Source organism: Thunnus maccoyii, chromosome 18, assembly GCF_910596095.1.
Source record: "Thunnus maccoyii chromosome 18, fThuMac1.1, whole genome shotgun sequence".
Classification (NCBI taxonomy): domain Eukaryota; kingdom Metazoa; phylum Chordata; class Actinopteri; order Scombriformes; family Scombridae; genus Thunnus; species Thunnus maccoyii.
The window spans coordinates 17,579,348-17,849,327 of record NC_056550.1 but is presented as its reverse complement, the minus strand read 5'-3'; the positions used below and the strand labels follow the sequence as shown (position 1 = coordinate 17,849,327).

The 269,980-nt window shown below is 40.2% G+C and overlaps 21 protein-coding genes and 1 long non-coding RNA gene across 41 annotated transcripts; 9 read left to right on the top strand and 13 right to left on the bottom strand.

The window, feature by feature from the left end:
• Nucleotides 1-5,495: 5,495 nt before the first annotated feature.
• Nucleotides 5,496-8,906, bottom strand: LOC121884348 (tumor necrosis factor ligand superfamily member 14-like). 2 transcript variants are annotated; one of them, XM_042393119.1, is made up of 5 exons: nt 8,723-8,906; nt 8,378-8,588; nt 6,829-6,862; nt 6,661-6,732; nt 5,496-6,431 (listed from the first exon to the last, which is right to left on the bottom strand). In XM_042393119.1, exons 2-5 carry the CDS (start codon nt 8,570-8,572, stop codon nt 6,043-6,045), a joined length of 690 nt encoding a protein of 229 aa, XP_042249053.1. In that variant the 5' UTR covers nt 8,573-8,588; nt 8,723-8,906; the 3' UTR covers nt 5,496-6,042. The 2 variants fall into 2 exon arrangements, with proteins under 2 accessions (XP_042249053.1, XP_042249054.1); XM_042393120.1 differs by lacking the exon at nt 8,723-8,906 and having other exon boundaries at nt 8,378-8,666.
• Nucleotides 8,907-12,649: 3,743 nt separating this feature from the next.
• LOC121884349 lies at nt 12,650-15,051 on the top strand. Its single transcript, XR_006092332.1, has 3 exons — nt 12,650-12,918; nt 13,261-13,511; nt 14,668-15,051. It is a non-coding gene; the product is annotated as an uncharacterized LOC121884349 (long non-coding RNA).
• A 436-nt stretch (nt 15,052-15,487) lies between these two features.
• On the bottom strand, nt 15,488-20,219 carry LOC121883931 (tumor necrosis factor ligand superfamily member 14-like). The gene is made up of 3 exons (XM_042392378.1): nt 20,025-20,219; nt 16,276-16,309; nt 15,488-15,903 (listed from the first exon to the last, which is right to left on the bottom strand). Exons 1-3 carry the CDS (start codon nt 20,217-20,219, stop codon nt 15,488-15,490), a joined length of 645 nt encoding a protein of 214 aa, XP_042248312.1.
• Nucleotides 20,220-21,979: 1,760 nt separating this feature from the next.
• Nucleotides 21,980-24,680, bottom strand: LOC121884346 (tumor necrosis factor ligand superfamily member 14-like). The gene is made up of 4 exons (XM_042393116.1): nt 24,414-24,680; nt 23,575-23,608; nt 23,404-23,478; nt 21,980-23,174 (listed from the first exon to the last, which is right to left on the bottom strand). Exons 1-4 carry the CDS (start codon nt 24,606-24,608, stop codon nt 22,786-22,788), a joined length of 693 nt encoding a protein of 230 aa, XP_042249050.1. The 5' UTR covers nt 24,609-24,680; the 3' UTR covers nt 21,980-22,785.
• A 6,693-nt stretch (nt 24,681-31,373) lies between these two features.
• On the bottom strand, nt 31,374-34,288 carry LOC121884345 (tumor necrosis factor ligand superfamily member 14-like). The gene is made up of 5 exons (XM_042393115.1): nt 34,252-34,288; nt 33,855-34,071; nt 33,016-33,049; nt 32,836-32,907; nt 31,374-32,610 (listed from the first exon to the last, which is right to left on the bottom strand). The coding sequence occupies exons 2-5, from the start codon at nt 34,047-34,049 to the stop codon at nt 32,216-32,218; spliced, it is 696 nt and encodes a 231-aa protein (XP_042249049.1). The 5' UTR covers nt 34,050-34,071; nt 34,252-34,288; the 3' UTR covers nt 31,374-32,215.
• Nucleotides 34,289-36,774: 2,486 nt separating this feature from the next.
• On the top strand, nt 36,775-46,293 carry tmed1a (transmembrane p24 trafficking protein 1a). Of its 3 annotated transcripts, none has more exons than XM_042391710.1 (6): nt 36,775-36,845; nt 37,317-37,575; nt 41,476-41,533; nt 43,594-43,691; nt 44,046-44,226; nt 44,383-46,293. In XM_042391710.1, the coding sequence occupies exons 3-6, from the start codon at nt 41,516-41,518 to the stop codon at nt 44,599-44,601; spliced, it is 516 nt and encodes a 171-aa protein (XP_042247644.1). In that variant the 5' UTR covers nt 36,775-36,845; nt 37,317-37,575; nt 41,476-41,515; the 3' UTR covers nt 44,602-46,293. The 3 variants fall into 3 exon arrangements, with proteins under 3 accessions (XP_042247644.1, XP_042247643.1, XP_042247642.1); XM_042391709.1 differs by having other exon boundaries at nt 41,378-41,533; XM_042391708.1 differs by lacking the exons at nt 36,775-36,845; nt 37,317-37,575 and having other exon boundaries at nt 40,970-41,533.
• Nucleotides 46,294-46,675: 382 nt separating this feature from the next.
• Nucleotides 46,676-75,301, bottom strand: dnm2a (dynamin 2a). Of its 4 annotated transcripts, none has more exons than XM_042391703.1 (21): nt 74,843-75,301; nt 68,660-68,733; nt 68,283-68,432; nt 66,817-67,020; nt 66,383-66,481; nt 66,136-66,296; nt 65,879-66,021; nt 63,738-63,873; nt 63,509-63,576; nt 62,767-62,905; nt 60,479-60,565; nt 58,544-58,614; nt 57,204-57,255; nt 56,163-56,174; nt 53,593-53,703; nt 51,660-51,769; nt 51,392-51,503; nt 51,053-51,217; nt 50,116-50,339; nt 49,517-49,780; nt 46,676-49,241 (listed from the first exon to the last, which is right to left on the bottom strand). In XM_042391703.1, the coding sequence occupies exons 1-21, from the start codon at nt 75,001-75,003 to the stop codon at nt 49,169-49,171; spliced, it is 2,616 nt and encodes an 871-aa protein (XP_042247637.1). In that variant the 5' UTR covers nt 75,004-75,301; the 3' UTR covers nt 46,676-49,168. The 4 variants fall into 4 exon arrangements, with proteins under 4 accessions (XP_042247637.1, XP_042247639.1, XP_042247638.1 ...); XM_042391705.1 differs by lacking the exon at nt 62,767-62,905 and adding an exon at nt 61,917-62,055; XM_042391704.1 differs by lacking the exon at nt 56,163-56,174.
• A 165-nt stretch (nt 75,302-75,466) lies between these two features.
• On the top strand, nt 75,467-80,719 carry qtrt1 (queuine tRNA-ribosyltransferase 1). Its single transcript, XM_042391707.1, has 9 exons — nt 75,467-75,777; nt 75,900-75,968; nt 76,596-76,734; nt 76,850-77,044; nt 77,446-77,584; nt 77,680-77,755; nt 77,847-77,956; nt 78,839-78,923; nt 80,362-80,719. Exons 1-9 carry the CDS (start codon nt 75,511-75,513, stop codon nt 80,512-80,514), a joined length of 1,233 nt encoding a protein of 410 aa, XP_042247641.1. The 5' UTR covers nt 75,467-75,510; the 3' UTR covers nt 80,515-80,719.
• Nucleotides 80,720-81,389: 670 nt separating this feature from the next.
• Nucleotides 81,390-121,893, top strand: LOC121885014 (potassium channel subfamily T member 2). Of its 5 annotated transcripts, none has more exons than XM_042394181.1 (30): nt 81,390-81,427; nt 95,236-95,315; nt 96,115-96,217; nt 96,521-96,583; nt 97,454-97,502; nt 98,413-98,472; nt 99,203-99,277; nt 99,548-99,631; nt 100,092-100,186; nt 100,880-101,060; nt 103,540-103,704; nt 106,450-106,586; nt 107,154-107,217; nt 108,306-108,414; nt 113,193-113,301; nt 113,496-113,552; nt 114,377-114,529; nt 114,617-114,870; nt 115,323-115,644; nt 115,724-115,829; nt 115,916-116,088; nt 116,610-116,681; nt 116,837-116,971; nt 117,084-117,195; nt 118,076-118,177; nt 118,280-118,363; nt 118,453-118,581; nt 119,510-119,855; nt 120,057-120,141; nt 120,254-121,893. In XM_042394181.1, exons 3-30 carry the CDS (start codon nt 96,129-96,131, stop codon nt 120,369-120,371), a joined length of 3,528 nt encoding a protein of 1,175 aa, XP_042250115.1. In that variant the 5' UTR covers nt 81,390-81,427; nt 95,236-95,315; nt 96,115-96,128; the 3' UTR covers nt 120,372-121,893. The 5 variants fall into 5 exon arrangements, with proteins under 5 accessions (XP_042250115.1, XP_042250114.1, XP_042250113.1 ...); XM_042394180.1 differs by lacking the exon at nt 81,390-81,427 and adding an exon at nt 82,502-82,931 and having other exon boundaries at nt 118,079-118,177; XM_042394179.1 differs by lacking the exon at nt 81,390-81,427 and adding an exon at nt 82,502-82,931.
• Nucleotides 121,894-122,451: 558 nt separating this feature from the next.
• LOC121884626 (C-factor-like) lies at nt 122,452-125,663 on the top strand. Its single transcript, XM_042393524.1, has 6 exons — nt 122,452-123,203; nt 123,442-123,496; nt 123,647-123,834; nt 124,000-124,161; nt 124,246-124,356; nt 125,535-125,663. Exons 1-6 carry the CDS (start codon nt 123,060-123,062, stop codon nt 125,646-125,648), a joined length of 774 nt encoding a protein of 257 aa, XP_042249458.1. The 5' UTR covers nt 122,452-123,059; the 3' UTR covers nt 125,649-125,663.
• Nucleotides 125,664-125,777: 114 nt separating this feature from the next.
• Nucleotides 125,778-129,126, bottom strand: trim35-12 (tripartite motif containing 35-12). The gene is made up of 6 exons (XM_042393640.1): nt 128,366-129,126; nt 127,825-127,920; nt 126,978-127,208; nt 126,873-126,895; nt 126,658-126,776; nt 125,778-126,407 (listed from the first exon to the last, which is right to left on the bottom strand). The coding sequence occupies exons 1-6, from the start codon at nt 128,897-128,899 to the stop codon at nt 125,848-125,850; spliced, it is 1,563 nt and encodes a 520-aa protein (XP_042249574.1). The 5' UTR covers nt 128,900-129,126; the 3' UTR covers nt 125,778-125,847.
• Nucleotides 129,127-129,796: 670 nt separating this feature from the next.
• On the bottom strand, nt 129,797-134,320 carry gipc1 (GIPC PDZ domain containing family, member 1). The gene is made up of 7 exons (XM_042392475.1): nt 134,044-134,320; nt 133,050-133,614; nt 132,777-132,962; nt 132,421-132,601; nt 131,829-131,941; nt 131,653-131,734; nt 129,797-131,539 (listed from the first exon to the last, which is right to left on the bottom strand). The coding sequence occupies exons 2-7, from the start codon at nt 133,347-133,349 to the stop codon at nt 131,388-131,390; spliced, it is 1,014 nt and encodes a 337-aa protein (XP_042248409.1). The 5' UTR covers nt 133,350-133,614; nt 134,044-134,320; the 3' UTR covers nt 129,797-131,387.
• A 3,782-nt stretch (nt 134,321-138,102) lies between these two features.
• Nucleotides 138,103-144,742, bottom strand: dnajb1a (DnaJ heat shock protein family (Hsp40) member B1a). The gene is made up of 3 exons (XM_042393663.1): nt 144,131-144,742; nt 142,318-142,904; nt 138,103-141,867 (listed from the first exon to the last, which is right to left on the bottom strand). Exons 1-3 carry the CDS (start codon nt 144,339-144,341, stop codon nt 141,637-141,639), a joined length of 1,029 nt encoding a protein of 342 aa, XP_042249597.1. The 5' UTR covers nt 144,342-144,742; the 3' UTR covers nt 138,103-141,636.
• A 3,975-nt stretch (nt 144,743-148,717) lies between these two features.
• Nucleotides 148,718-154,527, top strand: tecra (trans-2,3-enoyl-CoA reductase a). Its single transcript, XM_042392740.1, has 11 exons — nt 148,718-149,003; nt 149,735-149,786; nt 149,888-149,932; nt 150,063-150,166; nt 151,574-151,689; nt 151,926-152,031; nt 152,176-152,248; nt 152,338-152,381; nt 152,480-152,537; nt 152,640-152,728; nt 153,152-154,527. Exons 1-11 carry the CDS (start codon nt 148,833-148,835, stop codon nt 153,323-153,325), a joined length of 1,032 nt encoding a protein of 343 aa, XP_042248674.1. The 5' UTR covers nt 148,718-148,832; the 3' UTR covers nt 153,326-154,527.
• Nucleotides 154,528-154,631: 104 nt separating this feature from the next.
• Nucleotides 154,632-165,361, bottom strand: samd1a (sterile alpha motif domain containing 1a). 2 transcript variants are annotated; one of them, XM_042392738.1, is made up of 7 exons: nt 164,674-165,361; nt 161,718-162,078; nt 161,135-161,277; nt 160,946-161,006; nt 156,628-156,709; nt 156,265-156,379; nt 154,632-155,986 (listed from the first exon to the last, which is right to left on the bottom strand). In XM_042392738.1, exons 1-7 carry the CDS (start codon nt 165,034-165,036, stop codon nt 155,840-155,842), a joined length of 1,272 nt encoding a protein of 423 aa, XP_042248672.1. In that variant the 5' UTR covers nt 165,037-165,361; the 3' UTR covers nt 154,632-155,839. The 2 variants fall into 2 exon arrangements, with proteins under 2 accessions (XP_042248672.1, XP_042248673.1); XM_042392739.1 differs by having other exon boundaries at nt 161,135-161,274; nt 164,674-165,360.
• A 1,207-nt stretch (nt 165,362-166,568) lies between these two features.
• Nucleotides 166,569-184,390, bottom strand: prkacaa (protein kinase, cAMP-dependent, catalytic, alpha, genome duplicate a). 2 transcript variants are annotated; one of them, XM_042391978.1, is made up of 10 exons: nt 183,627-184,390; nt 174,614-174,675; nt 174,005-174,133; nt 173,412-173,510; nt 173,231-173,313; nt 173,018-173,144; nt 172,818-172,913; nt 172,471-172,593; nt 170,978-171,142; nt 166,569-169,594 (listed from the first exon to the last, which is right to left on the bottom strand). In XM_042391978.1, exons 1-10 carry the CDS (start codon nt 183,670-183,672, stop codon nt 169,469-169,471), a joined length of 1,056 nt encoding a protein of 351 aa, XP_042247912.1. In that variant the 5' UTR covers nt 183,673-184,390; the 3' UTR covers nt 166,569-169,468. The 2 variants fall into 2 exon arrangements, with proteins under 2 accessions (XP_042247912.1, XP_042247913.1); XM_042391979.1 differs by lacking the exon at nt 183,627-184,390 and adding an exon at nt 177,334-177,560.
• Nucleotides 184,391-184,908: 518 nt separating this feature from the next.
• asf1ba (anti-silencing function 1Ba histone chaperone) lies at nt 184,909-190,250 on the bottom strand. Its single transcript, XM_042391980.1, has 4 exons — nt 189,841-190,250; nt 188,811-188,926; nt 187,022-187,198; nt 184,909-185,817 (listed from the first exon to the last, which is right to left on the bottom strand). The coding sequence occupies exons 1-4, from the start codon at nt 189,947-189,949 to the stop codon at nt 185,626-185,628; spliced, it is 594 nt and encodes a 197-aa protein (XP_042247914.1). The 5' UTR covers nt 189,950-190,250; the 3' UTR covers nt 184,909-185,625.
• Nucleotides 190,251-192,063: 1,813 nt separating this feature from the next.
• On the top strand, nt 192,064-195,949 carry crb3a (crumbs homolog 3a). 6 transcript variants are annotated; one of them, XM_042392146.1, is made up of 5 exons: nt 192,064-192,523; nt 192,788-192,872; nt 193,190-193,395; nt 194,780-194,829; nt 194,938-195,949. In XM_042392146.1, exons 3-5 carry the CDS (start codon nt 193,308-193,310, stop codon nt 195,145-195,147), a joined length of 348 nt encoding a protein of 115 aa, XP_042248080.1. In that variant the 5' UTR covers nt 192,064-192,523; nt 192,788-192,872; nt 193,190-193,307; the 3' UTR covers nt 195,148-195,949. The 6 variants fall into 6 exon arrangements, with proteins under 6 accessions (XP_042248080.1, XP_042248079.1, XP_042248076.1 ...); XM_042392145.1 differs by having other exon boundaries at nt 192,765-192,872; XM_042392142.1 differs by having other exon boundaries at nt 192,064-192,541.
• Nucleotides 195,950-197,187: 1,238 nt separating this feature from the next.
• Nucleotides 197,188-200,002, bottom strand: tubb4bl (tubulin, beta 4B class IVb-like). The gene is made up of 4 exons (XM_042392140.1): nt 199,920-200,002; nt 198,964-199,072; nt 198,674-198,784; nt 197,188-198,563 (listed from the first exon to the last, which is right to left on the bottom strand). The coding sequence occupies exons 1-4, from the start codon at nt 199,974-199,976 to the stop codon at nt 197,506-197,508; spliced, it is 1,335 nt and encodes a 444-aa protein (XP_042248074.1). The 5' UTR covers nt 199,977-200,002; the 3' UTR covers nt 197,188-197,505.
• Nucleotides 200,003-200,173: 171 nt separating this feature from the next.
• On the top strand, nt 200,174-205,297 carry LOC121883705 (zinc-binding protein A33). Of its 3 annotated transcripts, none has more exons than XM_042392139.1 (7): nt 200,174-200,250; nt 202,104-202,274; nt 202,905-203,000; nt 203,099-203,329; nt 203,416-203,438; nt 203,521-203,639; nt 203,753-205,297. In XM_042392139.1, the coding sequence occupies exons 1-7, from the start codon at nt 200,188-200,190 to the stop codon at nt 204,289-204,291; spliced, it is 1,242 nt and encodes a 413-aa protein (XP_042248073.1). In that variant the 5' UTR covers nt 200,174-200,187; the 3' UTR covers nt 204,292-205,297. The 3 variants fall into 3 exon arrangements, with proteins under 3 accessions (XP_042248073.1, XP_042248071.1, XP_042248070.1); XM_042392137.1 differs by lacking the exon at nt 200,174-200,250 and adding an exon at nt 200,258-200,603 and having other exon boundaries at nt 201,943-202,274; XM_042392136.1 differs by lacking the exon at nt 200,174-200,250 and having other exon boundaries at nt 200,258-202,274.
• A 110-nt stretch (nt 205,298-205,407) lies between these two features.
• LOC121883930 (psychosine receptor-like) lies at nt 205,408-206,361 on the bottom strand. The gene has a single exon (XM_042392377.1). It carries the CDS (start codon nt 206,359-206,361, stop codon nt 205,408-205,410), a length of 954 nt encoding a protein of 317 aa, XP_042248311.1.
• Nucleotides 206,362-220,420: 14,059 nt separating this feature from the next.
• Nucleotides 220,421-254,796, top strand: gcgra (glucagon receptor a). The gene is made up of 14 exons (XM_042391645.1): nt 220,421-220,699; nt 243,826-243,973; nt 244,513-244,609; nt 245,504-245,611; nt 245,755-245,849; nt 245,964-246,058; nt 246,245-246,434; nt 246,969-247,128; nt 247,317-247,377; nt 248,049-248,118; nt 249,606-249,694; nt 249,824-249,968; nt 251,618-251,659; nt 251,762-254,796. The coding sequence occupies exons 2-14, from the start codon at nt 243,920-243,922 to the stop codon at nt 252,125-252,127; spliced, it is 1,572 nt and encodes a 523-aa protein (XP_042247579.1). The 5' UTR covers nt 220,421-220,699; nt 243,826-243,919; the 3' UTR covers nt 252,128-254,796.
• The last annotated feature ends 15,184 nt before the right edge of the window (nt 254,797-269,980 follow it).

The following is a 269,980-nucleotide window of genomic DNA, read 5'->3' as shown; positions in this document are numbered from 1 at the left end:
TGTCATGACTCCAAATAGTGAAAGCATTCGCATAATATTCTGATAGAAATGTTTGCTTTAGATCAAGCCATTTGGAGCATAATCATGAAATGTATAGGAAATATAAGTCTAGCATTATTTTTGACTACCAAGCAAATATGTTTAAATGTTTAGAGTCAAGAAGGCTTTTTATAGACAATGCTTTGCATTCAGATTTTTGATTTAGCAATATATCAGTGTATTTTATGTTTCCGTCTCCAGCTCCAGTTTCAGAATAAAAGCAATGCAGCACTGGGGGGCTCAATGCCATTGCAGGCAGACAGTCCAACTCCGGTAAGATAACCCCAGTTTCAGAGTTTGTGCTTCTCCTGTTGACCTCGGTGTGTTGTGCTGTGTTATGTATTCTCACAATCTGCATACATCTGTTCTTGGTGATCAGGATGTCATGCTATTGATGTTAGATTTTTATATTTTTACTCTGCAAAAAACTGCAATCCCAATATTCCAGACAATCCTGTAGACCAGGCAAATCTATCTCAAATTACTTCTTCTCAGTTACTATGTCAGTCTAACCGCCCTCGTCACTTCTTGGAGGAAGCACAGTGACGTCATTGCCACATTCGGGGAAATGCCACTAAACTAAGCTGTTGTGTCTTCATTTGCCTTCTGAAGATGTGAACATTTTATTCTGTTCTCACTTTTAAGATGAAAGTACTAGTCTCATTAGCACAATTTTAAAAAATCTAACTTTTACATAGTTGGTCTGTGTGTCTGTGTTGAAGCCATGTTTGCAACATATTTAATGTTAATATTTTCATTAATAGATCTCTTCTTTTTCAACAGTCTAACAACAGGCCTCACTGGGGCAGCATGATCACCTATGTAGGAAGTTCAGGTAAAGTTGTTTAAGTATTTTCATTCAGAATGAATGCACAAATTTGTAAGCAATGAGTCGGGCTACAAAAACAAGCTGATGAAAATACAGATAATCTTGTGATCAGATCTCTCTAATTCCAGTACAATATAATTTAATAAACATGTAACAGATTATCAGAATTGAATTCTAAAAAAATAAACACAGCTAATAGCAGCTTTTCTGTCACCCACAGTCAAAAACACGACAGTTTCATGGAAGGTAAAAACAACGGGTTCAGGCTTGATCTCTGAAGAAGGATGTAATCTGACCATAAAGAGGGATGGATATTTCTTCCTGACTCTTCAGGTGACACTGTCTTCATGTGAAGAAAAAAAACAAATGGTGAAGCTGAAGTTGAAAGAAAAAATTATTCTGCAGGGTACGATTAACACAAACACATGCAGCACAGGCCTCCTCGGCAAGGTACAGGGACTCTCTGCTGGAGGCGAACTGATGGTCACCATCGACCCGCCATCCACATTGATTGCTGTCAATGAATATCTCACCCACCTGGATGTCATCTACATGGGCACGCCTTAGATGCAATTCTGATACAATAAATATATATTCTAAATCCTTGGCATGTTCCAGTGCCCCTGTCCAGCTCTGTGATCCATCTTTTGGTGGCCCTGCATAGATGCAAAGATGGTTGAGTGTACTTTGCCGGATCAGCAAATCACTTGAACATGTCCCTGCAGTTAGAGAGGTGTCAGACAGGGTGTCACAGGACGAAGATGATCTTTTACCCACAGAGTGGGTAAAAAACCCTCATCCCTTTAAATTCTGGTCTGGACTATACAGACCCCTGATACCCTTAAACAGAAATTACATTGATTTGATGTCCAATGATTTTGTCCAGTAAAGTCAATATACTGTATAGCAGCTCCAGGATTGGTCTAAAGTTGACGTCATCACTACAAATCTGCTTTCTACAGTTATGCTTGCGGGGAAACTTTTTCAAATTCACGCTTTAAAACACAGCTGTATGGTATTATAGAAATAATGTGAAGTATACTGTAAAATCAGGTGGATTTCCCCCTGTATATTTTATGGATTAGGAAAAAAATGTTGGATTGTTCTCATTGCTTCTCAAATAGCTGAGATCAAGGAGCTAATTTTTAGTAAGTGAAGAAGGTACTCAGCATAAACTGATCTTACTTGATTGTTTAAATTTTATTTCCTTGTTGGAGTTTAGTATATTTTAAATGTGTGATAGGTAATTGCAAAAATGAATTACTCTGAGCTGCCACATCGATTGGCGAGCAAACTACCTTTTCAGCCAAAATATTTTCACTGTTGCTTTTTGCTGGTTTATTATGTTTGAACTGTATGAATCATATTTATGTTGTAATTATTTATTGTTTAAATGCAGATATATACAGTATGCAGGTACACAGTATACTGTATATAACTAAAATTCCACAGTCAGATCAGCTAATAACCAATGAATGTATGTCACTGTGTGACAATGTGTGTCATTGGATGACATATATTGTCAATGAATGTATGTACAGTTTTTTTTATTGACTATTGCAATAATCTGTGGCTAATATTGTAAGCTACATACTGGACAATGTAATCTGTAAGTGTTTAAGAAAAAGGAGAAAAATAAAGTTATGATTTCATTGTTTCTGGAACTCTCATATCTTTTCACAATGATTTTTAAGAAACTGAATCCATTTAATTGTTAATCAAGTAAAAACAAGAACCACAATCACATACATTTGTTTTCATAATCAAATTTAAAATGAAAAGTGAAATGACTTGACAGAGGTGATCGCCTTCACTACTTACTTACTTACAATATCATACTGATGACACGTGAAAGCACGAGTCCTGGTGGTTTATGTGGAAAGTTTCGTGTGAAGAAATATTTGGTTTTGTTGCTGATTTGCAGTTGTTTTTAATTAACAGAGGAACCGTTTGCGCTCCTGATGATATCAGTACATTAGTGTGATCACACATTCAACAAAGGCATTGCACTTCTGTTCTGTAACCGTGAAACATTTTGTCATAAAAAAGTAACAATGATATTAAAAACTACATCTTCTTCACACTGTTTCTTGTCTCTGATGTGTGTAAAAGCCCTGATATAGACAATAACAGAGCAGATGAATAGCGTGATGAAATCGTGCTTTTGTTTGTGAGTCATTCACGAGACCCCAGATATAAAGTGAAAGTGAGAGGTCATAAGTTAACAGTGGGTCTTCGCTGCTAATGAGTCACTAATAGAAAGATAGTGGGACCCTCCCTGCTGTATGCTGTCGAAGAATATGCCCTCCAGATTCTGATAAAGCCAAATCATTTGACTTACCCAGTCATCCAACATCATATTAACTGACCTACATCACAGCAACAGAGATACAGTACACAAAAAGTAACTGGAACAAACATTAGTCATCACAGTCAAGTCACAGTGTTTCCAAGTTACTGAGGTTTCATCTGAAAACTCTTCATTTCCAAACCTCGGCCGCAGCGTCCCATATCTCTTACCACTCTCTGTATTAGCTGTTACCACCACAGCTTTCGATTACACTGGGTTGAAGTCCAAGATGCATGAATTCATACATACCCAGTTACCACCCACTCACACAATTAGAGGTATCAGCATGGGTTGGTTTGTTCCTACATTTGCTTTCCACTGCCTAATGTCAAGGCAGACGTACAAGAGTTGTTTAATTAATATAAAAATACATAAAAATATGCGGCAGCTTCTGTTGAAACCTTCATCATCTCTTTCCATCATTTCCATCCAAATGTCAGTTTGTCAGTCAATCGAAAGTGAAAAATGTTCATTCAAGCCTTGCTGTTATATTTCAGTGACTGTCACTACCTGCCAGTAAATAACGTCAAAACATTATAATAAAAGGATTATCAAGAATTCGAGATCTGTGAAATTATTCTTATTGAGAAGAGCAACATTCATGAATCCAGCCACAAGACTTCATACCTTGAGTAAAAATAACATTGCTACCAAACTTGAGGACACAAAAGTTATGAATTTATCTAGTTAAAGACACTGTATTTTCAGTGAATTCAACAGTAAAGTGCCTAAGAAGTTAAATGTCAGCACCACACTGTTCTCTACCTGCTCTGGAGGCTGACACAAGGGGACAGTATTTAGCTGTGGACTGTGTGCTGTGTACCATGACCACATCTTTCAGTTTTGCTTTGACAAAAAAAATAAATAAATAGAAATGTTGCTCTAGGCCTAACATAATGTTTTTTTTGTAAAAAAAAAAAAAAAAGAAAGAAAGAAAGGCTTCTATGTGACAAGCAGAGAGTGGTTTCTTTCAGAAGTTGTGTGTAATTAAAAAAAACTGTTGACGGTAGCGCCACAGACTGATATCTGACAATACAGCCCTGCTTTATCATTGGAAAATACTACTTTCATATATGGAAGTGTGAACAATTTGTTTCAGATCATAGGCAATCACTGAGTTTGCTCATCCCACACAATTTCTTTGTAAAAGTCATGTCTAGACCTAGGTCTAATGATGAGAGGATAAAATAAACAGTGTGAAACCCAACCACACAGCTGATACAGCTCCCCTTCCTTCGCTGCAGTCTTCTCACACCTTAGAGGTCAGCCAGCGCTGGAAGATAATGACTCACACATGCAATGAGAAGCTGTCATGAAAATACAAGGGGACTTTATAAAACGCCTGAGCCATATGATTTCACAGATAATGCATTACTTTTTGCATTTAGACCCTATATATCCAAACCCTAGACTGTAACCACATTCTCAGTTCAGAGTGTTTTCACCAATTGGAAAAAAAAACTCATAATACATTCCTGGAGGAAAATGAATTTCAAGGTTGGCTTTTAACCAACACACCCACCTGCACACACACACACACACACACACACACACACCAATCCAGTCCTGTTAAAGTGCAGTTTTCACCAGCCACTGCTCTCCGGGTCTGGGGTTGGAAAGTGAGTCAGGCAATCTGTTGCTGACACTCCCCCTCCTCCCCCCCCCCACCCCAGCTTAACCCACTACCACTTCCTCCTCAGTTTACAAATATACAACTCTGTGGGTGTTTTCAAGAGCTGCTTCTTCGAATAGACTCAGATGAAGGGAAAGCGTAACAATTATTGCATCAGAGAAACAAAAAAGAAAAAAAAAACGTGATACGGTTTTTTTTACTTATATAGGTCATGTTAGCATGCTTGTCACCATGGTGATGGATTGATAATGATCATCTACACGTACAGTATGGCATCACAGCAAATATGTATGCCAATGTGAATGTGCGGAATAAACATATTACACATGCTGTCCTTCCAAACCCTCAAGAGAAGCTCATTTGTGGTAAAAGTTAAACTGATGTACTGTACTTTGAGGCCAGTATTACAGCATCAACATAGGTGGTTGACATATCAACGATTTATTGCTATGTGTCATTGCGGTATTTAAAAATTACCTTCTCTACTGTGTGTGTCGTGTGGTTGCAGTGAGGGGGTGAAACATTCGCTGCTATTGCTACTGAGACCACTCTGCAAAGTCTCCAGTGTGGTCTTGCTTGATGCAGCAGGAAGTGCATAGAGAATTTCATTTCACTTGAGAAAACCAACAAACAACAACCACATCTAAATCATTAGCTGTTTATTTCATTCTTTTGCGTGCATTATTGCACATAGACAGCAGAATTAAAAGCAATTGTATTATTCACACATAAATAAATAGTGTACAGTACATGTTACAGAAAGAATGAGAAGAAATATATAAGGATACAGCTTGTATGTTTTTTAAAAATTTTAACATGAACATGATGCATATGAAGATCTAACTAAGCAGTGTATATAAAAGTTATCTTCAAAATATCCATCTATGTTGTGTCATTTCGTAATATACAAAATATTAAGTGTAAGGTGAGTATATAAGGTAGCATATAAAAAGTCTGTGATGTAAAAAATGGATTTTGTTACACTGTCAAACATAATATACAAATTGAAAAGTCAGCAGTCCTGACCCTCTTAACACTTCCAGGTTTTCACTCCAAATTGGTTGTGAATCTGCCTTTTCATTACAAAGAGAACCATTAGTCCTCAAAAAAGTATGCTATATGATTTCTTATCTGATTTTATTTACACTTACTCCGGTTTTTAGAATTCCTGGTGAAATATTAATATGATATTCATATCATATATGCACCAAAGACATTCTCAGAGGGGTCCTGTCGCACAATTTTTGAGGTGTTGCTCACTTTCACAAAAATGGCATCACCTTTGGAGAGGTGAAACACTCCACCCAGGTAACTGTTGGATTGTTCGGGATGTTTGAAATGATTGGAATATTTTCTGGACTTCAAGAGGTTAATACTTTTCCCAGTAAACTTTTCAGTACGCAAATCAACACGATGATGAAATTTATCTTTGTCTGTGAAGGAAACTTTGGAGTAGACATAGTAATACCCCTCCTTCTGAATGACAAGACTTCTGTCTTTGTAGTCTATTTTATAGAGGAGAGGGTCTGCATCTGTGCTCCATGCCATAATGTCTTTTGCATGAACTACATCTTGCCCATCTGAAAGAAAGAAAGAGAGAAGAAAACACTGACAATATGAAGTATAATATTTTTGTTAATTTTGAGGCTTCAAAAATGACAAATATACAACATGATTACCTTCCCTGCACTTTGAGAATGTGCCTTCATTTTAAAAGCAAAAGCTACAACAGTGTATTTTAATCTATTTTCTGCTTTGGTAATACATTTAACACCATGGTATTGGATGGGTTATCAGTGCTTCTCTCACCTGTCAGATGTGCAACCGGTTTGGAAGGAGAAATAACAGGACTGTGCAATTTAGCGGCAGTAGCATTTTGTTCTGTGTGAGGACCAGACATAGACATGTCTTTAATGTGCATAAAGTAATTGAAAGTAGTTATCAATTAAAATTGAGTGCAAAAGTGCTGACATATACCTGCAATGATCTTAGAGACTGATGCTGAGGTGACCTGCAATGAAAATAAAAACAGTTTACCTCGCAGTTGTGCTTGTTTATTTTTTGTTTGTGAGCATGCACATGCAGATGTGAATGCAATCACCATTGGTGCATATGCACGTTGAGAAAATAAGATGAAAAAAGCACATTACACATTACAAGATCTGAATTGTGTGTAAGGACCACACTGTGTGCAGAGCAAAGTAGGACAGGTCTGTGCTTTTGGTAATCTGTAAAAGGTAGATCACAATCATGCTACAGGAAATAGACCACTTCCTTTCCTCCACTGTCCCCTGTTTATACAGTGTTTTTTTTCGCTGAACCCCCCCTCCTCCCAACCCCGTGACTGCTGCCTACATGTAGAACACCACACAAGGACAGGAAACTGAGTTAGATATGTAGTGAAAGCATCTGACCATCCATCATCATGGAACACCAAGTTTTGCCCCTGCCCCCCTGGACGTCAGTGGAGTTCTGTGTAAATGGGCCGGACTTTAATGTACTTCTCTGTCAATACTAATTTCTTTCTACTTCTACTTTCTATTTTCCTTCGCTGTCATCATTCATATGATGTAGTAAATGTCAGTTTTATTTTTGTCACGAGGGTACTTTTATTCACCGATGCCTCTGCTTCACTAAACCTGCACAGGATCTCACACATTAGTGTGAGTATAAAGAGGAGTGAGTGTGGGCCTGTTTTTGTCTCCTGACATGCAAATGAAATTGTTTTTTAAACGTCACACCATAACTCCATCATAACACTATGGGAAAATCACAAATTGACTCCTCACTTTCCACTTTGGTAATACAGCTATGACAGCAAGTTTTCCATGAGTAGTGTGTGACACTGTGAAATGTAACCCTAACCCTAAGAATGTAGTTTCACTTGCATATCTACCTCGTATTGTATATTTCACTCATAAAACTCACAATCGTGAAATTTTACAGGTCTTAAGTAACTTTCTAGTCACCTTTACATGAAATGTGTTGCTTTTATAATATTTCATGAAGCTTTTTTATGTACTGAGGTCACTCATTTTTGTATTTTACGATTTTGGTCTTGAGATTTTACCTTAGTTTGATTAGTACATATTTCACTCACTAGTACATATTTCACTCACCTCACAAGTAATTACATTTCAACATAAATATTACATTATGAATATAAGACTCGGGTGTTTAAAGGAAATCAAAGATCTTACTGAGAAAACTAGAGAAATTCCCTTTATAAATACTTAAGAGTAGTGTTTAAAGGAATTTTAAAGGTGTTATCAACAAAAACAGCAGTTTTGGGTTAAGCATGACAGAACACAAGTAAGACAAAACTGCTAAAAAGAAGAGGAGGAAAACTGAAAGTGAGAATAGCAGTTAAAGCTAACGAGGAAAGTGAGAGTAAAAAGGGTTTCAAAGGAAACTTTAATGAAACAAAAAAGAAGCGCTTTGCCACTCAGTTGATAAGAAGTCATAGGATGAAATTGTGAAAGGTATCGTAGGCTGGTGCAGACTCAGAGATGAGGTTGATACTCACAGATTCAGTTTGGTAGAGACGGTAGATGAGACAGGCCTCTATGGTCATGCCGCACAATGCCACGCTCATCAGGATGAAGAGCAGGGTTTGTCCCACACCGGCCCGCCGTCGCCCCTGGCTTAGTCTGGGTGGCACTGGAGGGAAGGTGGCATGGCTGTCCACCACGTACACAGAGGGATGCCCACCCTCGGCCATATCAACAGTCCTCTTTCTGTAATTGAAAATGAATTAGTGTGGAAATATCCTCTAGAAGTTGTCAAAGAGCGTCGCTTCAATGGGGCCACAGAGATGAACAGAAGAGACAGTGTGACAGACGGTGTGAAAAAGCGAAATGGGTGGGCTTACTTGTGGTTGGTTCAAGTGGAGATGGCGCATACAAAGCTCAGAGTCAGATATAGAAATCCTGAGATGCATCAGTAAAGCCCCTTTGGAGGCTGTCAGAGATGCACTTGCCTGCATACGATAACTGCAAACATTAAAATGATGCTGTAGTTGATACAAATTTTTCTGGTGCAGCTACAGAACCTGACCATCAGTTACAAAGCCTCAAGGTAAAAGACAACAATTACCAAGTGGGTGAGCACAATGCATTTAACCTCCCCTTCACGCCCTCCCACGTCATTGTAAAAGCAATGTTGAAATATCCATTCACACTTCCTCTCTCTCATGTTCTTGCTTAGCGGCTTGTCTCATGGTCTGACACCAACAAGTGCACCACCACCATGGTACGGTGAGAGTAAGTGGTTTGTTTAGAATAATGTATGCTCCTTCAGTTTGTTAAATGAATTGAGGGTGTAAATACTATACATATTACTCTGGATCAGATCACAATCACATTTTTAGAAAAATATTCAAGAGAGTATATTCACCTCTGAAATCAATAGTGTGTTTGTGTGATAGATGGAAGTGAACATGGAAAAAAATAAGTTATTTCAAAATACTTTATGTTCAAATACTAACATGAATGATGAATGAGTTGTGACAGCATGATTGTAGGGTAGGACCGGATCAGGGGTAAAAGGGCCTAAGGCTGAATATACTGAACTGAAAACCTGAGAAGCATGATGTGATGGTAGAAAATTAGACCTCCAAGCAGCAGGGCGGCGTACTAAGGAGGGCTGTTGCTCTGTTGTTGACTTCTGACTTTCCAGTAGATTTTTCCTGCAAAGATAAACTAAGTATTACATAATTTAGATAGTTAAACCCTGTCACCGATACTGTCCTAGCAATTCTCACAAACATTATCAGTTACTGAGGGTTTTGTTATCAGGAAATGAGTAAATCATGGGATCAAGATAATAATTTAATTTGCTGGGCTGTATTCATAACAAAAAGATACAGATACAGATATGAGATTACAAGTGATAGGAGTTTCTGGTAATATAATAACGGTGCAAAACACGTGCTTAATGCAGACTTTATGCATGTTCCATGATGATTTAATGCATAATGTATTCCTGTAATTCATTATTAAGAGATGATAATGTCACTATGAGTTTATATCTAATTAGTTAACAATTGATGGATCATTAATCAATGATTGTTACTTCTCAGTTGCTTCATACATGAATCTAGTTGAATCTAGGGGCATTTGAACAGCTTCTCTGAAAGCAGAACAGCACTTTTTCTCATAGAAATATGAAATATCTAACTGGAAGCCAGATGCAAACATCTCCATGTTGCTGCCTACAGAAACAGTTCTAGTAATGCTGACAAGTCATCTGATTCCCGACACAATGTTAATATGACACAATTGTATTTCTTTCTCACTTCAGTACATTGTAAACTGCTGACAAGTCTAAACATGTCTGTTCATTCTCATATGATTAGTCAATATGTCCCTGCTAGATGTTTCCGGTTTAAAAACTCACCTCAACTCATAAAACTCACCTTCCAACCACTAGCCTGCAAATGTGACATTAAGCCCACAAGGATCTATTTGGTCAAGCTGCAACCTGAAGATGCCTAATTTGGTGGTATATTATTAAGGTATGACTTAAGTGAATTCAAGTGATCCAAGTACAGACAAGTGATAAATTAAAGATAAAACCAGTACAGGTCTGAATGCTTGACTCCTACAGTGAGGGATCCAGTGGTTCTGTTATGCTGTGGGGGGCATTTTGACCTCTTAGAGGGAAGGGTCACTGCAAATCAATACAAAGTTGTTCTAAGTGATCATCTTTATCCTATGATGAAACATTTCTATCCTGATGGGAGTGGTCTCTCCCAGGATGACAATGCCCCTATCCATAGGTCATTGAATGGTTTGATGAGTGTGCAAATGATGTGAATCATATGCTATGGCCTTCGCAGTCACCAGACCTCAACCCAATTGAACATATATAGGAGATTTTGGACAGCGCTCTCCACCACCATCATCAAAACACCGAATGAGGGAATATCTTTTGGAAGAATGGTGTTCATCCCTCCAGTAGAGTTCAGAGACTTGTAGAATCAATGCTAAGGCACATTGAAGCTGGTCTGGTGGCACATGGCTGCCCAACACCTTACTAAGACACTTTATTTGGTTTTTCCTTTGATTTGTCACCTGTCGGTATGATCCAAGTCACTAATCACATAAACTCATAGTGACTTTATCATTTCATAAAAGTGAACTACAAGAATTCATGACACATCCTGCATTAATTTATTCATTAAATCATCATAAATCATGTAGTAGCTATTAGTTAAGCATTGTACCCTTATTCTTAAGTGTTACCGTGGGTTCTTTTTTTTAAATAAAAATGTTAACATATTTGTTTCAAGGCCCCTTTTCTGTGCTTTTACCCACAGCTCCCCCTATAGGATCTAACTGGACTTACAGGCCTATACTCCAGTTGTACACACATTACACAATTGGTGTATATTGCACCTTGTCACCACACCTCACTTTTGCATGAGACTGCAGTTCAGACTGCTCAGCGCTATTGGTCGACACAGAGAGTGGATCCACACATTCAGCTTTAATCAAGGAACCAATTATCAGGCTATTCTCCAGCCATCGGAGTATGAGAGTAAGCCATTGCAGATATACAGTGAAATTGCTTTATTGTGCATGTATGACATAGAAGAACGTGTGGAATAAATGAAGTATGCACTGCAACCAGAGGATAATGAATTTTTCTGCACAGCCCTTTTTGCTGGCATGGTTTACTCTGACTGTAGGCTTGACTTTGGCTTTGGGGCCACACCAGGACATGGAATTTACATTTCTGTTACCTGCTGGCAGCACAGAGTGTTTTTATCAAACCACCGTGAATAACGACAGAATGTAAGTTGCATACCAGGTAAATACAGTTTTCTCTCCTGTCTGTCTGGTACAGTGACAGTGTAATGTTGTGTTTAGTTTTGTACAGCTTTATGAAAGTCTGTGAATAATGTCTAACTGAAGAACAAGTGACAAGGCTTTGGACTTGCATGCAGAGAAATAAGAAATCCACTACTGCTGTTGTTGCAGAACACACCTGTCCTGTGTAACAGGTAGAAAAACAAAAATGATCCAAACTGCAAAAATGCATTTTAAAGGTCTATCACAAACATACATTTACAAGATGATGACTGTACATCCAAAATATATGTTGGCCACCGAAATTCATTTTAAATCAGTACAATAATCAAAATATAAGTAAATATTTTTGCCAGTTCTGTACTTTAAAGTAAAATACCACTAAATATAGCTAGCCTGAAATTCCAAGCACACCTGTTCTCAAGTCTCTCATAATGTGTTATTGAACTCAGTCATTTTATGGTTGTGACCTTGTGTCACACCCTGCCTGGACTTTGTGTGTTTTTTGGTCTTTTTATGTTCTTGTGTTCTTTGGGGTTTGCACTTCTGTTTAGTCCTTCTGGTCATATGGGTTTTCTTGTTATATTTGGGTGGTGGGTTTGGACTGCCTTTTGTTGTTTAGCCTGGTGTGTTGTATACTTTAGTTTAGGTTCATGATGGTTCTTGGACAGGTTGGTGTGGGTTGTATTTAGAGTATTGTATTTTCTGGGTTTTGGTTTTGTTACTGTGTGTCCCTTGTGTGTTCATGTACTCCTCCTCACCTGCCCTGCTTCACCCTCATTGGCCCTGCTCTGCTCTGTGTCTTCCCCACACCTGCCCTGTATCAGTCTCATCAGCCCTGCCCTGCTTCCTGTGTTTCCTCAGCCAATCACTCCCAGCCTGCCCTTGTGTCTCGTCACCTGTTCCCCATTCCCTGATTAGTTTAGTCTGTATTTAAGGTCTGGTTTTGAATTGAGTCTTTGTTGGATCATTCGTTTTGTTTTGTCTGCTAGTTCTGTTCGCCTGTTCATGACCATCCACGATTAAAGGAGATTTTTTCATCATATCTGCATTCCGGCCTCTGTGTTTGGGCCACTCCTGCTTCCCCAACCTGACACCTTGTTTCACCTTCTAACATCACATCACAGTTATCAGGACTATGTTAATGTAATATCAGTCCTGGCTGCTCTGCTGTGACACGTCACTGTGTGTTGAGTCAGAGAGGAGATTTTCCTGGAACAGTTGACTCATGATGCTTCGAGGCTGCTGCACGGAGGTCTCATTCATCAATTGGCTGCCTTGTTCCAAAGCTTTACTCAACAAACAATAACAAATACAGCTCCACTGCTCTGTAGGCCAAAGGCTGCTTCCTGATGTGGAACTATATGCATAACTGTACTTTCTGACACAACATTTTGAGAATATTGCAGCCCACAAAAAAAGCAGCAGATCATGTATACATTTAAACAGTCTGAATCATTTGTGTTTGTCTGACAAAGACAGGGTTGTCTGGAACAAAGGTTATGAATTTGTAACCCTAATTCTATAAAACAGGCAGAGCTCCTCTCCAATCACACGCACGCAATCACTCACTGAATATTTTTTTGAAATATTCCAGCATTTCTCTGTCCTGAGCCAGCAGAGGCTGCGGCTTTCTCACCGCTGCCCACCCAATTGAGTCGGGACAGCCTGTTTCCATGTGGCCCTGCACTCTCAAGAAGGATACCAGGTGAAGCAGAAGTGATGCCCAGCGGCGGTAGCGATGAGAACGGGGCATGATGGGCAGGAACGAACAAGTACCAGTAATTTCATCCCTGGAGCAGAGAGATCAGTGAGCTGCTTCGCCGTCGCTGAGGGAATAAAGAAATGGTGAGTGCCAGTGAGACACTGCTTATATAGCCGGATTGGCTAGCTACATACGTGTAGATTTCAGTGAGCGACTGCCCGCATGTGATTGGAGAGTGAGAGTATTACCCATAGAGTCCAGTAAAGGGCTTAGCCTGTGTGAGATAGAACATGGGTACACAAAAATAGCGACCTGTGGGCCAAATCTGGCCCTCCAACAAAAATATTTGGCCCCTTAACAGAAGCTGAAGTTTTCCCTTTTATAGATTTCAGCAGATCATTTACTTGACTCTTCATAAATCTACAGTAGATAACAATGTTAACACAAAGCTCATGCAAATCCCAATAAATACCCTATAGTGACCTCATAACATCTTATAAATTTACAAGATGCATAACACAGGACATAATTTGAACAAAAAAATATCTGATCAGAAGAGATTTGTGTCAATAAAAAGCACTTATTCCTCTTGCTTTAACCATAAATGAAGCAGGCCACTGTTTACTGTGGGTGGATAACCACATTCATTTCCCTGTGCTATAACAGAAGAAGAGTTATTTTTGTCAAATGAGTATCAAAATAAGCTGCTGTAACTCTATTAGCCCTCATTTACTAATGGAAATGATGACATCTGCCCTCATATACAACCCTAAAACAGTTTTAAACAAACATAACTTTTTAGGCTGTGTTTTCACTGCCTGTACACCAGCCCCCCCCAATAGACCATGCTGAAAAAAACTGGCTCATGGTTGGATCTAATGACTGACCTTGGTCCAGAGGATTGAAATTCTTCTTGCATTGAACCTCTCACACAGAGGCTTGATATGATAAAATAAATAAATAAACCTTGAGAAAGTTACTGCATCCTTAACAGGGCTGCTGAACTGTGTCTGAACCCATCTTTTGACAGAGAGAATTTCAGATACAGATACACAGACTGTCCCATTACTATCACTGTGGGGTAATATGTGAGGTAGGTTGTAGCTCAATGTACTATCAGGATTTAAATTTGAATGTCAAATAGCCATTGCCCAGATAGTCTAATGAGTTCTTGAACTGTGAGCTGCATGCTGGAATAAAAATGTGAAGATAACTTTGGAAATGTGAGTGAGTGCTGAATAAGTGTTACTTAGAGTCTGTACATGCATACTGAACTCTATCCCCGTGTTTCTTTTACAGGTGATAGCTGGTTCAGGTCTAGATGTTGGTTTTGCCCTTTCACCCAGTGGATACCGGCTGGCCTCTGACGTTAGGAGAATGGTTTACACTGAAACTTTATTGTTATTTGTCATTGTATTTAAAAAATACCTTCTCTACTGTATGTGTGATGTTGTTGCATCAGGTGGATGAAACTTTCGCTGCTACTGATACTGATACTGACACCACTCTGCAAAGGCTCCAGTGTCGTCTCACCTGACGCAACAGGAAATGCATAGAGGAGTTCATTTCACTTGAGAAAACCAACAAACAACAACCACATCTAAATCATGAGCTGTTTATTTCATTCTTTTGCGTGCATTATTGCACATAGAGAGTGTAATGAAAGCGGTTGTATTATTCAGATATAAATAAATGTATAAGGATACAGCTTGTGTGTGTTTTTAACATGAACATGATGCATATGATTAAACTCAGCACAAATATAAAGATCTAACTAAGCAGTATATCAAAGTTATCTTCAAAATATCCATCCATGATGTGTCATTTCGTAAAATACAGAAGATTAAGTGTAAAGTGAGTATATAAGGTAGCATATAAAAAGTCTCTGATGTAAAAAATTACTTTTGTTATACTGTCAAACACAATTTAGAAATTGAAGAGTCAGCAGTCCTGACTTTCTTAACACTTCCAGGTTTTCACTCTAATCTGGTTGTGAATATGCATTTTCATTACAAAGAGAACCATTAGTCTTCAAAAAAGGATGCCATATGATTTCTTATCCAATTTTATTATTCTTACTCCAATTTTTAGGATTCCTGGTGAAACATTAATATGATATTCATATCATATATGCACCAAAGACATTATCAGACGGTTTCTGTTGCACAATTTTTGAGGTGTTGCTCACTTTCACAAAAATGGCATCACCTTTGGAGAGGTGAAACACTCCACCCAAGTAACTGTTGGATTGTTTGTAAGAGGAATGCTTGGAAAGATTGGAATATTTCCTGGACTTCAAGAGGTTAATACTTTTCCCAGTAAACTTTTCAGTACGCAAATCAACAAGATGATGAAATACATCGTTGTCTGAGAAGGAAACTTTGGAGTAGACATAGTAATACCCCTCCTTCTGAATGACAAGACTTCTGTCTTTGTAGTCCATTTCATAGAGGAGAGGGTCTGCATCTGTGCTCCATGCCATAATGTCTTTTGCATGAACTACATCTTGTCCATCTGGAAAGAAAGAAAGAGAGAAAACAACACTGACAACATGAAGTATAATATTTTTTTTATTTTTGAGGCTTCAAAAATGACAAATATACCACATGATTACCCTCCCTGCACTTTGAGAATGTGCCTTCATTTTTACAAGCAAAAAATATGACAATTTTGACTTATTTTCTGCTTTGGTAATACATTTAACAGTATGGTATTGGATGGGATATCAGTGCTGCCCTCACCTGTCAGATGTGCAACCGGTTTAGAAGGAGAAATAACAGGACTGTGTAATTTTTTGTTCTGTGTGTGGACCAGACATAAACATGTCTCTAATGTGCATAAAGTAATTGAAAGTATTTATCAATTAAAATTGAATATAAATTAAAGTGCAAAAGTGCTGACACATACCTGTGATGATCTTAGAGGATGACGCTAAGGTGACCTGCAATGGAAATAAAAACAGTTCACCTCACAGTTGTGCTTGTTTATTTTTTGTTTGTGAGCACGCAGATGCAGATGCAGATGCAGATGCAGATGCAGATGCAATCACCATTGGTGGATATGCAAGTTGAGAAAATAAGATGAAAAAAGCTTAAATTAAAAAGACAAAACAAAAAAAAAAAAACTATGATCTGCATGTGAGCAGATTTTATGTTTGTAAGGACCACTGTGTGCAGAGCAAGTAGGACAGGTCTGTGCTTTTGGTAATCTGTAAAAGGTAGGTACACCCCGTGACTGCTGCCATCACGCAGAACACCACACAAGGACAGGAAACTGAGTCAGATATGCAGTGAAAGCATCTGACCATCCATCATCATGGAACATCAAGTCTTGCCCCTGCCCCCCTGGGGATGTCAGTGGAGTTCTGTGTAAATAGGCTGGACTTTAATGTACTTCTCGGTCTCTACTCCACTTTCTTCCCCATAATAGTGAATTTCTTTCCCTGTCAGCAGTTTTTGGAGAAAAACAATCACTCATATGATGTAGTAAATGTCAGTTTTGTTTCTGTCACGAGTACTTTTATTCACTGATGCCTCTGTCTCACTAAACCTGAACAAGATCTCACACATTCGTGTGAGTGTAAAGAGGAGTGAGTGTGGGCCTGCTTTTGTCTCCCAATATTAAAAATAGTTTTTTAGAAGTCACACCATAATGCCATCATATGGAGCCCCTAAGGGGACATGGGCAAAAAAATATATACAGTGTTGTTTGAAAGTTTGTGAACCCTTTAGAATTTTCTGTATTTCTGCATAAATATGACCTAAAACATGATCAGATATTTACACAAGTCCTAAAACTAAACAAAGTGAATCCAATTAAACAAATGAGACCAAAAAAATCATTGTTTTCATCTTTTTCAACAATGGTGTTGGATGTCTTCAATTTGTATATGATCTGTCTGACAGCCGACTGGTGGAGTCCAAACTCTTCAGAAATGGTCTTGTAACCCTTTCCAGCTTGGTGAGCATCAACAACTCTTCTTTGTCCTCAGAAATCTCCTTTGTTTGAGCCATGACACACTTCCACAAACCTGTGTTGTGAAGCTCAGAGTTTGACAGTGAAGACCCAGATCTATCCTCTTTAAATAAGGCAGGGCCTCACAGACTCACACTTGATTGTCATCCCATTAATTGCAACACCCAACTCTAATTTCCCCTTCTAATGAATTGGTAATCTTAGGTGTTCACATACTTTTGCCAGGCACAAACAGGTAACATTGGATCATTTTCCTCAATAAATAAATGAACAAGTGTAAAGTTTTGGTCTCATTTGTTTAACTGATGTCTCTTTATCTAGTTTTAGGACTTGAGTGGAAATCTAATCATGTTTTAGGTCATATTTATGCAGAAATAGAGCAAATTCTAAAGTGTTCACAAACTTTCAAGCAGCACTGTATTTATATTCAGTGGTGGACTCAGGCTGTCTCAGGGGCAGGGGCAAAAATATATTAAGGGCCCCTGATACATTCAATGGACCCCTACTTCACAATGTTTTTATAGTGCACCATATAGGGCACATTTTTTCATTGAAATGCCTTTCTCCCCAGACCATGAAGTGCAGTTCACCTGCTGCACATTAAGGTTTAATACCTTTTCAGGTGAGAAAGTAACCATGTAGATTCCCGATATGTGATCAGATTATCCAATGATAAATGTACAAATGTATTAATTTGTATTTAATTAATTAAAATGTGTGAATGAATTATATCTTGTGCGCACAAACTAATTAAAATCTGGGAATTTAATATAAATGCATACGAAATGCTATTTCGTATGCATTTATATTAAAGTCCAAAAAAGCATTTTTCGTGCACACGATGTAAGAGAAAAAATAAATGAAGTAAATGAAGTAAGAGAAAACTGCTAAAGAGAAAAAAAGGAAAACTGAAAGTGAGAATATGTCAGTCGAATTTTGTGTAAGTAGGTTGGACTTTAATGTACTTCTCTTTCTCTACTCCACTTTCTTCCCCATAATAGTGAATTTCTTTCCCTGTAAGCAGTTTTTGGAGAAAAACAATCATTCATATGATGTGGTAAACGTCAGTTTTGTTTCTGTCACGAAAGTACTTTTATTCACTGACGCCTCTGTCTCACTAAACCTGAGCAAGATCTCACACATTCGTGTGAGTGTAAAGAGTGAGTGTGGGCCTGCTTTTGTCTCCCAATATTAAAAATAATTTTTTAGAAGTCACACCATAATGCCATCATATGGAGCCCCTAAGGGGACAGGGGCAAAAAAATATATACAGTGTTGTTTGAAAGTTTGTGAACCCTTTAGAATTTTCTGTATTTCTGCATAAATATGACCTAAAACATGATCAGATATTTACACAAGTCCTAAAACTAAACAAAGTGAATCCAGTTAAACAAATGAGACAAAAAAAATCATTGTTTTCATCTTTTTCATTTATTTATTGAGGAAAATTATCTTATCTTACACATTTGTGGGTGGCAAAAATATATGAACCCTTGCTTTCAGTAACTGGTGTGACCCCCTTTTGCAGCAATAACTTAAACCAAACGTTTCCGGTAACTGTTTATCAGCCCTGCACATCAGCTTGGAGGAATTTTAGCCCATGTGTCCTTACAGAACAGTCTCAACTCAGGGATGTTGTGGGGTTCTTTGCATGAACTACATGCCTCAGGTTTCCACAGCATTTCTTTAGGATTAAGGTCAAGACTTTGACTCAGCCATTCCAAAACATTATCTTTCTTCTGCTTTAACCACTCTTTGGTAGAACGACTTGTCGTTTAGTGTCGTTGTCTTACTGCAGACAGATACCTTGACATTTTCCTGTAGAATGTGCTGGTACAACTCAGAACTCATAGCTCCTTCAATGACTGCAAGCTGTCCTGGTTCAGAGGCAGCAAAGCAGCCCAAACCATGATACTACCACCACCATGTTTCACAGACAGGATAAGGTTCTTATACTGGAATGCAGTGTTTGCTCATCGCCAAACAGAACGCTTCTCATTCAAGCCAAAAAGTTCGATTTTGGTCTCATCCATCCAGAGAACGAAAGTAACCATGTAGATTCCCAATATGTGATCAGATTATCCAAATAACGCCTGTTTGTAAATCTGCTTCGACGTTCTCAGAGATGTGAGGAGCTGCTGGCCTGAGACCAGCCAGTCATCTCAGGTGCTAGGAGCCGGGTGGGGAGGGGATGATCTTATGAACTGATCTGTGCAGCTCTTTGGTGATTTACCACTGGCTTTAATGTCTCCATAACATTTTGATATATAATATAATTCCTTTTGGAAGACAAATGTACAAATGTATTAATTTGTATTTAATTAATTAAAATGTGTGAATGAATTATATCTTGTGCGCACAAACTAATTAAATTCTGGGAATTTAATATAAATGCGCACGAAATAGCATTTTGTATGCATTTATATTAAATTCCAAAAAAGCATTTTTCGTGCACACGATGTAAGAGAAAAAATAAATGAAGTAAGAGAAAACTGCTAAAGAAAAAAAAAAGGAAAACTGAAAGTGAGAATAGCAGTTACAGCTAACGAGGAAAGTGAGAGTAAAAGACTTAATGAAACAAAAAAGAAGCACTTTCCCACTCAGTTGATAAGAAGTCATAGGATGAAATTGTGAAAGGTATCGTAGGCTGGTGCAGACTCAGAGATGAGGTTGATACTCACAGATTCAGTTTGGTAGAGATGGTAGATGAGACAGGCCTCTATGGTCATGCCGCACAATGCCACGCTCATCAGGATGAACAGTAGGGTCTGTCCCACACTGGCATGCTGTCGCCCCTGGCTTAGCCTGGGTGGCACTGGAGGGTGGGTGGCATGGTTGTCCATGACATACAAAGAGGTATACCCACCCTTGGCCATATCAACAGTGCTCTTTCCGTAACTAAAAATGAATCAGTGTCGAAATATCCTCCAGAAGTTGTCAAAGAGTGTTGCTTCAATGTGGTTGCAGAGACAAATAGAAGAGACAGTGTTCAGGCTCAGACAAAGCTCAGAGTCAAATATAGAAATCTTTAGATGTATCAGCAAAGCCCCTTTGGAGGCTGTCAGAGATGCACCTGCCTGCACACGATAACTGCAAACATTAAAATGACTAGTGCAGTGCCCGTTCCAAATGGGCCTGTTTGGAAGGGGACGGTTTCTCAAAACCTAGAGAGAGTTGTGCCCGTCCCCTAAATGCCTCTCATGCAGACTATCAGTAGACACTGCAATTTAACAATGCTCCCTAAACGCTTCACATGCAGAATATCTGGAGACTACAATTCTGCATTGAGCTGAAGTTCATCGGATGAACTGCAGTGCCTGTTCAAAATGTGCCTGAGACATCCTGCACTACACCTTTAACATACATACAAAGTTCCTGTGCGTGAGGAACAGGAATAGAGCTTAACTGGCTGAACTAGCATTTCTCAACATGGGCGGTATCGCCACCCTGGGGGCGTTCAGAGAATGTCAGTGGGCGCTGGAAGCAATATTTTTGAAAGTTGGGCATTGAGGTGTTCTTGGGCGGCGTTTGTGTGTGTCTGTTTTTAATGCCAGTTTAGTCCTACATTTGAATGCACATTTTCACAATTTCAGCATTAGACTTCCTGGTTTTCCTATGTTTTTCACAGTGCTCTCAGCTCTTTTTCCCTCCATTTTACTTGCGTAACTACATACAAATTTTTGTATTGATAAATACTCTTATTTCTTTCTTCTGGCATTTTGTTCATTCCACCAATGCAGTCAACAAAGCAACATGTTGATCGATGAAGTTGATCGGATGCACTGTACTGCCCGTTCAAAACATCCCTGAGACATCCTGCACTATGTCTTGAACATACATACAAAGTTCCCATGCATGAGGAACCGGAATGGAGCTAAACTCTCTAAGCTTTTTCAATTCATTCTCTATGGTAGTTCTTATCACTACGGGTATAATCCCACCTCCGACACAATGTGGGTTGCAGTGGCAGAATGGCGTTGTCCGTATTTCCGCTGTTGAATCCATGTGCAGAAGAAGAACCAGAAGCAACGTTGTTTATGAGGTATTTTTATATATATCTCTGAACGTGACTGTGACATCCAGCACTAAGTCTTGAACGTACAAGCCAAGTTTCCTTCATAGCACACAGTTCAATAGAAGAGCTTAAATTTCTAAAGTTTTTTCAAGTCATTATCACTACAGATGTAATCCCATCTCCAACCACAATATGGATTGCAATGGCAGATGGCGCTGTCCATATTTCCAATTGTTAACTTCACAGGAAGAAGAAGAAGCAAATCAACGCTGTAGAGAAAAAGGGGAAATAACTAAAACTGATGGCCCTAACATTAACCTATCATATTGTTGACTTATCAAGGACACTTTTGTGTTTTTGTGTTGATAAATGTTGATGATGAATGATATCATTAAAAGAAAGCTTTGACACGTTGACAGTGAGGAAAATACTTACAGGCGGCAAGTCCTCTGGTTGCAAAGCTTCAAATTCTGGATTTCAAACTCAGTTCATTTCTCCACTCTAAACTCTATGTTTTTTTTGTTTTTTTTATTGAAATAACATAATCAAACAGTTACATAAAATAACACAAATAACATAACAGCTCAAATAACAACACAATGCAAAGACAATGATTCAAACAACATGCAACGACATGGTTTCAGCGACAGCAGGGTCCATAGCAACCACCATAGCAACGGTCGGAAACATTGCATTCCTACGGTTTTCTGGCAAGACCTGAAATAATTGCATAATAACTAACAAACCTAAAATCATATACATTCCCTGAACAAAGATTATGAAAATAAAATGCACATTTCTCACTAGAAATGTCATTAAAAGGAATTTCAGTGCTGAAACTATCCTAAAATATTGCATTTCCCCTGAGTATAAAAGGAATTTCAGCCATTTGGTTTGTTTTTGCAGACAGGAACTGGCCACTTGCACTGTGGATGCAGGCCAGTAGAAAAGAATAGGCCAAAGAAACGTAAGCATCTGAAACTAATATGTTTTGCACTGTGGACTAACATAGCTACTATACATTTTGATGTGAGACTGGTTTGCAACATGATGCATGCAATTAAACTCAGCACAAATATGAAGATCCAACTAAGCAGTATAAGTCATCTTCAAAATATCCATCCATGATATGTCAGTTTGTAACACACAAAAGATTAAGTGTAAAGTTAGTATATAAGGTATCATGTAAAAAGTCCCTGATGTAAAAAATGAATTTTGTTATACTGTCAAACACAATTTAGAAACTGAAGAGTCAGCAGTCCTGACCTTCTTAACACTTCCAGGTTTTCACTCCAATCTGGTTGTGTTTACCTTTTCATTAAAAGAGAACCATTAGTCCTCAAAAAAGATGTTATATGATTTCTTATCCAATTTTATTTATTCTTACTCCAATTTTTAGAATTCCTGGTAAAATATTAATATGATATTCATATCATATATGCACCAAAGACATTCTCAGAGAGGTCCTGTCGCACGATTTTTGAGGTGTTGCTCACTTTCACAAAAATGGCATCATCTCTGGAGAGGTGAAACACTCCACCCAGGTAACTGTTGGATTGTTCGGGGTGTTTGAAATGATTGGAATATTTCCTGGACTTCAAGAGGTTAATACTTTTCCCAGTAAACTTTACAGTACGCAAATCAACACGATGATGAAATATACCGGTGTCTGAGAAGGAAACTTTGGAGTAGACATAGTAATACCCCTCCTTCTGAATGACAAGACTTCTGTCTTTGTAGTCTATTTTATAGAGGGGAGGGTCTGCATCTGTGCTCCATGCCATAATGTCTTTTGCATGAACTACATCTTGTCCATCTGAAAGAAAGAAAGAGAGAGGAAAACACCGACAATATGAAGTCTGATTTTTTTTTTTAAATTTTGAGGCTTCAAAAATGACAAATAAACCACATGATTACCACCACCACTTTGAGAATGTGCCTTCATTTTACAAGCAAAAGCTATGACAATGTATTTTAATTTATTTTCTGCTTTGGTAATACATTTAACACCATGGTATTGGATTGGACATCAGTGCTGCTCTCACCTGTCAGATGTGCAAGTGGTTTGAAAGGAGAAATAACAGGACTGTGCAATTTAGCGGCAGTAGCAGCATCTTGTTCTGTGTGAGGACCAGACAAAGACATGTCTCTAATGTGCATAAAGTAATTGAAAGTAGTTATCAATTAAAATTGAGTGCAAAAGTGCTGACATATACCTGCAATGATCTTAGAGACTGATGCTGAGGTGACCTGCAATGAAAATAAAAGCAGTTCACCTTACAGTTGTGCTTGTTTATTTTTTGTTTGTGAGCATGCACATGCAGATGTGAATGCAATCACCATTGGTGGATATGCAAGTTGAGAAAACAAGACATAAAAAGTAAAAAAACAAAAAAACCCAACTATGATCTGTATGTGAGCAGATTTTAACAAACATTATAAGATCTGAATTGTGTGTAAGGACCACACTGTGTGCAGAGCAAAGTAGGACAGGTGGGTGTTTTTGGTAATCTATAAAAGGTAGATCACAATCATGCTACAGGAAATACACCACTTCTTTTTCTCCACCGTCCCATGTTTGTATAGTATTTTTGTTTGCTGAATCACTAATCACCTTTACATGAAATGTGCTGCTTTTATATTATTTCATGAAACTTTTTTAATGTACTGAGGTAACTCATTTTTGTATTTTACTATTTTTGTCTTGAGATTTTACCTTAGTTTGATTAGTACATATTTGACTCACTCCAAATAATTACATTTTAACATAAATATTACATTATGAATATAAGATGTTACTGGGACAACTAGAGGAATTCCTGTTATAAATATTTAAGACTAGCGTTTAAAGGAATTTTAAAGGTGTTATCAATAAACAGCAGTTTTGGGTTAATAGTGACAGAACACAAGAAAGAGAAAACTACTAAAAAGAAAAAGAGGAAAACTGAAAGTGAGAATAGCAGTTAAAGGTGATGAGGAAAGTGAGAGTAAAAAGGGGTTGCAAAAGAAAATTTAATTCAACAAAAAAGAAGCACTGATACTGATTGATACTCACACATTCAGTTTGGTAGAGACGGTGGATGAGACAGGCCTCTACGATCATGCCGCATAATGCCACGCTCACCAGGATGAACAGCGCTTTCTGCCCCACCCTGGCACACTGTTGCCCCTGGCTTAGCCTGGGTGGTACTGGAGGACAGGTGGCATGGCTGTCCATCAAGTTTACAGAAGGATACCCATCCTCAGCCATATCAACAGCGCTCTTTCTGTAACTGAAAATGAATCAGTATGGAAATATGCTCCAGAAGTTGTCAAAGAGTGTCACTTCAATGGGGTTGCAGAGACAAACAGAAGAGACAGTGTGACAGACGATGTGAAAAAGTAGCAAAATGGGTGGGCTCACTTGTGGTTGGTTCAAGTGGAGATGGCTCAGACAAAGCTCAGAGTCAGATATAGAAATCATGAGATGCATCAGTAAAGCTCCTTTGGAGGCTGTCAGAGATGCACTTGCCTGCACACGATAACTGCAAACATTAAAATGATGCTGTACTTGATACAAATTTTTCTGGTGCAGCTGCAGAACCTGACCATCAGTTACGAAGCCTCAAAGTAAAAGACGACAATTACCAAGTGGGTGAGCACAATGCATTTAACCTCCCCTTCATGCCCTCCCACGTCATTGTAATAGCAATGTTGAAATATCCATTCACACTTCCTCTCTCTCATGTTCTTGCTTAGCGGCTTGTCTCATGGTCTGACACCAACAAGTACTCCACCACCGTGGTACGGTGAGAGTTAGTGATTTGTTTAGAATAATGTATGCTCCTTCAGTTTGTTAAATGAATTGAGGGTGTAAATACTATACATATTACTCTGGATCAGATCACAATCACATTTTTAGAAAAATATTCAAGAGAGTATATTCACCTCTGAAATCAATAGTGTGTTTGTGTGATAGATGGAAGTGAACATGGAAAAAAATAAGTTATTTCAAAATACTTTATGTTCAAATACTAACATGGATGATGAATGAGTTGTGACAGCATGATTGTAGGGTAGGACCGGATCAGGGGTAAAAGGGCCTAAGGCTGAATACACTGAACTGAAAACCTGAGAAGCATGATGTGATGGTAGAAAATTAGACCTCCAAGCAGCAGGGCGGCGTATTAAGGAGGGCTGTTGCTCTGTTGTTGACTTCTGACCTTCCAGTAAATTTTTCCTGCAAAGATAAACTAAGTATTACATAATTTAGATAGTTAAACCCTGTCACCGATACTGTCCCATTAATTCTCACAAACATGATCAGTTACTGAGGGTTTTGTTATCAGGAAATGAGTAAATCATGGGATCAAGATAATAATTTAATTTGCTGGGCTGTATTCATAACAAAAATATACAGATACAGATATGAGATTACAAGTGATAGGAGTTTCTGGTAATATAATAACGGTGCAAAACACGTGCTTAATGCAGACTTTATGCATGTTCCATGATGATTTAATTGTAATTGTAATGTATTTAAAAAATACCTTCTCTACTGTATGTGTGGTGTTGTTGCATCAAGTGGGTGAAACATTCGCTGCAACTGATACTGAGACCACTCTGCAAAGGCTCCAGTGTGGTCTCGCTTGATGCAACAGGAAGTGCATAGAGGAGTTCATTTCATTTGAGAAAACCAACAAACAACAACCACATCTAAATCATGAGCTGTTTATTTCATTCTTTTGCGTGCATTATTGCACATAGACAGCAGAATTAAAAGCAATTGTGTTATTCAGATATAAAAAATGTATAAGGATACAGCTTGTGTGTTTTTTGAACATTTTAACATGAACATGATGCATATGATTAAACTCAGCACAAATATAAAGATCTAACTAAGCAGTATATCAAAGTTATCTTCAAAATATCCATCCATGATGTGTCAGTTCGTAACATACAAAAGATTAAGTGCAAAGCAAGTATATAAGGTAGCATATAAAAAGTCTCTGATGAGAAAATGAATTTTGTTATACTGTCAAACACAATTTAGAAATTGAAGAGTCAGCAGTCCTGACCCTCTTAACACTTCCAGGTTTTTACTCCAATCTGGTTGTGAATCTGCCTTTTCATTACAAAGAGAACCATTAGTTCTCAAAAAGGATGCCATATGATTTCTTATCCAATTTTTTTTACTCTTACTCCAACTTTTAGGATTACTGGTGAAATATTAATATGATATTCATATCATATATACACCAAAGACATTCTCAGACGGTTTCTGTCGCACGATTTTTGAGGTGTTGCTCACTTTCACAAAAATGGCATCACTTTGGGAGAGGTGAAACACTCCACCCAGGTAACTGTTGGATTGTTTGGAAGAGGAATGTTTGGAAAGATTGGAATATTTCCTGGAATGCAGGAGGGTAACACTTTTCCCAGTAAACTTTTCAGTACACAAATCAACAAGATGATGAAATACATCGTTGTCTGAGAAGGAAACTTTGGAGTAGACATCGTAATACCCCTCCTTCTGAATGACAAAACTTCTGTCTTTGTAGTCCATTTCATAGAGGAGAGGGTCTGCATCTGAGCTCCATGCCATAATGTCTTTTGCATGAACTACATCTTATCCATCTGGAAAGACAGAAAGAGAGAAAACAACACTGACAACATATTTTTTTTAATTTTGAGGCTTCAAAAATGACAAATATACCACATGATTACCTTCCCTGCACTTTGAGAATGTGCCTTCATTTTTACAAGCAAAAGATATGACAATTTTGACTTATTTTCTGCTTTGGTAATACATTTAACAGTATGGTATTGGATGGGTTATCAGTGCTGCCCTCACCTGTCAGATGTGCAACCGGTTTAGAAGGAGAAATAACAGGACTGTGCAATTTTTTTTCTGTGTGAGGACCAGACATAAACATGTCTCTAATGTGCATAAAGTAATTGAAAGTATTTGTCAATTAAAATTGAATATAAATTAAAGTGCAAAAGTGCTGACACATACCTGTGATGATCTTAGAGGATGATGCTAAGGTGACCTGCAATGGAAATAAAAACAGTTCACCTCACAGTTGTGCTTGTTTATTTTTTGTTTGTGAGCACGCAGATGCAGATGCAGATGCAATCACCATTGGTGGATATGCAAGTTGAGAAAATAAGATGACAAAAGCTTAAATTAAAAAAACAAAACAAAAAAAACTATGATCTGCATGTGAGCAGATTTTAACAAAATTCTCCACATTATAAGATCTGAATCGTGTGTAAGGACCACTGTGTGCAGAGCAAGTAGGACAGGTCTGTGCTTTTGGTAATCTGTAAAAGGTAGGTACACCCCGTGACTGCTGCCATCACGCGGAACACCACACAAGGACAGGAAACTGAGTCAGATATGCAGTGAAAGCATCTGACATCCATCATCATGGAACATCAAGTCTTGTCCGTGCCCCCCTGGGGATGTCAGTGGAGTTCTGTGTAAATAGGCCAGACTTTAATGTACTTCTCTTTCTCTACTCCACTTTCTTCCCCATAATAGTGAATTTCTTTCCCTGTAAGCAGTTTTTGGAGAAAAACAATCATTCATATGATGTAGTAAATGTCAGTTTTGTTTCTGTCACGAAAGTACTTTTATTCACTGATGCCTCTGTTTCACTAAACCTGAGCAAGATCTCACACATTCGTGTGAGTGTAAAGAGGAGTGAGTGTGGGCCTGCTTTTGTCTCCCAATATTAAAAATAGTTTTTTAGAAGTCACACCATAATGCCATCATATGGAGCCCCTAAGGGGACATGGGCAAAAAAATATATACAGTGTTGTTTGAAAGTTTGTGAACCCTTTAGAATTTTCTGTATTTCTGCATAAATATGACCTAAAACATGATCAGATATTTACACAAGTCCTAAAACTAAACAAAGTGAATCCAATTAAACAAATGAGACCAAAAAAATCATTGTTTTCATCTTTTTCAACAATGGTGTTGGATGTCTTCAATTTGTATATGATCTGTCTGACAGCCGACTGGTGGAGTCCAAACTCTTCAGAAATGGTCTTGTAACCCTTTCCAGCTTGGTGAGCATCAACAACTCTTCTTTGTCCTCAGAAATCTCCTTTGTTTGAGCCATGACACACTTCCACAAACCTGTGTTGTGAAGCTCAGAGTTTGACAGTGAAGACCCAGATTTATCTTCTTTAAATAAGGCAGGGCCTCACAGACTCACACTTGATTGTCATCCCATTAATTGCAACACCCAACTCTAATTTCCCCCTCTAATGAATTGGTAATCTTAGGGGTTCACATACTTTTGCCAGGCACAAACAGGTAACATTGTCAGATATTAACAGACAGTATAAATCTTTATCAGTTGGGTCATAAAGTCTGATGTGTGTCTTTTATTCCAACAAGGAAATAAAAGGTGTTGAGATGGCATCAATGCAGTCTGTTGTATCTCCGTGATATGTGCAAAATGGGACAAATAAATTGTTTGTGGATAAGTTAAATTCTATCCATAGCTGTCCCTACAACTGGCTAGTGGCTACTAGGGGTGTACCTGAATACAAATACATTATTCCGCAAAGCACAAATAGTTATACGAGTATTTGTTTCATACAAATATTTTAAAAATTATTTGTTGGGGGTATTCCCCAGAGATAAAGTTGAGCTACTGACACAAGCAAAGTGCTCTTAAAGACTCTCCATAACCTGTTGTTCCCCTTCTCCTTTCCACAAAGTTAAGTTGTAAAAAATAGGCAATAAATGAAAAGTGCAAAGCAGCAATTGCCTTTGAAGTTCCTCCCTACACGTTACACAGTGTGTTGTCTCCGTGTTATGGGTGTTCAAATAGATAGGTCTGGCTGCAATGAGGCGATGAGTAAAGTTTTAGCTCAGTAATCATAATAGTTTTCTAAAATTAAAAGTGTAATAAAAACAAAAACAGGATTTTTAAGCCTCTTTCCACTTTTATTCGAATACAAACACAGATACAAATAATTTTTCTGCCTCAACAAATACAGATACAAATACAAATACTGGGATCTCTAGCGGCTACAGCTTGGGAGGATGGGAGGATGAGAAAATCGCAGTTCAAATCCATTCACTATAAGCCTGTTTTACCAATGTGTTGTGATTATTATATTTTATGGCACACAGTGCGTTTTTTTTTTTTTTTTCTTTAAATATTGTAATGATAATAGTCCAAAATTGTGCGAAAATGCATAGTTTTTAGTCAAATGACATCAAATTTTCTTGGGGGAGGACCCATAAACTCCCCAACCAAAACCCCTGTGGACCTTTGACTTGGCTATTTTATTTTACCGCTGCATGTCTGATTGTTTAATCAACTGGATAGCATCATAAAACAACAACAATCATATCATATCAGCAAAAGGGCACAGAACAAGCAAAAATGCCAATATTCTATTGAACACCTTAGCTATGGATACATATCCTCCTGCTTTTTTCCAGTAGCCTCAGACTTTTTCCTTGGTTGGCTGCTCTTGTTTTCCGTTGGAACAATTGATAAGAATGCTTCTTGTTTGGTACAGGCACCAAATTACCGCCTTCTGAATGGCTTCTATTCGTGATCAATAACGAGACCTTTTTAATGATATAATACAGAATAATAATCAACATTAATATTCAGGGGAGACAACTAGCCTACATTTTAATGTGGGTTGCCATGGTAGAGTGGTGCCATCCGTATTTCCATTTGTTGACTCCACTGGCAGAAGAAGAAGCAAATCAACATTATTTATTAGGTATTTTTGAATAATTTTCGAAACCGCTCATCCAAACAACTTCACACATCAACATTGCACTTCCTTGTTTCCCCAGCAATCCACCTGCCTGGTATGAAATAGATCGGATGAATGGTTCTCGAGATATATAAGGACAAACTTATATACAGACAGACAGCGATTCCTTGCTTTATATAGAGAGATTAGTGCAGTGCCCATTCAAAACGTGCCTGTTCGGAACGGGCCGATTTCTCAATACCTAGAAAGAGTTGTGCCCGTCCCCTGAATGCCTCTCATGTAGGCTATCAGTAGACACTACAATTTACCCATGTTCCATAAATGCCTCACACACAGGCTAACAGTAGACGCTATAATTAACCCATGTTCCGTATATGCCTCATATGCAGGCTATCGGTAGATGGTACAATTTACTGATGCTCCCTAAATGCCTCACACGCAGAATATCTGGAAACTACAATTTTGACCTGAGCGAAAATTGATCGGATGAACTGTACTGCCCGTTCAAAACATCCCTGAGACATCCTGCACTATGTCTTGAACATACATACAAAGTTCCCATGCATGAGGAACAGGAATGGAGCTAAACTCTCTAAGCTTTTTCAATTCATTCTCTATGGTAGTTCTTATCACTACGGGTGTAATCCCACCTCCGACACAATGTCGGTTGAATCCATCTGCAGAAGAAGAACCAGAAGCAACGTTGTATATGAGGTATTTTTATATATATCTCTGAACGTGACTGTGACATCCAGCACTAAGTCTTGAACGTACAAGCCAAGTTTCCTTCATAGCACACAGTTCAATAGAAGAGCTTAAATTTCTGAAGTTTTTTCAAGTCATTATCACTACAGATGTAATCCCATCTCCGACCACAATATGGATTGCAATGGCAGATGGCGCTGTCCATATTTCCAATCGTTAACTTCACAGGAAGAAGAAGAAGCAAATCAACGCTGTAGAGAAAAAGGGGAAATAACTAAAACTGATGGCCCTAACATTAACCTATCATATCGTTGACTTATCAAGGACACTTTTGTGTTTTTGTGTTGATAAATGTTGATGATGAATGATATCATTAAAAGAAAACTTTGACACATTGACAGTGAGGAAAATACTTACAGGCGGCAAGTCCTCTGGTCGCAAAGCTTCAAATTCTGGATTTCAAACTCAGTTCATTTCTCCACTCTAAACTCTATGTTTTTTTGTTTTTTTATTGAAATAACATAATCAAACAGTTACATAAAATAACACAAATAACATAACAGCTCAAATAACAAGACAACGCAAAGACAATGATTCACACAACATGCAACGACATGGTTTCAGCGACAGCAGGGTCCATAGCAACCACCATAGCAACGGTCGGAAACATTGCATTCCTACGGTTTTCTGGCAAGACCTGAAACAACCTTCATAATAACTAACAAACTAAAAATCATATACATTCCCTGAACAAAGATTATGAAAATAAAATGCACATTTCTCACTAGAAATGTCATTAAAAGGAATTTCAATGCTGAAGCTATCCTAAAATAATGCATTTCCCCTGAGTATAAAAGGAATTTCAGCCATTTTGTTTGTTTTTGCAGACAGAAACTAGCCACTTGCACTGTGGATGCAGGCCAGTAGAAAAGAATAGGCTAAAGAAACATAAGCATCTGAAACTAATATGTTTTGCACTGTGGACCAACATAGCTACTATACATTTTGATGTGAGACTGGTTTGCAACATGATGCATGCAATTAAACTCAGCACAAATATGAAGATCCAACTAAGCAGTATAAGTCATCTTCAAAATATCCATCTATGATGTGTCAGTTCGTAACACACAAAAGATTAAGTGTAAAGTTAGTATATAAGGTATCATGTAAAAAGTCCCTGATGTAAAAAATGAATTTTGTTATACTGTCAAACACAATTTAGAAACTGAAGAGTCAGCAGTCCTGACCTTCTTAACACTTCCAGGTTTTCACTCCAATCTGGTTGTGTTTACCTTTTCATTACAAAGAGAACCATTAGTCCTCAAAAAAAGATGTTATATGATTTCTTATCCAATTTTATTTATTCTTACTCCAATTTTTAGGATTTCTGGTGAAATATTAGTATGATATTCATATCGTATATGCACCAAAGACATTATCAGACGGTTTCTGTCGCACGATTTTTGAGGTGTTGCTCACTTTCACAAAAATGGCATCACCTTTGGAGAGGTGAAACACTCCACCCAAGTAACTGTTGGATTGTTTGTAAGAGGAATGTTTGGAAAGATTGGAATATTTCCTGGACTTCAAGAGGTTAATACTTTTCCCAGTATACTTTTCAGTACGCAATTCAACAAGATGATGAAATACATCGTTGTCTGAGAAGGAAACTTTGGAGTAGACATAGTAATACCCCTCCTTCTGAATGACAAGACTTCTGTCTTTGTAGTCTATTTCATAGAGGAGAGGGTCTGCATCTGTGCTCCATGCCATAATGTCTTTTGCATGAACTACGTCTTGTCCATCTGAAAGAAAGAAAGAGAGAAGACAACACTGACAATATGAAGTCTGATATTTTTTTTTTAAATTTTGAGGCTTCAAAAATGACAAATAAACCACATGATTACCACCAGCACTTTGAGAATGTGCCTTCATTTTACAAGCAAATGACAATGTATTTTGATTTATTTTCTGCTTTGGTAATACATTTAACACCATGGTATTGGTTGGGACATCAGCGCTGCCCTCACCTGTCAGATGTGCAACTGGTTTGGAAGGAGAAATAACAGGACTGGGCCGTTTGGTGGCAGCAACATCTTGTTCTGTATGAAGACCAGACATAGACATGTCTCTAATGTGCATAAAGTAATTGAAAATATTTATCAATTAAAATTTTATTTAAATTTAAGTGCAAAACTGCTGACACATACCTGTGATGATCTTAGAGATTGATGCTGAGGTGACCTGCAATGAAAATAAAAGCAGTTCACCTCACAGTTGTGCTTGTTTATTTTTTGTTTGTGAGCATGCACATGCAGATGTGAATGCAATCACCATTGGTGCATATGCACGTTAAGAAAATAAGATGAAAAAAGTAAAAAAACAAAAAAACCCAACTATGATCTGTATGTGAGCAGATTTTAACAAACATTATAAGATCTGAATTGTGTGTAAGGACCACACTGTGTGCAGAGCAAAGTAGGACAGGTGGATGTTTTTGGTAATCTATAAAAGGTAGATCACAATCATGCTACAGGAAATACACCACTTCTTTTTCTCCACCATCCCCTGTTTGTATAGTATTTTTGTTTGCTGAATCACTAATCACCTTTACATGAAATGTGCTGCTTTTATATTATTTCATGAAACTTTTTTAATGTACTGAGGTCACTCATTTTTGTATTTTATTATTTTTGTCTTGAGATGTTACCTTAGTTTGATTAGTACATATTTGACTCACTCCAAGTAATTACATTTTAACATAAATATTACATTATGAATATAAGATGTTACTGAGACAACTAGAGGAATTCCTGTTATAAATATTTAAGACTAGCGTTTAAAGGAATTTTAAAGGTGTTATCAATGAACAGCAGTTTTCGGTTAATAGTGACAGAATACAAGTAAGAGAAAACTACTAAAAAGAAAAAGAGGAAAACTGAAAGTGAGAATAGCAGTTAAAGGTGATGAGGAAAGTGAGAGTAAAAAGGGGTTGTAAAGGAAAATTTAATTAAACAAAAAAGAAGCACTGATACTGATTGATACTCACAGATTCAATTTGGTAGAGATGGTAGATGAGACAGGCCTCTACGATCATGCTGCATAATACCACGCTCACCAGGATGAACAGCACTTTCTGTCCCACCCTGGCACACCGTTGCCCCTGGCTTAGCCTGGGTGGTACTGGAGGACAGGTGGCATGGCTGTCCATCGAGTTTACAAAAGGATACCCATCCTCAGCCATATCAACAGCGCTCTTTCTGTAACTGAAAATGAATCAGTGTGGAAATATGCTCCAGAAGTTGTCAACGAGTGTCACTTCACTGGGGACAAAGCTCAGAGTCAGATATAGAAATCCTGAGATGCATCAGTAAAGCCCCTTTGGAGGCTGTCAGAGATGCACTTGCCTGCACACGATAACTGCAAATATTAAAATGATGCTGTACCTGATGCAAATTTTTCTGGTGCAGCTACAGAACCTGACCATCAGTTACGAAGCCTCAAAGTAAAAGACGACAATTACCAAGTGGGTGAGCACAATGCATTTAACCTCCCCTTCACGCCCTCCCACGTCATTGTAATAGCAATGTTGAAATATCCATTCACACTTCCTCTCTCTCATGTTCTTGCTTAGCGGCTTGTCTCATGGTCTGACACCAACAAGTGCACCACCACCGTGGTACGGTGAGAGTTAGTGATTTGTTTAGAATAATGTATGCTCCTTCAGTTTGTTAAATGAATTGAGGGTGTAAATACTATACATATTACTCTGGATCAGATCACGATCATATTTTTAGAAAAATATTCAAGAGAGTATATTCACCTCTGAAATCAATAGTGTGTTTGTGTGATAGATGGAAGTGAACATGGAAAAAAATAAGTTATTTCAAAATACTTTATGTTCAAATACTAACATGGATGATGAGTTGTGACAGCATGATTGTAGGGTAGGACCAGATCAGGGGTAAAAGGGCCTAAGGCTGAATACACTGAATTGAAAACCTGAGAAGCATGATGTGATGGTAGAAAATTAGACCTCCAAGCAGCAGGGTGGCGTACTAAGGAGGGCTTTTGCTCTGTTGTTGACTTCTGACCTTCCAGTAGATTTTTCCTGCAAAGATAAACCAAGTATTACATAATTTAGATAGTTAAACCCTGTCACCGATACTGTCCCAGCAATTCTCACTAACATGATCAGTTACTGAGGGTTTTGTTATCAGGAAATGAGTAAATCATGGGATCAAGATAATAATTTAATTTGCTGAGCTGTATTCATAACAAAAATATACAAACATGAGATTATAAGTGATAGGAGTTTCTGGTAATATAATAATGGTGCAAAACACATGTTTAATGCAGACTTTATGCATATTCCATGATGATTTAATTGTAATTGTAATGTATTTTAAAAAGGACAAGGACAGGAAACTGAGTCAGATATGCAGTGAAAGCATCTGACCATCCATCATCATGGAACATCAAGTCTTGCCCCTGCCCCCCTGGGGATGTCAGTGGAGTTCTGTGTAAATAGGCTGGACTTTAATGTACTTCTCTGTCTCCACTCCACTTTCTTCCCCATAATAGTGAATTTCTTTCCCTGTCAGCAGTTTTTGGAGAAAAACAATCATTCATATGATGTAGTAAATGTCACTTTTGTTTCTGTCACAAGAGTACTTTTATTCACCGATGCCTCTGCTTGACTAAACTTGAGCAAGATCTCATACATTAGTGTGAGTGTAAAGACGAGTGAGTGTGGGCCTGCTTTTGTTTTTTAAAAGTCACACCATAACTCCATCATATGGAGAACCCTAAGGGGACATGGGCAAATATATATACATATGTATGGAGCATCTGTATTGAGTGGACATCCTCCACCCAGTGGGTGATTCTTACAGTATCTGCTGTCCACAGCTGCTTTATACTGTATGAAAAGCTTCTCATTCAGTTCATTAAATCCCTGCAGCATCTCAAAGCAGCAACACTGATATGTTGATAAATCTGCAGCATCTGAGATGCTGCACCAGAGCACAGTGCCGTTATGCACATTCGTTCACCGTGTTTACCTTCATTGAAACGGCTGAAAACAACACCTGGGGCCAGATATATAAATGATGTATATGAACATAAACCATGCATACGCCATTCCCCGCACATAAACTGGTGTTTATAAAAGCAGAATGTGTGGTGAGAATGTGCGCACCTCACCCATTCTTCAGACCAGGTGTACACATGTTTTTCTAAAGCAGTCTGAGGGTGATGTGATGAGGTGGAGATTAAATATAAGCTAAGAGACGAAATCTTTCAGTAAAACATTGTTTGTTTATGTTGATAACCAGCTGCACTCATTGTGTGATTGTTTTTTGTTTACACAGATTTGTAAAATGCCAATCAAAGGTGCATTTATTATGGTAACATTGATTAATTACTTTGTGTGATCAATTTTATCATTTGATTAACACAGAAGTCAACATTTTATTTTTCCACTGGCGCCGGAAGTAGAGGGTCAAGGGGCATACAGGCCATGGTTGTATTACGGACAGTAAAGTTGCTGTTTGCAGTGTTTAAGGCTTTTCTCCACACAGCACACAGATTGGTCCATGAAAACAGCAGAGAGCACAAAAGCCTCAAATTGCGTGGCTTTAATTAGCAGAGGTGTGCACACACAGAGCTCTCCACAATCACAAACCAACTTCCATGTATTTTGCTTATTTTACTTCTCTAGTATTTCACATCTATGTCATAATCTACTTAAATGTCCGCCAGAATAGGCTACAGCTGTTAATATGACTAAGGCAGGTCTGAATTTTACATTGATGTCGTTCAGGTGTCACTGAATGTATCCAGGATTTCGTGGAAACATCAGCACTGATGTACTGTTTGTTGATGTTCAGATTCTTTCCTTTGACTTTATTAAAGACCTGCAGCATCACACGGCAGCTGAAACGATAAGTGCGTCTTTAAATTGAGAGAGTGATGTGCGCGTTTACGCACGTGGCACAGCAGCGGTAACTTCATCAAAAGGATCGGTCGGGATCTGACGGTAATTAATGTTCTATGTTCTGCACATCTACACAATTGATCATCATTGACTGTATATAAAGAGGTCAACTGTTACACATAGATTCCAGGTTTCTGCGGTGGAATTGTTTGTAATAAAACAGCCCTTATGGGTCGCCCTTGCTGAAAACAGTCCTTTGTAGAACAATAAGGGGCTGCGTTAGTGTGTGGATATTGTTTAGTGTCGGTGAGAGAATGAAATATGATCCAGCAGTCCGGTTGGAATAACATATTATTGCATTTAAAGGCTGATCAGTAAAATACTGATCAGCCTTTAAATGCTGCAACCCTGTTTATTAGTGCACACATGTGGAGCGCGTCTGTGCCCGCAGAAAATACGAAAAGGCCTTAACGCACACGCACACAGAAACTTTTTTGGCCCCAGCACTTCTCTAATGAAACCGGTGCCCCTGTATTTTGCTCATCATTGCTTCTTTTCCAACTTTCTTTTCAGCAAAAGTAGCATCTCATGAGACAATCCACAACAGCAGCTAGGCCTCTTGGATCACCGTGTCTCAGAGGAAGGTATATCTGTGTGTCGTCTGCATAACAATGAAAAGAAACCTTGTGTCATTGAATGATTTGGCCAAGTGGAAGCATGTAGATGGAAAATAAAATTGGACCTAAAATAGAACCTTGCAGTACGCCACTGGTAATGTGGGTTGTGGAAGAAGTGAAGTTACCAATGGTGACCGAGAAGGTTCTTCTAAAAGGTAAGAATAAAACCAATCAAGTGCAGTGTCCTTGATGCCCACCGAGGTCTTAAGACGGTCAACTAAAATAGTGTTGTCTACTGTGTCAAAAGCTGCACTTAGATCTAAAAGAATTAAAATTGAGCTCTCCCCCTGTCAGCTGCTAAAAGGAGGTCATTAGTTAGCTTGAGGAGGGCAGTTTCTGTGCTATGTAAAGCTCTAAAACCTGACCGAAATTTCTCAAAGATGTCGTTTTGACACATAAAAGCTAAAAGTTGGGTTGAGACCACTTTTCCTAAAACTTTGCTTAAAAAGGGAAGTTTAGAAATTGGTCTAAAAATATTAAAAACAGAGGGATCGAGGTTAGGTTTCTTTAAAAGAGGTTGCACCACAGCATGTTTAAAAGTAGAAGGAAAAAGTCCATTTTCAAGGGAACTGTTGATAATCAATAAAATACTGGCGCCAACTATGTCAACAATTTTGTGGAAATAGCATCAAGGCTGCATGTAGTGGGCTTCATGTGGGCTATGATCTCAGATAAAAATGACAGTGATATAAGTTTAAAATTACTAAAAAAACAATGAATGTCCCTGCTGGTATGTAAAACATGGGCTGGGGGGGATTTGTTGCCTTATCTCCATGATCATAAGCGTGGGAACGAATTATATCTTGTCTTTGTTACCAAATCTTGGTAACACTTTATAATACAGCCCACGTTTTACTGCTGATATCTACTATACTACGATATCTAGACTATCAGACTATCTACAGATAGTCTGCATGAGAGGCATTTAGGGGATGGGCACAACTTTCTCTAGGTATTGAGAAATCGACCCGTTCGAAACAGGCATGTTTTGATTGGGACTGCACAAGTCATTTTAATGTTTGCAGTTACCTAACCCCTAACCCTGTGCAGGCAGGTGCATCTCTGACAGCCTCCAAGGCTTGATAATACATCTAAAGATTTGGTAACACTTTATAATACAGCCTGAGTTTTACAGTGTAACTTCCCATCACTTACCATGTAATTTCCCAGAACTTATGGTGTAACTTCCTTGTATGAATCCGTACATATAAAATACTTTCCGGTTCTTACTGGTACTTAAATGTAGGTACAGCGGAAGAAAACAAAACAACAAGAAATCCAGCAATCCACTCGCCAGGTATGAAGTAGGTCAGATGAACGGTTCTCGAGATATGCGAAGGACAAACTTACATACATACATAAAAACAGACAGAGATTCCTTGCTTTATATAGAGACTAGTACATGGGGCTGTATTCATAACAAAAAGATACAGATACAGATATGAGATTACAAGTGATAGGAGTTTCTGGTAATATAATAACAGTGCAAAACACGTGCTTAATGCAGACTTTATGCATGTTCCATGATGATTTAATGCATAATGTATTCCTTTAATTCATTATTAAGAGATGATAATGTCACTATGAGTTTATAACTGATTAGTTAACAATTGATGGATCATTAAACAATGATTGTTACTTCACAGTTGCTTCAAACATGAATCCAGTTGAATCTAAGGGCATTTGAACAACTTCTCTGAAAGCAGAACAGCACTTTTTCTCATAGAAATATGAAATATCTAACTGAAAGCGAGATACAAACACCTCTATGTTGCTGCCTACAGAAACAGTGGAGAAGTTTGGTAATGCTGACAAGTCATCCGATTCCCAACACAATATTAATATGACACAATTGTATTTCTTGCTCACTTCAGTACATTATAAACTGCTGACATGCCTAAACATGTCTTTTCATTCTCATATGATTTGTCAATTTGTCCCTGCTGATGTTTCTGATTCCTTGCTTGATATAGAGACTAGTACATTGCCCATTCAAATCGTGCCTGTTCAGAAAGGGCCGCTTTCTTAATACCTAAAGAGAACAATGCCCATCCCCTAAATGTTTCTCATGCAGACTATTGGTCTACGCTACAATTTACCAATGCTCCCTAAATGCCTCAAATGCAGGCTATCAGTAGATGCTACAATTACCGATTTTCTATGGTAAACTTTCTCAATTCATTCTCTATGGTAGTTCTTGTCACTAAAAACTTACATGCATACATAAATACAGACAGAGATTCCTTGCTTTATATAGAGACTAGTACATTGCCCGTTCAAATCTTGCCTGTTCGGAACGGGCCGATTTCTCAATACAGAGAACAGTGCCCATCCCCTAAACGCCGCTCATGCAGACTATTGGTAGACACTACAATTTACCATTGCTCCCTAAATGCCTGAGATGCAGCCTATTTGTAGACAAAACCATTTACCAGGGGTAAAGGGGCCCAAGGCTGAATACACTGAACTGAAATCCTGAGAAGCATGATGTAATGGTAGAAAGTTAGACCTCCATGCAGTAGGGTGACATACTAATGAGGGCTATAGCTCTGTTGTTGACCTCTGACTTTATAGTAAATTTTTCTTGCAAAGATAAATTAAGTATTACATAATTGTTAAACCCTGTCACCGATACTATCCCTGCAAGTCTCACAAACATGATCAGTTACTGAGAGTTTGTTATCAGGAAATGAGTAAATCATGGGATCAAGATAAAAATTTAATTTGCTGGGCTGTATTCATAACAAAAAGATACAGATACAGATATGAGATTATAAGTGATGGGAGTTTCTGGTAATATAATAACGGTTCAAAACAAGTGCTTAATGCAGACTTTATGCATGTTCCATGATGGTTTAATGCATAATGTATCATTAATTCCTGTAATTCATTATTAAGAGATGATAATGTCACTATGAGTTTATATCTGATTAGTTAACAATTGATGGATCATTAATCAATGATTTTTACTTCACAGTTGTTTCAAACATGAATCTAGTTGAATCTAAGGGCATTTGAACAGCTTCTCTGAAAGCAGAACAACACTTTTTCTCATAGAAATATGAAATATCTAACTGGTGGCCAGATGCAAACACCTCCATGTTGCTGCCTACAGAAAACAGAAACAGTTCTAGTAATGCTGACAAGTCATCTCATTCCTGACACAATATTAATATGACACAATTCAATTATTTGCTCACTTCAGTACATTACAAACTGCTGACATGTCTAAATATATTAGTTCATTCTCATATGATTTGTCAATGCCAAGGCACATTGATGCTTATTAAGGCCCTTAATGTTGGTTTTTCCTTTGATTTGTCACTTGCCTGTATGATCCAAGTCACTAATCACATAAACTCATACTGACTTGATTATTTCTTAAAGGTGAACTATAAGAATTTATGATACATCCTGCCTTACTCATATCAAGGCCCCTTTTCTGTGCTTTTACCCACAGCTCCCCCTATAGGATATAATGGGACATGAAAAGTACAGCATTTGATAATTGACAGTATAAAAAAAAAGAAAAAAGAAAGAAAAAACAAACTAAAGAAAATGATTCAATCAGCACAAGTACAAAGCTAAAAAAAAGTATAAAAAGCCATAAAAATACAAAAACAGTATTTACCTTCGCAGTAATCTTACAGGCCTACATGCCAGGTGTACACACACTACATAACAGGATTATATTGCACCTTGTCACCACACCTCAGTTTTGCATGAGACTGCAGTTCAGACTGCGCAGCGCTATTGGTCGACACAGAGAGTGGATCCACTCATTCAGTTTTGATCAGGGAACCAATTATCAGGCTATTCTCCAACCGTCGGAGTATGAGAGTAAGCCATTGCAGATATACAGTAAAATTGCTTTATTTTGCATGTATGACACAGAAGAACGTGTGGAATAAATGAAGTATGCACTGCAACCAGAGGATAATGATTTTTTCTGCACAGCCCTTTTTGCTGGCATGGTTTACTCTGACTGTAGGCTTGACTTTGGCTTTGGGGCCAAACCAGGACATGGAATTTACATTTCTGTTACCTGCTGGCAGCACAGAGTGTTTTTACCAAACCACCGTGAGGAACGATAGCATGGAAGTTGAATACCAGGTAAATACAGTTTTCTCTCCTGTCTGTCTGGTACAGTGACAGTGTAATGTTGTGTTTAGTTTTGGACAGCTTTATGAAAGTTTGTGAATAATGTCTAACTGAAATACCAGTGAGTAGGCTTTGGACTTTGTCTTGCATGCAGAGAGATAAGAAATCCACTACTGCTGTTGTTGCAGAACACACCTGTCCTGTGTAACAGGTAGAAAAACAAAAATGATCCAAACTGCAAAAATACATTTTAAAAGTATTTAACATGCATCCTGGTTTATCACAAACATGCATTTACAAGATGATGACACTGTAAATGCATCCAAAATATATGTTGGCCACCAAAATTAGTTTAAAATTAATGTAATATGCAAAATACAAGTACATCTGTTTGCCAGTTTTGTACTTTTGTGAAATACCTCTAAATATAGCCAGCCTGAAATTTCAAGCACACCTGTACTCAAGTCTCTCATAATGTATTGTTGAGCTCAGTCATTTTATAGTTGTGACCTTTGCCTTGTTTCACCTTCTACCATCACACCACAGTCATCAGGACTGTGTTAATGTGACGTCACAGTCAGGGCACAGAATTGGCACCAGCCACCAGTGAAATGCTGGTAATGCTGGTGAGTGGCTGGTAAAATTTTGAATATTCAGTAGCCATTTGGCCAGTGGACAAAAAAAGTTAATTTTGCACCCTGGTCAGTCCTGGCTGCTCTGCTGTGACACGTCACTGTGTGCTGAGTCAGAGAGGAGATTTTCCTGGAACAGTTGACTCATGATGCTCCAAGGCCGCTGCATAGAGGTCTCATTTATCAATCAGCTGCCTTGTCCCAAACCTTTACTAAAGAGACAGTGACAAATACAGCTCCACTGGCCTGTAGGCCGAAGGCTCCTTCCTGATGTGGAACTGTATGCCTGGCTGCACTTTCTGACACAACATTTTGAGAATATTACAGCCCACAAAAAAGGCAGAAGATCATGTATACATTTACACAGTATGAATCACTGTCTGAGAATGACAGGGTTGTGTAGAACATGGGTACAGAAAAATAGCAAACTGTGGGCCAAATCTGGCCCTCCAGCAAAAATATTTGGCCCCTTAACAGAAGCTGAAGTTTTCCCTTTTATAGATTTTAGCAGATCATTTACTTAACTCTTCATAAATTTACAGTAGATAATGCACAACACAACACAACACTCATGCAAATCCCAATAAATAGCCTATAGTGACCTCATAACATCTTATAAATTTACAAGATGCATAACACAGGGCATAAGTTGAACAAAAAAATTATCTGATCAGAAGAGATTTGTGTCAATAAAAAGCACTTATTCCTTTTGCTTTAATCATAAATGAAGCAGGCCACTGTTTACTGTGGGCGGATAACCACTTTCATTTCCCTGTGCTGTAACAGAAAGTTTGTTCATGTTTATGAGTCATTTTTGCCAAATGAGTATTAAAATAAGCTGCTGTCACTCTATTAGCCCTCATATATTAATGGAAATGATGACATCTGATGATGACATATATAACCTTAAAACAGTTTTAAAGAAACAAAACATAACTTTTTAGGCTGTGTTTTCACTGTGCCTGTACACCAGCCCCCCCAATAGACCATGCTGAAAAAAACTGGCTCATGGTTGGATCTAATGACTGACCTTGGTCCAGAGAGTTTGAATTCTTCTTGTATTGAACCTCTCACACAGAGGCTTGATATGATAAAATAAATAAATAAACCTTGAGAAAGTTAATGCAGGGCTGCTGAACTGTGTCTGAACCCATCTTTTGACAGAGAGAATTTTGGACACAGACACACAGACTGTCCCATTATTATCACTGTGGGGTTAATATTTGAGGTAGGTTGTAGTTCAATGTACTATCAAGATTTAAATTTGAATGTAAAAACAGCCTTTGCCCAGATAGTCTAATGAGTTCTTGAACTGTGAGCTGCACGTCAGGAATAAAAATGTGAAGATAACTTTGGAAATGTGAGTGAGTGCTGAATGAGTGTTACGTAGAGTCTGTACATCCTCCATTACTGAACTCTATCCCCGTGTTTCTTTTACAGGTGATAGCTGGTTCAGGTCTAGATGTTGGTTTTGCCCTTATTTCACCCAGCGGATACCGACTGGCCTCTGACTTCAGGAGATCTGACGGCATCCATATGTAGGTCACCTAATTGCTTTCCAACAACCATCTCCTTTTGATGTAATGCTCAATCCCTGCAGTACTCTTTATTTAGATCAAAACCAATTAACTAAGACTTCTAAACAAGCATTAAGGCAGCAGTCATGATTTCATCCCCCCAAATTATAATACATGAATACCTGGAAAGAAAGAGACCTCATTTCAGATCAGCACTTCCTCTCCTTTTCCAAAAACCAACCTTATATTCTATTTGCATTTTCCATTTTCAGCAGGATATTCATAAAAACAAATGTTTACACTCCACTATTTTTCAGCTGTGATTGTGTCAAGGGTAGTCGCCACCTCTCCTCAAAATTTGATACCTTCCTGCAGGGTGGATCCCACTGAGGATGGAGACTACCGGTTGTGTTTCGACAACAGCTTCAGTAAACTGTCAGTGAAGATGGTGTTCTTTGAGGTGAACATTAATAGTCGGAGCAGCTCAGGAGGAGATGAGTGGGCAGACGCAACCATGACAGAGGACATGGTGGAGTACAAACTGGAGGACATCAGGGTGAGAGGGAAAAATAAAGAGCTATTACATCTGCTGCAGCTATGATTCCCCTCTAGACAACACCTGAATCATCTCATGTCATTCTTTCTGATCTCTCAACATCCTAGCAGTCTCCTTCACCTCCTCCTGTGTACTGTTCTTGTCTTTCTCTCCCAGGCGAGGATAGACTCTGTGTACAAGCTCCTGGAGAAGAGTCGTCAGGTGCAGACAACACTGAGGGCCTTTGAGGCGAGGGATCGTTACCTTCTGGAGGATAACCTGTGGCGGGTGTCCTTCTGGTCCTGCCTCAACCTGCTTGTCATGCTCACCGTCGCCGTCACTCAGATTTACACCCTGCAAAACCTCTTTCAGGACACAAAGCGGATCTGCACATAGTCATCACAGAACTGCTACATCACCTCCCAGCAGAGATAGCAGAACCTGCGTGCCATGAGACCTGAAAGTTTGACACTAAACACTAAACTGATACATGTGTGAAAGTGTCAGTTTTACAATAGCGCCTTGATAGTTCACACATTTGGAAACCGGTTTATTATGCAGTGTGAAGTTCACTGCAGCCAAAAAGTGCTTGCTTTGATGTTTTGCGAATATGTGAGTAATAGAAATTCCTGTCATGTCAACACCTGAAAGTCATTTTTAGGGTACAGTACCGTAATATGCACACACCCATGTATGTACTTTATACACATATACAAACACAAGTAAAATACTTGTTGCACTGATATCTGCTAATAATTTCATCAGGGAATGTAGAAAACCACAGCTGTTCACACTGGAATGTTGTTTTATTTAATCTCAGACACTAAATTTCACATTTACATTTATTGCTCTACACTATGTTTTATCAAACCAATTGCCAAAACAACCCAAAATTAAAATCACACTTTAAATCTTATCTGAGAATAAAAAATAAAAAAAATTAAAACAAAAAAAAAAAGACAAAGCAATCTCCCTGATTGATTTCTCCATCTGGAGGTTACAAAGACAGCAACAGTGCAGTCACATAGATGGCAAGTTGGTTTCGGTTGATTCATTCACCTCCTTGTGGATACGTTGCAGTCCTTTCTTTCATGCAATTGCACTTTGTGATAAAAACCTACATAACGGAGTAGCTATGGATGATTCCAAATGCCTATAGAATAACAAATCAAACAAAATGAAGTGAAATACAAAAGCATCAAAAGGAAATATATACAGCATGTATTGAATTTCACTTGATTTGGGTTTTTTTTAGGCAGTTTCAATCTTCCGTAGTAGGTAAAAGCTATTGTGCATTTAAGTCACTACCGCTATCTTCTCACCCTATACTGAACTTCCTGGGACTACGCAGTTTCCTAAGCCTTCATTAAAATTTTCTGTGGTTAAACATCCTCAGTGGCAGCATTACACCATCTGAAGGGCATTTTCTGTGTGTCATCACGGAACTGAGACATGTTGCAATAATAAAAAAAACCATCCTTATGTTAAACAGTCTTGGCACAGTATCTGGTAGTGTCCCTAAAAGTTACATCATGTTACAGTTTTTGTTCAAATAAATAATTGAGTCTTCTGGAAGATTGTGTTCAAATCCAGACTATTACAACTTGATTCCAACCATGTTTGGAAATATTTTAAAAAATTAGTGTTTAGAACTATTTTTGGTAACATACGCTGTTGAAAAAATAACTTCCTCTGGTTTCAAGTTTTAAGCCTTAGTAACTCATAACAATTTTTAGGTCTTACTGGCAGTATCAGACTACAATTGGAAGCATGTAACATTAATAGTTTTGTTTTTTTTAAGTGAACTCAAAATTAGCTATCCAGTTCTTCTGTGGTCCCGTTGTTATCATGGATTGAAGTCATTTCATGTCCACTGCAGGCTGGTCAAAGTCACCACTGGTTTCGACGGGGAGCCGGGCGCCTGTTCAGGAACAATCAGCCAACATTAATCTCTCAACCTTGTGACATGCAAAACTATCCAGTCATAGGAATGGCAAGGGCATTCGTGATGAGGCAATCTGTTTAGTGAGAGGGCTACAAATCATCCTCCTACTCTTATCGGAGAATATGATTAGATACACAATCCTGATTCAAAGAACTGTTTTAAAAGATGTTTGGAATAATCTGGCCAGGGGCTTTTTGCACATTTGGTGTAAACTATATAAATGCTGATTTAATCAATACATGCACTGAACGCAACATAAGATTACTATGATTACTATGACAAGGTATTGATTTTTTTTTCTTAGAACACCTTGGTGAAAATGCATGTGTTGAGCATAAAGAGCAGTGACTGTTGTTTGCCTCTCTGAAACAGGCAGACAGCCAATAGAGGGTTGCCATAGGAACATTTGCAGGCTTCTGTCAGTCTGTGTTGGTTTGTAGAGAGTGAAGGCACTAAGGAGAGAGAGACCAGGAGGGGTGCTACGTTCTGAGAGAGGAGAGAGTAGATCACACAGGACACAAGGAGACACCAACCACCAGAGCCAGTCCCTTTATTGTACACAACACCTCTTTATTTACTTTCCTTTCTAAATCAGTTCATCTTGTTTATTCAAATCAATTAATTGCTACAGAGGCACTTGACAAGGGTTTGCAAAACAAAAGAAAAGAGATTTTTGCAGGTTGATTTCCAACCCCTTCCATTAGATACAGACAGGGGAGGGAAAGAGGAAGGGAGACAGGGTACATCCATTAGGAAGGCATAATTGCCACAACCTAATGTATTACAGGGCATTTACAGTGTAGGCTTCTCAAGGGCTGGTTTGAGTGACAGGTGCATGAAGATGACAAGGGAATTTAATCAACTTTGGCCAATCAGATGTTTTATCACACGAGCAATCGATTTTTGTGTATCAGTGGTTTGTGGAAGATCAAGTGTAATGGGTCTTAAATCTAAAGATTCAGGGCTGTTTTATAAGCATACTTCAATCCTTCTGGCACTGTCACTGAAAGCCAGACCTTTAGAGAAATGCAGGGGGAAAAGATCACATTCTGTCTCAAGAGTCTGTGGGCAGTTTTGAATTATTAACACTTCCTTTGTCAGGTTGAATCATTAAGATTCTCTATTTTATGGTAAGTAAAGTCTAGACAGCTTCTCTTGACAGGATGTGTCTTCATACACCACAACTTCCACCAACCGCTCACCACCATTGATCAAACCAAAAATAGACATTAAACATCCAAGTAGCCCAATGTCACTTCCCCTTCCCGTAAACGCTTAAAAATATTCCAGAAAGATTGGTTTTAAATGGTCAAATACCCTCACAAAGCAATCAAAAGATATCCATTAGCAAATAATCACAGCTGTGTAGAAGTGCCCTCCCAACATATATCACGTTTAGACACCTAATCCCTGTAGCAGAACCCCAAAATAACAGTCCAGGACGAGCTGGGGGGAGGGGGGGGGGCTGAGTAGCGTATAGATGAACAGAGCTGATACAATTGCAACCAAAACATCAAAAGAAATGACAAATGCCCAGGTTATAAATAATGCTTCAGGAGAGGACCAATCTTTTTTTTTTCCCTACATCCGAGGCTAATATATGAAATGACAATGTTAGTGCTTCTTTAAATATGATGACTGCAGTTGCATTTTAACATGTTGGGCTTTGATTATTATCAACAGAATGTTTTTGTCATCAACCCTCCTATAAAATAAGATACAAGTGCTACCTCCTCAGTATGGGCCAGCTATATACATGATATTTGAAATGCATGGAAGCAAGATAGCAAATAGCAATAATAAATGTCCTCGGAAACTACGTCCAGAAAGAGATGTGCCGACTCCTCCATGCTAAATACCATCTTTATACTCTAAAACACAGGTCTACCCTCATCTACACACCCCACCGCTTTACCCTCATTGAGAGGGAACTGTTCTGTATGCTCTGTTCTAGCGAATCCAGGAATGAACAAAGTCTAACTGAAGGCCTCATCGGGGTTCAACTGAGACTAAAGGGATTAATGTTCAAGGCTTTAACAACTCAGAATTAGCGGAGAGAGAACATCACACACTTGTGTCTGTCTCTCTCCATCTCCCGGGTTTTCGTGCATAGTGTTCTTGTAACGGACTACAACATCCCAGTTATGAGTGGCTTGTTGTAAGGCTAAATGGTTAGAAGTGCTCGGATTATATTGGTCAATCTGTCTGACATCTTTTTCATTATGGAAGGATAATTCACAGAGAGGGGCTGAGGATACCCTCTCAGTCTCCCTGCGACCCTGCCCTGTGTCTTCTCATGCTTTGTTTTTGCTGTGATTAGGATTTCACTTTTAAAGCTACATTTATGACGGTCATTAAAAAGGACAAAGTCACTCAAATAAAATAACACAAGGAAAAAAAATGTAATCGACACCACCAAAATAATAACAGTGATAATAAGCTATTGTTTTTTTTCAGTATGAAATCAGTTAGGAAATGAAAACCCAGAAACACATTAACAACAGGTTAAGTGTGTATGTTACACAGAGATCTAGACTTGGGCGTCTGGGCCAATCTAAAAAGGTGAAGGGAGGGGAGAGGAAAGCCAGCCTTTAACAGTTAATAAGTTATTTAATGAGCTTCTGCTGGGCACCTTGTCAGAACACATATACCAGTTATTACAATAAAAAAAAAAAAAGCTCTTGAACTGAATTTGAGACATGGTCTCCTATTGGTAGAAGCTAAATGCATCCCGCAGATCAGCAGGGTTTTATTTTGTATTACACAATATCCACAGCAGTCAAATGTAATGTTCAAGTGGTTAAGGGCTTTCTTTCATTCATGTGCACTGATAAAGACGGTATTAGCAGCTTATTAACATTGCTTGAAGAGACATTACTACGGCTGGACGATGCACATTAATGCACCGCTATCAGTCAGCCTCTCCCCTCTTGCCCCCGCCCACGGCCTATAGTGTGCAGATACACACATGCGAACCCACACACAAACACACACACTTAGGTGGGCTTGGCCACAGGTCTAGTCTAGCAGGGAAGGCTCAGCAGGGCGGATAATGGTGGGCCGGTGAGAAGGAGCGCCAGGGGGTCTTCGGCTGCAATGAGGAGAGAAGATAAAAGAACAAGGAGTGAGACGTGCCCACAAGGAGACAGGGGAGAAACCAAAGTAACCCGACAGAGAGAGAAAAGGGGAGAGAAAACTACAAGTGAGAAGAGAATGAATGCAAAGAAAATCTCAAATATAGAGGGGTAACTGGTGAAAGTGATAAATACCTGTGTAATGATGAGATGTTGGGGACAAAAATGTTAAAAATACTACAACAAAAATGACATAATGTACACAAAAAACATTAGAAAGAAGAAGACATACTTGGGGACACCGGGTGGGACGCGGGCTGGCCGGGAGGGGATCTGTGGAGGTGCACTGAAGGGATCCTGGTGGCTGTTGAAGGCATTGATGGGTGGACCTGGGCGAGAGGGGATTGGAGGTGCACCGAAGGCTGGAGACGGGTTGAGCGGAGCTCCGAAGGCAGAGGAAGGGTTCATGGGTGGTCCTGGTGTTGGGCCCCGAACAGCAGGTGGACGGCTGGGGGGCGGGGCTGCTGCAGGAGCCGGCCTGCGCTGAGGGGTTGGGCTGAGACGAGACAAGAGAATGAAACTGACATTGATAATAATCACGTAAAAAGATCTTATTGAGCTTCTTGAAGCGGTGGAGGTCAGGCAGTTTTATCTGATCCCCTTCCAGGAAAAAAACAAGAGTTGTTTCATGCTGTTATTTTTTATTAAGTTACACTGACTGTGTTTAATTTCAGCTTTTCTTGAAATGCAGGCAGAATACTTAAGGCGAAAGATTTATCTTTTTCCTCTTTGTTTCTAATCTCATATATTTAATGTCATTGGTGTGTCATCAGATACTGAACGGTCCAGCTGTTACACTCAAAGCTCAATTAAATGCTAGTTATCTCTCACCTGGCTTCTTGCATCCAGCTGTCATTTACGGGCGGGGGTACTGGGGTAGTGATGGTGTTGGCGCTGATGTCGCCGATAATGTGCAGTGCCTCCTTGAGTGCGTGATACATGCGCAACATTTCGTCTCTGCGCTGGGCCTGGTCAGCTGACTCCTCCATTAGACTGTTCTGGTCCCCAGAGGAGTAGAGGTAGGCCAGCAGCTCTGAATGGATGAAGTCCTTTGCCTGGACGGAAGAAAAGATGATTGAAACACAGATAGTGGCGACTTGTATCTTAAGAGATTTTTTTAGACATGGAGTAGCTATAAACAAAAAGGTCCAGTTATGGATTGAAGACATTTGACCTGCAGGAGCAGCTCAGGGAACACTTGTATGCATCGTAAATTCTATTAAAGAGTGTCTTCAGGTTTAAGACCATGATTTAATGTGAAATACATGACGCACGCTGCTAATAATTCATTCATTGGCAGTTTATTTGATCCTTGGTCATCAGTGGTTCATTAGATGCCTTGATTACTTTCATACATAGAAAAGTAATGTAGGAGGTAGTAAGGTGCTACATCTGCTGGATAATGGCAGCATAATTGTCCGTATATATATAGCACACATTACATACATAGAGGTTTGCATGATGCTACATAATTGTAATGTGCTTTATTTGGTATGTAGGTGTGGCACCATGCAAAATCACAATATGCACTCTTTAGGCCATGAACACTGTAAAACTGGGTGTTCACATTTATAGTGTTTAGGTAGAGATCCAGCTACTGCTAGTGTTTGCATGGCATACAGTGTGACAGGACAGGATTTAACTAACCTACCAAATGTGCTGGGGTGTACACTGCACTATACGAAGTGGTAGTCACAGCTCAATGGCCTTCATCTGGCCCTCTGTCTGTTAATAGCTGGTGTCTGCTGCTGAGGGCTGTTGTACTCACACTGTTGATCATGAGATGCATGATGGTCTTGGGCACGAGGTCTCTGATGGATTTGTTAATGATGCCGATATACGAATCCACCAGATTGCGGATTGTTTCCACCTGTCGCTCCAACTGAGGGTCCATAGAGAATGTGTCTGCAGGGGCAGCTTCTTCATTCTCCGTCTGTGGAAGAAAACACACACACAGACTAAATGCAAAGACGAGGTTAAAATACATCTTCATCTTCTCTCTTCAGACACAGGAAAACACAGAAATACAGAGGTGCATGTGCCAATGAGCAATGTAATATTACCTAATTTATGGCTTTTATAGAAACATAAAGCCTCAACCACATACCTGATCCTTCTCGGGATAAACTCCTGCCCTGAGGAAGGATGCTTTCCAGCTGTCCACATCCTCTTGAGAATCACATGCCAGTTCTATTTGGCGAAGGTCCTTGTACACGTTCCTGTACAGATAAACAATAGACAAACACAAGTGCTTGTATGTGTGTACGCCTAACTAGCAAACAAGGACATGCATGCACACATAAAGACACAGATACGGTGTATGTGCGTTCACAAAGATCGACAAACAAATCCCCAGTTAATAACATAACCCTGACCTCTGTTCGGTGTTGAAGATTGCAAAGATGTGCTTTGTGGACATAAAGCCTTTCTCCACATCTCTTAACTTCAGGTTATCCAGGGGCAGCATATACTTCTTTTCTTTTTCCTAGCATGAGACAGAGAATTGTGTAGAAGGCACACCAAAAAACATGCAAAAATAATCTGAACAAATAAATCTTCGAATCTTAAAAACAGACAACCCTGAAACATGCAACAGAAAGAAGACATATCTGTGCAAAAATGAGGATTTCTGTATATTTTGGTAATGGAGATGAAGACATGATAGTATGCACTTCCTCTGTGGGAACGACCACCAGGCTGGTGAGTAAAGAAACACATGATTAGGGAGAGGAGGAGGAGGAGGAGGAGGAGGAGAAGAAGAAGAGGAAGAAAAGGAGGAGCATGAGGGAGTTCTGGGGGGATGGGGTGCCAGCTTTCACTGTTGAGCAGAGACATCTGGAAGCATTTATGTCTGCACTAACACAGAGAGTGGCGCAGACCCAACAGTTACATCACTCAGTTCCACACAATCCCCAGCCCCCACCACAAACACACACACACACACACACACACACACACACATACACACACACACACACAGGGCCAAATACTTTACTGCACGTGCAAAGACAAACAAACATACATGAGCCTGAACAAACTGAACAAACACATATCATGGGATTTGGGAGTGCGCATAAACACACAAAAAAAGATACGACCAACTGTCGAAAACGCTAAAAGACATAGGAGGATTCATGTGGACAAGCGTCTACACACATGCACACTTGTACACACACAATCACACCCCCCTCCGGCCCCCGTAACCCAGTACGATTTCCTGCAAATTCCAAAGTCAGATCCCGGCTGGAACATTTCAGCCCGCCTGCCACGTCAGTTTGCCTCCACCATCCTCCCGCTCTCGTTCTCTTTGCTTTTTCGCAAAAGGCGACCAACATTAAAATGCACCATTTTCAGTTGGTGTTAAGGGCGCACTGAGGCCGCTTGGCTGGAGTTCATCTTTAGCGTTGGTGGTACGTAGTGGTATCTTTTAGGGGTCTTTTTATTGTGCTGGAAGAAAGGATACCACTGAGGCCTTGGGGACGCGGATTAAGCGGTGAGTAAGGCAATTACAATGCTATCTATGCACTTATGGAGATATGTTCAATGTAGTTCAATTAGTCCTTTGAGTTTAGTTTAAAATTAAATGATCAATGAAACTAGTTTTATCCACCACTGACATATATAGAAAATGAAGTAACTTGTGCTTAATGTTGCTTTCAAAGCCCTTGAATACAACCTTTGAAAAGATCTATAATATAAATAAACTGTAACTGAGCTGAGTTTGTGCTGCGTATGCACATACTGTTATTTAGCCAAAAGGAAACACAGTCTAACCATGTTAATATCAATTTGTTGAAAGCAAAATTATAGAGGCTGCAGCTTCAATTAATAATCTTTCTATGTTTAATGAGATAAAATAAAGATAAAAGTATTGTGGCGTGTCAGCAGTATTGGTTCAGACATATTAGCCATTTGCATGTACGTGGCTTTTTTTTTTCATATTTGCAATTGTTTCACTGAGGTAATGTTTGCTCTCTGTACCCTCTGTCCTACCGTCCTAGGGTAGTGACCTGCAGCCGCAATGACCTCGGGGTCCTTCCTCCCATCAGAGTCCTCCTCACCCCCCCGCCTGCCCAGTGTTCAGACTACCTGTTCATCCGGCTACAGCTGAACAGTAGTCTGCACATTGGTTAGGCTGGGCTGGGACACACACACCTCCAGCCTGCATTGGGTGAAGACGCATGATCACCGCTTGGGATGTCTTTATCTTAACGCACTCCTGTGGTGCGGTGTCATCTCATCTTAACTAGCCGTATACACTGTGTGTCCGGTAAAAATGCAGCAGCAATGGAGCAGAATTCCTCTCACCTCCTCATCTTTGTACCAGGACAGGGACTCAGCAGTCAGGACAAACCAGTACTCCTTGGAGCCTCCCTTCATGATGCTGATGTTGATGGTTAGCCAGCCTTTCCTGATCACCTGCACAGCGAGTAGAAGATGTGGGAGAGAGAGAGAAGGGGTACCAGGAGGATGGGGGGAAAAACAGTTTTATCAATCCAACTTAAACACTGGTGACATAAGGGCCCCGTTAAGAGTTGCGCCATTAAATACTGGGATGTGACTGACACTAATAAAATCTTACCTGCTTACCTGCTAGGTCACTGTGATTTTGGTTGTCTTCTATCTTAATATTAAACATGTTTGCATCTGTGAGTCTAATATGATTTATGTATGCACTACGACACAGAGGCAGGGATTAAATGTGAGACTATTGTGTTAACAGCATGGAGTGATCATGGGACGGTAATACATGCACAGTAATACATACCAACTGTAATATGGCCATATGTATACAAAAGCATCAAACGGTTTAGTAGAAAATACCGAAGAGGGATGTAGTCCTTGTTCATCTTCGCTTAACAGAAAAGAAATCCTTAAACCAACAAACAGGACCAGATGGTGTCCAGACCATGCTAGCCTCAATAATGAGTCAAAGACCAAGGGTCGGCGGTGGTATGTTAGTGTCAGCAGGTCAGTAAAAGCTCACCTATATACTGGCTGTTAAAAAAGAGCAGGGTTAGTGGGGTTAACTGGACTCCGATATACAAGGAGTGGGGCTAAATACTTTGTTAAGCGTAAGACGAGGAGAGGTGAGTGCAAATGAAGGGAGTAGGGGGAGAAAAGAATAGCAGCGGAAAGATTTTATGCAGAGGCTGCCACACTGATAGAGTTAGTTAGTAGCACTCACAGACAAACAAATCTAAAAAGTTAAGTTTAAATATGGAGGAAAAACATCAGACTGAGAGACAGAGTTGACCTATATAACTCATGCATACAACTTTGTCTCCCCTTTTTTTCCCCACATAGACTCCCATGAATTTCAAATACAGTTGGGTAAACTATCTGTTCAAAGTGTACTCTTGTGCTAAGTAAAGGGAAGTGGAAATGTCCAGTTCAAAGCCTGCTTTAGACCTCTCTCTTCTGCACTTTCTCTCCACCCAGCAGAGGACTGGAGTGAGTTATGGGGAAAAAAAGGTTCATTAGTTTAACAGCGCCAACATAAACATGGGAGAGGAGGCAAGAACACAGGAGCTAAACTGGTAGTTTGCCTTGGCGAGGAAATAACTTAAACTTCTCAGAAACAAGGAAAAGTTGAAATCCCCTGTATTAAAAGTCAGTTGGAAATAACCGAGTTAGAGAGGGGAAACAATAAGATGCGAGGGTGTCAAAGATTAGATGCTTTTGTTTCTACACTTCTAGCCCGTTGTAAACAGTCATAAAATGTTTAATTCATTTCCGTAAATGTGAGTAATGCAAAAGATTCATTTAAAATGTTAGATCACATCTGAGATTAATTTATAGCAAAGAATTTCATTAGAACGAAACATGCCAATTTAAATTTGTTGTGAAAGTCAGTGAGTTATGAAGATAAAGGAGATGTCAACAAGAAATTTTGATTAAATCATTTAAATATATCCCAAAATCATGACCAGTCACCTTGTTAAACAATTATGATCAGCTCTGAACACAGAAATATGGTAAAAAATTACGTTTTAGAGACAAGTGGTGTTTTTTTTGTTTGTTTGTTTGTTTGTTTTTTCACATCAAAATGAAACCGGATATGAACATACTTTCAATAGGAAGGTATGTTAACATGCGATCCATTAAAAAAAAAAAAAAATCACTGCAAAGAGAATTTCAACAAATCAAAATTGTGTTTTTAGTGTTGTTGATTTGATTGCCCCCACACCCTCCCTGCTTTGTCCCTGATGACGTTTAGGATGATTCTCACAAGGCAAACTTTTGAGTCACCATGCATGTGGCAGCAGCAGAGGTATAAACCAAAATACAGGAGAACTGACGCCGTCCGCGGTCAGTGGTGGAATATTTCCCTGTTCTCTCTCTGTGGTCTTTCATAGAGAGCACACAGCATCAAAAGAATCTTTTGAGGAAGCAAAAAAAAATATTCATATCTTGTTTAAAACGTTTGGTTGAGAAAAGGTAAAAATGTTAGTAGCAATCCAGATCTATACAATTAAAAGACAATTACTGTCTTATTAAAATGAAACGCAGAATTACAAGAACAAAACTGCCGGGTGTTACTGTAAAGACAGTTCCAAATTACTGGCAACTGTATGTTGAAGCTACAATTGTAATTGATATCAGTCTGATCAGTCTGGAGACTCTACCTTCTCCTCCTGGATCTCTCCCAGTCCACCAAGCTGCAGAGGGGTAGAACAACTCATTATGGTGACAGAAATCCACTTCTGTATTTGCACGAGTCAACTGTTTTTCCTGTTATCACGCGGCAGTCTCTCTTTTCCCACCCTAACCATTTTGCTAGTAGGCTGACCTGTATGTGATGGCCTCAGTTCTTCTGCATGGCCTACCCCTGCTGCCCCCTCGCAGGGTGTGGTTTATATCTGTGGGGTACTTACCAGAATCTCACCCTGCAGTAACAGGAAGGGGAGGGGAAATTAAAGCAAAGGAGGGCAGTATAAAATCATAGCCAAAGGAAATGAGAAAGCAAGCAAGCAAAGATGAGAAGAAGGAAGAGGAGGAATGAAGGCAAAAGGGTGACAGGTGAAGAGGTGGAAGTAGAATGAAGTAGTAAGGGAGAGTAAGAACGAAAGTTCAAGAAAAGGTTGGAAAACAGAAAGTGATGTGGTAAGAATGAGAAGTTTGAATGGAACAAAAACAGGAGGAAAAAGGAAGTAAGAATCCATGAGACAACCAGAGAGACATGAAGAGAGGTGGGAGAGAGAGAGAGAGAGAGAGAGAGAGAGAGAGCAAGAGAGTTACATGCAATTAGAATTACTTCAAGGTATTCCACAATTTGGTTATGTCATATTCGTTGCTCAGTTGATAGGTGCAAGGTCCATGCACATTTTGAATTTCAATACAAAAGATGCTTGTGAGTTAATGGGAAGGCAATAAAACAACCAAAACAATTCAGTGATTAATTGTTGCTGTGCTGTAGAATAACATGCCTGGGTCACATGCAAACGGCAATTAATAATATTGTTTCAGAAAAGCAGGGAAGCAGGGGTCTTTTTTTTTTACGTTCACTAAGGCAACTCTCCCCTCAATGAATCTGCAGTCTTCAGAGCTTTGCAGTATTTCAAAATCACATTTCAGGATCTTACTACACATGTCGAAACTCAACAAACTTGGCAAAATATCAGCCTGAATAAAACAGGAAAGGAGAGGTACCAGCTTTACAACACTGTGCACGAAGACCAGCCAGTTCAATATGAGGATTAGATAAGACTGGGTACAGTCAGTAGTTAAAATGACGTACAAGAGCAGTATCATTAACAGTTAGGTAAATCGAAATAGATTAATGGCTGTGGCCTAAATCATTGCTGGAGTCAGGTATCTTCACATGGATGATTAATAGGTTGGTAATGGGAGGCATCAGCCAGGGCAGATTAAATCTGGCATTGGTGAAAAAGCCAGAGCTGAGTGATCAAACGTACCTGGTTGGGTATGGCCCTCTTCTTGTTTGCGGCTGTGTTTCTCTGCTGGGCGCTGTCATTACACAAAGATGGATAGAGAAGACAATGAACACCACAAACCACATACAACCTGTTTTAAATGTACACACTAAATGTTCATGTGTCACTTCTGCTTCAATAATATTTCTAATATTCTGTCATATCTTCTAGTGTTTAGTCTGCTTTTATGTAAATAATTTAGTTTTAGATAAATGCAAATCCAAAGTTTTTGATGTCATCATTATTATAATACTACTACACACATACATGAAGGTGAAAGTGGGTTTGTCGGGGAATTTGGACAACATGGAGGGTCAAACTATCGCTCACACACATACACACATCCCCTACATCCTTTCTGTCAGCCCACCTGTTGTTGCTGTACCCTGGAGGGCTACCATCATCCAGCCTTCTGTAGTCAAGACTGAAAGTGACGTCATGAGAACCGTTAAACAGCCCTAGCTGACCTCCAACTCATAACGGCAATCCACTCGCCATGCATATGCAAGGCATAAACCCTCAATACAAACGCACACACAGGGACTTGCTTGGTTACTCAGTCAATGGCATGACGCAAACAAAGAAGGGGAGCTCCACTCCTGTACATGCTACTGTAAATGCCACAGTACGAACTACGTCAAGTCAACCAGGAAATCTAAACCGCTTAGAGATATCCCGCAAAAACCAGTGAGCGCTTTGCAATGTGCAAATGAGTTTCCAGTGCGAAACAGCAGTTTCAAGTCAGTGCAGTAAAATATATTTAGCACTACTCTGTTCATTGGTACAGTAAGTACTTTTTATAGGAACAGTCAAACAGCCTGCAGCAGACAGGAAGTTTATCTGTCAAGCAATCTTGCATGCATGCTTGATTGACTTTTTTGTGCATGCGGGGGAGGGACGGGGACGCGGGTAACTAATACGACCTTGATCGCTGTGGCATCCACCTCCCCCATAGGGAGACACATGCTCTGATGTGGCTGGATCACTAATTGGCATGCTAAAATCACACTGATGCATCACAGCTTACAACATGTGGCTTATTACGGTATAAGCGACACTTTGATTCAGTAGCAGTGGAGTGATGATGAATCTGTGAAGGTTCTGAAACGGCAACTGGTTTCCACATGTATTGATGGCTGAAAGTTACAAGATTAAGGGGCTTTTCCTTTTCAAATTTGTATTTGTTTCACGAGTGCACCTCAGACGACAGGCAAGATGGAGTTAATCAGGACCACAATGCCCGTGCTGAGACTGAGGTCACTGGCAACAAGCTGTAAGTTGGTCTACAAAGGGAGGGGGGGAATGAAAGGAGGGATACATACTTAGCAAAGCCTATGAAGTCCTCGTGGTTGGTGTTGATGTAGGACAGCTCAATGTCAATCAGCAGCAGAACCTTAATTAGAAGCAGAAAATTGTGATTAGGAAGGAGAGGTCTCAATTAAACACCACTTTCAGAGGACACACAGTAGAAAGTGACAAGTTTCACTTCTAATTTTTCGCTCTTATGATCTGAACAAAAACAATCCCAGGAGATTACATCTGACACTAGATTTCACATGGGCTATACCTATATATGGTTTGACAGACTGATATCATCTGTGCTGCAAATTGCAAATGTGGTGGAATAGAGAATACGATTTTACTCAAAAGTTTCAGTTCGTAAAACCTAAAATGTGACCTGTCTCACGTCTCGCCAGAAGGAGCTGCTACCGAACGTTGAATTCTTGATGGTGTGAGTTTAAATAGGGTTAAGGGACAGGTTCACAATTTTCCATGTATGTCCTAAAACAATAGTCAGGTGCCCAAATGAAGATTGAAATGGGTTTTTCTTGCCATAATCATTCCTCCTGTTCATACTGACCATTAGAAGATCCTTTCATGATGTACCCTTTAAACGTTACAGTTAAAGAGTACGGTCTAGACATGTGAAAAGTGTCCTGAGATGACTTTTGTTGTGATTTGGTGCTATATGAATAAAGTTCCTCTTTTTGTTACTGTACTTCCACCACAGCACAACAGTGAAACACTGTCCAAGGAAACACAAATAGTTAATTTTATGCTAAAATGACTGTGTGGACACACTGTAGATATTGACCCTCCATTACATAAATTGAAAGCACATTTGAAGGGGATCTTTTAATAGCCAGTATGAACAGGAGGAATGATTACAGCGATGAAAACCTCCTTCGGTGTTCATATGGGCACCTGACTGTTGTTTTAAGACAGACCTGAAAAATTGTCCTTTAATGCTGTTTCCAACACTTTTCCAACCTAACAAGAATAAAACTCTGAACAATTAACACTTTGGGAGACTTCAATGTTTTATTTACATTTTAGGAAAGAAATACATAGGACTGAGGTCACAGATATCTTATTAATTCCTCTTTGTGGTACAATAACTACTTTTCTCCAATGACGCAGATTGTGTTTTACTATGATATAAATAGGACACTGACTAAACTAAGGAGTCGGAAAAAAAATGTTTGTTGCAACTGTGATGGTGAAACATTTATTTTTCTCTAGAACAGCGAGATAATAATCTGATACTGTGTCACTGGTAAACATATTTGATCAGTCAAGTTCACCAGTGAATCTTTAAGGGCCTTATTTAATTTTCTCACGTTTGCAAGCTTTTATTAAGTTTTGAGGTCTGTAGGGATAATGCATACGGTTAAGTATTAAAAAGAAAAATACTTAGCGGTAAGTGAAATCACTGATTCTGAGCCTAGGTAGTAAATTCCAACGTTATTTAATTGAACTAATAATCTATTTTATAGGTTATAATGTGCAACTGATGCTTGATTTAAGATCATGTGTGCCCGCCTACAGCTAGGCTAATGGGGCAACAAACATGCATGCCGTAGCAGGTAAAATTTCAATATTTTGGTTCTGCTCTGCTGACAAGCTATCATCCTGACACCAACCTGCCTACTAGAACAGTAGTGAAGAATTGCAGGAGGCCCAGGCACAGGTTGCATGTTATTACAACTAACGGTGGGTCTTCAGGTGTCAGACACCAACCTCACCTTATGTCTCATCTTGTTAAATTCCCTTATCCCATTTACACGATAACACAGGAGGTGTCACTGCTGTACTTTGTCCCATTAGTGTCTGAACATAATATTGGCAAAACGGCAGGATTACATATTGTAGCCATTACTGTATTTTTCAGCCCAAATAAAAGATAAAAATCAAAAGCTGATAGGAGCTCTGCCAGCGTGCCTTTGATCTCTGTAATGAACATCCTAGCAACTCACCTGGTCCTTGCTCTTTCCTTCTCTTTCTCTGATGTGGGTGGTGACAATCCTCTCAGTCTCCTCTCTCAGTCTGGGGTAGGAATTGAGCTGAAAGGTGACACACAACACACAACTGCGGCACTGAACGGAGACACACGTGCACAACATGTGAGCTTGTGAGCCTAGTAAGACTTACCAATGTGTATCATAGAGAAACAGGAGTGAGAAGTGAAAATAAGTTGAGAACAAAGAAAAGGGAAAGAGAGAGTCAAGTGACATTTCATTGCCACACGTATCCAAACAACCACAAACCAATTCACACACGCAAACACACTTGAGATATACAGTGTCTGTCTGCTCTACGAGGTCGTTACCTATCAGCCAGGGATGACTTTATGAATAAAAAAAAAAAAATCCATGTGGTTGTGCTGTACGTGTCAAAATTTCAGAGAAGTTCTTGCAAACCATAAGGTCTTGGTAACAGGTGCGTAGATCAAAAACTCTTCACAGGAAAACAAAACTGCCTAATGAGGGTCTGAGGGACGAAATATAGTGTCATTAAAGTGAGTTTAAAAGAATGAACAGTGTGTGGGATTCTTTGGTTTTCTTTTGAAATTCTGTAAGTAAGTAAACCATTCTATTTTTTTAGAATTTGAGGCCATGAAGACGAGTGAATTCAAAGCATTCAAAATAGTCATCTCTAGCTGATGGTAGAGTTTTGTGTTTAAGATTAGTGAAGAGTGGGTGAGACGGGAAAAGTGACAGAATGGAGAGGGGCAGAGTTTTAAACCTGAGAGACAAGAGGGGAGAAACGGGGCTGGGTGTCTGTTTAGGTTCATCATTTCATGGAGTGCAGTGCCTCCCTCTGTCCACAAGATGGCAGTGGAGCACCGTTGCTATGGAAACACTCCATTGAAGCTACAGCTGAGCCCACAGAGCCCTGGGGCCAATAGTATCATGTCCCCCCCCCCCCCCTCCTCACATCATTCCCCTTCCATCCGGTTGAGCAGATAGCAGAATGTCTGCCATGTGGGTCAGCGAGGAAGTGTAGCCGTGCTCTGCTTTGCCCAGACTGACAGACCAGGCTGGGTCTTGGGCAGGGAGGGAGGAGGTGGGAGGAAAAAAAAACAAAAAAAACACAAATGCTTCAATGAACTGATGCTGGGGTCAAACAGTATGTGGGAGCAGGCTGGTGGAAATTTTAAGATGTGCTTAAAATTTCGGACGTGATTTGCAAATCAATGCTTGATCTGAATGGAGACTTCCAGAAATGGGAAGGGAATAGAGTTGGTAAATATACACATTTGAAAGGGTGGGCATGGATGGCATACAGGAAAAGGGTGTGGCTGATTTCACAAGGGGTGATCGTATTACTGGGATGACATGGATAGACATTTACAGAGAAAAGGAATTCCTTCTCTTTTCATGCCATCCTCCCAGCAGGTGTGTCCACGGTTACCTTAACGGCACACTTCATGACGAGTGCGGTCAGCTCGGACACCACAAGGTCCACACATTTGAGGCTGGGCTCTTTGAGTTTGAGGATCTGCTTTTTGACTATCGCCTCGAAAGCCAGGTCAGGGGTGAAGAGCCCCGTTCTGAAAGGTCATGGGGTCAGATTGCATTTTGTTGTGGTGGTAGAGAAAGAGAAAGAGACAGAGGGATAGGCAGAAATTGAGGAAAGAGGAAAAAAAAAGAGGACAGACAGGGAAGAGAAAGAAGAAATAAAAAGAGAAAAAAGTCTTTGTTCAGTTAGTCATTTCTAGTTGTTGACAGATAATCAAGCAGTGGAGAAGGACAAGCCAAAGGTTTTCACATCCTCTTCTCTGACTCGCCAGTTCCTCTAAAACTAAGAAACTAGGTCAATATGGTAGAGATGGACATGTCAACTCCAACTCAAGGCCAAATTAAATCTCAACACCACTCTATTCTTTACTGGCTGTAAGTACTGAGCTGTGAGACCTGCAGCTTGTCCAGGAGAGACCAGAGATGCTCAGACAAGTTGAGTCCCTGAGACATCTCATATCCACGACGACACGTCACCCGTCACAACACTCCACAACACGACAGCGCTGCCTGCACACAGGGCTCACTGGGTTGGGCTGAGCCGAGGGCATACTGAACAGAACTTTTCTTTCTTTTTTCTTTTTTTTTTTAAATACAAGAACTAAACTTATCAGTAGAGACTTCCAGATGTTCTATGAAGCCATCAGCTGACTGTTCTGTGTCAGTGTACCCTCCGCCACACCCCACGGTTGCCCAAGCCCTATGTCTCGGCTGGGTCGGGAGATGCTGGACACGGGCAGTACCTTGTTGGTGCACTGCCTGACTGTGTTGATGAGCTCCTGAATGACCAGATCGATACATTTGAGACAGGGCGTTTTCAGCTTAACGATCTGCTTTTTCACGATGGCCTCAAACGCCAGGTCTGGAGTGAACAGCCCCGTTCTGAGGATGCACAGAGAGACAAGAGGCACAGCGGCAGACAGATGGGACAGTTAACAGACATGTGGGTCAAAAAAAAAACAAACAAGTACACGGGAATGGACAGATGGTCAGATAAGACGAAAAGACAAACAGGTGACTGCGAGGAGATGGAGCGCCGAAGACGGCCGTGTGTACATGTGATTAAGCAGACAACCGCAAATGAGATATGACAGACTTCAGAGCGTCTGTGAGGAACACATGACAACGTAAACGCGGTAGACTAATGTACATGTAACACGAAATCAATAATTGTATGCTTCAGCAGACAAACAGAAAAGGAGTGGGTGGTGTTGCAGTGAAGAGATAAGACAATTGGGCGGAAATATATTTCACATACAACAGAAAACACTTTCAGAATGCATCACTTTGAAGTGGAATTTAAGTCTGCGATGGCTACGCCTGATTAGAAAAACCTGAATGATAGCAGCGAGGAGAGGAGAGAAAAGCAAAAGCACGTAGGTTCAGCAGTACTTTGTGTAAAAAAAACAGAACACAGGTGTCAACTGAGCTCTGTGGGTGACTACTTTGCAAGTCAGGTAGGTTTTTAGTCTCCGCTCCACTTGCCTGACACCATGAACGTTCTTGATTGCATGACTGATTTCCCGCCTTAGCTCCTTCTCGTCAAACACGATCTGAGGGACAAAGGGGAGAAGATGCAAATAATACAAATCTAATGAATTTGTGAATATTTGTAAATACTCCCTCAGCCAAAAAACCCTCCGAGTACACCGATGCGAACGTAAACGCTACCCTGAATCTCACTACTCTTCATGTTAAATAATGCGGCTCTAACCTTGACCAGTTCGAAGGGGAAGCGCTCGTGAAAGATGCGGTTGATCTTGGCTCCACCCGATAGCTCGTTGGTGTCCACCTGGTCCCCGGAGCCCTCGATACACTTCTCGAAGTCCACACCGAACTGCTGCACCATCCTGTGGGGGTACGGGGAGGGACAAAAAGACGAGTGACTGGGGTGAAACTACAGCTGGAGCCTTCTTGGAGATCCTCTGCAAAATTCTATGCTTAAAACTAGATGTGTAAATCACAAGTTTCATCATGATTTGCTGCCACGATTCAATTCAGGGGCCTGAAGACAATAACATACGCCCATTCAACACAATCAGTTACGCAAAATATGATTTTACAATTTTATTACTGAGCTCTTCCAGACATTTAAATGAAAAACAATCTATTCTTTTTAATAAAAAGAATAAAAATAGACCTCCTGTTGTTCACTATAAAGTGCCACATATCTCATGCTTAAGTGAAAATGTTTTTTATCAGACACTTAAAGAGCCCTTGATGATCTTCCAATTATTAATATTTATAATTATTATTATTATTCTAATCGGTTACCAGATGAGTGAGGAGGTGTATTCTCTACCTGTGTTTCATTCTGTAGATGACACAGTGGCACAAAATAAATAAATAAAACACACACACGCGTGCACACGCCAGCAAATTGAAAGCAATTCAACAATAAAAGAAGTAATGGATGTATTATTCATGAATACTGAGCACAGCTCTGCAGCCTCACATATGAGACATTGGAAAGTTGCAGCTGTGACATTCATCACCCTTTTAGAGTTGTAGTTTTTATGGAAAAAAAAAGCTGGTGAGCAGGCATCTGACACGTTAACGCTAGCACGGGAGGGGTCGATGCTGTGTTTCTTTTTTAGGTGCCTGACCAGGTTCGTCGTGTTTCCTGAGTATTTTATCTCATAATGGCATTGTTTGCATTTGGTATGTGCTTCGTCTGTTGACCCATCTTTTCTCCGAAATCTGAAATATTTCCACAGTCCCGAGAGGGGAGTAAATATCTTTACTGTCTTTTTCTTGGCTGCTTGCCATTATCTGGCTGGCGCTAATCAGTGTTTGAATGTTTAGAATGGAAATGGTGACACAGACGTGCCATGGGAACTTGAAAATAAAGGTGTATCTTAAAGATGATGATATGGATCGATGTTTTCACTTTGCATCGATGATACTGGATTGTTGATCATTGAATCACCCTCCTGAAAACACCCCTACTTAAAACCAAAGGTAATATAATGTTTATTTGAGGCAAATGTGTTACAGTAACTCCTCTTATCTTGGCAGCCCTCCCCTTTATTCTAAAATGGTGATACGTGAGAGATTCAAGGTCAGTTCACCTCAGTACAACAATGTGTTTTAGCTTTATCAGTATCAGCAAATACTCAGCAAACTGTGCAAAGCTATTAATGTTAATATCACAAACTCTAGTCACAAAATGAACACTATTATGTGAAAGAAACTGATGGATAACATGAACAGCGAACCATTTACCAACATTATTTTACACAATTACAGTGGAAACCGCTTATAGTGACCATGATTACAGTGATCAATCACTTATATGGATCAAAAAGCTCGGGACAGAATGACTTCTATACAAATGCTGTTTAAATAATTCGCTTATAGAAATCAAGTAGTGTTAATTTTGGGTCTTTTCATACATGACAACATATGGGGAAAAAAACTGAAACTACGGTAATTCTATTTTGTTTTTACTTTACTCCCATGATACATGTGTGACATGTACTTAGTGGCTGCAGCAACATTATTGCCTCACAGTAACCCATCTGCTTCATTCATTACTTTATATTCCTATAATCAATATACAAATGTCAATTAGATGGTAGCCTAATCTGCATGGGAAATAAAGAAAAAGAAAAAAAAATTGGTTACAATAATCACCCGCTTATAGTGATCAATTTGACCTGGACAGACGTGATCACTATAAGCAGTTTCCACTGTAATACTGCCAATCCTAACATGCAAATATGATGTACTAGCTCTGTGCAGAGGGCATCCAATATGGCTGCCACATGTTACTTCCCCTCCAAAAAAGGTATCTAATGTAAATACCACGTGTATGCTGCGTTTTTAGGAGGAACTACATTCAAATGCACTCACTGCAACAAGGCCTTGGTCTTCCGTGTTGGGTCATCTGGACGGAAGTTCTTGTACTCCTCAACCTCCTTTTCCAGGGAGAGGAGCTGACTCTGCAGCTTACTGCGCAGACCGGGCAGGGTGTCTCTGATGTGGTTGGTCAATTGCTAGAAACAGACAGAGGTAGCGCTGTTATTTTAGAAAATCAATGACATGGTAGGATGGAAATTATATTTTACGACGGAAAAAACAAAGCAAAAAGCAGACAGTTCGTAACAGACCTGGTTGAGTGTCTTTTGTAGATGTGGCGTGCCCATTCGCTCTGCTATATGTCTGTAAGCAGGGTGGGAAAGGAAGAACTTCCTCTCTGCACCCAGAGCTGCACGAATATCCTTCTTCCCATCGATGTCTTTCTGACTGCGGTTCACCACACCAATGTATCCTGCACACACAGACACCAATAGTCACATGTTAAGTGTGTGTGTGTGTGTGTGTGTGAGAGAGAGAGAGAGAGAGAAAGATCCTTACCTCTACGCAGAGGTAGAAGTTTATTTTCAAGAATGTCCTTTGCATCCGTCCCTTCATCCATCAGGTCCAGTTTTGTTAAAACACCAATGGTACGTAGACCTGCACAAAATGATAAAATGAAACTGCATCAATTCAAACTGATTTATTAGCTCTCACCACCTCGTTTCCTTATACATATTTAACAGAATAATATAGAGGGAAAATGACTAATACGCAGAATAATTAGGTGAGTGTATTTGACCTTTTCCTAGCAGAGGTCAGTATGTAAACAGCGGATTTGGCAGAGACAGAAACACTGGTGAATATCAGATTAAAAGAGAGGTTAGGGTTATCATAACATGCACTGTTTAATGTTTAATGTAATTTTTCTGTTTCATGAGATAGCACAAGGAAAGCTCTTTAACTTGCTGACTACTACGAAGCTACATGCTCACCCTGTGGGTCCACCTCCTTGGCGATCTTCAGAGCGTCTGAGTTGGCCAAATCAGTGTTGGCGGGCGTGACGGCCAGTATCAGACAGCTCTCCTTGGTGATGAACTGCATCAGCATGTCCCTGATCTGGTGCTCGATGTCTTGGGGCTGGTCTCCGACGGCAACCTTCGTCATTCCCGGTAAGTCGATCAGCGTCAGGTTCAGCACTGCCCGGTCACGTAAACAAAAAGTCATAAAAATGAAAAATGCAAATCTTCAATTTCCTATCAGCTGAGTTGAAGTGAACGATCAGGCCTTCCCCCCCCCCCCCGAGTACAAAACAAACCCGCACATATCTTAATAACGTATATCAAGTAATGCGTTTCCATAGCCATTATATTTTCTCTCTAACAAAGCTAATTTATTTTCATTTAGCCTTTCTAATTTGACACATCAATAACTTGATACAGCACTTGAATGAAAACCAAAGTCATGATGGATGAGAGACAAATAAATGTTATAAATGATTAACCATGAGCATTAACAATGAAAGGGCAATCGCTATATTGAAGAACAGCCCACTCATAGTGTTGTTAATATGTTATTTTACATGACAAGCAAAACACAATACAGTCCTGTGTGTTTTTTTTATGCATGTGTCAGCTTCATTTTCATAAAAACATCAACACTATCTGCATCGTTTAAACATATTAACGGGCGCCAGCGGTAGGAGGGGAAGCTTTCATTTTATGCACAAGACTCTTGAGTTGGCAGACTTTGAACTCGTATTTTTACTTCATAAAAACAAACACCCTATGATGTTTTATCACTTACAAGGGTTGAATTTACTTGAAAGAAATAAACATGAAAATGTCAAATTTGACTAATGTGACGGTAAATTCCCACTGACGGCTCCCAGGAGATGAATAGCTGTTTGTGACAGCCGTTCAGTGATGGAGTAAAAAAAAAATACATTAGAACATTAAAACTCTTAGCTATTCAGTGTTTTATCAAAAAACCACATAGAACCAAAACACAACTATCCATTTTTTCCTGATATAATAGAAAGCTCTCTGGAAAACAAATTTGAAAAAGCAACATCTTCAAGAGGTGGGCATATGAATGTAAAATATATATAACATCCAATTCTATCAAATTGTAAATACTATTATATGATATATATGGTAATAAACTACATTTTCTCAAAATTCAATTGAAAAATGGTTAATTGTATATAGTTAAAATAACCATATCAAGGGAATTAAATACCATTAAATAAGAGATTATTTAGATTATTAATTTGATACAATCCTGTTATTATTACCCAATACAACCAGAGATATTAAAAGGGATATACCACAGATTAAACAGTATGAGAAAACTCATTTTTAGCAACATGAAAATTCACTTGATATAAGCCAAAGAGCACAAAGAGTTTTCAGTGTGTGTGTGTGTGTGTGTGTTTCACAATACAACTTGTGTCCATTACCGTGCGGGGAGTAGACCCTCAGGTTAATTGGGATGGGAGAGATGCCTTTGTTGGAGCCTGTTATCCTGTCAGTCTCCGCCTCAATTTCCGCCCGCACTTCATCGAAATCCACAAACTTCTTTCCTTTGCAGTGCAGGAATTCAGCATATTCTACACACAGGGGCGGAGTGACAACATACAGGAAGTGGGGTGTTGAGGGGGGAGAGAAAAGGGCAGAGAGAGGAAGGAAAAAGAGAATATTCAATTAAAGAGATGAAGGTAGCAGACAGTGAGCCCTGCTTGAGGCACTGTGGCAGAGAGGCCATATGCAGGGCAGCGCGATGAAAGGAGACAGGGTGAGGGGGGGGTGTAGCTGTGCACAGGACGGGCACACTCACCTGCTTTATTGTTGACCAGCTGCAAAATGAGAGGTCTGCGGGTAACAATGCCTGATCCTCGTGGAAGAAAGTCCCTGAGTGACAGAGACAGACAGAGGAAGAGGTATTAAAATAAACACCAGAATTGCAGGGATGAAAAGGGGGGAAATCAAAATGGGGGGGGCGGGGGGACGCGTTGGGTTGAATAGGGATGGGCGGTTCAGGGCAGAGAAAGACAAAGAAACAGAAAGAAAGAAGGAAAAGAAGGAAAGAAAGAGAGAAAGAAAGAAAGAAAGAAAGAAAAAAAGAAAAAGACGGGGAGAATGATCAATTATTCATTACACTCAATGTCCATTTCCTCGCAGCGTGGCCTCTGGTAAATTGATGGTTACAGGGGAATTTCACGCCACCTACTTCTCTCAAAACAAATCAAATGTGACATTTGTGACATGTCATTTTCTCTCATCATTAAAGCTTTAGAGATCAATTCATGCACACCCACTCTTGCTGTTCTGGGAAAAAATCCACCCAAGAATTATACATATATATATATTCAACACTTCAACTCACTTTTAATTTGTGAATCTGAACAAGTCTGTTCTCATGCTGAACTGAACTGAGACACACTGTTATGATAATGTAATCTAAGGACAAATCCTAGAGCTGCTCCACAGACAGTGAATAATGGAATAACTCCTCAGACAATATGAAGGAACCCGTGGTGATTTGATACGAGCAGGTTTTTGATTCACAGTCGGATGACCTACATTCAAATGACACTCAATTTGAAGTAAATCTCTAACAAAACCTATGGGACACAGACTCAATCAATGAACTATGAAACTCACTTCATGTCATCGTCAGAGTCCTGATGCTCTGATTTCCAATTTGGAGAGAAAGTTTGTCGCTGATCAAAAGCTTTGAAAAAGTATCTTTCAGGGTGGACTTAACCTTTATGGTTGCAACGATTTTGTAATTTGGCTTTTTTCGACTGATGAACTTCTTTGTTGAATCAAAACTGGTCGATGGGTCTGTTTAATGGACGGGTTGAGGCGCACGGTTCCAGCTGGCCACTGTTAGCTTTTATGTGAGCCCAGGTTGTGTCAATACAGGAGAGATTACCCATGATAACACTTTAACCGCATGAGCCTCAGGCCTGAAACTTGACATTGCTATGTGCAAATTCTCAACTACAAATTTGCATAATGCTACTTCATGGCACAATGCAATGCTCTGCACGAAGCATGAGGTGACAGTACACAAACTCGAGTAAATGCAGCCTATAGGAAACAATGACGGCTTTCTCACAGTTGACTTGTTTGTTCCTCTTAAAGTGACAGGGCACCTGAGGAATTTTAAACACATGGCTAAAGTTGCTTAGTCAGCCCTCTGTTGAGGCTCCTCCACCCTATCTTCTCCCAATGTTGAAGGCCCCTCTGCTGCTCTGCAAACATACTACATCTGGTGGTAATCACCAACCCCTGTCCTGGAACAATCCTAGCAGAGCTGAGCATGTCACCAGCCCACATTTTCCTTATCCTCACTACTGCCAGATGTACAAGCCTGCGGGGACTATGATGGTGCTCAGACTGGAAGCAATGTGTCAGCCACAGGACAGGAGAAAAGAGGGGGCTGCCTGCTATTCCTAGGCTGGTAGTCCTATGGTGAAACAGTGGGGAACATTCTGGGTGTTCCTTACATCAGCAAAAATCCACAGGTCTGTGGTTCAGCACTGGTGCTGTGTCACACACATAATGTGGAGAATGCAGGCATTTGTCCAAGCGGTGGACAGTATAGAAAGCCCTGGATGAGGAACAGGGGGGAGTTAGAGATAAAGAACAAAGCTATAGGCAGTGGGGGGGGGGGGAGGATAGACATAACAGATTGGTGAGATGCTGCTGAGAAGTCACAGCAAGAATCACCTCTTCAAGCAACTGCTCATGTATTGATGCTTCTCTCCAGTTACAGGCCACTCTCACTGGAGTTGCACCAGTCAAAACACCGCCTCATTGGCTCAAAAGTGGCCACCGGTGAAAGATTCACAGCGATACAATAAAGTGCTGGATGGGTAAAATGACGACATACGCTGTTTGAAAACGCTCTTCTGAGAAGACATAACTCAAGTGCAGGATTGAACCAGTCACATTTCACAAACAGAATTGGATAAACAGCATTGGCATATTGAAAAGAAGCAAGAGGCCAGGGCTCCATTATTGATGTGCTGTAAATGATAGACGAGGCTGAGCAGATTGTGTATCATTTCATGCATTATGGATGGCTAAGCAAAGAGCATCAGTCTGTGAGCCTCCCTCCCTCTATCACAAGAGAAAGCAAAAAGAGAGTAGGGCAGGGAGATAATGAGGGAGCCAACTCCCCTCCCCCTGCCTGCCCAACAGCCTCTTTTAAACAAGCAGAGCAACTCTGAGGAGCCCTCATCCACAGCTGATTCTCCTTTTCCTCCGATCTAGAGGTGTGGTTTTCGAACATGGAAACCAGTGTGTCAAACTCTGAGGTCATAGGATTGTTCTCACAGGAGGGTGAAGAACACAAAAATGTGTCTGTGGTTTGGCGGGACTTATCCCTTTGGTCTCTGGTGTGGCAATGTACATATAATTATGGCTATCCGCATTCCCGCGCCACAGTCTGCCACTGTTGGTACCAAGAGGCATCACTAAACAGCAAAGCCTCCTCAAGCACTACCAAAATCCGACTGCTTACTGGAAAATCCCTTCACTCTCTGCCACTCTGCTGTCTGTACTTCCCCCACTAAGCGATGTCCACTGTGATACACACACACGAGCATCCAGACTGGTGGATAATTATGTTCAAATTCCTTTATGTTGTATATCAACGGCGCCATCCGGGAGTAAATCTGCTGCTACAAATACAAATGGCAGTAATGCATTTAACACAAACACTCAAACATGTTTTAATGATACTAACATGGTCATATTTTGGTGACACACTGTGACACAGAATTGGAGCAAGGCTGCTGTATTTTATTCTCTAGGAAAAAAAAAAACATTTTTAAAATTTCATCTGGTACTTATGTCTGTTCCAACACTTCTAAAAACTACTGGTTTCTCAGAGGACTCATTGCAGCAGATATGACAACACCCTCCACCCAAAACAGCTTGCAATGCTAGATATGATGTCCTTACTCCCCAGTGGACAATGACATCATAGTACAGCATAACCAAATATGGAGAGACATGCCTGATTGTTATCTCTAAACTGAATTAAATACAGTCCTACAACCCGTGTATTAAACTGTAGGCAAGCCAGGAAAATAACAGACAAGTGAAGTTAAATGTTATCCAGCATAAATTAGCAGCTTTTGAAATGTCTATTATGTAAGGCTAAATGCTTGTTACCATTATGTACAGCAGGTTTTAGTGTATGAAGTGTATGTTAAATGTGTCAGTGAAAACTTCATGTCCCTCATTTGGTTGCCTTGCTGAAAACGTAAACAAGGAAACAACACACACACACACACACAAGCCCCTACCAACAGACAGAAACATTCACAAATACATGAGGCTGCTGAGCCAGAGTGATTTGATTAGCCTCTGTCCAGCAAAGCATCCAATTTGTTCTGGTCTCCTGTGACAAATTTGGAGGGAACAGAGGCCCAAATAACATCAACAAGATGGGTCACACAGCGCAGTGAGCGAACTCAGTCCCACCTGACCTGGCTTTCCGAAAATTAAGGCTGCACCAATTGAGAGACGTTAACTACCCGGCGAATATGGTCTAGCCCTAGTTTCCCTGACTCCATTGCCGCCTCCAGTAAAGCAGAAACTCAATGTGCCGCATGCTGATGAGCAATGGCAGACATGCAGATTATGACAGCAGAACATTTTGCCAGTTGAAGAGAGTAAAGCGGTGAGTTAAGTCGCTTGGCACCCATATCAGATCCTGACATCAGCGTGGAATTCAGGCGGGAGACAGAAAAGAGAAAGCATGTACACTCTGTGTCTGAATCATACAGTCTGGTCTGAAATGTGTCTCTTCTGAACACTAAGTGACTCTCTCTCTCTATTGTTGCTGGTGCCGCAGAAAGGGGAAAGAGGGATTATTTTCTTGCCTGGGGACACAGCGGTGAAGCCGGTCTTTCACGCGCAACATGCACCTCACCAAAGAAAAAGACCTCAGCCACTGGGGAAACTGTAGACAGCGACAGCAGCTCAGAGCTCGCAGTTAAAAGCCTGCCGTCACTACAGGGAATTTGCAAATCCATTATCTTCAAACACCAAACACTTATAGTTTTGTCTAACACATGACTGAAAAACATTTAGGTATTGGCTACTCCTGAGCTCAAACAAACCCTTGGATCTACAATGAGTCACTGCGACATGAGCACGCCTGTTGCTATAGTGATGTGCGGCACCTCCCAAGAGCTTCCAGGTTGAAGTTAGACTTGACTTTGACTTCTACTGTTCCACCTTGTCGGTCATCAAGTTCACCTGCGTGGCAGCAACAGGAATTTAATCACGCGGATAAAAAGATCCGTAAAACTTAAGTGCACCACTCACATACTTAGCATGACAATGTGCAAAAGTGTATGCCGTACCATAGGCGCTTATATATGTGACTTTTGAGCAGCACATGGGTTAGTCCTGTCAACTTCCAGAAAGTGGAAGGCCGGCACAGATAGTGAAAATGAGGTCACTATGAAATGCGCCATGTTAAATACAGCTGAGATGTGTCAAGCGCTCTCACGGTGCAAAGTCCTACTCATCTGAATTAATGTGCAGTGAAGTAGTAGTCTAATCTGCGTGTGTGTTCTTGCCTGTGAGAAGTTACAACACACTCTTGTCAGTGTGTTTATAACCAAAGGCTGTCTGCATGCCATCTTAATGGCCAATGTACTTCCTCTCCCCTACTGCCGGCCTGGGTGTATGTGTGTGATTGTGCATTCTCTGTGTGGGCTGGGTTACACACTAGTGTCTCTGAATGGGGTGGAAACCTGCTTAACAAGCTGCTTTAGAGCAAGCTTGTTTTGTTTCTTTATCTGCAGGGTGATCTCACCCACTGCTGATGTGGGAGAGGACAACAGGATCAGCCTGTTGAGAAGTACTGTAGCTCACACTTCATATCACACTGCATAAAGAGGTGTCAAGCCTATTTCCTTGATCACTAAAGTATTGCCCAAAACGGTAATGAAAGAGGAAGATGATAAGGGAAATTGTGTCTGGTACAGACGTGAGCTTGCACTGTTTGACAAAATATCTGCGTCTTGACAAGAGACTGTGTGCTTCGAGGTCATCAGTGAGCCATTAACTAAAACGTGCTGGAGATTAATTTAGCTGCAATAATACACCTCTCAGAGCAGGTGACTCACGCTACCTGCTCTGCTTTACTCAATGTCCCAATAACCTATTTGTCCTCACCAATCTGCAAAAAAAATAAATATGCTAATGTACCAACAAACTGTTATGTGACCCACTAAAAATCCAGTCAACCGCTACAAGCTACAAAACAAAATACAATTACTGGCAAATTGAGAACTTGTTGAACTTTCTAGGTGTGGCATGTACAGTAATTATTAATAGAACCACAGGAAAAACTTCCCATTCGGGACTGAGGCCAACTAGGCAAAAAAAGATCATCTGAACTGCGATTGCATTAAAAAATACACTGTCAGTCTTTAACTGATGCCATTTTAACAAGGGTCTTAGTTTGTTATGTTCAAAATAGCATGGACAAGAGAGGAAACCAGCTGTACTGACAGACTTAGAAAGTGTAAATGTTATGCAAAGATATTGGGAGCCTCCAAGAGCAAATAGCATGTTCTATCTTATTTCTGTCTGTATGTCTATCTAGAGTAGTTTACAGGTTGTATTGTTGTAACTAAGAAAGTTAACACCTAAGCCCTGGCTACATAGAAATAGTTTCAGCTTATATTATGCTCTTAGGTCAGCCCAGTGGTTTGTCACGTAAAGGACGTATGCATCTACGTCAAATTGTTGTTATCAAACGGCAGGTTTACGACAAGAGCGTAACTTAATACTGACGTTATGTGCTGGCACAGTAACTAACGATAATTAGCTTAGCACTATAGGAAATGACATTTTCTAATCGTATCGTACCTGCTGCTGGACAATGTTAAACACAGTTTGAAAAGATGTTAGACCACGCAAGGGACTATGACAATTATAAGATGATTGCAAAGATGAAGTTAATTAACCACAATCAACTTACTTGCCCACGAAATTTTCCAAAACAGAGCTTTTTCCAGCGCTCTGTCCGCCGACCACAGCGATCTGAGGAAGATCTAAATTGCAACTCTGGCCAATCGAGCTGAAAGCGTCTTGAAGCTTGTTGATCAGGGGAATCAGGTCTTCCATGCCCCGGTTCCCCATGGCTTTGGTTAGCTCGGAGAGCCCAACACAACGCAGAGCAAAAGGCTAACTAGCTCGATAACGTTAGCTTAGCAGCAAGGTGCTCTCGGGTTACTCTGAAATGTTGCCGCTTCAAAGCAGCTCGGCCTCTTTTTTACTCTCTCGGTGAACACTTGAGCGGTTGCCGACAATGCAATTCACGCCAAAACCATTTCGTGTTCTTTTGAATCCAATAACCAAATAGTCAGTCAGTCGAAACGGACGAAAAACTCGCAAAACAAAACTTCCTCTACACAAACCTCATCCGGTTAGAGGAGACGGACATCCGATCGAAACCGGTGAGTATAAACCCGCCTCCTGTCTGTGAAGCAGCACATTCTATTGGCTGATTTCGCTGCTTCTCTACCAAGACAGCCTTTTGATTGGACAAACAAAAGGCATGCTCTTCGATCCAAACAAATCAGTATTTTTCTATTGGTCAATCTGAATGTCAATTGCAGGCCCTTCACATCACATGGTGACTGTAACATGGCTGCTGAAAACACTGCTGGCATAAAGATGTCTGCACAGAAAGCTCTTTCTGCCGTTTCTCCCCTCTCTCTGCGAATTATTGCTGAGTGCCCCGTGACAAAAGCAAGAGCTTGTGATCTAATACTGCCACACTGCGCCGTCAGCACCCCGGTTTTCATGCCTGTGGGTACTCAGGGGACCATGAAGGGAATCACTGTGGATCAGCTGGAGGGTCTTGGATGTCAGATATGTCTTGGAAACACATACCACCTGGGCATGAGACCGGTAGGTAAAAGTGCAATGATAGCACTTCAGTTTTCTTCATGAATAACTTTAACAGTGGCTGTACCAAATGATGGCAACTTTTTTGTAAGTGTGTTTTTCCCCTTCAACACTACTGTCTACAGGGGCCTGATTTGATCGAAAAAGCCAATGGTTTACACGGGTTCATGAACTGGAAGAGAAATCTTTTAACAGTAAGTACTGCTTTTCTTAAAGAAGAGGTTCACAAGTCTTCGAGTCTTTTCTTAAAACAACAGTCAGGTGCCCAAAGGAACACTGAAATAGGGTTTCCTTGCCATTATCATTCCTCCTGTTAATACTGACCATTAGAAGATGCCTTCATAATGCACTTACAATGTAGGTGATGGGGGCCAAAATCCACAAGCCTCCTGTGCAAAAATGTATCTAAAAGTTTATCTGAGGCTAATATTAAGCTTCAGCTGTCCAAATTCAGTAGATAGCCTATCTTTCAGTGTTACAGTCTTTTTAGTGCCAAAGTCCCTCTTTTTCTTACTATACTTCCACCACAGCTCAACAGGGAGACACTGCTTGAGGAAACACAAAGAGGGAATTTGATACTTAAAAGACTGTAAATGTTGCAGATATCCACTTAACATAAAGTGAAAGTGCATTTGAAGGGGATTTTTTAATAGCCAGTATGAACAGGAGGAATGATTACAGGGATAATAACCTCTCTCAGTGTTCATCTTGGCACCTGACTGTTGTTTTAAGACAGACTTGAAAAATTGTGAACCTATGCTTTACTTAAGCATAGATAATGGAAGAGTTGAATGCAGTGTTTCACCTTCCTTTTCTTACAGGACAGCGGAGGGTTTCAGATGGTATCACTTGTTGAACTCTCAGAGGTCACTGAAGAAGGGGTCAAGTTCAAGTCCCCCTATGATGGCAAAGAGATCCTCCTAAGTCCTGAGAAGTCCATCAGCATACAGAACAGTCTTGGTCTGCAATGAGTCTAGTAGTTTTAATAAATGTAAAGTAACAAAGATTTGGACCGCATCCTTACTTTGCCAGTGACTAACAGACAGCATCTCCATTTTTCTCCGTGTTCTTTCAGGTTCAGACATCATGATGCAGCTGGATGACGTGGTCAGCAGCACCGTGACAGGACCTCGAGTGGAGGAGGCCATGCACAGATCCGTTCGCTGGTTGGATCGCTGTATAGCAGCCAATAAAAATACAGACAAACAGAACCTTTTTGCCATTATCCAGGGTGGGCTGAATGCAGATCTTCGTAAAGCCTGTCTAGATGGTAAAAAATCTTGTTCTGTTACGATCCTTTTTCCACTTTTGATCGCTTACTCTTCTCCTTGTATACCTGTTAGGCCAACGATATGTTAAAATGCTATGGAAACCCAATCAAATAGAATAATTTTACCAATCCAGTGAGGAAGTATGAGTCAAACTGGTGGCAGGCAGCTTGGGATTTGTTCCAAGTGTCAGGATAGATTTTTCCTGTCAGTTTTAAAGGGCATAAATATCGTGCAGAGATATTGATAGCAGGCATCAATCTGCATTTTGGCAAGAAAAAAAGCGAAAGCCACATCCGTTTTAATGGTGGGTCTTGTAAACTACACAGTTATAAACAGTTTTACTGTGAGACACTGATGATCGGGTTCAAACTTACACTTATGACTCATGCCCTTCTTGTAGAAATGACTAAACGTGATGTTCCCGGTTTTGCGATCGGAGGCCTGAGTGGAGGAGAAGAGAAGGATGACTTCTGGCGGATAGTCACGCTGAGCACGGACCACCTGCCTCGAGAAAAGCCTCGCTACCTTATGGGTGTGGGGTACGTTTGTCTGTATATTGTAAGATTCCTCATGAGAACAACTGTAGCGTTTATTGCTGTGTGTGTTATAAATTAACATAAAATGTTTGCCGCAGGTACGCCGTTGACTTGGTGGTGTGTGTCGCTCTGGGATGTGATATGTTTGACTGCGTGTTTCCCACCCGAACTGCAGTAAGCTCTGAACCTCACACACTGATAAATCATTTTTAAATCAAACACTTCCACATGTGTGTTTCTGACAGTCATGTTTCTTTCCCTGCAGAGGTTTGGCTCTGCCTTGGTGCCTTGGGGAGCTATACAAGTAAGAAGTAAGCAGTATGCCAAGGACTTACAGCCTATAGACCCAGACTGCCAGTGTCCCACCTGCAAGAGGTAAGTCGAGAACAAACAACAGATCGTTATGTAAGCCTGAAGGTTTGGCTCACCAAGATAAATCTTGTGCGTCGTTCCTCTTTAGTTTCTCAATGCATCTCTCTTCATCGGAACAGAAATTAAAGTTTATAAAGGACTGTAGGGCCCAAGAAACCTTCATTTAGCAGCTGTGGCTCAGGAGGTTGAGTGGGTTGTCTACTAATCAGGTTGGTGGTTCGATCCTCGGCTCCTACAGTCCGCATGTTGAAGTGTCCTCGGGCAAGATACTGAACCCCAAAATGCTCCCGATGGCTGTGCCGTCTGTGTGTGTGTGCGAAGGAGTGAGTGAGCATTAGAAACATTGTAAATCGCTGTGTCACTCCTGATGATCAGGTTGGCACCTTGCAAAGCAGCCTCTGCCATCAGAGTATGAATGTGTGTGTGTGTGAATAGGTGAATGTTGGCATGTGTTTATAAAGCGCTTTTAAGTGGTTGGTAGACTAGGAAAGTGCTATTTACCATGCAGTCCATTTAGACTTGATTGCCCTGCAGGGAATTATTTCATTTTGGTCTAAAAGAGGGATATTTTGCAGATACAAGCCTGCCTTGTGATTTTTGTCAGCATTTCATTTCATTTATTATATATATTTTCACTATATATCACAGTAATAAAACACCTGAATAGACTTACAGCTATTTTAAATGATTACTCTGATCGCAGGTGGCTCAAAACACTCAGACAGTGTTGTGAAAGGAGGATAGTCTGAGTGTGCAGACAGGTACATTTTTGTCAGTGCTACAGTTTGGTGCCTGGTGTTAATACGTTTTATACAATATATATGTTTTTTTAAAAATGTATAACTGGAAGAAAGGTGTGAATGATATTCCTGTCTTCTGTTTCAGACATAATCGGGCTTACCTGCATGCTCTTTTTAAGAGCGACACTGCCGCCATGCATCACATCACCATCCACAACATTAACTACCAGGTCAGTATTTGAAATGTCTCTTAGCATAAAAGTTAACATGATATCACAACTCAAGATTAAAGCAAGATTTAACAACAAATACAATTTATCACATAATACAGCAACACTTTACTTCATGTTCCCCTATTTATATTTATAAGCAGTGTTTAATAAATGGTTTATAACACACTATAATGTAGTTGTTAGCAGATATAAGTGTTTATTAATCTATTTGTCAACAACTATATTTCTATAACTGGAGACTGATGCATAAACAGAAAATCAATGACCACATTGTAAACAGTTGTAATAATATAAAACATGTCTTCATAGGAGAAGTTATAGTTGTGGATGAATGCTGTATATCAATAAACACTAAATAATGTCCTTATATCTGTTCACAACTACATTACAGCCTATTATAAACCATTTATTAAATGTTTATATACTGCTTATAAATGCTAAATATGGGGATGTAAAGTGTTGAAATGTAAGGTCATCTCTGCCTCCAAATAATTGGAACAAAATAGCAGATTTTAAAATGACTAGTTTTCTGTCAGTCTAATAAAATTGTGTGAAGCAAAAACATGTCGATGTGCCACACTACGATGTTTTTATCAATATTAAGCACACTATCAACTCATTTGACTTCAAAAAGAGATTAAAAAAAATGAATTTACAAACATTAAAGTAAATATATTTTTAATCCAATATTAAATCTAATTACTACAATATATTTTTTTATATTTTTCGGGGGGGCATTTTATGCCTTTATTATAGGGACGGTGAAGAGATGACAGGAATGTAAGGGAGAGAGTGAGCCACAAGTCTACATAAGATGTTCCTAAAAGTCTTATTGCACTGACAGAACATGTTTAACTTTACAAATACACAAATTTAATATGATTCAAATGATCATCCTTCAGTGCTCTCTTCAAACTTGTTTTGCAGCTCTGGCATTATCAAAAAGATAAAGAGTCTCCTCTTGTGACAGATGTGCCCCAAGATATAATATTCATGTGCATCACAGATACTGCCTGATTATGCAAAATATTCATTATTTATTTTTTTCAAAGGTTTGCTGGTCATATTAGTGTAAGTATTTGATGAGTGGCTATGAAATTTTATAGACATTTGTGGTTTCCGGTGGATGAAACCTAATGACTTTGGAAATTTCCTGACTTGTCATTCAGCATCGCCAGCAGCTCAAAAGTTGCGCTCGTCCAACATAACAGCATAACAGGATACCTCTACAGCTTAAGTGATATTAATGCTAACATGCCAAATATTTAGATGTTACCTGCTGCCATGGTAAACTGTAGCATGCACAAAAGCTTTCTGTATATGCTTGGGATGCTGACCTTATATGCTGTAAAGGTGCAGAACAGAAGATGATTTTCAGCTGGAGATCAATAATCACATTATTTTTCCTCAATTCATCAAACCTTTCTCTTTGCAGCTCACCCTGATGCGCTCCGTGAGACAGAGCATCGTGGATGGCCGATTCCCTGAATTTATACAGACCTTCATGAAGCGAATGTTTCCCTCTCGTGACCAGTACCCCAGCTGGGCTGTGGATGCTTTAGCCTCCGTCAACGTCACGCTGGAATAAAACTTGGAAGGCGACTGTTTTAATTCAGTGCGGGGATAAATGTCAATCAATGACTGACATATTTTATATATTTTTAAGTGACTTTTTTATGGATGCTTGTTTTCTACTCGCTTGTTTACATTTACTTTGCCACTTTTGTTGGTGGTGAGGAAAATGGCTTTAGATGTGAAGAAATAAAGCCTGATTGTCTTTTGTCACAACCTGATTTACTCAGCCTCTGCAAATTGTCCTCAGAGTACGTATTATGATAATGTGCGACTGAATGGGCTTTAAATGAGGTTTGAAACACATGAACTATCTCCTCTGATACGCTCAGACACTTTTTGTTGTTACCATGGCTACACAGTCAGGCCCACCCACTTGAAATGAAATGTTTTGCCTTCCTGTCAACCTATTTTATGTGGATGAGCTCATTACAAAGCTATTTCATTTTTGCCGAAGGCTTAATATTAATAAATGAATATGCATTTTCTCTTGATTTACTCCACATCCTAACAGACTGGTAGTTGTCAGCTAACTGTTCAAACAGAGAGATGAACCTGGCTCACAACAGATTGTGTGCTTGTGTCATTTCACAATGTCCCACCAGAGGGCAAAATATACAAAACCAGAGCAAAGTGTAACAGTAAAACTAAATGATCTGCTGTATGGGTTATAGTGGAAACAGTAGTTCAGCTGTCTCTAAGGAAAGATAATATTAGATTTTTGTGCAGGAAATAAAAATATCGACATCAAAATTATTCACAACCCAGAGTCGGCATCTATCAAAATAGTATCAGATTATCATTATCCGCATTATCCATTGTTCATCATCTTATCATTAATTAATTTAGGAATAATCCTGTTTGACCCCGTGAATGAAGGTTTTGATGGGAGCTCACGGAGGTGCTGGTTTATCAAGGCTCAGCCAAAGGTGATTAATATTAATCAATGGAAGTTAATTTGAATAACACCTGTTGTCTGTGGCTTTGAATCAACAGTTCTCTTTAAGCACCACATTTGAATTTCATTAGAGCTTCTATTATGGCCACAGGCTCTACAACATTCAACCTGTGACATGTAATGAGTGCCAAGCAAACTAGTATCTGGCAAAGCAGTGTACAATACAACTGAATTTTTACAGGTTTTGGTGCATAATGAGAGTTACAAGTGAGACAAGTTTAGTAATTAGTTACAATAAGAGCAAACTAAAATATTCATAGGGGGAAATATTCTATGATAATATTGAGTTCATAGCGATCTTTTGTATTTTTACATCATCATAGCCCACATTCACGGGAACTTCCAGCTCTGTATGTGTCTTCATTGTGTATTTTTTTTATAATTAATTACAGGATTATGATTCTTTTTCATGAGGAGAGGGGGTTTGTTGGAGTATCCCTTGCTTCTACTGTGTATTTTGATTATATTTAGCCTGTGGATGCTTAGTGAGAAAGCAACAGCACTCAGAGCTTAGTTGGCAAGCCGTGCAGAATCGTGTTAAGTGTCTGAAAATGAACATGCACAACCAAAGGGTTGCACTAAATAAATTGAATGCGTTCTCATGTATAGGCTATTTCAGCACCAGAATAGCCAACATGGAAAATGTGACACTGAAAAGAACTATAAACCTACAGGCTAATATTTAGAAGCCCTGTTAACATGAGGAAAAACTACAGCTCTTCATGCAAAAATAATAAATATGTGTCGATATTGTAGACTCACGACTGACGCGCAAAGGTCCCCACAGAAGTGTGATAGACATTTCTGGGGATCACGTGTGTACGACAGTTTTCCTATTCAGGATTAGAGTGTTCACTATTATACTCATAATGCAGCGCAGATGTTGATGGAGAACGTTTATTGTTGATTTCAGGGGTATTGTTTTTTGTTGTAGTTTGTTTTTTTTCCTGACATGAAAAGTCGTCGCAACGTTATTTCCCAACGGTTGATTCCATATTTGCAGTCGGTGCGTCCATGCGGAGCTCATTCAGGGAGGATGCTGGTGTTGAGAGAGATAACCAGTTGCTCTCCAGCTGTCACAGTAAAAGTGGAGCCTCCCCTACGCACCGACGGATGAGCATCCTCTACCTGTTGCCTCGGCGGGAAGAAAAGTAGAGCTGCATTCAGACGGGTGCCAAAAAAAGAAATAAGTTGATTTTTCTTTTTAGGGGGGAGGTCGAGGATGATGCCATGAAGTGTATCATCAATGTGTTTGTCATCAATCAACGTTTTGAATAGAAAGAGGAAAAGGAACGGAGTTGGTTTTGGGGTGGTCCACCTCCTCGGTGTGGAGGTGCGGTTTGCGGTGATCTTTGTCTCTGTCTCTGGGCTCTGAGGAGGAGAGCCATGGTCGAACTGGAAAAGGAGGTGCTCCCGCTGCCCCCTCGGTACCGGTTCCGAGACCTGTTGCTCGGGGACTGGCAGACCGACGACAGGTAAGGAAGCCGCTCTAGCACCGTTTACGCACGGCGCACTGAATCCATTGCGTATATGTGCGCCATGAGAGCATCATGTCATCTTACCTAAAAAGTATACATTTGTTTTGTGTTTGTTTTGTGTTTCTCTCTGTGATCTCATGGAGTCAGGTGTGTAAATCTGTTGGAGTGGCTGTTTTACGGTCAGCTCTGCAGCTCTGTTGTAGTGGATGCTGCAACAGGTTTACTCGTTACCGTGTGTGCGCAGAGGCAACTGTTGCTAATAGTGCTAATACAGTACTAGCACACCAAAAGCAACATATCCGTTTAATCTCAATGGAACATAACAGAGACTAAATATTCATTGAGTAGCCTAAATTTTTTTGATATAATTTATTTTCATTGCATGCAAGTGATGCATCTTGTGTACATTTAAAACAACAAAACATTCCTTTGGTGGCACCCACCAAGAAGGAAATCAAGAGCGAGCATCAGTATGTCACCCTATTCGTGTTGCTCCTCATGTCATAATTCCTGAGATTTACAGTGAACCATTTGCTACCTGGACAGGCAATTTCAAGTGGATGCTCTCAGTAACTGGCAATTAACCTTTGCTTACACTCCATTTGCAGAGCACTAGGCTAGATTTGATGTGCTATGTGATATATATATGCATTGCTTAATTTGGCTGTTTCATTATGCTGTCTAATGGAAAAGCTTAACCTCCATTTCACACGTGGTCTCACTCGTTGCTAGGTGGAAATAATGCGGACCAAAACACTTGCTCTTGGAGTTGAGTGGGTGTCTCGAATCAGTTAATTGGGGCACCTTGCTATTGAAAGCACGGAAGAGATGACCAATCCAGGCCCAGACATTGCCAGACATTACACTATAGTGCTATATTGTACATGACATGTAACCATAGGGGTCCAGTCTGTCAATAATGCATATCATATTATTGGAATTGTGTCTATGCTAAAACATCCAGTATTGTTTTGTGATGAATCATAATATTATACTGCGCGTGTACTGTGTCCCTGACCTCCAAAAGGGTCTCTTTTTTTTTGCTCAACTGAAGCTGAAACAGGCCTGCTCACTCTCTTCTCTGATGATCTTCTGGCCTTCTGTAATTTGTCAGCTATATTGCCCAAGGACAAATGTTTCCGAACCAGAGTGCAGTGTGACCTCAGTCACCTGATTACAGAGGCTCAATGACGGGAGGTTGCTGCTTGTTTCCTGGAAGTCCACAAAAGACACAAAAGGATTTTTGATGGTCAAGGTACTGTTAAAAACAAGAAGAGTTGACAACAACATGGATAATTTCACCAATTGAATGAAACAAAAAAGGTATATAGAGGCTTTTTGGTTGAGATTGCTTTGGTTGGTCGAGAGGAGGCTGCTGAGACAGTTGGAGAGGAGTGTGTTTGCTTGTGCCACAGATGTGCTGTAATACCCCGTAAACACAGTACGATTAGGATGATGTGGATAAGTGTTTCCAGGGATATCCTGGTGTCGATCACTTTCAGGGCTTAGAAAGCAGTGAGGTTCAATTAAAGCCCTTGTGTGGGCTGTTACATTTATTTTTGTCATAGCCACACATGCTGTCTGCTTCATCTATTAGGTAGATCCTAATTATGAGCATTTGCATCTCTAATGTGTGTAACTGTGTGTGTGATTGCCACAGTCTATAGCTATTCAGTGTGTGTGATCATCCATATGCACACATGCTTTCATATACACACATTTAGACACCTGTGAGGGAGAAAGACTGATTAACAGAGAGCTCATGGGTCAAGATGTTGATCTCACTGTCCAGGGAATATTAGATGCTATAAAATGGACCGATTAGAAAGAAAGCAAGAGCTGTGATTGAAAGTGACAGAACGATTAATTACAGCTGAATCGCACAGAGTTTATCTGCCATGGTCCATTAATCTACAGGATAAGCCTTTAACTAAGAGACAGTGGGTGCAGGTGGACGGATATAGCTCCATACAGTATGACCGCATACCGGCGCAAACATACTCTCACACATCAAAATGTCAACATGTGTACACATAACTTATCTCCTTGACACTTATGGTTGCACTCTGCTCAGGGAAAACATATATTACTGATCCCTATAATCCTTCGTCTGTCCTCCTCTCCTCTCAGCTGGCATCCTTCTGGGTGTGTGTGTGTGTGTGTGTGTGTGTGTTTGTGTGTCCATACGTCGTCCTCTTTTAACATTCACACCCTTCACCCCCCACCACTCCCCCTTCCATCCCACTCCTCCACATCTTAGTTCTGATTGAAGTGCCTCCAATACCATGCTTTAACCCCCTTTCAAGAGCTCTCTTGTAACTCAGTGGAATACATTTTGCTGAGGGCTCTCAGGTGAGGCAATTTTCAGCACAGACTTTTTAAAGAAGAGAATTGATTTAATAATTTATTTCGCACAGAGGGATCTCCTATGCTTCTGATTGTATCTAGTGCCTTTTTTTAAACATCTGCCGGTGTTTTGTTTTTTTTTTAATATTTTTTGTTTTAGTCGGCCTGTGTTCTGGGGCAATGTGGTGTGTGTCAGAGAGGGGGTGTCCTGGCCCCCAAGGGTATATTCAAGAATATTGTATTCCTTAATTTTACACTACTTTTGGTGAAAGCCAAACAGGATTTGGCTATAAAACAAAAAAATTGCAAGCATCGGCTGTCCAAATTTTTTAAAAATTGGAACAAAATAAAATTTGGCTTGTTTTTGTTTTTTTTTATCTGTACAGACTGAAACAAGCCTTCTTCTCCTGCTGCTGACAGTTTCTCTACAACTGCCAATTATTGTTATCGATGTAGCTCCTATAATCCATAACTTTAATCAAGAATGTGTCTGATAATTGATCAGTATGGAATGTGTGTCCAACAGTTAGAGAAACATGTCAAGGACAGAGACGTAGGATCTTTTTAATGTCACCGTGCTGATTACATCGACACCATTTATATTTTCTGGCAATGAGTCAGAGGCTTCTGTTTTGAGGAAATGCCAGATGACTAAACAATTAAATACAGATCTTTTGCATGCTGATGATAAGAATTTTGCCAGTCAAAGGACCTATCTGGTTTTTGCCCAAAATGAACTTGATATCGAGCCTTGAAATGGATAATTTATTCTGCCTGGTTGTTCCCATTAACATAAATCATTGACTCTGTAAATCACATCACAGCTCATTAAAAATTGTACAGTAAGCTAGCTTTCTTCTAGAACCTTGCAAGCGCTCTTTATTCACAAATGAACTTGTTTTATTCATTTTGAGAATTCTCAGAAGAGTGAATGTCCTGGCGTAATGCACTGCAATTACTCCGGCATTGCAAAGCAATATACCATTATTCACAGGCTTGATAGCTTGCTCATAACAGTCAGTCAACACACATGACTCCCAGCGTGGCTCTGTTGTATGTCTAATTTGTCAGAAGTAAAATGAATTATAACAAAGTCTCCATTGCTCCACTGTAGCCCAGCCTCAGCAGGAGCTTTCCTCAGAGTCCAATATTACCATACAAATGACAGCCTTTTGTCCTTAAAACAATCTCTTATTGGCTGTCGCCTCCACATCTTCTCTCACTCAATCTCTGTCTACTCTCCGCCATCCTTTCTCCTGGCACTCCTACTCCCTTTGCCTCCCTCTTAATTCCTCCAGTCAAGGCTTAATCTAGTAAGGCCAATGTGGAGCATGATCCATCAGTATTGTCAATATGTGTGCCAGTTTTACTATGCTTTGACTTCACTATAAGGTGAACGTTGGAGTCCTTTAATGAGCCTTTCAGAGCTCATGCGGGTTGGATCACAGTCATATTGTTTAGTTTAAAAGATAGCAATCACTGTCAAGAATGGTAGCATTATGGATGTATAATGCATCATGTCAGTGGAGTCTAAGCTGGAATAAAGGGAGGTTATTAGCAATGCAGACGGCGTGTATGGTGAGAAGAGTCACTGTGTAAAGGTGATTTTATCAGATTTGAGGCTGGGTGAGAGAGAAGGGCAGGGAGGTTGGGACTATATTCTGGGACGGCATGCTGTTAATAAGTGGGGGGTGGGGTGGGTGCTGTAGACCATAAGGCATGGACTACTCCACCCCTCACACCGTTATCACTTCTTTCGTGGTGCCCCACCCTGGACAGTGCTGTCCAACACAGCAGTGCTGATTAGACTGAGCCATTAATGAGCCTGACTCAAGGATTTAATTTCAAATAATTTGAGAAGTATACAGCTATTAGAGAGCTAGAAAGTAAGATTTAGATGTTCACAAAGCATCTCTATTATTATGACAATAAAAAATCATTCATATCAAAGAGGCAAAGCATGTCACACATGCTCATATCAATCATGAAACCTTAATAAAATCCTTTAATAAAAAGTCAAAAGTCATTAGGCAAATCATAGGATCTTGAAGGTACAAATATTTATAACCTACTTGAACAAGAGACCATGAAAGAAGGCCTATTCCATATAGTCATATATCTCAAAAATAAATTGCGTGGAACAGAACATGAGGTCAAACAGAAATAGGCGAACATAGAAAATGGAACTTTGCACATTTGGACACTTTTCAGAACAGTATTTTTAGTGTCAGCTGTCGTTTCTGTCTCTCTCTCAGGCACTTAGCTGGCACAGAGGGAGGTTTTGTCGCTAGCCTTTTGACCCCACTTGCTAGCTAACCAGGTCAACATGCACACGCATCAAAAGTTCTAACAAGCAAAAATTGCTGTGTGTGTGTGTATATGTGACCACGTCAGACCGCACTCATGTGAACATCGTGTGCCATTTACTGACTGCAGACATTTTAATTCATTATTTCATTATTTATGAATGCAAATGAAAGCAAAAAAGGGTATCATTTAATTTCACTATAATTCCATCCACAAGTAACACAATGACAGAATGCATGACTATTTTGGACATGGGTTTCATACGCTTTCCATAATAAAAAAATCTGAAAGCAAAATTCTTCATCAGATGGGAGACTCTGGGACAAAATCTAACCAAAGGGGGGTCCATGGTCTAATTTGTGTCAGTTTAGGGGTCCTTGACATGAAAAAGTTTGAGAACCACTGGGCTACAGCACATGTTGTATCAAACTTTATCAACATGGGTTAACAGTTTTTCTTGCTAGGTTGCTAAGGAGCCCTTCTCGGCTCAAGATGATGCAAACTGCACTGGCCTGCCTATTTGTTTGCATAATTAAAGACATATGAAGTGTGTTGAGCAGGAGACAGGCTTATCATTCTGACAATCACATCACTAGGCTATGAAAGCATATATTCTTTATGTTGTAAGGAAATATGAAAGACAGAAATGGAAGTCTGACTAATTTAAGCACCAATTCTTTATTTAAAAAAGTAAATGTTTGGTGCTGTAAAGGGAAGCTGTTGATAGGGGTGATGAGGGAACAGGCAGACCTCATAACTTTTTTTTAAGCAAATTTATTTATAACATACAGAATTTATAAAAACAACTGACAAATTCAATGTTGTACAATTCGAGTAACGTTTCCTGTCCAAAACAGAGACACACCTCCTATGAAAGGATGTTTTCAGTTTATACATAAGTCACAAACAAACAGGATTGAAATGGTGAAATAATATAATATAACTGGAGCATGCAAGTAGAGAAAGGTGAGCCATTAAAATGATAATTAAATAAAATATGGAACTGAGCAAGGTACCAGAATAAATTATATTCAGACATAAGTATACAGAGTTTCCTGTCATGGGCACGTCTGACCTTCTTATACATTTGTTTCACATACAAAATTCATTCTTGATGTCTCATTTTTCATTTCTCATTCGTGCATACCACAGTGGGGATGGATTTTGCAAAGCGACATTTATGTATGTGGTATTTTGTTATGATGATGATATTATTAACTAGGAATTCAATATGCTTGTTCTCCAAAATTACTCCTACCTGGATAGTTTTGAAAGAGTAGAAATCTACAGGCAGACCTCATTACTTCCTTAATGACTTGTGCGCATGTCCTCTGCCAGTTTAGACCTAGAGGGAAGTAAAACTAAAAACACCCATTGGCTAATGGAAATTAATTTGAGAGACCTGCATGGTCGATGCAAGCTCGGGCTTAGAGTAGGGTAGGCTAATAAAACCAGTACATCAGGCCTGATTAATATCCCTTCCTATTAATTAAAAGAAAACTTCTAAAAACAACATCCTAATTAATATTGGCGAAGAGGAAAGGTTGCGAGTAGGGCTGGACATGAAAGACAGGTCTGTTTGAGAACAAATGAGAGGTCATGGTGGGAGGATGGAGGGCTGTTATATGGTCTTAATGTACACTGATGCCTCGTGAACATGAGCCTCTGCTCTTTGTGAGAAGGCTGCCCACAGTGCAGGGAAGACATTACCTGAAGGCAGAGTGAGAGACACTTCAGTTTGTCGCACACACAGTCAGAGTTTATTAAATTAGATTTTTTTGTTCTTTGTACTCCAGCAACCTCTGCATCCTCTGGCTACATGTATATAATTTAATATATACACTAAAACATATTACAGCTAAAGATATTGGATAGCTATAGCCATTTTCATTGTTATCACTGATGAGCAATAGCCTGAGGCTGAATAGAGAACAGCCTCCTCAGAGTCAGTATAGGGTTTGTCCCTGGTGGTCATCTTTCCTTGCTCATGGTTTTTTAATTTTTAGAGCTTTTTTTTTTTTTTTTTTAGCTACCACTGAGCTTTAATAAGCTTGATATTGAATTACCTAACCTTCCTTGTGGTTAGACAAGCACTGTCAACACTTAAGAGCCTTCCTGCTGTGGATACTAACACAGCCATGGGGCTGACTAGCATGTGTCTGAGCACTTCTGGGCTCCGGTGGTGTTCGATGTTGCTGGAAGGGGCCTGTGGCATCAGAGTGGGGGCAGGGAGTTCCTGTGCCACACTGTTGTGGGAGGATCACAAACACTATTGTCCACTGATCACAGCTCCCTTATTCCCAAACTGTGTTAGCTTAATACGCCACAGGAGTCGTCTTTCAAATCCAAGCAGTTACAGAGATACAACGGATAGGCATTGAGGGAGATTTCTCTCATGTTTCATTCCTTTCGCGTTGCACTTGTCATTCTCAAAGCGGCGGTTCAAAGAAACCTTTAAAACAGGTTGATATTTCACGTTGATTTGATCTCATGCTAAATGTCTGCGCACATCTGAAGCTAATCTAAGGGGACAGGGAGATAGAATGTCATTTGGTGGCTTTTAATAGAGTTGTGCACCAATTGAGGCCGTATTTTGTTTCACGAAAGAGATGTATGTTTTTGCGTATGTGTGTGTGTGAGAGAGAGAGAAAATCACTATAAATGGACCCATATAGTGCTTTTCCGTGAATCCAGCAGTCACAATGAACTCTTTTTTTTCCACTGAAGCAACCGTTCTATCCAGTTTCTCCTTCAGTTAAACAATGGAGACCATGTGTCAATAGATCCTCCTATATGCAATAACTAGTGAATGATCATTTCAGCGGAGGATGAGGCAAGGCTGGTTACGTCAGGCAGCGTTTTGAGCAAGGGCTAGGGCACTTCCACTGATGATGTATGGAAAGTTTTAATCCATGGGAACCCAGAGGTTGTTCAGGAAATGGCTCTGACTGAAGGCTAGAGAGCACGCTTACTTACTGTCAATAATGCAGGATACATTACACATTTCTGGGTAATGATGTCTGTCATTTGCTTACTGTGCTTTGCCCAGGCTGGTGGGATAGAGATTAGGTCATTGTTAGAGGCGATGGACGTATGAAAGTGTACACAGGCAGATAAAATAATAGAAAGTCACAACACAGACTGTTTGATGTTCTCCCTTAGTTAAAGAGACCAAGAGAGAAGGAGTATCTTGAGAGGTCTCGTTCATCATTAAGTTATTATGAATGTATTTGCTTTTTTCATTGGAGTGTTAGAATCAATGTCATGGCAGCAATGAGCAGTATTAATAACATCTGACATTCTTTTCATCTTGACTCTTCAGTCAACATGAACTCGTGATTTGTCAGTTCTAAAGGAAAAAATGTGCCTTTTACCACAAGGAGAGGATCTTTTCCTTTAGCAGGGATATATATGCACACATATGCTCTCTTTTCTTTTCCTCTTCTTCTTTCTTCTCCTCCACCTGCCATCAACACAGTCTAATGTGTGTGATGGTTGTGTATCTGGGTCAGGGACACGCTGTCCTTTCAGCCATTGGTTGGATGAAGCCGAGTACACCTTCTCTTAAGCTGTTAGAGTGGCCCTGTGGTGATGTGCAATTTATTTACCTCTTGTCATCCCATTGAATTCCTCCTGCCCTCATTTGTAGTCTGTGTATATTATTATTGTGTGTCTTTGTGTGTGTTTTTTTTCTGTCTTTGCTTTTTTAGTTGTGCCCTCTTTTCCCAGAGGATTCACCCATTCATCTAAAGCAATACAGTATGTTGAGTAAGAAGCTTCAAACTGATTCATGGTTATCAGCATTTCTCCATAGACTGGTTCCCCAGAAGCCATGTTTCTTCCAACAAATGGGAACAGCTTCTTAATATTTATATATATTTACTTAATATTATCATTTGTACACTGATGTCCCCTTTTAAGGTTCAAAAGAGTGCTGCAATTAACAATTATTTTCATTATCGATGAATCTGCGTTTGGTCTAGAAACTAGTGAAGTCTTCAAATGTCTTGTTTTGTCTGACCGACAATCCAAAATCCAAAGATTTTCAGTTTACTATCATTTATGGCACAGAAAAGCAAAAATTGGAGAAAAACCTAACAATTATTTTCATTATCGATTAATGTGACGATTATTTTCTCAATTAATCAGCCGTTTAGTCTAAAATGTTAAAAAAGAGTGACACAATTTCCCAGAAGCATAATGTCTTCAGTTTTCTTGTTTTGTCTGAATAACATAACAACATCTAAAATGTTAAAGTATTCAATGAACTGTCATATATGAAATGGAAAAACAGCAATTCTTCACATTTAAGAATCTTGACCCATCAAGTTTTTGGCATTTTTACTTGAAAAATATCTAAAATTATTCGAATATCAAACTCATTGCTGCCGATAAACTATTCTATTAATCAACTAATTGTTGCAGCTTTAGTTCAAAATATTCATATTCATCTTAGTCCTTATCTTTCCTAATCAGTACATCTTGGAAAGATTTGTGATATAAATACCACAACAGTCATTTGTCCTTGTTTCCATATCACAGCTGTCCCCATAAAGCAGTATGGACCTGGCGGGCAGCAAACACACTGTACCTGGTTTTGTAACCACATTTATGGTTGATTTTTCTTTTTAAATTGTTTGTTTAAATGTTTTTTCTTTCTGGATTTAGTTTTTTTTTCCAAATTGCATGCTTTAAATATGAATTCAAATTTCTGCTGGTTTTCTATTGATCAAAGAGAGTAAACCTTGATACCACCACTGATTTTATCATGAGGTTTTGTGGGTAGAATTTTTCACTTGATTACCTTATTTCTTTTTTTTCCCCCTACTTCACTGGTATGAATACCATTTCTGAGTTGTGTGTGGAGATTGTGATGAGCCAATGCTGTGCTGCTGTGCACACATAGATTTGGATTTCTTTAGTCTTTTCCACTGTGTCATTAGATGGCCAGTGCTGTGTCATTATAGAGCACAGGCATGGGTGGAAGCAGCAGGAGAACAAGGTTCAGCTCTCTCTCTCTCTCTCTCTCTCTCTGCCTCTCAAAGAGCCTCCTCCGCATGTCCTCCTCTGTCTGTCTGTCCATCTGTCTGTGTCTATTTATCTGTCTGTATTTTTGTCTGCTCTATGTCTCTCTCTTTCTCTCTGTGTTTTCTCTTTCACACTTTAACTCTCAGAGTGTAAATGCAAATACAGAAATGCAAGTCTTCTCCCAAGACTCAGGTTGAAAATATTATGCCTTGCCCCTTTCTTCATGTTCTCTTTTTCCAGCTGTTAAAACTGCTGTTTTTGCTTTATTAAAGCACACAAGGTGATCATAGTTCCAGAGAAGGACTCCTTTTGGGGTTATTCTACCCAGATGAATCTTACACTGAAATGGTTGATATCTTAATACAGCAACATGTTTTTTCACTGCACAATAGTGTCCCAAAGTAGTTTTTCTCAACAATTATGTAATCATTTGTGTTTTTTGGAGGGCGTTTTCGGGGCTGATATGTAGCTCACCCAGAGGTACCATTGTGATGTGCTTGTGCGTCTTTTTGTTTTGAAATAATGCTCTTTACGAGCTTTTAATGTGTTTTTCACCCCCGTCCTCCCCTTAGATTAAAGATCCCGACTCTCAATCTATCCCGCAGCTCAACTCTTTATTGGGCTATATTTCCACTTTACTTTTCATCCTCTGTTGTACACTCAAGTGGAAAAGCTCTTGCTTAGAGAAACATATGAAGGGCAAAATGACCTCTAAAATTATCCTCTTCCCCTGGGAAGTCATCACAGGTTCTTCTACCAGCGTTTTAAGAGGCTTGAAGGACTTTGATGAATAGAGAAATGCATGGATGGTTGGATTTAAGAAGAAGAAGTCTTAAGGCAATAACAAAGAAACAAGAAACAGATTTTGCAAAGGATGGAAAAATACTGCTATGGTCAGACATGGATTTGGTTGTTAAAAAAAATGACATTTATAGCTTGATGGAAAGCAAACATTAAAGCTTTGGTCATTTTTGGTTTGTTATGAGGATGATAACCCAAAATTTGACACAGCGGAGCTCTTCAGAAGAAGAGAAGAAGCAACATGTGCCAGGATCTTATCAGAGCGGGTAGGACTTAGCTGGGAAATCTAACTAAATACACATTTCTATGTTGTCAATTTGGATGTGTGCTTGAATACAGTATGGCTTTGGTTCTTTATAGATGGTTGGGAAGGGTACTTTTGATTTTTTTAATGTGTTACAGATTACCCTCTTTACATTGACATAATGAATTCAATCATCTTGACTACATCGTCATTATAACGAATGTGGTCATGAGGTGCAAAGTCGTTTTCTAATCAAAAGGTGCACTTACACACCCGTGGGCTTTCGTGAGCCTGGGGAGCTACATGTATCTGCATGTTCTTCTGTTTTCCATCATGTGTGCAAAAGCATTATTGTCAGCAGGCTGCTCAAGAGAGGAGGCAGCCGTCAACTAGTTGGAGCGGGGCTATCAGCTCCAATGGCTGAACACACTTCACAAGTATATGTTTGCTCACATCTGTTCATGTGAGAGGGAGGGAAAAGACAACGAATCCTGCGTTGCTATAGCAACAAAGAGGAAAGTAACCCCCCCCACCCCACCCCCAACCCCCAAATGTTGCTGGAAATGTGTGGCGCTGTTTTTGGGTCTGCGTGTGTCAGACCATGTGGGGTGCTGATAGCGTCACTCTGGAACCCTGGGAAGACCCCCCCCCACCACCACCACCACCACCACCACCACCACCACCGCCGCTACCTTTTCCTCCTCCTGAGGACAGAAGAATAGATTGCCATTGGTGTTCTTCTCTTTCATCTGTCTGTGCGTTGTGAGGAGACCACCAGTGAGCCGGGTCTGGTGGTTTTTCATCGTCAACCTGAGTCATCCACTCTTCCCTACATAGGATGAAAGGAGAGCTACTGAGAATTCTCCCCTGAGGTGGTCAGACAGGAAATACAGTCACCATCAGTCTGGCTGACTATGTGTCTGTACACATGTAAGGGCTGTCTCAAGAGTGTCTCTTTTGTAATTTTCATCATGTCTCTCCATGAGCGTCCATGTCAGATGGGCGTGTGAACGGTCTAATAATCCTAATAACCTGGTTGCAGGTGTGTGTTTTAGCCCACGTGTGTACAGTGTGTGTGTCCCTCTAACAGGAGGGTGCCAGAATGGAAAGGGAGAAAGAGCAGTAATTATGGCCTCCCATGTTCAGCAGAAACATCAGAGGGAAGTAATTTGTTGCTCTATATTTAATCAGTGGAGATAACGAGACTGACTGCAGCTGTCTGGGCCTATGGGCAGGCGGACAAGCAGGAACACCATTTCCTCCAAAACCCATTAGTCTTTAATGCAGCAAGCCACAGTGTCTTATTTCCATACTCTTCATTGTTCAAATAATCATTATCACCCTTTCTATCTCCAATTTGGCCAATTGAACACTTTTTCTTCCTCACCTTTATGCTATTCCCTTCAATTTCCCAGCCCTCCACTGGTTTCCTCTTTTGACTTGACTCCATAAATGAAATATTTTATCTTTTTACTCATCTGCAGCGTCTCCTGTGTACCTTTCTCCTTTTTTCTTCTGCACCCTCCTTATCTCTCTCTCTCTCTCTCTCTCTGTGTTTCTGCCCATCTCTCTCAGGGTGCAGGTAGAATTCTATGTGAATGAGAACACTTTCAAGGAGCGCCTCAAGCTGTTCTTCATCAAAAACCAAAGATCCAGTGAGTTGACCATGTTTGGGATCTCTATCCATTAATAGTTGGGTGAATTTTCTGTCTGCTTTCTTTTTTGTTTTGGTTTTTTTTTCCATGAGTTCCTCTTATTTTTTGATAGATGTGATTTATTTTAACGTGTGAAGTGATGTCATTCTTGCTCTGCATTTCATCATCAGTTGTTCAGCTTCTTTTTCATCCTCATTCTTTACATTTATAGAAAGCTCTTTCCTTTGTGTTTACTTCTTCTCATATGCATTGAGTAATTAAAAAATAGACCCTTAACTTGAAGTAGAAACTGGTGTATATATCAGCTTTATGTCATCATATTCAATTTGTTTAATATTTAAATTAATTAAATGATGGGCTCCTTTTTAACAAAGGGTTAATGATTAAATAACTGAGCTGTAAGGATTAACCTTCAGGAGTATAAATATAAATGTAATTTTCTGCTTTGTTAGTCAACTGTGGCTGCCCTTCCTTAATTGAAATGACGTGATAAATTGTGTTTTGAGTGATAGGTGAACTTTTTGGTAATGACAGCAAATTGCTTATGAGCTGCTATTGCTTCCCCAGAGCTACTCTGTTTTTTTGGGTTGTTTTTTTTTTTTGTCGTGTCTTCTAGCATATTTATTCATGACATAAGTGCACAGAGCATTATACTACTTCAAAGAATCCAGAGCTTTATTTAGTGTCACTTTTTTTAAATAATGCATGAACACAATTAAAAACATTTTTCATCCTTTTTTAAAATAAATGTAGCTGCTGATATTTATTTTTAATGACTGTCCTCTTTTCTGCATTGCAGGTCTGCGGGTGCGAATGTTTAACTTTGCACTCAAAGTGCTGAGCTGCCTCCTCTACATTGTCAGAGTCCTACTGGACAATCCGCAAGACAAAAGGCAGGACTGGTGAGAGAAACAGTGATAAGAGGAGCTTAATGAGGTGAAACAAAGTCTCTGTGAGTGTGGAGGCCTGATAGCAGGAGAAAGTGCACTAGGTCAATAGATGAGATAACAGTGTGTGTACAGAGTATCCCTTAAAAGGATTGGATGTGAGATTATGCAGGAAAACAGAAAGTGAGTGAAGATGCAATCAGGAAAATAAACTGATACTTGGACTGAGCAGAATGTCTACAGGTTGGTTTGGTGAGAGGAGCTGGACAAGAAGTTCCTTTGATTGACATTTTTTGTGGGTTTTTTTCCCCCCTGCAGCACAAGTGGAGTGAACTGCACCAAACAAAATACATCATCCCGTCCCTGGAGTGAGTTTGACTGGTAAGCATGTGAGTCTCTAATTAGGAGTGATGACTTCAGCCTGCAGACCAGGAACATGAAACCGCACACCCTGGAGGACTAGCATCTCCAACACCAGCCCACTGGTCAGAAACGTTGTATAACGCAATCAATGCGACTTCACGTAACTGATACAATTCACAATGCTGATATCGAGCATTACGGATCCACATTCATTTATCACAATCCAACTGTATGGATTACCTGTCAACATAATATGTATGTAGTGCCTGTGCAGCCTAATCAACAGCGATCTAGTGGAGATAAAGCACGTAATATACAACAGCAGAGAGAGAGAAAACCAGGAAGTGCACATGGACCTGAGGCTATGCCATGTCTCCTGCTCTGGGACGTATTGATCTAATTGGTGGCTGGTGACACTGGCTAAGCTCTGGCTCCAAATGAATAAGGAGCCTGACAGCGTGAGCTCAGGAAAGGGATGGGCCACCTCCTGCTCCAGGCTGTAGACTCGTAGGAGCAAATCATAGCACAGGCAGGCAAGCAGCCATGATAAGCCCCAGGGTGTCTTTGCCGAGAGAAAAAAAGGGCCTTTCTCACACAATAAGGCTGTAAATTTCCATTTGACTGTGTGAATATTACTTTTCTCCTACAATATAAGCGCATTGGCAGCTGTGCACTCCACTGTTGTTCAGTTGTAAACAGCATAATTAACTTTAATGTTATGACATGAGTTGTGTTTACGATCCTTGTTGGGAGTCATTTTATTTTGCAGAAGAATAATTTTAATATCTCGTCCATTTTAGCAGCCTCTTTCTCATTTTTGTCTTTTTTTTTTTTTGACCACATCTCTTTCCTCTGTTGTCTATTCTTTCCTTTTCTTTCGCTCTGTAGGAAACTGATCATCTGGGTGGATAGACCTCTACCGCTGTGGGCACTGCAGGTCAGCACACTCTTGTGTAAACACGGCCCTAGTCTGTTTACACATATATCTGCATACACCTCATAATTTCTGCGTTCCCTTTGGTTTATTGGTTATTCATTTAAGTCATCATCATTTCAGGACTTGAATAAATTAAATTAGCTCACTGTACATGACACGTATTAACACTTAAAGTGTGATTACACACACATACAGTACATATATGTACACAAGCAGACACAGCAGACAGTCTCTTGCTTCACTTAAACCTGTTCCCTCTGAAGCTCAATCATCAGCACGCCTACTGAATCCACCCACGCTCTCCTCTTCCATCTCTGCGACTCCTAATTTCTCTCTGCTCTGGTCTCTCTCCGACTATCTCTGTTTCTGCCCTTCCTCTCAGTCTGTATCTCTCAATTTCTCTCTTACACCCAATTCAATTCAAAGGAGCTTTATTGGCATGAAAGTTTCAAGAACAATGCTGCCAAAGCATCAAAGTACAATTTGTCCAAATATTTTTGTCAGTACACAATAACAGTAATATGAACATTAACACAAATATAAGATTAATATATATTATTTATATATATATATATATATATATACACAGTGTATCTATCCTATGTAAGTATTTGTGTGTGTGTGTGTGTGTGTGTGTGTGTGTGTTTAGGGAAGGATGAGGGGGTACAGCAGCCATATCGCTAATTACATTTCAACAGATCATATCACACTGTGCGTGCGTGCGTGCGTGCATACTCCTAGGAGCATTTTTCATTTTGAGAGGTCTTTAAGGTCTTTGAAATCTGATATTACAGAGCTGAACTGGTTAAAGTAAATGTTCCTTGTTTCATTGAATGTTTTACATTATAGGAGGAAGTGCATCTCTGTCCAACCTCATCTGTCGAAGTGACCGCAAATTCTCTTTTTTCAGGTGCTTGTGGCTTTCATCAGCTTTTCAGAAACTATGTTGCTTGTGTATCTCAGCTACAAGGTGAGTTACTAAGAGCCCCCAACAGCCAGTCTGAAGCCCCTTGTGATGTCTGTGGCTATGATGTCTACATATGTGCCATGTGTGACATGCTTGAGGGCGGTGTTTGCTCACCTTTGCACTTCTTTGTATGTTCTCTTTACTAAACTGAAGTTATCCTTTCTCCCCTGATGCTGCTCCTTTGCTGCTGCATTTGGAAAGCACCTCAGCGGGCCTTGAGGCTTCCACAGTACCCTCCTGTTATTGACACATCAGAAAGACTTTAGGGGAGGCCCCCGTGTTGCTGCAAAGGGGTGCAGATCCATCAACGGGTGGCCCTGCCTTTGATGTACTTGACACTATAAGCCTATGAAGGGCTCAATCTGCAGATTACTCTGGAGGCTAGAGGCCTTAGCATTTAAAGCTGACTGATTCCTGTGGACATACTCTGTGCCTGTCCACCTACACTAGTCAGATTCAGGTCAGCCATATGCAGGCGGCAGACACATAAAAACCGTCATGGTTAACACCTTAACTGAACGGCAGAGCTTAGTGGAAACTGAGTAATGCCGCTTGTCTCTCAAAGGGCACAAGGGAGTTGTATAACCCTTATACATCCTGATCTATTCCATGGTGCAAAAGCCAGTCAATTTGTCCCTTCCACTCTCTGCAATTGGGCCTGTTATGTGGTAATCCCCGGAGGTCGCCATGACAATGGAATTTCCTGACCCCTGCGTGTGGTTTGTGTTTCCAGGGCAACGTTTGGGAGCAAGTGTTACGTGTCCCCTTCATTCTGGAGATGATCAGCGCCGTTCCCTTCATGATCACTGTGAGTGGAAGGATATGCGTTACTGAGCACTGACAGTACTGGGACTCTGTCAGGCTGCAGTTTGTTTTGGCCGTGATGTGCGTCCCATCCCCCCCACCCCAACCCCCTCCTTCTGGAGCGCACATCACATGTTTGATACCCGCTACTAATACAGAGAGGCACATGCTCACACAGTCTCTTCCCTTGCACAAGATTCTGTGACTGTATTGAAAAAAGATATATTCTGGGAGAGAGAGAGCCAAGCATACTGAAGCTTTCTCTTTTTGACAGGTGATTCTGCCCTCGTTCAGAAATCTCTTCATCCCTGTGTTTCTCAACTGCTGGCTGGCCAAGCACGCTTTGGAGAACATGATAGTGAGTGAAGCACCTCCCTGTCCAATTTTTGCATCACTTTCATCTGAACATCTTTTTTATGTTATTCTGTTGGCATGCAATTGCCCCTCTTTGTCTCTGCCGTTTCAGCTCACCAGTTTTATCTTAAACGCTTTGCCACAAAGGTAAATCAGTAATAGAACATTTAAACTTGCAGCTTAGGTTTGGATGAAACCTTTTCACTTTCCCTGCTTCCAGTGGTCTTACCTAATTAAGCTTCTCTCACAACACCCCTACCTGCACCTGTCTCCCTCTCTGCTCCATATATTCACTCCATAACACTTTACATCTCCTTTTTCAGTGCATTTTTATATTTCATATATTGTTTTTATTGTCTTTTTATCTATCCATCAACCACATTTTATCCAAATTTTATACTTTAACAATGCAGCAACAGCGTTGTTTTCATATAACTTGTACCTCTCACTCTGTCTCTCTGCAGAATGATCTCCATAGGGCGATTCAGCGGACACACTCAGCCATGTTTAACCAGGTGGTGATACTCATCAGCACACTGGTCTGTCTCATGTTTACATGGTGGGTACCCACTCTGCTGAAACTAAACTGAGAGGGGGGCAACAAGGGAAGGGAAGCGGGAAAAGAGATGTATGAGATGGAGGTTTGGCAGGAAGTGAAGGGTTTCACAGCTGTTGATAGGGTGAGGAAAGGAGCAGAAAGAGGTGAGATGGACAAGAGACACAAAGCAATATTGTGAGACATGCAGAAAAAAAAACTGAATTAAAATGATGCTCTTTTGGCTAAGATAGAGAAAGACAGCGAGCGGAAAGGTAATTGGTAACTGTGAAAGTGAGATAATGCTCTGAAATGACAACTGGCAATTGCTTCAGTGCAACAGAGGATGTGTCAACCCGCTGCATATCTGGTGTGAAAGCCTCAGCTAATCAAGAAGATCCTACACACAGCATGAATTAAGCTCTCTGACCATTTCGGTGTTGACATTTTGCCTGTTGACTGAATCTATCCCTTAAAGATCACGATAATTCGCACAGCTTGCACTCACACACTTCCAAACACAAATATACAATGTTCCACAAAGGCGCTTGAGCATGCATCCACCCCCATCTCCACACAAAGTCGCACAGTCCCTGACAGGTGTGAAAGACAGCTCTCCACATATAATAGCCCCCACAGGCATCTATACTTCACCTGGCATGTCGCAGTGATGCTCACTTCCTTTTCATACTTTCTCTATCTTTGCCACCATGCCAGCATCTGTGGTATCCAACACCTCGAACGAGCGGGCAACAACCTCACCTTGTTTGATTCGCTTTACTTCTGCGTGGTCACCTTCTCCACGGTGGGCTTTGGAGATGTCACCCCCCAGATCTGGCCCTCACAGCTCCTGGTGGTCATCATGATCTTTGTGGCACTCATCGTGCTTCCCATCCAGGTGAGAAACAATGGTGATAACCTTTGATTGTGTGGCACATTTTGAAATACAAGTAGATAACAAAGAGGATGTAAATATGAACGAATGCAATGTAGTGTAACAAACACAATCACCACATAACAGAAAGCTTTGAAAGTGATTTTTTTTAAAGTAATCCAAAAGCCCTTGAAGGTAAAAACCCCATTTCACTTGTCTTATGTTTTATTTTCAGTTTAACTTTGGGAGCAGCCAACAGGGCTCAGCCAGGCTGTAGATAGAAAATTCTCAGTAGCACTATAGGTGCAGAAGTGATCAATAAAATCTTAAGATTACACCTAAAACGAGGTTTGCAACCCATAAAGACAATTCGTTTTCCTTGGTAAGCTCATTACAGTAAAGTTCTCTCCGTTAAGACTTATAATAATTCTTATATATCCCCCCTCACTCAATAATGTGATGACTCATTGCATCCTACGTAGATTTACAACACTATTTTTACTCAGAGAACAGTGAGAGTGTCTTCCTTACTCGCTCAATTCCCCAAATCCCTCTTCTGTCATTTAGCTGTTCCACAAAGGGACCTCATGACAGAGAACTAGAGGAAGCATGTACACACACACAACACTATTTGTACAGGTAATGATAAAAACACTGTGACAAATATATCAGCAGCACTGTATCCCAATGGTTGTTCCTATTTGTGTATTCGTGAGGTAGCTGCGGTACCTGTGTGTCTCCCAAAAGATGTGAAAGTGCTAATAGGAGGAATTTCCTCTGTGTGTGTACTATACCTGCAGAGGGGGGCCTCTCTGGGCAGGAAATCACACACATAATCCTCATGAAGACTCACAAATGATTTGGTTTACTGACATTCTTGTTTTGTTGTAAATTGGATTTTTTTTTTTTTTTTTTTGGTTATACAGGTTAGACACGTACTGTACAGTAGGTGTAAGACTGCATCCTATGCTGATCAACTGGCTATTGAACACATTCTCACTGTTATATTTTTCGTCATGGCATGACTGGTTTGTAGGAAATATCGTCACAAAAACAACAGATGTGAGAATAAAGATACTTTTGCTGAACTTGCATGAGCCGACTCATAAAGAAATGGCGATCCACGCATCATCAGCATGGATGCAATGTCATCCTCCCTACTCCCTCTCCCCATCTTTCATCCATAAATACCCCTTGACATTTAGAAAGTGCCCACCCTTAGCCCTAACCCCCCACCCTGTGTGTCTGTCTATCTGACTCTGAGTCCTGCCATGACCTGAGCCCTGCCATGACCACGGTCTCCAGGCTGCACAGGGGAGCCACAGAGCACATCAGGATTCAGCTACTGTCTTTTTTGTATTGCTACCTCTATTGGTTTTCCTGCACCTGTTCACGACACAGTACCTTTTATGTAATTTATAATATAATTTTTTTACATTTATAAATCAGTTTCACTAGTTTGGAGACTGAAATAGATGCTCCCACAATCAAGAACTGGCTATACACAAATGATGGCTGAATAAACCACTTTTGTCATATGGATGCATGTGGCCCAATGATGTTTTCCATCTTTAAAGAGCTGACATTATCTCAGCACAAAATCAATCAGATTTATCTGTGGCAAAATGATTACTTACCCAGAGTAAAACAGCGCACAAATGAACTGTGTTTATTGAATAATGTTGACATGGCTGAGGTGCATGTTCAGAAACATTATCAGCCCTTCATCGCGACTGTTGCTTGTCTAGAGCTGAGGAACTCCATTACATCTGGCAGAGGGGTTCAATACATCAACTCATCACCGGTTTAGTATCGACTTCACATCCATTAAATCAAGAAGAATCTCGGAAACAAATTCAACAGAAATGAGCGAAATTTGTGTGTTATGACCGACAAAAGTCTCAATGCCACTTTGTATTAAAAGGATAGTTTGGATTTTTGTGGAGTTGTTCTTCCTGCTTACACAGGGTGAGACAAAGTTGAGACAAAGTGATGGTTCTTGCTGAACCAGCCAAAACCCCTAAAGGAAAACAGAAATAGACAAAATGAAGATAAATTTGTGCCTTCAGTGTTAATGAGGTGACAGGTGTACAAAGGGCAGCAAATACAACAAAATTTGTGCTAAAAAATCAGTAAACAAATATAAATTGTCCTTTGAATTCTGTGACTCTTTGTTGCATCCCTTCATCTATAAAATGACGACACTTCCCACCATCCATCAATTCATGTGGTCCTCTCAAACACATTAAAAAATCAGTGCAATTTGCTCAGGCCTACTGTTATTTCCATTAATGTCTACTATCATGTTCCATTACGCTACCGTCCTGAACCAAATTTCCATTTATTTTAATTCCCCGATAACACTTTCCCTAATCAAATGGAAACACTATACAGTACAAGGCATTCATTTTCTTTTCTTATACCACTTAGCTCCTCCCTGTAGTTCAGCTAACTCAATCCAGTTTCCATCTGTTGAATGTGATTGATGTCGTCCTGAATGCAGTTTGAGCAGCTGGCCTTTCTGTGGATGGAGCGTCAGAAGTCCGGGGGGAACTACAGCCGCTACAGGGCGCAGACGGAGAAACACGTGGTGCTGTGTGTCAGCTGTCTTAAGATCGACCTCCTCATGGACTTCCTCAACGAGTTCTTCGCTCACCCCCGACTGCAGGTCTCTCCAAATGGTTTTAAGTAGGACAAGAGACTGGTCTTGTGTTTGTGTGTGCTTGTTGTCTGTAATCCTCCCCAGGAGCCTGAGCAGCTGAGGTTAATGCAGAGGATTAATTCAGCAATAGCATGGATCAAACTGCTGTCTCATTCACGTGGGAGCAGATGTGTATGTTTGCTTGAGGGCCCATCCATGTGTGCATGTCTCATTGTTCATTAATACTATGTGTGGAAATCATTTTGATTGGGTCTCACTAGTTCAAGGGGATAGTGTCTAAGGTGAGGGTGTAGGGCCTCGGGGAGAGTTAGGTTTAGGTAATATTTAAAGTTAAGCAACCCAATGATGAAACCTTTTAGATAAGTGGTGAAACATCTTCAATGCTACACTAGGAGTCTAGTTCCCTTTGATGTACCATTTCCCTTTTAATATTTTGTTCATTTAGATTCTCTCTACTCAATTATGTATAGCCCAGATCTTGTAAAGAAGTCATATGGACAAAAAATACTCAGCAGGTGATTGCATGAACCATCCGTTGATGGTTCATCCGTCATCTATCACCATCTTATCTTACGAGGCAGCTGGACTCGCGAGATCACCAGATCACACAAGAATCCTGATAGGATGCTGCTGGTTGGTCCGAACCACCGGTGGTTTGGACACAAGCACATCACTTGAAACCTGACAAGATGGATTCCCGCGTGATCTTATGATGTTGTGATCTCGCGAATCCAGCTGCCTCACAAGGTAATCGGTCCCTGCCATCATGATGAAACTACATTTTGCTGGGACTGGAACCTGTATTTATAATAATTATAATAATAATAATAATAATCCTAAATTAAGTGCACTTTCTTGATTTGTCTGTCTTCATCACTGGATGGAGTTTGCTCAGTGGTATGGATCTTTGGTCACATGATAGCAGGAAGAAGAAACCCTGTCTCTATCCACGGGTTTAGGGGTTACAAACTTTTTTCTTCTCAACATTATCTTTATTGGTTTTAGAACATAACAACCCCTGAGCTGAATAATGCAACAATGTACAAAGATATAATCACATAAATGTCAGATCAGCCTGCTCCTCCCTCCCTCCCTCCCTCCCTCCCACCACCACCCACCTCTTTCCCCCCATGGCCCACCTCCCATTACCCACACACACCCATCCCATCCACCCACCCCTTCAGGTTCAGCCACTAATTTCTTCAGAATATGTACATATTCAAAGATAAGGGAATAAATAAAAAGAGTGCAGACTATTTAAAAAAAAAACATAAAGCAGTATAGTTGCAGAGAGGGAATAGATAACAGCCTTTGTGTAGCCTAGTTGATGGAGTGGAATAAAAAGAAAAACATGTCTGACTGACACATGGTAACTGGATCCAATACTTATTGAATATAAAAAGAGTTCCATGTTAAGGAAATGTTAGTAAACCACTCCAAATCTTTTTAAACTCTCCAAGACTGTCCCTTCTGGTTATACATTATCTTTTCATTTGGTAGACATGATGCTAATTCATTAGTCCATCTAGCAGACGTAGGTGGATGATCATCTTTCCATTGCATGGCTATACATTTGTTGGCTGTGATTAGGGCAATTCTAATAAATTTGAGTTTATTTTTATTGACTTTTAATCACAGATGTGTCGCTCAGTAGGGTTATTCTTGGTTCTGTGGGGGTGGTTATTCCTGTGATGTCATTAAGCACATTGATTATAGAGGTATAATATGAATTTAGACATGGGCAGGCCCAGAACATACAGTATGTATCAGTGTTCCTGTTCCAGCTCACATCTTGGGCAGAACTGGGAATATTGAGGTTTTATTCTGTGCAGCCTGTCAGGGGTGTATGAGATTATAGTATGTAATTTTATGTCTGGTGTTAAAAGAGAAATATTGACTATCAATATACAGCGTTTACCATTCCACTCCTTCAAAATTACACTCAAGGTCTTCTTCCTATTTGCGTTTCACTCCCACCATTTCCCACCCTATGATTTGAGAAATTCTAGTGTAGGAATAAGATAAAAACCCTCTTACTCCCTGTGTGTAACGTACAGGTTTGTCTAGAGGCAACTCTTCTAATGATTATAGAGAGGAGAGCTCTTCAAAAGTCTGAAGGATTTTTGATACCTTTTGTAAACCATATTTTTTTGATCTCATCTCTAAGGGCTTTAGGTAAAGAGGGACTTGTATGAAAGAGGGATTTGTCATATATTAACCAAACACAACTTGTTTTCTTCCAAGCTTGTTACCAAATCTTATATGTATGGACAGTGAATGGGTTTGTTGATGTAATTGGGAGAGAATTTAAAGAGTTTATATATGGTACTGATTCAAATTTCAACTTATTTAGGTGATGCTGTTCAGGGGTTACAAACTTCCTTTTATCATGAATGAACTTTTATGCTCAGTTAAGTAGTATTTTTAGTCAAGCTGTCATGTGAAAGTGAAAAATCTTTTGTATTCAAGTTTCAAATGCAAAGAAAGACCTCATTTCTTTAAAAAAAAAAAAAAAAGAAGAAGAAGAATTAAAATAATATCAAACAAATGTCAATATTCTCCACTAACCCTGTCTGCATATCAAGTGACCCTATATAAGGTCCCAACCCCAAGCTTAAGAACCCTAGATTTCAAAATGTTGCTGTAGGAGACTTCTTGCTGATTTCTTGTTTGTGGTTAAGCCCACTTCAGCCATAATACATAATGTGTGTGTTTGTGTGTGTGTGTGTGTGTGTGTGTGTGTGTGTGTAGGACTACTATGTGGTGATCTTGTGCCCAGCAGAGATGGATGTCCAGGTTAGGAGAGTCCTTCATGTTCCTTTGTGGGCCCAGAGAGTCATCTACCTACAGGGGTCTGCCCTCAAAGACCAAGACCTGATGAGGGCCAAGTGAGTGGCTGTGACCAACAGTAACAACAACATTTTTTTAAAAAAAAAGATTTTTATAGATGTATTATTCTATTTTATTGATCTGTGTGTCTATCTCTACATGTCCAGTAGAACCACTTAATGAGCCCAGAACAGACTTGAGTTCAGACACTTTGAAATGAGAGGCCTCACATGTAGAAGCTGGAGTTCATAATTAATACCTAAGGCACCTAAGGGCTGGAAATACTAGCTGTAATTACAGTTTGAGTCTTATTGCTTATTGTTTACGCCCTGGCTTCTAATAATATAACCATAGCACCTTAGGCTGGCTTTGTCACAATGAAAGAAAAGGAACGAAAGCCTGTTTGTTTGTCTCCTTGCCTCCTACTATCTCATCCATAAATGGCGTGGGCTTGAAAGACACATTGGTTCGTTTGTTGTTCTATTGTCCTGCTTTTTTTTTCTCTTTTGTCCTCTCCCTCAATAACATGACAACACCCTCCTTCCTGTGTCTTTTCTCTTTATCGCTTCCCCTGGTTCTCCCTCTCTCTCACTCCCATGGTCACATGTTCTACTAACTGCCTGCAGGATGGACGATGCTGAGGCCTGCTTTATCCTCAGTAACCGGTTTGAAGTGGACCGCATTGCCGCCGTACGTTCCTCGCTGCTTCCCTGTATCCCAATGACTCCTCATATTACAAAACATCCATATTAAGCCTTCTTGCCCGATAATAAGTCTTTAATTTTTGTTTTTCTAAAAATAAATGCATGAAAAAGTATTGTAATTGGTATATCTAAAAGGGCTGAGTCAAGAGCGAGTCAACAAGTCCAGTTGCTCTTGACTCAGCCCTTTTGGATGTGGAGTGACCTGCTTTTTTTCAGAGCGTCGCTTCATAAAAATGTTTAAAAGCAGCTTTGGAAAAGTGGATTTAGCACCTTCTCTGGCTCAGTTTTTGTGCTTGTTGTTTTATGGTTGGTCATTTTTATGTTTTTCCTCAATAAAGGAAAGCCTCTGTTTCCTGACAATAAAGGAAACAGAGGCTTGACACAAAAAAATAAACCATACACAAGCACATGTGAAAAACAAAGGAAATCACTGAACTTTATAGGTGAGGAGTAGCAGTGCCATGATAGTGAGTTGATATTTACTGACAGCACATGACTTCTTTGACTTGTCATATCAGTAAACCAGAACTAAATTGAACTCATGTCAGTCGAAAATGATGAGAACTGAATTAAATGTATAAAATTATTTGTATCATGTAGTTTTATGTGAGACATCAAACCAACTTTATATGATAAAATATGGAACTGATTTCATGGAAAATGCCTTCACTCCACCAAATCACCTGCATTGCAGGTGCGGTAGAGTAGTGAGCTAACCAAGTTTGACCCAGAAAACTGAGATTTTTAGACTAGAAATAAGCCAGCTTTTTTATGTTTGACTATCTGGGGCCCAGTTTTACTCACTTCACTCTCCAAGGCCTCCCTTGTGTTTTTGTGCAGCCTTGAACACTTTTCTGCTGTCAGATTCACATTACTGGGAGTCTGAGATGTTGTGGGGACTATTCAATTGCTCTGTGCAGTCAGTGGTTTATGAGGATTATTAGAGAAAAACTCCAATCTGATGCTGCTAATAATAGGTTTCTACCTCTCTTTCTCTCCTTGTCGTACTTTCCCTCTCTCCTTTGTTTTTACTCCATCAATTTCACTCCCTATCTCCGTGTCCAATTTTCTCAGGATCATCAGACCATCCTCCGAGCCTGGGCGGTAAAAGACTTTGCTCCAAATTGCCCCCTGTATGTCCAGATTCTCAAGCCAGAGAACAAGTTCCACGTCAAATTTGCAGGTGGGCAGGGTGTGTGAAATCAAACTGACTGCCCGTCACTTGAGATGTCAGATAAAGCTGAATGTGTGTCTTGTTTGGATGCAACAACTGTTATTTGATCACATCAGGGTGCAGGAAATAATAGGATGACAGCTACTGAAAAATATATCTTCCTGGCCCAATTTGGAGGTGATTTTACAACAGTTTGTGACTGGAGTTGTGCAGTCATCAGTCATAATATATACAGCGTTGTAAGAGATGGGTACTTTGGTGAGCATTTTATTGTGCTGTTGCAAGGTTTCCATTGTGTTGATATGGTAACTGACATGGGATGACATTGGAACTGAACTGTCCTGCCTGCGCTATATTTCCAATGTATGTCATCAGCTGTCGTGTTCATTTTCTACCTCAGCTTGTCAGCCTAATTTGTTAGATTTTTCTATCAGCATGCCTGTGCAGCAGCAGAGCTCTCCATCCCTCCAGCTCTTAAAACAGTGCTGGACAGATTGTCTCAGCTTGGCTGTAAGTCTGCTGAGGGTTTCTGTGAGTTTTTACATTGCCTTTTAAAGAGTGTCTCTTCTCCTGCTCAACAGGAGATGGCAGTCAATCATCTGCGAGTGAGGGAGAGCAAAAGACGAGGAAGCAAACTCTCTCTCTCTCTCTCTCTCTCTCTCTCTCTCTCTCATCCTGTCCTCTCTCTCACACATCTCTCTGCCTACAGCCCTGGAGAACGTCAAACTCATTTCTAGCTTTCCGCCCTCATCCCAGCTGTCTCTATCAATGATTAACGTTTTACTTTTCTACGCTGGCGAAGAAAATCCCCTTCTTTTGAAGAGTTCAGCTGTTGCGTTAACCTGGCAGACGAGCTTTCCCCACAGGCAATCCTCCTTTGGCCCTGCGGTGCTGTTTAAACAACTCACTCCCACAGCCAGACTGACGCCTTTGTTATTAATGGGACAGGGATACAAAGATAAATTGTACTCATCCACAGTCACACCCTTTCTGAAGTATATGATTATCAGTTAGCTTTGTGGGGGGGTGAAATTCCTGCTCTTGTGCTGGGATATAGACAACTGTAACAATTATGTAAATTGCTTTATGTCATCTTACATTGACATCGTGTGTTTAGATATTCTTCTCATTCATTTTGAAATATTAATTTGGCATTGGATATTGTTTTTTGAAGTATCCTGTAGCCATGCCCTTGTTCGAACAACAGCACTGCTGCCAATAATGTAATGACATAATCAGCTGAGTTCAATGTCCCTCTAATCCTGAAGTCATCAGGATTCATCAGTAGACTCGGGGAGCAAATTAGCACGCAGTCACATGAGCATTACTGTAAGTGCAGATGCCATGTTTTGACACCACTTGGAATCTACTCACTAAGTGCTAGTGTGGGAGGCATTAATGAGCAAGAGATACAAGCTTTAATTTGATCCACAGGAATAGCTTAATAACAGCTCAGTGTTCATCAGAAGACATCTGTCATTATGATGCTGCAGCAGGGCAGGAAACCCTGAAGTGTCTTAGTAACCAAACTGAAATGGGTACAGAGTGTCAATTGATTATCTCCCAAGTTTATGTTTTGATCGACAATAGCCAGTCACCCTCCTGAGCAGCTCACTCATATATAAAATAACAGCTTACTGATTTAATTAGCTCAACTGGTGGACCTGTGGGCAGGATGTAATTGCACTGTTGCCTTGGGTGCAAATAACCCCATCTGCACACACACAGGATTGCACCTTTAAAACCACTCTGTGACGGAAAACAATAGACAGCCTGGAGTGATGGGGACAAAAACCCAGATCCTCTAAGCAAGGAGACAGAAAGAGAGTGAGAGAGAGAGTGTGTGTGTGTGTGTGTGTGCACACAGTGTGTCGAGGTCAGTAATTGGTTTCTCTCCTTGGTCTGAGTCCAGGCACCTGAAGGATAGACGATAGGATGGAGGGCAGCGGTGTGTTGTAAGCAGAGAAGAAGATGGGAAGTGAAGGGATCACAGTGGTGGAGAGAGGTGCTAGTAGGACATTCGATATTGGATATTGGGGGGAAAAAAGAGTCAAAAAAGGAAAAAAGACTTGATGCGTGACTACTGTGTCTGTGTTAGTGTGTTGGAGAGCGAGACAGACAGAGAAAGAGGAATGTGTGTGTAACAATAATGAATGCTGTTGCTCCATAGATACCACCTCAATGTTTTTGTCTTTTTCCTCTGCAGGCTTCAGTTGCCCATTCCTTTATGAAGGCATCCGCTTTGAAAGAAACTCACAGACTGAATAGGAAGAGGCTAGCGTGTGTGTTTGTGTGTGAGCCGCATTATGATGTACTGTTCTTAGCCAAAAGAACATTGGTTCTTCAAAAGAAGATCCACAATCAGCAGTTTTAATTGTCTCGTCTCTCACCTCCTCAGCTTCAGGCACACACACGCCTGACTTATTTATTAAAAGCTGCATTTACATCTCAGCTGGTCTCCTATTACTCAGACAGGCAGTTGATTGAGACTGATACTTCGTGTCAGGCATTGTTTGTCACCAATTATTTCTAAATACAGAGCATGCATTGTGCTTTTAGGGTCTAGCTCAACATTGTTGGTAAACAAGGAAGCACTAATACACCTGTGTACTCATCACTGAAGATAATGCAATCAAGAATTACACAGTAGGGGAAATTAATGCTCCCTGGGTCTGATTCACTCATTGGCTTACTACAAACATTAATCGCTCTATTGGTTTTTCTGTTCAAAGGGAAGGCTTTGTGGCAACAGGTAAACGGGAGGACTGCCTACTGTGTTTGTTCAGTTTGGTTGGCTCACATGCAGGGCTGTGTTAAGTGTTGGATGATGTCAGTGAAAGTCAAAAGGAAAGTCAAAGGCTAGGTCTTCCCATAAGAACAAAAAACTGGCAGTGGGCCACAGCCGTGACATAAAATTGATCCCATCGGAGTTAACAGATGATATGTCTAAGTGGAGGCAAGAGGATGATGGAAGATTTTTGACACAGCTGTCTGTCTGACTCACTTGTGTTAGACTATCATCAAGTGACATTTAGACGTTTTCCAACATGAAATAGTAACAGATTTGATTGCATGTGTGCTTGTGTTTTTCAGTGGTAAGCATAGAGCCATATTAACACAGTTTAATAAGTGATATGCATAATATATTATGTGTTTTTATTAGAGCTACAGAGTACACCGTTAAACTGTTTTCATTGGGAATATTTCTTCATTAGAAAGTAGTTCCACATTATCCTGAGTAACTGGTGTATTGTTTACATAGTTGATCATCAGAAAATCAAATTACAACAATTTTGATAATTACTGCTGTATACTGAGTGAAAATGCCAAACATGTGCCTCTCAAATGTGCCACATTTACATTTGTTGGTCAAACAAAAAGAGTAATTTGAAAATATCACCTTGAACACTGGGACTACGTGATGGGAATTCTTCACAATTTCTTGACCTTTTAGAGAGTGAATGTTTGATCAAACATAAAGTAACCTCACTGAGAACTACAAATAAAATTCTCTTGCACTGGGGTAGTAGCATACACCTCAGATATTTACATCTCCAAACCTCAACAGATAAAACTGCTCTCTGCATGGCTAAATATCAGTGGGGATAAGAGGGATCATTTGTGATTTTTGCTTGGTGGCAATATCAGACTGTCTGTCACCAATTTGGTCAGGACTGAAATATCTCCATAACTAATGGATGGATTTCCATAAAATCTTGTACAGACATTCATGATTCATAGTCACAAGAGGATGAATCCTACTGACTTTAGTGAACCCCTGACTTTTTCTCTAGTGCCACCATGAGGTTGACATTTGTTCAGAGTGAATTATCTTGACAACCATTTGATGGATTTCCATGAAATTTAAAGCAGACATTTCAGTTCCCTAGAGGATATATGCCAATGAATTTTCCTCTGACACCACCAGCAAGTCAAAGTTTTCACTAATGGTATGAAATATCTCAATATCTACTAGATGGATGGCACAAAATTTGGGTCAAACATTCATGGCTCCCAGATATTCCCTCTATTCCCAGTATTCTAATCACTTTGGTGATCTTCTGACTTTTCCTCTAGCGTCCCCAAGAGGTTGACTTTTTTCTTTATTGAACTATCTCAAAAACTATGTGGTAATTGCTGTGAAACTTGGTGCACATATTCGTGGTCTCCAGAGGATGAATTGTAATAACGTTGATCTCCTGAATTTTCATGTAGTACCATTATCTGGTCAAAGTATAATTTTGGCCAATACTTTGGTTTTTGACCAAATGCCTGCAAAACTAATGACATTCCCATCAGCCTTAGCTGTGTTTAGTGTAAATTAGCAAATGTTTGCATGCTAAGAAACTAAACCAACAGGGTGACACATGGTAAACGTTATACCTGCTAAACATGAACATGCTCGCATTATCATTGTGAGCATGTTAGCATACATGATCTGAGCATTTATCTCAAGAATAGCTGCAGCTAGCATGGCTGTAAGGCTCTTAGTCTTGGTTTTGGTCTGGTTCAATTGACCCTTTATGGGATTTAACTCATCTTATTGATGTTGGTTACATCTGGATTGATAAAGTGACATATCATGAGATGAAACCATCAACTTTCTCTGTCACTCACCCACACATTCACCCACACAGACCAAGGCCAGGAGATTCTTTTCCAAAAGCACTTTGTATTCACTGCAGTGTTTGGTTCTGAGTTGAAAGTTTCATGGAATACAGTCTTTGTGTTTTGCCAAGGCATGTGTGACCTTGTCACCTTGTCTTTCTTGTTTCCTTTGTCTGCAGATCATGTGGTGTGTGAAGAAGAGTTTAAGTACGCCATGCTGGCTTTAAACTGTGTGTGCCCTGGTACCTCAACACTCATCACTCTATTGATCCACTCCTCCAGAGGACAGTGAGTTCTCTCACTTTCTTTCTCTATATCCCTCTTTCTGTTGAATTGTTCACAGTGCAGACTGACATTCTTGGCAGTCAAATATACAGTAGGTATGGTAAATACTTTCTCGGAGGCTAACATACAGACGGCGAAGGCTAGAAGCAAGCTACATCCTGTCTCCTCACTGTCACTCATCTTTGTTTTTTTTTCAGAACTGCGCCCCAAGAGGCCTTCAAGCAACGTGTAGGAGCCTTTCAGGCCCTTAACAGGCAGGATACGTCTTATCTATATTCACATCGGAGAATTCTGATAACATTTGTGCTCAATATTCAGCTTCCACAGGTTGCTGATTGCACAAAACAGATAAAATAAAGACAGCAATCCAATTTAAGTCAATAATAATAATAATAATTTTCTTTTACTTAAAGTTTGCTTCACTAATCTTTGTATATAAGGGAGTACAATAAACCTATTTTCTTGATCATGGATAAGTGAGAAAAACAAAAATGACGAATTCTTTGATGGTGAAAATTTAATGTATGTAAATAAAATAATTCAACTAGCTTGAGGCTATTGAGTTCAACATTAGAAAGCAGGATGTTTCATAAGTATACATCTATATCTGGACTTGATGCCATTTTGTTTATTGGCTGAGACAATGATACATAACTAGATTTTGTCCACCTCCTCCCCTGCCTTGCACTTAGTTCCTGTAAACTGCAAATTTGCCAGAACACTTGTTTATACTTTGTCGCAGGCCACCCACATTCACACTGCCCCTACACCCTTGCTTCCTGTTATCACTTCTTTAGCCTCCATGACTAAAGCCATATCCCCCTGAGAAGACTGTTGTCCACTTAACTGTGTGTACATCTGAGGCCTATTGTTCAGACAGGCTGGCTGTCCTTGACTATATCAGTGTGCTGATTAAAGTATTGACCAGTACCTCTGACAGAGATGTAAGATGTTATCTATCCAACCTTGAGTGGAAAATTGTCTGATGTGGCCCTGATGCTGAGCTGGAAGCTTTGTGTTACATGTTTAAAAGGTCAATCTTTCCCCACATGGCCAATCTATCCTCTTTTTGTCTCAGGGAAGGCGGTGCCTGTTCAGCAGACCAATGGCACCGAACCTACCGGCGCTGCTCAGCCAATGAGGTGCATCACATCCGCCTGGAGGAAAGTAAATTCTTCGGGGAATACCAGGGCAAGAGTTTCACCTTTGCCTCCTTTCATGCTCACAAAAAGTAAGTGATACCTTAGAAAAAGCCAAGAAATGAGAACATATCATCAGTCTTTATGGTTTAGAGCTGACCTTGTCTCTGCGGATATAGGTATGGAGTGTGTTTGATCGGAGTACGCAGACTGGACACCACCAACATCCTGCTGAACCCTGGTCCCTGCCACATCATGGGAGCCTCTGACACATGCTTTTACATCAATATCTCCAAAGAGGAGAACTCAGCATTTGTGAGGGGCCAGAGGGAGCCATCATGGGGCGGCATGGGGGGAAATGCCAGGGGAGTCCACCAAACCATCTACCATGGACTCACCCGCCTGCCAGTCCACAGTATCATTGCCAGCATGGGTCAGTCAAATGGACACGACACAAAGACTGTGTAACATTTATACGCTGACCTTCTGTTTCCAGTTTCAGTATTGGTCAAACATGCAAAACTGTCATTAAACTCCATGAGACAGCAGCACAATCAGTGTCAGAATTATGCAGCTTTCATATGTGAGACCTATCTAGGTGGTTAAAAATATTCATGCTTTGCAAAGGAATTAACATGTATCTGATTGTAAGTCACTCTTGATAAGAGCAACTGCCAAATGAGCTGAAATGTCAAATACTGTGGTTTTACTAAAGCACCACCTAGTGGACAACAATGAAACTGTTCAGCTCACTGTTTTGCACTGATCTCACTATAGAATGTATTCTCACAGATCTGTGTAAAGTAAACACCTCACATGTTGTGTTTGAACCTTTAGTTTGACCTCTGGCTTGATCATCACTGAGGCTGTGTGTGTTTGTTTCAGGCACAGTGGCCATCGATCTGCAGGACTCCAGTGACAGCAGCCCAGAAGGCCAGGACCCGGGGAGCACAGGGCTTGGCAGCGGAAGAGGGAGCAGGAGCAGCTCCAGGACAGAGATGGGAGGCGCTAATACTTTGGCCCTACCTGCCATGGGAGAATCTGCCGAGGAGAGGCGGCACAGCATCGCCCCCGTCCTGGAGCTGGTAGATGGCGTCAACCCTACCTTCGACCTGCTGGGAGACCAATCAGAAGATGAGGGAGGAGAGGAGGGCAAGGAGGACAGTGATAAAGATGAGAGCGCCCACTGGTGGGGTCGACATTGCGAGTAAGTGCTGTTGAATTTATGTTCATGTGAATGTTGACATATAAACTTGTTCATGGATAACTGTGAGCTTGTGCTGCAGGTGGGTGAAGGGATACCCGCTGAACTCTCCGTACATCGGCAGCTCTCCTGCGTTGTGCCACCTTCTACAAGAAAAGATGCCCTTCTGCTGCCTGCGCATGGACAAGGTATGGGTTTAAATTACTTTGCTGTCTTTTTTATTTCCAAATTCACATTGCCTTCATCCTCCATGGCCTCTCTGCTCCTCTGTTAGGCTTGTCACCATATCCCTTTTGAGGATGCCCGCTCCTACGGCTTCAAAAACAAATTGATCATTGTGTCAGCGGAAAGTGCAGGGAATGGTTTATACAACTTCATTGTGCCTCTACGGGCCTACTACCGACCCAGGAAGGAGCTCAACCCCATCGTGCTGCTGTTGGAGAGCATGTAAGGAGAACATCTTCTTTATTGGACATGATGCTGTGGCTATGCTTGTAAACACGACTTCAAATTGAAAAGGTCACATGTTAGTGTTCCCCAAAATTGTTGCCGCGAGCATGACAGCTGCACTACAAATCTAGGTGTGCAAGATGGTAAAATGGGTTCCTCTTTAAATAGCCAGTGGAGGAGAAAAACTGAGCTATTTAAGGTCACAGTAAACATGATTTGTGAAATGCTGAATGCTTTCAGGACAATGCACTCTGCAATCCTGTGTCGTGTTTTGTGGCTGGTACACAAGTGCAGTCAGCCAAAAGAGAGTAGAATCCAATAAAAAGGCAATAAAATGCTGAGTCACTCCAGTGTAGTGCTGTTATTTTCAGCTTTCTCTGCAGGCAGTTAGGCTGTGTTGTATTTCTCAGGCTGAGTGAGGGGGGTCTGTCTCTGTAGGGACATTAGCTCTTTATCATAGCATGTATGAATTTCTGCTAGTGGGAATCTCAAGTCTATTTGTATTTGTATTGGTTCAGACCTGAAGCAGACTTCCTGGAGGCAATCTGTTGGTTCCCTATGGTGTTCTACACAGTGGGCTCCATCGACAAGTAAGGCAGACTTCATTATTTATCTTCCTGTTTTTCCTCTTTTCCTATTTCCTTAACCTTTATTCACCTCTCATATGACTTAGTTTGCTCTTTGATTTATTCTTTCTGCCTTTCATCCCTGATTTTATCCTTCTCACCCATCTTTATCTCCATAGTCTGGACAGTTTGCTGCGATGTGGAGTGACTTTCGCCGACACCATGGTTGTGGTTGACAAGGAGAGCTCCATGATTGCAGAGGAGGACTACATGGCTGATGCAAAGACCATCGTCAACGTCCAGACCCTCTTCAGGTCTGCTTTGTTCAAACTTGCTCTGTAATTTCACACTCTAGCTTAGAGTGAGTGTTTTTTGTTCTACCTCTCTTATTCTCTTACTGTCTCTCTGTGTGTTCCTTGTCCCCAGACTGTTCCCTGCTCTTAGTATCATCACTGAGCTCACACACCCAGCCAACATGCGCTTCATGCAATTCAAAGTCAAAGATCACTACTCTCTGGCTCTGTCCAAACTGGAAAAGGTAAAGGCTTCATACCTTCAAACTCACTCTTTGTTTCTCTTTCATGCTGCACACCAGTCTTTTTCATTATGTCTTTTAAAGACTGGTGTGCAGTTTTAGTATTCTCAGTGGTTTCAGAAATACACTCATTGAAAAACTGCTAATGTTGCCTTTGTTGTAATGATAAGCTGCAGAGGTCGTTTGTCACAGCGACTGTAAAGTTTTTCAGTGAACATTTGTATCTGATAATAGCTTTGTGGTTTTTGTTCTTTTGTGTTTTTGTTCACCTCATTGCTACTTGACTTTTTAAATATCCGTTGCTGTTAATGTTGTTCTCTGTATAGCAGCCGGTGATTTCCCCCTTGGGCATAAATGACATTCACCAATGAATCAGTAAATTAGTCACTGCTTGACACATCATAAAATGATTTTCAATCGGGACAATGTTACCTCACAGCAGGAAGGACCTTTGGTTGATATCCAACCTTTTCCTTGGGTTTTCATGTGTGTTTCCTCGGGGTTTTCTTGTCTAGTCCCACATTACAAAAACATGCAAGTCAAATGCAGTGGGAACTGTAAATTGACCAGAATATGCATCAGTTTGAGCATCGACTTTTTTAGGCTTGAGTGTTACATTGCCTTCAGCCAAGTGCATGGTGTGAAAGGCTTGATCCCTGGACTTTGTAAAAAAGTAAGCTTTTGATATTTTTTTTATTTTTTTATTTTAAATTTTTCATGGGTCCAAGTCAGATGATGATGCTTACAAACTGTCTGGATTTGAAAAACATACATCACTACTGTATTATCTCTACTGCTCTATTACATCATCTCACCTCTTCGAGGACCAGTGTAATCAGAAGAATTCTGTGTTTGTGTGTGTGCGTATGCGTGTTATCTGCAGAAGGAAAGGGAGAAGGGGTCCAACTTGGTGTTTATGTTCCGCCTGCCCTTTGCAGCAGGGAAGGTGTTTAGTGTCAGCATGCTGGACACACTCCTCTACCAGGTAGCTGAAACAGACACTGAACAACAAAAATCCTGTTCTTCAATGTGGCAAAATGCCAAATATGATCTTTCTGTTGAATTGTTTGTTTTGATCTCCTGCCAGTCATTTGTGAAGGACTACATGATCTCCATCACCAGGCTGCTGCTGGGTTTAGACTCCATGCCGGGCTCAGGTTTCCTCTGTGCTGTGAGTCGCCGAACACAAACAGCTTGAATTCAACCCGTCAGCTCTGTGAAGTGCCTCAAAGGCTGATTGTTGTGATGTTTGTTTTCTAGATGAGAATCACAGAGGATGACTTGTGGATCCGAACCTACGGCAGGCTCTACCAGAAACTATGCTCCTCCACAGGAGACATTCCCATAGGCATCTACCGAACTGAAGCCCAAAAGCTTCCGGTCTCTGAGGTCAGCCACTACTGTTGTGTTGTTGTTTTGTGAACAAAATGTCACTAGTTAATGTCATTTGACTCAACAAGGCTCCCACTCTAAAGACATGCTAGCAACCCCTAGAGGCCACAATGTTCATTACATCACACAATACAAAAGAGTTGGAAGAAACAACATACTAATGATTTTGACCTGTTGACCTGTATTGGGAATCAAAATATAAAGATAGGAAAGGCCATGGAGGTCAATTAATTCCCCAGCATCAATATGCTCATCAAATTTCATTGTTTATGAGATGTAATGCAGAGAGGGGGATTTTTTTAGTCTCTAAGCTCTTTTTAGATATTTTTTATTACTCTCTTAATACTGGTAATATTTATCTGACCAGCTACAATGAAACTACTGCAATATCCAAAATGTGAAGTACGTCTTCACAAGGTTTTATTTAAATAGAGACATCTTCTCAAATTCTAATTGAAGTTATGACCTTGGTGTTTCCCCACAAGCCATGTTTTGCCAGCAAATGGATGCAGAGGTATGAACACAGTCAGATATCAAGATCAGTTCTTAGTTTTGACATTAATACTCATCAAATGAGATAGGAGAGCTGCATAGTCTGAAAGAAATCTACATATTTAACATGGTGCAGGAACAATTGACAATTTTCCCACTGTGGAACTGACACTAAGTTTTTAAAGAAAAACTTGGCATGGTGGTTATTTTGGGAACTGAAAAGATATTTCAGAATGTTGGACTATTCATTATATGCATATATAGTATATCTCATTCATTATTCATGTCTACCATGATAAGAAAGTATTAATTCCTGGACAGCGCTGGTAAAGAACTGATTTAATAAAATCTATGTGATAACAGCTTGACTAAGGAAATCATAAGGAAATCAAAGCTTTGTATATGTGAATGTGTGGTTACGTTTGTGTGTCAGTCCCAGGTATCCATCACAGTGGAAGACTACGAGGACACCAGAGAACCCAGAGAGCCCCTGTTGTCCCGGACTGGCGCTCACCGCAACTCCACCTCCTCTGAGCCCATCTCAACCTCCTCCCACTCCTCGGACCACCCACTGCTCAGGAGGAAGAGCATGCAGTGGGCACGGCGGCTGAGCAGGAAGGGAGGTCGGAGCTCCAGCGGGGCCAAGGGGGCTGCGGGCAGTGCTGCAGAGAGGATCAGCCAGCAGAGACTGACCCTGTTCAGGCGCTCGGAGAGGCAGGAACTCAACGCCCTGGTGCGAACGAGGATGAAACATTTGGGCCTTTCTCCCACTGGATTCAGTAAGTACCTGCTCCTGATTTCAAGTGCAAACCTGTTGTTTACTGTGTATTCCACTTGTGTCCATTTTTATCTAAATGTATCTTCCTGTCTTGTGACTCACTGTAACGTAACCTCTATTCTGTGTGTACGGATGTAGCACAGCCTGCTGTATATCCTGTGCCTATTTTATTTCCTGCCTCACCTCTTTCTTCCTGTGTCAGATGGGATGACAGACCAAGGGAACAGACTATCTTACATCCTCATCAACCCTTCCCCAGACACCAGACTGGAGCTGCACGATGTTGTGTGAGTACACAATGTCAATATAATTGATAACACTCTCAAAATGTGAACACAGCATGAAAGCTACACATATTACAGGGTGCTATTTTCCACCCTGTCTGTGCCCCATCTGCAGGTACCTGATCAGACCAGACCCCCTCTCTCTGGTACCCAATCAAGGTAGCAGCAGGAAGTGCAGCGCCGGGCTCACAGAGAGCCACAGGTTTGATACGCAGGACAGCACCCATCTGTGAGAGAAAAAAAAAACAAAAAGACAAATATACTGTCAAAACACTGTCAAAACAACAACAACACGCTCAAGAAATCAAGGAATAGTGAGACAGAGAGCGATGCAGCCAGATGGCCCTCGTATTTTCTCAACATTCAGTCTTGGTGAACTCAGTGGTGCCGGAAATGCATGGACCTTTTCTATAACGATGGGAATGTTTTATTTATGCACCTTCCTATTTTCAAAGCAGAGAGCTGGGGACACAGAAGTGCATTTAATGAAAAACTACATGTATTTATATCCGTGTACGTGCATGTTCTGTACTGCATCATGTATGTGCGGTGTGTATGTATGTATGTACTGTATGTGTGTGCAAATGTGCGAATGAATGTGTATGTATGCTTATGGATCAAGAGCAAGACACTGCCAATTTTATCCGGACAGCCAAAGGAATCTGCTGCCAAAAGGGATGTATTTTTGTGTCTTTCTCTGTGTCGTAGGTGTGTTTCGTCACACTTAATGTTGTTTAACGTATTGGAAACTGATACTACAGTGCACACACCCTGTTAATTTTTTTTTTCTTCTTCTTCTTCTTCATAAAGTCTTTTTGAAACTTTTTACCTGTTGCTTACACTCTCAAACGCACACATCCGTTTTACGCTCACCAGCAGCGGAGGAATCCAAAGAGCACCAGTCTGAATAATGGACATAAATAGACAGCGAGCACGCATCATCAGTCCAGGGCATTCAGTCGCACTGCTGTCGTCAGCAGTCGCACTGAAGTATGTTCTTGTCTTCAGCTGTGTGAGTACTCTGGAAACAAACCTGTTCCTGTTTTATTGTTTGCCTGTTTTTCTTAAAGTCCCACTCTCTCTGCTTCTGTCAGTGTGAGCTGTCCCGCCACCAGCTTGCTTTTGCTGACATGCATGTTAGAGATGCAAGGGATGGACAAAATAACAGGAACATGTACCGTAATATAATGCCATCCAGTACGATAGCCCTGCAATAAATACTACTTTTGTGAAGCTTATAATTTAACATTTTTGAGACTGTCAGAGAGCTGTTGGCTCAACTCTGTGTTGAAGCTGTATTATAAGCTTTACAAGTAAATATTTGCTGTATTTATTGCACACTGCAATAAATATCCACTTTAACAAGTAGTTAGTTTGCTAATTTAGAATTAAAATCTGCAATATAATTTGCTTTTCATTCACAAAAAATCTTATTTTTCTGATAACAAGTGAAAAAATCTGCCACTAGGGTGAGATCACCACTTGTTTATCAGCATATTGTATTGTATTTCATAATTTTTCAGCTGTTTAAAGAGACGTGATTCGAATCTTTATATATTACAGTAAATTACTTGTTGGGGTGGACATTTATGCTGTTTACCAAGGATTTGCAAGCCTCTGTGAATCTTTTGTCAGAAATTCTGAATGTGCCATTTCACATAGAAATGGTGTGGCCATGTGGTGGGAATGCAAACTGGCATCCCCGCCAACACCACTGCTGTAGCTGCCATTATAACAGATGAAGATATGTACATATTAAAGTCAGTCAATATAGCTTGTCATTGCTTTATTGCTGGTTTGGTGTCAGTTTGTGCAGCCATGAGCAGAATCTCCTCAGACGATTTCACTCATTAGATGAACAGATCGTCAGATGTAAAATAACTTGGTATTGAGGGGGTCACATTATATGATTTCCAAATGAATCACTTAAAAGACCAGTGTGTACGATTTAGTGGCATCTAGCAGTGAGGTTGCAGATTGCAACCAATTGAATAAGAACCTACAGTAGCTGCAAAACTCAAAAGGCCCTCTCTAGAGCCAGTGTTTGGTTTGTCCATTCTGGGCTACTGTAGAAACATGGCACTGCAACATGGCGCGCTCCAAAGAAGGGGACCTCCATCCTATGTAGATATAAAGGGCTCATTCTAAGCTTACAAAAGCACAACAATTCATATTTTCATGGGATTATACACTAATGAAAACATACTTATACATATTATATTTCATTTCTGTCAATAGATCCCCCTAAATCTTACACACTAGTCCTTTAATTGTCTGACACAGTATGTCTTTCATGTGGTTTACTGAGCTTACATTCCTGCGGTATTTTAGATTTGATACATTAACACTGTGCATGACATAAAATTGCTCTAATTCATCTACTGTTATGTCCCAAAGCTCACCAAAGACCACTCTATGCTACTACATGTGTTGCAAAAGTTAATCTAGGCAAACATTACTGATATGAGCAAAGTCTATTATGACTCTTCTTGTGTACACAGTTTTGTGGTGTGTTTTTAGCAACAACTGGTCAACTAACTGGACTTTCCCCTTAAGTCCATCACTAGGAAGTCCTTTGCTGTTTCTGTTGCTTTGCACTGTTGTTTGAAAAGCCACCATGATTCACAAACCTTCCCATCAGCATAGCATGTTTACACATTATTACCATCGTATTTTCTTCTTTTGTCTGCTGTCATGAAAATGTTTTTGTCTTCTGGAAGTTTATTTCACTTCATGTTATGGCAAAGCTCCATATCAGTACACAGGCCTGAGTGAATTGCCCAAGTGGGGGTAAAGCAGAAGATGGAATAAACACACACACAGCGAAATGAGAGTGTGGGTGTGGCCAATCAGATTAAACATTCAACAAAGGCTGAATGTAAGCGCTCAGACAGAGAACTGTGCAAACTGAGACAGAGGAAATGGCAGCCCAACCAGTCAGCGTGCTTATCACAGGGGCCAACAGAGGCCTGGGCCTGGAGATGGTTAAGCAAATGATGGAGCCCCCCTCTCAAGTGAGAAAACTGTTTGCCTGTTGCAGGAATCCACATGGACCGAAGACCGAGGTGAGAGTCTGTACTGCCTTTGTTACTCACTGGCCTGTTCAGCAAAGAACTGTATGTTCTATGCCCTAAATTATGGAAAAGGTAAAAATGAAGGAAAAAAAGTTAATGCAAACTAAAAGGTTTAAGTTACTGAGAGGAAGCAACATCTTGCATAAAATAAAGTAAGTACAAGAGATTAACATTGTGTGATTCTTTGATCCTTCTGAATAATGAACACATTTTCTCTGTGTATTTACAGGCCTTGCAAACTCTGGCAAAGAAGCACCCCAAAATCATATCCGTCATCCGCCTGGGTACAAGCTCTCTATCAAACCCTCTGTCATGCCTCCATGCCCAAGCATGCGCTTGATCCGGGTTTATGAGTAACCCAGTAGTTTGATATTTTATCTGTCTGTATGCTATTGACTGCCACTGATGTTCCACTTTCTTTCCCTCTCTGTCAGACGTCACTGACCTTTGTAGCATAAAACAGGCTGCCCCACTGGTTGGCTCTCTGGTGGGGACGGGGGGTCTCAACCTGCTGATTAACAATGCAGGGATCCTGGCCAAAGGCAACCTGCAGGACACCAGTCCTGAGGACATGCAGAGTGCCTTCAACACCAATGTCATGGGCCCGATGAACGTTATTAAAGTACGGGCAGAGGAAATGTCACATAACCTCAATACTGCATTTTTCCTAAATAATAGAAGGAAATAGGGTGTAGTCATCCCACTGTACATTTAAAGTTTATGTTCTCTTGCTGACAACCCTCATCATCACATGCCTCCCTCTCTTCCTCCCGGTGGTCGTCATTAGGAGTTCCTGCCTCACCTACGTGCAGCAGTGAAGGCCAGTGGTATGCCGGGGATGTCCTGCAACAAAGCAGCCGTTGTCAACATCTCCTCAGTTATGGCGTCAATGGAATCTTTAAAACAGTCATATGCCTCCTTACCTGCCATCTCCTACCGCATTAGCAAGGCAAGTGACAACCCACTGACACTGTGACCTCAACTTACATCAACTTATTTGCTCTATGACAGTTATTTTCCTCCCTCTCCTCAGGCGGCTTTGAACATGCTGACTCTGTGTGCTTCAGAGGAGCTGAAGGAGGATGGGATTCTGTTTTCAGTACTTCATCCTGGCTGGGTGCGCACTGACATGGGTGGAGAAGAGGTGAGTCAGCCAGTTGCCACAAGTCCACCCATAAAGGATACAATAGAACAATGCGGAGAAACCTTAGTCGTCTCTAAATGAAAGTTTATTTTATTCATTGAGAAGTACAATATCAACATCACACTGTATGATTTCATATATCACACACAATGAGTGTTTATGCAATCGTTGCATGGTTTCTGAAAATAGCAAAGATATAACTGCAGTAGTTGAATTGTAGAATCAATACAAACCACAGGAGAAAACGGAGACAGCTAAGCCTTATCACTGTGGCAGATCTTATTACAAAGTAGTCTTCATTTACAATGCAGGATTTTGGTGTTTATTTCATATTCTTTTGCTCAAGAACTAATTTTTAGGTTAAAGTGTTTCCTACTGTGTTTGATACCAGTCTGAACAAGTCATCCATCAGTAATCCAGATATTCAAAAGCAATACCAGACATCACGCAAAGCAGGATTATTTAAAGTTAGATAGATAAACTTGTGTTATGAAATATCTCATAAAATAAATATATCTCACAGCATCACATCCATAAATCATTTTTGACAAACAAAACACCAATTTAAGTTCTCAGAGATATTGCATTACCAATGCCATAGTTACATTTATCTTCCTAACTTGCTTATTCTGCTTTGTGAGGTAACTGTGAGGAATCCTTGTGTTGAAGTATACAAACACACTGTAGAGGTGACACTGTTGAACTTGTCACCTCTATCACAGCTCCAGTGTTTTATAGGAAGACTAACTGCATTAGAATATACTGTAGCTCATTGTAAAATGGACATGTTATGCACCATTGGCTTGTTTTATTCAAGTATTTAGCTTCTTTAAAGTTATTTTTAAGGCTTTAATCTTCGCAGTGTCATTCTCCTATGATCCTGCATAGCCATCCCCTTTCATGACAGTTTGTATTTTGCAGTCTTCTTGCGTCATTTCACTGTTGCTCCACTGAACACCCATAATTGCCGCTGTCCTTCACGCATGCACCAAAGTGCCAAGGTGATGTAAAAGTCACATGATATTAAGACTGAGGACTAAAATCAGATATAGATCACATATGAAAGTGGCCCCAATGAGGACTGAATGTGGTAATGTAGCTGTAGAGGCTATATCTAGTGTGTGTTTCAGTGTATCCTGTGTGGTCTTCCATATTTACTGTGTGTTTTCGACCACCAGGCGGATATTGCTGCTCCGGAGAGTGTGCAGGGGATACTCAGGGTGATGGCCTCCTTGACTGAAAAGCACAATGGAGCCTTCCTGGATTATAAGGGCAAGACTGTCCCCTGGTAGCTTTCAACAGTTACTTTGTGCTTCATAAACTACAAGTTAAATAAACCTATACTTGTCCTAATTACTTTGCTTGTATCATGCTTATTTTACACACAAACATGCACTGACATCATCTGCTTCAATTATTTAATTCACACTTAACACATAACTTCTTGAATTTACAATACAATCATTTCCTCGTCTGGTGACTGTTCTCCAATCACCACGTCGCACTGTTCCACACAGCCACTTTGGCGGGGCAGATCTTAAGAGGTTTGGGGTTATTTCCATTGATGTTGGCTCCCGGGCAGAAGAAGGGGTACATCTTGTCAGTGAAGAAGTCGGTGAAGGAGTAGATCGGAGTCATGCTGATAGGGTTAGAGAAGGTCACCTCACCGGCTTCGTAGTCCAGCTGCACTCTGACCCTGGTCAGCTCCCCCTCCAGATGCAGTGGGGTGCTGGGCCTCGTCATGGCTGAGTACTCGCTCTCATAGTGCGAGATCATCCAAAAACCACCTTCAGGACAGCCCGATATGCGGCCTTTCCTGTCAATGGATCCCTTGACCACGCCGAGCATCCAGTCCACCTTGTCGCCCACATCCACCTCCCAGGCATGGCGGCCTGAAGTGAAGCCCTCGGAGCCCAGCGCGAACACAAAGTGGCCAAAACGTTCAGGATTATCCGGGAGCTCCCGCAGGCATCCACTGTTGGCCACGCTGGTCAGGTCTTTGGAGATGGACAACAAGGAGTAGGCAGTGTTGGGGTCTAGGGTGATAGGTGCTTAATGGAAAAGAGCATAGTGGTTATTGTGATGTACACAAGATTTCTTCCCAACATTCAAGGCAGAAAAAAGCCTTTATTGACAAAGCTACATGACTGAACACAAGGCCAGCATGTATCGATCACACACTGTTCTTCTACAGGGTCAAAATATTGATTGAGCACTCCACAACAACTATCCTGAATTGGGTCGCAAAATTACACTTAACACATAACCAGACTTCACACACAGAGTCAAGTGAGTGCTTACTGTAGTGAACCAGCTCCGCCATCTTCTCCCACACGTGGTACTTGAGGGAACTGACATGCTTGGCCACATTAATAAGAGCACCTGACACTTTTTCTGGATCCTTCTGCGGGATCTGTGCTCTGTGAGTAGAAAATCCCACACAGAGTTCAACAACACATAATAACTAGTAAGCCGAATCTATGAACAGATACTGCAGAGGGTTAAAAATCTCTCACCTTTTCTTTGTGTTGGTATAATTCTGAAATGAAAAGACAGTATTACAAACAGGGTGTCAGTAAGGTCAGATGAATACAGAAAGATAAACATTAACGCCCACTCACCTCAACAAAAAGAACATCACTGGATGCAATCTCGTTCTCAATGGCAATGATGGCGTGAGAAAAGGTGAGGATATCTCTGGTGATGCTCTCGGACTTCTTCTTCACCAGCTCTTTATTCTCCTCATCCTCCTGCTGCAGGGCGGCCAGTCGAGCCGTCTCCTCCTTCTGCAGGAACTCACGCAGCTGCTGGAACTCCTCTTTGATCTGCTGCTCTGTGGTCTGAGTCTGGCTCTAGCACACGTGGAAACATGGGTCAACGCGAATATACGATAACACGACTGAGTTGGAGTTGCAGTCTGAAAAAAATGACTCCTCTAACATTCTGTTCTACATCTCCTCCTTTGGGATTGCCATTTTTCAATAAGGGATAATGACCTTTACTGCTTATTACTGAGAGAAGAAAAATGTCTCCATAATACCCTATTATAGATCTATTTTGTTTCCTTTATTTACTGTATATTGTATCTCTAAATGCATCACTATGATCTACCTATTGGATTAAATATGCCTTTTATAGGTTTTTATTATATCTGTCTAGTATCCTTTCAAATAAATTGTATTATAGGATTGCTGTAGTTTTGAGTTTGCACAAACACCTTTTCTAAAATGATCTGAAAGTGACTCACTTTCTGTTTTCTTGTTTTTGCAGCCGAGTATATATTACAAATACTGTCTCATCACCCGATTGTCACCCAATCCGAGACCTTAACAGCAAACTACATGGCTTCTCTAACACCTTGGTTGACATGTTTACACACTAACAGTACGTGGCTCAATTTCAGTCACAGTCACGTCTGCACCCATGCAGGTCCTCTAGTGTTTCGTGGATCTCTGTGTTTATTGATACCTTTATGTACACAGTTGTGTCATCACACTCCTCCTTGGCTTCATACAGGCGACGCAGGTGCTTCTTCAGCGGAGCCAGCTCTTGCTTCAGCTCTGCCTGAGGGGTGAGGGTAGAGAAAGCATCAAAATGTCAGAGAACATGCATCCTAAGAGCCAGTTAGGTGGCAGAAAATTATATATCATTATTATATTAAGATCTATTTAACTTTGCACAACTACTGAGAATGGTGCTGGGGACGTCAGGAAAGAAATTTTTTCAATTCTTAAAACCATTCAGTGCATTTCAAAAATAGTTTGTAACTATAACAAACTGCAGATAGACAAGAGAACATTACTAGGATTGTTTTCATTATCATTATAAAATTGTGAAAGATGTTGATGGCTGTTTCCCAAAGCCCAAGATGCAACCTACAATGTTTTGTCCCAGAACCAAAGAATTCTTGTATTTTTTTGTTAAAAAAAAAAGACGAATAATCGATCATTAAAATAGTTGGCAATTAATTATCTTGTCAATCGACTATCGTTGCAGCTCCACACATTACCTTGAGGTCCTGAGCTCCTTCCTCCAGGGGACACACTCGGTGGCCCTGGTGCTTCTTGGAGGTGTGACACACACAGCAGAGGACTTCAAAATCATCCTGACAGAAGAGCTTGAGAGTTTCCCCGTGTGTGACACACTTCACCTCCACCACCCCAGCTTGCTCCCCTGTCCCACCAGCCCCAGCTGTGGCTGTCTTGCGCTCCTGCTCCCTGAGGAAGGTCTCAGCCACGTTCTTCAGGGCCAGGCTGACTGTGGGCTCCGTCAGAGAGCACTTCCTCCTGCAGACGGGGCACTCGCGCCTGGCCTTCTTTTTGTTCCAGAACTGCTGCAGACAGGCCCGGCAGAAGCTGTGGCTGCACTTGAGCACCACGGGGTCCTTGAAGATGTCACAGCAGACAGGACAAGACAGTTCCTCTTCCAGCATGGAGCCTGAGCGTGAGGAAACTGCCCGTGGTCGAAGGGCTGAAGCCACTTTGGGACTGTGGAAAAAGGAAAGTTTCCCAGGTTGAGAGGAAGCACGTGGACGCAACGCCATGGCAGGTTCCTGCTGGTGGGGGGCTGCTTTTATAGCTTTTGTTGCAGAGAGTGCACTCTGTTAGGGAAGAAAAGACTTCTCAGCTGCGCTCCTCTCTGTGAAGACTGCGGCACGAGTCCACACAGTTATCTGGACACCGTACATGAGCAACCAGGGTTATAGATCAACAGGGACTTGAAGAACAGGTTTTCTTCACTTCTAGTAAATAAAGGACATGTCACCGCCCCTCATCTGCAGGCCGTGACAGGGCTCTGAGAAAAATGGTGGACTTCAGCTGAATCAAAATCATGTTTTACTTCTTCTTTGGAAAAAGCAAGAACATTGCTGTAAGTGCTCTGGCAGTTTTTGGCGAAAGACCAGTAAATGCAGGAATAGGAGGTATAGTAGTGAGACACTGGTGATGTTAAGAGGGTAAACAAATTCAAAACAGCTGCAAAAATCTTTCCTATTTATAATCTAAACATACTGCAAAACTATTTTGTGTTGAACTAGGACAGATCTCAATTTGCCACCTTCCTTGATTTACATGTAAAGCCCGGAGGTGACCCCATTGAGCCTGATTGGCACTATCAAGTTTACCCAGGTACAGTATATCATTACCCCTGATGCCCCGCTGATACTCAAAGGGATTTCACTGTCTGGTGAATCATCATATATATTTCAGGAGGATGCAGGAGTGAGAAGAAACACAAACACACAACACGCCCTCTGGGATGATTTCTGTGAACGTTGGAAGACATTCCAGGAGATCGTCTGTTTCAACAACAGAAAGTGTATATCTATAACAGTTTTACATATAAATAAACATTTTTCCAGGTCAAACCAGTATGTCTGAATGTACTCTCAGCTTAAAACTTAAGAACAATGTGTTGTGTTTAAGAAAGACCAAACAGAGGGAAAACTGCCATGTCAATGTTATTATTGCATTATAATTGGACAATGACAACAGTGTGATACAAAGCCATCAAAATAACGTGTTCTTCTCAGTGTTACAGTGTTCTAGCGTCAGTTTCATTACATAATCCTTTTAGATATACATTAACTCTGAAGAATGAAACAAAAACTTACTACAAAATAGCTTCATACATTTGGATATACTGAAAAGGTTAACACCTAAAGTTTTTTTTTTTAAGACATGTTTACCTACGCGGAGTAGTTGGTGCATCTTGGAAAATTCAACATTGCCCGTTTTTTCCTCTCTATGAACAACACAAGTCACGATGTCAGTGACACATGATGGAAGTAGTTTGGTATCATTCTGCTTCAATGACAGTATACTTCATTTTTAAAGCACCATGGACCAGAATGCATACTTCTAACAGAAATGTATAAAATGCATGAAATGAGAAGAAATAAAGGCATTTTGTTCTTAACAGATCCTTTTTTTTTTTTTTTTACACAACTACTCCATCTCATGACTTCTTCTCTTCTTTAACACTTGTCTCTGTAATGCTTCAAAACAATAAAGTAGTCGCAACACAAGATCATTCTTCATCTGTTACACAAACCTTTTTTTTTTTTTTAAAGTAGACATCACATCACTTTATATAAAAACACTAGCTATAAAAAATAAAAAGTCAACACAATCCACAAACCTGGAAGCCAATCTGCTTCTCACTCTCATATAATGACCTTCAGTAAAAAGCTAAATTAACACTGATTTTCTTTAACACTGTCTTAATGTATGAAAGTAAAACTGGAATGTGCTGCTTCATTACAGCATGGAGTATTTTAACAGTGAACAAACACCACTGACCTTTTAGTCAGCAAGCTACACTTTACTATGACCCTTTTGCAATCCCAATTTTTTATCTTTTACAAAAAAAAAAAAGAACATAAAACCAGCAGAATTCATTATGAAGATAAAAATATAACAGCACATGCTTGTAAAACATAACAGTAACATCGAGTGGTTCACTGTATTTCAGGGAGGCTGAAGCTGAGGCGAATGTCTTGTACTGTGCAATTACTGTGCCGCTCAACTCGGTACAGTGCAATCTCTGTTCACTTTTGTTGTTGGTTTTAACAGCGCAGTGCAACACGGTGCAATGTGGAAAAAGAAAAAAAAAAAAATCACATTTTTTATGCCTACTTTGTGTTAGCATTTCTTTCATTTCTCCCATATTAAGAGACTTGTGCTGAACTTGTTGCACTGCCAGTTTCTACAATAATGACATGCAGGTTCAAAGGGAATGCTCATCAGCGTGCTTGTAGTTTCTGGAAAATGCCGGAAGACACATAAAAGCACTTGGGAAGTCATCACAGTCAACTTCTTCTCCCATTGACAATATCCTCCCACAGGCAATATCCTCTTTGTCGAGGCAGAGTCTCCCAAAACTAAATTAAAAATAGTTGGAGTATACACGAGAATAAAAACAAACTCATGACGGTAGTGTAGTTTTTTCTAGTAGTGCCAAATGTCGTGGGTGACACACACACACACACACACACACACAAACAGGTTGTTCTCCTCTATTAGTTTCTGTGGTTACACCCGCCCGACCTTAGCGTCGCCAATGGCTCCCCAGACATCAAAAACAAATTCATCTGGGAAGGCAAAGTCTCCCAGGGTTTCATCTAAAGCCTCGGCAAACTCATCAGGGTTCTTTTTGTCCTTTCCCAGCTCCACCATGGTAGCCGCTAAGGAGACAGACAGAGAGAGAGAGAGAGGTCAGAGAACGGTCAGTGAACCCAAACCAGTGATACACACTAATTATGACACCAGTAGAGCCAACACACTCACACACACTCACCCAGCTCGCTGTCTCTGATACCCATGTAGCTCTCAAGCAGGTCATCCACCTTCTCAATGGCCTTTTCCTCAAATGCAGAAGGCTGGAGAATAAAAAAAAAAAAAATCTCATACTCAGGTGATGGAACAGAATTACAAACTTTACAGATTGATTTTAGTCCACAGGTGTATTCTCACCAGTTCCTCCACAGTAGCAGGACCTTTGGAGCGCAGCCGCAGAGTTCCCCTGCCGGTCCCCAGCTGAACCCCTGATGCTGACCTGGATCCTCCAGACCGCTGGCTGATCATATCTGCACACAACAATTAAACAAGAGACAAGAGATCCCTTTAACATTTTGTACAGTCCTAAAAAATCAGTCTCCAGCTGTGACAGCGCTGAACATCGTGTCCTCTTTAGATAAACGCCCTCACATTCTGCTCTCATTGCACATTCCTGATTCTTAGTGCTTGAGCTGTGGGTCAGTTAATACAGTTAGTTCGGTATGTATGATTTCACGCTCTGTTGCACCTTTTAACATTACAGTGAAGAAAATATGATAAGATTTTAGGTCAACTATAAATCTGGGAGCTGCGCTGAGAGTCAAAATAAGGTGTAGAGGACATTTAGTATAGCAACTGAAATGCTAAACTTAAATACTGCTTTCATAGCCGTGTTTATCTACTCTAGCGTGTCAGTGTGTGTTGAGTGATTGTGACTATCTACACCAACTCAAGGACTGTGGGGCTGAACCGTCTAAAAGCCCAGCATCTCTCCTCCTCGCACACCTACCGAAGGCTTTGAGAGGCTCCACCAGCTTGATGGTGAACTCCTTCCCTTTTGGCAGCTCCTTCAGCATCTTGGCCACCTCGTAGTGTCGGCAGCCAATCAAGCGGTGGCCGTTGATCGACTCGATCATGTCGCCCACATTGATGACCTGGATCTGGTGGATGACGCTCCCCTCTCGGATTCTCTGAAAACAACATAATTCAAATGAAGCAATCCAAACCTCTATCCAGCTCGTCGCTCTCTCACTTTTCATATTCTGTGCAGCAATTACTTCTTTATTTAGTCCAGGGTCTTGTTTTTCCCTGTGGATCTTTGTGTCAGAGGAAATCAATTTTCTTGGCTATTTTAACATCACTCACCTTGATGAAAGCATAGCCAGCTCCATTATCAGTGATCGTCAACCCTAGTGCATCCTCCCCTTTGAACACTTCGATTTCCTTTCGTTGACCTTTAATGTGGGCAAAAATAAAGTCCTCTAGCCCAATCTGACCTCCCAATAGTTTATCCATGTCCACCTTGTGAGTGTTCAGTGTGCAAAACATAACCTGTGGAGAGACACAAAAACACAGATTTACTATGATGCTTTTTCTGCTGGTGAACTCACGCTCATCACAATCTGCAGGACAGCTCACCTCAGCCGGCGGGATCCCAAAGGCTTCACCAATCTTGGCATAGAGCTCCCGCACGTTACTGAAGCCCTCGATGCGGCCTGTGGGGCTGCCGTGAGCGAGCTGGGTGTGGAAGATGAGACGAGGTCGCATGCTGCTAGGTGGAGGAGGCAGACCTTCAGAGGTGGCGCCTTCACCCAGCCCGACCACACCTCCATCTAGGCCATCCATACCTGGCACATTGAGACCGGCGCGGATAGGCTCCGCTTCCTCGTTCTCGACTAACGGGGACGCCTTCTTCCGTCTTCCCAAACCCAGAGGCATAGTTGTCCTACAGGGGGAGCCGAGGGAGTGGAGGGGGAGGGCGGCTGCTCTCGAGTTAAGCTACAATCCAGGCCAGCATACAACTTTTCCAGCAGAATCAGCTTCAAGTCTGCTGGATGTTCACGTCACAGTAATAGTGAAGTCCTCTAGACCAGCTTAAAAGCTGTCTTAACCGGGCACTGTATGGATTTACAAAACCACACATCAGAGCAGCTCACATAGCTGGATCTGTGAAGTCCAGCAGCCTGTAGTGGGAGGTCTTCAACTGGAAAACAAAGACAGAAACTATTTAACCCTCACACATTAACCAAAACAGTGACATCTCAGTTATAGCAACAGTTTAGATATTATGTATCCTTACATATTCTAAAAAATAGCATATAATGATGCTAATATTCTTATAAATGCCAACATAGCTGTTCCTCGACACCTTGAAGCTTTGACAGCCAAGACACAGCGAAGACAGAGCTATTGTTAGCTGCTAGCTCTGAGACACATTTTCCACATTATCTGTCACTTATAGCAACACTGACTAGCAACTTAGCATTTAGCTCCTAACAGCGGAAGCCCAATCGGTGGCTGTTAAACCCTGTCAGGAGTAAGTTGTAGCGTTATTATTATCTACCTGAGGTTAGTTAGCTCGCTAAACGTGAACAGAAAGGAGTAATAAACATGGCAGGCCAGTCATTCTCACCGGAGCAGGAGTTTCAGCCAACTGTCGTTAGCTCTTCCTTCTAGCTTAGCCTGCTAATGACGCCGCTGTGACTTCTTAAAAATGAAATTACGCGTGGAAAAAAAGTCACATATGTTTTCCTCCTCCGCTGCTGACAGATTGACTTGGCAGCTTGTAAAGTAAGTACAGTATCTGTGTGTCGGTATGTGGCTGTAGATTAGCTTTCTGCCAGCCCAGCAGGGGTGGAACTATGACGCCTTCAGGTGCCCTCGTAAATCTAAGTTCTTCCTCTTGTTCTTGGTCTTCTTCTTCTTCTTCTTTTAAAGGCGGTTGGAAACCAGCGTATTATATGCATTGCCGCCACCTTCTGCTTCGGAGTGTAGACCAGGGATTAAATCCTACCCATTAGTCCAGTCTGTCTAATAAACTCAAATAAAACTCTACTGCTCGACCCACTTCACAGGTTCATTAGAGTTTTTATGCTCAGCTTGTCTTTTTTGATCATGAACAATCTATGATTACATGCGTAATAGTCTCCTCAGCCTGACAGCGGTCACATAATCCGGTTGGATGGTTTCCTATTATACCGAGTGTGCTGTTTAAAGTGGAATAACCTAGACTTGTTCTGTTGCAAATGGCCTCTTCTTTCTTTGACCTACCTATATTTCTTACTGTTGAATTGACTTTGTTGTTTAAGTTGTATAGAAACCTGCCCCTTATTTCAGTGTTTCACTTCCTCTGCCACTCTTCTATTGCTTTACTCCATCTGATTTGCTTAATGGGACTTGTAAATCTATGGTGTCTCTGTGTAAAGCTTGTCTGTCCACCTCCTCATTTCATAAATCCAAGATGTCAAGCGGAACAAATTCTTTTCTTTTTTTCTTTCTTCTTTTTTTCCCCCACACAAGACAGACAAATGCAGCAAATCCTCACAATTGAAAGCAATAACAAGGGGTTTTGGTTCATTTTTTCCCTGAGAAATGACATCAAGATTAAGATAGATGCAGATTTTTTCTGTCAATTTGCATTATGCATGAGCTGCACCACACTCTTCCGCCAAATTTGCACTCTTGTAAACTAACAGGAAGACTACCATTGAATTTTAATGACACTATGGCCTTTGTTTGAGTGCCTTGAAAGAATTTACAGTATGGTGTTAATTCTGCCCTCGTAAATCCAATTTGCTAGTGGAACACTTGCTCTTGTTTTGTTTTTTCCCTTCGTACTTACACTTACAGCATGTGTGACATGAATACAATAACAGGAAACAATTTGGCATCATAATGAAATAAAGATAACATAAAGGACATGACTTCACTTTCAATTTTTTGATGCAGTAAGTGGTAACAGGACAAAGGGTCAAAGTAATAATGACAAATAAATAAATAGAAAAATAACTTAACAGAAAAGATAGGCAATAAAATCAGATTTCTTTAAAAAAAAAAAAAAAAAAAGAAATTCTTGCATACTAACTGAAATTTTCCCAGTAAAGTTAATAAATGGACAGTCTGAACTTTCTGGCTTAGTATGGCATTGTGACCTACAGTATTTAGAAGTATGAGTGTCATAGTGGGGAGCTGCAATACTACATTCAATTCATATCTTAATATCAACATTATTAATATCAATGTGTAACTGGTTATTAGTGTGATTATTACAAATAACAACTGGAACATCAGTATTGGTTATAACTGTATTAATTGGGCTTTTTTAGTTGGGGGACCAGTTCATATTGACACTTCGGGAATCTGAAAACAAAGTGATCAAACTGAAGCAAACAGAAATGATCATGAGATGATGTTCATTGTTCTCTAGTCTATAACTCAGCATTCTTCAGTGGGAATAATACAGATATTTATACTAATTTTTATTCTTTAAAGGTATCAAGACAACATGTTTGCTAATGTTAAAGATCCCCTTCATATATGAAAATACTCTACTTGGAACAATAATGTGTGTCTGATGCTTTTATCAAAAAAGTATAATTGATACTTAAACTATAATTGATCCTTAAAATGACATCTGCTCCTTTCCCCTCATTAAAAATTCTATAATCTATAAATATGCAAATATATTTAATCTCAAAAGTTTAACTGATGGACACAAGATATCTCCCACTTCACTATAAATTCTCAGTGTTTGTGCAGGCTTCAAGTTTCACATCACACATGTCTAAACTGAATATTGGACCAGAATTAGATCCAAACTAGTTGTGATGTCACAAATCCTGCTCGTAGGTCCGCCCTTTAAAATCTGATTTCCAATAAGCACAGAGAAACTTTCTACTTTCAGCTGATGAATGTGAAAACAAACTCTGCACATACATCATTCTGCACAGTGAAGCTCAAACATCCAACTGTAGGAACGAGAAGAAAAACACATTTTTGAGCAGAGGGGGACTTTAATCGTATCTGTATTAGTAATGTACATTTCACATCTGCACCATGTAATGCATTACATTACATTAATAAACAGCCTTGCTATAAATACTACTTTAGGCTGCATTCAGACCAAATCAGGCATTATTCATGTTCTGTTGAAGGTTTTGTCTCGATGATAGCAGAGTGTAGTTACCCACAGTGACCACTAGATGGCAGACAATTTCATGATTACACATTAATGTTGACTTCAAGCTCATACACAGGCTACATGTATATTAAAGCTCCTGTAAGGTTATCAGTGGACAAGTGCTCAGAGTTACTCTCTACATGAAATAGAAGAAATGTGTAAGGTTTGTTAATCAAGTTGCTCTTTTATATTTAGTTCTGATAGTCTAAATAGAACAGACTGTCAAATATTGAGTTTTTCTGTCCTCTAGTGGCCACAGTGAGGAACTGCAACAGCACTAGTATCAAGTTAGATGCTGTAACAATTCTTACAGTTAGTTTTCTAGATGGAAATAATGAGCAGATGTAATTATACACGGTGACCACCAGAGGGCAGTGTATAGAGATGATTATTTAAAACAACCACAAATGTAGCCTGTGAAGCTTACATTTAATACAATTAATTTATGAGTTATTTACAAATGGCACATAAAGTGATAACATTTTTAAAAAAAAAACAAATCATTAAAGTTTATCAAACATTGCTACAAGACTGTGTTGCATAACATACAGAATTACAGACACCTTTTAACTGTCAATCTAAACTGTAAAAGTCAATTTAAATTTTGTAAATATAAATAAATAAATACTGCAGACGTGACAAAATACTGAAAGCTTTTATTGAATCTTCTTTAGCCATCCAGAGCTTCCAGAGCAAGGTTTCTGGACAACTACTGCCCACTTTGCCATGAAATTTTATATGGATTTTCATGCTCCTTAATGGATTATTAACAATAATTTGGTGGCATGACTCACATCAAACTTTTCCATTGGTCCACGTATTTCTGAGAATATTTCCATTTGTTCATGGTCACCAGAGGATTAATGTTTATGATTTCCAGTGCACACAAGACACATCACAATCTTATGTGTAGCGCTATACTGCTTACCTTTATGACAGATTAGTCTGTCTTGTTTTTTCTCAATGAATGAATTGTTTGGTCTATGAAATTGGTCAAAGCCCATGGTGAGATTTTCAAATTGCTTGCTTTGTCTGACCAACAGAAAAAAGCCCAAAGTTCAGTTTATTATCACATAAACCAGAGAAACGCAGCGAATCCTCACAATTGAAAGCTATAATGAGATTTCTGGGGCACTTTTCCCTAAAAAATTACTTCACAATCAAAATAGTTGCCCATTATTTCTGTCAGTTTCCATTCTGCATGAGTTAGTCTGCTGCAGAATTTGTATTGTATGTAAGATATTGTAGAATAACAGCAAGATTACCATGAAATTTGTTGAGCACATTTTGCACTCTCAAAGGAATAAATCCTTTAAATTTTAATGACACTGTGGCCTTGGTTTTAGTGCCTTAAAATATGGTGTTAATTCTGTCTCCACAGATCCACAAAGACAGAAAACGTGCTGCGTATTGTAGTAGTGGAGAGCATAAATACAATGAATGCTCCTTCATAGTGCAGATATCAGGGAGAAATTACTGGGAAGATGCTTTAATTGCCAGAATGTCATCAATAATTAAAACACACAGGTCACAAGTGATGAGACATTTCCCGGTTTTGTTTGCTAGTCTCTTTAATGTGGAAATCCAAATCATCACAGCATAGGAAAGATCTATTAAAAGTTATCATCCCATTATCAAGTCATAAAAGCTTTGTTGTTAAAAATCAAAATATCTTGAATCCCAACCTGAAGAATTTCAAAACAACATAAACAGGAGGTCAAACAAAATAATGCTTACACATTTTTCCCTTAAAAAAGGAAAAAAAAAAGAAAATATTCTTTTTAAAAACAAAAAAAAGTTAAACATTACAGAGATTACACATCTCTACGTTCATGTTAAACCACATGTTTGTGTCAAATAGAAACTTAAAACTCCAGCAGGAGCAGGATGATGAGGCAAGTAATGGCTGACATGAAGTGCTTTTTTTTCCCTCTGACAGTCACATTAATACTAAAAAAAAAAAAATTAAAAAAAAAAAATCTTTGAATGTGCAAACAAACTGGTTTACTAACTTCCTTCATCACTACAGTCAAAAGTGCACAGGCTTTTGTATAGTTTGTTTTAGATTCCTACCGAACTGTGAAGACACATTTCACATTTTGCCAGATTTTGTTGAAGCAAGCGCTGCTAAATAGAAGACATGATGGAGAACAAAATAAGGCCTTTTAAAAACACAACTCAGGAGTGAAACTTCAGATCGAAAAAAAACTGCAATATTTAACCTGGAGACAGACTGATACACCAGGCTCAGGTTAAAAAACATACACTCACTGGCTTTACATTAAATAAACAGAGTGAACAGAGGAGGAGGAACTGAAATATAACACACACACACGCTGTGTTTACTCAGAGGGCACGAATGAAGTAAATAGCTCAAGATTTTGGTAGATTGTTAGTCACACATGACAAAATACACACATGCTCTCAACATACTTTCAAACACACACACACACACACATTATAATTACACAGGGACAATTATTTGGCACAAAAAAAGTCTCCCCACAGACATTTTACACAAGTAATAAGGTGTGTACTCCTGGATAAACAGGATACTGTGAAAGTAAACATTTATGTAGTATGTGCCACCTTTAACACCAGGGACGCACCAATCTGATCTTTTTCTATTGATTTAGATACCTGAACTCAGATATCAGCTGATACAGAGTACCAATGTGATAGCAGTGCACTATCTTTCCTATATTTAAAGTCTGTATAACGCTACGTCACTCGCTGGAATTAGTCATTACGTAACTGTGACGTCATCACTTCTCAATTATAACTGGAGACGTCCACACACCATCATTATTTTTAGGCTTATTTTAAGTATATTTTCCAGTGATTATATGAGTGTAACTGACAGCAGAGACACAGAATTATATTTTGACACTGACGAGGAAAACATATTTAACGCTAATTGGTCACATCTGGCCGATACTGATCTACTACTCCCGTTACCGAGGATCAGATCGGTGCATATCTATTTAAAAACCTATTTGAAGTGTTCTGACCTCTCGGGATTCGTGCAGTATTTCAGACTATGTTTTATGTAACAGTAACCAAAAACCAGTCCTGTTGAGTAATGTAGTTTTAGCTACGTTCAAGCATGCATCACTGCACCTGAGGTATTGTTAATTAGCTGGCTGCGTGTTGCCTTGAAGCACTCCCGAAAACTGCTGTGAAACCAAATCCTCACTTCCTATTTTACTTGTTTTTTTTTTTTTTAAGTGGTACAAATCAGTGAGCTTTGCTTAAAAAAAAAACCCTCTGCTTTCTATGATTTGACCATCTCGTTCTTGCAGCCAAACCAAGAACTACTACTTGACACCTTGTGTGATTTATATATACTGTATATACAGTCGTGACAAAATTAGGACACCCTATGAAATATTTAGTTCTTTTTTTAAGAAAATATTTGATCTCCTTTAAAACAATATCTATAAATAAAGTGATGTAATTGAACCAAAAACAGTAATATTTTAACTTTGTTATCATTTACTAATAAAAAAATGAACAAAGATGCCAATTCCTGCTGAGGAAAAAGTTAGGACACCCTATACCCTAATAGCTGGTATTGCCGGCTTTTTCTGAATTAACCTCAATTAGACATTTCCTATAACGGTTCTCCCAGTCTCTGACATCGACTGGGAGAAAGTTCTTTCTGTTGTTAGAGGGGTTTCTTGCAGGCACAGCCTGTTTCAAATCACCCTGCAGCATCTCAATAGGATTAAAATCTGGGCTTTGACTCGGCCATTCAGGAACTCTCGATTTCTTTCTCCTTGGTGGATTTACTGGAATGTTTTGTGTCATTGTCATGTTGCATGATTCACATCTGCTTCAATTTTTGGACAGATGGTCTCACATTTTCCTCAAGCATCCTCTGATACTATAAAGAATTCATAGTGGATTCTATGATGGTGAGCTGGCCGGGCCTGCTGCGGCAAAGCAGCCAGAAACCATGACATTTCCACCCACAAGCTCCACAGTTGGTATGAGGTTCATGTGTTCAAATGCTGTCTTCTGTTACTACGTACAAATAATTCAAATTGGATTCATCTATCCAAAGTACATTGTTCCAGAAGTCCTGGTCTTTGTCTAAGTGGCAAACTTTAGTCTAGCTGAACTTGCTAGGACAGTCTGACCTGGCCATGTTGGCAGCTGTATTAAATGTTCTCCACTAGTTCATTATTTTCTGGACAGTGACAGCTGATTAATAATTGTTTGGAGATCTTTTTAAATCCCTTCCCACATCTACAACCTTCTTTCTGAAGGCCTCGGAGAGCTCTTTTGATCTCACCATGGCGGTATCACTCACTTCAACAATTAAGAGCAGACTAAGCTAAATGTCTGAGGTTTAAATAAGACGGGCTCCTCCAAAATCCTCTCAAATAATTACAATCATTTGCACCTGATGTGGTGCACTTGATTCTAAATTTTAGGTATTTTAGGTAGTAATAAATGTGGTGGTGTCCTCACTTTTTCCTCAAAAGAAAATTGCATTTCTATTAATTACATTTTACAAATCATTTTTAAAAAGACATTTCTTTAGTTTTATTTGTTTAGTTATTTTACCTCCATCTCTCCATACTGTTAAAATGAAGATCAAATGTCCAAAGGTTTTCATGGGGTGTCCTATCTTTTTCACATGACTAGAGAGATAGAGAGAGATAGAAAGAGATAGGATAGATAGAATAGATAGATAGATAGATAGATAGATAGATAGATGTTTCTTCTATTTACTTCTCCTTTAAACTGACAATACAGCAGTCTGTTACTGAATAGTGTTACTGAACCTCAGCTGAATGCAGACAAGAAGCGTTAAAGTCAGCTGTTGTGTCAGTTTCCTCGTCTTAAGACACTCCATTAAACTGACGTGATACTGTTTAAAGATATGGATTTGGTGCTCAGATAGTAAAATTACACACAGCTGGAAGCAAATCTGCCCTGAGCCTCAATCATCCGGGGCTGAAAATGTAACGGTGCACAGGAGAGTGCCATTGGAAATGCAGATATGTTAGATTTTTAGCAAACTTTAGTCCTTTCAAGTCACGGTGGAAGAATCTGCCTGAGTGCATCGCGGGTGTTTTGGCCCAGTTTGTCGGGGAATTTAACAGAGAAGTCCAAGATCATGTCGCCCCTCTTCTCGGGGCACTTGGACAGCGGCAGCCCTTCTCCAGAAATGCGCTTTTTCATTCCAGGCTTGACAACGTCTCTGGAGGTCACAGTGATGGTCCGGCCATCCAGTGTGGGGGCGTTGACTGTGCATCCACACAATGCCTGGAGAGAGGCAGAGAGAGACGGAGAGTAAGATAATTATATAGATTAAACCACTGATGTTTAGTCAAGCCTTCATAATTTTATTACCCGTTAATTAATACAGAGGCTTCAGTCAAAACCTCAGTGTAATCATTTCTGTCATTTCCTTCTGCATCAAAAGGTAAATCAGCAATTATTCTGATAATGGAATAATCGTTAAGTCCTTTTTTAAAAACAAATATGCTAAACGTTTGCTGTTTCCAGCTTCTCAAATGTGACAATTTGATGCTTTTCTTTGTCATACATGATCGTTAACTGAATTTTTTTGGGCTTTTGACTGCTGGTCGGACAAAACAAAAAGGTCTGAAAAACATTTCCACTATTTTCTGACATTTAATAGACAAAATGCTCAATCAAGAAAATAATAGGCAGATTAATCGACAATAAAAATGATCATTAGTGTTCACTTACGTCTCTGAGTGATATTTTTGCAGGGTAAATTATATCTGAGCCCTCTCTTCTGAACACCGGGTGGGGTTTGTCTTTGACCACAAACACCACATCTGCAGGAATGTTGGTAGGAGTTTCATCTCCCTCCTTGGGAAAGGTGATTTTCGTCCCCTCTTTCCAGCCACGTTTGATGTCAACTGTTAGGATCTTGTCCTCGCTGCGCATGGTGCAGCCGTCTGGATTCAGTCTTTTGCGGGAAATCTTCATCTTTTTGGTGCAGCCGGAGAAGACCTCCTCGAGGCTCACCTTCAGCTCGTGCATCACGGGTGGGTCCTTCTTTTTCTCGTGTGCCCTGTGAGCGCCTCCTGGGTGGGATTTAAAGGACCTGTGAAACCCACTCATGCCACCCATTCCTCCCATACCAAATGGCATGCCAAAGGGGTCATTGATGTCCATACTGTCCTCCCCGTTCTGTGAGAAGAAGTGATCGAACGGGCTGCGGCCACCGAAGAACTCGGCGAACATTGCATGAGGGTCTCCATGGAAGGTGTAGTTGTAGCTTGGACCGCTGTGTCCTCCACCTCCACCGCCTGCTGAACCCTTTAATCCTAAAGAGGAAGAAGACATAGACAAACATCAGATCTTTGTAGGAAATAGAGCCTCAATGATATATTAGCAAGGCCTATATTATCGAACATATACAGATTATCCCATGGAAAATGTCAAAGATATACTTGAGATCATTTAGATTCTTACACAATCCTTAAATAACCAAATTTATGAGTTCCTTATATCAACACTCTCAAATATTGATGTTGGCTAGACTCTAGATTTCAAAAACATACCAATTAAACTGCACTAATAAACACATAAATGTACTGATATTAAGGGTTGAATAGTTTTACAACAATTAGCTGGTTAATCGGGTATTTAATCAACAGCAATTCAATTGATTATGATCTTGATTGTAGCCCAATTGATAACAGGATTTTGAGACTGATACTGATATAAAAATTCCCATGATGACATATTGTTTTTTTTGGGGTGGGGGGGGGGGGGGGGAAATAAATTTGTCACTACTCTCTGGTGTTTCAAAACATATCTTTGGCATTTCTGCCCTCCAATTTCTTGTCATTTATTGGTTGACATGAACACAGACACCCATATCTGCAATGGGCTGTTACCTGCCGATATCGGCCTTGACAATTTACCAGTCAAGACTCTAATCTTGAGAATTGGTCACTTGTCATTAATCTAATAAAATTACCAAAATATTGTTTGTTTCCCAAATAGAAATAAAAAAATTCCTGTTGAATAGTTCCAGTGAATTATTACATTCATAAAATGATAAAGACAATATTAGTTGCAAGCCTAATAATGACCATCCTGATAAGAAATAAAATCTAACATCAAGTGGTCAGACCTGTGTCTCTTTATCTGCCCTAAAGTCACAAATTCGTGCATTTTTTTAACAGGTTAAGCCAGAATGATCAGTGCAGTGACAGGCTGACAGGACAAGCAAGAACTCGTTGTTTCCAGCAGGTTCTCTAGCTATTGTACACACACACACACACACACACACACACACACACACACACACACACACACACACACACACACACACACACACCTCTTCATTGTCCCTAGTGCAGACAGATGCCAGAAACAGCAATACCCGATTAAGCGGATGCATCAATGTATTAACAAGCTTTAACAAAAATCAGATATTGCAAATGTAGGTTTGCTGAAAATGACAGGAACACTATGAGCTGTATGAAAGATGGTGGCACAAACTATACAGCTGTGCAAGTTACGGGGAGAGGAGTTCAGTTACCTTCTTCTCCATATCGATCATAAATGTCCTTTTTCTTGGCATCACTGAGGACATCATAGGCTTCAGCAATCTCCTTGAATTTATCTTCTGCTCCGGCAGACTTGTTTTTGTCCGGATGATAGCGCAGGGCCTGTTTTCTGTACGCCTTTTTTATCTCATCTTCGGAGGCACCTTTGGCTATTCCCAGCACTTTGTAGTAATCTTTACCCATTACAATAACCGGTCAGTTCTTCCTCCACTTCATAAAAACATTGTCAGCAGAGACGCTTCAGTTTCTGTTCAAAGCCAACAACACATCCAGCATGTCCCGTGTGTCGGTCAGGTTAACGGGTTCCGCTGCAGATGTCACTGCTGCGGACACTAGCTCTGGTTAGCTAACAGCCAAGGTTAGCTTCTCTTTGACTTAACACGGTCCGTAGACAATTTTCTGCTCTGCACTGAGACGAGGAGACAAATGTTACTTAAATTAAACGACACAACATGAAACAACGTGTCCACACAGGAGTGTCCGTGCGTGGCCGCCGAGCTGCAAACCGGGCGAGGAAACTTCTGGAAGAAGCTGGGAGAGCTGTGTGTCTTCACTACCCAGGCGAGATGGTTCACTCACACAACTTCCGGCTTCGCTTCAACCACAGTGGACATCCACATGTTGGCAGATATTTATTTATACCAACAGTTTTAATCAAAGTTACTTAACAGCAGATCCGCCGAATGGGATTTCTCTTGCTTGGTTATCTGAATAAATTAATTTGCTTTGTGAATCATTTATAAACCCTATTAATGTTTATTTTAATGAGTACGCATCGCTTGCCTCACTCGTGCCGTCTGTCTATGCGCTCAGGACCTTTTTCTCTGTTCATCTGCAATTATATAATGGCTATATATATGTATGTATGTATGTATGTATGTATGTATGTATGTATGTATGTGTATGTATATATATATATATATATATATATATATATGGGTTGTTGGTATATTTTTTAAATTGATGGCATTTTATATTCATTTGATTGGATTAAAAATAGGCATAAGTCAAATCAGAATCAACTTTTTTGTATACTCATTTGCCAGTTTATGAGGTACACTTAGCTAAAACGAAAAGCAGTCCAATACAAAACACTGGATAAAATATTAGAAACACCTTTCAGTATAACACAATGTGATTCACCACCATCACTTAAAACAGCTTCAACAAAAGTTGCAAAGTATAACTTCCATGATGGTAGGATTTATTGCACGCAAGTATACAGGAAGAAATATAGACATATAGTAAGACAACAAAGTTACACAAAGTTGAGCAAACATTAAAAAACAACAACCATTATTGTCTATAAAAGACTTAGCTGTATACAGGGTTGTGATATGGTCGCTGTAAGTAGTGCAGAAGTGCATGGCAGGAGTGAATATTGTATGCTCTTGTCTGCTGTAGTTAATACAGAGACTGTGTGTACAGTATGCTTAGACTAACATTGACAGTGTGTACATATCGATGCACACATAATTTGAAAAGTAAAGTAAGATGCAGGGTTATTGCACAGGAATGGTTCTGAGACTCCACATGGCTAAATTAACCATGAATGAGTGTGATAAACTGCCTCTGTGTCTGGTTGTTTTAATGTACCACCAGAGGGAGGAAGTAGGTATAAGTTATGTTCAGGGTCTGTAGGTGTGTATGTTCGTCCCTTCCTGTTTCCTGCCTCTGAAGGTGTACAAGTGTTGGATGGTGGGCTGGTTGGCACCAATGCTCTTATAATAACATTTACTGAATAACATTTACTGAGGTTTGAACAGCTCTTAGGTTCTTTACGCATTGGACTAGGACTTTTAGGCTCTGCTCTTTTTAATGAAATAAACCTGCAGAAATTTTTGTGAACTCCTTGCAGCAGAAGGTGCCTACTTTCATAAGTATTTTCCATAAGAATTTATTGCTTGATATCTAAAGAGGGTGACACTAAAGTGACAGTAACACCTATAGTGACAGTAACACCTATATGACAGTAACACCTATATGACAGTACAGGTTTACTAACACGTTAGTAAACCTGTACAGGATCATAATAGCATTACAACAGATCCTATCTTTGCTCAGTTTTGCTCTTTTTTGTCGACAAGTTATAATTCACATTTATACAAAGGGTTTTGTGGTGTTGTATTGCGTCACATTGTACTATATTGTACATTATACATATTGTAATAAACTTTAGTTATCAAAGATTTTAAGGTAGTGTAAGGCTGCCACCAGTCTGGTCAGGTGAGGCAAGAGAATATTCACCACACAGACAGATATATGGTACAAAAAAAACTTATATTGAAGATACAAAATTAAAAACTACAACTACACACCCCAAAACAAAACTTCCACACAGAGGTCAACCCCTATAGGCACAGATGGCCACCCTACACCCTACAACACACAGCACTGCAAGTGAATTAGGATAAACTTTTCACACACACACCCTGGAAGAAACACTATAGACAGTGCCAAACGCACAGTAATCAGTACACTGCACACTAATGGAACACAGTATCAAAATGCACATGAATCAATAATGACCTCTCCAACCTGTAGGCAGGTCAGAACCAGTTTTACCAGTAGAGGGAGGCAGAGGGCCCCCTCACCTATCAGCGTTTCCTCTTCAGGGGCCCTTGGCAGGGTGTCAAATTACTAAAATCTATGTTTAATCTATCATATATAGACCAAGACAAAAATAAATAAATACATAATAAAATATACATATATGTATACACACATATTAAACATGAAAGTGTTTAGACCCCCCTTTGGGGCGCGAAAATGAAGTCTCCCGTTGGACCAAGACGCGCCCACAGAAACACTCGATGCCCCAGGATGCCAAAAACAGTGACGACAGACGACATGCGTGAGAAGGCGTGAGGTGATGTGTGCACTGAAGTCACGATGATCACACCGCCGTGAAGCACAGGCAAAGGCACTTACTAGTTCCCGGCCTCTTTCTATCTAAAGGGGGTGTCCAGCCTCCAACCTCTAACACAGGAACGGATCCCCTGCTTGACTGTCGGCAACGCTAAAAGTTGCGACAGCACCCTCCCACCACTTCACCACAGAAGCTGTTGAATCTCTCACGCGCCGTCCAGTTGTTCAAATGCGCCCTTTTATTCCAGCGTGATCCTCCACACCCTCTGATACAGGTGAGAGTCATCGGTTTCCTCCCTACAATTGTCCACCTACCCCACATTTCCTCATTACCTTGCACTCTTATATAAGACCATATAATATAATGCAATTCAATACAACACCACACAGATTACGAAATTTACACATAATTACATCAAAAGCCTCTGACACATTTCGACCCACATTTCACCTTCAAGATTGTTCATGTTAATTTAAACAACAGACATTAAAGAAAAACTGCAATGTATATGTCAAGTTGTCAGTTATGTAAGTAAAAACAGGCATTTTAAAGATTCTTCATATTATAAATGTGACTTTGTATTAAGAAAGTAACAATGACTATTGTCTAAGCATGTCTTTTTAAAATCATTGATCCCACATAGACTCATGTTATAACTTTCAGCAAACACAAGAGAGAGAACATCATGTCAGACCAAAGTGTTACCACCTTTGAATCAGAAGTAGAGTTCAGCATACATTTGAGATTTTTCTCATATATTGTAGTGTTTCTGATCGTTAATATAAAAGAAGGGGTTAGGTATAGCAGAAAGTACAAGACTCAAAAATGATCTTGGAATGCAAACTGCTGGCTCGGACTGCTCCTGCCAGTTATATATAGACTGTAGAATATAGATATGCAGTTGGCCATGTGCTTGTGATGAGCTGACCCTTTGCGACGAAAGGCATTTCTGATCTTCTCCCAATCAGCATTTTCTTCACGCTCCTCCCACCAACCATCCTCCCTGAAGTATTTTAGAAGCCATGTCGCTCAGTCAGAGCACAAACCTTGAACCATGCACATAGACACTGAAATAAACATGTTTGTCTTTGCTCTGGAGGTCATAAAGAGAAAAGAATACCAGCCTCACAGGTGGTCTGGGGGAAGGGGTGGGGATGTGTTGGCATGTGGAGGTCTTTCATCATGGATCGGGCTTTTAATGGGGCCCGTCACTGTGTAACCAAGCGAGGAGCAGAGCAGACAGGAGATGTGTCTTGTAGGTCTAATGAGAGCACATTGGCAACTGTCACTGGGTAGAGCTGTATGTGGCTTCCCAAGGTTACCAAGCCGGTGCGTGCAGAGCAAATCAGGCGACTTATATTTAGCTTTGCAAATGGCGCACTATGGATTATGTCTTGGGCCTCTCCAGTTTCGTCTTCAGTGCGTTTTGTTGCATGAAGGGGGGCTCTGGATCATGAAGAGCCAGCCATTCAGGTGAGAAGCAGGTTCATTTCACGTCAAGCCAGCTCTTCTTCCACGCATTTTCTTTCTTGCTGGCTTGCTTCCACCTTTTCCCATAATCACACTCGAACTGGAGAAAAAAGTGTTTATGGTCTCACATATTTCTCCCATTCTTCCTCAGGAGGTGGAGGGCTATTCAGAGAGTCCAGAAAAACACCAAAGAGGACACACTTGTGGACACCCTGACCGACAGTTGTGTTCAGGGTGACCTGGGACCTGCTATACCCATACCAGCAGAGGACAACCAGTGTCACTGGACATATCAAGGATCATTTCACTAGGCTGTTGAGGTTTCAAACAGTGTCATGGATGTACTCGCTTTAGAGGCAAAGACTGGTGGGAGTAGCGCAGAACCTGAGAAGAAATCTGCACCAAGGCCGAAACCTAAACCTCCCAAAAAGGCCAAAAGGATTGTTTACTTTGAGGTGGAGATTGTGGATTTAAAGACTAAGGAGAAACTGCTACTGCTGGACAAGGTGAGCGTCTGGTTGATGGACAGTTTCTACTTACACATGCCTTTATAAGGCTGATATTACTTTAACTAGTGTATGATGCATTCTGATCACACTCCTATATCAAAAACACAAAGAATGCTTGAGAACTTAGCTTTTACAGTCAACTACTGCAGTTTATCACCTCTCAGTGCATTCCTTTTACAGTTTCACAATTCAAAACCCTTGTTCTAAAAGTAGCACAAGCAGAGAATGTGATTACTTTTCAATGAAGTCAGAGGAAACATGTTTGTTTTAGCTCAAGAACTACAGAGTCATCGCTGTGAGCAGACGGCTAATTTTACAGATAATCATCTACTTCAGAGGCAGCCCGGTCAAGTGCAGCCATTATCAGTTACGTTACTATTGAGCGAGGGTTGCAGTTAGGAGGTGAGAATTCCCTCTTCATCTCATAGGAATTTTCTGTTCCAGCTATGGTACATGCCTATTAATGCTGCACTGGGCCAAGAGACAGGAAGGCACGCACGATTAGCAGCTTTTTGTACATGTGCGGAGTCGAGTCCACAACATGAGGGATCACTTTGCAGATGAAAATAAATAAATTAAAACTTCTGTTGTATAGACAATAAAACAGATGACTTCTGTTTTTTTATTTTAGTACTCAGTGGAAAATATCAATATTGCATTCTCTACACTAATGTTGCTGATAATAATACTATCTTGAGTATTGGTTTATTTTTACATTTTGATTGTAGGTGGAGCCAACTGCCACTATTTTGGATATTAAGGCTTTGTTTCACAAATCATGTGAGTAAGAATTTGAGACAAATTTGTGATTTTGCATTTGGTTGCTGTTCATTTTTAATAAAAAAAAATCTATCCAGTAAAGTTACTCTCTATTTTGACAGATCCAAAGTGGTATCCAGCCAGACAATCCCTGCGTTTGGATGCAAGTACGTCTGCCAACCACTATTTTCATTCTGCTTTTATTCAACTCAGTTGATTGATAGGTGTTGTGTTGAAGTCATGCGATGTCGCCTGGTCTTATCTCGGCTGATTGTTGCGGTCGGACATGTTTTTCAGAGGGCAAGTGTCTCAGGGATGAGGAAGTTCTCCAGACACTTCCTGTGGGAACCACAGCCAGCTTTTACTTCAGTGACCTAGGACCCCAAGTCACATGGGGAACTGTGAGTCCACCCGAGCACGCACATGAATCACAGACAGTCTGAACCATCCTAAAACATAATAATAGTGCATCACAAGGATAAAATTAAACACATCTCCCTCTCAGATTCTTTCTTTTGTTGCAGCAGCACAGCAGCAGTCACTCTGAAAATATTTTTTAAATGTATAACCCCTTTAATTACAACTAAGGAATAAAAGTACAATCGAGCATTAGTCATTCATTGGCCAATTAATCAGTCAAGTCAAATAATACATGCTTTACATTATTCTTAAGTATACCACATGTTGTTCAATTGATTTCCACCTTCCACGGGTTTCCCTACATGTCAGTAATTAAAATCAACTTGCCAACCTTTAAATGTGATTGTTGCTGATTTCAAGGGTGCTTCAACATTCAAGATGTGAATGTCACCCTCTGAACAGCAACCTTTTTAATGCAAGAAATGACTAAATCCACATGATCTTTTTCTCGAAGTGCAAATTTACATGTTTGTCTTCTGAATCTGATTGCAAAATGGCCTGTAAAGTATACATGATTTGCACTTAATTGGCTAAAGCATGCGGAATCACTGGTATGATCTTTTAAAATTATTTTATTTTAAATATAAACAGACACTCTCTCACCAACTTGAATATAAATATCAACCCCACAGTGACAGACAGAGGTGATTTGCTGTGGTTCGTTTTTCTCTCACCTCCTGCTATGCCTGTCCTCTGTCCTAGGACATATAATCTCATGGCCCCATTTCTCCCAAAGGTGTTTATCCCCCTGACCTCTCACTTGCCTTTCACTGTGCCTCTTTACTCAACCTTACCCACCGAGCCTCCGCGCATTCTCTGTCCTTATCAACCCTGACACAACCCCCAGCGCCCTGCCAGGCTGCAGAGTGATAGTGAGAGTGGAGCAGCATGAAGTGCCCCAGCAGAGACCACCAGTAGCTATTGGTCAGGCATGCTGAGCCAGGGCTCCACTCGAGGTGCTGATTCAGATATCAATTTCACTGTCAGCTGTGCTTCTTTGCTTGATCATACAATTTGTGGAAAGCTGGTATTACAAGCTGTCTTAATGTCTCATTTGCTCCGTGGGTACACGTTGAATATTAAGTTCTTAAGAAAGACAGAGTCATGCTGGTCTTAGTTGCATTTTCTCCCATTAGAGAGGTTAGACTGGCAAAGTGCTTGTCTAACAAGGAGAAAATATTTTATTCCCTGTGCCATTAAATTGGTCAACACTAGTTAGTGTATTTTCTATTAGAGTTCATTGTTAGGGCTGTTAATTGTGATGCAGTCGGGGGTTTATTTATGACTGTTTTGGGGGGGTTTTAGCATATTTTTGCACTTCTTCTCATGCATCTGGCTGCAAATCAAGGAAGCTATATTTTAAAGCATTTCTGTCTTGCTTACTTCAGGTGTTCCTGACAGAGTGTGCTGGTCCACTGCTCATCTACTTAATGTTCTACTTCCGTCTGCCCTTCATCTATGCTCCGAAATACGACTTCACCAGCAGCAAGCACTGGGTTGTACAGTGAGTGTCAGCTTGCTTATGTTTTCAGGGATGTGTTGAGATGTTGCCACGGTGTGTCACACAATCCCAAGCTTTGCGCAGATGCCCCCCTTCCACATGACAAACAGTCGTGAAACATATTGCTGTGTTGACACAGAGTCAGGGCCAAGTGTAATGGACTGCAGAGGGGCAATGTATTAATCACAGTTAAATATGTAAGTGCATTTGTGTGTGTGTGTGTGTGTGTCCCGTCACAGCTTGGCCTGCATGTGTCACTCCTTCCACTACATAAAGAGGATTCTGGAAACGTTGTTCGTCCATCGTATCTCCCATGGGACCATGCCTCTCAGAAACATATTTAAGGTGACTGAGCCACATACTTTGGCTTCTGAATGTGCAGTGTATATTATTATTTTGTGCTGTGTAATTATTCTCAGAAATCTGACGCAAATGTGTGTGGAACTCTGTTGACAGTTTGACTTATTATAGTCCCGCTCTCTGTTCCAGAACTGTGGCTATTACTGGTGCTCTGCAGCTTGGATGGCGTACTACATTAACCACCCTCTCTACACCACACCATGTAAGTGCTGAACGCTGCAATTCTCAGTTTAACTCATCACCTGAGGTTGGCCTTCGCCTTAATCCATGTTTCTATGACACATCACACAGATTACGGGGAGCAGCAGGTGAATAAGGGACTTTACGTTTTCTTGGTAAGTCTGAGCTCTGTTGAAGTTGTATGTTTCTGGCATCTTAAAAAGTAACGAGCTGTTATGTAGATGCTCATCTTTGGATGTCTTTATTCCAACAGTTCTGTCAAGTAGGGAATTTTTCCATCCATGTTGCGCTTCGTAACCTCAAAGCAGCAGGTGAGCACTTTGTAACAATGTTGTTAATTAGCTTTTTTAGGTCAGTGACACTTTAAACGAAGTTCAGGGCAATGAAATATTGATTTGTGTTTATCATCTCAGGTTCAAAAATGAAGAAGATTCCTTACCCAACGAAAAATCCATTCACATGGATTTTTTGGCTGGTTTCTTGTCCAAACTATACATATGAGGTAAGCAGATTCTCAAGTGTAATTTTATCATAGAAATAATTTTTTTTAACATGTCCTTATGAAGGAGATCAAGGGTGATGTAGAAAAGTCTTGGTCAAGTTTTCACAGTCAGGTCAGTCAGATATACAGTGTGTTAGTTTGATTAAAATTTGAAAAATCAGTAACAGAAAATTTAGTTTTATTTTTAAAATTAATATGAAATTGTGTTTTTTCATGTTTCAACACTACATTACTGAATGTAACTATTAATCTTTTAGTACAACCCAGTAATCTGTAGTTGATCCATGCAGTGTAAGATACATTATTGCTGCCATCTACTGGTTGCAGCACATTTTTACTAACGTACTGTGAATCTCAATTCATACTGTATGTGAGCATATTTGTTTATGCGTGTATGTTTCTGTGTAAACGTCTTACTCACAGCTGGGTTCCTGGATCGGCTTCACAGTGATGACCCAGTGTGTGCCTGTGGCTTTCTTCACTGTCGTGGCCTTCATCCAGATGACTGTGTGGGCCAAAGGCAAACACCGCAGCTACTTAAAGGAGTTCAGAGATTATCCTACCTTACGCTCCTCCATACTCCCCTTCATCCTTTAGAGCCTGGTAGAGAAAAACAGTTGCTACACACATCCAGCCCCCCCTCGCCCCCCCTTTCCCTCACCGATCAGGCCCCTCCATCCATCGGGCTGTCAGAATGCGTGTGCTGAGGTTGACATCACGGATGGATTTTGGTCACACGCGTTTCATGTACAGTAATACTTCCTTACATGTCACTCTGTAACAAGCAGCGGCGGTTGCAGTTACTCTGAGTGTTGGACTGGTGAATGCAGGACTGTTACAGGCAAAGGAAGCCTTCAGAGTTAAATTTAAATGCAGCAAAGTCTTAATTTAATGTTGTATGTGATCTTGAAGAGCAAGAGGATGAAAATATGTCCTTTTTATTTTGCTACTGTGGTAAGTTGTAAAATGTTTGACGGAGGGCGTTGTTTAGTTTTTAAAATATCACATTATTTCCATAGCTTTTGGCAGACTAATCAGTAGGTTTCCCACAGAGCTGGGAAACCAAGAGGCTAATCTGCATTGTCAAACTAGTGTGCAGCCTGGAGCTGACAGCGTTGTGGATCAGTATTCTACTGATCTGACTGATCCAAGTGACCTTTATACTATGGTACTGCTATTAGTCCTGGATTAGAAATTGTATGCTGATTCCCACATTTTCCACCATAGCTGAAGAAAACTTTTTTTTTTTTTCTGTACATAGATCAAGAGTATTTCTCACATTGAAAAATAATAGAAAAAAAAAAGGATCTGCACCCTGCTGATAACATTCACATACAGTTAAACTACAAAAATCTTCTTACTTCGATAAACTTATATGATGAAAAAAGTGTGCAATTGAAAAGTAAACAGACCAGGTTTCAGTTATCGAACCATCATCACATATGTCCGCCTTATCTGAGTTGTGCAGATCCTTTTTCTACTCTATTATTTTTGTACTAATCTGAAGATTTGTGCAGCGACAAAACAGTTGAATACAATCAGAAACTTGCCACGATGGTGCTTCACCACATTGGATACAGGTCATTGGAAAAAAACACATTCAATGACAATTTAATTCCCTGCTATTCCATTTTCACTGAATGTGCATTTCACAGAGTGCTGCATCAACTCAACCTTCAGATTAAACAAGGAACTTTGGTTTTATTGGGGGAAAAAAACACATGCTGCAATCTATGTATGTTTATCTGGAGTGGAAACTTTGTACAATATTTTATTGAGACTGAAAAGGGCCATCACCAGCCCTCACACCCTCTCAAGGTGATGGCTGACTCACTGAAACTCTTTGTAAGTGAACTGTGAATTAAAAAAAAAGGGTAATAAACTGCATCACAAAACAAGTGACTGAACAGAGAGACATGAGCTTTATTTGTGACTCTGGAAGAAGTGTCACTGTTACAGATAAAAAGGGGAGGAAATACATTGGAGATGTAGACTACATCGTATGGAATGTCACAATTAAAGTGGCTGGCTTATATCTTCACACAAATAGACATTCGACAAATTATAAATGGATGATAACATAAAATATTGCATTGGATCAAGGTATCTGCTCCATAAACAGGCACTGAGCAGTTGTATTAAGTTTAAAACAATATATTCAGTATTACAATAACATTTCCCCAAAAGTACTTTATTTTGCTTGTGTATGAAAGCAAATTCCACTAGGCCGCACATTTCCTGTATATCTGCAATTGTTCCCCAAAATTCAACTGTATTAAGTTGGACCACAGTCATTTCTAAATAAGATATAACAAGAAAAAAACAACAACATATTGCCTTGCCAGCAGGTAGTAGTACATCGTATTGGTTATGTCCGAGACACTGACGGCATAATCCAACGTCAGCAGCAATTGGTGGCATCAGACTGTTGACTTTTGCTGCAGATATGTAGATAGTCTGACTTCCCCAGCACTTTGATGACATTTAGTCCAACTCATCAGATGAGAAAAGGAAAAATGCACAACAGATGCGCTTTATGTTTATCTGTGCGACTTATGAGCAGTTTCTGTACTAACAGAACGTACCGTAATAGATACAGGGAGGATAAAGTGAGAAATTTCAGAGCCTCGACATGTTCTTATGGACCCCAAACTGTGACAACGCTTTGGCCACAGCACTATGCAAGTCATGTCTCTATAGGTACATTTGCCCATAGTTGGTCCACTTGGTGCGAGACTCAGTCCCCTTCACTGGCTGCGTTATCCAGCTTTTACTCTTGCAGAAAAGGTCACTGCTCCTCCTTTTTAAAACATACTCTGAACGTAGCAGTCCGTTCCCTTGACAGTGCAATTGTACGTGGGTGAAATGAAAAACCATTTGAAAACCAAAGACCATAATGAGAGGTAGGATGAATGTCTTTTAGTTACTGGTCATTCTCACAGTGAAAGTTGATTCCACCGCAGCCTTTCCCCCTCCACACACCTTCTACATATACTATATATATGAAGGTGGGTGGCAGGATCCAGATGGGAGAGGGCACTGTGCATGCACGTTTGGGTCAACGCAGCATTGTCTGTCGGGTCACGTGAGCGCAAACGATGCATCGCCACTTCAGAGGTCTTCGTATTCCAGGAAGTGGGTCCTCTGCAGCACCTTTACGTGGCGCTCGTAGATTTTGAGGGCAGGGCCGAGTCGGATGGACAAACCGGTCAACACGTCACTGCGCTGCATTAGGAGAAGGGACTTTCCATCAATTTCCTGTTGGGGGGGGGAGAGAAAAAACTATTGAAGCTCTAAAATTGTGTGAAAAAGCTTGTATTTTAAGAGACAAGACAGACAGTTTTCTTTTCTAGCATCTTTTACCATGCAGGTTTATGCACACAAATAAAACTGTCACATCCTAATGCAAATTTTTGGGACGGTGCAACACATTTTTCTATGAACTGCCTCTGAAAATGCATTGTGTGATGGAACATAAGTTTAGTTTTCAGTGTATATGTAGCGCCCTCTGTGGCAGCCTGTGGTGGTGCACCAACCTGTGTTCGAAATGCCACAGCCTGCTCTGGAAAGCCTGCAGCTGAAAAATAACTGGCCACATCTGCCACAGTCCACTGCAACAAGTTCTGACTCATCTTCTCCTTCTTCACAGAGCTGGAGAGAGATCAGATGAAAAAGAGTCAAAAACAACGACCACACAAGCAGGTAATGTCTCACTTATTTTGTTTTTTTCCAACATTTAGGAAGCCTGTGTAGTTATTTGGATTTTTTCTTATGTGTCTGTCCCTCAGTAATATGTACATTTACTATTTGAGACTGGTGAAAAAGATGTATCACATCACTGTGGAGAAGTAGAGGAACATTTACAAAAGAATGCAAAATAAAAAACACATAATACTCACATATCATCACTTTTACCACCATTCAGAAGACTGTCTTCAGCTGCTGTGAAGGATGATATATCTATCTTCTTCTTAAATGTACCTGTGAACAAAACGGAAGCTAAATTATTATAAATGTTCATCAGATTTTACAACGATAGAGACACTGATTTAATGGATATCATGATATCTGCTGGGGAATTCCTTGATTAACTTCATGTTGTCTGCAGTGTTTCTTTAATGATCACGAGGACACTGCATAGTAGATTTCACTGGTTTTTATTAATGTGACACTTTGACAACGTGTAGGCGAAACACATCCGTATTTCCTGGAAAGTGAGAACAGGATAGTGCGAGGGGAACATTAATGTCTTCTTAGAGCTTATTACTTTTCATGTCAAAAGCCATTATGCTCTGTCTTTCTGCAATGAACGGCTCGAGTATGCTACCTAGTGGCCCCAAATCATTCATAAAAACACAAACTACTGTTTTATATATGAAATGCAAAAACTCAGGGTGAGCTCCACTCATATTGCTCACTAGTGGTGCAGAAATAAAGTTTATGTGAGAGCCATGATTCTAACTTTTTCCAATTCTGCATCAACGTGCAAAAAAAAAAAAAAAAAGAGTTTTATATGTGCCGCCTCATATCCTTTACGGAGTTGTGATGAAATGAAACTGACGCTTTTTCCATGGTACTAGTATGCTGCACTGAGGCCTCTACTGTCACGGCACAGGATGTTTTTCTATTAGATTTTGTTCATGGTTCAGTACAGTTACGTTACCGTGAATGAGTGTTGATACAGCACCCTTCCTATACCAGCCTACTTTCACAGGATTCTAGCAGGACTGTTGTTATAAATGTAAATGAATAAGAAATGTGCAGGGTCAATGTTTAGCTGAGGCCACCATTTTCAGACGGGTACTACTGCTCCTCCTAGCCAAACCACATCCTGACCCAGCACAAGTACAGCACATAGGCATAGTACCTGTGCGGTGGTAAAAACATTTTAGTGTTGTTTGTTTCTGATTTGCCATGTTAGTCATTTGCTTGGAGGTCTCTTAGTAATGTTTCACTAAAGAGGGAAAATCTATGACTACTTTTCTTCTGTTAAAAGCCAGCATGTCAAATTTTCAAAGAGACAAGCTCTTTAGGTTTCTGCAAACTGAAATTTATGTTCATGGGTGGTGTACACAAGCAAACTAGAGAAACCACTACTGGGAACTGAACCCTCAGCAACTGATGTGGAGGCTGGAAACTTTACCTCTAGTAACTTTTTCATTAAAAAGCGGGTGTTCAACAGTGTTTCAAGTCATGTCCTGAAAATTATAAATACATCTCTTCAAACAGGCATCTTTCCAGATGCCTTCAAAACAGCTGTTATAAAACCCTCACTAAAGAAACCCAACCAAGATGGTGATGCACTGACCAGCTATAGGCCAATATCCAACCTTCCATTCATTAGTAAGATACTTGCAAATATAGTTTCAGTGCAAATAAACTCCTTTCTTAAAGAAAACAACATCCTGTAGGAATTTCAGTCAGGCTTTAGAACATAGCACAGCACTGAAACTGCTCTTCTTAAAATAATCAGTGATCTCAGACTAAACTCTGACGAAAGTAAGGTCTCAATCTTTGTCTTCTTAGACCAAAGCGCAGCGTTTGATAGGATTGACCGTGATATTCTAATCGATTGTCTTGAAGAGTTGTTCGGTCTTTCTGACTGTGTGTTAAACTGGCTCAAAAACATACATCAAAGAGAGAAAGCTTATGTCAGTCTTGGAGATCATGTGTCTGAGGAACATTGACATGCACCAGGGAGCTGCCTTGGTCCATAATTATTCTCACAATACATGCTGCCACTTGGTGACATCAACAGAGAGCACAATGAATGTTTCCATAGTTATGTGGATGACAAACTGCTGTACATCTCTGCTGAACCAAATGATGCTGCAGCTATGCACTCCATTACTACCTGTCTTCTAGCAATAAATAAATGGATGAACAATAATTTCTTAAAGTTTAACAAGGATAAAACTGAAAATCTTACAAGTCGGCCCTAAAACAAAAAGAGAAATGCTGTATAATCATCTGGGGAAATTACCTCCCTGGATTAAATTTGAGGTTACAAGTCTTGGTTATGTCTTAGATTCAGATCTAAACTTCAGGTCACACATTAACAAGGTGATGAAAACCTAATTTTCCACCTCCAAAATATAGCAAAAGTTCGACCATTCATAAATCAAAGAGATGCTGAAAAACTGATTCATGCCTTCATGTCAAGCCGACTTGATTATTGTAACGCACTTTTTACTGGCCTCCCGACAAAAACCCCCCAAAAAAACACTGAGAGACTTCGGCTCATTCAAAACTCTGCAGCTTGGCTATTAACCAGAACCAAGAGGAGAGAGCACACTAGTCTAGTTTTACCTGCTCTGCACTGGCTTCCTGTAACATTTAGAATTGATTTTAAGGTCCTCATCCTTATATACAAAAGCCCTTAATTGGCTAGGACCAAGCTACACTGCTAACTCCCTTGTTAACTATATGCCTTCTGCGATCATCTGCTGCTGGTTTACTGGAGGTTCCCAGCAAGCACTGAAAGAAAATCGGGGATGCAGCCTTTGTCAATTACGCCCCAAAGCTATGGAACACACTACCGATAGATATCAGGGAAACCAGCTCGCCAAATACCTTTAAAAGAAAGCTGAAAACTTATGTCTTCACTTTAGCCTTTAACTAGCTATGACTTTCTTGATACAGGCCTGAAATTATTTTGTGCACCTTGCTTACCACTTATGCTTCTTTCAAAATGTTGTATTTTACTTGATTTTATGCATTCTATTTTCACTTTATTTTTTATCTTATTTTTATTATTACCAAGTGGGTTTTATGTTCCATTTTATGTTCCATTAATGTTTTTATGTTCCTTTTATGTCTTTTTTCACATGAAGCACTTGGTGCATGTAATTTCTTTGTTGTGAAGCACTTTGAGCTTCATTTCCTGTATGAAAGATGCTATACAAACAAAGTTTATTATCATTATTATTATTATTATTATTATTATTATTATTATTAAATCCATACAAACATCTGAAATGTTCATGTTGCCTGGCATATATGCAAATACAGACATAACATAAAATATGAAGAAGATGATTACTGAATTATTAAGAACCATCTGTAAGTGTAAACATATAGTACATACAGTATCAACCAAGCAGCACTTAAAAGCAGCTTTTAGAAACCCTCTGCAGTTTTATATTTATAATGTGGTCGTGTAGAGATTTTCCTCGAATGAAAATCATAACGCATCAAGGTCAAAACTAGATCAAACTGTATCAAGTCTCCAGATTCCCACATTTACAAGCCACTGCTGTCAATAGTGCAGCATTGCAAAAGGGCAGCATATTATCAGCAACAACTTCCAACAACCAAAATGAGTGCTACGTAGGGGTGTAACAGCACACAAAATCCACAGCTCGTTTTTAGGGTCACGGTTCGGTATACTTTCGGTAAAGCAGGAAAAAGAAAGGAAGAAAATGATTCCTTTGGTCCTTCATTTTGGAAAATGTAAACATCCAACAACTGCTCATTGGACAAAACTATTACTGAGACAGTTTAATTGTGCTGCAGTGAAAAAGGAAAACAACCCTTCTGTTTCCCGCAAGGAGTCAGAACACCTGCTGACAGCTGTTTTATGGTGATTTATGGTCACTGAGAACCGGTTCTTACGACGTGCTGTGTGACCACGTCAGAAATCAAATTTGTTTACTCAAAGGCGGAGTGAAAAGTCGACCGTCACAGAGAGAGGAGGGGGACGGGGAGACGCGATATAGTTTCACTACAGAGAGTGCGTATTTTAATAATAATGACAGCAGAGACGCTACATGAGCACGGGTAACCAAGGTAACTTGGCTAAGCCGGCTAGCATATATCAAGCACTAGAATTATTGTTTCGCATGTGTGAGTAAGAGGATTATTAAACTATTTTGACTGTAATTGTTTAGGTCAGGGAGCATACTAAACTGAGGAAAATCACATATCAAACCGAACATCATGTACCGACAATGCGGGACAAACACATGAACCGTTAAATCCCTAGTGCTACCTGGTTGAAAGGTCGCAGGACAAGCTTGTCAAGCATTCAAAAAATCTTCAGCAAGCCTCCAGGCAAGAACAAGAGAAGGCCAAATAATAGTCTTTGAAATACAAGCTGTCATTAGTTAATTCCTTTAACATTGCGTGTGTTTTATTGGGAGCCATTTCCCAGAATGAGAATGAACAGATGCAGGTCACACAGCAGCTTCTTAAAAAACAAGAAACTATGTAACTCACAGTTGTCAGATAGCAAAGACAGTGTCTGTGATCTCCCATCCGATACATTCCTGCTCTCCTCCTGTTGGCCAAACAAAACAAAACAAAACAAGTCAAACATGAAAATGTCACGTAGAAAGCAGAAAGATCAAAGAAGCGGCAGAAATACAGGTGGTATTATTTGTCACAAAAGGAACATGGGCCAATTACCAGTCGTGCTGCATAGTCTGGTACCAACTGGTCAGGCAAAAGGCCACTATCCTCCGCCTTGCCTTCATCCTCCTTCTTCACGTTGTTCTTTAAAGCACATGGGCTGATAGTTACAGAGTGGACTGCTGGCTTCATGACTGCTGCTAACACACATGAGAGGAGACCATTTACATAATACACTGATATAATCCATATTGTCCACACCTGACTTTATTCATGGCAAATTCTAATGCTAATCAAAAACTAAAGCAGCTGAATGTTCTTTTATGTCTGTTTATTAAACCTGAATAACTGGTACAAACAAGCCAAAGGATGCCTACACTTCTAACTGCAGAAGCAGCATCGCTATACCGTGGAAATGTATTATTTCTCCTGCAACTCTGTCTCTGGCTGACATTAACCACGGCATTTCTACTGTCAACAACAATGTCACCCAGCAGTTAATCATCTAGATGGTTAAAGGCTTGTATCTCCATTTCATATCCAGTGCAAAACCTAAGCACGAAGCTTCCACATGAAACAATATTAGAGTGCTCCATTATATCGGGCGTGCATATTAGACTGTCTCTAGCAGTGTGGATACCTTTGTCTCTCTGCATTCCTGGGTGCTGGCGCTCCACTGGGCAGACAGCAGAACTATAAGCCCAGTCATTGTGTGCGAGGGCCCTGGGGCTGGAGGGGGGCAAGGAGCTGGGCCTTGCACCAGCCCTTTGGAGAGAGGCACAGTCCAGACCCGAGCTAGGGACGCCGCCAGGGCCAGGGCCAGGGCCAGGCCGGGTGCCAGAGGGAGAGCAGGGAGCAGAGACAGCTCGCTCAGAGGCACAGTGCACGGCGGCATCTTCATACGTGCGCACAGGAGAGGGTCCGTCCTGCCCATCCCGGCTCTCATCGGCCCCCTCCTCATCTGCATTACTGTCTGTGTCCATAGCCATAGAGGTGTCTGCCTGCAAAACCAGAGCATAAAATCCCCATCCCATTATATTTTATAAGAGGCTCTTTTACAATCATTACATGATGTATTATTTGAAAAAAAGCAACCAAACAAAAAGGTGGGGTGGGTGCAGAATTATACATACATCAAGTATGTCCTAATCTGTGCTTGTATCAGTAAGGACAATAAGCTTGAGAGGATAAGAAACACGTTTATTTCAGTGGAAGAAAAGCCACTATCAACAATTAAGTTCATTATTTGACAACAACTTAAAAAGCTGACAATCCCGCAAAGGTTACAGGGAATTGTTGTCATGACTGACTACTAATTGTAGGCTGAGCGTGTCACATGGAAACATGTTCATACAGATGTCGCAATTTGACCGCTGTGGTGGTAAATTATTGCCTTTGAATGCCTCAGTCCCCCTTTTCCGCGGTGCAGTGTTCACTCCGCAGACAGACCGAGAGCCCCTCCACCACAAACGCGTTTCCACGCAGTTAAACACGGGAATACAATGTTGTCTGAATGGATGTAACTAGTTTTAACATGAGCACTCATTCCTTTCGTTGTGGGGTTTCGTCGACGGCGCCCCTGAGTAAAAAAAAAAAAAAAAAAAATTACCTTGTGTGCGACTGCGTGTCCAAGACCCAGCAGTCGAGCACAAGAGCGCACTGTAAGCCCGCCCCGCTCCTGTAAAAAAGCCGCTTGAATGGCATTCACCCATCGCACCACTGCATTTCACATAACTTTCACCGAGACACCGTCACAAAAAACATCATGCCCCCGAGGATCTCAATCCAGCATCATTTTCATCTCAGCTCATAAAAAAATAAAAAACAGCCGATGTGCTCGGTGCGTCCCTGTCTTTAGAGGCCTTCTTGATTGATAATTTTAACACACGAGAGCGTAGAAAGGGCCGATGGGAGGCGTTTTTTTTTGTTTTTCTCAAATTTCCTCCAAAGTGCGCATGGAGTTGGGGAGCCGCGGTAAGGACCTCGCCATTGTGTCTGTGGTCTTTAACGGTGCGCTTCCCGGGGCCGAGCCGCAGCAAGCACAGATGAAACCGACTTTATATCGACGGCTGCACACTCCGATGCGAGCGAGCACCAGTCTCAGTCTACTTTGACTCTGCACAAGAACACAGTCAACGAATTACAGTAAAAGCGACGGAGCAGAAAGAGTAACGCAAATGAGTCCGTTATCGGACACGTCACTGTCTACATTTGACCCGATCGTATTCAGGTAAAACCTGGATAACAAGCCCCAAAAAGCATTCAGCGCAAAGTAATCAAACGCGTTTGTTTTTGTAGCGACACACGCCTTTCAGAGAACAAAGTCAGTTTGATCTCAGCTTAACCCAAATCGGACAGGCGCATCCGCCAAGCTTGCGGTCGTTTACATTCAGGTCTCAGTGTTACCGGTTCCTTGATATTTAATTACTTTGCAGTACTATGGTTCATCTTAAAATACTGTCAAAAAATAGTTGACAGTCACATAGAAGTGATGTCATGCTGCACGGGACGTGAGAGGCCATAGCAGCCGACACCAAGCGTTAGACGTGACCGGGCTTGGCAGCGTGTCCGACAATGGATCTAGGGGTTCGACTTTATGCACTGCGTCGGCAATCGTCCATCGCTCGAAAAACAGACGCAGTTTGCACACGTGAACTGAACATATCTCCTTTAGAAGTACTTTAGCACCGATAATCATCGATTTGGTTGCGGTTTAACGGGACGAAACATAGTGATGGGCACATTTTTTAAGTCCAGACGGGGAAAAGGGGGGTGAGATCTCGTCAGAGGCAGACAGAATATGTGTTACGGTGACATATGATGTGTTTATTTGGCCGCCTTTGGCTCCCCACGTAATAAACAATCAACAACCCTACAATGTCCCAGCGTCCCCCATCAGGCTCGTACATCCGCGGTGTTTGAGACTTTTTTTTTCCTCCCTTCATCCACTCCCACATCGACAAGTCAGCGAGCATACAAACGTACATTTCCGCTTCTGGATCGCTAAATAAAAACCCTCACTGTCAAGCGCATGCTTTAATGATAATATTGTGAAAGAAAATGTGTTCAGCTTCCGGCCTGTGTGTACGCATCTCTTGCCCCCCTCTCCCTCTCCCTCTCCCTCCCTCCCCTTCGCTCAACGCCGAGTTTGAGGCTTGAAAAGCGCTTTCTGCTGCTGATAATGGTGGCTCTGGTTGTTGCAAGACGGGCAGGACGGTGCAACTTTTCCCGTGTCCGGTTTGCTCGTGCGCACCGTCCGTTTAAAGTGCCTTTCAACCGGCTCAGCGCAACAAAAAAGCCATACTTTGACTTCACGCGCACCTTCTGTTTTTTTTTTCTTCTTCTCCACCTCGGTAGCGCTCGTGCGGGGTCCAACCAACCCGCCGCTCCCCGTCTGCGGCAGTTTTGGGTGCACTTGCAAATCACTCCCCTCACCACTCCCCCGTGTAGAAACAAAAAAGACGTTATTTTTTTGGCAAACCGCACACAGTTAGCCCCTACCTTGTTTTTTTTCTCTCCACCTGTTAATGTGGTGTGATGTGACAATGAGACGTGAGCCGGTTAAACGTGCCCCCCTCGCATCAACCGTCACATACCTCCAAATCCTCCTCGTCCTGGTCAGCCGGACCGACCGCGCTGTCCCCGTTGCTCAAGTCAGAGTGACTGGCTTCTTCCACCGCGTTCCTTCTCCCGGCCGTCGTTAACGTTACATCGTCTTTTTTTCTGCTCCTCCGCTGAACCTTGGCGGCGTTTCGGTACGAAATGGAGCCCTTGTAGTTAACTTTCAGCACGGTTTGTTCCTGGATCAGTTTCTCCAGTTCTGCGCAGGTTCGGTCGGGCTCGGACCCGTGTCGTCTCCGGACCATTCGGCAAATCCTCTCCAAGTCCGGTCGGGCTTTTCGCGACCGCAGCGAGTCGATAGTGTCTAGTATCCACTCGCGGTACTTGGATTCAGACATCTTTTTTTTCTTTTACTGCTCGGTTGCTTTGCTTGCTTTTTTCTTACCTTTAGTGCGTCAACCTTGTGCGTTACAAACGGTGTTTTTTCGTGAGCCGCGGTCCGAGCCCAACTGAGAAGCGGAAACCTCGCTGTACGCCTGCCTGCGTTTGCGTGTGCGCTTAAGGTGGACCGACTGAGTTCAAGCCAAAAGTTTCACTCGAGAAGGGGTTTTTAAGGTGGAATTTGCAGTCCTGGGGCGAGAACGAGCGCGCGTGCACTCGGCTCCCATGTGCGCCCTGGTGCTAGGTGTGAAATGTGGAAAGGAGAAAGGCTGAATGTAAAGGACTAATAACTAGTCAGGTTCAGCCATAGATTAACTGAAGCTAGATCACATGTACTCCGTTTTCTGTAGTTAAGCCAACCAGCCTCACACGAGCACGTTGAAGAAGCAGGGGCGTAGCTGGGAATTTTGGGCTCCATTTTCTGCCCCTATCGATAAATGTCTGAAGATGATCTGGATGACTGAGAATCTTCAAACGTTTTACCGAGCATTTTGGGTTCAACACCCTCAGAATGATATAAGAACAGCCAGGAAAATATCAGATTACAGATATTGTAATCACTAAATGAAACTATATAGCCTAACAATTAATTAACTGATGTTAAAGTGGACAATAGGAAAATGAAACAATAGAAAAATGACTACATTAATGTAAAACTATTGTACAGAATTATTGAATCCAATAAAAAAGCAATAAATTAAAACTCTATTACAATCCCGAATTGAAAACAGAATCACCCTTTTACAAACTGTATTTTAAATCCTAAATTCGATTTTCCATTGAAATCAGTCTTTGATAGTATTGTTAACAAAAGGGTACTTGTGCAATAACATTAAGCAGCTGTACTGTGCTTAATCATTTTCTGATGCAGAAAACTGTTTATCTCTATTATCAGTTATGATAACCATAGCTGTAATATGTATTACAAAAGTGACTAAGGAGGCCTTTAAAGCCTTTGTTTGGATCCATTTTTATAATATAATTTTTTCACATCTATTTCTCGCACTGATGTACTCATTTATAGTCTGTTCAGTGTCTAATATTACTATCTTTGACTGATTTGTAAGGTCTTTAACTTTGTCTTAATTGCTTCCCAACCATCTGCAAGGCTCAAAGGGTCCTTCACATTATAATTGATGCAATCCCAAAAAGGAGTGTACCGAGGGGTGGTGGATAAGTTTAGTAAGGGTGCTGAAAGCTGGCTGGTAATTGATCCCGTGCTGTGACAGAATGAACACAAACCTGCATTATTCAGTTGCGCCTGCCAGCCTCTTAACTCGCTCACAATAACCGAAAGGACAGTGAAAAATACATCTTCCTTCGTCACCTACCAACATGTTCCTCTGATCCAGCCTTGAGATAGCCTGAAACTGCAAAATATCTTCTTGAGATTTGCATGTTACATAAAAACTCTATTATTTTTTTTTAATGTGACAAGGTGTAACATTGTGCAAGGTGAAGTGAGAGCTTACATATAACCCCAGACATATTAGTCTTAACAAGTAAAACTTTATTGGAATGATACATTTTGCAAAATATTACTTTATGTATATTTTTTTTAACATACTCATTGTGTTCTAAGGGTATCTGTCAAGTTCTCCAGAGGGTAAGATAGTTAAGACTGTCAAAGGCAAGGATATACAGTATTGTTTCCCAAAAGGTACAATAGACTACACAATCACTGTACCCAGGTCATGAGGAAAAGATTAATGTTGTTTTTTCTTTTTTTTTTTCCTTTTTTTTGAAAATACAATTAGAAAAATGAACGCAAAACATCTCAGATGTAAAAAGTGTTATGTCTGAATGTGGAAACTTGATGAAAATAGAAGGCAAACACAGGAGAAAAACTCAAATGAGCAGAGAGCAGTTGATAGTGCTGATAGAAAAGAATTAAAGACAAATGACAAGACGTTGTGTATGGGAAACAAAAATAAAGCATTGTAATGGCCTCAGTGTCTGAAGTGGATCAGGTGGCATTGCCGTCTACCCACCAACTCTGATTTAGTCATTTGTCAGAACATAAAGACCAAAGATATTACATGTGCTCTCGTCAAAAGCATTACAGTGTTGTCTTAAAAGTTTCAAAGAATTAGCACAAATCAGTTAAATAGGAGATTTGAAAACGGTGTGCCGTGTGCTTCGCTAAGTTGGTTGGTGATCCACTGCATTGTTTAATGTGATGCTCTAACAAAATCAAAAAAGGTTAAACAGCAGAGACTGTCGGGGTGTGGAAACAATGGTTTCTTAAACATGTCTCAGGTCCAGGAGATGTCTTGCCGTTGGGTTGCTTTACCACATGCAAGAAAAACCGAGCTCACCAGAGAAACATGTATAATAAAAAATACACATCATGTTTCCAAACAGCAATGAAACATCTCCATCAGACAATTCAAGACATTCAAAAAGGTATCCTGCGTTTGATCTCATTTACATTAAGAGACTGCCAAAAATAATTACTCAAGCCTACCGAAATCATTTAGAGTCGAAAACATTCTCAAAAATGTCATGTTACAAGACTTTATGACAAATAGATTGATGCACATCAAACAATTCACAGAAGCATTTCAGTGAGATGGACAAAGTCTAGCACCTAGGGCCTATGGAGCGGGGGCGGGGGTGGGGGGGGGGGGGGGGGGCGAAAAAGCGTACATCCTTCATGAAACCAAAACAATGTGTTCAGTCAACAAACCAGCGATAAGATTTGGTCTGCGATTGTCTTGCATACACAGAAATAAACTTGGCAAAAAGGGGAGAGCTTTAGGATAGCTTCCTTTGTTTAATTTGTTACATTGAAAGCTGGAAAACGGAAACAAAAACACCCCAATCTCAACAGTCCTAAAAATCTGGTTGGACTGTAAATCTGTCTGAAGGTGTTACATGTAAGGGTATATACAAGAGAAAGGGGAAGGAGGAAAAAAAAAAAAACAATTAAGGTGAGAAGCACAAGTTCAGTGACATTTATCAGCGAACTGTTGCTGTACAACAGAACAATGAACAAAGCCCAGAAGAACTTTCTGACACATTTAACTGGGTCTTGTTCCATCTTCAAAATAGAGCAGCCGAGAGTCCATTTTAATAGTTAAGCTTGTTATCCATGATCTCAGGTACCTCTGCCATCTTTCTTTAAAAGTGATATTGTACAAAAATAACATGCACATTTTGTTGAAACGTTTTGCTACTTTTTTGCGTATTAAAATCCACCACCATCATAATTACATACAGGAAACGTTGCAATGTTCTCAGTTTGCAAATTTTGGCAGAATTTATATTTGTTTATTTATGAAATCTTAATTCAGTTTCACAGCTATGAGACAATGTTGAAAAAGATGGATATTTTGTGTTCTCTATCATATATATCTCTCAATATACATGTAGAAATGTACTATGAATTAAATAAACAATAGTCAGGAGTGTGACCACAATGTTAGTTGCTGCTAAATCACAGCTTTTTAACCCACCCTTGAGCACTAAATAACACACAAGCACAGAGATTGACATAAAAAGGACAAAATGATCACCAATAGGATTTTTTTTAAAATGCTCTAATAAATTCAGCTAAGAGAAAGACAGACTTAAATGCAGACCTCATGTTTACCATTTCTCACAGGTCCCCAAAACGAGTAAGACCTAGATGACGTTGACTGTCATAAATCATTTTCACTCTGATCAAAGAGGTCACCACTGCTTCAACTGCAAGCAGTAAGTGCATCATCTACCCAATAATATGCCACATTGAGCAGACAAAGGCAGGTGCAGAGAGTTTCAAGCTTTCAACCAAAAACGGGCACAAGGGCCGATGCCACCATAGCCAAAGCTCTGCACCAATGCTTTCGACACAGTTTTCCAACCAGTTGGCATTATGATAGGCACATCTGTTGGACTTGGTATTGCTTGGACAGATTCGGGATGGAGAGATGGAACGGGGGGGGAAGGGGTGGAGGGGGGGGGACCAGGGTGACAAGATACAACTATCACTCTTTGAGAAGCTTGTAGAGAGTAGCCGTTCAAAAAGGAGCCTAGCAGATTCAGTACCTTAACAGAAAAATCAATGCCTCAACCTGCAAAGACTGAAAACTTGTTATTACAACATCAGAAAGATACAAGTCTAGCTGAACAGCCACCACCTATGCCTGTTCTCCTCAAGCCCCTGCCACAAACACAAGTGGGATAAATAAAATGAATAGGTAACAGTTGAGAAACAATCAGAAAAGGCAACACTGCTGGTTCTGTTGGATCTTTCTTCACTTTGCCTACCTTTCCATTGGGGGGATTTTACAATGTTGTCGTCATTACAAATAAGCAAGTTAGCAGTCCACCCTAGTGCTTCCTTTCTTCAGACCCCCTTTTACTTTCAAAATCCCCTGTCTCGCCACTACTCATGGTTGGAATCTAGAACTCAGCAAACTCCTTTGCACACTTCTCTGTGAAGGAGACTCTGATTTCCTCTTCCTCGTAGTCGTCAAAGTTGCTTGTGTCACCGGGGCCTTTGCACTTAGGAATAAAGGGAGCTTCCACCTGGAACACACAGGACAATCAAATTATCAACATCAGTCACAATGGTATAGAGCACCAAAGCCACAGCATGCACCATAAATTACTGGATGACATTAGAATAAGTTCCAGGAGATAAACAGATGATTAAAAACAAATTTATGTTAGTTTTCAGTTGTACACAGTAAAGTCATGGTGGGGGGGGGGTCCCTCACTGTGCAGTACTTTCCTCACAGCTTTTCCTGAGGATTCATTGTCATGTGTTCCCTTTTACTGTAAACTTTGTGAAACTCTTTGAAAACTATGACTGTAATTAAGGGTTATACAAATAAACCTGAATTTATGTGCACCAAAAAGTAGAGTTCTGTATTCATTCATATTGTCATATCAAATAAAAGATTTAGTTCTTCTTCTTGTCCTTGTTTTTTACACTGTCACAGCGCTGCTAATAAGATTAGTATATGTGTATGAAATGCTAGAGAGTTTTAATTTTAAACAACAGATACAAGGAAGCTATAAGAAGGTTCCTTGGATGGATACAGGAAGTAGTGACACATGTTGACGAAGCCCCCAAGAAGTGCGCCGGGCTTTGACTGAAGCCAATTGCACATAGGGCCTTTCTCAGTACCAAGTTCAGACTTGTGTACTTGCTAGTTTGGACTTGTCAAGTTCGACTTGGGAGTACAAACTTCCAAGAACAGGAGGATACAGGACGGTCATTCTGCAATTAGAACAGCAGCAGCTCGGCTTCGACACAACTACCTGACTGTACTGTGACAAAATAATCTCTACTCAAAGCTCCATTAACAGTTTTTTTTCCTCACAAAAAAAAATAATCTCATGAAGTTTCACTTTACATTCAGACAAACTAATGTGGCAGCTACAATTGTTAGATTTAATCTGTGAGACCAATTTATCTTCCAAAAGGAATTATCTCACATATCAAAATGCTACGGAGACATTAGAGTGAGCGTTAAATTACCAAAGAGCTGCACAGATCAGTTGATCAGATCGTATTCTCCCTGGGATGATAACGGACGTTGACCGGCCGATCATCTCAGGAGTTGAGCTACTAGTGGCTGAGATGACCGGGCTGGTCTCACCCGGCCAGCGGCTCCTCACATCTCAAAAAACAATTTCCAAATAGGCGTCATTTGGATAAACTGACCACACATTGGGAATCTCCATGGTTACTTTCTCACCTGAACAAGTATTAAAACTAGTATTAAAACAACCATTGCTGCTGGTTGACGCAAAATGCATTCTGGGATACTTGGCTGTCCCAAGTTTCGGTGGCCTTCAGGTAACCAATGGTGTAACTTCATCAGTCAGTCAGTCAGTCATTCATGTTTATAGGGCTGGTCCTGCTGTTGCGGTCCAGCCAAAAACAGGAGGCTGGCATCTCACCTTCCTCTGGTAGATGGCAATCCAATCAGTGGTAGCGAACCACTTGTGGCCCTTGATATCATTGACTCCATTCCTGAGGTTGCCAAAGCGCTTGGTCAGGTCCACCTGCAGCAAATTTCTCAACAGATCCTTCAGGTCTGAACTGAAGTGGGAGGGAAAGCGAACCTGCAAACAGTCAAAGCAGTGTGAGTGTGTATTCTCAAGCCTCATGTTCTCATGCTGTGCTTTTTCAATAGACTGCAGGACTCCGGCTTATAGCTGCAGGTTAAGGTAAGCCATGGTTCAATCAAAGGTCCAGTTTTGATGCTCCTGTGCCCACTGACTACTTACTTTGCTCACAACATTAACAGCTGACACAGTCTTTGTCTGTTTTAGCTCATTATACAAAAATTCTATGAGTGGTGCGTTCTTAAATGACATTACGCCCACTACAGTTAAATTTGGATGTGATTTGCCTGGTTTTGACACATCTGCTTTTATGCACAAATCCATTTTCCCTTGTCCACTCTGATGCATAAGCCATTTTTTGTCTGCAAGATCACTGATAAGTCTTTTTAATTTTTCTCACTGTTGTTTAGTTAAACCCTTGGAACAGCCATACATGAAAGCCAGAGATGATGGCCATTTGGCAGATGCTAAAACTGGCCCTCCTGACTAACTATGAGGCCATTTTCAAAGTCACTGAGTGTACTTGTTTAGTTCCAATGCTCTGATAAGCACTAACTGATGCTGATTTATATCGTTCACTGCTGTCACATGATGTATGACTTGTGGTTCATGTACTGTCAGAGTACCAGGATGCACGCTAGTTATGTTATGAGTTATTTATATGTCCCCAAGGCAAATACCTGGGTGCTTTGTAAATGAAGGACTTAAATGTTTTTTTAAGTTTCCTCCTCAAAAAAATTTAAAATATTTATAAAGAACAAACAACGAGTAACATTAAAGATTAAGACAAAGTTAGGTATTCTCAACTGTGTCCTATCAATCAAGAGAAAATAATGCCAACATAATTTTACCAATGTATTGTATTTCAATGGAAGGGGCAGGGGAACTGAGGAGTCAAGAGCAGTAAAGTTGCCTTTGATCCAATATTGCTGATGAAGAAGCTAATTAAGGTGAGTTGATCAGACACCCCAGTCTATAAAACAGAGTGATTTCAAAGTTAACAACTTTACAGAATAACTTATCTAGTTTCTTGGGGAGAATTCATTTAATACAGGAAGTGTCAGTTTCCATTAACATTTTACATTTCAGCTACGAGTGTTTTATACCTCAATCCTTTTTAATGTGATTAGTGTGAAGTACTATATCAACACAAATTTAGAAGAACAGTACTTGAATGAATAATGGACTTTTACAATGCATTTTGAAATCTTTTTTAGTTTGCTGACTAGAGCTTTCAGAGGACCTTTGTTGAAGGAGCATTGTGCCGGGACAACTACTTGCAAAAATAAAAAAGGGATTATTTAGGTAGCCCGCTCTAAACTCACCTTCCCTGATACAATCTTCTCGTAAATCTGAATAGGCTGGTCTGCAAAGAAGGGGGGGTAACCAGCGGCCATCTCATATATCAGCACTCCCAGAGCCCACCAATCCACTGCTTTATTGTACCCCTGAAAAACACAAAGGAGATGAAGGGCAGTCAGATACATCCTCAAAAAACTTTCACATATAAAAATGCTGACAATACAAAACAAGCAGATAACGGTACCACAGTCCTAAAGTTGATGTCCAGCTATATTGAAATGGTTTCCTACATGAAGTCCCACACTGATTTTAAAACTCCTTGTGACATAAAGAGCAGTGCCGTTCACCATGGGCCGAGCTGAACACTCACCTTACTGAGGATGATCTCTGGTGCCAGGTACTCTGGAGTCCCACAAAGTGTCCAGGTTCGGCCCTTTACCCTTTTTGCAAATCCAAAATCTGTTACCTGGGAAACACAGTGTACAGCTCTGAGTACTGACCACAGAGTTTTACAGACCAATTAGAAACTGTTATGGATGGCTGAAAAACAAACAAACATGCAAAATCTACCTGTATGTAACCTTGTTGGTCGATGAGCAGGTTCTCCGGCTTCAGATCTCGGTAGATGAGATCCAGAGAGTGAAGGTATTCAAAGGTCAGTACAATCTGGGCTGCGTAGAAGCGGGCATGTGGTTCACTGCAAAACAGACCAGCAACAATATTTACAGTCGACCAGTAAGTTCATGGAAATATTTAGGTTGAGTTAACTAAAGGTGAACTTACCTGAATCTACCGATTCTCCTTAAGTGTGAGAACATTTCGCCCCCAGGTACATACTCCATTATCATATACAGATTACTGTTGTCCTATTGGGAGATGAGCAAAGTTTTACTTTGACATGCAAAACTCACACACTAAAATGAGGAGCATGCTTAAAAGATAAAACAAACTTTTCAATGTGTACCTTAAACGAGTGCTCCAGTCGCACCAGAAAGGGAAAGCTGACAGCTTGCAGGATACGTTTCTCGTTCAGTGTGTGTTCTATTTGCTTCAGCTTCACTACCTGAGAGGGATCAGGACAGAGGCTTACTCAAGTAAAATAGGTTGTTAAAATAGCTCATCAGGCATATTTGAGACACAAAAAAAGAGGAATACTACTTGGCTCAAAAAGTTTTAACGTCCTAGTACTACCAAGTTAGTTTATGAATATGACCTCCTCCATCCCCAAGCAAGAATTTATCTAAGAAGACACGATTGGCATCATAAAATTTTATGCAACAAACAAAAACTTCCATAAAAAAGTCAGTCACCTCTTTGTAGTCAATATAGTTGTATAGTTAGTGCATATGGATTATTCTTGGCTCTCTGAATTAATGTTTCAGTAGGAATCTGCTATTATAAAACACTCATTAAGACTGTTGAACTCCTAGGTATACTTAATGATACAATTTGTACATAACAAGCATTATCATAATATAAAAATACAGACTGGATTGCCCAAATCACACATTCACATTTGTTTACTCGTCTCGATTATCAGGCCCAAATGTACTGTACCTTCTGTTTGTCAAGTATTTTCATGGCAAAATGCTGGCCCGTCTCTTTGTGTTTAACCAGCATGACTCGACCAAAAGAACCAGTGCCTAAGGTCTTCAAACGCTCAAAGTGGTCCAATGCCGCAGTTTGCTGAGGGGTAGAAGAGGACGTCAGTAAGAGGACAAGGTAACTTGCCGGCAACATACCATGAAGAGGCCAACTTTAGTTCACAATTTTCTCTAAATATCTAACCTACCTAAAATAAAGTACAATTACATACTGTGATGTCGAGTATTTACAAAAGCATTCCTGTGGCTTTAATGAGATTTAGACATGCTGTCATTTGTTTATTGAGAGTATACTTTGGAGGTGCACTCATGGGGGAAAAAGGGACATGTTTCACATTAGCCCAGCAGAGGGTGCACTGCACCTCTAAAATAACTAAGAATTAATTTGTTCATGGGCGGGACTACTTCCATGAGTCTGCCTGAGTGGACAAGCATGTGAAAACAGAAGTCAAGTCTAAAAATAAATATATTACTGGCAGAAGAACAATAACACAGTACAATTATAATAGTGATAGAATGATTATGAACAACTATGATTAAAAATTGATTTTTACTCTCTCACCTGTGCTGGATTCTCCCATTTCTTCAGGAAATCTTCTTTGGCTTTGGCAAGAAACTCCTTCACTGTAATTACATAACATAACAAAGTTCAAAGACATTAAAGTCCAGACATAAAAGGATTTAGTATTACAGGTGACCTCATGTAATCACCAAGACCGAGAGAACACCTCAGCATGGGTGTTTCCTAATAAAATGTGGAATGATTCAGGAGATATTCCGTCAATGGTGCATGATAACACATTATGTGCCTATAAAAATCTACATAAATACTTTCAAATTAAATCATAAAGATAATCCTGTTCAAGGTACAAATTGATATAAATAGAAAACAAAAGCAATGATTGGTTAACCATATTCCATTGACTATAACACACCCCAATCATCATTTGTCTAGCCAACTATTTTTAGAAGCCAGATAAGATAAAAAGAGATCACATGTATAGTGAATCAAAATTATAATGAATAAAGACAAAGAGACATTCCAAACCAATTAGTGACAAGTTCACTGAAACGCACTGAATACCCCACAGAAAAATGGATCAAGTAGGACACTGCTGTAAACCTGTCTGGTACATGCCATCTTCTAAAACAAGGAGATGGAGGACTGTAGCAACAACAAAGAAGCTACAGGGTTCCATAAGTAAAATGGGAGACACTATAACAACATCTGTTAGCCGGATGCCTCACAAGTCACAGCTTTATGGGAGAGTAGCAAATAGAAATCCACTTGTGTGACATCACAGCTAGTTTGCTAAAAAGGCATGTGGGACACTCAAAATAAGAGTGGATCTAGAGTCTTTTAAATCATCCCCAATATGATTAATGGTGGTGCCAGTATCATGATGTGGGAATGCCGTTCAGTAGCAAGACCTGGCAGATAGATGGTAAAATGATTTCAACAAAGTACACAGAACTCCTGCAGGGGGGGTGACTTAGGAGGCTTGTTTTCAAGCAAGAAACCAATACCAAAACACAAAGGCCAAGCTACACAGCAATAACATAAACAGAGTGGCCGAGTCATTGTCCCCATACTACTTGACAAAGCCTGAGCACTTTTGCAAAGAAGACATTAGGACTTCACATGTTGGAGGAAGTTTCTGCCCCACACCATAAAACCATGCTTGTCCATTCACTGAGGAGCCTATTTCTGAGATATCTGAAGTTGACTTCAATTCGAAAAACAACATTTTGAGTTCTTTTTACATATATGATCAAAATTTTCTCAGGTTTGACACTGTCCATTGTCAGACTCAATAAGTGAATGCATATGGACCGTAGTAATGCTGACCCCTTTAGGGTTACTCAGAGAAACCCGTCTTCAGAAAAGTCCTAGACTTGAGTCAGTGTTAGTCAGTCCACTTATGACTGCACTATTGCAAAACAATAAACTGATCTGTGATAAGATGCAGTTTAATGTAAGGCTACAAGGTTTCTCAGAACAAAGCTAATGACACAGCAATGCAAAAAACATACATACTGTACATACACGCATATACATGCTATTATCAATTGGCAGACATGCTTGTGGACAGATTTTGACAGCTTGGCACACAAGGTGTCATATGCAGAAGTTCATTTTTCTTGCCCTTATCTTTATGAGGCTAATCACAGTGCTCTGTGGGAACATGTAGATAACCAGTCCTTCCTCATTCCTCCTTACTATCTGTGTGCTAGTTTTAAGAACGCTAGCTGCTTTAACAGCTGAGGCAGCACAGCTATTTCCACTGTTAGGCTGGGACACAAGATTGAGGTTGTAAATGTACAACTACTTTCAGAAAAAGAACAATAGTTTCTCTTTACTGTGGTGCTAAATTACTACACTGTACAGCAAGAGCAAAGAAAGTCTCATGCTTCTCTTTATTCGGCACAGATCTAAATTATGTGCTTAACGTTTAACAAGATTTCCCTAATATAAGAGTGACTTCCAAGGGGCGGAAATTGATAATGGAATAAAAAGTATTATTTATACTCACTTACTGACAAACTGTGGAAACATAAACCATGTCAAGCCTTTCAGGATAATGTAGAATGTCTATCTGCCAAGGTAATCAATGCAAAACAACTGCCTGCAGCACAGTTTAAATACAGCCAGTGAGCTGTCAATAGTGAAAGCGCATTCACCAACTTTTTGAACTGAATATTTAAACCAATGTTCTTTTTGAGTGATATATCTAGATTAGAAAACTGAGAAGGAGCTTACAAAAATAGCAACTATCTATGCAGAAATTTCTCTGGAATCACTCATATAAACACACACTCCAAAACTAGATGAAAGCTTAATCCTGATCTAGCTAATGTGATTTCCTGCAAATTCTCTTAAGACCAGCTGCTCCAACTATAGGATGAGAGAAAGCCAGCAAGAACGGCTAAGACCAAAGTTTGCATAAACATGTTGAGAACACTGTTGCTCCCACAGAGAGCAATGGAAGCAGACCAGTCACCAGGGACAAAACATTTCCCGTGAAAGTTGCTCAACTCCAACTTCCAAGCAGAAACAGCTACAAATGGAGTGATTCCTGGGGGAAAGATGTTGATGGTGCTGCAAAACTAGCTGGGAGTTAAATGCCCAAATCAACAATTGTCTTCGAGGAATTCTCTCAATCTTCATAGTCTCGATTTTTGTTAGATTTAGGAGGCTTAGCTGCTATTACTACCATGGGAGTTGCAGGTGATCAACTGAAGTTCAACACCTTGACTCTCCTGTAACCCCAAAATCCTTACCATCTGGGATGACTATGGGTACCTCAGCTGCTGCAGCATCTGCTGAGCGCGACCCCGATTCACTAGAGCGCGAGGATGACTCCCTCTTCCCTGCATGCCTCCTGGAGCTCTTCCTGTCACACATCAGCCCTGCAAAGTCTCCCCGGTTCTTCTTCCTTAGCCTCTTCCTCACAGCCACTGACTCATGACCTATCCTCCCCCTCGGTGAGCACTCTGGTCGGATCAGCAGCCCCACTCATCCGCAGCAACCAGTCAAGTGTCCTTGCCAGCAGGGTGTCTTCAGTCTTTCCTGTGACTGTCACTTTGCTGGGGACCAAGTTTAGAAAGTAGCATCCACCTCCAGTGTGCAGTCGAACCTAGCATGGAGAGCAGCGCTGCTCCTGTTACACTCACACAGATCAATTGGACCCTTGCTTGGTTTGTATCAATATTTATTCTGTACACAAAGTACTCTCTGCCTTTCCCTCTCATGTCAAACACATACACACACATGTGCACACACAGAGGATACATATTGATCTAAACAGGGACATAATCACTAGGGGGAGGGGCGTTAAAACACTAGCTGGTATATTTATCCAACCCAGACAGGAAGTTCTATGGAAAACTGGGCCTATGTGAAGACCCTCGAGATGAACTAGACACATTGAGATGCAGCTCAAACTTTCCTTAATTAGCAGAACCAATCAGATGTCACATCTGTGATGAAAAACTTTCGGGTCGATCTGGGTGTTTTCAAAAACATAAAAGTGGCTCTCTCAGGAGACACTAGCAAAGCAGGAACGCACAAACCTCAGTGAAACTTTTTCTCTCTGCCCAAACGCACCAGAGAATCTGTGTAGTGCCAGTGCTGAATTGATCCTCCAAAAATCAATCCTACATCTCTCCCCTGGGCCTCACTGGCCCACTCTGACGCAGGAACAGAGGGGTTATATTAGGGCGAGCTGACCGACATTTAACAGTGAAGCGCGCCAAATCAGGTCCCAGTCTAAAACCAGGCCTCGTTCAGATAGCATACAGCCCTATGTGGTGCATAAGAAACCAGTCAGAAGACAAACAGAGCTGCACGTAAACTTGGAAGGTGGTTGCAGGTGTGTAAAAGGTGAAGAATCAATTGTAATCATCAGCTGAGCACTGGCAGTTGGCATTTTACTGTGACTGGTTGGCAAGTAGTTACTAGCAAAATCTCCAATGGGAAGTAATTTCATATCCTACTGTAAGATCTGAATTGGCTAATTAAATGTAGCCTGTGGAGTTTTTGATCTCTAGTAGTGCTATGGAGCCGTTCCTTTTGTTGTTTTTTAAATGAGTCGACCCCTGTTTGGTTTGTTCAGTGCACATGCAAGAGGACACACATGCATGCATGTGATGCCTACAGGTGGTGACAATGCACCAAGACGTGCAGCAATGCACCAACAAAGGCAGGGAGGGAGAACACAACAAGCTAGTTCACATGGACGTAAACAATTCAGATCTCAAAAATGTTCCAAAAAAATGCATTCAACAAATTTGTTAAGATCTCCACAGTGTGTTCTGGTGAGTAACACTGAATATAAACATATGTCTTCCTGAGGTCAGGCTTCTGATTTCTTTTTACTTAAGAAATCAATCATTGATAAGGTATGTCTTAAGACTGCTTTTCTGGGAGCTCTCATTTCTGCAACATAGCATTTTAATATGCTATGGGTTTATTTGTTGTAGGGACTTTACCACCAGACACACAGGATGCACACTATCAATACTACTTTCGATAGCAGACGTGCATATGACGCGGGTCTGCTCGATGTGTGTTGCACTCATTCATGAGACCACTGTCACTCTGTTTCTCACTGTTAGCAGAGACTACAGTCTGCAGTGTAGTTCATAAACTTCACTGATAATCCTGAGAATTACATCAAATTACCAGATAAAATTTTAGATGAACAGCTTTGTCTGTCCATCTGCCCCTGCCTCCCACCCTCTTGATCGTCTGCTCGAGCACACTTTACATTTCTCTCTCTTTCTGACTCTCATTCAAATTAATTCCCTTCCTGGTAGCAACGGCAGGTCACCAAATCGGGGCAGCATCCAACCTGGGCCACAAGGCAGGTTGTGAAGGAGATTCGGCTGATGAGCACTGACTCATTAAAATAGACCCCTGACACGGCTTTGACCTGCATCACTGTGTCAGTCTGAATGGGATACAACATGCCTGTTGATGTGAGAATCCAAAAGAAACAAGAGTTCCTTTTCCAATCACCAAACTCCATCATCAGTTTTGACTTGCTCCAGAATTGTTCTCTGGCAGAATGTCAGCTTGCCAACTTCAGTTCAGTCCTGTAAGCTTATCTGAGGTGGCTGATTGGCATTTCAAGAGTAAGGTCCACCGGTAATCAGTGTGGGCTTACAACAAAGCCCCTTTATCTGGAGACAGGAAGTGATGAGTACCGGAAAACACTAGGGTTGGGTACCAAACTCTGTACTTTTAAGGGTATCGACCGAATTACGTTGGTACCACTGAGGACCTATTCATGTTATATCAATCTGTGCCAAATTTCAGTACCTTGAGTGGGCTGTGTGAATTCAAATAAATATTGATAAGATTCCTTATGAGCCTTTTGAAATATCCCTCCTAGTTTACCGACACACATGCACTTGGAATTTCTCTCCTGTGTTGCTGTTTTTGTACTTTCAGTTATCAGCCTTCTTTTATCCTTTCCTGATCGCTTTCAGTCATATCAGAGCTGTGTTAAGTTACTGCTGATGGAAACATTTCATGCTGAAGGCTTTTATTGTGAAGAACTTACAGGAAATGAAATGTGTTTATCACCGAGTTAGCGTAGCTTCGTTAGCAGTGCTATTCTTCAATAAAAACAAGTCGACGCAACAAGATCTGGAGATATTTGGAGCTATTTGCTCAGCATATCAGTTAGAAATAACTCAGAGAGGCACAGTACACGCAGAAACAGCCACAGTGAGATGTTTTGTGAAGAGCTGCAGATGACCGGCTTTTAGAGCATTTTCAGCAAACAGCACATCTCCACCCGGTAGCCTAAGCAACTTATTTTACCTTGTTTATTTTATCTAACTCAACATAATGTTCTAAATAAATAACAATGTTGAAATTGAGAAGTTTTATTTTTTACAACTGAAATTACATGTTATTACAGAGAGAGTAAAGTACTGAAAAAAAGGGTACCGTTGGGTACCAGTACCAAATTCCAGGTACCAGTTCAAATGTGAACGGTACCCAACCCTAGAAAACACAAACCTGCCTCTGTTACACAAACCAGCTGCGTGCAGAGCAGGGGCAGGACATGAACCACACAGATATTTATAGATAGAGGGAGTTGCACTTTGACAGCGTGCCACATCATTATATGGCCAATTCAAAACACACAGAATTCAATATAACCATCCCTTGTGTCATAACTGGCTGAGCACGGCCTTGCTCAGATGTTTAAGTGTGTTGAGTACAGGAAAAGATTTCCAAGCAAACTCTCAGACATGCTAGAGCCCTACCAGTATGTAGGAAAACGACACAAGAGGGGACACAAAAAAAAAAAAAAAACAGAAAAAAAAAGTATGCATGTGTTTGGATAGGTTAGTTATTACATGGTTATTACATATAATAGATAAGGCTGACAGATTTACAGTGTGCAGTCCAACGCCTGACAGACACTTCCAACAGTACGTGAGGAGTGCTTTCCTTTGAAATGTAAGTAAAGAAACAATAGGCAACAGAACAGAGACAAACAACAGGCTGCTCCATGTGTGTACTTATGTACATGGACTATGCACCGCACGCACATATGTCTTGGCTGCTGGCCATTAATACCAGCAAAATCTATGTCTGCCAACATGAAAGATCACTCCACCAAAGCTAGAAGACAAGTCATGATATGAGTATGGCAACAAACATTATCATGAGAAAAAAATAGCTTGATTATCTGTTAAATGTATGAACTTGAGCTCAGTTTGTGACTGGCTAACTAGTGGGACACGCGGGCCGCGGCTCCACCCCTAACCCATGCTCCGGTCCAGATCCAGAATGAAAACTCACTCCAGTAGCAAGTCTCTAGCTCCTCCTGTGGTAGATCATGTCTGCCTTCCCCACTGCCTGGATCCCCCAGACAGGGACTGGCATGTTGAAACAGCCTCCCTGCCAGCCTGTGAATAAGAGACATCACACGAGGCTGGGGGAAGCCAGCTGAAAGCCTGTGTAGAGTCTTAACACTGAAGTATGTCCAGAGGTTTTAACAAGTGGGAAATCCAGAATGCGCAACACACACAGTATCTTAAACGCCAGAACTTGCCAGAGCTTTCCTGGTCCCCTGTATAAACCTTCAGTTCAGTAGAAGCGATGACTAACTACGCAGAGCATGGGCTGGACCTTCCTTGCTCCTTCACTTCCTGCAGCAGTTCACAGTGTCTGTCCGCCCTGCTTCTTCCTGTGGGCCAGGACTCGGCTCTATATACTACTGCGCTGTTCTCCGCTCGTCTTCTCCGGCCTGGAAAGTTCAGGGGAAACAGACTCTGCGCACCTGAACCAGCTCTCAACACTCTCCACTTTCTTTTTTCCATAGAACCCAAAACAGGATGCCATCTTGTCCTTAATCTCAAGCTGCTCTGTGGAAAATAACGCTCTTGGGTGTGGGCTCTGGACCCCTGGTCAGCACCTGTCTCTGGGGATCAGGGTGGGCCCAGAGCGATCAGGCTGATAAGGATGTGATGCAGGGCATTTCAACAAACCTCCCCCAGCAGTGCCTCCTCTGTCCATGCTTCTAACCTACTAATCCTCTATTTTCCAGTAGATTCCTGAGCATTTAAGAAACAAATATCTGTGCTACAACTCCTGAAAGTAATGAACATTATTACATGGGGTTACCAGGGATGGGTTAACGTTACAGAGGGACTGGAGGCCATTCTTCACACCTACTCTCTACCAGCAACAAGGAGCTGATGCTCATTTTGCAGATAGCTGTTCAGACTTTGCACACTTGAGCGTTATTTATGGTGTTATGGATAAAAACATTAGACCGTGTCCTCCCAGGCCTTCTCCACGGCCAGTGATCCTAACTGGAAAAAGAAAGAACAAATGCTTGGACTGAGTTGACAAACATTTTTGCAAGAAACAGGATGGAAATGTTCCCTCATTTAGTAGTTAACCTCTGAAGTTCACACTGTAGAGTAAGGTGTACAGTAATTGTCATTTATTTTCTTAGCTTGTACAAATGCCTCATTTCTTTTTTAAAATAAAAACTGATGTCTAACCGATGTTCAAGGGGCTCATCAATAAACTAAAAAGTTGTGGGGGCAACAGCCCACAATACTATTAGCAAGAGCGGAGCATCTCTTCTGCTCTGTCACGCACGCGCACACACGCGCACACACACACTCAGTGACACATACAAGTGCCCTTGTTCTAAATGCTGCTCATCACATGATGTTCAAGAGACTCCTCAATTCCAAGTTTCTGCCTGGAGAGGATCACCCTGCGTGCATCATATGACCCCGTCCTGGTGGCTTTTTCCTTCTCTGATAACAACCAACTCTCCTCTACTCACTTAGTGTCAAACACAGTCTGTGGGACCCAATGCTCATTTCCACATTACATTAACATTCAACCCACTTACATAAACTTCCTGAATAATATGTACATCTCCACTTTGTACATGTCTTTCTATACAATGAGGAATATGTTTTTCATGAAGTAATTAGGTTATCAAGAACTGCACAAGAAAAGAACTCCACACCAGGCTAACTGTTAGGTTATAATGTTACTGCAGCCTTTCATAACCTTGTGAGGGGAGAGAGGGGAAAAAACATCTGAAACACATGAACCACAAAGAAACCTGACTGTTGTATAAGGCTCGTTGTCATCCTCGCTGGTACCTCTGAATATAACTTGAGGCATTTAATCACGAGCTTTCCCACAAAATCTGTGGAGAGAATGAATAACATCCTCTTGCTGCTCTGCTGCTCAGCTGAGATGAACATGGTATCACAGCCACAGTGTGGCTAAAGTTCATATGTAGATGGGAGTCTTTCACCGAAAGTTGACAACCAGTAAAGTTTATAATAATCACCCCTGCATCCATATTAGAGAACAGTGTCGAAAGCAATCTAATATTATGTCTTTGTGGAGGGTCTCTGGGCCTTGATGCACTATCCTGGTGTTAAGTTGTACTTTTTATTTCGCTGCCATTATGGGAAACAGGAAATGACTACAGCAAAATGACCCAGCGACAGGCTGCATAATATGGCCAGCTCACAGCTGTAGCTCCGGGTAATAAGGGGTAAGGGGTACTCACCGCTCTCCATCTCATTGCCCTTCTTTGCGGTGGGCGTGTTGCCCATGATGGCAGACTGATGGTGGAGTCCCCGGACTCGGACTAAGTTTTCCTTTACAAAGTCGTTCAAGTGATGCTACACCGTTAACGCAGTCCCTTGGTTCAATGAAGCTGTCAGTTAGCTACTAGCTAACAGCTACCATTATTGACTAACTGTAAATATATTTCCTCTGCTACTTTGTTTTCTTAGTGAGTTCGGAAAAGTCCAGCCAAGCGAGTCTATCCAAGTCTGCAGCTAACACTGGCGCTGGGGGTTAGCGAGGCTAGCTAATGTTAGCTTGGTAGCGTTAGCTCGTCAATAGGCAAATCAAGATATATCACTCGACTGTCCTTAATTTCCAGAGACGGTTTTAATATATCCAAAATCCAGTTCTAGTCCATTAGACAGATCGTCGAAAGCCGTTTTTTTCGGTCTGTCTAACGAGCAGGCTAGCGTTAGCTCCGAGCGTCCCTCGCAGTCGTATCCTGGCCTGAACTAACCAGGTGCTGTATGTGTGGGCAGGCCTTTTCTGTTCAGACCTGGATAACAAAAGTGCTGTCCAGGTTATTCTTTTTTTTCCCGCTGTAGGTTATTTCAAACGGATATCTCTCCACTCGCTTCGAAGCCAAGCGTTAAGTGCAATGGTTTCCTCGGACCGACCATCTGACAGTCGATTGCTAAGATCAACAGACCCTTTCCATTAATCTTCACACCGCAAGGGAAACTCCAGTCATCCATCCATCGGGTCCCGCCTCTGGCTGCCTCTGATTGGCTACATAGAAACATACTTACGTGACAGACGTCGCACGTCGAGCGCTGATTGGATGACCATTAATACATACAATTATTGCATTGATGCGATTTGACTGTCAAACGGCTTCATCCCGCCTCTCAGACTTGCTAGTAGCCAATACGCCCACAACTGTAACTGTTTTTACCTCTTTTCGCTTTAAATTATCAGCTGTTTGTATTTATCACACTGAGTTTCATGCACAACACAAATCAAACGCTACGATCTTACAATAATCTTCGTATTTGCAGTGCAGTATTTTCTAAAGGCAGTTCTGTAGCCTAGCCACCCCTTTTACCCGACCGGTCTGTGATTGGGTGTGACGTTAATACAGGCTATTTTTAGTAAAATGTGAAAATATAAGGGGCCACTCACTCTGATATTGTTTTACAGAGTTGACACTGTTGTGTTTAACCTTTTTGTGGGTAAAATTAAAGTACTTGTATGGTACATTCTTCACAGCTACAAGGGTAAATGTATTAGTCTCATTAAAAAGTGGTTTATTGTTTCTGTTATCAATATTGTCAAACAAATGACACAAAATAAGACAAGTAATGAGGACGGACATGGCTCTCAATATCACACAGTCATTCATACACAAGTACATAACAAATACAATGTTCTTTTATTTGGAACCCAAAATAGCAAACAGAAAAATAAAAACATGAATGAAGTGATATAGCCCAAAAAAAGCCCATCCAAATAAGTGCAAAAGGAACTTGAACAGAAACATAATGGCAGATTATCAAATTCCTGAACAGCAAAATATTGCAGTTTATTTGCCTATTGCTTCAGTGCTGAAATCCTCTTAAGTGGGTACAAATCCGTTCTGCACAAACAAAAGGAAGGAACGTGAATCACAACAGTTTTCTGTTCTGTTTCAGTTCAGCTGCATGTCATAGTTAACGTTTTCCCTTCCATGAGTTAAACTACTTCAATATTGCTTCATGGGAAGGAACTCCCCATCTATCAGGGTCAACTGTTCCAGTGAGATGTTCATAATCCTTGAAATAAACACTCATCTGAAGCCCAACGCGACAGTTCTTTTTCTTTTTTTTTTTTTTTTTTACAACAAGCTTCAGGGAAATATGGGCAGCTGTAAGGCAAATATCCACACTAGAATGTCCACAGGCATTCTTCACAAATTAGGTCTTGGCTGTGAGTCATCACCTTTCACTCAGGGGTCTTCTCTATAAGCAGTCCATTGAGTTGTCTGGTAGTATCCCCAAGGGTGGGGCTTTTCCTGGGAGACAGGATGGAGGGAGCATGGAGTTTGATGTGGGATCCACATTTTCACAATCTTCCATTCGCTCTGCGCAGCCTTCCCAGTTTATATGGAATCTGGTAACACGTGGGTTTGATGCCAGAATATTTCTCTGCAGCTGAACGGGGTAGATGGAAAATAGATAAATACTTTGTGCAAGTAAATGTAGTCATTAAGCAATACTCCTTGCAACTTTTAGTTATTTTGCACCAAATAATTAATAGGTTATTCTGATCACCATAAAGTTATACATTTTTCTTCCTTCTGTATGATTCTAAGTGTAGCTGATTTGAAATTTTGAACAATTTAACCATTTTAGTGATATATTAAAGCATGTACAATTTTCCATTACATTTGCCTATTACAGGGAACATGTGTGCACTACCTAGTGTGACTGAGACAAACATGTTTACAAAAACATTTTGAAACTTAAATGGAAACACTTACCAAATTTGAATATTTTCACATTTCCCCAAATGACTCATCTGATTAATTTGCATTAGGGGCAGCTAACTTTTGCTAAAGCACATATTACTGCTATCAGTTAGCAATGCATCCCACTTCATTTGACACCTACACTATCCTCAGGGCAATAAACTGTTAACTCTGTAGGTCATGGTAGGTACCAAATTGTATTTATCCAATAATAACCACATTAACAGCTATATAATAACCTACAATGATCGTTATAATCACTCATCCCGATATTTCCTTTTGCACTTATGTGTGAAAGGTTTCATTCCAAATGTCAGCCACCATAAAAATGTGACACCTACAAACAAAATCCTTTGTCTTTACAGCAAAACTCACAGTAGCTTATCAGTGGAGTCCCCATCTGAATTAAGAACATTGCTTACAGGATAGTAGGATTTCTGCTTCACTAGTTATATAATCGAGGGAATTGAAAGGATTATTGGTAATTTTTGAAGGATTAAATAATAACAGCAAGTTGTGTTCCAAAGTACAGGCTCAACCCTTCGGGGTGAAAAGCTTCAATTGCACAATGTATTAATTAGTGCACCATGCTGCTCAATGACTACTTTTGCTCTTTCTACTTTTATGGTAACACATTAAAACAAATCATGATCTTTTAGTTGTGTAATTAAGTCATTCACATAATCATAATTACACTTTTAATCAATGTTTGTGTGGTGTACTTTTGAATATATTTTTGGGGTTGATTTTAAAAGGAACATTTCCATTACAGGTGTTCTACAACCAGACAATCCAAAGCATTTCTTCAAACCAGTGAAAGAAGCATCAGGCAGTTACCTGGAATAAGAACTCAACAAGATTACCCAGAAATCAAACATTTCTCTGACCTGTGTGTAGTCTGGCTTGATGGGTGGATTTTCGCGAAGCTCGGGGTCTGTGTACTCATTGTTCACGTAGTAACCGATGCGAATGAACTCCTGGCCACGGTATGTGCAAGTAATCAGTACCACCGTTACACCAACAGCATCACTTTCAGGAATCAATCCAGTGTTTGGGGCATCAGCCTGTTGAAAGAAAAACAAATTTAAGATGATGCACATTAATTCCAGCCACTGTAACTGTTTATTTGTCAAATGGTTTGAAACATTTTTTACATTTTTTTTTCATAATCTACCTACAATCATATCTACAACAATGTCTTTCCTACTTTCATTACTTATGATAATAAGCATAATGCACATCACAGAAATAGCTGGAAATATTTTAGTTCTCATCTTTTTTATTTTTATTTTCTGAACTTAAAGAACTGTTTTTTTTGCTATATTTTCCGAACAACTGCCGTAGGGGTTGTTTTGATGATGAGAGGAGAGGTTGAAGAGCCTTACTAACTGCACCTGAGGAAATATTTTTGTTGATAAAGCAAGTTTTGTTTGGAAAGGCTTACTTTGTGCCGTACTGCCTTCAGCAGAACTCCTGTGAATCTGTCCAGGTCGTACACAATATCTCAACTCGTCCCAAATGTCTTTCATACTCATCGCAACGTTTGGACATTAAATTTACGATGATATATTGATGTCAAAATCTTCCTAATTGCACCTTTAACGCGAAGAAATCACAGGAATTTTGCATAATTGCAAGCCCCCACAAACATTATGGAAATTGGTTGGATTTGCATTAATTATTGCGATCACAAGATCACGATTTCCTGGAGGGACTAATATGTAGATTATAACATAATTAATGCCAGTGGCACAATGAGCCTTCCAGTACTTTGATGAATTGCTTATCAATTAGTCAATAATTATAGATAATACCATGAAACCAATTTGTAGTATGACAAAAAACAAAATAGTGACAACTTATTCGTAATGTTATGTTTAAATAACAGTACTGTTCACTGGATTTAATATTTTTAACTAGTTTTGTCCTGATTTATTGATTCTTAAAAGTGCCATTTATTACAAACTATTAAAAGAAATGTGGGGCAAAAAAAACTATCTCACTCAAACTGTTTCCACTGACTGATAACTTGTCACTTCATGGGTTTTGAAATATCTAAAAAGGACGGCTGCTGAAAATTAGCTTGCTGGTTCACACTTGCACATTTACAGAAATGCTGATGAATGTGCATTGTCCTTAAAAATAAAGAGATTAAATGTTTCGTAATATCTAACTGATCCTGCGTTTCAGACAGTCAATGTTCTTGTATGGCCCAACACATACTTGAGATGATCCTGTAGACCATATAGGACAAGGAGCAGCTGGAGCTGGACTGTGTTTCTTATGTCCAGATTGTCATCCAACTTGTTATAATTAGATGTTGAGTTGCCATTTGATGGTGTATGATGATGATGTACAGCATCTCATCCAGGCTTAAGGCTTGACATAAAACTACCCACAATGTGACATGATATGCAGATGGACAGCTAGTGAGAACAGCTACAGTCCTGTTTGTAGAAATGTAAGATTAGCTCTTTGGCAAATCTAATCTTTCAAATTGCTCTGTGAACATTCAGAGAGCTATGCAGGAGAGACGGAGAAAGGTCCAGAATTTTAAAAGCAAGAGGATGCTATTGCTGATTTTGAGATGTGTATTAAAATATAACAAGATCTTATGAAACTGCTGTTCCCAGTACACACTATATATGGCTACAGCAACAGAAATCACTGCTTCACCTGAAACACAAACATATGTCTCCCAGCAGGTACTGGGCCGACCAAGACAGAGTCGAGGACTTGATCGTACTCTTCGCTCTCTGCTGAACCAACGTAGATGATCTTCCATTCCAGGTCTATAAAACAAAACAAAGATGTTAGGTTTCACAATGAAATACAAAGTTACGGAAGTAGTGCTTTGACAATAATAAAATTGCCAAATATGATTGATAACACATTGATCAATTTAGAAATTTACCACATAAAAATATCAAACATAGCCCTGAAGAAAGCTTTTCAAATACAAGATTTATTAGCTTTTCTTCATTATTTTATGTGATTATGCACTCATTCACCATAAAAGACAGCTTGTCTCCAGATAGTCAGAGACAGAACTAAATGTTCAAGCCAGTGTATTACCTATACAGCTGACTTTAAACAAAACAACACAACACAACACAACACATGGTACTATGAACAATTAAGCTAACGGAAAAGTTGTTGTTATAAGTTAACCCTTCTTCATGGGGTATATTGAAGCTCGAAGGGTTGTCACTTATGGCTAACACTTATTTTTGGTCTCTAAATGCTGTTAAATAGATAAAAGTAAACACTGAGCACCGATTAGAGAAGACAAAGACCTCGGTTGTGTTCATATTTGTAACTCACGACTAATTTCTGTGAAAATTTCATAGCTAACTTACACTGCAACAATGTAAAACATATGTTTCCATAACATAAATGCATAGAGGCCTGTATGAGTAACATGAAAGGTATAAGATGAGTGCACGTCACGGTTCATTGTCACATATTTATAAGTTATATCTCATGGATTTGACCTACATAAGATCACTTAGAGATGTGTCCACCATGGGGGACACATTCAATCAAGTTGTGTAACATTAACGTTACTTTGCTACAGCCCTGTAACGTAACGTTAGCGTTAGCTGTTAGCAATTTCCAGTACACGGACTGAACTGACAACAGACTCCCGCTTTAGCCTCGGACACACAATAATGACAGCAATTGTGCGATGGTAAACGTCACTTACCTTCAGGGAGGTCTTCCATACACTCAAATGTTATTTCGAACTGAAAAGGGTTTCCAAAGGGACTCGGGTTATCCAGGACAGCCACATTTAACACCTGTACCTTCGCCATTGTTGCTAGAGCGCTAAAAAAAAAAAAAAAAAAAAAGGAGGAGGGGAGGGGGGGCAAAAACAAACGCGCAAAGCAGTTTCCCGGGGAATACTTTAAAAGCAACACTACAACAACACAGTTAAGAGAAGCTTTAACAGTATTGTAGTGGTTTTACTCAACTTAAGCCTTATCTGTATGACTAAATGCACACGACCTAAGTAAATATGTTCGGTGTGGTTATCTTAAATTAAATTTGAGTATATAACCACCGCTCTCCCGCCGCTTTGTATCGAGGTTTATCCGCGCCTACGGCAAGCGCTAAGTGTCTGTAGGAAAGGCAAAGCGCCTCTTTCGCCCCCTTGTGGCATGGTAGCGGAGGCCTTCTTCTTCTTCTTCTTTGGGGTTTCACAGCAGTTGGCATTAAATCGCATTACTGCCTCCCTCTGGATTTAATCGTCCACTGTTGTCCGATTCTATTACAGTATTGTAATTAGTCCAGTTGCTCTCAAAAATCTAAATATCTTTTTCCCCCCTTCACCGTGTCCCTACACTCAAGCAGATCTTTAACCCTGGCCTTCACTCACCCCAGCCTCTGTAGACCCATAATCATTGCCCTTCTTTCCTCTTCATATTTCCTGCATGTAATCAGGACGTGCTCCACTGTCTTTTTTTCCTGGCACTGATTACAATGGCCAGTTGGGTGTTTTCCGATGATAAAAAAAGTGTACTATTCAGGTTGCTGTGACCAATTGCTGTGACTGACCCCAGTCTGATGACTCACCACTGCTGCCCATATTACCTCTGTAAGCAGAGGCCTTGAGGGGAGGCCTTGATTCATAAAGAGTAATTACTTACATCACTAACTGTAATCATTTTAACCACAAAACACATAATTTATGTCCTGACTGATGAAAGTAGATACTAAATCAAGTTTTAAAGCATTATAACGTGGCCCACATCCTTTGACCTGCCTTTAAAGTCAATCCATGTTGCAAGTTTTGATTAGCAGTAGTTCAATAACATTACCTTGGTTTGGCAGTACAATAAAATCAACTTTATTATCGTGTCCAGATCCAGGAAGGGTGGAAACAGACACATTTCACAATATAGTCAAATGCAATCCAAAACAACGCAACCTTGAAAATTAACCTTGAAACAGCTCTCTGCTGATCAAAACTTGATATAGCCATATATGCTTCACAAGGGCAATACTTTTTGCAGGACTATTACTGGATTGCACGCCATTGTACATGTGATATTCCCATATCTTGTGTAAACCATAGCTTATATGTACAGTCATATCTGCAAGTGACTGATAATGAAGTAAAATATAACGTCCATATAACTTTAAACAGCTGAGAGGAGATGCAGGGAAAAGAATGATAGTCAACTTACTAAAAATGTATTGGTTTTTTTTTTAATTTATTGTGCTCTCAGTTGGTCAAACTTGGAGAGGCCTAACAAGAAAATGTGTCCTCCAGTCAACAAACATATGCACATATGTATGAAAACATATGTATGAAAACATACAAGACATATCCACATGTAAATAATAATAAAGTAAGACAATGTGTTTACAACTTTTCTACAGGAAATAATTGCTCATATCTATGCTGTATGCTTTATTTGCAAATAACATTCCCAATTTAATTATATAAATCTACATTGAATTTAATGCCCAAGTAGATATTCTCTGACACAGCTGGATAAAATGTCATATAACTCAATGTAATTCAGTAGGCCTCATTTTCATCTCTCCATATTTTCTGCATTACCATCATTCATCATTGATATCTCAGTCAGTAAAGTTTACACAATCACAGGCAAAGACACAATTAAAATGTGGGTTTTATCATTCTAGATAATTTGTCTCTGACTCATATCTGTCTAACCTCACAAATGTTCTGCATCATTCACTCATTACTGTAGATAAGACAGTAGAAAACATCCAAAAATTGTATGGTCGTATGGATGCACGTACAGACTGACTCATTGCTGTAATATTACAGGAGTGATTTTCCATTAGCAGCACTTGCTTTTCAAAAACGCCTCAGTGCTCTCAAACTGCAAATGAAAACTATCTGACCACCACAGATTAGGGTTGAAGCAGCCCACATTTTCTTTGCCCCTCTGAGTCTGAGAAGGGGAGATTAGGCAAGGATTAGAGCCCAGTGGACCAGCTGGCAGCCGAATTCATCCTTAAAATATCTCAGGAATGCTGATATCCTTTCTCATGTTGGGAAACATGAAACCTGGTGGAGGCGCTATTTCATGCCACAGCTATTATCCAGGTTGCTAAGGTAAGAGCAGGCGCAGGGAGGACAGTAAAACATTGTACTCCAGCAGGTTGTAGCAAGTGAGAGCAACCTGACATCATAGGCTATTTAGACTGAGAAGTGCAGTTTAAATCAAATAAGAGGCTTACGGGTTAAATAGGTATAATATGCCGCAAAAGTGATTAAAGTTTTTTTTTTCAGATATGAGACTATTTTGAGGAGTTTTTGTGGGAAAAGGAGAAATCGAGTCTGTTCTGCTTCACTAAACTGCATTTTTCTTCGACTGTGTACAAAGGAGGATCTGTCCGCTCTGCAGCAGGTAGATAACTGCTCTCAGGTAATGCAACACGAAACTGAATCATGTGACCTATGGCGATTTGAAGAGTAGGCGAACAGAAAAAAAAACTCCAAAAAAACTGCTTTACATAAAACACCAACTGGTGGTGCAGTCGATGATGTAATCCGAAACTTAAGGATTCATTCAAGTATTTCAGCGGCACTGCAAACGTTTTTAGTCATAGGATGTGTTACCTGTCGTTTTCATTGGACGTTTTCATTAGTGGCAGTTTCATTTCATGACAAGGTGAGGCGGAAGCAACATGGTTCACTCGTGAGGGATCAACCTGCTCGAGTTTTGCCTCGATCACCTGGAAACAGCTGGATCAATGGTACGTGTTTCTAATAGAGCTTTTGGGAAATTTACTTTACAACATGTTCCCTATATTATTGTCAGTAATAATAATATTATTGTTGTATGTGGGGTGGGGTGGGGGTGGGGTGGGGGGGGGGGGGGGGGGGGGGGTAACTTTAGAATATGTATTTAGTTTTCAGTAGAACTATTAATAGCTTATTTTCTGTGGTCTGAGTAGGTTTAATGGTGATTCAACATCAGGCTGAATGTGTGACTGGTGCATGGTGGCGCCTGACTCAACCTCAAATTAAAGGAGTCTATAAGAGTGCCAAAGTGATAATATTCTGTCTTCAGATCTTCAAGGATGCAATAAATCAACAAAGTAAATGTTGGACCTAATGAAATGGACCCGAGCTGACACCCCAAAGTCCCAGTCTGCCCACGCTTGGCCCTGCTGGTCACAGGTATAGAGATGGCAGTCTGTCCGGATGTGTTGGCCATACATGGAGTTGTGGTCAGGAGTGTGTTACTGCTGGTACTAAGCAGTAATCCTGTGCGGGGTGAGTCAGTAACCATCCTTTCATTCCCAGCGCTGACTACACCTATACACAGATACACGCTTTGTTATCCTGCAGTGATAACAGATAAAGGAAACATGGGAGAGACGTTACAGAGAAAATCTGACACATGCATGGGCTTGTCGATATGTTGTAATAACATTTGGATAAATTGAGTAACACACTCTGCTGTGTGAGAAAGAGGTATATTTATTCTTAGTTATCAGTAATTACATATGCAAAATATTTCCATTTCATAATATATTAGGCTTTCTCCTTTAAGCACAGCCGCCCCCTCCTGCAACCCCTGCTTTTTGTTATCAAGTTGCACTTTTGTCCTTGCAAAGTTTTCTATTTGCCCTGGTAAATTATTGACTCAGAAAAATACAAGAAGAGGGTTTTAAGTTACTAAAATAAAACCTTCTCATGAAAGCTATTGTAAGTAGCTTTAAAAGGCATAACACAAACAAACAAATCAGCAACAGATTAGCTTTAGATGAGTTGTTTTTTTCCATATTTCAAACAAGCACTTTGTTTGACTCAGCTGACTGGACTGCTGCAGCACACTCTACATTCCTGAGCTTCTCCTCCTTATTCGCTCTCCTGATCAAGAAGTTACTATGTAGTTTCGTGATGTCACTGAGTGATCACATGGGTGGTCATGGATGAAATGGCTGGAAACAGAGTAGGACTGGCAGCATAGCTGGTATGCTTACCTAGAAAGTGTTGTGCTGTTTCTCTTTTTTCTAATCGTAGACAAAATAGTTATTATTTTGCATAACACCGCATAAAAAAGGAATTTATATTTGATGTGAATGAATCAGTTTTAAAGGTGGGTCATATCAGGTTTCATGTTATTCACTTAGCTGGTAAAAAAAAACAACTTAAATCATTTAAACTTTTTTTTTTGTCCTATTGGCATTGATCTTTTCTAGCATCATTCACAAACACATTTGGGACTTTACATTAATAATGCACTACATCTGAAAGATCCCTCTGCTTGCCTGCACTCATCTGTGGAGGGAATTAATTCTGGACAATTAATAAGATTTCTTTTTCATTGACTCCATTACATTCACATGCACTTAAATTCAACCAGATTACGACAAAAGTTGACATTCAGCATTAACCTGGTTTCCCAAAAATCCCAAGTTTATATGTGCTCATTAATTAAAGCAACTAGTCGAAGAAATCTTTGTAGAAATCTTAGATTAGTAATTAACTAAGAAGTTATGTAGTTAATGGATAGCCCCATTAGGTTACCAGCAGTTAGGAGCCCTATACTCAGTTGTATGTTACATGCACAAGCTTATTAACAGTGAGATTGAGCCAGAAAAGAGTTTGCATTGTTACCTCAGTGGTCTTGATGCTTCTGCTTTTTTCACAGGGAATTATACCATTCGTGCAAGTGACACTCGTTCTAATAACACTCATGATGTAAGTAAAAAATGTTGCTTCTACAGTATTTTACTGTATGTAAATCCCACCAGAAAGTATCAAATGTCACTAAAAATTGATCACTGTTCTGCATTTTTCCATTTGCAGCCAAACACAGTTGCAGCTATCGTGGCCCCCGTGGTCACCCTTGGTGTCCTGGCCATAGTCTCAGCTGTTCTCGGCTGGATGTTCTGCGTGGTGAAAAAGAAGAGGCAGACTGAGGGGACGTACAGACCCAGCGCTGAGGAACAGTCTGGTGCACGCAGCGTCGCCACGCCAGATGCGCTAAAGCTACCAAAGGAGGAAAGACTCATTTGAGATTTTGTGCTTGCATGGCGGCATTCCCATGTGACGATGCTCATTACCTTGAGCTGATCATTCAAAGAAAAATATCTCCAGGTTTAAGACACAACAGACTGACAAGTTTGAGGCATCGTAACATGATGCATTCACTTCTTTTCATTTCAACAAGCACTGAATCTAGCCTGCGTGGCACCATGAGGAAAAGCACCTGGATGAATGGATCTTCCAATGGATTTTAAGAACAATTAAACATTTCAAGGTGGTTTCGAACATTTCTTATGCACAAATGAAACAGGAGCTGCAGTATTTCATCACCACCAATCATTTTAGTTTTGACATGTTTTCCTTTGTCGTCTGCCTTAATACTGTATATCATACATGTGCTTGATTTGATTCTGTCTATGATGAAAAACTTTCACTGGCAAAATTTACACTGATCTTTTACCTCAAACTCATTTTCACTCCTCATTAGTTCATTGCATTAAACTGAGATAGATGTTTGCTTTAGTCTTATTATTAGTGTAATTCAACATCTTATCGCAGTGCAAAAGCTCTTGATTGTAGAAATATTGCTGCACGAATAAGTATATTGAGCAAAAGCAAGCAACTGTTTACACTTGAAGTATTCTTTTAGTAATCATTTTAATTTAAAGTGACACATATTTAAAACTTTTCAATTCAATAGATCAACCATGCAGTGCATATCACATGGTAACCACACAAACATGTTTTACAGTCACTGCATGTTTATTTACACTTTTATCAAGTAAATAAACAATTTGTAAAACAGTTGAGTAATTAAACTTCACAAAATATATATTTTTTTCTGTTCTAATGTCTTACTTTTCTTAAAACTACATGATGTCAATAAAGGTAGAAGTTAAACATATTCAATCCTCAAAATAAGATTTGGGTATGAGCAGACAAACATATCTTAACACATGAATATGGCCGCATGGGCAACAAGCCAAAACTAGAGCCAAAAAATCCAGGCGGCGCTGAGAAAAGTGTAAACAAGCCCAAAAGTATGTATTTGCGCAATGAGTCTTAGGATGATGAAACAGCTTGACAGATAAGGAGTTCTGGTAGTGCCAAGTGAGAAGTTCAGCCAAGTACCTGAGAAAGTCACTGAAACACTGAAGTCATTGTGTGGCTTAATGAAGAAAAAAAAAGGTATATCTAAAATGTCATCAAAACTTGTAGAGAGAGTACAATCTTTAATATACAGGACTTACATTTATCAAGTATTTGGAAACTAGAAGAAAGGTGGCCAACTTAATTTAACTTATAGTGTACACACAAACACTTGCTGGTTCTCAAAGTGCTATCAGTCATTTATTTATTTGTTAATTAGAGAATAAGTCAAGGCAGGATTATAAAGTGTTTTTAGCTCCATCCACATACTAATGTTGGATTGCCTGATGCAGAGTTTTGGGGAAAACATTCATCCTATTCATTGAGACTTCCCACTGACAAGATTACATCCTAGTGTGTGTTTTAACAGGATTTCATTATGAAACATGATAAAACATTATAGGAATAGGTTTATTGCTACCATACTGTGTTTGACTAATTTATATTACAGCACAGTCTGTTTCCTGACTGTGTGTCTTTCAACTGGTATAAATTTTAACTAAGTGAATCATGAATTATGTTTTGCATTTATTGGACTACTGCTCAGCCTTGATACATGCGTCAAAATTCAAACTGCATTGTGCACTTTTGTTTGATATAGTAGGACTGCGTAGACCACCTTTCATCACTAGTCTTAAACTGACAACATTGGTGAGACCACTTTGATACTCAGTACAAGATTAGTACCTGTGTCGCTGACAATATTTGCTGTAAACTAGGCTTTATTTGCTTTAATTTTCAATACGTTAGCAAAATGCTTGTGACTCTTTTTGGAGGCTGTATTCAAATGTTGTGACCCTCTGCTTTTGAGAAACGTCCCTTTTCAGGATGTTGCTGGACAGACACTAAAGGGCTGTAAGGTCTGTAATAATATCAGATCAATCATCAACTGAATAAATGAAAACTCAGAGGCAGTAACAGTGGTCATTTAATCAGATTTTAATAATTCTCTGATGTCAAGGCTTCACAGTTAAAATCACTTGCGTTTAAATTTGGCAAGGCAATGATCGGGAAGATGTAAGGATGTCAATAATCCAGTGCATTCACAACATACAAAAACATTAGAACCAGAAACTTTACTAGCATCAGTTAACACAATGTCTAACACCAGAGCAACAGTGATCTAGATGGTGACAGTTTTTCAGTGTGGCAGACCATTCAATTCATAATGGGAGGGGGATGGGAGAGGGGATGGAGTTGGGGGGGATGGGTGAGGTGAAATGAGGTTGGGTGGAGGTTTTAGGCGACTTCCTCCTCTCCCTCCTCCTCAAACTCGCCCTCCTCAGCGGTGGCGTCCTGGTATTGCTGGTACTCTGACACCAGGTCGTTCATGTTGCTCTCTGCCTCGGTGAACTCCATCTCATCCATGCCCTCACCGGTGTACCAGTGGAGGAAAGCCTTGCGACGGAACATGGCGGTGAACTGCTCGGAGATACGCTTGAACAGCTCCTGGATGGCTGTGCTATTGCCGATGAAAGTGGCAGCCATTTTGAGGCCACGTGGTGGGATGTCACAGACGGCGGTCTTCACATTATTAGGGATCCATTCGACAAAGTAGCTGCTGTTCTTATTCTGCACATTCAACATCTGCTCGTCCACCTCCTTCATGGACATGCGTCCCCTGAACACAGCAGCCACTGTGAGGTAGCGGCCGTGACGTGGGTCGCAGGCAGCCATCATGTTTTTGGCATCAAACATCTGCTGGGTGAGCTCGGGCACAGACAGAGCACGATACTGCTGGCTGCCCCTGCTGGTGAGGGGGGCAAAACCTGGCATGAAGAAGTGCAGACGTGGGAAGGGCACCATGTTGACAGCAAGTTTACGGAGATCAGCGTTGAGCTGGCCGGGGAAACGCAGACAGGTAGTCACCCCGCTCATGGTGGCAGACACCAAATGGTTGAGATCTCCGTAGGTGGGGGTGGTGAGTTTGAGTGTGCGGAAGCAGATATCATAGAGAGCTTCATTGTCAATGCAGTAGGTCTCATCTGTGTTCTCTACCAGCTGGTGGACAGAGAGGGTGGCGTTGTAGGGCTCCACAACTGTGTCAGACACCTTAGGAGAAGGCACCACGCTGAAGGTGTTCATGATGCGATCAGGGTATTCCTCGCGGATTTTGCTGATGAGCAGGGTGCCCATGCCGGAGCCAGTACCACCACCCAGGGAGTGAGTAAGCTGAAAGCCCTGCAGGCAATCGCAGCTCTCAGCCTCTTTCCTCACTACGTCCAGGACGGAGTCCACAAGCTCGGCTCCCTCAGTGTAGTGGCCCTTTGCCCAGTTGTTTCCAGCTCCACTCTGGCCTGTAGTCAAGAGTATCACAATTAATTGGGCAGATGTAGAAAACAAGCTAAAACCACAACTAAAATCACTCAATGTGCATCTTTACTTAATTCACATAAGGTTAGATTACCAAAAACAAAGTTGTCGGGTCTGAAGATCTGCCCGAAGGGACCGGACCTGACTGAATCCATTGTGCCTGGCTCCAGGTCCACCAGGATGGCTCGGGGTACATACTTTCCACCTGAAATCAGGCAAAACAGATCAACAATGTTATTACATGTGAATTTTAGGAGCTTGTTAAATCATAATGAATTCAATGTAAAAACCTGGAAGAGCATGCAAATAATTTTGCATAGTAGTAGAGCTGGGTAGGTGGTTAAATTTGCTCTGTCATGTGTTGAAGCTTAATCTGTAGGCTACCTGTGGCCTCATTGTAGTAGACGCTGATCCTGTCTAGCTGCAGATCGCTGTCTCCGTGGTAGGTACCAGTGGGATCAATGCCATGCTCATCACTGATCACCTCCCAGAACTGAGGAAAAAAGGGGGGAGGGTGGTAGGACAGGAGGGAGAGACAGATGAGTAATTCAGCTAAGTAATAAAAATAGCATGTAACCACTTTATAGGAAGCCTTTTAAACATACAAAGCTGCAAGGCTATTTAATTCTCTAATTGAAAGCAGGTCATAAGTGCAATCTATTAGTCTGAAATGCAGACTGTCTCAGGAGTAATCAAGCAGATGGCAATAATCTGATAAGTAACAGTGTCTTACAAAAACACACTGTACTATTAAGGGTCAACGAGCCTAAAAATACGAAAGATATCATTATTTCCTGTGTTCAAACAAAAAGTAACATTTTTAATGGGTGGGGAATAAGACATTTTCACAACTGCGTTGAAAATAATCTGAGGTAAAAATAGGTCATACAAGTGGAGGGGGAGGGGAGGCTGCTCCTACAATGACAAGGTTACTACATTATTACTGCTTTTCATATAATTGGCTGCAATACTCGACAAAAAAGGCAGAAAAATCAAAGTCCAATTTGGCACGCAGTTATTAGAATAGAAGAGAATTTACTGTATGTTGCATAAATCGTTTTGTCTGTTGCACAAATCAACGCAAACCGACGCAGCAGCTCTAATCTTGAGCCTAATATCAGCCCTGCAGAGAATATTAATGAGCACATAGGCTGTGATTGAAATTTGATTAATTGCGCAGAGCTTTAATGAAGAAAAGGCACCGCGTTGTGGTGCTTCTAGAGAATTCGTGGAGGGTGGATTAGACAGCTCCTCAGCGCCACCGAGACGTGTATGGATGAAAGCCTGCACAAATCTCACACGTACGCAAAAACGAACGGAGATAAAAATCTGAAGAATACCTTTGCTCCGATCTGGTTTCCGCACTGACCGGCTTGCAAATGCACAATTTCGCGCATATTGGACAGATGGATGCGAGGATGACCGAGTAAGAAGATGCGTATCTGAGAGGAAGAGATTCACTGGATGATGGTTCCTGCGGTCGAGTGTCCGGGATTTGTTGCGCCGCCTCTGAGAGCTTTTACTGGGCTGGATCGGTGGTGCAAGTTGACGTCATCGCCATGGTAACCAAAGACCGGAGGAGAGAGGGAGGAACCAAGACCCGTGGAAATGGCGGATAGGATGCGAAGAGCTGCATCAGTCATCAATAAGATCCTCATCCTAATGGACCGGGTGACCCCACACCACACCCTCCACGCACGCACACACACACAGAAGGAGACACACTTTTTAGCATCAAGGTCAATATTGTGTGTAACAATGTAGTCCACCGGAATGCATCATGAGTTTATTATTATTATGACAAGGACAAGAGCAGTAACATAAAAATGTATCAACTATTGACTATTTGATGTTTTTAAAAAGTATCAGCTTGACACTTGGTGCCTCGAGGCCTGCATGTTGTGAAATAGGACAAAAAGTACGATGAAAATGTCAAGTAGGCTGTGTGCTGCCATGTAGGGTGTGTCTCCAGCATTTCATTCACTGTATGATTCAACTGGCTGGTTCATTTCCTCCGATCAAAGGTATGCTTTAGCCCACTTAATTTGTTACTAGCCACCTTTAATTACAGTAGCTTAATTATCAAAATGGGAGAAAGAGCAAAATACTGACATATAACAAACCAAACAATACAAAACTATTGGAGGAACTGGACAGGCAGACACTATACTGCACACTGTCAAGTTTTGTTTTTTTTTTCGATTCAGAATCACACACCTAAAATATAAAGTATGTCACCTAAAAACCCTGCATGCACATACATAAATGCAAAGCTTCCTCTCTTTAAACTAAAGTATAGGCTTTCAGAATGCTCACTGTTTTGGCACCTGATTCTCCTACTTTACTGCCTTGAAATGCAGTCTTCTTTCAGAAAAGAAAAAGGTTTCCTCTGGTTTCCAACATGTGATCAAATATTGACCTGCGGCACAAATGTTGTGTGTTGTTGTGTAAATAATCAAGACAAACACAAATTATGTAACGCACATTAGACATAGTAGAGATAGTAGATAAATAAACATAGATAATGCATCAATAAATGTCTACTATGACAAATTATATAAATAACCTGTCTTATCTACAGTATGTTAACAGTTTTAAGTCTCAATCACTCACCTATTAAGTTTTAATAAGTGACTTGTTGGTTAGTGTTGTAAAATTCTGTCGGGGTAAACATTTTTCTGACTTCTCTGAGCTGGTTCAGCCAGTTTGGGTCAAACCTCACCTGCTAAAAGATGTAAAACATACTGCGAACAAACAACAAGAGGGTTGGGCAACAATTCTACTAAATTTTCTGATTAATGAAATTACTAGCAGTAAAACATATTTTCACGGGCGACAACTGTTTTAAAAGGTCAGTTGCAAAGTGACTTACGCAATGAATTGATATGTTTAGAAAGTTTGCTAATGCGCAGCCTTGAGGAGTCAACATGGATGTTAACACTGAAGCATTCACATTCATATCCTGAATGATTACATTCCAAACAAGGCAAGTTACCAACCAGGTTTAAGCTCTTAAACATCTGGCCAATAGGGCGTTACTTCCTTTTTCCCAGCACTGCTACAGTGTTTTTTTCACGGTTCATGATTCAAGTTACTCCCACAGAAGTCATGCACAGGAAAGCAAAGAGCATTTGTTACTTCATGTCAAGAACAATAGATAGGCAGTTGGTGCGTTCGAAGCCGTTCAAGAGACAGATTTAACGAGGTGTACTGAATCATGTTGTTATTGCTGACAGGGGAATCGTTTAGTTCTTAAACCCGTGGACTTAGGCTGTTTTGAACTGTGGAGTTACTTTATTGGAGTGGTCATGTCACTCCCAGAGGAGGATCTTACATGCCCAGTATGCTGTGACATCTTTACAGACCCTGTTCTGCTGTCATGTAGCCATAGCTTTTGTAGGAGCTGTCTGAAGCGCTGCTGGGACACAGGCTTGCGTGAGTGTCCAGTATGCAGGAAAAGAACCGCCAAGTCCAGTCCTCCCTCCAATTTGGCACTGAAAAATGTCTGTGAAACTCTTCTGCAGACCAGGAGGCAGAGTTCAGTGGAAGAGAAGAACAACTGTAATCTCCACGGGGAGAAGTTGAAACTTTTCTGTCTCGTAGACAAACAGCCCATCTGTGTGGTATGTCAGTCCTCCAAACTGCACAAAACCCACGACTGCTCACCTTTAGAAGAGGCAGTGCTGGACTGCAAGGTAAGGGAAATAAACATAACAATGTACTTCCCAATTGCACCGTAACATTAACTTGATTAACTGACTCCTGTTATTTCAACCTAATCACTTAAAGGTAGAATGCTGTTCCACGAGTCTGTCCTGAATGTAGTTTACACTGTTAACTAGGGCCGGACAATACAGACAAAATCAAACGTCATGATATTTTTGACCAAATACCTCAATATCGATATTGTGACAATATTGTAGGGATGACTATTGGTGCTTTCACAGAATATTTACACAATGAGATTTTTGATCAATCATCATCAGTAATGTGGATATAAATGACTAAATGGGTGAAGGTATATATTTAAACAACTAGAACAGTCTGGTAAGTTCATAAAATGACATCACTTTATTGTAATGCAGCCTTTAAAACCAGGAAAAGACAACACTTCTGCCATGTCATGATATTTCAATATCCATTATCTAAGACGATGTAGTCTCATAACACAATATCGATATAATATCGATATATTGCCCAGTCCTAATGTTATCTTTCAGTGATGAATCCAGGCCTAAAATATTCCAAATACTCAAACTACTGAAACATCATTCCATTAAGATATCAGATTTCTGCTGTTTATTGCTGATGTCCTTTACTTCCAGGATGAACTTGCTTTATCCCTCAAGAGCTTGCAAGATAAACTGAACTGCCTCAAAAGAATTCACAGGAGCTCTACAGATATGTTCAATCACATTAAGGTAAAGATAACCCGGTATGAGATGACAGATCTTACATATTTGATTACGAATAAAAAAAAAAGCTCAAATAAACCAATATTTGCAATAATCTCCTTCAGAGTCAGACGCTGGAAACACAGAGACTGATTAAGAGCCAGTTTGAGCAGCTCCATCAAGTCCTCTACCATGAAGAATCAGCCAGATTGGCAGCTGTGAAGAAAGAAGAAGAAGAGAAGATCGCAGGAATGAAGGATAAGTTTAAAGAACTTTCAGCAGAGGTGCTGTCCCTCACAGAGACCATTGCAGTCATACAGGAGGAGCTGAAAGAAGATGACATGGTCTTGTTGAAGGTCTGTACAGTCCAGTTTTATCATTTTTTTAATAAACATTTCCAAAAAATATCCACATTTGACTGAGTTTTTTTTATATTTTCTAGAATTTTAAAGCTACTCAGGACAGGTATGTTAAAATGATGGATTTGCACACTTTTTTGTATTGACTGTGACATATTCTGAGTGGAGGGTATCTGTTGTGTTCACAGAAGCCAAAGCACATCGCTGAATTCAGACATCATGTCCGGGTTACTGATTGATGTGACTAAGCATCTCAGCAACCTCAAGCATAGAATCTGGGAGAAAATGCTGGATCACATTGATTATAGTGAGTCGACATAGGCTTATTTGTAATTTTCCTCATGTTCATACGCTGGATGAGTAAACGAAACTGTGTGTGACATATAAATCTTTCTCTTCGGCTAATTTCCTGTATTTTAGGTCCTGTGACTTTGGACCCAAACACAGCACACCCCTGCCTCATCCTGTCAGACGATCTGACTTCCCTCCACTACTCAAAGGAGCCGAGTTGTTGCCCGGACAACCCAGAGCGCTTCCACATGAGTGCTGAAGTGGTAGGCATGACAACGCTAGGCTCAGGAAGTCACCACTGGGTCGTGGAAACAGGAAGCAATCAGGACTGGCTCCTGGGCGTGGCCTCTTCCTCTGTACCTAGGAATTGTGAGATCTCTGCTCGGCCTGAGAACGGCTTCTGGACTTTGTGTTTCCGGGACGGAGAGTTCAGGGCAATGACCTCTCCACCCACCCCACTGACTGTTTCAAGAACCCCCCAACAAGTCAAAGTGCAACTGGATTACAACAAAGGGACTTTGTCTTTTGTTGACTCTGCTGATGACACACTCATTTATGCATTCACAGACACGTTCAGAGAAACGTTACTACCTTACTTTTATACACAGAGCAGTCATCCATTGAGAATACTGCCAGATAAGGTACTTGTCACAATGTTGCGTCAATAAGTGTTTGAGTGATTTATTAATTATGTAAAAAAAGTTAATCTCAATCCTGTTTTGATGGATGAAAGTACTCTTCATCCAAGTCATTTTGCTGCTTCAAAAACATCTTGTATGTTTTTGTCACCTCTTTTTTATTGCTGAATTTGGCATCTTCTTACTGTTAAAACAAGCTGTATCTAAATATATATGAAAATAAGTAGCTAAATATGCATTGCTCTCTGAGAGAAGAGGACATTTGCATTTGATTTAAATGTTTAAATAACTATGAAGAAGTTTTTGGTTATTTCATTTTAGGTTTAGGTTATTCTAGAGCTGATGTTCGGTCTGCTGCAAGACCTTTCTTTGTGTTCTATTGCACTGCCTGCATTTGACTTACACCTGTATAAATTATACTGCTGTGAAGGTGTTTGATTTTACTGTTGATGACATCCATATTATGTTGGACTGGGATGGAGGCCTACCCAGCACCATGCACCTTAAGAAATACACATATAGAAAAGAGAGGTTTCTTTTTTTGTTAGAAAACGTTGCTTATTGTGTTAATTTGGACAGTGAAGGCGACTTTACTTTGTAATTAAATGACAGTTTCATAAAGTAATGTTTAATTTGTCAAATGAAGAAACAATTCAGTGGATCAAAAGGTTGCCTATTGTGGAGGGGTTACATGGTACTTTTTATTTCTCTCTTTTGTACACATGATGGCGCCAAAGTCAAACAAATATTTTAAAGGACGTCATTTCTTTGAACACATGTATCTCATGGGGGTAGGAGAAAATCATTGTCTAGAATATAATCAATTCATTATCAGTTAATCAAAACAGGAAATTAATTCTTGATTTTTTTCCACTTGTGTACTTGTTGTGAAGACTAATCCATGAATGTAAGATAGAAACATTTTCATCTAAACACGTTTATGTTATTTTCAAGATTGCTCTCCCTTACTCTGCATAAACATCTATTCCATAAAAACATACATTTGGAAGATAAATAAATAAAGGGAAATAAATAAAAATACCACAGTTGGATTTAGTGTCCAGTTCTTACTCTCACAGTTCTTCTCTGGAGACAAGTGGACTCAACATCCATGAGGTTCAATATGTTTATTATATCTTCTGAACCCTACGCAGGTGGGGTTTTGTTGTTCTCTGCAGTGACACAGGTGCAACACTTCTTGACACATGTGTCAGAGAAGAAAGGCACCTTCTCCAGGCGAGACAGGTAGACAAGTGGCTGGATGGTGCTGCTGATGTTGATGAATGCGAAGCCAACGGGCTGCACGTAGCAGCGAAACACATCTGGGGAGTAGTAGTCCTCAAAGGGGAACATTGCTACAGGTGGCAGGTAGTTAAACACGATAATACAAAGGATGGAGAGCACTATCTTGAAGGCCTTCTTCTTCATGGGGTGCATCTCGTCTTTCCCTGCACCACGGGACTTCTTCAGGGTCCACAGGATGCTTATGTTACACACAACCATCCAGGCAAATGTTGCCAGGATCTCACCTGTGAACACCTTCTCAAAGTTGGGCAGGCCTCCCACACATTTAGCACTGGAGTAGGCAAAGGTGAGGCAGAGAACCAGCACTGTGAGACTTAACCTGTACTTGATGTGTTTAAATTGCCCGAATGAAATAGGAAAGAGCACAGCCATGAAGCGATCCAGGCAGATACAGGAGAAAAACAGCGGACCACTGGTGTCTTTCACACCGTAGGAGAACTTAGCGGCGGACCACACCTCCTTGCTCTGCCAGTAGTAAAGGTTAAGGAAGATGATGGGGGTCATGACACTGAAGTAGATATCCATGAAGGCCAGGAAGCCCAAATATATGTCTGAAGTGGAGGGTTCTTTGCGATTATGGATGAGGATCGCAATGACAAGTACATTGGCAGGGATTCCCACGATTACATTGATGGACTGCAGGGTCAGGTCAAAGAGAATGCCCTCTACTTGATGATCGCACCCATCAAACACACTGAAGGGTTTTATTGTGGCATTGATGTCAGCGGTGGTATTGAGAGGGAGTTGAGTTGGGTGAAAGGTTGAGTTGAGTGGTGAGGATACATTTTTCTCCATCTTTCTAGTTCTGCAAAAACCAGGACTCTGATGGGAGAAGAGTAAGAATATATAGTGATGATCAGGGTTTAGCATCTTCAGTCAGCACTCACTCAATCAATAGCAAATGATACAGTCTCCTATTAAAGTCATGTGTTTCTCAAGAGGCTTAATACTTAATCTTGTTTTCTAGCTCAGCACTGATAATACAGTCAAATATACTGTTGCTCATTAGAATCCTTGTTTCTAATCTGCTGAGAAGTTTAGTCTCAGTAGATTTAAACTAGCTGCGGAGTTAAGCAAGACAGTTTCCAGAGAGCAAAAACACGTTACAAACACCGTCAGGGCTTCTCCTCAGGCTGTTATCTTGTTATTGTCTTGTTATAAAAAGTGCTCCTCGAGGGAACCGTGGCTCTGTATGAAGGGACATCTAACATACTTAAGGGAGTCATGATAAAAGCACAACCCTTTCACAGCAGAATAAAAGGGCAGCTATTCCCAAATTAAAATGGCAAAGTATTCTGCACGTAGACCATTGTTTAAGACTATTGTTGGGAAGGGCAGTGGAAATTTGGTCATTTCCTGCAGCTCTTAAAAGCCTGTTTCTGACATTTAGCAATTCCTAAAGCTAATTTCTAACCAGAAAAGGAGGATAACCTGGAAAATGAATTTAATAATGGCTGGATTTATGGCATAATAACTGGAGTCAGACATGAAGTAAAACCACGACCACAGCCATTATCATTAGGTCCTGGGCCGTGAGCTCTGTGTCTCCATCTTTGGTCCCTATAGGAAGACGACAAATGGAAGCTTTTTTTTTTTTTAAGTTCTTCAGTATTTCTAATGTTAGGCGCTTAATGTCAGGTTTTGTTCTGGACTCTGGGACTATTTGCAGCGGCTCTGAGTCAGGCTGATTTGCACAACCTCATTGAAAACGTGAGCGTCTTCACATGCAGTACACCTGAGGTCCCTCCACTAAATGGACTTTTGGAGCCAGAGGCAGTGATTGTTCTTTGCACAGCCATCAAGGGGCCTATTCTGGTTTAACATGGACCTTTCTCTCCCTTGTTCCCTCAGCGGATTGTGTTTCTTGCCTCCCTCTTGTGTCGGCTCTACCTCAGGCCAAACACACTCCTGTGGGACTAATCACACTGACAGAGGAGTGAAGCTCTTTGCCTAAGATGCTCGTCCCTGGAGATGGCAGACTTATTCAATTGTGTTTTTTCTGCAGGCATATCTACTGAAAATGAAATAAACAAAACAGAATATTAAATATTATTTTGGAGCATTTAATTAAGTGCTGAATACCCTACAATATAATGAACTGTTTACTGTAAAATGAACTGTTACATGTAAAATTTCAAAGCTAAGTTTAGACTTGGACAAAAAGGGACTTGACTCAACTTACGTGATGTTTTGTATGTTTTGTTACAAGTTTAAAAGTATGTTTCATTAAAAGGTGGAAAGTATTTGTAACTAATTTGTAACATTTATGTTCCCATCTGTAATTGTGATCATTGAGTATACATAGAGAAACATTTATTCGTTAGTTATACTTTTTTGTCCTATAAATTATGTTTTATTTGCATTTGATGTGCTTTAAATCACTGATCAGTCTGATTTATAATAAAAAAGAGTTTCAGTATATCTATATTTGAACTTAAATTACATATATTCTTACATAAGATTTCAAATGGAAAACACTTTTACAGCTTAAATACTTTATTTTGCTGCTGAACATAGTAATTTCAGGCAGGAAGAAATTAAATCTATCAATTAAGAGTCTAAAATGTTTCAAGTCACATCATAATGTTGAAGTTGTGGGGGATGTAAGATGATGAGGGGAAACCGATAAATCTCAATTCATCTGGTTATTTATTTATTTTGCAAAATGGAGTTAACCCCTTTAGTACTTTACTACTGTAGGCTGAGCTGTAGACAAATTAATTGTATTAATTACAGGAAATAATATCAAACTGGTCCAACTAACAATATATGAAGATAACATATTGATGATAACTAGAATTCAACAGGCATATATTACTTACTTATTTAGGGACACACATTGATTGAAATGCTTGGAAAAGAGATTAAACTTTGCAACCAATTTACAAAATGTCATTGACCTACTGGAGCTTTGTAAAAGTTCAGATTGTTTTTACTCACCAGAGTGGACTGTTCTTCTGTGCAGTGTATTAAGTGTGTATCTGTTTGTGGGATTCATTCGGGATACATTTATAAGTTCTCTGAAGTGTCGTAGATCTGACGCTGACCAGGAGGGGAGGACCCTCTGGAGTTTTTGATAGCTTGAGGAACTCTTCCAATCAAAACCTCTTTATTAAGATGCCTCCACGTGTTCTCAGTGGCAGTGTATTGAAAAAATAGACATGTTTAGGGATCTGATACTGAAGATGTGGTATTGAATTGTGCCAGTGGTTACAGATGTGTTTGCCACTCTGTCACTCTCCTGGGTTGCTAGTCTGGGCTGGACATGTGGATTCAGGGGGCTTTGTGGGACTGGTCTGGTGATGCAGTGGGTTTCCTGGAGCCATATTAGTCATCCCCACTCAGCCCTTCATCCTCTCTTTCTGGTACTGGAGACTCTGAGCACAGGTGCACAAGAACAATATCAACAGCCTTGGAGCAAATGTCAATGCTGTCTAAGCTTGTTTTGTTACGGTACATTTTCAACGCTGTTAAGTGAAACAAATGCATACATGCTCTGCCTCTCATATGCATCTAAACAAAATTACAATGCATGAGTACAGGTGGTGAAGACTCTCTCTGAAGTAGTCATCACTTAATAACAGCAGGGGGAAAAAGACACCGTTTGTAAGTGTATAACGCCCATGTGTGAGTATGTGTCACAGTGTATTGGGACTGATTGCTTCACTGGGTGGTTAATTGCATTTGAGCCACTGCTTGGGTGTGTTGAACCCAATGTTCTGTTCTCCTGTGAACACAAAGACAAAATCCACATTGATCCATTGTTTTATTGATGTGTAAATTACCAGAGAGAGAGAGAGGGAGAGAGAGAGAGAGAGAGAGAGGGAGAGGCAAACGGACTCAAAGAACAAATACTGCTTTGCTTTACTGCAGTTTGGTCTATGGGGGCAGTAGCAGTCTGCATTTCATACTAGATACTTGAAGAGGACAGAAGAGTCTCACTAGAAGAATTTGCAGCTTTTGCAGACATATAAACACTACAAATATTTATATTGTATTAAATTCCCTCAGGTCTACTTTCTCCTTTCTATTCAATAAACATCTTTTTTTCAAATTCCACGATGTACTGCCAACCAGATGAAACATCTCAAAGTGTGCATGTCATTTTGGATTGTACTTTTAGTTCTTAGCAGTGACTGCTACAGGTACTTCAGGACATTCAAGTATATTACGGTAATACTTTCTGGGCTCTGCTATTTTGCACAATCCCTTTATCATTTCTTTAAAAAAAAACCCCAAAACTATTCATCTGCTTACTGTGTTTGTTTCTACTTCTGTTTTTTCAATTGAAAATGTCGATTCAAGATGATCGTCTGGCACAAAAAACAGTGCTAGTGGTGCCAGAGAAAGGAAGAACATACAACGACTAACATAGTTTGAAGTAAAATGTGTTCATGTGGAATCAAGAATATACGACAAAACACCCAAAACTTGCACAATCTAATCTTGGACATTTCTACTTCAATTTGATGTTAAATCAAGAAAAATCTATTTATATAAAAAGGCACTGGAACACAGGAAATATCCTGGGCTGCTTCAATGATTCACATAATTGTAAGAGAGTTGAGTCATGTCTTACATAAACACATTGTAAAATTGTACTGTTAGGAAATCTCTCCCTTTTTCTCTTATTTCCTGTCTCAAATGTATTCATGTCAGCAGAGGCGCGCTGTTGGAGAAGGCAACGAGCCGTATGTGTTACCATTCAAGATCAGGCATTCACACACATTTTGCTGAGGTCTTTTGAGATGCCAAAACCAAAACCAAAATTAGGGTTTGAGTCCTTATTGACACTGTGCAGAAACCCTAAGCACACACTGGAAATCCACATATTGAAAACTTTAGCTAAGACATAAAAAAACAACAACATATAATGATAACACCAGCGATGCAATTAAACATGCTTGCAAATGTCTCTCAAAGGCTGTGTGTGTGTGTCAATGAATCATCGGTATTCTAAAAATTGAAAGCACATAATAGGTCAAAAAAAGTGAAAATATCTTGTGTTTACATTGTTAGCATACAATACATTTTCCACAGTTCAGGCATTTCAGATATTCAGCAGAGTTCTGCCTCCAGTCTCTCAGGATGAAAGAAGTGAGACAGGTGACTTCCATCCCTTTATCACTCTGCAATGCTCCCACCCACTCTGACTCCCACACTAACACATACAGTAGATAAACACACAAACATGAGAGCAGGGCAGAGTACACAGTGTAACAGCATTTGTTGTACAAACACCTGGAAACACTATATATTATGGTAAATAATTGTTTTAGGACCTGCACAGCCATGGCATTTTTTTTGTAGAGACATGGATTTTATATGTTTTTGGAATATTGTGGCAGTGAATCCAACCTGAAAAGATAAAAAATATTTCCATTGTACAATATGTGGCTCATTCATGGAGCTATTCTCTTTTTTCCAGTGTTTATTGAAATCATATGTTTAAACGTGAAAAAGAATCCAATGATTGAATAACAGAAAGGTGGAAAACACTATTACACAACTATTCTGTTTTTTAAACCTTTTTTCTGTCTGTTCGCTGTGATGTTTGTGAGACATTAAATTGGCTGTAACAGAAACCTTCGTGCGTCATCTCTCTCAGAGAGAGTTGGAATAAGAAACAGGACTGAAACTCTTAAGCAAAAGCACACACCCTGGAGAAACTGCCATCAATCAAAAACCCTGCTGCCTCAGACGCATGAAAGTGCAAAACAGAAGCATAGAGAGCGTGACAGAGACAGAGATAGAAAAGCACAGGAGACAGGTCAACGCCTCTTTTTAAATAACTTCTGTTAATGAAGAAGAATTAATCTCTGGGGAGCAATTAGAGCTCTAAAGTTTGACTGATGTTTTGTGCATGATATTTGATCAAACAGCATGACCGTCAAGGCTGCAGGAAATGCCATTATTATTTATTTGCAGAAGATTGTGGCAAAGTGTCGCTTTTGTTTCCATTCCTGTACAAATATAAATGTCAGCATTAACTGCATGCGCTGAGCTCCACTGGATGAAAGGACATTTGTGCAGGGTGAGCAGCTACTGAGCTGACTCCTTTTAATGGGATTTTGACATGGACGTATACAGTGGAACTAACTGAATGGCCTGTAGCCAAAATAGGAAGAATGGGCAGCCCACCAGCTTTCCACCCATTATTACAATTATGCCACTCTAAATATGCAGTAATCACCATAATTATGGCCCCTTAGTCAAGGGGCGGCTAACCAACAAACAAACAACCCAGAGTTTCATTTTGCAATCATTTCTTAATGGAGTTAATTATGGAATCAAACAACAAGATGTGATTAAGCATTTTTCAGTTTATTAAATGTGTGAGGAGCTACAAGACAATATAAGCTGCTAAATTTGTCTCAGTGTCTCATGATAACAGGTGCTTTGTGGTTTATCAAACCTGAATCCAATTAGCTGATACGTGTCAGATCAATATGGACACGCACAGTTTTGTTTTAAGAAATAGAACGTGAGATCTATTTAGAGATGATTTACTGCTTTACTGTCAGTAGCGCTCAGTTGCTTTGGAGAATTCAGGGACCACAACAATGTTTTACAACATAAAATTGATGTGGGAGAGTAGAATTGTTCAAATATCTTAATCAAGTGCAGCATTAAGTCAGAGCTGTGTGGTATCAAACTGTTGTCAAACAGGTATTGAAATGGGGATTTTATTTTACTCCATGCGTACATCTTCTTTGTCAGTAATAACATTTCTGAAGGACAATCAGTTCATTATTGTATTTGTTTGCGCCTTTATCTGCTCTTTCCACTTTTCACACATAATTAAATTCTCAGTAATCCCATTTACACAGGAGTTAGGTTAAGCAGTGTCTCAGTTAAGCCACACTGTGTTATGGCAAGTGGGGGAATTTCAGGTCAATTGCCAGTTAGAATAAGAGAGTTAATGTTCATAATTTGAGTCAACACAGTACTTCTGGAATCATTTCCAAAGCTATTTTGATGTTGGATAATATAGCTGTTGGATAATGTAATTTGGAGCAAAATTAAACAAAAATCATGCTGACAAAGAACATTTACCGCTAACTGAGCATCTGATTGTTTTCAGTTTCCTGTGATGACTGGATACACAATAGCCGTTTGCAACTGTTTGCAGAATTGTTTTATTGTCAGCATTTAAGCGGCACAACATGGTAGGAGTGGTTACCTCTCACAAAAACTACTTTGCTCATCCATTTGAGACTCAGAAATCTTCCAGAATGTTGACATGAGATGTCATGTGTATCTATTTTTATGAACTGCTTTTTGTCTAGACTCTAATATGTTATAAACCACTCCAACTGTCATCAGTCAATTCTTAAATTTACACCAATGTGGGATTGAAGAGTACCAGCATGCACTGAAATCTGAAACTCTTGACATGTTTTCATAGTATTAATGTACTTTTCAGCTGTGTACAAAACAAAAACTGTTGGTAACACTGCTGAATAAATGAGTGGAAATAGGAAACAAGTTTTATTCATTTTAAAATATCATGTACAGTTCTTTAACTTCATTCTTGAATTAATAAATTATTTGTTTTAGTTTCCATCAAACCACTACAACACATTTTGGAAGCAGAAACCTCACATACTCTTGCTGTTGAATGTTTGAGCTTTTTGAACAGAAGAGCTTCAATAAATATCAGTATTGTACAAACCAACATGAATACAACAGTATCAGATACATCCCACATTGGCGCATATTAAAGGACTAAATGCACTTTTAAACTGTGTCTGGCTGTTAATGTTTCATATTTCCAAAAGTACATAAGCTTCCTAATGTTTTGCTAAATAATTTGTTAGCAAAGGCACTTCCTTAGCTGCTTACATTGGGATGTCTGAAATGGACTGTGAGATGTATTAGGTAGACTGAATTATTCAATCATGGGAGCTTTATGAATACACAACAAAGCTTACCCCGTATGAATTATGGTTTCTAAATCGATGTTAACTCTAGCTCGACATTGCCAAACCATAGACATTTAAAAAAAAAATTGAATCATTGAATACATTTCAAAATATCTCCAATGCTGCCAGAAAGCATTCTTTAATGAACATGAGAGATGGGGAAATCCCCCTGGGCTGCTCTTTTGTCTGTTTGAAGTATTTACTGGACACTAATAAACCATTTTATCGCTATTCAACTCTCTGACTGAATCTGACTCTGCTTTGGATCCTCTCTCACAGTAATTTTTGGGCAAAATGGCAAACTAGATGTACGTGAGAGTTGGCATGGCTTTGAGTTTACGACGTGAAGGAGTGAAGTGGGGGGAGTAAAAGAGTAATGTCTTTGTTGGTCAGTAGTTGTGTGAATAGAGAGATAACACCGTCTGCCAAATGGCTATTTTTACACTCAGGGACATGGTCCAACTTTGTGACATGAGCTGCTGGGCTCTATTGTATCTCCATAGTCCAAAGGAATAAACAGCTGCCGCTGTTCTCAGAATAATTATACACACTTTTTGAGCTGCCCTGTCAGTGAGGAAGACTTTCTTGTGTAGCCATGGTTGGGTAAGAATAGGTTTAAAGAATAGATTATAGTTGATGCATGGCAGCAAACGCTAACAAAATAGGTTTAAAAAAAGTTTAAATTATAGAAATTAAAAGCTCCTCTCTGAGTGGAAAAAGGTCAGTCCTTGGAGTTATGAAACAATTTCAAAACCTGTTAGATAAACAGAAAAATGCATCATTGTCAACCTTTAAGTAATGCTTTTCTTCATTCTAGTTTTAACATTTTACATAGAAGCATTTTAGCACAATTACCTCATGCGTACGTGCAAAATTGAAAGATACTATTAAATAATTGTGATCCATCCTTGACAAAAGCTCTCTCAGGTGCCATGAACCCAGCCTGCTTTCAGAGAGGGTGCTGTAGTTTCACTTGACCCAGTGGAGGGAGCAGTGAGGTCTGATAGTGGATACTGCCCGCTCTGGTCTCTGTAGTGGCCTCCCCGAGGGGAATCATTCTCTGGCCAGCTGCCTGTCGGCGGATGCAGGGTGACAACAGAGCAGATAGCCTTTCAGCATGACTGTACATCTATCAGCTTGTCTTTGAACACCCTGCCATTACTGCTGATGGAGATCTGGCTGGAGAACACTCACAGGAGTGCACACGAATGCCTGAATGGAGACATGCACAGATCGGCTGTTGTATGTTGCCTCAAGTTGACTGGTTTGGAAATGTATGTATGTTGTTCCATTACGTGTTGCCCCAACACACTATTTTCCTCATGCCATCACTGTGGCTCAGGTACTTCCTCTTTCCAAAGTCAAACAGGTGAACTGCTTGGTTAACTTGATTAATAACTTAATTTGGTTAACTGCTTATTTTATCTCATGAAGCCTATTAATAAGTGAGACTGTTATAAAGAGAAGGAGGTGAGTTTATTTTAAAGAAGACAAGAGCTGAACTCGAACCTTATGTAAAAGAGAGAAGTAACAGGAGCGCTGCTGGTGTCCCTTAAACCACCTGTGTTCATGGAAGAACCTGAAGAAGGTGCAAGCTGACACCCGTTGATGTGTTTTTTAATGACTCTAGCCAACTGAAATAAAGGCCTTTTATTTTTCAAACCTACTTTGAATGCTTGGACCTGGGTTTTTTATGCCATTTTTTGGTCATAATTCTTCTGCTCTTCTTCAAACCATATGTGTTGAAAAATGAAGGACTTGGAGTGAGCTTTTATGTGATTGTGAGCAAAGAGGAATTGCCTTGGATGCTGTATTCTGCAAAGCATCTGTTATCCACAATATTGCACTATACACTGTGAATTCCTTTCCAAACTTTGCAAAGACCCATTTTTAAAATAGTTAATCAAACAACAGCATATTGTAGACTTTTACTGTATTTTTATGTTGCAGTTCCCTTAGATGATCTTTGACAAAGCCCTAATTGCTTCTTCTTCCTCTATTAAAACCCCTTTGGAAGATAATGCGGTGAATAACAAGGAAGTGAAGTGTGAAACTATCCATAGAATGCCATTTATTGTTTCTTTACATGACCTACATATACTTCATGTACAGTAATTGTTTTGAAATGAACTGGAATGTAATACCAGAAGTTTCTGACCAATCACTGAATATTATGAACAAAACCAAGCCAACACATGCATCAAAAGCCTCCAATCTGGTCCAAAACTTGAGAGAATTTCTTCGTGCCACGGAGCACTGATCTCATTGTCTGGCATGGAAAATACGATCCTGCCAAGTACCAGTTGAATGGTCAGACTCAAAGAGCGTGACCAGACGATGAAAACAAGCTTGCATCCGAGGGCTCGGTGGAGCCAGAGGCCAGGCCGCAGCTGACCCAAACACACACACACACCATACTGCTACTTACCACACTCTCACCTGTCTATTCCCACTGCCAGCGTAGACCTTTGTCTCCTCAGCGCCAACTGTTCCCTCCACTGTTCGTTTTCATGGTAGTCAAAAAATGTGCAGCTGAGATGTTTTTTGAGCAGAGTTGGTCTCTGCGGCCGTATGCCTCACGGGTGAAATTTCATATGCACTTTATTCTGATGTAAACAAAGTATCTTGACAAAATGGAAAAGCTATTTTTTTGCTTTTAGATATCTCAGCAGGTGTACAGTGGTGTGTTCGGACTGTATTAGGCTCAAAGCTTTTTTTTATGTGCGTCACAACAACACAGAGCTCCTCTGTGCTTATGTGTAGTTACTTTTCGTAACCTTGTCATGCTCCAAAACCAGAAAACATTCCAATTATCTCTGTGATTGAATTAATTGATTATATATCCAGCGTTTACTTTGCTTCTGCAGTGGGGCTAATCTCTGTTCAGATATTTGCCTTGTATACAGTTGCTGACAGATGTGTTCGCTCTAATCTGACTAGATAGTGTACATAGAAAATATGGAGACAGCAGCCTGCAGAGACAAAACAGAGAAGGGGTGAGTTTACAGGAGGACGCCAGGGAAATCAGAACAACATTTTTGTGTATGTGTATCTTATTTATGCACCATTGGCAATATTTTAATATTTTATAAGGGTATGAGTCATGTTATTAATATTAATAGAGCTGCATGTCTCACTTGTGTGTTGTTGCCCTGGCTCCCTCTGTTGGATGGTCTAAGGACTGCTCACCTCCACAAACCCCCCGTACACATCACCACACACACACACACACACACACACACACACACACACACACACACACACACACACGTTCACTGTCATTTGGTTAATACTATGTGGCTTTTTCTATTTTCAGCCAGAACACTCTTGCATATGTGAATAGACTTAATGTGTTTTCCATTTTGTGCCCTGGGAGTCTGCTTTAAAGAACAAGGAATATGTCTTACGGTTGGTATTAAATTATCAGTCATTTCTCTCTTTTATAGCTTATAGAGTGCCTCTATAAAAAAAGATACAGATGGTGCTATGATCAAATTGTTGTTGAGCATGAGGCCTTTGCTATTTAGAGACAAATAGAGCCTATAAATAGATGAGTAGGCTAATTCAGATGTTGTTATATATGTAATATCTCAGGGGACAGGCACAGAAAGATGTACATTAGGTTCTTGACTGAACTTTTCAATATTATTAAGGGCCAGCTGTGGCTCATGAGGTAGAGCGGGTCGTCCACCAATCAGAAGGTTGGTGGTTCAATCCCCAGCTCCTCTAGACCACATGTCGAAGTGTCCTTAGGCAAGATACTGAACCCTAAATTGCACCATTGGTGTGTGTATGTGTGTGTGTGTGTGAATGAGTGAGTGTAGAAACTAGGGGTGAGCCCGAATACAAATACATTATTCGGCAAAGCACAAATAGTAGGTTTTATACAAATATTTGTTTCATACAAATATTTTAAAAATTATTTGTTTTTGGGAAGAAAAAAAACAATATGTCAAATACCAGTTTGCAGGTCGGTTACATCGTTATCTCAGTTTCTCTCCTCTGCTCCACTGTTACATCTATCAGGGGTAAGTCCCAAATGGACTCTCCATAACCTGTTGTTCCTCTTCTCCTTTCCACAAAGTAAGGTTGTAAAAAATAGGCAATAAATGAAAAATGCAAAGCAAGAATCACCTTTGAAGTTCTTCTACATGTTACATGGTGTGCTGTCTCTGTTTTTGCATAAATAGGTAGAGGTCTGTCTGCAATGAGTCGATGAGTAAAGTTTTAACTCAGTAGTCAGCGCAGTCATCTTTGATCCAGGAGACTCCAGTTTGAGACCTGGTTTGGGGACCTCCTCCGTAAGGTAGTTTATTCATGAACACTTATTGTAACACTTTAATTTTCTAAAATTAAAAGCGTAATGAGTACAAAAACAGGATTTTTAAGCCTCTCTCCAATTTTATTTCAATACAAATACAAATACAAATAATTTTGCTGCCTCAACAAATACAAATACTGGGCTCTCTGCACATCCCTGGTAGATACATTGTGATGTACTTTGGATAGAAAGTGATGACGGGCAAGTTGGCATCTTGCATGGCAGCCCTTGCCATCAGTGTGTGAATATATGTGTGAATGGGTGAATGTATAGTGCTTTGAGTGGTCTATAGGACTAGAGAAGCGATATATGGGTGCAGTCCATTTACCATTTAACATTATTTCCAGCTGATTTAAAAGCAATTCAATATCGAGGCAATGACGCCTGTCTGGCGGAAGCTCTCATTTTGTGTGACACTGCAGCCTCAGAAAGCTCAAGGCTCTTTTAGTATCACAGCTCCGTCATGTCCTATTCTTGCATGTCTCGTGTTTCATGTCAAGAGGACAAAAGTCACAAAATCTCTTGCCCTCTTCAAAGTCAGGCATCTTCAGCAGCAGCTGTCACAGCGCGCGACTGATAAAAATACATGTGTAGGTGGAGAAATTTGATCTGCTGATTCTGTCCACTCCTACTGGGAATTTATGACTTTTCTTATCAGTAATAAAGAAATTAGATTATTTAACAAAATAAAGAAAAGGTGAAAGGGTTAATGGGTCAAGAGCAATAACTCAGATGCAATAAGATGACAGAATAATAACAAAGTGTGACTGATCTAAATGCACCATAGTTTTTCTAAGCATTAACAGTGGTGTAAACTAATAGAATGTATATTGTGGATAGCAGAATACTGTGTGTAATATCATTATATTTGAGGCAGAGTTCTGTCTAGCAGATCATTGCTGACATGCAGAGTTTATTGCCACATTCAGAAGGTCCTTGAACCCTGTTTATGGGCAAAGTTCATGTTAAAAAGTCTGTGTGTGTGTGTGTGTGTGTGTGTGTGTGTCTGTGTGTGTTTTGCAAGAAGAAACACAGTGTTTTGTTCAGGCATTTAGTGCAACAGCACGCAGCAGTCTACCTTCTTTTCAGTTAAGTGACATTATAGAAGGGATGTTATTTATTGCGTATGCAGCCAAATTTATAGCAAGACAAGGTGATTGACTGATTGCTTAAGAGTCCAAGAAAGTAAAGAGCTTGTGAGTGTTAATATAAGGATCCATAGTGGGAAAACTACAATCACCCAATTAATTCTGAAAACAATGACAGTATTTTCACTAGCTTGCTCAGACGAATCCATTGTGAACACATCCTTCTGACTTCACCCGACAACGCAGTCCGCATTTCTCACGAGATAGATCCTCTGAGTAAAACATAAATTGAGCTGCAGTCTGTTTGAATATGCATAGATTACTTCAGCTTGACATTTTAGCAGTGATCACATGGAATTCATGCTTCATTTGCAGTAAAGAACTATTCCTGCCCAAAATCCCCTTAATAAAATCATGAGCGCTGCTCAGTCTAGAGAATGAAATGGCCTTGCCAAGGGTAAAGATGCCCAACAGTTTTGCAAAACGACAACCGCGCATCAGAGATACAAGGCATCCAGAGGGAGCAGGACAAAGTTCACTCAGCCACTAAACTATTTAGGAAATTGGAATAAAGTTTAGTGATCCCTGTCTCTCAGAAACACACACACACACACGCAATAGGTCCCAGAATATAATAGCAATACACTAATACAAAGGAAGTGTGGTATAATGAAGTCACGAAATTCAAACACTATGAGTCCCTAAAGGAATATTATTCAAATATGGCAGTAAGAACATCGCTCTATTTCAGTTTAGCCGTGCCAGTTGCATGACTTGAATAATAATTTCAGTCGTTGGTCAGTTAGTCCACCGCTTTGGTCCAAACTGAAATATCTCAACAACTATTGGAGGGATAATAATGAAATTTTGTTCAGACATTTATGTTTCCCAGAGGATGAATCCAACTGACGTGCATGTTTCCCAGATGACTTAAGTGATCCCTTGACTTTGACTCTCGCACCACCAGCAGGATGACATTTTTTGATTGTTATTGAAATTTCTTGATAACTAATAGATGGATTGCTGTGAAAATCCTACATTCATTTTCCTAGATGATAAATATTGTAAAAAAAAGAAAAAAACAACCTAAAAAAAACAACAAAAAAACCAAACCTTGATCCCCTGACTTTTTATCTGGCTTTATTATCAGTTAAGTTTTTGAATTTGTCCAATATTTACATTGCATACACCTGCAAAATCTGCTTGCAGGTGTATGCTACCTTGTGTATAGGGCTAATTTGCAAATGAGCATGCTAGCACGTTGAACTATGATGATGAAAATGGTAAGCACAACAACAAAAACATAAACAAACAAAAGAGACAGTCAATACATAATAACACCAGAGATAATAACACACACACACACACACAAACACACACACACACACACACACACACACACACACACACACACACACACACACACACCTGGTCCTCAATTTAGATACCCCTCTACCACCCCCCCGTTACGTCACACGGGTACAAGGAGCGCATGCAGCGGCGCGTCTCGCCCTCACAAAGCCAACAGCAACTACACACGCAGAGCTGAACGCGTACTTTTGCTTTTTTTGATTTAATTTCACATTTTTTAAAATTTAAAACTAGCAACATCAACTTCTCTGCAGTCGCTAACAGAACAGATGATTTCCTGCCGCAGCTGAGGGCAGGCGGTAATTTATTTTCAAAGTTGGATTACAGCGGAGCCGCTTGAGCTGAGAGGAAATATTGTGTCTGCCAGATGTTGCTCAGAAGATGAGCAGCAGTGAAGGACAAATCAGCGGAGCCCCGTGCTGTCAACGGTAACTTGTTTTGTGTTTATTTGATCTAATTTAATGATTTTTCCACATTTGCTTCATTCGAGCCGAGTGGCATCACTTACATGGGGAAAAACCCACAATTACAGGCTGCTGTGAGTCTTATAAGATCTCAGCACAAATATCAATAAAACTGTGACTTTAGAGGGAGATTATGATTTACTTCGAAATGTGATTTATGTGAGGATCAGAGACATGTTGTTAGTCAATAAGGGCTTGTGATTTTTCCTGAGGAACATGTTGGGACACAGTTACATTTTTGAATTCCAGCAACTGTAGTTAGTGTCACTTATCGCTCTGTTCAAATGCCGTGTTATCTAAACCATCCCCTATCTGCACTTGGTCTGACCAGTCTGTCAAACCCACAAGTGTGTCAAGTGGACGTCAAGGTAAACGTGACCCGCGCTGTGCACGAATAGAATGACACAGTTTCCCCTAAGTAATAAGTTTTATATTACAAATTAACTGTGAAATGCAAATCCAGAGTTTTGACTGCTTAATTCCCTAAATGATTTAAATTAGACGTTTAGTTATTGCTGCATACTTGTGAGAGAAACAAAAGTCCAAGCACTTTTCTGCTTTGTGCAATACTTTATTTTATAGTCAGTAGTTGCTTCATTCAGAGCAAGAATTAATCAAGCTGTTGAGGGGTGAACATAATAAGCAAATAAGTACAATTTTTATTTGTGGTGATAGAACTTAAAAGAAATTCTGATGTTGTAAAATGTGGTGTAACTGCATTATTAAAGCGTTAAAGTGTTTCTCTTATCGTCCACCCTGTTCACTGTATAAAACATGCATTTCTTACACAAATTAATGGGACATATTCCAAGCCTGGGACAAGTATTTGTACAATAAATATTTAACATGACGATTTTAACTTTATCTAAACAAAGGACTGCAAATTAGCAGCAGCAGATAAATCATGAGCAACATCAGCTGTTTATTAGAGAGTTTCCAGTTGTGTCTGCAAAACCCGTTTTCACACTGATCGCATAAGAATTTAATTGTTTGGGGAGTTAATTGTCCAGGAGTGATTTTGATCCTAATTAGACCCACTTGAGCAGCATCACGCAAGTGATAGAACAACATGTGGGCCCCTGGTCCCTTGTGCATCTTGTATTCCACTGCACAGAGCGTGGCTAATAAATGCCCCTATTGTTAGGCAAACACCACTCACACATAACTAAACAAACATATTCATTACTAAGACAACACATCTGTTGCAGCGATAAGAGATACATGCTCCTCAGTGAAGCAGTGGCATCAGCCCTGCGTATACAGGTGCACTCAATGAATGAGTGATGCCTCGGTGTGTGTTGTCTTTAGTGGTAATTTGCAAACATTAGTGGGCAGTACAGGTGCTTCAATGCATGCAAAATACACATTAGTGTAGACTCTTGTTGCATAAAGTAATCTTCTGCTCTCTAAGTGGTGCTACAATCAGCAGGGTGAACTTCTCGTGGTTTCAAGTTCCATTATGTATGTGGATGAAATTGCTGAATGATAATACAGGGTTTGGGGTAGCTCTTGTTTATAGGTTGCATATATCTTTGACCCTCATATGCATGTATTACATCGTGCATTTGAAAGGCTCGCCAGACTGTGATCTGGCCTCAAGGGGCGAAAACTGAAAGCGGTGAGTGCTTTCTGATCTTTTCACACCCCAGAGAACTGTATGTCAGTACTGTACACCACATGAGACTGCGCAGCTCCAGCATCCTGAAGTCTGCACAAGAGACGGGCTTTTTCAGTGTTTCATGGCTTCATTGGTCTTGTAGAAGGATTTGTATCAGAGTGTGTGAAATGAAGCACTGATATTTAAACTCCTTCCTCTCTGTGTCCGCAATGTCATTTTGTTGCTTGAGCAAGACAGCAGCATTATTACACACATATCATCTCCGCTGCAATTTGTTATCATAGTTTGAGTGTACTTATCTGGAAACTGAAGCTCAGCTGTTTTTTTTTTCTATTTTACCTTTTATGTTCTATCACATTGCAAACCAATGCTGAGAGCCCATGCTGTGTTTTGGAATTGTGGTTTATCTGGATGAGGCTTTGTGGTCGCAGCAAGATATACGCGTAGTTATCTCAGTCACAGACATGATGACAGGTGGGTACAGCTGGCAACTTAGATAACTGTATATCATACCCTACGGTAAAGCAAGAAAGAGTCTATACGAACACACATATTTCAGGAATTTGTCTAGAAGTGAGTGTAAGATCATAAAGAACAGCACTGAAATGGAAAGAAGAAACTGTCTCTGATAGAAGAAACGTCGAATTATATTGGAGCGGAGTGCAGCAGCTAGATTTTCAACTCTTTTAAGAAAACATTCACAAATCAAAAATGGAAGAAAAATGAAAATGTAATAATAGGAAACGTCTTTAGCTACAGTTCAGATCCAGGTCTAACAGACATACAGTATATCACAGTGCTGTCTGCAAAACACTTCAGGCTTTCCTTGTTCACAAACATTTGCTCATCCTGTATGACTTTGATCTGTAACTTGCTGAGTTGGATCCTCGGGCTGCCAAGACAAGAGTTATTCTGCCTGTTAACTTTCAGCTCTCTGTCTGTGGTATCTGTGGCTGCTGCAGAAATATGGTGAAGACATTCAGCTAGGAGTAAATCAAAGATGGGGAGGACACATGATGGAGATAAATTGATTCTCTGGACTCAAGTGTACTGTACATCTTCAAAACAAATTGCCACCATTAGATGCATTGTACATGACGCCAACTGCTTTGTCCTTTTTGATTGATGTTTTCAGTATAGACTGTCAAGTATTCAATGCTGGAAAGGGGGAAGCTGAAAAAATGCTGAAAGAAACTTTTATTTAGCACTTGAAATGCACTTGGTAGGTCCAAAGCATGGAACATAAGTGACATGCTGTAGGAATGAGGTTAAAACGAGGTGAGCGAAAAAAAGATGTAACGCCTCAGAGGGGAAGAGAGAGGATAATCATACATATCTCTTGTCTTTTGTGGTTTCCTGAGTAAGTGTCACCTCACAAAACGAGAGAGAGCAAGAGCGAGTGAGAAAGAAAGACGGATATATGAAAAGAGAGATTACACAGTGGCTTTGCTTATATTTATGTGGTTCTAGATGTTTCCACAAAGTTCTTTGGCAGCGGTGCAGATAAAGATACAGAGAAGAAGAGAGAGAGACCATCAGAGAAATAGAAGGCAGACTAAAATGGAGACAAAGAGACTGAGCGGGCAAACAAAAGAGAAGGATCTACAGATAGAGATGATCAGGAGATCCTCCGCCGGATGACGGCCTGGAGGGGTGCAGAGGACAGATGTGAGAAGGTGTGTAGATGTCAGCACCCATCAGGTGACCATGGACGCCCTATGTGGCTCTACAGGCTCCAGTTCAAACGGACCCCCATGATGGACCCAGGGGGGACTAAGAATAGCACACACTACAAAGAGCTGTCACTCTGGATTGTAACAGAGCGACGATAAGGGTCCGTCTGGATACTGCCGCTGGGCTCCACTTAGCCCTGTGTGCCATCTAGCTCCTAACACCTTGTCCACAAAAACACACACGTACATGTACACACTCAGACGTTCATGCACTCACACGGATGCAAAAGCATAAAAATTGGTCAGGAGATCAAAATCCTAATTTTATAAGACATGCAAAAAATGTCAGAAATGATACAAACAGCACATTTTTGAGCCAAACACCGACAAGTAAACAAACATTGTACTGTCTCTCTATCCTTAGGCCAATTTGTGCAGTTTCTAAAAAATAAAAAAATTTTTAAAAAAAAGCAATAAGGAGCAGTGAGCGGTATTGTTCCCTTAAGAAAATCAGATCGGCAGCAACCAAGGTTCTGTGACTGTTGTATATGCAATTAAGAAAATCTAGTACTTCTCTTAGGGCAGTTTGAGTAAGATTGAAAGAAAGAAGAGCAATGATACACATCATTCTCACCAGTTTTGTAAATAGCCAACTATCAAAGATATTCTATATTATAAAAATGAAACTAGTGCCAATCTGCAGTTCATATTCAGTTTCTGTTGTGGGGAGACAAAAAAATAGATATTTTCACCTGTTTTTTATGTAGCTTGGCTTCTTGAATCACGTAATATTGCCCACGAAGAGGCTTACCACACCATTAGTATATTACACTATTAAAATATCAGCACAAAATAAAATTATATAATATAAAACAAGCACACCCACTATAGGAATAAGTTTAAAACTGCCTAAATGTATCCTTGTTTCACTAAAATAAACGACTTGCTGAAAAAAAATGTTTTGCATTGCAACCATACAGAATACGCACCTGGATACACACTGTGCGCTCTTTCCTTTTCTTTCCGTTTCTCTCTCTCACTCTCTCTCTCTCTCTCTCTCACACACACACACACACACACACACACACACACACTGTATATGTACACATACACAGTGTTTATATACACAATTTAACGGGAAGGATCAGAACCAACCTAACCCTTCCTGTTCGCGGCAGGAAACATCTACTGCTTATTGAATAGACATCGACTCCCATGTTGCTCCGAGTCACAATTTGATGGGTAATTTTGCTGTCCAACTTTCAGGCACGTGCTGAGTTAAATGGATAAGTTAAGAGTTTATTACATCTTCCCAAGTACACCGAACAGTGTGCCAGAAGCAGAGCAACTGTCTCTTCCTTTAATGAAACCTCTTCCAAACAAGAAAATTGAATTACTTGTTAGTTTTTTATAGAGCAATAAGCTGATACACTTGCAACTGGTGACACTCTTCCATATTTTGACGGGTTTTTTTGTTGAGATACGTTATGAATATGGCTAAAAGTATCAGTGCTTCTCCATTTTGTTTGTTTTCGTTGTTTCAGCCATGGCTGCCTGTTTTTGTCGTTTAGTTTTCATCATATAGGTGACAGCTCAGAGCAATTGTGTTCTTGTTTCTTTGCGGATGTGTGCACACCTAATGTGTTCGCTGGAAACCATTAACTTCTCTGCCCATCTGAGCCGCGTCCTGATGTGGCTCTCTGGTCTCTGGGTAGTGTCTGTTGCCTTCCCTCCACGTTCTCCGCTCAGTACCATGACCAGAATCAGATATGAAGTGCCGCACATTCCATCACTTTCTGCGGTCTGGGTGGCTGCCAATATCTTACCTTCCTGCCCCTGTGAACAAATCCAGACAATGTTTTGATGTTGCCTGCACTGCAGTGGGGAAATAGCGACATTAATCAATTTGACATGCCAAAAGAATCGTACGTCCCCTCAAGTTGGACAGACTGAATTGTTTCTGCAGCGCGGGTCAAGAGTGATCTGCACTTGAGCTTCAGCTGCTGTCAACACAAAGATGGCAGAAAAGTGTTTTTGTTTGGTTTATTTAATAAGTGTGTGTCCTTCCATGGTCAGAAAACATTCCGCCATTCCTTTTTCCACTTTCATACACACTGGACATAAGAAATCTATTATAAAATAGTAAATAAAGCAAAACCAGAGAAGCAGCGCTCTGGAGAGACCCAACGTGTTATTTCATTCTTGGTTCTGTAAGAGCTTTGCTATTTCAGCCTCACAGCACGGAGATTCACCACATTCCCTTTGGGTATCAGCCAGACACTGAAATACTTAAATCATATCCTTCCTGTCTTCACTCAATCAGCTCAAGAAAGTCCCACAAGAAATAGTTGGAGGATTACAAGGTTCACGTAAAGACGACTGTCTGATAGTTAGAGCTGGCTCTGTGGAGGGAAGTAGAGAGAATTCATTCATTATTTGAAATCAATACCTGCTCGCTGTTGTTGTTGGTGTCATTAATAATGACTTTTTTTTCCAACCCATTGATCCTTCAAAAGGAAATCCTGTTTGAAATAGCTGTTACAGAGAATGCACTTCTGCAGAAAACGCCCCCTTTCACTTTATAGCATTATTATTACATGAAAACAATAATATCTCAGATACTGTAACACGTAAGAGGTATCAGGATGCTCCTAAGTCTCTGGCATAAAATATTAGTTAGATTGAATCAAAACAGTGACTTTCTTATGCATGATTTCAACCAGCCAGCGGGGATTTTTATTCTTGATAGATTTCGTCTAAATCAAATCCAGACTTTTTCTGTTGTCTATTCTTGACAGATATCGCCTAAACAAAATCCAGATTTTGATTTTGACGTCACATATATTAAGCTGTCAACACCCTTTATTATATAAAATGAACAAGGTATGGGAATGAGAGTGGAGAGCCAACCGTCTTTGATATTTGAGCTCAACAGATGTGGCATAATAATAATTTAGTGCTCCCTCCCATATGTTAATACTTAACCTAACTTCTAAGGACCACTGGTAAATAGTGCTTTACAGACAATCAATCTGCCCATTAAATTAAGTCTGAGCTCATGTGTTGTAGATGTTCTCAGAAGGTCGTGACTGGAATTATCTTTAAGGGCTCAGATAAGTCATGTCGGCCTGAGAGAAATCAGTGGGTTGTGATGATGGAAACACATCACTTGTGCTGCTTTGCTCCAAGATGAATCACACAATCAGGCTCAATGTGGTTTATATGATTACTCACTAATGACCAACCTACACGCTCCAGTGTCGACTGAACAGAGGCCATGTGCACGTGACTCTTCGGGGGTCACTGCTGGACAAGTTGTGGATCAGATTTTTTTTAGAGTTTGAAAGGTGGCAGCTGTGGACATGTCTGGCTCACATCTCACTCAGTGGGGGAGTTAACCTGCCCGTCCTGTGGGAAGTAAATTCTTCTTCAGTGCACTCATTTTCATGTAGGGTGGAGACAGGAGCAAAAAAAAACGCTTTATCACATAAGAATCAATACCAGTAGAGGTGCAGCAAAGGATTGAAGAGATAAAAGAACACAAGGTTTTGCTTTTCTCTGAACTGCTTTGTAAACCCCTAGAGGAGTTAACGGTATTGAGCCATTTTCTGTTTGTGCAGATCCACGTTGGTGAGGCACTAAAAATACCCCCTCCTCCCTTGCAACGTGTGTGGGTCGAGGGTCAAGTGTTGCTCCTTTTGCTCCCCAACACAGCCTATTATCACAGTACAGAGCACAAACAACAGTCACTTTATCTCTGCAACTGCTCAACTGGAAACTGTCGCAACCATGCCTTTGCCACGGCCTTTGGGCTGCACACAACAACTTTTCTTTAGCCACAAACAAACGGTCAGTAAGTATACGGTCATTACAGTATGAAAGGTTTTGTTTTTCTCTCCTTTTTTCAAGTTGAATGATTAAACAAATATGAGGACAGAAAGTTGTGAATGTCTGACTAAAACATCTTCTTTAGACCATTTTATGTTTATAATCATTCATCATGTATATAAAATCATAATAATCTTTATTTTAAAAGCTCTTTTCTTTAAGTTACAAAGACTTCAGAGGAATAAAAAAAACATGCAAACAAAGGCAGAAGCAAAGACAAGCAATAATAGTGAACACACATTAAAAACAGCAAACTGATACAGATTTTATGTCCCCAGGGAGTCATATGTTGTTATATTTCCGTCTGAAAAAAATGGAAAGAAGAAATCACTAGTTTACTGTAAATGAGGTCCTCATGTGACAAGAAATTGCTTTTGGTAATAGAAAGTGAAGTGAAAAACAGGGAAAAAAACAAACAAAGTCAGAAAGAAAGCAATATTAAACTGCACAGTGTTTGTGGTGCTAATGGTATTTTTACAGTTTCTAAAATAAAAATAATGAGCTGCTAACTAAAATAATGAGCTGCAATGGTTTTATATCTGTCCAAATCTTTTACATAAAAATGTAGGAAGGAATGTTTAAGACATTTTCTGTGTCACATATCAAGATTAATGACATATTTTGGGGGCTCTGACTGCAAAGGCTCAACCGCATCTGGGATCTCAAAGACCAACAGGCTGTATAACTGTAAAAGGTAAAATTAGTCAGTGGATACACGTCCTATGTTTCTTATTCAGTCTTCATCATCTCAGAAATCTGTAAAGCCAAACAACCTATCCACAAAGCCTTCAAAAATGAATCTTGACTTCAAAGTATTTGTTATAGGGTTAGGGTCACCCTTATTCCTTTTAAAACAATGAAACCACAGAGGGAATCTTGGCGTACAGCTTTGTGGGAGAGATGTGTCCACACACTAAAGTAGTCATTGGTTTCAGGATTAACATACAGTATGTGAATTTTGATACAAGATATAATTCCCCTAACTGTAGAGTCAGTGCAGTTCATGCGTGATGAGCTACTGCAGCATACAGTATCCACAGGAGTGGAGACTATTCCCACAACTGGGAGAAATAGTACAAAGTGTCTTTTTTGAGACTCATATTCACAATACCGTGTAATAACTTGGGATATCTGCTCTACAGGCATGAGAATATAGGACATACAAGAACATCTGGAAGATGAGGAAGAAAAAAAGCTTTGTTTTGCTGATACAGAAAAGCAAAGAGTGTTAAATATAGAATAACATTCACATGATACTGTTAATACAATTCTTTCTGTCCTGATTTTATATAAAAATCTTCAACCATCTCAAAGCAGTTTTTAATATCAGCTTTTAATTTTCTTATTTTCAACTTTTCCTGTTTGCCATTAGTAGAATAGGATGTGCATATTTTTAAAAAAGTGTTGAGTGAAGAACACAGCACTTATCTACCTCCACAGAACCAAATGTAATAAAAAGCAGCTGCAGCAGTCAACACTGTTGCAGTGTGTGCTTGTTGTCAGTGCTGTAACAGGTAAACGGCTTGGAATGAGTGCCGCACATAAATGAACGGATTTGAATTGCAGACCGTGTCAGACTAATATCTTCCAGAGGAGTGTCTTTGTCTGTTTCACCTTTCAAATGAATGAAGCCTCTCCGTACAGTTTACAGTGGTGTGGATTGTTAGAGTTGAAAAACAACATGTCCTCCTGCGTCACCGAAAAGACTGCTGATGTCGGTGTGTTTTTGACCTGGGATGGCTGGACATGGGCCTCCATACTGTGTACACAGCGGGAGACATTGACCTCCATCCACATGTAACACACACACACACGCAGACTCACACTCCCTGCTGAGGGCTGTCACAAGAACACTGGAAACACCCATAAGGTTTACTGTTGGTTTTAGTGACTTAATCAACCCTCTGTGCAAAAGCCTCTGTTGACAATGCTTGCCAAGAGCAATTTTTATAGAGCAAAATAATTTATGCATGTATCACTGAGATATGTCGCACTGCCAGCTGTCAGTGCTGTTTTGCGCACATGTGATAAAACTCTCATTAAATGCATTCTCTTGAGTGTTCAAATGTTTTCTGCACTTAGTGGGATGATACATGGGATCACACTCTGCCCCTCATGTTTCAGTTTCTGTAAAAACAATAGTTGAGGAAAGATTTTTACATTTAAAATGTAGGTTTTTTTGGCCAACATGCATTAAAAATAGATGTACAATGCACTGGAAATAGACTCTATTGTCACTGTACTGTATGTTGCATAATGTGAATGTTTCTTTTTGTGTGGGAACAGTTTGAGGAGCAAATATCTGACAACATCACAAATAATCAGTAGGAAAATATAAGGTGTGGCGCATCAAACAACATCAGTTTTCAGTCATCAAACCCTCATATTATTCTGATAATAACTAACTAAGCAGTTAGTCTGTGAAATGCATTAATTTCCTCTCAAATTGAATTTGTACTGAGATATATGAGACAGATAATTTTTACCATCTGCTGGCATTTTATCACCATGTGCTGTGTAAAGGCTTGCAGAACTGAGCAATGTCACGGCTTTTATATGTCTCTCATGACCCTCTGAACCTGTCCGCAGCTGAGTGAGTCGCTGGCTTCTTTCTGCGTAGTGATTCATGCTCATCACCTCTGCTCTAAAGCTCTCTCCTGTCAAACCTCATCTCCTCCTCTCTTTTAAAGAACTGCCATTAACTATGCTCTCCTCCCTTCCCTGGGCCATAAACTAAACACATCAAATATTCATTATGCACTAGCACACTAGTGCTACGGAGTATTATATTCATGCTCTCACCACTGGCCTGTGTTGAACTGCTCAAGGTCTATCAAGAGCTCAAGACGACCTCACACAACATCCATCCAGCCGCTCTTTGCAGAAGGTTTGACTGCAGGCTTTTGGCTATCAGCATAACAGATCTTAAACATACGAGTAAACGGAAGACAGACACATTTAAATTCTATCCCTCTTATGTATAATCCCACCTCTCTTTGTATGCCCTTTTCTGGTCTGTTAGGTTATTATAGCTACAGGCTGTGACATTTCTCCAGAGAAGCTGTACTCTCTTAAGTACATAAATCCATCTACAGTAGAGGTACTGTGTTGTCATATGTGCTTAAAGTCTTTCTGTGTGTGATTCTTTTTGGGTTTGTCATAGCCATTTTCACAGTTTTAGCTTTCCACAGTTAAATTGTTTTGGCAAAGTGAGGTTATTTCTGGTCAGTCCTCAGTTCTTCAAGACGACATTTGAGGTTTACGACATGAGTAAAGTGAGAATTAGACGGTACAGTACTTATGGTAACACTAGACTTGAAGCACTGATGGCTAAAGGAATAGTTTGACATTTTGTTTAATTATTCACTTTCATGTCTGTAAACAGTAAATGTGTAGCTGGAGCCAGCAGCTGTTTATCTTAACTTAACTGGAAACTCAGTCTAAAGGTAACAAAATCCGCATACAGCTCCTCTAAAGCTCACTAATTAAAACGATATATCATGTTTGTAAAATCTGTGCAAAAGCTTAAGTGCAAAATTCGCTGTTTTACAGGGGAATATGTGCCAGTAACTTCCTGGAGTCTTTGCTGGTTGCCTGGAAACTGTTTTCAGTCAAGAAATCGTTTTTACACTTCAACAGCAGGTTGCCTTCTTCATGCAAAGTCATTCTCACTCTCTGCAAGACAATGAATAAGCTCATGCTCCAAAATGTCAAACTATTCCTTTAAGTGAAGGGCTCGTGGGTTGGGAGTGAATTTAGTCAGTGAAGGGTCCTCATAAGGACAGGAGTGCAAGAGTGTGTGTGTGAGTGAGCGTGTGTGTGTATATTTGTGTGCTCATCTGTTTTACTGCCTAATTAGCCTCTGTTTGCTGATTACATTACCTGCATTACATAGCCACCGAAACGTTTCTAACAGGTGTGTTTTTGCAGGCTGACATAACTGCAGCTGTGACGCAACTGTTTTACAGTATTATGACTCTCTTATACTACGTCCAAGGCCCATCATTTCAATTTTACCTGTTTTTTAAATTCCAAAAATACCAGGGACCTCAACCCTAACCCTAACCTTTCTTTGAAGAATCTCCCTAGTTTACTTTCCATGTTAGTATTTTTTGGTTTGAACAGGTGAAAGTATGCTAAAAGAAGATAAAGATAAACAAAGTAATTGAACTAATTTAGTGAAATACTTATGTTTTGTTTATTAAGAATGTAAAGAAAGTCCACACTACATACAGTATATTAAATTGACATAACTTTATTATAGCAGCACAGATGAGACTGTAGATTGGTTTATTCTTAACATTCTTGACCTACATTACATCTACAGCTACTGAGCTGCTTTCCTTCCCTCGCTCACTCTATTGCTCACTGCTGCGTGACATGTTAATATCTTGTTTGCCTTGCACCACACTTTCTCATGAATGACTGAAGATTTTGATGCTGCACAGTGCATGTCAGTCCTCCTTGGTGATGAGAGGCAGGATATGTTATTTTACAGTCTATAAACTGTATCTCCAGTGTACAGACATGGGAAGTGATAACGCTGTAGGTCTTGTCTGCCTAATGAGATGATTGAAAACAAAACCAGGCCAGAAGCACTCAACAACGTAGTCCACGTTCGTGGATCAGATCTCTGTTTTGCTTTTTACTGTATTTCAGGCTGAGTGTGCTGATTTATGTTTGCAGATAACGTCTGTTGTGGTGACCCGGACTGTTTGTGTGGTTAATTCATTCTTCCAAGTGGGGAAAGCTGCAACAAGTGAACCCATAGCTCTTCATGGGAGAATAAATAACACTTTAGGCCCATTTAGATATCTGTGCAGCTCAGAAAAGAACAGAAGCGTTAGCGTATAGCTGCCTTACATGCCTCACACTGGCTCTTTGCAGCACAGATGGCTCTTCAAGATACAAATACACTGAGGCACTTCTTTCTTGTAGCTAACAAGCAGCTGGAGTCAATAACAAATCAACAACTGGGTAAGCAGTGGGTCACCTTTGGGTATGCATGAAAAAACAACACATAGACTGCACAAATGAGACACCTCCGGCAAACTGAAATTATTTTGGGAGCATTACAGACACGTACTTGAGGCGAAGTTAACATAATGATGGCTTTGAGCGTGTTTGTGTGTCCGTATGTGGGTGTGTTAAGAGAGGTGAGCCAGAGAGAGTGGCAGAGCATTATGTGTGTATAACTGAGAAGATGGAGCGGCAGATAAAGTCGTTTTGCACTCTCTGTCAAGTGGTAGTAAGGAATTGAGTTTATTTAGATTAAAGATAATACAGATGCTGAGAGGGGGAAATGGAGTGAGATAACACAGATGCGGATGAGCAATACAGAAAAGGAAGGTTGGGAGCTGTGGGAGCCAAGTGAAATCGAGACAAATCACCTTGATTTACTTTATGGAAGTCCCCGTATTACATTACACCAACAAATTCTGCATTAAGAATCGCAGCATTAGACCTCCTTGATCTCTGCTTGTGTCCGTGTTATAGTTAAGAAGGCAATTAAGTCATTATCATCATCTGCTGAGGCAGAATGCTGCCCTCTATTTTGTACAACAGTCATATGAATTTTCTAGTACATGAAATTATTCATTTTTCGCCTCTTGGGATGCCATTAATGTCAGCTCTTAGGAACTTCAGCTTCACCAGTTATTTTAAGGACCCGCTGCACACCCACACACACACACACCCACACACACACACACACACACACACACACACACACACACACACACACACACACACACACACACACACACACGCACAGATACACACACACATTAATATACTCACTAAATCATTGTAGTAGCCTGAAGGTTAAAAAGTAACCAGCTGGACCAACTTTTTCCTGGAAATTAAGGCATCTGTTATTTTATCTTTTTATTATTATCAATAAATACTGCAAAAAGAACAGAATCAACAATGAATTTATCTTGTTGTTGTTGAAGTGTTGTGTGTTAAACCAAAGCCTGATGTATTGTAGTTTCTGTGCACTTTCAGTGAAACCCAAAGGAGCCAAAACAATGCATTTGGTTGACTGTCTTTATGATGAACATAGTCATCCCTGTGACGTCTGCCAGACATGGAGCTACTCTCCAGAGAAAGAAATACAATTGTGGTTTTGTCTCAAAGTAAACTTAACAGGTAATGTTCATTGCATTAAAGGAATTTGTCAGCAAGTGCAAGGATTGCACTTTATAAGTAGTTTTTGGATTGTAATTTGGGTTCAGACACAGACGCAAGCAACATCAGATTGTAGCTACACTGACAGTACTTGTTAGTGGGATAAATTTATTTGGTTTTGGTCTCCTTGGGGGATTTGGTGATAACAATAATAACAAAACAATTCCAGCCTTATCCTCTCTATTACAGTAGCGATTCAACCAACAAGTGCTTTTACATTTACTGTTCTAAGCTTCTTCAGGGGTTCTTTAATGTCCCTAAAGTGTAATTTCCTTCTGTACGGCTGCTGAGATATGTGGGGAAACAACACAACCACAATTGGTTTGAGATAAAAATGAAAATGTAGAAGAAACATATGTAGTCGTCATCTGCACTGACTGTCCTTACTGTTGACTTTGACACTCTTTACCTGATCTGATGGCATTTCCTCCATCATGAATGCTCTCAAGTCAACAATTATCATAAATGCCCAGGGTTAGGGTTAATTACCATTCTTCAAATGTTCCAAGTCTTTGGTTCCTCTAAGCATCCTCTGAGCACACAGTATGACCTCTTTCCCTGGAGCTCTCCCCTTCTAAATGATGTAAAATGTTTTGCTTTTTTAGGGGGGGGGGGGCTGAACTGTCTGGCTAAATAAGGCTTAAGACATCCAGTGCTATGCACGGTGTTCACTATGCTGCACAGCTTTGCCACTGGCTGTGTATGACAAACCTCCACTTTCTCTGAGTGTTTGAAAAATTCCAGAGATTGACAGAGCAGCCTCAAGGAGCTCCGGGGATTACTGCACATAAACACTCCCTGCCAGCTCAACGTAGAGCCATGTGGATACAATACGCACAGCGTGGAGGAGACACAGCGTAGGAATCACTCAGGCCTTTTCATAATTCAGCAGGTCTATTTGGAGTTATCTCATAAACATTAAACATTACAGAGAGTATTATAGGAGGAGCTTGTGTGAGTTCCTCTCCTGCTCATATATATTGAGATCAAGTAATGATGCTAAAGCTCTTCACAGGTTTTTTTTTATGTTTGTGTGTGTGAATAAGGGCATATCTCTGTGTGTGACTACACTGAAAGGGACTCAAAGTAAGTTATATCCTTTGTGTATGTTTCTTTTATCTCTTTTATCTGTCTGCTCTCTGTTGTTTGCTTTGTCCTCAAGCATCATTTCTACCTCCCTATGTTATGTTTACAGTATTGCTGACAATCTCATCAGTTGATCATGCAGTACAGACACCATCTATCAGGGCTAGTCTCATTAGTCGATACCAATCTTGGTGTCCGGTGTTCTCATGCCTCCTCAAAGTGTTTGATCATTACTCTTTGATTGTGAAGTTTTCAGATTGGCTTTGTGTTTCTTCCAAGTCTTCTTTCATTCTTCCTGGTGTGATTGTGCTTGTACAGTAACTTTGGGTTTTTTTTTTTTGCTTGGGAAGAAACTGTGTCCAGAGACAAATTCGAACGAAGTAAAAGGGGTCTTATTTGGTCTTGCTTTAAGCTTTGCATTTATTTATTTCCCTTAACAGATGTAGTCCCCATTGGACTTAATTAAGCAGTTTTATCATGTGGTTCTGATAACATTGTTTGTTTGTCAAACAGCAGCTCAAACCCTTATTAGAACTAAAAGTAAAGTTGTGCAGTGTCAGAGCATCTTAAAAAAGCCCCTGAGAGTCACATCTAAAATGAAAGGCAGCCTGGACTTCTTCTGATCTTAATTCTGACTTCTACTATAACAGAATAAAAACAGTGTCATTAAATCTCACGGCTGTCAGAAGAACATAGTCACCATTTTTTTTGGAAATCAAACCACATCCTCTCACGTATTGAGGCCATTGAGACCACAAACTTAACGGCTGTACCATACACTTTTGGAAGAGATAAGGCTTTTAGTAAATGTCGCAGCAAGCACTGCTTTCTATTAGCAGACAGCTGAGTAAGTGTGTTTGACTTGTCATGCTAACCTGCAAGTGTTGACAGCTGAAATCGCTGCGTTCGCTTCACTCCTTGCTCGTATGTTTATACCAAATCTCAGACAGTTGGTGGGAATGTCTCTGAGAGATTAATTACAGTGACAGAGCACTTTTATTCTCAAGAGACAACTCTGAAATGCTTTACATATTTTGTGCTTTATATGGTGGATATTCTCCAGAGAAATACAGTCGTTGAATGTAAAAAAAGGTCATTGATTGGACTTGATGATGGATTTAAGGGTTGTTATGAGCTGAATTAGTTGAAGATATGCGTTTGACCTCATTTTGATGCACAAGTGGGTTCAGCATTATCGCACTGAGGCCGGTGATTGCTGTGCCTGGGTGGGACTGAAGGCACAGAGGGCCTCTGCTTACACACACATAGGTTGTTCGCTCTGGCTTGGTGTTAATTGGGTACTTGAATCATCTAATCAAGTTTTGTCTACTTTAATTTACATGCATGAGAGGGCCAGGATATTTTAAGGACAATTTTAAGGACAATTTGATTTTATTGTCTCTGATTCTGCGTCATTTGGCATATTTTTTCTTGCATATATTATAGACTATTATGTTTGTAACCTGCAGTGCCAGTGGTTGAGGCCCATTTGCGGGAAAACTTCATGGCTTTTGAGATTCAAATTCAATGTTAAGTCTGTAGTTGGAGTGGATGGGTCACCACAGAAACAATGGATGCTACACACAGCTACAAGCGATACAAACAATGTAAATATTTCCCCCCCGCATCTTTGTGCCAGTTCGGTCAGTGAGAATCAGCAAGTACACAGACACAGACAAATAAGCTAAGTCCTTGTTTGATTTTCAGCCCTTTGCTGAAAATCAGATTTTATTGCCAGACAACTAGTCTTTGTTCATTTCATGGCAGAAGCTTTGTTTTGTTATCATGACCATGCTTGGATCATGATCACTTTAATTCCCTTTTTTAAAAGCAGAGTGCTTTGTGTAATGGCTGTTTTATGATGAAGAGCGCAGTAGGTTCCACCATGAAACAGGTTCTCCCAGGAGGAAACTTTGTGAAGGGGCTCTTGTGCTAATAGAAATATTACTAAAAGTATCACATTGACAGGTGATAAAATAATACATAATGGGTCAGCTAACAGTTGGCAGCAAACATCAGGGACAGTTTGTCTGTGGCCTTACAATGTAATTAGGAATGAGAGATTGATTGAGGGAATTACTATTACTGTATATCAAATTGGAATTGATGCACCATGTAATTTATTTTGACATTTTCCAGAAAATACTGTAACCGTTGACACCAAATTTGCACTGCAAGGCTTTATTGTTACCAAACACTAAGTACAATCAGCAGGAAAGAAGAAAAAATACAACTGTACAGCCAAAAGAATTACAAGTTTGCCAGAAAAAATCTCTGTCATCTGTCATGACTATTGACTGAATAGCAAGAGGATGAAGTCATTACTCATATCCATTGTTATAAATCACAATCAAATAGTCACTTTATTCAGTTTTCCAGCTTTCTTTTTTAAAAAGTAATGTACATGGAAATCCTTAAACCGGACTACTCAACTAAACAATCAATCAAGCCACAGATGCAGCAGAAACAGTGTAGGAGCTGTTAATCAAAGTCTCCCTGTAGGGTTGTTGTTGCTTCACAGCAGGTACAGTTTGTTGGTCCAACACACCTCATCAAAGAGCGTGTGAAACAGCATCCAGCCACTGCCAAACACTTCCCACACATAATGCTGATGTGCAATACAGAAAGGCCCTGCACACTCTCTCATACAATACAGGTACATCTCAAATGTTACACAACTGTTTGTCATTGTTTCCCGCCCACGTACATCAGATGCATCCAGCCGATGGTTCACAGGAGATGTGTGTGCATCTTCGTCGATAGGTCACACTCTGATCTGCTCTCCTGCTTTATAACAGGGTCAATGACAAACATTTGGAGCAGTTCAGAGGTTTGCCACGTTACACAGCTGCAAAATCTGCACCATTTTGTATGTTGTTGAGGGAAGACACTAACCAGTAAAACCATATATCGCACACAGCACCATTCCTGTCATGTTTTTTTGCTGGATTGCATATTGACCGGAGGCTGTAATCTACGTCACCTGTGGGAAGGAGACAAACAAAAGGTGATGAATAATCACACCTCTGATCAATCAAAACACTTCTACTGTGTGTTGCTATTAACATTTGATTCACTGTATTTGTACTGATGTTTTTATGTTATAGATGTTGTTAATATACTTATATGGAAGAAATAACTAAAATTAGTAGATTTAATGACCATTGCATAATCAAGTCAAGTCAATGTTGTGTTGATCCTTTAACAAAATGCAATCCAGTGCTCCAACTGACACATTTGACTTGCATATTCAGTGAAGTACAATTTCTCGTTGACTTTTTGAATACATCTCCAAAATGCATGCATGTAATTGCAATTTAGGCCCAATTGTGGAATATTTTAGCATGGAAGAAAAGGGCACTTTAGTGCTCTGTGCCACAAGCAAGAATTTCATTATCATATTCAGTGAGGCATGGAAAAGGCAAAATATATAAGTCTGCACAAGAGACCGAGGACAAGAAAAATCTTAGACTTGACACATTTTCCAAACACCATACAGCAGAGACATGCCAGCAGGCAGCAAATGAGAAGCTGAGCAGTGCATGTCATATACCTTAACAAATCCAACAAGCCTGACAATTGAAACCCCCAGACTGACCAAATTAGGCCATTATACGGAAGAGGATGGTTACATGGTTATTAGCAAGTGCAGAATGTATATACAACATATATAACAGGGGATAATGTCCTTCACAGGAATGTCCTGGATTATGTCGACTTGGTGAAAGAAACATAGGAGTTTGGGTTTGTTTTATGTGAAACCTTGTGTCATGAACTCGGTGTGGTCAAACTCATAACTGATACTGTATGTATTGATTTTGTTCTCCAAGCAATAGCTTTTATATAATAGGTGGTGAGGAGGCGAAGGTTGAAGGTAGGGGTAACAGTTTTTTATTTTTATGCCCTTTATATATATATATATATATATATATATATATATATATATATATATATATATATATGTCCTAAATGTCTTCAGCTCTGTCAGTTAATGATGCATTTTTGGGTTGATCTAAAATATCAATAGTAAACTTCAGGCCTTGGCAGCAGTTTCTCAGTCTTGTAAAGTGGTTGCAGGAGGATGTTGACACACTAAAACCAGCGATTCTCTTGATGTGGTGCACATGGGTACTTTGGCTGAAGATGAAGAGGGATGGCTGGTCTGTTCCCTCATCTCGGTTTTCTCAGAAGGGAGGAAAATTGGCAAATATGCACCTCAATTACCTTTAGACTTTAGCCATTCATTAATGATATTACTAGCTCTCTTATTGAGCAATATCAAACTTTACAGAGCATGTACTGATTTAAAAAGGGCTTTTGTTGATAGTCTGAGTTCAATGAGCAGCAGAGTGAAAGCTTCCACTTTGATTTGTGTAATTGTTATCTTTTCAGCTGAAGGACTTCCAGCTACAAAGAACTCCCTGGGAGAACCCAGTTGCTTGGTTTTTGTAAAATGTTGGTGTGGTGCTGTGACTTCAGATCAAACAGTATCATAGATCTGGTTTTATTTATTTTTTGCTAATACGTCTCTTTGTAAAGTAGGGCATCAACAGGAAGCTGTGAGTCAGGATGAATTTCCTGTTGAATCACAGTGATCTGAACCGTAACTTTGCCTTGATCTTTATTAGGTTTTGCTGATTTTGTGATTCAAATTTCTCTGAAACATTCACCTAAAGGACAATTTTGCACCTTGCATATCTGGTCACAGAGAGTGATGGGTGCCCATTATCAATATAAATATAAATGAAATCAGATCAAATACAAGGCGCCATACATGCAATTACAAGCATGCTGTTTTTTTTTTTTTTTTCAAAAGAATTTCTGAGGAATGTAGGAAATGAGTAACTGAAGTAAATGTAGACAGGTAGCAGGAGATCAGATTAACACTTGCTCAGAAACTAACGGCTGAAATGTGTCAACGGAGTATCCAAGGGAGAGCTAATCCATTAAGATGCGATCTATGGTATGTTAATGGTTGCAGAACACCACAGAGAAAGACAGTGGGCCTGTAGATTTCTGCACACAACATTATTTATTACTCTATTCTAATTATACTGTACAGGAGATACACATTCAAGCATTTTGAAAGTCAGAAAGAGAAAAGTCAGATAGCTGAAGTTGATGGAGCATTTACACTGTAACAGATAAGCGTGCTATCTAACTCAAGATCAGTTTGGTCAAGCAGAATGCGATGCCTAGATTTAAGTGATATCCCGTCTTCCTTGCAGCAGTGAAGTCGCGGAACGTGTTGCAGCATGATGCTCTGTCTCTTTTGAACTCTCCTTCACCCCGTTATCAGATAGTGGAACTCTCATCCAGCACTGTAACATCTGCAGCCCTAAGGTATGAATGTGACATGCTTTGCCTCAGCTTATTTAGTCAAACCATGGGAAACCTGAGTGGTGCTGCATATTTGCTTTAGCAATCATTAATTTGATCAATGACTCTATTGGATATTTCAGAATCAAAGCCAGATTATTGAGTGTTACTTCAGTATTTCATAGATCCACCTAGGCCTCATCAATGGCAAGGTAAATTGTATACGATGGGTGATGCAGGGAGGTTTTTACTCTTAGCAGCATCTCTGCATCTGGAAAGCTGCATGATAGATTGCTGCTCGGGGGCACTTTCTGAACTGGACAGTTATTGTGTTTTCCAAGAGGTTTGTTTTTAATCCTTGCTGTTCCCCTCTGCCCGCATTCATGCGCGCATACTCCCCTTTATAATTTTATTTGTTAGACTGTGTAATCAAATGAAAGGTAAGTACCCTCCAACAAACAACAGTAATTGTTAGTGGCCATTGTATTGAGCCATCCAACGTGCACTTGAACACAGAACGTTTTTTATATTGCGACATTCAGGGAATTTGCGTCATTCATTTGTGATTGTTGGTGTATTTCTTTACACAAATATAAGTAAATGAACAGGTGTTATTTAAATTAATAGCCGTCTGTCCTATCAATCAAATGGAGCAATGACCTTTATTATTTGAGGCATAATTGCATCTATTTAGTTTAATACTTGATACTTTAAGTCCAAGGCGAAACATTAACATTGCTTTGTTTATCTGACAAAATGAGCATGACATCATTTTTCACACACTGAAAACATCTCCAGGCAGGAGTGAAACATTTTGGCTCAGTAACTTGTTTCAGAATGAAAAACACCAAAGGAAACAGGCCCAAACACAACCCAACAGGTCCCTCTGGCTCTGCCATCGCTCCACCTTTTAAATCCAAAGTGCAACAATAGTGATACAAAATCCAGGTTATTTCCTAGAACAGAGAGCTAAAGGGGCTAAACAACACATATTTCAGAGGACCTTGATTGGTCTGGATCCACAGCGGTGGGAGCCCAAAGCTGTAGCCCTGGCAAGATATCATAACCGCAGAATATAGGAGCCTAATTAGCCTCACACCTCCAAGCCCATTAGTTCCACTCCAGCTCCCACCAAATGGCTGATGTGGTTCCCGTCGTCCTGCTTCGAAGGCAAATCTGCACAAATAAAGCATGAGAGATTTATGAAAGTATACGTCTTCAGGGCGTGTGTCTTTAAAAGTCTCTCTCTTGTTCTGGCCTTGCGCTCTTGTTGAGCGGTGTGCATAGCAACTAATGAATGTTCATTTTTGGACAATTGTTGAGGGAGGGTAAGATGGTGTGAGGGTCATGGAATTTGCCTAAACATGAGTCTTCAGTGTGGCGTTAAAGGTTAGTGAACGGAATGTAGGACAAGCTAAAAAGACACTAATGTAGGCTCTGAATATTTTTGAGTTGTGGGATATTTCTGAGACAGGTAGTGTCGTAATTGTTATATATTCTATTTGGAGCTCTGCCAATGCTCTAGGAAACATATTGAGAGATATCAAATTCATGACAACTTGACAACTATGTAATGGCTGGTGTTAACAAGTGTTGGGACATAAGAATGGTTGAGAAACAATTTTTTCCTCTTTCTGGCTCTCTCACTCACTCTGTCACTCTCTCTCTCTCTCTCTCTCTTTCATCATCCCTGTTGCAGGACTCTACAGAGTCTAGTTAATCATTGTTGCTACTTGGTGCTAAGTTGCAGAAAGTGGTGCAGGCAGGCCGATGTGTTCGGAAATGAGTCTCTTATGTGTTTGTGGGAAGAGAGAGAGAGGGAGAGGGAAACCCTTGAAAAACTGTTACACACTCATGTAACACTCGATGCCGTAAGCAAGAGCATGTGCTCGCCCATATGCATGTCAGCCTTTCTACTGTACCGGGACAGACGCTAAAATGTCATGCACTCACAGAATGATGTCTGATCACTTTCCTCGGTAAGAAAAGCTTAATGTCCAGTCTGGTTGGCTGTTCATGCCATTTACATGAAGAAAATGTTGTTGGCATACTTTCAAATTCCTACTGAGCTGTAAATTCATCATCTAATAGGTGCATTTCATACCAGAGATATTTGTTTATGTGTTAATTGCTGTGGAGACAGGATTGTGACTTTAATGTTTCTTATGGAGTTAAGGGCACAAGAGTCAGTGCTGTGATCTTGACTGGACCAGTCCTGACCCGATGTCAGGCCAGACAAGAGTACCTCTGATCCCTCAGGCACCCAACAATCAGTCAGTCTGTACTACAGCTAATGTTAACTGCATCCTGTGGTCATTACACTGAACAGGCCATTTAGAAAATATGGCCCTTTGGTTTAGATATTATCTGATGTCTGACTTCCAGTAGAGCTTTGTGATATATAGGCTGGCTTTAGATTGTGACTGGCTGTAACAACCCAGACTTTAGAAGTTTGTTGACATGTTCAGTCAAACCACAGACTGAACATCTCTCTGATTTAAATTGTTCGAGACTACTTATGTTACATACATCTGTCATGACACATTGTGCTCTTATCTCTTGAGCAAATTCCTCGGTAAACAAAAGAAATTCCAAACACATCAACACGAACCCGTCCTCCTCCCTGCCATGAGACTAGAACAGAATGGAATTTGAAACGTTTTAGCCAAAAATGTTTCCATGGTCAAGGTGTTTTTTGCAGAAACGTTTCAGATTTCGTTTCGTTCTCCGGCTTCAACCAAATCTCTCGAGGGAACGATCGATACACAGGTGAGTAACCCCTGGCACGCACTGACACATGCTCAACCAAACACTGACAGGCTTTAAGATTAAGGTGGACAGCAGCCAACTGTGAGTCACAGAGTGAGTGCAGCTCTGCTGAGCCGCAGCTGTCTCACTGATGGTACAAACAGCATTTCCTGGAGGTTTTTGGCCCCATGCTTGATGTTCTGGACAGTCTGATTCTGGGTAGTCCATCCCTTGCTAAATGTGGCTAAGCCTGGCAGCATGTCGCAAGGTACGAATGAGTGGCCAGCATGGAAATGGGACTCGTCAGGCTCACAATGGTTATCTTTTCCTTCTACTTTAACTGGGCTTGATTAGCATGCAAGTTAAACTGACATTCGACCTTTCTCTTTATTTTACTTCTTCCTCTTTGTTCTCGTGCCTTCAAATCTTGGTGTAACTGAACTGTGATAGATATGACCCAGCCTTTTCCTGTTTTGGTCGTCTTGTTTCACCCAGCCAAGTTGAGCCGAGGTAATAAGCGGTGTGTTTGCAATGAGCTTTGATGGATTGTGTGTCTCTGTGTCATCCAGGTAGTGTGGCGAGTGTAGATAAGCCCCCTTATGAGGTGAAAACCCTTCCTCGTCCTGCAGTATCCCCTCCCAGCACCAACAGCAGGAATAAGGGATGTCCCGGCTGTTCCTCCTTTTGGCAACGCTCATTGTCTCCAGCAGCATCCAGGTGGGTCCCACAAGGACACAAACATACACATATACACATACGTGCGCACACACACAGCCTCCATATAACTCTGTGAACTTCCATTAGTCGCTGGCCTTTACAGTGCGGGGGAGGATGTTGTTTCTTTAGCTCTGCTGTCTTCTGAAACAACCCAGAGGGTCCTGTTGTGGACGTCTAAACAAACTGTCTTTCCCTGGTTTGTTAATGACATGAGTGTGCAGGGGTACACTATATCAGCAAGTCCATACAGTAACACAAGCCCCCCCATACTGACAAACATTAGAGTGGGACACAGCATCACCTTGAAGGATTAAATCCCCAGCATGAGGATGGGTTGTTTACAGCTACTGTATAAATGAAGTGAAGTGAAACAAATTGATGCCAATTTAGTTAATGCACTCATTGTGTCTTCATGGTATGTGTGAGGCTCACATTCTCAACATTTTTTCTTGCCTACCTGCTTACGCTACATCAATAAGTCAATGAATAGCCAGCTTTTTTATTGCACTGTCCTCACATGTGCTCCACCACCTCCTTAGATGTCTCCTGCTGCTACCCTGGATAAGCTGAAGGAGAGTTGGAAAAAGTACATGACGGACTGTAACAACAACAACAGTCAAGACCCACCGAGCACCGGTGAGCTGAACATACTGTAATTTTCAATGTTTAACAACACATATCTCTATAATGATAACAATTATAAGGCATTGAGGTAATGGTCTTATCCAGAAAAACACTGAGTGCAACACTCCTGAAAAACATAAACATGAAAGTAAGAGATTTTTTATATAATTTGCATTATATACATATAAAAAAAATCAGTATTTACCCTCAGCTTGAGGCACAGTGGCAGCTATCTAATGCAGTAGAGCAGGTAATGGTTAGGTCGTACTGTCACCAGACTATGGAGCAGCAGCAATTTCCGCTCCCTGCTGATAACCATTGTATAATCACTCTGCTTGCAGCTGCTCCCAGTTTTCTATTTGCTGCACTGCACTCGCTCTGCTCACGCTGAGAGAAAACCGGCTCCAGTTCGCTCCATCGCGGGGCTCTTAACTACGTGGCTGCCCTTCAGTTGCATTATGGTCTGTTAGCATGTTTTATGCTCGTGGGATAGAGCGACAAATATGGGAGCGAAAGAACTTTCAAAAAGGCTGCTTCCCACGCTGCGCGCAAAATCACCCCACTCCGCAGCACTATTATATCCTGCCTGTCACCCCATATGTGTAATAGAGAATTAGCAGGTGTGGCAGAGAGGGCACACACCACTTTATACACCTGAGCATCCATGCAGTAAATGCCTTTGTCGCGAGGATGAAAGATGTGGATTAAGCGGAGGGTCACTTTACTCTGAAGCCAAGATGAAAGACCATGATGTGTACAGATGCCATAATGGCCGCCAGCAGCCATCACTTCAAAGACATATTACTGTATTCCATGACTTCAACCTCTCCAGGCCATGGCCAGAAGGGGACAGTGTGTAAGGGCGTCTCACCCATATTTCATGGTTTGTTTTTTTTTCATCCACAGGCCTTGTGTGCAACAGGACTTTTGACAATTATGTCTGTTGGCCTGATGGACTCCCCAACACAACTGTCAGTGTGCCATGTCCGTGGTATCTGCCGTGGCACCATAAAGGTAATAGCCCAATGTGGGTTAGTCATGCTGGTGCAGAGTAAACTCAAAATATGCTGCAGAGAAAGACAGCTGTCTGTTATGACTGGACTTTTCAGTAAATCACAAAGGCTGTGTATGTGTGTATGTGTGTGTGTGTGCTGCAGTTCAGCATGGCATGGTGTATCAGGAATGTAATGCAAGCGGCCAGTGGGTGACCACGAACAATACCACCGAGTGTGACTCTAATGATACAAGTCAGGTAAGAAATATCAAATTCTTCTTTGGAAAGAAATACTTGTGGTTAAAAGAAACTAGAAACATGAGACTGAAATGTCAAATAAAGGAAAAAAATCTAACATGTTTTAACTTGCAGCAGTACTATGGGCACATTCGGATCATGTACACAGTGGGATATTCCTTATCACTTGTGGCTTTGGTGTTGGCACTTGGCATCCTCATATTCTTCAGGTAATAATGATTGTTCATTGAAATCATTTCAAAGAAATTGAGCGAAGTCTAAGTCATTCATCAGACACAGCAAGGAGGGGAAATAATGACATTTAAGTAGAAAGCTGTATTGCAATTGCTGTTTACTGTGTCTTATAATGATAGATTAAGCTCTATCTTAATGATCATTTGCCTCTCATTCATTAGGAAACTACACTGCATGAGGAACAACATCCATATGAATCTGTTTGCCTCCTTTATCCTGCGAGCGCTGTCTATCCTCATCAAAGACGCTCTGTTGGATGCCAACATGATGTCACAGGACCTCAGCAGAGACCAGGAGCAGGGATTCACACGGACATCTATGCCTCCAGTGGAGATGCTGGTCAACAGTGAGGTCAGTGGTGATCTCCAGGTAAATAATAACCTATAAAGGTCATCATTTTACAGTGGTTATTAAGAATTTGACACAGTGGGAACAGAACAAAACTAGAAAACTTCAAAACCCTGTAAATGTAATTCTTTAACCTAGCAAACAGACCAGGATATGTAATGCCATAATTATGACTTGTGTAACAGTACGATTGTGTATATAAAGAGGCCAAGGAAAAATAGTGGTACAAATTGTAGAGAAAATAATTATGGTAGCCACAGTGATAATTGTAGCAGCTAATTATCCATAAAAGGGGGGAGGGTCAGTGTGCTGGGTTGTATATGTTGGGGGTCACAGCTGGCTGAGGCTGGGGTTAAAGTTGCTACTGTTGTACAATTTGATTGCTGTAGGCACAAAGCATGAATTCTGTCAGCAGAAGGAGCTCCCATCTGCCGCAGCACTGATCTCATCATTCGCATCATTCACAGCTAAATAATGTTTTACCGTCCACCAGCTTGATATTCTCTGAAACAAAACCTCACTCCTCCTATCTCGCAGACAATGGTTAGCTGTCGCATCGCCGTGGTGATGATGCAGTACAGCATTATGGCCAACAGCTACTGGCTGCTGGTGGAAGGCATCTACCTCCACAACCTCCTGGTCATCACTGTGTTTACAGAGAGGAACTATTTCAAAATCTACCTTTGCATTGGCTGGGGTGAGCTGGCTCGTTTTTGTGAGTGTGTGTTTTTGTGCAGGTGTGTCTGTAACTGGAGTAATAAGGATGCAAGTTAATTATGTGCTGTTTGAAGGGAAATTAAGTCAGAGCAGATTAATGTACAAGGCTATAACAACAGTGTGCAAAATGACTGTTTTGCATTTAGACATTTCCTCATTTCTTCACAGGTACCCCGTTAATATTTGTCGTGCCCTGGGTGATATCTAAATACCTTTATGAAAATCAAGAGTAAGTTTCCAAAGTGCTCTCCATCCCTTTTTCTCTTCTCTATTCTGCAGTTGATCTCAGAAGCTGCCAAACATTTTAGCACTTTCTTGTTGATTCCACTCTAATAATAGTGCAGCATATCAAAACAGGCTGGCAGATGGTCTCTCTCCCAAACATATGAATGTTGATACTTGGCAGCTCGTGGTCAATTTAACATGTAATTACTACATGAGGAGTTGGATGCACTTTAACTTCATACACAGGCATGTTTTATCTTCCCAATATGGGAACCATGTCAGAACACTTTTGGGTTGGCAGTTGCGTTAGCACATTCTCAATATTTCATGTTAACATTCAGCACCCAAACTTTATTATGCAATCTCTTAGCGTCTAACATACACACTTCAGCAGCAAGTGGGGTGAAATGGATTTTAAGGCCGCACTTTCCAAAACCACCGACACATTGTGTTGTTATGTAAAGTTTTTAAAAGCCACTGTGGTGCTGTCTGTGTCCCCACTCTGGTGGAACCGTATGACTGCCAGTCTCTCACATTTTGTCAGACAGGGAAACGAAAGCTTTCGACTTTTGACTATCAGACAGAGTGAGCCTTGTTTGAAAGCATATGACATGTGTTTCTTGTATTCTCTAATTGTCTCTTAATGATATTTCCTCCAATGCTTTTCTTTCACAGGTGCTGGGAGCAAAATATAAACATGAATTACTGGTGGATCATCCGTTCTCCAATACTGCTGGCAGTTGTGGTAATGTCTCTTTCTCTGTCACCTGCTTTTGCTGACCATTATGCCTCTCATCATGCAGTGTTTTGTTAAAAAGTATTGATCATTCCTCAAACTTGAATCCATATAATCCATTGTGCCAATTTACACATGCCATGTAAATTGTTTACTATTTTTATATTTTATAAGTGTATTTACCATGAAATCTTACATATGTACCCGCCACCCTTGCATTTACTTTTTTTCGGCAAGTCTTTTACTATTCATACACCATACAATATTAAAGACATCTAATTTATTCATGAAGTGTAAAAGGCTGTCTACGCTTTTTGCCTCACATCTGGGAAACATGTTAAAATTCAAAGTTTTTTTGGATTAAAGAAATACGATTTTTTTTTTTTTTTTTGCACTGTGACCAAATACACAGTTTAGCTACCCCCTATCCATACTGTGACCAGGCCTTTAATTGTAGTTGTGCTCTGCAAAGGTCAGTTCTGAGCTTTTATATAAGTCGGATTTGTCATGGCTCTTATGTCAGGCCAGTTACATCGACATCCAGGCATTTTCCATGCATTAATCGTTCTGCTAAGTGGCCTGTATCTAACAGGAATTCCTGTGCTTGAGTTGTTGCAGGAACAGCAGGGCTGGTTCCCACTTGAGTGTTTCCCTCTTTATTCTGATCTCAAAATGTTTTACATCATAGTAGAAACACTTATAGCAATAAAAACTTCAACAGAGTGTGCTTAATTTTGAGGATACGGAGCTGGAGACAGCTGTTAAGGTTATATCTGGAACACTATCTTGTACTGTGAAACAAAAAAACCTGGCCAATAATTGTGTGCAAAAATTGGGTCTAGCTCCAGTATTTTTTCTTCAAAGCAACTGCAAATTACTGGTAACAACTTAGTTGTAAATTAAAAAGGTCACATCATAAGTAATTTTCATCAGGGGAACACCCACTGTTTCTTGAAATGCCAGTTGCTGTGAAAGTGTTCCCTCATAACAATGTGCTTCTGCTGTCTGTAATAAGGTTAAAGGATTGGTTCACTCCAATCACAAAAAGCATGGTTTTTAACCCTAGAGGTCTCAATCTGCGTAGGTAGTTGTGGTTTTATTGACTTTTAGAGATATTTGGAGATATCCAACTCTGAGATTTTTGTTGAAAATAATTTTCACTGAAGCAATAGTCCATGAAAACAGTTAACTGCAAGGTCTGTGGATTATGCTGTGTAACTGGAACACTGTCTCTGAAAAAGAGTCAAGTATTGTTTCCAGTGCTTTGAACAGCAAACAAACAAAAATTCATACACCTCCATTGTATTTGGATGGAAGCAGAAGTTTCAACATAGTGGTATGTCCAAAACTTTGCCCATAAAACCGAAACTATCTGCATGACTACACAAATTACTAAGTGAGAAAATATGTTCTGGGTAAAGTGACCCTTAAAGATAACATCTGTTTGTCATCCAATCAAAACTATCATCATTAACGCTAGTGTCTGTCTTTCACAGATCAACTTTCTTATCTTTATCCATATAATTAAAATTCTCGTGTCAAAACTGCGAGCGCACCAAATGAGATACACAGATTACAAGTTCAGGTGAGTTCAAATGTTAAAGCGCTTATTACATGTCTGATGTGTATGCTGTGTATTCTCTTTCTCTGAACTTACTGTATTCTGTGCTTTCTCTCTCTCTTTCTGGCTCGTCTCTCATCCCGTCCATCTCAGGTTGGCTAAGTCCACTCTAACCCTGATCCCGCTGCTGGGTATCCATCAGGTGGTCTTTATTTTTGTGACAGATGAGTCCACCGAGACCACAATCGGTTTGCGTCTCACCAAGCTTTTCATCGACCTCTTCTTCTCCTCTTTCCAGGTGAGAACTTTCAGTCTTCAACCAAAGCATCTCTTATTATTTTCACAATCTATGACCACACCATCAGCATCATCAACCAGATTACAGCGAATGTCCTGGGTCGTGGCTAGCAGGGTGGTGAATCAGGGGTTCAGTGGTTTGAGGGAGAATTAACTGGTTGAGAGTTGAGACACTAATGAGGCAATTTATGGTTCCATAATTCTCCCTGTTGTACCTCTACTGAGACAGTAATTGAAAATGAAAGTATTTAATGTGTTTGGGGAGAGAGATGTGAGAACTGAGTAACACAGGACGTAAAGGGTTAAATAAGATGCTTAAATAAGATGGTGTTAGACACATGACTGCTGTTGAGAATTAAAATGATCTTCTAATAAAATCCAAATTTAAAAATCCATGCCAACAGGAGACCAATCGGGTCAAAGTGTTGTGCCAGATGAGCTTGTTAAGCATGCTGCTCTAAAATGCTGTATTTACTTATGTGTCAGGAGGGATTACATTAACATAATGTGCTGTCTATGCTGCTAACCGGGTGTGTGACACTGTGACACAATGACAGTGACCTTTCTGCTACGAGGACACAGATGACATGCGTCAAGATTACAGCCGACCACCAGGGGAATTGTCTTGATGATGAAAGCGACAGAGGGAAGGGAGGATGCAAAGAGAATCCTAAAGTCAAAGATGGACAGCCATGACACTACGTTTACATGCTCACTAATATTCCACTATTATTCCGCCTGTGACAATATTCCGAGTCTGATACAGGTCATGTAAACAGCATATTCCGTTTGGATATTCAGAATTAGGCCTTATTCCGAATTTAGACATGTGGGATATGCCAATATTATTTGGGTTTTAGGGGCATTCTTTGGACAGGTATACAGTGCATTTGGATTATGGGTCACATGTCTCTAGCCAGTTTACTCCTGTGCAGGAAAAATGACATATACTGGAGCAGGAAGGCAGACAGAGGAGAGGAATGAGAGGAGAGTGGAGAGCTGTTTAGGGCAGGCTGGAAAAACAGAGCGTGCCTTCTTTACGACAGGGACAGAGGGGATTGGTTATTATCCTGACATGCAGCCATGGACTGACAGCGATGACTCAGTGTGATGCACCAAAAACACCCAGAAGTGTAGTAAACATCATGGGACAACCTAAGTACTGGATGTGCCTGGAACTGTAAATTTATAACATCAATCATATCAATGTAAATTATAAATATCAGGCAGCAGCTCACTAATGATTTTCACCTTGTTGGTTTACTTCAACGCCTGCGGAGATCTTGTGATTCCTGTTCCCACTGGAGCAACCCTGAAAACCCTCTGCATGTAAACAGGAATATTAATTTTCATTAGCCATGTAAACAGCTTAGTAGGAATATTGCCGTTTTTGGAATAAGGGCAAAGAACAGAATATTTTGTGCATGTATCATTGACATAGTCAATGATAGTCTTTAATGTGTGTGTGTTGCTCTCAGCGCTTGGTTATAAAGCAATGAAGTTAAAACTGCCCCATTCACTGCACTATACAAGGCTACATGTTTTTATTGCTTCAGACACTGTATTTTCAAAACCTGGTATGTAAAGAGCCATACTGTGAGTGAATATTACAGCTGCCCTGCACTGACCCAGAATTGATTGTCTCTACAGGGTCTCCTTGTGGCCATCTTGTACTGCTTTGTCAACAAAGAAGTGAGTTTCCTCATTTGCACTATAACACACTTCTGTCAGCCCCTGACTTTTCTCAAGTCATGGCGTCAATAACACCTACTTTCATCTCTGTCGTCTCCACAGGTGCAGTCCGAGGTCCTGAAGAATTGGAAACGCTGGAAGCTAGGGAGGAACATCGAGGAGGAATACCGCCATACCTACAGCAATACCCCCAATTCAAAGACCGGCAGCCTGTTGAACCACGTCTCTCGGCCGCCTCATCTACCAGACATCGCCAAAACCTCTGCCCCGATCTGCAGCCCTGAGGAGAGGCACATGCTTGTAGCTGGCTGCCACAATGGTGTGATCCACAGTAAAGGGGCAGGCCAGTGTGCGTCCCCGCTGCACGAGGGGACCATCAGTAACTGCACCCTAGTGGAGGACATCAGCCTTTCGGACAAGGGGCAGTGTTACGAGGTTCAGAGAGAGAATGTGGAGAGCCACCTTTGAAAGGCACTAAGAGCAAGAACTCTGTGAAGAAAGATGGAGGGCCTTCCGCTCTCATCTGGCTCTGACATCCTGCACTGGGTGGCTGTGAAGAGCTGGGCTGATAGAGTCATCTGTCATAGTGGTCTTCGCCCAGAGATCAGTGTCACTGGGAGACCGAGCGGCACTCAGCCCTCTCCACAGCCTGAGAACGGAGAACAATACGGCAGACATCCACGCTGAAATTTCTAATGTGCTGCAAGCCTCATGAATGGATTTCTGTAGATGTTTGCCAGACAGTGAAAGAAACTGCTGCATGTTGAACGATGTAACAACAGCATCTCAAGGCAGATAAGCCGTGTAAAATAATAGGACAACCAGATAAAAAAAACAAACAAACCCTGAAACCTCAAAAAGCAACAACTGAAACAAAACAAAACAACAACAACAACAACAAAAAAGACACAGAGTCCTTGCTTAAGCCTCTGCTTTAATTTGTGTTGAGTATCAAATGTGTGTTTTGTGGTACTGGAGGTTAAAGACAAACTGGACATTGGACTGCATACACAAAAGAGACCAAATAAGAGACACAAAACAAGCTGGTAGGGAACACAGGGGTCTTTTTTTGCTTTGCTCTGATATCTGTAAGGTTTTTCTTGTCTATATTGATTTTGATGAAACATGTACAGAAGAAGCATTCTGTTGACTGTACCTCATACAGTAAAGTGACAACAGTGTTGTTCAAGTGGCCCCATCCAGGGCTCATGGGAAATTGGCAGCTGCTCTCACCAGGTCATTCCTGGCTTACATATAGACATTAAAAGAGGTCAAGAGATGGTATCGGATGAATTATAAATAAGCTAAAAATGATCATCGCTTGACTTACTTTGGTGTTTTCCGATAAAAGTAAATATTTTTATATAGGTCTCAACCTTATTGCTGAGTTCAGTACGACAGCTGTAACTGTGTAAATGTGCCAGGTGTGTTTTAAAGGGGAATAGTTGCAATTCTGTGCCATTAAATACAGTATGTTTTCTGTTTCCCTTTGCCATCGAAATGTTGTGCGACTCACACGTCTTCTGTGTAGTATATGAACTTCTACGCAGCTCGCTCTACCCCCGAGATGAAAGCTAATACGGGAAACCGCGCACTCAAATCAAGGATGAAAATATACTGTAGACTTGACCTGCAAAGTCGCACATGCATAAAGTATGAATCCAACACTGTGACTCAAAATAACATGTCACCTCTGGCACAAGGGTGTTTTTGCTATGTTAAATATAGGCTGTCATGCATGCAGATTGCACAGATTTAGTGAGCTTACGTTGTGTGAATCATTCGGCGGTGATGCGTGCCGCACAGTGCCATTACATCAGTGCATAAAGTCAGACAGACTGTGCTAATGACTGCATGCGCCCAGTTACTCTCCAGTATTTAATATTCAGCCTGATTCTGTCCGCAGGGGCTGTGGACATATAGAACAAAATTCTGCACCCTAAAAATAGAACAAAATCTCTCTAGTAAGCATTGTAGTGACAAAGAAACTTAAATTAGCAGTGGTACATTTGCTTCTGAATACATTGCCTCCTGCAGAGCATTGATTCATCTTTGAGTTTCTAAGCCAGAACTAACTCAACTTGACTTTGTATGTATGACTATTTGCACAATGTTAATTTATAATTGGTAAATACTATGTGTGTATATATGTGTTTATACAGGTGATTTATTTGATTGCTGTCAATATATTTCATGGAATGGATGTCTGTATGTGTGCGTGTGTGTGTGTGTGCACAAGCATATTTTTAAGTTGGTATGAATGTGTGCAGTTTCAGTATTCCAGATGTGTTACAGTTGGATGAATCACTGGCTGCAGCCAGAGGAGCAATGGGTTGATATAAACCAGCGCAAGCGGCTTCACACAGAGCGCAGAGGTCAGAGGTCGTCCCTTCCTAGCATATACAGTCTCACACCACAGGACATTCTCAGAAGTCATGCCCATATAAAGGCATGAGAAGGACACGGAAGCTGTGTGATTCTTCCATGTCATTTTGTCGCTCAGAGCTAGGTTAGAGCACAACAGCGGCATGTTTGTCATTCAGATAATAGCTCTGTGCATTTACACTTCAGCTAGGTGTTGAGGCAAATTTTTCATCAACATCTGCTGAGGATTGTAATAGAGCAGGTAGATATCCAATACTCAGAATTGAGCTTGGAGTATGATTCACACACTGGTGCTGCTGTTGCTCAGAGGTGAATTTGCAGTGTTTTTCTTCTTTTGCAGAGCAGGAGAAGTGTTTGGATACTGACATGGTAATAAAGGATTGTTGTGCACCATGAGTAAAATAGGATACAGTAGATTATATAAGTATGGTCAAAGTATATTGCTAATTTTATTTCAGACTAATACATGTATTTTAAGCTGTGACCATAACCATGTATGTTTTTGAAGCCAGCAGCTTGGGTCACTCCCCTTTTTGGACCAAAGTGGTTCTGTTTGAATGTATTCTTTTAAAGATCCAAATCAGTATGTTCCATTTTATTTTCTCTTAAAGTTGGTTTTGTACAGTATATTTGGTGTGAGGAACCAATCAGTAGAAAACTGACTGTGTTCAGGTGTATACAGTTCATAACATATTGTGTCCGCTTAGCAAACTTTGTCCAAATGGTGAAAGAATAAATAACAATGTATGTGAAAAATGGTTTTAACTTGCTGTCTCTTTTGGTATTCATAATGTTAAAATAAAAAAAAAAAAAGAGAAAGCAGGTGCATATCACCTTTCTTGGCTTGTTGGTGATGTTAGCTGGCTTGCCAGCTGGCTGAATGCCATGTTGGCTTATAAGAGAGGTTAGTATTGATTTTACCCCAGGGTCAGGTGCTGTTTGATAGCACACACTGTTCTTATTGTGGCCAAGAGCCACTGGATCAGCCCACAATGACTTGCTAACAGTGCTCAGTTTAACTTAGCAGTAACTCTGTGGTGGTTGCTGATAGCAGGGCATCATGTGTAATAGCTAAAGACTAAAAGGACAGACAAGATGGTAACAATAGATTTGCCATATCAGAATCAGCTTTATTTGCCAAGTATGTTTGAACATACAATGAATTTGACTCTGGTTTCTAACGGCTCTCAATGTGCAAAGGACAACAAGCCGAACAAAGATAATTAAATATAAACATATCACTATTATGTACAGGTAAAAATATAGATACATACATATAGAAACAACAAATGGAAAACAACATACAATGTCTATATACAGGTAAACCCATTTTTACAAATTGTAAACAGGATACAAACAGTGCAAAAATATGTGAAAGACTGCAGAGATTGTTAATTACTAGTTACTTTAGTTACTTTATATGCATACAGTAGGTGGTTATGTACGGTATATACACTATCAAATCTGCAGTATATATAACAGTAATGATGTTATGTATGCATGTTATTACATATTCTGTATTTTAAACTAATGTAAATGCAAATAATTTGTAGGTACAGTGAGTTTTATAGTGTTACAGGATTATTGCACTGCAACTGAATACACTGATAATATACACAGTATATTTACAGTTAGGTTTAGAAAAAAGAAATCCAGACAATGATGGAGCTCATAGTGTCAATTCAGGTAGCAACATGAAGTCAGATTATCACCTGCCGATCTCTTAACAGCCAGCAGGCAGCAAACCCTCAGGGGCTGCATTGTAAGGACATTTTGACATAGTAATCATAGTTGGAACTGCAGATCAGATGACATCCACTGACTCAAAAAATGTTTTCCCATACATGACTGTTATAAAATAAAGAGCTGTAAAATGAAAAATGATACATTTTTCTGAGCATCACAAACACAATTTTGGCCAGTAGTTCAGATAAAATGTGAAAAAAAAGTCTTGCAGACTGTAGCAGTGAGTTATTTTCATGCTTTCATGTGTGTGGCGAGCCAGCACGGAAGCGAGCCAGCTCAGCCAGAGAAGGACACTAAGACGCATGTGTGGGCCTGAGGAGAGCAACTTTCACTGGAATGAAAAGGGTGTCATCTTTGAACATGGTTTTCAGCTCCCGTTCCTTTTAATCCCACTGATGTCTCTTTCTTTCAAGCATAATGCTGTCAAGGACCATGTTTCACTTCCAAAAGCCTGGTAAAGTAGTCTTGACTGCTTTTTTAGCAGTGTATGATTAATGTAAGAAAAGCACGTTTGAACTCTGATGAAATGTGGTTTTTATACACACCTCTACCAAAAGTAAGAGTCCTGTGTGACGTATTATTCACCCAGACAAAAAACAAACTAAGAAGACAAAGAAGGTATATTTACTGGAAAATGCTGAAATGTCCTTGTCTGCCTGAACAACTCATTATGTACAGGATGTTGTTTAGCAAGGTTGCTGCCCTTTAAGAAAAGTAATAAGTAACTAGAACACGATTTGATCGAGCAGACTGCAGGGCTTATTTCTGTGTGGAACGATTTAATGTCCTTTGGGTATAAGAAGATGGGAAGTGGTGGAAACAGCATCTGGTCTGCACTCAATTATGCACAAGGAGTAAATATATTGAAGGGGGGGGGGGGATTGGGGGGGTCAATGGATGTAGAGTTTATGTTTTCTCCCTGAGGCCTCTGAACTGGGCTTGTGTCCTGATGTGGTAAAACAAATGTGCGTGTTTGGGCTATAAATCTACTGAGTTATTCTCCACCTTCAGACTTCTGACACACTTTCCAGGCCGCTGAGTGGCTCTCGTGCTATCATCAGGGCACCAGGAGCCTCAGAACGCCACAGCTGGAGAGGCATAGAGGTTGTGCATTTGTGAATGAATATTTAACATACCAAGCTACTCATATTCTATGTCTGAATGCAGTGCACGCAAATATTACTAAATTAGTTAATACTGTGAGTGAACCCTGACTGCTTCGGGCCAAATGCAGTTATTACACCACAAGAGATTAATTCAGTGTTGTTTTTAAAAATACTTCAGCTCTCATCAGCGCATAATTTACACATATTATATAAAGCAATATTCATGAATGGTAATGGTATCAGTGCTGTTGTAAACATATTGATGTCTAAATGAGTAAAAAGTAAGTTCTTAATTTGATCCGCTCATTTGCAAAAGGGATCGTGTCATATTGGTTCGGAGCGGCACATTCACTGGAAATACTGAAGTGCAAGAGGCAAGCTTTAAAAAACAAGCTTTAGCTCTACAGTTATGACATTGCCCTCGGCTCAAAAGCAAGCAAGTATCAGATATCATACTGGTAAAATGGAAATGAAGTTTTCTCTCAGTGTGGAGTATATTGATGCTGTCTTATTCTACTCCTAGCTTCTTATTATTTCTTTTCTTTCTTGGTCTCTTTTCTGTGCCACTGTTTGTCCAAGAGACTAAGAAGTAAAGAATGACACCAAAAGTAAAAGACAGTTTCTTTATTTTTGCAGTTTGGAAACAATCACATTAGGCTCTTATCTAAACGGCTTTTTTGCTAACTCGTTTTAGCTATTGATCACTGTACACTGAATGGAGTCATCAGTTACCAGCTTCTTTTATTGTCTTGTAAATCCTCTCAACCAGGCAGCTCCCATTTATCACACCGTACCACCCACACTGAACGAGCAGGGACAGTCTCAGGAGCTGCTCTTGTTTTGGACTCTTTGCATTGACCAGTTTATCATTTCTAAAGTTAGCCAATGCATCTGGATATACATTACAGTACTATTTTAGGTTTTAACAAAAACAGCAGAAACATGATTTTAACAGGAAAATCATATGGTTGTCAACCAGTAGCCTTTGCAAATCCATGAAATCCATTAATACACGGTGGTGTTTTTTAGAGTTGAGATTTAAGTGTGCATTGAGGGGATTTAGCTGAAAAAAGAAGTTCGCATTCAATTTTCAACCCTGTCCTCAGGCACTTTAAGAGCAGTGCCTGAGCGCTTTTTTATATTCATTTAAGTTCAAACAAACTGAATTTCACAGACAATATTGATACACTATATTAGAAAGATAGTCAGAGATTATTTCTTATCAGGAAATTACAAAGTTTTGGAATCAGTCACAATCTGGAAAGAGCATCCTGGTGTTTAACATGACAAATAAAAGCAAATTGTAAGGATTGTAAAAGCAGCTGGGGAAATTGTAGCTCACCACCGAGATCATTAAATGCTCAGTATAATACTGTTCTATACAGGAAATCTACATCTAATTAATGACAATAAACGCCCACTCTATTCTGAAAATGAGTTAATGCCTTCTGGATGATGTTATAGGACACCTCTGGTCCACAGAAACATATATATGGGATTTTGCACATACAGTAGATTGCAGTACTGCTGATGTTTGACCTCTTAATTGTTTTATTGTTGTCATTGTTTTTAATGGTGAGTAGTGGGATAATAAAGTTTTATTCTATTCTAACCTTTTAGGCCTTAAGCCATTTAGAAATTATAGCACTTGACTTTAAATTAAAAAACAAACAGAAAAGCTGATACTGTGTAAGGTAATTAACTTAAAATGAATAGGCTTTGGCTTAGGTGAAGTTGTAAATTAAAAGTAATTGTGTCTTTTAAATTAAATGTGAAACCTGGCAACCCAGCGAGCAGATGTGGGTGAATTAAAATATTCTCCCCTGAACAACAACAACAACTCAGTACAAATGTTTGTCACATCATTTTTGTTTTGGCCTATGAAAGCGTGGCACATGACTGACACACACACACACACACAGACACAAAAAAAAAACGTGGAATGCAGCTACATTAGCGTCATTATTCTGTTTCAGGCGAGGTGCGAGCAGAGAGGGACAGAGCAGATTCATTGGTCTGGTTAATGCATGAACGTCATCAGTCAGGTTGTTAGAGCTCATTAGCTGTGTTTGAGAGGTTGTGTTATCGTCTCTCTCAAGCAGAGCAGAGTCCCCTGGGTACACATACTCTGGGTCAAAGCAACCCAATCTACCAAAGCCACTGCATCCCCGTGTAATACAGTATGAAGAAGACCCTCTCAGCTTACTCTCCATCTGACACACACACACACATCTAAGAGATCCCCCCTCGCCACAGCCTAATAGTCTGTCAACACCCCTGCACGGTCTGGTCACAAGCATGCCAAATTAAATCAACTACATGTATGTACAATCAGATTACAGCCATCAAATACAGAATAAGTTAATAAATCCAATATTCTCAGACAGTGGGGTGGTAACGGAAGCACTGCTGCAGATAGAGGGACTGACATGGCTCTGGGTAAATTCACTGGCCTGGATGGGAGTCTGATAACCAAAAGCTTCTCAGAGGAGGATTAAAAGTTGAGCTTTCAGTGAACGCTAATATTCTGTGCTCAGCAGCGTGGCTCCAAAAGAGCTGAGGGAATAAATGATCATTGCAGATGTCCCACTGAAGCAACGCTATAGGTCCAAATTTCTTTTAAGTGTGCAAAGTGGGAATCAGTCACCTGCAAACTAGTCCTGCTATCAAAATTTTCATTCTTGATTTAGGCCATCATTTCAACTTAATAGTCAGCTTTTTTTTCTAGCTCTCTGCTTGCTTATCATTTCCAGAGGAGATTAGGATAAAAAAGACAGCCGGACTCCTCATGATAATTTACTCAAATGAGGATGTAACTGCCATAGAAATAGCCTTAAATAAAGCCCTGACAGTGACAGAAAGGCAATTTTACACATGCTATAAACAGCTCCTTCAATTGCTTTCATCCTGCTATTATTTAAAAGACACTAATTTACCTCAATTATGTGTTGAAAGTCCATGCACAGTTTGAGCAATTTGTAAAGTCAAAACGAATAAATGACCTGATAATTTTGCATAACAGCTTGTGACTGTCATACCCACTGAAGTACATTTAACAGCAGTTGACACATGAGTAATTGGTGTTTTTTTAGCCACTCGCTTATTCGTTCACTCCGATGGCCAAGATAAATTAATAACAGCAGTCATTAGACTGTGATGAAAATAATTAGACACTGACCAAACAGATGCTAATGTAGATAATGATGCAGAAAGTACTCAGTGTAACGTCAGACTCGCTTACTGTTTATTGTCACAGAGAAGAGAAGCACTGCTTGTTAATGTGATATTTTAAACGGCGTGGTGGTTGACATTTTTAATGTGCCTCATAGTACTGGTAGTGCATATGTTTTAGTAAGGGTGGCCTAAAACTTGACAGAGCTGCAGCACCAGGGATTGGATCTGAATCAACCTGACTAGTGACTTGTAAAACATTCCTTTCAAAGACAAAAATCTGCACTGCAGAACTGAAACATTGATATTCAACAAACACCCCAAAATACTATATTTGACACAATGTTTTGTTTTAGGTTGCTGACGAAAAGTGTGTCCACAATTCATAGTGACAGTAACACTTACTGATACTGTGAGGGCACCACTGACTGTGTTACACTCTGACACTGCACACACTGCCCCATATGAACTTTGTCCATGTTTCTTTGTCAGTAAACCGCTTCACATCTGCTGTGTTTCATGCGAGTCAAAGCAAGAACTCAAGCAGCAAGAAGGAGACAGATTTGTCCGTGTACTGCGTGTCAGTGGAGACTGCAAGGTGAGGTCAGGAAGGAAACTTTCTATCAGGATTGGAAAAGGAGAATCTTCATGTTTTGGCATTTGATCTTCATCTTAAACTTCAGCATATTTATCCAACAGTTCCAAATATAATAGAATAATTAAGGTTGAAAAACATACTTTTGGATTTTCCAAACATGCAATAAACTTCTGTGAGATTTGAATTGAAAATCACTGATTTAAATCCACAGAATGCAGGAGTGTATTTTGTTCATTTCAAAAGCCAAAATGCTCCATGAAACAATGGTTAAGAAAAACAAATATGGTCCAGGCTTTCATCACCTTTCAATAAAACAGATTTTTGCGTATTTACTATTACGTGCTTTAGTCTGAATTACAAATACTTCCTTCAAGGACATTAGCAATTATGGTGTATGGCAAACCTCCCGAAGAGTTTTCGGAAGCCAAACTCATGTTGCTGTTTTTCATGGTTTTTCTGTTGGAGTGACAGTAGCCGTAATTGTCAGAGCAGCTGAGCAGAGTTTCCTAGAGAGTATCAGGCCGCCTCACCTCAGGCAGTGCCAGTGAATCTACTGTACCTCAAAGACTGTTGAGACTTTTCAGAGTCTGTGTTCCCTCGAGCTCCTAATGTTAGCTTTTCTGACAGTGTCTCCCTTAGGTTACTGCATCTATCCTGACCTTTACTAGTAGCGGCTTTCAATCACAGTGACACTGAGCAAAGGTGTGTGTTGGAAGTGTTTGCACCTTGACATAAATCATGGCATTTGCTTTATTTTCTATGCCAAATAGATCTCTTTGAATGAATTAATGTCCGGCAAAAATTCCGTTTTCTGACTAAGCAAACAGTCAAATATATATCTGCCCAGAATATCTCCATCTAAGCTCCACTGGAGCTGGAGGCGGCATATACCCATGAGGCTGATGAAACCAGATGAATCTGAATACAGATAGAGGGAGGTGTTGGAGTGAAAATGTTTATTGTGGCTTACAGGAGGACACATTTTCCTCTAGCTCCCAAAGGCTCCCAAAGGTTTAATTTTATGCGTTACTGTCAGGTGTAAAGAAAATAAGATCACATTGACTATATATGACCTGTTTAACTGAGAGAGAGAGACTAGAATACAAACAGGTTGTTACTCCAGTTCTGTCACATTATCCTACACATGTGCTCCTACAAAATATGACATTTATGTGGTAATAATCTTTTGACCCAGAGTCACTCAGTGATAAATTATCTGCATAAAAACACTCATCCTTTTCAAAATGAAATGGACCATCAGAGAAAGACATTTTACTTTTCAGAGCTGAAAGTTCCTGCGAGGCGTCAATTAATTCCTCCATGTCAGTTTGGACCATTATGTGGTTTCTCAGAGAAACCTTTAAAACCTTTCTTAACAACTGTGAGCATAAAAGCTTGTCAAAAATGTAATTTAAATAGAGAAATGTAATTGAAATGAGAGAGATGTCAGGAAATGGAAAATAGGAAGAAATCTCCATCTTTTAAAATGTTTGGTTTATTCACAGATATATCAGTCTATCTATCTTTCTCCTCTCCGTCTCTCTCCTTGTTTGCTCCTTCCTTGTCTTTTCTTTTCACTTCTGAGGCTTTTCTGACCTCTGTCAATTCCTTTGGCCATCGGTGATTCATTCCGGACATTTTGGATCTGGATCTTTGTTATAATCATTATTTGATAATGATAAGGATAGCGAAGGATAAGCCATAATAGATGGATTGAAGGTATAAAAAAGTGTATCTGAATATTTTGTACCTATCAGAGACATGCCAAAGTTTAAAGTCAACACAGGCCTTGCACTGATTCTGACAGTAAAAAATGAGACTGTGCCGCAACCTGAAAGTGTTTATTGTGCATTATTTTAATTATTTCTTGTCAATTATGTTATTATGTATTATGTTATGTCTGCTTATCCCAACAAAGTAATATCCTGTTGTTTTGAGTGGCATAGTATGCCATCAGTCTGTGCACAGCTGCAGTGCAGTGCTTGAGTTGTGTATGTTTGATGGTGCACGAGTTTTGGCTGCTGTCTGAAAAACTAAATATATTAAAAAAAAGATGCAGTTGCCAAACTGGAGACGGAGTCCTGTCTGTTTGAGACTGCAACAACTGTATAGTCTTTTTAAATAGTAAATGGTAACAGCGGTAATTCGGGACACTCCCTCTCAGTCAGCCTGCAAATTGCTGGCAACACTCCCTTTTTAAATACGCAATAAAGTGACATCATCATCATTGTTGGGTATTGAATTTCAGCTGTATCATAACTCATTAGAACTAAACAGCTCGGTTCTTTATTATCTGGATTACATCATTAAAAGCCCTTTACTGGATGTGGAATTGAGCAACAATGCCCTGACTTGAATGGAATGGATTTTCTTGCCAAATGAAATCAATAAGCCTCGTGACTAGAAGCAGACAGCATGACATCTGTGTGACCTTCTTAATGGGACTCTCTGACCAGACTATGACCTTCTAATTACAGTGTCACACCTTCCCTGGTTTCTCCCTTTGCCTCAAGGTTTGACTTTACCACTGCAACCTCTTGCTTAAGATTTCATGACCTCCTTGATGGTTATACAAAAGAGTTAGCGAGGAACACATGATGTGCCATTTCCATCTGGCGCAGCAGTACTTGGTAAGACTGTTGAGTGACAGGCATCACGCTCTTCTGCTACCTGCTGCAGCCTCACAGTGAAGATACAGGTCCAGTGAACAGTAGCTGCCAGGAGATTAAAGCTGTCTCCCCGGCTCTCTGCACATTCATTTACTCAGTGGCCCAGTGAGTGAATACTGATGCACGATGTAAGACTGAACCCCCCTGGTAGGAGATGTAAACAAACAAACTAAGAAGTTCATTATTACCTGTTGGATTACCTGTTGGATTTGGACTGTTTGAACACCTACAAAGCAGGTGGTTTCAAGTAAAAGACAGAAATGTTCCTGCTTTGAATTCATGCCTGTTCATTAATCCTTGCCGCATGTGCCAGAGCCCCCCAAGCATGCTAAATCCCTGGTGCTGGTGGCTCCACCGGAGCAGTGGAGTGTCGCAGACAATGATAACCTGTCTGAGATGCTCTACAGAGTGGTCATTCACAGATGTTGCGTTTCAATCAGACGTTTCATTAGTATCTACTCAAACAGGATTTATCCTCGGCTTTCCTGAGTGGCACTCACGGATGAGGTAATTTAAAGACAGGATCGGAGGGGCCAAAGAAAAAGTGATGCAGAATTCACAGTGTAAACTGTTTATGTAATGTGAAAAAAGTTAACATTCTGTTAGAGTACATCATAACAATCAGTAAATAATGTCAGGTTTGTACTCAAAAGAGAAGATCACAAGACACCAAAGGTCAAACCTGTCTCAACTCCCCATTAAGTTGATTGAAACATAATTGAAACACCTTCAGTGTCTCATAGTCATCTTATTTTTTGTGTGCAAGCCTCTCAAGTTATACTTCTTTCCTCAAAATTTCATTCTCCATGATACACAGACAGGTTCAAATGTTTTATCCAAAGAGGGGAATCAAGAGGACTTGTTCTATGAAAATGGAAAAAGAAAAAACAATTCATATCTAAGCCGTTCACTCCACTCTCTGTGTAATCCATCTAGTACAAGACCCCTGATTACAGAACAAACTATTGCCCCCAAACCACAGAGCCACATCCCCTGACCACAGACTCCTCTCTCAGTGTACAGCCTCTGTGTGGTTGGCATCTGCTGTCCACTTGCAAGCCTCTATAATCTGAGGAATAAAAAAAGATTAGTCTACTCATCTGAGACATCTATGATTTGGTTTCATCCCTGATCCCACCTGCAGTTTCAGCTGGATACAGGAGCACTTTACTCTCTATCAACCCTACCTACTCTGTCTGTTGTTATCCCACAGCATTAGCACTCATGTGCTGAGGGCTGCTCCTCAACAGTGATGTCATTACTGTGGTAATAGCATGTCTGCGTACTCAGACTGAAAAAATAAACAAGTGAATGTGAATCTACACAGCTATATTTTCAAAACCATGTTGCCATAGGGGGATTGATGGACTGAACAAGACCAGACTTGAGTCAGTCTAATGGTTTTGGTTTTTATAGCTGTTTGTGTAATAGATGATGGTGATAACAACATCTTAAGAGCAAAACACAGAGACAATTTGTTACTGGTATGGTCAATTCTAGATAAATTGGCAATGGTTATATTGTTTGTAGGGCTTTTGTTATTTGCATTACCAGTGTATATCTTTGTTTTAAGAGTCTACGCTCATGATAGCAGCTTGGTAAGGCTCTACATACTGTAGGCAAAGCGGTGCTTTGTGCTAAATACTAACAATATTTAACAGCATGCTGACAAGCTCACCTGACAAACATAACCCGATGTTTTGCAGTTATAATGTTCACCATGTTCACCATCTTAGGTTAGCATATTACCACGCTAACATTTGCTGATTAACACAAAACACAAAAATTAGAGATATGGCTGATGGGAATTCATTAATTCTGCAGGTAATCAGTGTTAAAGTTTTAGACAAATAAAAATGTTACCCTGATGGCAGCGCTAGATGAAAAGTTACCACTGAATGAGAAGTTAATCACCAAAGTCATTATAAATCATCTTGAGGGGGACAAGAATGTCTGTGCTAAATAACAGCAATCCATCCAGTAGTTGTTAAGATATTTAATCTGGACTGACCGACCGGCCAGCAAACTGACAATGCCATCCCTAGCTATGCTGCTATTGTGGTTAAAAATCGAATACTCTAAATAACTGGGAGGAAACTACTGTAGCTAATAAACTAACTGATGCTGCTCTTATATCTTTATAAGTAGAATAATGGATCCCAGGATAATCTTTCAAGGGCGTCTGGCAGAGAGCTGTATTGCCTTTAATACCAAGAGCACTGATTGAGGATCTAACCACATTTGTAAGTGTGGAGTCAGGTGAGGCTAAAACATCTGTGGACTTCCAGTAACACATCTCTTGCTGCATATCCAGAGTATTACATCTCAAGCAAAGCCAGAGTGCCTGCAGTCAGACTGAAAGTGGCAGAAAGCGAATGTGTCTGATGGAAAACCCGCTGAGCAGTGCCTGTGGAAGGGATGTAGTGGTTTTTGCCCCGAGAGTAAAAGGGACATCAAGTCTCGTCTTACATAAGGACCTTATTTATCACAACATTCATTCTAACCACATATCCATTTATTTAGGCTACTTGGCATAGCTCTCACAACGCCTGTGGACTTTCACAGGAGTTGTGATGATTTCTAAGAGCAGTTCATCAATCGTCGACAGGCGATGGTTAGGCACCTTGGCAATGAACGAGCAAAGCACACTATATCTCCACTGACAGTTTCTCATTAGTTACCTCACACTATACCATTAGACCACCATTCATCAGCCAATATGGTATTTAGTGGATCATGCAGCACAAAAGCAAGCCTCGGTTTTTGTCAAGAACGTTTATGAACAGACATCATATCCCCTCATTTCAAGATTTTATCGTGTTTTTCTTTGTAATGAACTCAGCAATGAACCGAAGAGTCCATTTGCCATGAAGCAGCACTGGCAAAAGTTATGCTACTGTCTAATAAGTAACTGTATATTATTAGTGTCTCAACTGTATATAAAGATGGATGTATCAAGGTGTGATGTCACCCATTGGTTTGCATTGGAGCTGATTTGAAGCCCAGAGTTGCTGCTCATGGTTGATGCCAACTTTTCCGTTTTGAACAAGGGCCTTCCAAATAAGGAGTGCTGGGTGTTGCCTTTCATGTTGGACAGCGCAATAATTCCACGATGACCACCAGCACGCTTATTAGAGGGCCCGACTTTAGTGATTAACTTGTTGAAAAAAAAAAAATTGGCTAAGTATTTCTAGAGGGAAGTTGACGCTTTTTGAGTGGAGTCCGTTGGAGCCAGGGATTTTTTGGAGCCAGCATCTAGCCGCCATTGGTGGCATTGCACTTTAAGGTACTTCCGCATTCATGTCAACCTCAATCAGTAGTAGTTGCTGCTTGGTTTTAATACACATGTTGAGTGTAATAAACATTAGCTGTTATGATGTCAATCTTACCCTTTTGATGTACCCAGCCAGATATTTCACTCAAACCAAGTTGGGAGTGAAATATCTGGCTCTTTAGCTACTAAGTGCTACATTATGTTTACAAGCTAATCGCTAACTTTGTCTGTCAGCTAGTGTTTAAATGTTAATTTAAACACTAGCTTATGTGCTGAGCAAGCAGCACACAGTAGATTTATCAGAGCTTTTGCTAATGCAGCTGGAAACACTGATGAGAACAGTGAGAATTAATCAAAACAGTAAACTTTTGGACCGTAAAACCAGAACAATGAGTACCAGTAAAAAGACACTAAAGGGCTCAGTAAAGCTGGAACTGCAGAATTGGGTGATAATTCTCTAAAAGTGACTCCTTTCACATTATACATTGTCATTTGATAGATAGTTAATGTGATTACAGCAGCTTTAATATTGTTTTTTATCTACTGTATGTCCTCTTCAATTGCAATATTTACTACATTTCCCACAATGCTTTTCTACAACCAACAGAGAGCAGGTGTGAACATGTCAAGCTAGATTTCATTTATTTTCTCACTTAAAGTCACATTTAATTAAAGCATGCTCAGCTATGAGGCACAAATAAGGCAAAAATAAAATGCTTGCTTGCTCCACTTGCTTTACTAAGTCAGTTTTAGTTCCTCCATCATTAAGCTGCTACAAAAGCTGCTACAAAAAGTCCCAACAGTGTAATGTACAGGTCTAATCGCATTAACAGTTACAGTGAAATAAATCCAAGCAGGCCACATAATTGCTTATTGTAGAATTTAATTAAATGTTCACTTTATGTCAACTGTTAAGAAGTCCCCGTTGTGACAGAGAGGTTCATTTACAGGCAGTGTGAGGACCATGAGAACCATGGCCACTGTAATGGAAACGCTCAGATATGATGCAATCAGACCACTTGACTGCAGACATAATCAGGCCACTATTTATGCCTTCCTTCACTTGGTTATCTTTGGATACCTCCATCTCTGTATGGATGTATGACATTAATGTTCTGCCCTGAGGTTAAGTGTTTCCAATCTGCACTGTGTTGAGGTGATGGAGCATCCCAAGAGCCTCAAAGACAGGCTCTCTCTCTCTCTCGCTCTCTCTCTCACTCACACACACACACTCACACATCTACACGTAATAGAAGGAACTTTGCATCCCAAACGCCCAAGTTTTTTAGAACTACAACTTAAAAACAAAACAAGAAAAACCCTCCAGCATGGAAAACAAAAGATTGAGAAACAGCCATTTGCTCCACTCACAACTTTCACTTAAATAAATGGTAAGTGGCTGCATTTATATGGCACTTTATTCCAAAGTGCTTTACAATGTTTTTCCTGCTGCGCACTCACCCTTTCACACATTCACTCACACACCAATGGCAGCAAGCTACCACACAGGGTGCTGGCAAAACCATCGGAAGCAATTTGGGGTTCAGTATCTATCTAGCTCTACTTCCTGAGCTACAGCCGCCCCATACAATAAATACATATACTTAACATGAAATGTTAAGTAAATGCAAGAACTGCTTTATGATGAAAATTATATAAGCCTTTTATGAAGATAACATCATGTGCCTGCAAAGGCGCAAGACCAATATATACACCTCTCTCATTTCTCAATCTTGGCAATCCTTAAAGATGTGTTGAGCATCTTAAAAATCAGCAGCTGAAAACTTTAGGTCAGAGCAAAGATTCAGATCTTGGTTAGAATAACCGATGAGGGCCATTCATAGAGGAGAATATGCAGTGTATCTGAATTAGAGTTCAGCTGTATTACATTTTGACAGACTGATGCCAATTACTCTTCAAAATGGCTCCAGGGTTTCTTGCTGTTGAACATGCTCAATGATCCCAAATCTACCATTAACACAATATAATGTAATTAGAGTTATAGCTTAGCAGTGGGTGGATCTCAGTTATTGATGGTGGACTATTCCAATTCTCATTTTCTGAAGAATTATTATTGCATTTTAATATAGCAGGAAAGACTAAAGCATTAGGGGTCTTAATTGCAATACAAGGAAATGATCTAATTATAAGACTCGTCATCCTCATCATCTATTTTTTCCTTCAAGGCTCAAAAATCTTTGCATGGTATAGCACAATATAATATATGAGAGAGGACATTTGTTTATACTGTATGTCTGAAAATCTGTTCTCTTAAATATCTCCTTTCAGTATGTCCCTCTTGTACTGCTGATGAGATGTGACTTTTTGTTTTATTGGGTTATTAAAAAATCCTAAATATATCTATAAAGTGCAATAAACAGATGGTAAATGGTTTATTTTGCAATTAAGAGGGATACAGCTAAATATCTTTTAATTAGATTCCATCCTGAAATGGCTGTATGATGTTCAAATGTCAGAGGAACCCTGGGGTGTGTGAGGAGAGTAACATTTTCTGCATAGGACAGTTTCACAATATTACCCCAATCACTGTTTTACTCCACTTTTTAATCCTTAACTTCAGTCCTCCCTGTTGTTCTCTCAGTGAATCTTCAGTTTCATTCACAGCAGGGCTCACAGTGCAAAACTCCCGTCATCCCGCAACGCTACAAGTGGTTTGTTTTTTTCAAAAGCTCCAACTGCGCTGTGTGTCTGTCCTGATCTATCAAATAAAACTGGAGCAGAGACTGAAAGATTGTACTGATGATTTGGTTCATAGAAGGTCATCTTGCAAGAGGATTTTTTGACATATGAAGTATTTTTGATATATAGTGTAGTATGAGATATAATATGTATCTAATTAAAGACAAAATCTAAATTGAGAACCAAACAAATTGTGCTGATTACATAAGTGGAAAACTAGTTCCAAGTTCCTATTTCTGTCAGAGTCTCTGTATCTTTTCCTCACTGCGGGTCTTAATCTGCTTGACAGTGTCAGTTCCCAGGAATTTTCATCCTAACAAAACAGCCATTTTCACAGACTCTGTGGTTTCCATATTCCACATAAAGCAGCCTGAACATGAAACTGACATCAAAATAGTTTGCATCCGTGACAGATTGACTCCCCAGCCTGGAGTTTGTGAGGCACGTGGAAGTATTGCCGTGATGGGAATTATAGACGAGGGGAGAAACGGAGGCAGGGAGTTATCTTTGGAAGGCAGGTTGTAATAATTCAATGCTGGCACAGGAAACAGTGCAGTTCACACCTCACAGCAGATTGAGTGGAATTAGGAGAGCAGTCCAAGAAGTGTGGAGTGGAAAAGGGAGAGCGGGATAATGTCCGGCAGCTGATCAAACATGTCCAGTGAGAAGAGA

Bases quoted from the DNA above. Each gene is read 5' to 3' on its own strand.
- LOC121884348 (XM_042393119.1), bottom strand. From the start codon at position 8,572: ATGGCCGAGGGTGGGCATCCCTCTGTGTACGTGGTGGACAGCCATGCC. The intron at 6,733-6,828 runs GTATATGTCAGC...GTCCTCACACAG, and splicing joins AGTCTCTAAGATCATTGCAG to AACAAAATGCTACTGCCGCT. The intron at 6,432-6,660 runs GTGAGAGAAGCA...TCTTTCTTTCAG, and splicing joins ACCGGTTGCACATCTGACAG to ATGGGCAAGATGTAGTTCAT.
- samd1a (XM_042392738.1), bottom strand. From the start codon at position 165,036: ATGTCTGAATCCAAGTACCGCGAGTGGATACTAGACACTATCGACTCG. The intron at 161,007-161,134 runs GTAATTGGCCCA...TTTGGCCAACAG, and splicing joins CAGACTATGCAGCACGACTG to GAGGAGAGCAGGAATGTATC. The intron at 155,987-156,264 runs GTTGGTGCACCA...CCCCCCCAACAG, and splicing joins CTGTGGCATTTCGAACACAG to GAAATTGATGGAAAGTCCCT.
- crb3a (XM_042392146.1), top strand. From the start codon at position 193,308: ATGGCAGTCTGTCCGGATGTGTTGGCCATACATGGAGTTGTGGTCAGG. The intron at 193,396-194,779 runs GTGAGTCAGTAA...CTTTTTTCACAG, and splicing joins AAGCAGTAATCCTGTGCGGG to GGAATTATACCATTCGTGCA. The intron at 194,830-194,937 runs GTAAGTAAAAAA...TTCCATTTGCAG, and splicing joins GTTCTAATAACACTCATGAT to CCAAACACAGTTGCAGCTAT.
- dnajb1a (XM_042393663.1), bottom strand. From the start codon at position 144,341: ATGGGTAAAGATTACTACAAAGTGCTGGGAATAGCCAAAGGTGCCTCC. The intron at 142,905-144,130 runs GTAACTGAACTC...CTTCCTCTTTAG, and splicing joins TGATCGATATGGAGAAGAAG to GATTAAAGGGTTCAGCAGGC. The intron at 141,868-142,317 runs GTAAGTGAACAC...GCCTCTCTCCAG, and splicing joins CAAAAATATCACTCAGAGAC to GCATTGTGTGGATGCACAGT.
- LOC121884345 (XM_042393115.1), bottom strand. From the start codon at position 34,049: ATGGCTGAGGATGGGTATCCTTTTGTAAACTCGATGGACAGCCATGCC. The intron at 32,908-33,015 runs GTATGTGTCAGC...GTCTTCATACAG, and splicing joins AATCTCTAAGATCATCACAG to AACAAGATGTTGCTGCCACC. The intron at 32,611-32,835 runs GTGAGGGCAGCG...TCTTTCTTTCAG, and splicing joins ACCAGTTGCACATCTGACAG to ATGGACAAGACGTAGTTCAT.
- LOC121883705 (XM_042392136.1), top strand. From the start codon at position 201,888: ATGTCACTCCCAGAGGAGGATCTTACATGCCCAGTATGCTGTGACATC. The intron at 202,275-202,904 runs GTAAGGGAAATA...CTTTACTTCCAG, and splicing joins AGGCAGTGCTGGACTGCAAG to GATGAACTTGCTTTATCCCT. The intron at 203,439-203,520 runs GTATGTTAAAAT...TTGTGTTCACAG, and splicing joins TTTAAAGCTACTCAGGACAG to AAGCCAAAGCACATCGCTGA.
- asf1ba (XM_042391980.1), bottom strand. From the start codon at position 189,949: ATGGCGAAGGTACAGGTGTTAAATGTGGCTGTCCTGGATAACCCGAGT. The intron at 188,927-189,840 runs GTAAGTGACGTT...TTTGTTTTATAG, and splicing joins TATGGAAGACCTCCCTGAAG to ACCTGGAATGGAAGATCATC. The intron at 185,818-187,021 runs GTCAGAGAAATG...TACCCCGTTCAG, and splicing joins TCAAGCCAGACTACACACAG to CTGCAGAGAAATATTCTGGC.
- gcgra (XM_042391645.1), top strand. From the start codon at position 243,920: ATGTCCCGGCTGTTCCTCCTTTTGGCAACGCTCATTGTCTCCAGCAGC. The intron at 247,378-248,048 runs GTAAGTTTCCAA...TTTCTTTCACAG, and splicing joins TACCTTTATGAAAATCAAGA to GTGCTGGGAGCAAAATATAA. The intron at 249,695-249,823 runs GTGAGTTCAAAT...CGTCCATCTCAG, and splicing joins TACACAGATTACAAGTTCAG to GTTGGCTAAGTCCACTCTAA.
- LOC121883931 (XM_042392378.1), bottom strand. From the start codon at position 20,219: ATGGCCAAGGGTGGGTATACCTCTTTGTATGTCATGGACAACCATGCC. The intron at 16,310-20,024 runs GTGAGTATCAAC...TTTCCATTGCAG, and splicing joins ATCTCTACCAAACTGAATCT to GTCACCTTAGCGTCATCCTC. The intron at 15,904-16,275 runs GTATGTGTCAGC...TCAGTGTTGTTT, and splicing joins ATCCTCTAAGATCATCACAG to TCTCTCTTTCTTTCTTTCCA.
- LOC121883930 (XM_042392377.1), bottom strand. From the start codon at position 206,361: ATGGAGAAAAATGTATCCTCACCACTCAACTCAACCTTTCACCCAACT.
- LOC121884346 (XM_042393116.1), bottom strand. From the start codon at position 24,608: ATGGCTGAGGATGGGTATCCTTCTGTAAACTTGATGGACAGCCATGCC. The intron at 23,609-24,413 runs GTGAGTATCAAT...TTTTCATTGCAG, and splicing joins GTCTCTACCAAACTGAATGT to GTCACCTCAGCATCAGTCTC. The intron at 23,175-23,403 runs GTGAGAGCAGCA...TCTTTCTTTCAG, and splicing joins ACCACTTGCACATCTGACAG to ATGGACAAGATGTAGTTCAT.
- trim35-12 (XM_042393640.1), bottom strand. From the start codon at position 128,899: ATGGCGTTGCGTCCACGTGCTTCCTCTCAACCTGGGAAACTTTCCTTT. The intron at 127,921-128,365 runs GTAATGTGTGGA...CTCACCCCTCAG, and splicing joins AAGGAGCTCAGGACCTCAAG to GCAGAGCTGAAGCAAGAGCT. The intron at 126,896-126,977 runs GTGAGTGGGCGT...TTTTCATTTCAG, and splicing joins GTGATGTTCTTTTTGTTGAG to AATTATACCAACACAAAGAA.
- dnm2a (XM_042391703.1), bottom strand. From the start codon at position 75,003: ATGGGGAACCGGGGCATGGAAGACCTGATTCCCCTGATCAACAAGCTT. The intron at 58,615-60,478 runs GTGAGTTGCTAG...CTTCTAATTAAG, and splicing joins AAGGAAAGAGCAAGGACCAG to GTTCTGCTGCTGATTGACAT. The intron at 50,340-51,052 runs GTGAGTACAACA...TCTTCCGTCCAG, and splicing joins TGCATCTCATGATCAACAGT to GCAAAGGACTTCATCCATTC.
- tubb4bl (XM_042392140.1), bottom strand. From the start codon at position 199,976: ATGCGCGAAATTGTGCATTTGCAAGCCGGTCAGTGCGGAAACCAGATC. The intron at 199,073-199,919 runs GTATTCTTCAGA...TTTTTTCCTCAG, and splicing joins GAAACCAGATCGGAGCAAAG to TTCTGGGAGGTGATCAGTGA. The intron at 198,564-198,673 runs GTAATCTAACCT...TCTTGACTACAG, and splicing joins ACCCGACAACTTTGTTTTTG to GCCAGAGTGGAGCTGGAAAC.
- gipc1 (XM_042392475.1), bottom strand. From the start codon at position 133,349: ATGCCTCTGGGTTTGGGAAGACGGAAGAAGGCGTCCCCGTTAGTCGAG. The intron at 132,963-133,049 runs GTGAGCTGTCCT...GTCTCTCCACAG, and splicing joins TTGGGATCCCGCCGGCTGAG to GTTATGTTTTGCACACTGAA. The intron at 131,942-132,420 runs GTAGGTGTGCGA...TGTTGTGTGCAG, and splicing joins GGAGCCTCTCAAAGCCTTCG to ATATGATCAGCCAGCGGTCT.
- tmed1a (XM_042391708.1), top strand. From the start codon at position 41,339: ATGCACTGCAACCAGAGGATAATGATTTTTTCTGCACAGCCCTTTTTG. The intron at 41,534-43,593 runs GTAAATACAGTT...TTTCTTTTACAG, and splicing joins GCATGGAAGTTGAATACCAG to GTGATAGCTGGTTCAGGTCT. The intron at 44,227-44,382 runs GTGAGAGGGAAA...TTTCTCTCCCAG, and splicing joins ACAAACTGGAGGACATCAGG to GCGAGGATAGACTCTGTGTA.
- qtrt1 (XM_042391707.1), top strand. From the start codon at position 75,511: ATGGCTGCTGAAAACACTGCTGGCATAAAGATGTCTGCACAGAAAGCT. The intron at 75,778-75,899 runs GTAGGTAAAAGT...TACTGTCTACAG, and splicing joins ACCACCTGGGCATGAGACCG to GGGCCTGATTTGATCGAAAA. The intron at 77,756-77,846 runs GTAAGCTCTGAA...CTTTCCCTGCAG, and splicing joins TGTTTCCCACCCGAACTGCA to AGGTTTGGCTCTGCCTTGGT.
- LOC121885014 (XM_042394179.1), top strand. From the start codon at position 82,843: ATGGTCGAACTGGAAAAGGAGGTGCTCCCGCTGCCCCCTCGGTACCGG. The intron at 108,415-113,192 runs GTGGGCAGGGTG...CTTTGTCTGCAG, and splicing joins GTTCCACGTCAAATTTGCAG to ATCATGTGGTGTGTGAAGAA. The intron at 113,553-114,376 runs GCAGGATACGTC...TTTTTGTCTCAG, and splicing joins GCCTTTCAGGCCCTTAACAG to GGAAGGCGGTGCCTGTTCAG.
- prkacaa (XM_042391979.1), bottom strand. From the start codon at position 177,457: ATGTGTGACAGGAAGAGCTCCAGGAGGCATGCAGGGAAGAGGGAGTCA. The intron at 172,914-173,017 runs GTAGATTTTGCA...TGTGTTTCCCAG, and splicing joins ACCAACAAGGTTACATACAG to GTAACAGATTTTGGATTTGC. The intron at 172,594-172,817 runs GTGAGTGTTCAG...TGTGTTTTTCAG, and splicing joins CAGAGATCATCCTCAGTAAG to GGGTACAATAAAGCAGTGGA.
- tecra (XM_042392740.1), top strand. From the start codon at position 148,833: ATGGATGTACTCGCTTTAGAGGCAAAGACTGGTGGGAGTAGCGCAGAA. The intron at 152,032-152,175 runs GTGACTGAGCCA...TCTCTGTTCCAG, and splicing joins CTCTCAGAAACATATTTAAG to AACTGTGGCTATTACTGGTG. The intron at 152,538-152,639 runs GTGAGCACTTTG...TTATCATCTCAG, and splicing joins TCGTAACCTCAAAGCAGCAG to GTTCAAAAATGAAGAAGATT.
- LOC121884626 (XM_042393524.1), top strand. From the start codon at position 123,060: ATGGCAGCCCAACCAGTCAGCGTGCTTATCACAGGGGCCAACAGAGGC. The intron at 123,204-123,441 runs GTGAGAGTCTGT...GTGTATTTACAG, and splicing joins CACATGGACCGAAGACCGAG to GCCTTGCAAACTCTGGCAAA. The intron at 123,497-123,646 runs GTACAAGCTCTC...CCTCTCTGTCAG, and splicing joins CATATCCGTCATCCGCCTGG to ACGTCACTGACCTTTGTAGC.